The sequence below is a fragment of the Acanthopagrus latus genome, chromosome 10, assembly GCF_904848185.1.
Source record: "Acanthopagrus latus isolate v.2019 chromosome 10, fAcaLat1.1, whole genome shotgun sequence".
Classification (NCBI taxonomy): domain Eukaryota; kingdom Metazoa; phylum Chordata; class Actinopteri; order Spariformes; family Sparidae; genus Acanthopagrus; species Acanthopagrus latus.
This window is the reverse complement of record NC_051048.1, coordinates 8,298,970-8,587,327: the sequence shown is the minus strand read 5'-3', so window position 1 is coordinate 8,587,327 and position 288,358 is coordinate 8,298,970. Positions and strand designations below refer to the sequence as shown.

Sequence of the window (288,358 nt, the reverse complement as noted above, 5' to 3'; positions counted from 1 at the left end):
TTAGGCAATAAAACTGTGGAGTGTAGTCACTAAAACTAGTTGGTCAGGTTTAGGCACTAAAACTAGTTGGTTAGGTTTAGGGACTAAAGCTAGGTTTAGACACCGAAACCACTTAGTTAGGTTCAAGCACTGAAACTAGTTGGTTAGGTTTAGGCATTAAAATTAGCTAGTTGAGTTTAGGTACTAAAACTAGCTTTAAGCATTAAAACTACTTGGTTGGGTGGTTGAGGCAATAAAACTTGGTTTAGGCACCAAAACTAGGTTTAGGCTCCAAAACCACTTAATAGGTTTGAGCACTAAAACCATGTGTAAACCCTAATACTAGTTGGTTAGGTTTAGGCACTAAAATTAGGTTTAAACACTAAAACTGGTTGGTTAGGTTTAGGCACCAAAACAAGGTTTAAGCACCGAAACTAGTTGGTTAAGTTTAGGCTACTAGTAATTACTGCAGCCACTAGAGGTCACTGTCTGACAACTTCTGTCAAAGCTACTTTAGACAGTCCACCCATATGGTCATTCTTTTGGTGAGGACAGGCTGACCAAAAAACTAATCTTATCAATCGGAAAACAATTGGCAGATTAATCAACAACGAACATAATCCTTAGTTGCAGCTGTAACTATTACATTGCTACAGATCTCTGTGTGAATATGTCTAAACGTAGGGTTCAAGTGGATAAAGGTCAAAGGCACATAAACAGCACACAACAAATGAATAACTGAAGAAATAGATAACACTCACTCATGTTCCTCACCAGTCTTTCTTATGACTACTTGAGATGCTGTGTAAAAAAACAGAGAGCTCATCAAATTGAGCGACGGCTGTGTAGACAGAGTATCGGCCGACTAAGGCAACGAAAGGTGGATATAGTAAAACACTCCCCACCCCCGGGCAAGAAGTTACATCCTGTAGCTGTAAATAGGTAATACGATATGGGATAAATCCAATCCCAGCCTTGCAGCACCTTCTAATTGTATTGTGAGTACATCAAAGTCAAGGTAACTCACCAGCTCTGCGTTACAACGCTTTGTCATGACAAAGCTGCCATTTTATTTACAGTCAGCAGGCCAGGAAACATGCTCAAATAATGATTAATGCACAACTGATGCAAAAAAGTTTTGTTTTGCCTCTCAGCTGGACTGCTCGTGCCCAGGATGAGTGTTTTTAATTTTTTGCCTTTCTGGCTCATTTGTTTCATTTCCTGGCCGTCAGCTAATTTTTGGCACCGGCCTCAGCAGTGGATTTGCTGTTTAACGCACATTTGTTTATCATGTCTGCATATGCATCTTTGCCTCATTTTTTTTTTTTTTTTTTAATCACAGCAAAAGCGCAGCGGAGCACAGATGACACCATTTCCTGCCTAGTGGCACCATCTGGCTGCAGAGGCTTCTCTTAATTCTCCTCCTCATCCTCCCTGCTTACCTCCTGCTCATTTTCTCTCACCGCTCTCCGAGAGCCTCCTCCCCGGTCATTTTTCTCCGGCTTCACAGACATCCTCAGACAGCGCTCGCAGTGTGGCTCTGCGTCCATCTCCCCCCCCCACTTCTTTCACTTTCTTCCCAATACTTTCACTGCGTGCCTCTCCCCCGGTGTTCCTCTCCCTCCCTCGCTCCTCTCTTTTTTTTCACCCCCGTCTCTGTGTTCGTCACTGACAGCTCCGCTCCTCAGGAGCACTGAGGGGAGCAGAGAAAACAAAGATTTGGTTCAGTGACTCTGATCTTGATTTTCTGCAGATTGGATGGAAGATTAGGAGGAGCTTTTATTCATACACCACACAATCACTTCCCCTGCAACTGCACAAACCATGACTGCAGACCACAGGGGTTGCAGCTATCAGCACAAATATGCCATCTGTGACAAGGCGTCTCGGTGTTTTCTACCTAAAACCACGACTGGTCGGGGAACACAATGTACTGAACATAGGTCCCTGAGAAACTGGCACGAAATGCAGGATGGGAAGGAGAGTGAAACAAAAGGCACAATCCAATGCACATAAGCCTGAAGTAAACACATCACAACAGGAAAGAAGAAATGAATCAATTCTGAGGGAACGTCTTTGAGTTCGGGGACCTAAGGAGACGCAACAATCAGACTTTTATGAATCCAGCTGTTCGTTCAGGTTTTGCAAGTTATGATAAAAAAGAATTGAACATTTAAGGATGAGAATTCATCTGAACTCAGACTAAAAGGACACCTATTATGTTTTGTTTTTTCTTTTCCCTCAGTGAGTTCCTATAAAAGATGTTAAGCAGTAAAGAAGCGCTGCTTTGTTTCTGAAGAAATTCAAACTCAGAATTTTAATAATACAAACTGAGAAACCTGATTCTTTTTTTTCTTCCAGAAGTGAATAAACAAGATGAAAATAAGGCCCCCAGAACACTGTTTGAAATTAGAAAGGTGGCAGGGTCCGCCACCTATAAACAAAGTAAAATTGTGTTGTCCTTGAAGGTCAGTTTGGTTCAGTCATGAAAACAAAGAGCGTTTATGTGTTTATCAAGCTCAATGAAGATCGTTCTCCTCTGATTAATACTTCTTCCAGTAAAACTACATAGCTTCACCTTTGAAAAGGTCAGCATCCTCACCAACAGAAGCTCCTCTCTCCCACAGAAAACTCTACTCCTTAAACGCCTCGTCAGTAGTCTTGCCCTTTAATCCTGTGACTTTGTCACATCGTGCTACGTCACAGAGTCACACATTTGCATGATTTAGTTTTAGTTTGGCAAGTAAGAATTGATTTAGTAACAGCTGCTCTGTTCTGCTGGGTCAAGCGTGTGCATGCCGACTAATCAGAGGAGGCTGAGGAGCCTCATAGAGCCAGGCGGATGGAATGCAGTGCTTCTTTTACAGTCTTTCGAGCACAAAAGCATGCAAACCTGTTCACATAATAACTAAATTAAAAAGATGACACCTGAAAATGAGTACAGTGTGTCTACTTTAAACCGCGGCCACAGCCTTCAAAAAGTAAATAAACGGTTAACGTCTGCAGCCCTGAATCTCCAACCGAGAGCGCCACACTGAGAAGATGAACTGGAGGAAAGGGAGGGGAGCTCAGAGGAACTCAGCTGTAATCTGGAGGTTTAAAGAGGGAGGAAAGGGCAGGAGAGGACATTGTCGTGACAACCGAGGATTGCTGCGTGTGATGCAGGCGGTGAAATATTTTAAACGTTTACCAGCTGTTTTGTCAGAAATCCCAATGTGGTGTTCCCGTGCCACTCTCAGGTGATGGGCGAAGGCTCGAGTGGGCACAGCGAGCACAGACGGTGACCCCACCACCCCCCACCATCGCAGATTTTCTCCGGCAAGCCCTCATTTCAATTAGGCACTCCGTGACGCCTGCCATCTCGGCAGCCATTGATCATGTCTCTGCATGAGCCCCGCTTCGCTCGCCACATTTACCGGGGGAAAGTCTTCGGGAAGTTTTTAGCTTTTATACTTTCATAGGTGGCAAGGAAAAAAATCACATCATGACAATTTTTTTTTTTTTTTTTGGCTTCTCTTTTCAGGGAAAATAGTGCGAGCGAGAGAGAAGAAAAGACAAGGAGAGAAACTCGGCACACTCTCATCAGGCAGGGCTCTCTGCCGCTCCTCTTTCATCTCCCCGAATTTACTTCTGCTTTGATTTTAGATTTTTTTGTACAACCTCTCACATTCTCGAGAGCCGAAGATTCCATAGACTTAGTGGGCAGGATTACAAAAAGTGAAATTGTGTCTTGTAACACCGGCAGTATAACTACTTGCTTGACTAAAGGAGGAAGTGATTCGTGTTGTATTCTAGGTGGGTGGTTAAGAAAAGAGCTAAATATATCAATTTATTCAGCATTTCTCAATGTAGTAGCAGCAGTTTCGGGCTGTTTGTCAATCGGTCCATCAGTTTGGTCGTGACTTAACGTCGACATCTCATATTTGGTGAATTATAACATGACAGAAAGACACAGGACACTTGGAAATCGGATAGTAAGACAAGTAGGGTGCAGTGCAACAGTCAGTTGACATTCTACTGGGAGGATGAGTTTGGGTGGTGTTCATGAAGTGACATGGAAGACTGGATGATGCATGTTTGTAACAAGGTCGGCTAATGAGGACTGACAAAGTACTTTATACCTGCAGTACTGGCTAAATTAATGACATTCCCATCCCTCTGTACATTTTGCTTATGCTAATTCGAAAAATGCCAGCATGCTCACAAGCTAAACCTCTCACGCGACACAAAAGGGGACCCAAACGCAGACGCACAGGCAGACAAGTAACACAACGAAAAACAAGCTATAATACCTGGACGCTGGAAATCCAAAATCCAAAAGGAAGATGACAAAACAGGAGAGGTCCAAGAAACAAAAGCAAAACGAATTACAAACCAGGATTAATGCAAGGAATCGGGAAACAAAAGCCAGAAACACACGGAGGGGAAGACAAGAGCTTACACATGCAAGTGATTATCGGATAGAGCACAGGTGAGGGGCGTAAAGGCGGGAAAACAGACAAAGGGAGGAAATGAAAAGCAAAACACAGCACCTGCTAAACATTGTGTTGTTAGCATTGTCACTGCGCGCTTGTTAGCATGCTGACATTAGCCAAACGGAGATGTTGGCGTGTTAAACTCTTAAATCTTATATCTTTTTACTCCCCATGTGTTCCGTCAATATGTTCCTCCTCCTCTGCCATTAAACACTTGCTCCACTTCCAACAGGTGCATTAACCACCAACTACAAACCTGTTGGAGCAGTGACATGGGCAGCTTAATATTGGCATAAGTAATAGAGTGAGAAAGGGACTGACTGCTCCAGCCTTTTCAAGCCAGCAGCCACCTGCTGTGTTTTTGGGGAGCGCCCAGCGTGGCGCTTTTCCTGAAAAGCCAAAATTCGTCTCTAAAGCACTTGGAAAAAAAACAATTGAACCCCCTTTCCGATTTTGCGAGGCACACACCGCATGGTAATCTCAGTGTTGCAACAAAGAAAATGGACAGGCAGTTTCCGATCCAGACGGCAAATTGCTGGAGGCATTTACAGATAGATGAAAAATAAATGGAATGAAGTCAAAGCATCGGCGGAGCAAGAGGCGTGCCAACCGCCTTCCAACTGTAGCATCATGTGTGGAGGGGGGGAAAAAAATGATAATGCTCACATTTGGGTTCTTATTTTTCTGTCAAGGCCCTGGCATGCGGCTGCCCACTGCATCTCCAGCTCTCATCATTTCTAAACGTCGCTTTAGATTTAATTTACCGCGCTCAGGCTCGCTGACTTCCACACAGCACTTGTGCATACACGTGAAAAAAAACGCACCCAGCTTGTAATCTCCCCCGGGTCTTCAGTCCTGACATGACCTTAACAATACAACATATTGGACCTTTAAAAAAATCAAATTACATGTGACTTTCACATAAATATACGTTCACATCAGTGGCGGTTTGGGGAGGGGCAGGGTAGAAATGGGTCATTTGCATTTTTTTTTTTGTATTGATTTCCCCCAAAAGTGCCCTGGCAGAGAATCAACTTCCAAAGCTCTCGATCTCTCCGCCTTGTGTCGCCTATCGCAGAGAGAGGAAGGAGACTGTTTTCCACTCTTGTTTTTATTGCGTTAGGAATTCAGCGTTTTCTATCCAGTTGGGGAAATGTAAATTTGTTCAGGAGGTCATTCTGGGAAAGTCAGTCATCTCTCAGTCCCCTCCTCCTGTCTGGCAGTAATTGTGCCCAAGGCCTCCGAGAGGCTAAAATGTTCAAAATCGTGCCTGTGTTTGATGATGTCTAAGGCAAGTTACGGCTAAAAACGATCAGTGACTGCCAGGGAATAAATAATCAACATATTCCATATGGATAAGGTTAAAAAGAAGCACCCCGCCAAACCTACTTGACAGTCTGAGTGTGGAGCCTTTGCCTGTGATTGTATTTACATTAGCACATACATCTGTACGCAGCGTCCCCATCCAGGGCCTGTTCATTTGGTAAGACACGTCTGACCTTGGTGTCCTCTCCACTTGGCACCGAGATGAGAACCCTGTCTAATCACACTGAGCCATGCCTCAGCTCCTGCAGGATTTGGCTCTCCACTACCCCGGCAATTTTTGACTCCACATGGCCCTTCTGTGGCCCGACAGCTAAATACCAACACATGCTGCTATCAATAGCGTTAAATGCCAATTACATGCTCTCCCCCCGACTTTGCTGGCAATTAATAGCATCGGAGCAAAGCTGTCCTGTTACGACTTTAATTGATGCGAGCACTGTCCTGTTGTTGTTTGTTTGTTTGTTTGTCTGTTTGTAACCTTGTGGCAGTCAAGTGGAAGTTGGAGTTATATTCAGGATGTAATACAGTAAGGGACTGTAGCGAAATAACTTCAGGGTCTTGGATTGGGCCTTTTCACACTGGCCTTAAGTAATTAGATAAGCCATAAAAAAGCAGCTATAATCAATAGTGACAATGCATGAATGATAATGCAAAATGTTACTTTATTGTTTAAAGGTGCAATATATAAGTATATTAGTTTGAAACAATAACTGTCGACATTACGTCAAAGGCGTAACATACTTTGTTGCAGAGATATAAAATGAACATAGCATGCAAACCAGCTAGCCCTGGGCTGGAAACTATATTTCCCAGCTGTCCAAAGCTCTTTTTCCAGCATTGTGAACCTCTAGTCTCAATACTCCCTCAGTATCAGACTAGCTGCCTGGCTAACTGAGCTAAGAAGCTAATGGCAGCTTCAGTTAGCAGTTACTTTGGAGTATACAGTAAATTCAACAGTGGTAAATTCTTAACCCTAACCCATATTGCTGTTTTAAAGAGTTCCAAGTCATTGTTTAGCTGTCTGACCCACACGTGTACTGTTTCACGCTTCAAGCTAATAGCATTGTTTCCACTTGCACTGGTAGCTTTTTTTCAGTACTAGCTGGTGAACACAGTGCTTACATTGAAGCGCCAAATATTTCCCTCAGCAGTCGGTAGAGACCAAAAACAGAGCTAAAAGACACACTGTTGTGAGAGTTGTCGTCTTTTGAAGACGAATTTTACTAATACTTATGTATGAGTCAACATCAATTTTCCTGGCCATTGCCAAAGAGCACACCAGTGAAGACCTTGGGTGCCCTTCCAGTGGACAAAATATGGTGAAGAGCCATCTAATAGCAGCTCTCTGTGAGCTGGTGCCCTGCCACATTCAACTTGTGCCCTTTTTATGTCATTTCCAGCCCCTAAAACATTTTGAGTTAGCCACTGACGACTGAGATATTACAGTAGACTATCTAAACACTCTTTCAAAATGTCAGCTACAGTTATAACGCAATAGTATTGACTGTCCTGCAGCATTGTTTTGCAGAAAAATGTCCCCAAAATCAAGCTAAGTGATGGCTTTGTCAACTCGTATGGATTTTGATCGGCTGCCAGTGTTTCTATCTGGCTCTGATTGAGATCCTAAAGATACTGCGTGCCACCGTGGTGTGGACTTCACCATCCACATTCAGTTACAACATTTCTTTTAAAAACAGTGTGTTTCTAGTTATCATCTTACTTCTTGGTCAACTGATTACGAGCATGTTTACCATTGTGAACTTATGTCAGTGTTGTGTTCAAAACTTGTTTCGGCTGCCCGAAAAATCAGCATAGGGCTTCTTTTTTTTACGACCCTTGGCACACCCGAAAGAGAAATGTTTGAGGGAACAAGTTGATCTTTTTAATTTATTCATAAGAAATAAATAAAGTCTGACATGAGAAAAAGATAACCTCGACAGCTCTCCCAAAATAATTTGAATACCTTTCAGCAAAAAAAAAAAAAAAACCCTTCCTCAACTTCCCAACATCTGCCTGCTGCTACAGCGTGCACTCTGAACCAGCCCTTCGACTGCACCCAGGAGAGATAAAACGGAAAGAGATGCCTTTTGTTTCACTTCTAAAACAAAGCAATCATTCAGAGATTGATCTAATGCTAGAATAACTGCTGGCACTGCAAATGTATGACGGCTTATTTCCCTCACTTCATCACTCTGTGGTCAGCAAAGATTGCATCGGAACCAACAGCGTCCTCCTAAGGACATGTGGGTGTAATTGGCCGTTTGGTCGCCTCGACTGAATTCCACTGGTTAAAATTAGACTAATGTGAACACAAAAGAAAGGCAGTGGTGTACAGCTGACACAGCTAAAGCAGCTAAGCGAATACAGTGGTAAGAAAGGTGCAAGGCAGACAAAAGTATGCCTTCCTGGATGAAAAACACAGGAGGTGAACCTAAGCCTCGCTGGTCAATAGATTCGAGGACGATGGTAAATTGAACAAAGCTGAAAAAAGCACAGGCCAATTTGCCTGGAAGTGTTTTCTCAGCGCTCACGGCTTCATGAATTTATTACAAAATATCTTTCATCCATGCATGATTTAACGGCGCATTGATTCATCTGCACCTTTTCATTGTGATCTGGGAAACGGACCAAAGCTAAGACGAGCCTTGATCAACCCGCACCGTCTGTCATTCAGTCAGAACTGGCTTGATCCAGACATCCGCATAACAATGCCTAACACGGCATTGTCGGGGAAGAAAAGAGAGCCAGAGACAGCTTGGAGAGGGCCGATGAAAAATATGGGCAGTAATAAGGAACAATAACAAATGCTGGAAGGTGATGCAGACTACACCGTCAGCCAACCTCCACTATTTGCTCTGGGGCCTGGCTGGTCTTCATGCCAATTTATTTTCTGTCTGTGTTTGGGAGAGAATATCATGTCAAACTTTCTGCCAGAATTTCGATGATTTAACGTGTCCTCAGTTAGCAGCAAATATGGTTACCTTGTAAAGCACTGAGTGTTTGTTTGACTTTCTGTCGCACATAAAAAGAGATAAATGAACATCAGGTGTGCAAAGAGATATTTTGTCTTCAGCTGTGCTCAACAAAGAAACAAGAACAAAAGACTCAGCCAAACTAGCAGGTCTGTGAGGCTGTGCTTAGCTACAGGGATGCTAGATACATGCTAACATAAGCATGCTAGGATGCTGATTGTCTATTGTTTACAATGTTCACCATCTTGGCACAGCATACTAACATTTGCTATAGCAACTCTGTGAGGCCATGTGCAGGTCTGCTTTCCCTGCCGGAAAAAACAGCATAGTCCAGCACCAAAACACAACATATGCTGGTCTTGCTAGTGATTGGTCAACCAGTATATGTTGTGTTTTGGTGCTGGACTATGCTGGTTTTTCACAGCAGGGTTCAGCTAAATGCTCATGCCAGCGAGCTAACATGGTGACAGCCTACAATGATAGCATACATGCCTGTTGTCTACCATGTTCCCCATTTTGGTTCAGCACCTCAGCCTGCTGACATGTGCTAAAGACATGCTTGCAGCTCTATGAGGCTGTCCCTACAGTGCTGTTTTGAGCTGATTGCTAACATAAGCATGCTAATGTGTTCAGTGACAATGCAAACATACTGATTCAGCAGGCATAATGTTCATGTTCTGTATCTTGGTTATTATGTTTTTTGCTAAGATTTGCTACTGCTATGCTAGCAGCTTTGTGAGGCTGTACTCCCTGCTGGAAAAACAGCACAGACCACCACTACAATGCTGCTTTGAGATAAATGCTAACATAAGCATGCTAATGTGATCACAGTGACAATGCTCATGGTGACAGTGCTCACATGCTTACAGGTATAATGTATATCATGTTCACCACCATAGTTCCACACATCAGAATGCTTACATTTGCTGCAGCCGTGCTATCATGCTCAGTCGGGCTGTACCTGTGTAAAGTGCTGCTTTGAGCTAAATGCTAACATAATCTAACATTGTTAACAAGACCACAGTGGCAATACAAACACACTCATCATTCAGCACGAGTAATGTTTATCATCTACATGCTAAAACTTGCTAATCAGGACCAAACACAACACGCAAGTGAAGCTAATGTACATGTCTTGCAGGTATTTATTTGGTGCTCGGCAGCACAGCTGAAAATGTCATCACTGTCCTCTCATGGTGGGAAGTAAACACCCAGCAGTCTTATCAGGTTTCAGATACTTCTCCGCTGTTGGACCATAATATGGAGTCAACAGAGCCACTGAAAGGAACTTTTTCCTTTTCTGACACCATGTTATTGTCCTTCAGACAAAGCGTTAGTAGACTAATAGCTGGAACAATGTGGAGCTCAGCATTTACAGAAAGTATTGTATTTTTTTTTTTTTTCCCTGCACGGCACCATCTGCAGGAGGTTGTTTGTGAATGTGTGGAATTGCTGCTCTGTTTTCATCACACGAGGGCCCCCCCCCAAAAAAAAAACCAGCGGTGTCACCTGTCTTATTAGTGCATGTGTGAGATGGGTCTGGATTCAGAGGAATATCTACTCAGCAGGAAAATAATAGGGATCGTAGGCTGTCCTCTTGGAGACGTTAAACAGGGGAGGGGAGAAAATATGGAAATGTCATACAGTTACAGTATGTCATTCCTAAAAAGCCAAGACCAACAAAAAAAAAAAATAGGGAAGACAAAATGTTGCACGCTATTAGGAGCATCGGCCGGATCCCTAATACACGGATTTGACCTACAATGCAAATTTGCCAACTTCAAAACGAACCCGTTTGCGGCTCGAGGGCTCGCAAGACATAACTCATATTTGTTCTTAGGACAACAATGACGTGAGGAGAACAAGATAAGGAGAGGGAGTTAAAAGGCGAATCCGGATTGTGCTTTTCCACTTGGTGAGGGTAAATTATGGGAAATCAGCTTACAGTAATCCCGGCACTCGTTGAAGGGGGGATCATCCCGGGCGACTTGACACCATTGTGCACTTTTGAGAAATGATGTGCTTGTTAGCGAGGAGGCATGAGACACATTCAGGCTCATATTTTGCGGTTTCATAACCATTAGCGGAGCCCATTTCTTGCCCCCTTTCTGCATCACTCGTGTTGATTATGAACTTTACTTTCATGCACGGCGGCTTTTGTCATCCGGATGTGTTTAGCACAGAGAGTGGGTTAAAACAAATGATTATTTGCAGCAGTGACTGTTCGTGTTTAGCTGCCTCACTGTCCACACGCACTAAAGATCTGATTACAGGTTTTTTTGTTTGGCAACGAATGAACGACCAGTGCAAAGATGGCCTCCCCCCCGAGCTTCCCCACAGAGCCACCAATGTTTCCAAGCCCCCCGAAGTCAACCGCCAGATGTTCACGCTTGCTTTGCGATTGGAAGGCGAGTCATCGTGTCATTTCGGAGGGGGCCGCCATATGTCCACACCTTGGGCACACGCCTCACCAAGTGTGTTTACAGCGTTTTCATCCAGACTCCGCAGCATTAGCTGGACCAACGTGCACTTGGGTTCATTTAGAGAGGTGAGAAGAATGCTTTTTCAAAACTTGGATTTGGAGAAAATAACCATGCTGGGGTGCCAGAAAATTTGGAAAATCCTCTTCCAGCCAACGTGCAATGCAGTTTCTTTGGAACTGGAGCAACAAAATGTTACCAAACTAAAAATGCAAGGCTTAATTAGCAGAAAAGTAAAAAAAAAGAAAAAAAAAAAAAAAAAGTCCTTGAGTACTTATTTTGTCAGAAATTTGAAGAGTTACTCGTGTTCATAACAAACTTATGTTGTTTTAGTTAAGAGGCCAGGGAATGTGTGGTGTTTTGTCATCATACCAAGAGCTGAAAAAGAGAAAATTAGCTTTTTTTCTTTTTTTTTTTTGATAATTGGTGACAAGTACATTGTGGTTCCTGTGAGTGCCTCACAATGCAAGCCACCTTTTGTATGCCCAGTAGTAATGCAGGAACAGCAGGAAACATTTGGTTTGCATTAGTGGTAACTTAAATGGGGATAGAGCCAGTGTCTTGTTGAGAGAAGGTCGCTGGTTCGATCTCTCTGGTCTGCATGCCGAAGTGTCCTTGGGCAAGATACTTAATTCCAAACTGCTCCTGATGTGCTGGTCGGCAACCTGCATGGCAGCCACCGCTATCAGTGTCTGAATGTATGCATTATTGTCGCTTTGGACAAAAGCGTCTGCTAAATGCCCTAAATGTAAGCAATATCTGCTAAAGTTAGCATGCTAAACAGCTAGCCCCAGGACTCGAACCCTCTTTCTGCCAGCTGTCCAAAGTTCCTGCCCTGGTGGTCCAGCTAGCTGCACAGCTAACTGAGCTAAAACTAACTACAGTTGTGGATGTACAAACAGAATGCAGAATGCAGAATTTGTTGCGACTCTGCCTCTATCAATTAAAAGTACTACAGAATTTGAATCCATTGAGTGTGTATGGAAAAAAACAAATCTATGCATATGGCAATCACTGGTGTAACTCATGCTACAGCTTCAAACAGATCAAGTTCAGATGTTTTTCAGTATGTTGAATCCTTTCATGGGTGATTAGGTCTAAGTATATTTATGTTCTTTAAACGTGCAAAGATCTAAAAACTAATCTGTCTGTAAATCAGCAGCCCTCCATCCCTTGATCATTTAAGTGCATGCCCGATTTCTCCTGCACCTGCCTAATGCAGCGCTCACATTGCATGTTTCTGCAAGCCCTGCTGTTTTCCCCATATTATAAAAGCATCAGCATTAACACACAGGAAGCTCCTCTCCCCGGGGCCGTTTCATCCACCTGCAAAGCTTGTAGATAACGGAAGCCTTTTCAAAAGCACAACATCCACGTCGAAACAGCACTCTTAAACAACTGCTCCTGTTGTTTGCTTGGACTTTGTGACTATAACTCTCCGCAGAAAGACACACTCAGAGAGACACGTATTACTCATTTTTATCAGGAGCACAGCCCACTTTGATGTGAAAAATGTTCCAGAGATTAACATTGATTTCAGAAGAAGCCAGCCTTCCCTTTTTTTCCCTTTTTTTTTTCTTTGAGCTAAGTTGTTGGCAATCTTTATTTTCCCTCTTTTACATCTCAGACAGAGCTTTAATCAAGAAAATGTCTCCTAGCAATTATGCTAAAATAAAAAAAAGAAAGAAAAACAACCAGAAGAAAACTAATGGGACTTTCTGAGTAGGTTAACAAGCCACTCTCTACTAAAAGATGGGAAGCGTCAGCTGTCCAATTCCAAGAGAGGAATGGCTCAAGTAAACATCACGTAACGCATCCATGCACATAGAGTAAGAGCTGAAGAAACCAACACAGTAAAGAAAAAGTAATTATGTGCCTTAAATGCTTGAAGAATAAATTCATAATATCATTTTCCATGTAGATAAAGAGTCTGTTTTTTCAAGGATGTCTTCACAGCTCAGTGTCAAGCAAGACACTTTTCTTCTTCTTTCTTTTTTTTATTGATTTCTTGCAGTGGATGATTTACATCTTATTGAATGCATGATGGAAAGTCCATTTCCTCCATCAGGAACAAGTACCTGTTGCTTTTTTGTTGTTTGTTTTGTAAAGGCATTTCTGAAAAGATCTTTCATATAAAACTAAAAACAGAGTCAACAATGAACAGTAGATTGCACGGTGCATTGTTGCCTATGAATCTGATAGAATGGCAGACCCCGCCGCTAGCAATGCTAAAGTTGTACAGTGTTGTTTTGGAAAAACAATTCAGACTATTAATGAGGTAATAATACCAGATCAGAAATCTTTATTTTTTCCATAACTGAATATCAAGCTGTTCTCAGAGGAAAATAAGGTCCCCAGAACACTGAGCTAAAAATGTGGCAGGGTCCGCCACATATTAACAAAGTAAAACTAATATCAACTTGTGTTGTCCTTCAGGGTCAGTTTGTTTATTCAGGCATGAAAACATTTTTTATGCAGTTTTTGGAATGCAAAAACTGCACAATGCACCTTTAAATTTGACATATACAGGAAATTGCAGAATGTTGATATATCAAATAGTAATAAAGGAGAAAATGTGGGCCATAAATTGTGTACAAAAACTAGTAGCGCTGTGTATTGTACAAATTTAGAATAATTTATGTGTGCTTCACTTTTCAAACAATATATTAGAAAGGGAGTTTATTTCTGCCTGTGATCCACCTTGGATGTTTGCTGTCGCTTACTGAAAGCTACAATCCTTCATAAAAAAATTTTTTTTAAAAAGATCCCATTTCTTTACTAAGCTACCGTAATTAAAAAGAGAACGGATTCCTGGAATGCTTCTTGGGGATAGGGGAGCAGTGAGCGCTGGCTTTGGCATGTTGGGAATAGGAGCAGGGATTTCCAGCGGGTACATAGTCTGCTCTCATGGAAAATCCCCAAGACGCTTGCTTGACATTGAAGTTTCTACCGTCGTTGGGACGTCGCGGAGGCGATAAGGGTGAACAGACTCCTGTTGTGAGTTGTGGTGGAGCTTCGATGATGCAACCATGCTAACCAGTGGCTGATTCTTTCAAGCTAAAAACTAAGTGGAAATTAGTAGAAATCAAATGTGTCTTCAGTGAAATACATGTTTTGTTTAAAGTAGTTTGAAATTTGTGGGAAAATTACGTATTAGCTTTTGTGTCACATGTCCGGGGAAGTTAATACTCCCAGCCGTTGTTAATATAGATATTGAAAACAACACAACATGATGTATATTTCTACATTATTGTTGTTAATTGAGTTTAAAGGTTCTGAAGGTCGCACATTTGGGATTTATACAGTTTCACCCTTCCGTTCTTTGTGCTAAGCTAAGATCAGCAATCACTTATCTTACAGACTTGAAAATGGTTTCAGTGGTTTCAAATAAGAATAATATGAACGTGCTATAACTGTCGTATTCCGAGGTACCATGGCTGTGGATACATCAGAACTTTGTACACACCGTTTAACGGAGATGACCAGTAATGATATAAGTCACCTCCGACCAGAGCGGTAGAAAATGCTAAACAGGAAGCCATTGTCAACTAGAATCAATAGTACGTATACCTCTGCCGAGACCCAACAGTCCCCTTTAACATAATGTATTAAAGTTGCACCAAATGCGTCAAATTGCACTCACTCATACATACAAGTCACCTGAATATGCCTGATTTCACAAACTAACATATCAATAATAGAAAAATGCACAATGTTCAAAAGGCTGTACAGCATGTACTGTGTGGAACACTGAGCTCAGTGACAAGCGCAGATTTAGATTTTAATTTTAAGCTCACTTATAGACTGGCTGGAGTCTGTAATTAATCATTAAGCCAGTCACCACATGGGAACAACGTCTCAACTAGCGTTTGCCTAATGGCCATCAAGGCGGCGGGGAATCTGACGTTTACATGCTCCCTCGTCAGACATATTATATCTGACAAGGGAGCACATAGTAGGCGAGAGTCGGACAGGTGCGGTTTTTCCTTTCGGTGTGATCCGCTCACGGTCGGGTAGATTTGTACAGTAGCTGGTAAGAATAAACGAGCAGAACCCAAAGTGCAGCGAGTCCAACGTTAATACCTCAATACCTCAAAAAAGTTCCAGGCGTCTTTGACTTTGATGCATCTTATCCACCAAAGACCAAATTTTATCTGCGTTCGGCACCTGACGTCGGTAATGTCAGACCGGCTTGTAGGTGGCGGACGGGGTGGGCTTTTGGTTTTGTCAGATGACCACATCCCCTTCCTCTCTACGACTCAGCGAGGTGCCGCATGTTATCCCCTTCCTCCCCTACCATCCTTTTCACCGATAATACTTTCTGTCCTCCTCCTCCTCTTTGCCCTGTCTCGTCTTCTGATCTCCTCTCTCGTCTTTATCCTGCAGTTTTTCCTTCTTTTTTTTCCCACACCAAGATTTGCGTGCGCACAGGTCAAGCCAGTCAGTATGGAGAGCGGTGAACTGCCGAATAGCTCGGGCGCGGATGTTGTTGTTGAGGATTTGCTGCTATGTGCTTGTCAGTTTCAGGATAACGCTGCGACGTCGCTCACATCCACTAGGGGCAGCTGTGGCAGGTGTGTGTATGGACGTGGAGTGTGTGTGAATCTACTTTATCCCTTTCCCAGTATCTACTCAGGGATTCAAACAAAGAAAGTCAAGATGCCTCACTTTTCCCTCCTTTTTCCTGTGCGACTTATTTTCACATCACACAATGACGAGTGTGCGGTTTCTCAGCTCCATAACACATTACCTCAAAGTGCAAAACGTTTTTCCGATTACAGCATCTGCTCGACACAATGCGCTTGCACCCTCCCTTCTGTTTTTTTTTTTTTTTAAACAAGGAAAAGCGTGGGAGGGAGCGCCAGCAATCAAGTTGCGCGCGATAGACGAGATGCCTTTTAATTTGTCACAATCGGGTTTTTTTTTCGTTTTTTTCCCCCCTGATGCCACTCGATATTCCACTTCCGAAGCAGTGATTTCCGTTCATTTCCACCAAGAAAGTCACATAAAGGCATCTGAATCCACGTGCTTTGCTTCCCTCATATGGGCCTCTTACACCTCATGAATTGCTGATGCATTGCAGGTTTAACAGACCGGCTCCAGTTCCCCCAGTTATAATACCTTTCAAATGCTGATCCGGGATGCCCTTGCCACAACAGAGCGGGCAAATCCGAGAAAGCCTCGGGACAGAGTGGGCTGCATAAGACACTAACAGAGAGCAGAGAGGAGAGCAAAGCTCTATTGGATAACTGCCTGGCTTTTTCCACAGCACTTGACCCTGGCACACACACACACCTCTCCCCTCCTCCCCTCCTCCCCTCCTCCTCCTCCTCCTCCCCCCTGCTCCTCCACCTTCTTCTCCTCCTCAGCACCGGCAAATGAAGTGTCCCCGCTCTCAGCTCTGATCCTGAGAACCTATGACAGCCAAAGCCTTCCTGCTCTCTGAAGTAAGCCCTGGCAGCGATAGGCTAGTTTACTATTCCCCACTCCAGCCCGAGCTGCAAGGCATGAACACAGGCAAGACAAAGCCTGTGTGACTGCAGTAAATAAAAAAGACTGAGGGAAATAAGAGGAACTGGAAAAAGATGCTTGACCTTACCTGTCAGAGTGTGACTCTAAGTATACTTCAGGCGAGACATGCTGCACTCTCCTGCCAGGATTTGTGACTCGAGTAACTTTTAGTTTGTTTTCAAGTACAAAAAAGTTTAACTTGAATTTCCAAAGAACTGCACTTCGTCATTTGTTTATAATGTGTAACTACTATTTATTCCTTATCATTAATCATCTGTTAATGTTTCGTTTAACAGTAATAAGCCATGAATAATAACAAAGTGTTGTCAAAAATCACTGTGGCTGATGTACATCAGTGAGTGACATTTAATCGATGACAAATTAACCTTACTGTTAATGTTAAATAAGTGTTAATTACAGGTTCATCAGAACATATTAACAAAAAGTTTGCTCACAACTTGGCAACTAAAATATTTTTTAAAAATATTGATTTAAAGCTTCTACCTGTTTTTCTTAATATTAAATAGATGTCAGTAAAAGTACAATACGTTGCTCATTTTCAGGTTATACATTTATTTTGGGTGTCTTCTAGAAAACATTTACATGCACTGATGTTAAAAGAGAGCACTGCTGCAGCACTGTGTTCCCCTTTCGTCACAAACGCTCTGTTGACTTCAACGCTAGCTACTGTCTCTTTAAGGACCCCTACTCCCAATTGATCGATCTGCTCTGATTGGTTAGCTTGCACATGCCTGAGCCAGCAGCGTTAACAACAACAGAGCAGCTTTGCTTAACTAAAATAAACTAGCTGCTACATATGAATTATGCAAACATGTGACTTGGTGACGTAGTGCGATGTCACAAAGTCACAGAATTAAAGGCGGGATCACTGACGAGGCATTTGAGAAGCAGTGTTTTCTATGGGAGAGAGGAGCTTCTGTTGGTGTGGATGTGATTTTCTTAACTTTCAAGATCTTTGACATGCACAGGAACGCATAACTTAAAGGCAGGAAAATACATTTTAAAAAAGCATAATAGGTCTCCTTGAATAAGATACATTTTATTTATATTTCTTTTTTTTCCCTATATGCATATGTTTAGATTGAAGTAACCCAAAGTAAACGGAAAGTAATCAAGTTACATTACTTTAATAGTATTGATAACTAGATAAAGTTACTGACTACATTTTCAACAAGTGATTGATAACTGTATCGGAGTACATTTTTAGAAAAAGAGCCCCCGATCATGGGCGACCATTACCTGAAAAAGCCTCTTACGTACCATATCGCATCTCATTATACACTGGTGCTGAATTTCCAGGTTTATTTTTAAATGTTGGACAGAGGTGATCCATCCACTGGCCGGAGCTCTGAGCTTCCACACATTACAGCCCTTGTAGCCTTTACAAGGCCCCTTACAAACAGATTATCATCAATCCACAGCGGTAAGGCAATCATGTCTCGCCAAGACAGATTGCTCTGTTAAGGTGTTCCATAATTTAATATCCCTCTCGTTCTTCATCGCCCCCTCCTCCTCTCCCTCCGTCAGCCCAGCAAAGTCATGCTGAGTTCCTTAAAATGTATTAAATTATGATGTGTCATGAAACTAATTCTCTCCCCGGAGTATGAATCACATGACGGATCCCTCTCCGGCCTTACCTTTGACACACTGTATGCACATAGCAGGGGTAATAGATTAAAATTAGCCTCAAGTTCCCTTAAATTATTGACCCTGGCCCCGTTTTTCGCCTCCTGTCAGCAATCAGTTTACAGGGAGGTGTGAGCGCTAATGCTAAATGGAGGGAGGGTGGAGGGGTGGGAGGGGTGCTTTACTTCACCTCGCTGTCAAACCGGCCCGTTAGTCTTTTCCTAAAGACTTTTGTTGAGCACACGAGGGAAATGAATGGATGAGCGGTAGGTGGGACTTAAGTTTTCAGCGCCACAGCACTACATCAATGAAATGGCTTGTTGGTGCACTCTTAATAATGTACCTTTAAAAATTAATGGCTGGAATTTGAATCAATTAAATTTTTAATACCCCGACATTCATTATTAAAGCCGCTTCCGATGAATATTTCACGTCCTAATCTTATTAACAGGATGGAGAGTTGAGAGTTTCTTTCGCCACACAACAGATTCTCCTTAACTTGTGTTTACAGACGATAAAAAACTATTCTTGGGGGCAGTCGGCAGTGCGATTCAGTCAGAAGGAAAGAAGACATCGGTATGCAAAGGGCCCTTGTGCAATTGCTCATTTGTTTGCCTTATTGATTCCAAATGATCAGCCGGAATTCCAAGACAGCATCTGTGTGCAAAGAAATCGTAGCATACCTAGGTATACATGATGGTATGTTTATGGCTAGAGAGTAGGTTAAGTGGAATCTCTTTGGATTTAAATGTCTCTTTAGCCAAGCATTTTGGGACTTGTGCTGTCCAGCTAACTGGCCACCAGGCTCAATTTAAGCGCCGCTGTTTTATTAATTCCTAATGACCTGCAGCAGAAAAGCAGGAAAAAATGCATTGTTTTCTCTTCAATTTCCCCCCTGTTTGCTTAGCTGTACAGACCTTGAGCATCCCACAGGCTGTTTTTTATGGATCTGAGTGGTTTTGGCTCATTTTTTTATTTTTTTCTACCCCCCTCCTCCTCTTCTTCCTCTCAAGCGACACAATATCTTTGTTTACGCGGTGATATCCTCCTAGAGGGTCAGATCACCTGCGTTTGTACACATGGGTCAGATCCGTGGGGAGTTGTCAGCAGCTCTCAGTGTCTCTAATGAACTCCAGCCGTTTGACTGACAGCCGGGTTATAGGCCGGGAGTAAACCGCGGAGCGACGTGCCGAGCTGCTGTGTTTGTGACTGATTGGGTACATGCTTAATGAAGCGACGCACACACACACACACACACACAAGATACACAGTGTCACAGATCTGTTTGGGGGCATGTGGGTGGGGGGGCGTTGCTGAGAGTGTGAACACTTCTGCGTGCCGCGCAAATGTTTGTGTAGTGGTTATTTTGCCAAGTGCAGGAGAGAGAGGAAACTACTCTATTTGCAACTCTGCCTAGTGTGAAGTGTGGTCTAAGGTAGTGATTCACTAGCAACTCATACCCCAGGAGGTACTTCTGCAGTTGTCAGGGGGTACATGGAGGGATTATAGAGTAGCTCATCTTATTTGAGGAAGTAGAATACCATTCTATAAAATATATATATTTATATCGACCTGTTGAGTCAGCTGTAACACTTAAACACGGTGGGGTGAGAGTGTCTGAAAAATAGCTTGCAAGCTGGCAGAGAGGTGTAAATCCATTGAATAAAAGGTTGAAAAAGACAGTTGAGATTACAGACTGTAATTGAAATAGGCTAGTGTATGTAAAACTCATCAAGAAACAGTTTACTTATGTGGTAAATCAAGCGAGCAGTTGGGTTGTTTTCATTCAATTGGACGTTTTTCTTTGTAACCAGTGGAGATTTTGGTAAGTCATTTCGAATTGCTGTGAGCGCTTCTGGCATTGGCTAAAAGAAAATGCAAACACGCTGAAATGAAAGAGTTTTATTGTTGCCAACAAAAAATAAAAATAAATTGATAAAATATGCCTGCAGATGACCTGTAACTGGCTCTATTAGCTGGAAAACACAATGGGACCACATTGCCCTTCACGGTCCAAGATTAGAATTGATAAAAATATCACTGAAATGGAAAATTTAACACCATTTGCAATGGAAATATTCAGGCACCAGGCAAGAAAAGGACATGAAAAACCCTGCTTGAGAGTAAGAGGAGCATTAAACGCTTGCATAAATATCTAGTTTCAATGGAAAAAGAACCTATACAACAAGCAAAATACTTAAAAACTATATAAACATGCATCATTTCCAGGTTTTGGCCTCAGACAATCCTTTAAAATCATATATTGCTGTTTATTGAAATTGCATCGGCTGCACAATGCATCAGTCATCCAGTGGGTCGCTTGCAAGTGGCTCATGAGAGATGAGAGAGTGGTTTTCCTATCTATGCAGTCAGGGCATAGAAGTGTCTTTGGGTCAAACGAGGTGTAGATCAAAACGTCAGACTGCAGTTGCCTTGTTTATGCTGACATGTGGCTGAAATTCATATGCATGTGCAACCGCAGTTTTTCGATATACCACTATTATATCTACTGGAATGGATGGCAGCTAACTGACAGTTTTGAAGGACCGATTTTGGAAGACCAAGACATTCCATTGGTGAGTTCCCCAGAACTCTACTGAAGCTATTGTTTGTGTGTTAGTTTGTGGCACTGGTTTATTGTTGATTGTACCGTCTGTCGATCTAAATGGTTTGTGTGACTCAAATCACAAGAATCTAACCTTTCCAACAGAATGTGACGTGATTACCCACTTAAACTGAGGAGTTGTGAACATCGCACGGTTGTGGTTGCATTGCTGTGGGGTACGGACTGTCTGATTCTTAACAGGAAGCAGCGACTTAACAGTTGAAAAAAAGTAATGGATGAGAGATTGAAACATCCCACTTCTGCTGCTCCAAGACAAAAGAGTTTGAGTGCAAACTTGATTAAACATTGTTTGTTTAAAGTATGTAGCACTATTGTAACCAAATCCACTTTTTATAGCTATAGGATGATGGGTGGTTTTATTGAAGTGCTGTTGGGGAACAGTAAGTCTAAAAACAATGGACAAATTTACAGTTATTACAGCTTTTAAACAGTTGTTCATTTCATGTGTTTTATCTGTAGTGGTTTATTTTATGTAGAAATACCACAATCGGAGCTATTTGTCCAGATCCACACTGATACACAGCCATTCTTTGGCCCCTGACAGTGGCATTATATCTTGACAGTATATGTGTCGTACAGCATGAACTTTGCCCTCCCTGTTTAAATGCAATCTAGATGGACACCGAGGGCTGCCCTTGGACAAAAAAACGGCCTCGCTCATATTCTTTATAAAACAACTCTTTGGCAGCCGACTCGGGGGAATCCAGGGCAATATAACAGAAAAAACTGTCAACATCTCATACTGCCGCTGTCCTTCCACGGTGCCTTTTTTGTGTTTGTTTTTCATTTTTCTTCTTTAATGACGAATACTCAAACCTCAGGTGTGTAGTACCTCGATCTGTGTGTCTTTGTTGTCTCGTCAGTGTCACGACTTTGAAGTCATATTATACGTTGCACAATGCTCATTTCCTTTCTTTTTTATATTTTTATTTATTTATTTATTGCCCATGGCAGGCCAATATCATTATTTTCCCACTGAATGTGAGAGAGTGAAATGACGGCGATAAAAGAAGAGGAGAAACAAGAAAGCAGGCAATCCTGCCTGTGCCAACTTTTCCACTGATTCTTGACTCGTCTGAAAACTCAGTTACTCTTTCAATTATTCTAAACTAGAAAAGATCTCTCCAAAGAGGTGACAACACTGACAAAGCTACAGTAACATCTATCAGCTTGGAAATAATTTGATGTCAGTCACTTTTTATTTGTTGCATATCGGGGACAGTGGTGGCGAATTGATTCGATGTGACACTTTTTTGGGGGGAGGGGGGGTGAGAGGAAATGAGAAAAGGCTGCGATTTACCATGCAGCGATCCCTTTATTCTGTCCCTCAAACTAATTGGAGTAGCCTGGCCCGCGTTTTACGTGGCCCATTAGATTGTTAGCGGCAACAACGGGGACTTTCCTTGTTGTTTCATTAAGAAATCTAAAGGAATGTACGTGCTTGGCCCCTCAAATCAGTATCACATCTTTTGCTTGAATTCGACAAAATGGCAGCTGGCGTGCATGGGGAACCCGTCTATTTTTTTATTAAAAAAATTTCCGGGGGTCCATCTGACAGGAATCCGGCATTGCAGCAGATTTGTTAACAGCAAGCTCCCAATTTTTATTTGATGTAATCCTGTCCCAGTTCATTGTGGGGATCTGAAGATAGAGCAGAGACGAAGCCGGAGCGAGCTTATCTTTTGTGTCTGTGTGCTGCAGGCTCGGCTGGCACTAGAATATGCGGTGTGATATTCAGCGGCCAGCCACCGAGTCGCACCGCGCTAGAGATCCGTCCCGCCACCCTCTCCGTACAGAAACGGCACACATCAACAGACATATACACCAACGCTGCAGGCGCCTAGGTGTGACTTTAAACGCCATACACACACACACACACACACACACACAGACACACACTCTTTCTCTTCACCATTACAGTATAATCCCCGCTCTAATGACTCTGTATCATTCTCCTTTCATGGCTGTCCAACTCTGACTGCTGCTTATGCCGCGACTGCTGTGTTAACAGCAGATAAATGGCGCCGCTCATAGACTAGATTACATTAGATCTCCAATCAAGAGGTAATGGGCGTTGTCATGGCGACCACATCCAACAGGCAAAGGGGAGGACGGGAGGGAGGAATCAGTGACATTGAGGACTGGCAAGACTGGAAATACAATGAAACATGTTAAGCACTGTATTTCAGTATTGACTCCTGTTTGAGTTTAGAATAATTTTACTTTAAAGGTGCAGTGTGTAAGAATCTGAGGTTAAAACATCAAAAAACTGGAAGGCTGCTGAGCCTGATCCAGTGCCCGGATCTGTGGTTCTGGTGCCCCCCTTTTTGTTTTTTGAGTATGAATGTTCCAGAGCCTGACATATTTCACCTTTAAGTATAGCCTTGATGAGCTTTTCTTGAAAGGTGCAGCGTGCAAGATTTGTGGTTGCAAACACTCAAATTGTAGCTAAGAATTATCAACAGAATATGAAGACATACACCAATCAGCCACAACATTAAAACCACTGACAGGTGACATGAATAACTTTGATCATCTCATCACAATGCGATGTTCCGCTGGGAAACCTCGGGTGCTGGCAATCATGTGAATGCTGCTTGACACGCACCACCCATCCAAACACTGTTGTACACCCCCTCATCATAACAACATTACCCAATGGCAGTGGCCCTCCAGCAGGGCAGTGTGCCCTGACTCACAGCAAACACTGCAGGAACAGCTCGGGGAACAAAATAAAGGGCCCAAATTGTTGCGCAAGCCACTAGATTTCCCAGGTCCCAATCTGATCTAGCATCTGTAAGACATGCTGAAGCAGGTCTGATCCACAGAGTCCCACCCCCCAACATACAGGATCCACTATAAAATACCCAGGTGCCAGACACCACAGGACACCCTCAGAGGTCTCAAGTCCATGTCTTGACAGGTCAGAGCTGTTTTGGCTGCACAATATATTAGGCAGGTGGTCATAATTTTATGCCTGATAAGTGTATATGTATTGTGCTGCAGAGATTTAAATTTTAGCAGGCATACTAACCAGCTAGCCCCGGCCCTCAGCCTGGGTGTCTACCTGCACGGCTAACTGAGCTAACTAGCTAAAGCTACAGGTAGCAGCAGTTAGTTGCTCTGGATAATTTTGAGTATGAATTCAATAGGATGCCAGTTCTTATGTTCTTACACAATAAAAAAAAAAAAAAAACATTTTGACATCATGGCATACAGTATGTATTGTGCTGAAAATATATTTACTTAAATTAGCATGCCAACAAGGACCATCCTGGTCCAAAATTCATGTGCTAACAGTGTAAATACCAACACTCCCCCCGGTGCTCTGAACCCTCAGCCTGGATGCTAGCTGCACAGCTAACAGATCTCACTAGCTAACTCCAGTAAAAGTTAGCAGCCGTTAATATGCTACCCCCTATTTGTTATGGATATTAGTGCAACAGGATGTCAGTTCTTACATACTGCACCTTTAAGCTTTTTCATTTGATCAATTCCTAGATGTTTTCTCTTGAGATTGGCTAGAACTACAGAAACACAATCTGATTTGTGATCAGTCTTGCAGTGTCTTGACCTGGCATCTGCTTTTGCTTGAATAAATGAAGCCTTGTCTGTACGCTCTCAGTCAAACAGATCACATTTGGTCTTTAGATTTCACTCACTGGCCACACAAACGTGCTCGCATGCATACAGATTCTTGTATCTGGGGCAAGCTGTTTAGCATGAAGCGTTGAGTCTCATTTCTTTTCATACTTTTTAATTCTTCTGACAAACTTCCAGCCCTCTGGATATACTTCACTGACAAACAAAACACGTCTGAATACCTCCTTTCAGGAGGAGCCTCTTTTTCTTTCTGCACTTGCACTCACCCTCACAGACTGACTCCAGGACAAAGATCCAGCGCACACTGAACTGACAGCATGAAAGGCTTGATGATTTTTGCCCCAGAAGATGCTGATAAATTTTATTGGATTGCTTTGTCTCACATGACCTGATGTAATGTGACAGGAAAGTGTGGTATTCGTACCGAAACAAGAAATGTGTTTGTAATACAAATGAGATGTCTCTCTGTCTCGTCTCGGGTGTCTGGTGTGATTTAAAAGAAGTGGTGAAAATAAAGTCCACATGAAACATCCGCTCTCTTAGTGATCCTCACACAATACTGGAGTGGATGTTCACAGTGGTTCCATCTGTCGTGGCATCACATTACATTCACAGCCGTCCCTTTGACTGCATGTTAACCAGAGGCCTGTGCTACCAAGCAGGACCTGAGGTTAGCGTGACATTAGCGCTAGCCTGTCTAATATGATAGTTTGCTCTACTGTCAGCATACTTGTTCCTGATTCTGATGGGCCATGCTGCGATCACATCACAAGAGCAACAGCTGCTACACTGTTAAGCTGGTTAGCTTGTTGAGTGCGGTTGAGCTTCTATCTCATGGACTGTGTGGAAAAATAAACTATACTCAATTGGATATTTGTCAAAAGTAGCACCACAATTAGTCAAGATTTAGCTTAAAATAGGCGCCCAGTCAGCTTTACATATAAAATTTCAGTTATTTCGTTGTCTGCCTGTGATAATGTTCTGTTATTTTCACAGAAAACATACATTTCAATGAAATTTGCTTCTTGTATTGTATGTGAAACATACTGTTATCCTCAATCTTCTCATATATTTTATATGAGGGCTCAGTATTTTAAATAAGGTAGACGGAGCTGAAAAACCATGGCAAGCATGGTCCGTCACTGGTCAAAGGAAACACTGACGGATGGTCAAAATTCTTTGGCTTGTTATGCATATCTAATTTTCATCTTATCTTCATTTCTGCAGATAAATACCTGATATTAAATCCCAGATATGCTTGCAGTACTCATTACTGAGAAGGATATTGTGCATGTAATTCACCAGGGTAAGAGGCGCACTCGCAAGAGGGGAACCAGTGCAGGGTGCCACCACTTAACCAAAGTCTGAAGTGCCTTTTCCTCCTAATGAAACATTTTCAAAGCTGATTTTTTTTTTTTTTTTTACTTGTAAACTGTTTTCAATCCTGCATTGGTAACACCAACACCGTTTTCTCTAACACAGCTTTAATGCCTACTGCCGCCAACTGTTGATCAGTGAAACAGCATGAAGTGTGTATATTGCCTTGGGGTCAAGAACACCAACGAGCACCTATGTCCTTTTGGCATTTAATGTTTTCCATCTTTTCAACTTTATGTCACCAAGGTCAAAAATGTACCTAAATACAATACAAAGTATGAGTGATGAATTGGCCATGTCTCTGACTTTTCTTCTGAAAAAAAATATATATTTTTGAAAAAAAGAATCTAAGTTCAAAAAGTCAGCTTCCTTGTGCTTCTTCGGCCATTATTCTCATTTGCACTCTCGTTTTTATGGTCAAAACAGGGAAAGCCACATAGCAAATTGGAGTCGGACTGCTGTATTCATGATTTTAGAGAAATATCATGTTTTTTTCTCTATTTAAGCAATCTAGTATTAGTGGTATTTCTAAGCAGCATTTCTTTGACAAGTGGCATTTTAGAAAACCTTGACATGTACTTTGCTGTCTTCACCCAACAGACCACGCTGGCTCTTTAAAAAAAAAAAAAAGAAAAAAAGAAAAATGGAAGCGACTGCTTAGGTCTTTGTGAAAACGCTGGAGCCGAGATTTGCAGCGCTGCCACCAACATCTGACTCGTCAAACTAAGCTCTGAATTTTTCATTTCAATTTTTCTTTTTTTTTCTTCTTCTTCTTCTGCCAGCGAGTGACAACAATGCACTTACATCTCCTGCTTTTCTACCGAACCCCACTCCTACACACTCCTCTTGTTGTCTTCTTCCATCGCAGTTGTGAGGGAAAGATATCACCTCAGGTCACACCTTTCAAATGTTGAGAGAAATTCTCACAACCTTGACAGAAGTTCTAAACATTTTGCCCTCCCCCCCTGTAAATATAAGGCTTTGTGTGCGAGGGAAAGCCGGAGGGTAAACATGTAAACCTTGATTAACTTGCATGGCACCTGTTTTCCTTCCCCGGGAAAAGCGTTAACTCTGCTGTAGATTTCCATACATCTCATAAGCTTTTTGTTTTATTTGCGTTTGTATGTTAAGATTTGCTGTTGGGAAAATCTGTGAAGAGACGAGGGGGAAGGAGGAGGAGGAGGAGGAGAGCTCGGCAACGTTATTCAATACAGCAGTGATGAAATCTTATCCAGCCCCCATGTCACGGGGAAGTTTACAATGTTCCTAATATACTGTCAAGTAGATAAAGGGAACGTGATTTTCAAAAGGACTTTCAGATGCACTCCGGTGTGCCGCAGTCATTCACGGTCACTGTGATAGAATGTTATTGGTGAGAATATACTGTGTCCAATGTGTTCTCTCAGGCAACACGGAGCATAAATAAACCTGTGTTTGCTGAAGAGTGAACACAATGTCCACAGAGCTGCTAAGCTGTCCAGATAAAGAGGCATTACGTGAGTGTGCGTCTGCCAATGTGCACTCTCGTGCATGGGCTTGAATGTTTGCATATGTGTACGTATGTAATATTCTTATAAAAATGGAGCCAGAGCGGCATGGACTGAGTTTTGTGTGCACAGATTAAATGAGAATTACACTCTTCCAATATGGACATTATGCTGAATATGGTGTTTTGTTTAAACTCTCACATAAAACAGTCGGGTTTATTTAGATAACACACGCTCGGGTTTCCAGAATTAAAGGGATATGTATCCGCACGTCCACCAAGCCCTCCCAGCATTCCTGCGTGCCGCACAGCGTGTCCCATGTTCCCTGGCTGCGTCCGAGCGCATGTGTTCCTCACATATGTTCCCGCATATTGAGGGATAATGTCACCCAAAAATACAAAATTCAGTCGTTATCTGCTCACCCACATGCTCGGGGAAGAGCCGGGGTGAAGTTTCGTAGTCAACAAAAACAGCATTTTTGGAGCTAACTGGCGGTTTTAAAGGCGATACAGGTCCCACGCCAAGAAATAGTGAATCCTAAAATTTCCGTAATGGCACTTAATAATTTGACACTTTTTGGATGGTAAATGTTGTTTAAACTTAAAACTGCACAACCCCCAATTTGTAAAACAGGCTGTCATTGGACTTAAATTCTCAATCTGAATCAAAGACAACCACCGGCGGAAGACACATTCAGATTATTTATATAATATACATACAATATACTGCGTTCAAAACCATGTAAGTATGACATGCATTTCAAAATACACAGTACATTTCAATACATATAGATACAATACATACATGTATGCCGATGAGATTGGTTATAGTCCGTCACTGTCTTCTACAGTTCAATAAATACAGACGATCTTGTGGAAATGACCACTTCTGCTACAATGATTGCATCAACTTGTCCCACATTGGAATGCCGTGTTCCCAGTCTGCGCAAATTACAAATGAATATCATGTTCAGACAAGAAATGGGACGAAAGACCCCTTAGCCATGTGTCTTGCTTTCTTTTTTTTTTTTTTTTTACATATGCTAATTTGAAGGCTATCACTGTTTTCCTGATTAAAACCAAACACCCAGAATGTGACAGTTCGCATGTAATTCAAAGGGTGTGAATTAAACAGGCGGCGATTTCGATGCATGCATATCTCTACCACCCACTTACTGTGGACGCATGTGTACATATGCACAGACACATTGACACAGAGTGGCACGCACATAACACTTATTTATAAATGATGATGACAGTACAAACAATAAATTTGCATTTTGTTCTTATTCATGTGATTTATTCATTTAGTAAGTTGCTTTTTTGCTCTTACATGTTGCCCTCATGCATTCCGTTCTCAGCTGTCACATGTGAAATTGGCCTCTCCTTAGAGACTTGAATATAGTCACATGTGATTGGCTATTTTGCAAACTAAAAACATAACTTGTACAAAGAAAATGTTGTCACATGTGAACTGGAGATTGTCACAAGTGCTGATGCTAGAGCTAGCTATGGTTTGCTAGCTAGCAATTTGCATGTGACATCATTACCTATTCACAGGTTTGAATTTTACATGTGAAAATAGCCAGTCGCATGTGATGAGGCAAGTGTCTTAGGTGGAGGTTCAATCAAATGTAAGCATTAGCAAGGTCAGCTAACGTTTGCTGGCTAGCATTAGGAACATCATCGAATGTTCGCTGTGCAGCTTTCACGTTATTTCCTACATTAATATATGATTTGCTTTTTTTTTGCAAGTGAACTCAAATTTCAATGTCATAAAATGAAAATAATCGCTTGTGAACTGGACATTTTCACACGTGATTAACCTTTTTATTCACACACAAATTAAAATTAGCACAGAAGACATTTGCTTCATCACATTCGAAAGTTTAAAACACATGAGTAGGACATAAAGAAATTCAGAATATCATCTCTGAAATGTACATTTTCACATTACAAAACATTTACATTTGATTTTCACATATTTTTGGCACATTCTTACACAATTAAAATTTCCACACTTCCTACTTTTATATGTTAACGAAGATTCTATGTGAAATAGTGATTGACGATGAGTGATTTACCTTTTCACATGTGAATTACATACATGTGGATTAGATTTTCAACATTTGACCATAGCAACAATACCCTACCAGTCTTCCATCCATGAAGACATACCAGGAGACACCTGTGATACAGATTGGTGTTGATTGTGCCCAGTTTAACCCTGGTGCCTCGTCTGCTGGCCCCTCTGCCCCGACTGCAAGCTTGTTAGGACTTTCATTTCCCACCAGTGTCCCTCGAAGCTTCTACCACAAATACCCAAGCACACAATATAACAGTAGTTACAACCACACACTCACTAACAACACACATATTCACTTGTCACCCAGCTCATCAGATGTGGCATAAACCGAGAGTTCATAACTTCGTAATAAAAGCCTGGCCTTCTGTATCCCTATGGAAGAGAATAATACCTATCTTCATTAATTATGACTTAATGAAATACAAAATCGCCCCAGGTGCTGTTTGACTGACAGGTAGTCTTACAACACAGGAAAGCCCCCTTAAATGTATACAGGCCTCGCAGTACAATGTTAGCCTCTAATTGGCAATTTACCACCCACTCAATAGTCAGGATTGCTTTCTCAGTGTCTGCGGAGGTATTAGCAGTAGTGTTTTTCAACATCCAGATTAATTTCTTAAAAGCTCCCCTTTAAAAAAAGTGTTGGGCTTGCAAATAAAGGGATGTGATTTGGGGGGGGTTGCTCGTCTTGGAAGTGTCGTGAAAGGGCGCCAAGAAAATGAGAGAGAGAGAGGAAGAAAGAGAGAGAGAGAGAGAGAGAGAGGGGCTGGCAGCATTAAACTGGAGTGAAATAAATTTGCTTAGCAGGTACTTCTGTTGGAGTCGCCTCCACTGAAAGAGGAGATCAGTCTTGCCGGTCCTGCATTGCCATTTCATCTAAATCCCCCTCTCCATTTTTTTTCATGAGCTTGGGTATCTGTCATTCACAGGCCATTCATTCTTTACACACTCTCCATTAATAGATGCTATAAATACTCTAATGTGCTCGGTTTAGCCATCCGGCCAGTTTTGTCTTCTCCTCTGTCAATACTTAACAGGAGCTATTGCTGAAATTCTTATTTGATTGATTGGTTGATTAGACAATCAGCAGAACATTGATAGCAAACAAATATGCTAAAAAAAATGTTGGTCAACTTTAGATATATCTGTTCCAAATGTTGATCTTTGACAGCTTTCCCAGATATGATCAGGTCAGAAAAAAAAAAAACATTTTTTATGTGTCATCTGTAGTTCTGAGAGAAGGGATTTTTCATGATTTTCTGACATATATACATACACGAAACAATCAGTGAATTAATAAAAGAAATCCCATAGATTATAGAAATGACAGTGTCAGTCCTGAAGGTAAATTCCAATTTTGTACAGCTCACACATTTTTCACTTACTATTGTAAATAATACTGTACTATTATAGTTTAAAGAAAGGTAGTGCTGCTCAGGTTGATTTCATGTGTTACAGTGAAGAATTTATGCTAACTCTAGCATCATTTTGTGATTCTCTGATTTCAAACATCTGCCACAGTTTAAAGACCAACTTGCTGTTTCAACTTTGACTTACTGTAGTAGTGGTCAAAGAACATAAGGTCACGCTATCATCAAATAAAAGGAAAATCATTACTTCGTTACATGGCCACTAGTGGTGTTTTATAGGCTAACACTAGCAACCAGTTCTGTGTAGCCAGTCTTCTAGCTTAATGCTGGACTTAAGTCAAATTTCAGGTCATATGTGCCCTCAAATGGTGGGAATGCAATTTTGAATCTTTCAAAATATGGGACAATCATGCTTAGGTTAGTAATAAAAGAATAATGTAATGCTAGCTAGCTAGTTAGCTTCAGCAGAGTAATACCAATTGTTAAAGAATAGTACCATAATACATTGAAATGGGAGAGTGTAGAGTGTACCATTTTAAAAAAAACCTCAGTGTGGACGGTCATTCAGCCAAAACACTTCCTCCTACCCCTAGACACAAACGTGCTAAACATAGGGGTAGTGCTAGGTGGTGAGGACAAGCGAAATATTGGGATTAGGCCTGAAATGTATAAAATCTGGGGAGGTTGCCTTTAATACTAAATGAAACACGTGTATATTATCCATTATCTTCCCCAGACGAGCAAAAACACCCTTCACATAGAAACTCTTAATCCTTGATTATTTTTTCATTTCTTTGTGTTCAAGGTGAAATAAATGAAAAAAAAACGTCATTCTCAGTGTTTCACATTTCCAGTGAACTGTTTTCATAAAACTTGAGGACACATACAGCGCGAAAGGGGCTTTAGCTGTCAGTGCTAATTAATAATTGCCTATGATTCACTCAAGCTGCTGTTGAGGGTCATCGATACAAGAGTGCACCGCGCCTGTGGCAAGGACGCCTTTTTTGGCAACGGAGGAAATAATTCATTGAAATGATATTAAGTAATGTTGCATCCTGTCCTGATTGTCCTTTGAAGGTGGGTCCACAGATCAACAGACAATAATCATTGATGACAAAGTTGTAATCTGACATATCCAGAAACTCACAGTTCGTGAAACATCTGGTTCGGCCGACGGCTTCAGCCACCTCCCATCCCTCACTGGTTGTTTGTTAGAAGTGGAGAAACTTTTTAAACACGTGGGGTAATTAAACAGAGGAGGGATGTCGAAGTGGCGGTGGAAGTACACTGCAATATCCCCACTAAATTCTCCATAATGGTGAGGTGAGTCACTTGCCTTAATTAGTTTAGTCTTTCTTCTCCCTCTCTCGAGGAGAGTCATTAATGTCGACATGAACATTTTTCTCTCATTTGAATCTGTAAATAATGAAAGCGGAGTGACAGTCGGTGGGTGAGCTAGTCACAACTTTTTAAAGCAGCAGGAAGGCAGCAATTAACAAGTTCTGACAACCTGGAGGGACACACAAGCACACACTCAGGCGTACACAACACACACTCAGACGCATCGCTACATACTTACATACAGAGATGCTATTTGCAAACTTCCAAACAGCTTACCCGTTGAATTCTTGCAGAAATTAAAATGCAGTAAGTTGCATCTAATTCACGTTTTGTGTGTCAAATAATAGAAATCACACTCGCACAAACTCTATTCTAATGCTCTGCGCTGCTGATATCTTAGTCTGGACCTTTTTGTCAAGGTGACAAACCTCACATCGAAACAGGGTCCATCCCATCAGAGAGATAGATGGACCATTGTTCAATTAGCAAATGAAAACTTTAATTGTCTGGATGCCGCTCTCCTCCGTAAATTTAGCAGCAATAATTAATTATAGCGAGGAAAAAAAAACACTCATCAGGGAGATGAACCATTAGAGAGTTAGGTAAACAAACCCTTATCTATTACGGGTGAGTGGGTGATAGGATTGATGAGAAAAGTTTGATTTTCACTGCATAAAAGAAAAAAAAAGGGGGGGAAAAATGTAATTGGTAAAACTTTTTCACACACTCGATCCAAATGGGAAGCACCTGCCAAGGGTCGAGATCTGAATGAGTCATCAAAACCAAGATCCAATTGCATTAATAGAATTGTTATTTTTCTCTTTCTGGGGTTGACGGCTGAATGATTTTTATTTTTATTTTTTTTAATTTTTTTTTTGTGCACAAAACAGTAACTAATCATTATTGAACCTGGTTGCCTGCTTTTGTCTGCACATTGATTTGTCACCAGGTTGGTCATACATGCACAATAATACATTAGTGGAACTAGCTAAATTCACCTTCCGATCCAATCCTTGAGATTATGATGACATGAAACCTTATTTTGGCGCTATTTATTTCTGCAATAACCAGTCATTGCAGTTACAGTCTATAATCACTTCTTTTTATAAGATTTTTCATTGTCAGTGGCGGGGTATGCCACTCACTGCCTGGTTGCAAATTGCCCTCCCTCAGTGCATGTAAGTTATCTGGCATTATGGATCATAATTTGATTTTATGAATATCAGCCTGTTTACTTAGTCATCTGGCAAAACACTGCGTGATCTAGTGTAGTGAGAGATACACAGCGGAGAGCACTGGCTGTGATTGCTCATCAAAACTGAGTCGACAAAAAACATTAGATTAGTTTAGTTTAATTTGGTTAACCTGAGGAAGAATATGTCAGACACGGCCAGAATTCTTTTAAAACAACATTGAAATACTTTATCAACAGGGTTTGAAGATACAGCAGTGTTCATGTTGATGTCAGATTCCTGTGTACTTAATTGCAGGGATGTCTACTGAAGTTAGCATGCTAACTAGCCAGTCGTGTAGTACAACTTCATATCATGAGAGGCAAAGTGGCTGCCGCAGTTTCAGCTGGGAAACGTTTAACATGTAAACAAAATAAACTTACAAAATGTCAAGAAGGGCAATATTTTTCATGATGATCAGAGCAATCGTAAATCGCCTCCATACTGTATCCCCTGTCTTGAAGCTGGCATCTGTCAGTCTCTGTCAGACTGAGCCCCATTGCCCCCTGTCAACTGAGGATGTGGTGCAGGCAGACTTCTGTCAGCTCATAGCGCCACTTAGCTCAACAGGTAACTGAGCTGCTTGCTAATGTTAGCTAGTTGCGACAGCCAAAGGTAGCTACAGAAAAGAACAGCAGTTTCATTTTCTGTTACTCACTGCATAAGGTCGCTTGTCTAGGTCTTCCAACATTAATAATTCAACAGAGACTTACTATTATGCAGCCAGGCATTGTGGGTAAGACTATTACTTAACACATGCAACTGTGAAACCACTGTAGTTAAATCCAATCGTCCTGCTCTGCAGCCCAGCAATGATGAGCAATTATCCCATGCAGTGTTATTTCTACATCCCTTTTTTCTCTTTCTTTTGTCTTGTACACATTCAAATACAAGTAATAAAGTGTATTTACACTTAACTTGTACTGTGATGTACAGCCAGAAAATCCTTTTAACAGCAACGCAATCAACAACATGACTTGTCATTCTCCTCCCACTCCCTAGAGTCAATTTTATGTCAAGGTCTGGAATTAATTCATGCTCTTTAGGCTCAGGATAATATACGTTGGTGGAAATTAAATATACAAACATCTCAAACTGACGCACCTCAGCAAAGTGTGTCACCGGGAGAGAAAGAGGGCAAAAAGAAAGTTGAGTGAGTGATCGATGGGTGGCAGAGCCAGAGGGAGGACAAAACAGAGCGGCGAGGGAGGAAAAATGGAGGAGTTGATGGAGACTGCCTGATTGGAAAATGGATCGGTGACAAAACGCCACAGCTTGGAGCTAAGATTAGGATTCCATCTGTCTTGAATGAAATATTCAAATATACGCTGGCAAGAGGAGGCATATTACTAAAAGGATGGATGTGGAGAATATGTGAAACAATGACAGGCTCTTTACATCCAGAAGGGTCAGCGCTCGCCCAGACTGTTATTTAGCTTGGAGTGGGAGAGCTCATATGCTCCTGAGGCATGTGTGCTGTTGCATTTGTGAAGAGATAGGAACACATTAATATGTTGAACGCGGTGTTTTTATAACACAGTCAACAGTTGATTGTATATTGATCAGTCAGCAAGCAGGCTTGTTCTTTGTATCTGGCAATAACAGGGCGTTCAGACTCAAAACAGCCCTGTGTCTTTCAGGTACTGGTGCAAGTATTAAATGGAATCCACAATGGCCTGTTTGTCTAATCAGCCTTTGATTCACAAGTCTTACGAGACTTGGGTAAGGATTTTATAACTCTGTAAAGCTATCATCGTAATTGTTTTATCCTCTGTCAGGAAAGTTGCCAGGTAAACGGAAGAAATGCACCAATCACAGGATAACTTCCTCTGCTGGACTCTTTTGCAACCGACTAACTGTGTTGTTTTCTTCCTGCTAAATTGTTTGCTGGTAAGAATACTTGATCAATACTGATGCCAGCACCAAAAAGGTTTTACTATTCTTCTTGACAACTATACAGTCATGGTGGATTTACATCAGGAGTAGTTTGGGGTTGAGTATCTTGCCCAGGGATACTTTAATTTCCTGGGGGCAGCTGTAGCTCAGGAAGAAGAGTGAGCATCCTTGAGCAAGACACTGATGAGCAGATGGTACCTTGCATGGTATCACATGTGTGAATGTGTGTGAATGGGTGAATGTGGTTGAGGTTTCATTGATGTTAGGGGAGATTGTTTTTATGGAACTAAAGTAGGGTTACAGTAGTATTAAGCAACCAGAAATACAGCCCCGGTTCCAAAAATGTGCCATTCCTAAATAGGAATACTGATGCTTTGGGTTGGCAGCCGACCTGAACTACAATTCCAAAATGTCAGCATTTGTAAGTTGGGATTCAGACAAAAAAAAGTCAGCTTTCTGATTCTGAATCAACATTTTATGTTTTCTTACAGTTTTTTGTTTTTTTTTTGTTTTTTTTATGTAAAATGATGGTGGTTTGGTTAGGTTTGCACAAAGTTATTTACATTTATTACCTTATATCGTTCAACCTCAATGCTTTAAACGCCTCTCTCATGGAGAAAGCATTGTGTGTTACCCATTCAACCACCCTGACCCTTTCCTGATGTGGATTTCCTTTTAATACCATCATACTTAAGAAATAATGAGGGCTTATTACAGCGTCATACTTAGAAATGAGAAGTAGAGAATGTAAGCTTTTACTATAGCGCACATACACATAAAAGTGAGTTTATGTCTAATCACTAGTGGACATAAACCATGTATTTAATTGCCTCGCCTGTGTTTCTTGCAGCACATTCAGCATGGAAGTTAGTCGGCATTTAACTAAAAATTTACTGACTTAATGATTTGATCTTCCTCTGAATGCTGACTAGCTAGATGAGCCTCTCGAATTTGCGGCCAAAAATCTATTAAAGCTCTCATTAATAATTTCCACCACAGCCTTCATAATTCCTGACAGGGAGGAGATAGAGGAGAGGGGGGGACTCTGCAAAACTACTTAAGTGCTGACTCACACAATCATAGTACCTCTGTTACGGCAAGTAATGTGTGGTAGGAAAAAACACAGGCGACCTTTGATGTTATTACAAATTACAGGAGGTACCAGAGTAATGAAGGGCCTGTATGAGTTTTTACTGGCAAATTGAAGGGCATCCTTTGCGAGAAATTCCTCAGTCTCGGCATTAGTGTCATTGAAGTGTCATTGTGCAAGACATGACTGCCGGCGCCCCTGGGAGACTGTTCGGCAGCTCACCTCTTACATCCCCGTGGAGTGTGACAGTCAATTTTCCTATGGGTGGGGCTGGGTTAGTTGGGTGACAATGTGAGAGACTGCCAGGTAATTGCCAGATAGGTAGGGAAAATAATGTACAACGGACCTCAAGATCACACTGTTACGCTGGCTCCGGATGTGTTCGTGCATCCCCGGGCTTGCTCGCTCTGCCCAATCCTCCTCATCCGGCATTAAAGGTGGACTGCGGATACAGTGATTTGCATGCCTTAAACTAATTTAGGAGTGACCTTCAAAGAGAAGGCAAAGAGTGCCAAACAAATAAGACAATCAAAATGTCAGGACTGCCACGGGAGATGGAGCGTCATCGGGAAATGCACCATAGCTGATCCACCTTAATTCCACTGAATGGGAATGTATCGTATGAACAGTGGGCTTCATTACAAAGTAATCAGATGAGACGCATCAACACATCGCCGAAAAGATGACAAAGTATGAAGAAAAATGCTTTGTTGATAGCTTAAATGTCATGGCGTTATTATTTCTTAGATAAGGGTTGACGGTCAAGGACTATGAAGATTATCCTTTAAAAGGAAAAAAGGTGCTTTTCATTTATTTTTGCGATTGTTTTCTTGTATCCGAGCAGGAAAAGACAACTTTAACTGATTCGCTGAAGGACAAACATCAGATGATTTATTCAAATGAACACACAAACAGACCAATAATAAGATTCATAAAAATCTTTGTTTACAGGCCACAAAGTGCTGATTAATATAATCACTGTTTACCCTTTTGCTTTAACTACAGCAGCATGGAGGACCCACTTCGAAAACTTAGACTCAAGCAGACATTGTTTTTGCTTCTACTAGCACAGATGAAACATGTGCGCCTCCATTTAATAAGACAATACAAAGAAAAAGTCTTTGATTTGTTGTAGGCCAAGGACAGCTTATAATTTGGCGATAAAGCCATGCATCAACTGGGGTATGCTAGGGACACGTTTTTCTGTCTAAACCCAACAGAGTCGGGGAAGTGGTAACCCAGTCCAAGCAGAACTTCACAGTCATTCTCAGAACCCAATCACTTTACAAGACTTATGGCCCCAACATGACCATAGGTCAGTTATTGTAAGCATCGTGTCAATTTAACCAATGTTTTCACTATAAGACCTTGAACGCACCATACACATTGCCATTCCCAAACCCTGAACCCAGATATTATTTCTAAATGTTTTTTTGTCCAACCCTGGCCCAGGTGCAGGTCAGGTATCCGTCCTCTAGTTGTCCGACCACTTTGAAAAGTCCCAAATAGTGATGTCGTAAAGAGCTGTCTATTTTAACAAGAAGGCAATGCTATAACAGTGATGTTCAAATGATAGAAACAGGTGAGTACAGACTGTAGAAAGAGAGAGCTGGAGCTACTTAATCATCTGAGAAGCAGTTCTGAGGAAGCAGTCCTAAAGTCTACTAAAAGAGGCAATTTTGATATCTACTCAACAGCGACAACTCGGCTAACTTAATCTATCATCATCTTGAGTGTGTGTCCCAACAGGTAAATTAGGTCTTTATCTAACATTTGTGAAAGTGTTGTTATCGTTCAGATATGAACGCTTCAACCACATACACTTTCATATATCATACTGAAAGGTGTTTGATACACAATTACAGTGTATGCAAGCTGGTGCAGGACGTAGGAGTTTTTCTACCTGGAAGTTATTGAACATGAACATTGTGGTGGGTTTTATAAAGTTTATCTTATTCACCTTTAAAGTTTAGCACGTTAGCCTGCCAACCTGCTCGACAGGCTGATGGAATTGTCGTCTGTTTATGCAAGTACTGGAATTGAAGGTCGTGACGGCGCTTGATGGAGGACAGATGAAGTCATCAAAGTTATTACACTCATTTACTTGCAAGCCATCCAGGATCTCACAAGATGTGTCTTTAAAACCACATAGTCAACCTCATGTAGCGTGCACAGAAAAATGTCTTTGATTTCCTTGAACAAACTCAGCCTGATCCAACAGGGAGAAACTTACAGTTGCTGCTGTGTAACACGGTGCTACATTAAACACAGTTTATGTAAGCAATGTGTCTGTGTTAATGTAGAAAACCGCTCGCTGGAAGCAATTAATTAGCGCGTCTGAGGGGTTCATTTAAATCGGTGCATTTCGGTCAAGTAGTTTGAAAAGTCCCGGCTCTTTGTTTTCTTTTGTTTGTGTGGAAATTGGTTTTTGTGGGGGGTTTTTTCTAACCCACTTGGTAAAAGCAATTAGACCAATCCGCAGCAATGCATCACATATAGTTGAATTATGTCAAGGTGAACAATTATCATTTTGAGGTGAATAAATTAGAGGAATGTAATTAAAGGCCCATATCGAGTAGATGCCAGGCCCAAACTGTGGAATTTCGGAGGTGAAGATTTAATCACGGGTCTCGCGGTTTGAGAGAACAACGCTCTCATTGGTTGTGACAACCGCGGGCACGCCGGGGAAGGAGGGCGGGGCCTTGTTGCGAAGGCGACGACGCTGCGAGCCGTGGAAGCGAGCGTCGGTGTCAACCCCGCCGCCTCCTGAAATAGCCCAGACAGCAATCACTCACATTTGTCCTGACCAAGGTGAGATAAAGCGGCAGCGGAGCCAGCACTGGGGAAGAGTGTACAACAGGAAGGGGGAACTTCCATTACAACTTGTATCACCTGTGCGATAGAAGATTCAGATAACAGAGCTGCTTTTTCCCTCTTAATTGTTTTGCTTTGCTCGCGCTTTCATGTTGGCATTTGAAAATAGCTCCTTAAAGACGCATTTGGTCTTTTTTTCTTCACAGCTCGCTCTGGATGTTTGCACCTTCTTAACCAAAACCGAGCGCAGTCGTCTTTTAAGAACAACAACAAAAATAAAAAAAAAGAAGAAGAAGGGGAAGACGACGACAAGTAAACAAACTCGGCTCTCTTCATTAATCCTCCCTTTAAAGCAGATCTTTCTCTGTCTCTGATGGGATCCCTTTGTTCACGCTCCCAGCATTCTTCAGAACGCGACTCTTTAATGTGACAAGAAGCTGATTTCAGTGTCATAAGATAAACGTGCTGATGCTTAATTTGATCAAACTTGTTACGAGGCTGAATCCATCTAATTAAGGTAGCTTTTCAACACCCGAAAGGGAGAATGTGAGTCATTATTCAGCATCTTTGGCGCTACATCCTGAGAGGATGATAAATTTAGCATATGGAGGATCGAATACAATGCTTAAAATTAGGGATATTGTGTCGATTGATTGCCTATTATTACTTCCTGCTGTATTTTGTGGAGCAAACAGAGCCGATGAACTGCAACTGCTCTAAAGGGGCAGTATGGTTTTTTTTGGAAGAGAAATTCAAAATTGGAGTTTTAATGTTTACAATATTAATGAGTTAATAATGCAAACTCTTTTCACTTTTCCATGACGGAATAAACAAGCTGTTCCTCGAGGAAAATAAGGTCCAAGGACACTGTTCGAGGCTAGAAAGGTGGCAGGGTCCGCCACATATAAACAAACTAAAACAGTATGAAACTGTGTTGTCCTTTAAGGTCAGTTTGTTTATTCAGTTTATTCAGTCATGAAAACGAAGAGTTTGTTTATTGAGTGTGTTTAGGCATAAACAACTCCTCTGATTAAAATTGCTCCCCCAAAACCACATAGTAAATGAAGCGAATCACATTCTTCTCACTTGGTTTATCTGAATAATTCACAAATGCAGGGGGAAAAAAAAAAAAAACGCTGACTGGAGGCTCGAATATCACTCTGAAACCAAGTTGGCCGAGTGTGAAAGTGCCTCGAAATCTGTAAATCGTGACTCATATTTCACCAGGCATGTAGATTTATTGATTGATTTGCTGCACTTGAATAAGGATGGGAGGGGGAAGTTAAAGGCTTGAGAGAGAGTTATAGTCTGAGCGGTGCTTTTGTCCTCGGAGGAATGCAACGTGCAATACAAAGAATGTGGAAACAAGACAAGAGATGAGGAAAAGGGGCCTAAAAGTATCTCAACAGTCCCGCAGGCCCAATGGAGCACTCTCCACTTCCCATGATCATAAATCCAGATCTGGGCTCTGCAGTAGACGGTAGCTTTGTGCCTACAGCTTCCACATGATTCCTCTTTGTCTCCCTCCTCCCCCGCTTCCATGCTCTGCACACCATACCTGTTGGAAAGAGGCAAAATACGTCCTACATATCAGCGAGGGAGAAGGGATGGGGGTGCCTCTAGGAGGCCAAGTCACCACTGACTCGCAGGATGTTGATCACTTGTGTCTTATCGCAGGCAGAGCCAGGCCACCCCTTGTGAATTAAAGGGGAAATAGTATCTCGCTTGCTCATTTTTCACCGCCCAGAGATGTTCGGTCGCTCCCTTTCTTCCGGCTCCTGTGCCAGAGAGATAATCCGGGCCCATTCCAAGCAGTGGAATCCATCTTTCTCATGGTGCTGGACCAGTAGTCCTTGGCTCCTCGGAGGTCATTGTTGGCCAAACTGATCTCAAGTGTTTCCGAACAGAACCCCCCGTGCTTCCTTCAGCTAATACTGTTTATATTTCCACTTCCAAAGCCGAGGACTCAACAAGGACCTCGGTGTTGGATCTTCTTATTAAAGGTTTGAAATAGTAGGGTGTAAAAGGGTATCTTGTCTTGCATGCGTTCCGCTTCAGATTTTGCAAGAGAACATTTGCTTTGCAAAAGAAATTTCACACCTACACACAAAGCCACTTTGGTAATTACTATAATCTAGAACTCATTTAAATGCCCTGTTTCATATTACACAAGGGTAAAATCCTCACTGCAACTTTATTTTCAATTTCTTGGAAAGTTTCCAGGAGTAACTCGTTCGGTAAAGGTGCAATATGTACAAATCAACCTTTCAAATTCATACTAGGGGGCAGCATATCACTAGATTAACCACTTGGGATTGGGAGAAACCAAGGGAGTGTTGGCATTTTACGCAGCGGTCACAGTAGTTTTGGAGTGGTACTAGCTAGTTAGCATGCTAACTTTAGTATGTATCTCTGCAACAAAGATGTCTATGTTACTGTGTTTTACTGCCATGTTAGATTTATTACTGCTCTGCATGAGGGAGGGCTACTAAGTTTTCAGGAATAAAAACATGGCTACCCAAAGTGGAACCCGCTCACCAATGTTATGCGGTTATGTTTCAGGATGTAAAAAAATGAACAGATCCTTTTTTTTGCATCTGGCAGTATTACAGCTGTTTTGGGGGTGGTGGGGGGCACCCTTGGGGCACCCTTAAGTTTCAGTTTTGGCTCTCACAGGGAAAAAGTTTGGGCACCCCTGCTCTAAAACAATGTCACCTTCAATATGAACATACATCTCTTGATTTACTGTAAACAGCTATATTTATACCTTTCTTATACTGCTTAAGAAACATATAATTTAGTCTTTCTTGTATAATGTTTATGTGTATTTAGTTAATTACTTCCTGACACACAGGATGACATGGCCATAAAGATGAGATATGATTTACCTTGAAATGATCAATATCCTGTGTAATCTGTGATTCCTATCAGCTGTGAGAAAGCCTGAGAAATTGTCAGTCCAGGTTTAAATCAGGTTGATGTGATTAGATATAAAAACATATATTACTTACTCTAATTTCCTGTCATTTGAGGTTGAACCCAGGTTGACTTTGCCGCCGTTAGTTGGAGGGGAATGTTCGCGTTTTTCCACTTCAAAGCCGCTCGTAACCAGTTGCGGTTAGAGATGGAGGGAAGAAAAAGTCCTTTCCCTTCCTCTGAAATTACTAATACCACCTTGGAAACTATACTAAAGCACCCCAGCCATGATCTGAGGTGACCTGGACTCATTATCACTGTGGCTGATTTTGGTTGTTTTTATTATTCATACCCTGCGATTGCACCTTTTTCAAAAAGAACAAGTATTTTATTTTTCCTCAGCATGGATTTCATGCTTGTTATGACCCTGCTGGTTCACTCCTTCGATCATTCCATATGGTTAATGCACTCCACACTTCCTGTTTGCCTTTATTCTCCTTTTTCTACACACGTCTCCTCGTAGGGTTGACCTGTTGAGACCCCAATTGCTCAGGATTTCCATGTATCTGTTGTTGTAGATTGTAGTGCGCGAAGGTTTGTTTGTGAGCGATGGATATTGCTGTGACTAGCTAAGCCTTGTCCTTGCCTTTCTCCTCTGACAGCAAATAAAAAAAAATAAAAGTCAGACATCCGAGAATCCTGGATATCAGCACCTATGAGGCAGATGAAAACTGCCAGGATTGTGTGGGCGAGAGGCTGGGGAGGCGGGAGGGAGTAAATAAATAGCTCGAAAAAGATATTTTCTTTCAAGATTTCCTGCATCTCGGAGAGGCGACACACTTTCTTTGTGAGGGGAATATTGGTGTGACTTGACAGGAGTTTAAAAGATTTATGAAAAACGCGCGCCGAGTCGGCTGTGTGTTCGTGTACGCTCCTGTACCGAGATGGCGGGGAAATCTCTCTTTCTCCTCGCTCTATATTCAAACTGCGATGGCAAGTCTGGAAAGTTACAACTGTAGCTGCTCGAACATGCAGGTACACAACGCGGAGGCGATGGCTCTGGACTTGTGTCTCGCCACTCTCTATGCTTGGCTTCAGACGGGTGCTTCAAGGCCACTAATTGGACGGCAGACCATGCATGCTGAATGGCATATGTTCCTGCCTCTAATGACCCTCCTGTCGCAGCTTGGTGACAGGACAGGGGAGGAAGAGGCACCGCCATCTGACATGTTAATGTGCCAGAATCCCTCCTCTTCGCACCTCTTTGATCCAGCGTTTTGTTGTCCAAATGCTGCGGCAACACCACTGCATGCAGACAAATGAGTTATAGAAATGACTTCACTCAGTAGTTTGATCGGCTGCACGATGCATTTCAGCGTGCTGATTAACTGAACTTAATCAGTGGCACTTGACAAGAAATGGGAGCGTCTCAAGAAATGCGTCCCTAAATTAAGAAGATATTCATTGCAAGAGTTGGATTTCAGCGACGGAGAGCTCCCCTGCTGGGATTTAAATGTGAAGTGTGGATACATTACTGACAGTCAACCCCGAAAAAGACAAAGTCAGTGGAAAAAGAAGGGAGAGAATCAAAGATCGCCACCATCTGAAGGGTTTCCATCCCGCCGCAGAGGACGGGAGCTTGTTTAATCGGCGCTTCAGATTTTTAAAGATTTCTCCATTAGAGCGGTGAAAGACACTTCATAAGATTAGCCCGGCCTAAAGAGGCAGCGATCGACTGGAGGAATGATAATAAAGGGTGCTAATAAAGAGGGGACTTTCTAAAGTTACAATCAGCAGGTGAAAGTCTTCTTTCTCCTTTGTTCATATGCACAACAGAGGCTGCACTTTAAACCCTGGGACAGATCCAATAGGCTGAACGCTCGGCTTTAGACAATGAACACTGGCTGAAACACATTGCAGAACACCAGAAAGCTGTTGCTGCACACTTGAGCCAGACTATAACAGAAGTCCATGAGCCGCGCTATACACCCAACTGTCTGTTCTGTCTTTTCACCGGTGGCAGACTCAGAATGTTTGAGGGGCAGGGGCAAAAAAAAAACGGAGGGCACCAGTTGTATGTGGTGGGACACAAATACAGAGAAAGTTGTGATACATTTATAGTGAGCTGGAACTACACTCTAGAGTGCACCTTATAATGTGCCCCCCACTGGAAGGGCACCCTAGATTGCACATTATGTTTTCTCCAATGGAAGGGCACCATAGATGGCACTTTATCATATTTTCTCCACTGGAGGTCACCCTGCAGCGACATTTGACCCTCCATTAGTTAATTAATGAGGTACTTCTGAGGCTGAATAAACTGTTCAGGTTGTCCTCAACAGAAAAATATATGCAGTGATGTTACATTGTGTCTCTCCGTGGCAGGTTTTGACGTCCGTATGTGCATTGCTTCATAAACAGAAACAAAAGCATCACGAATTCTCAACCAAATCTGTCTGGCTGCTGCTGCCTGCTTCTCTTTCCCATCAGGTTCTCCTCTCCCTCGCCACATCTGCCTGCGTTATCACAGTCTGGGACTTCTGATTTCGCGGGGAACAACACAGCTCCGTCATCGGCGGGGGGAAAAAAAAAAAAAAAAACCCAGAGCAAATCACCTACACGGCTGTGTTGCGTCGTCTGACTGACAGCGAGATACGTCCTCGTGCAAAGATTACATGTGATGCATGAGCAGTTTGTAGGAACATGCTGTTTTGCTTGCTTGTACAGATAGGAGGAGGTGGAAGTATTCAGATCATTTATTTAGGCGCTGTGAAAATACTCCACTGCAAGTCAAAGACATGCATTCAGAAACTTAAGTAAAAGTGAATGTCTCTGTCAGTGTCTCACTATTATGATGGTTATTGAATTCATGTTAGCACTGCATTAATGTTTATATTGCATTTGCTGCAGTACACATTTATTCTACCTACCTTGGATCGTTTATTTTCATTGGTGAAAAGTAATTACGTAAAGTTTTTGAGGTACTTGTACTCCACAGGTCATTTTATATGACTTTTATTTATTTTTTGACTTGAAATCTTTTACATTGCTGTGTTTAAACTTTTACCTAAAGCAACCATATGTAACTTTTCTACCTTAAAATAACGGCTTCAAAATCATGTTGATGGTAAAATGTACAGTAACTTCAGTGAGAGGGTGTGATCACAGCGTTACATACATGTTTACTTCAAGAACTTTAAGTGTTCAACACATTGTTGTGACGCGACGAGTTTTGTTTGTTGTTGGCGCCTACATTACATCTGACAAACTGTTACAGTTGCCAAATCGCAAAATGCCAATTTCTACACAATGTTGCTTTATGCACTTCAGTAGCAATTGCATACACCAAACTTCCAGTTCTATCCCCATTCGAAGAGGGGTTTCTTTATATATTGTGTGATTCATAGCCTGATTTATATAACATTTTATGCTTCATTTAAGCCTGTGATGGTATTTTTCTAGTTCATTTGAATATTTCAACAAAGTGAATCGAGAATTTTTAACCAGATTTAACCAGTTCAATTGTCAAAATGTATGCAAATCAGTTTATTTAAATCAAAACTGCATAACATAACATTTAACTTAAACATTAAACTCGTCATACAAACCTGATTCTCTTGATGTGAGTTATGATCTGGGGATATTTTAAGTGTATATCAATTGGCTTAAAACTTCAACCCCATTCCCCAAAGTGTCATGCCTTAGAGGACCAGTTCAGATTTTTTTTGTGTGTGTTTTTCAACAACACTCACATTAAGAGTCATATGTTGCTTTTTCCTGTCACCTGCCGAGCAATGCCTTCGCAGAGTTGGGTAGGAAAACTCCAAATCCATTCCTGAAGTTCAGCCAAAGCAAACGTGAGACTTATAGGATTTTGTGTCTTTGTCCGAGCTGTCCTGTGTAGGTTTATTGCCGGTGTGTTGCGACTACCAGGAAGCCCCTCTGCTGCAACACAAAGACACACTTTATCATTCTGTACAGCCAGTGTGAAGAGGAGCGGATAATAAAAGCAGCCCATGACTTGTTCACCGTAAAAGCACAAATCTGAGTTATGTATTATAATAGACTTGGAGAACATACAAACACATCTTTTAAACTTGGAGAATTTGGCAGTGGTGCATGTGTAAGAAGTCTGCTGAGTTGTTCTGGGGGGCAAGATCGCTGCAAAACGTGGGCACGGCGGGGGGGCTGCTGGGAGACATATTCAAAGCAAGTTGTATTTCCACAGATGTTTCGACTGTTTCTTTAAAACAAAAGCAAATAAATAAAAGACTCTGGAGAACACATTCGGCACGATCTGCAGCTTAATGAATCCGTCTGCTCTCACAGAATGCGACGCCGAGGCCCGAGCTTGAAAAATTCATACGCTGATTGCACACTCTGCCAGATAGGCGGATACACTTTGACGGTCAAAGGCTGTCATGTTCCTCGAGTGCGTTCCTGTGATTGACAGCCAGATACCAAGTGGGCGAGTAGTCCGTTTGTCATTGTACCCTGTAATCAAGTCTGTACCTGGTGTGTGTGAGCCGCCGCCGCTGAGGTTACTGGCAGTGCGCCATTACAAAAAAAAACCTTTCTGCTGAACCTTGTCAGACTCCTATCATGGCTCACACCCCCACCACCTCCATCTTTTTCCATCAACCTGTATTTATTGATTTACATTTTTATTTATTTGATTTCCACAACTTTTTTTAATTTCACTCCACACTGCAAGCATAAAAAAAGAAAAAATAAATAAACAAATAAATAAATAAAAAGGACCCCGCACATTCATCATCTTTCAATTTAGAGCCTCGAGATTCACCCTCCAAGATGCACTAATACCCCAATGGGGAGACAGATATTTGCATTTTGATTAGCGGTGCCCGACGTCTCTCTCTCTCTCTCTCTCTCTCTCTCTCTCTCTCTCTCTCTCTCTCTCTCTCTCTCTCTCTCTCTCTCTCTCTCTCGGTCTGTCTCCCATCTCCAATTCCACCCGGCAAACTAGATGACAGTCTAACCGCAACTGCACAGATTGAAGCGATACAATTAAATAATGAATCAAATGGGAGGTGGGATGCAGGCGGTGTGTGTGTGTGTGTGTGGGGGGGGGGCTCTGTAGACCTCTTTGAATGCCATGTCTGATGATTACTTTGGTGTAGCGCTTCGCTGTCTCCTGCTGTCAAGAGAATCTCTCTCTTCGCTCCCGCTTTTTCCGTTTTTTCACCCTGATTCTTTTCCCGTCGCAAACTTTGGGAATCGGTGACACTTTTTATTGTTGAAATAAGGGAAGGGGAGAGCAGCTGCTTGAGCTGTCTCGTGTCACTCATAAAGAGCGCACTATAGGACAAAGCTGCTCAATTCGAAGCCGAACGCTGTGGGAGTAGTTTATTGCTTGTATTGGTAAGAGCTCGCTTTTGATGTTCCGTCTCCGACAAGGGCTTGGACGGGGAGGAAGGAAAAACAGCGAATGAAGTAGAACAAAAAGTTTTCGTCTCCCTCATGCCTCGCCATAATTCAGCGTGCCAGAGAATCTGTCTCCAAATGTTTTGTTTGTGTTGCATTAATTTCACAGGGAGTCTGGTGGAGAAAGGAAGAGTGGGGAAAAGAGACTTTCAATCAAATCTGCCTGGAAAAATCAGTTAGTTTGTGGGCACAGACGAATGGAGAGTGAGCCATCCCGTAGCTGCATTACGAGGCTGACCATCCTCTGCAACATATAGAAAACCCCCCACCGACAGTTGTCAATCAAAACTCTGGTGCGGGAGTCCCAGAACTGCAATTGATGTGAGTACGGTTATGTATCAATAGGCGGAGATTGAGGCAAAACATTACCATATGTTTGCATAACCTTGGGGCTCAGTAACCTTGAGAAAGACAGCTGTTTCTCAGCTTGGGTGCGCAGTCATCACGAGATAAGATTTCAATTTAAGTAACAGGAGGTGTAACTGTAGCGCGCGCAGAATGAATTTCATAGATTTTCCCTCTGCTTATCTTAACTAAATCTGAGGCAGAGTTTGCCGCCATTAATAACGTTTATTCTTAATTTAAAGCCAAGAAAAAGAAGTGAAAAAAAGAGTTTGGGATGAACTATCTTTCCATTTCTCACATTCTGCCCCCCTCCCTCTCCTTTTCTCTCCCCGAGGCCTTTCCGGTTCCAGTCGCTGTTTGTCTTGGGGCAATATTTTATTACCTTCAAAACTCCACTGGGAAAATCTTAAGACAGCGGTTGCCGAGCAACAAGGACCTGACGGTTCCGCCACAGGAGCGGAGTAAAGAGCGGCCCAGAGCGAGAGGGAGGGAGGGAGGAGGGGGGGAGACTGGGGAGGGGAGAGGAGGCAGCACTCAGACTGGAACAGCAGCAATATCGTCACAGCTGGAGCCGCAGGTTAGGACCTAGTGAAGCAGCAATAGCATGTTCACCTGTCCTTTTTGAATCGCCAGCGGAGGCAGCGAGAGGTGATACGGTGAATGTGAATCAGTTCATCTGGGGTTACTGTGTGTTTATCAAAGGGCAGGTGCTTTGAAATCTCGGTGTTCCAGCTTTGTTTACAGAAGAATACGACTTTTCATCGACACCGTCGGGCAGTCTTGATATTTTGTTTTGTGTAGTCTTCAAAGAAACAGTTTGACATTTCTAGGAAAAAGTAATGCCTTATTTGCGTGCACAGAAGATATATCAGACATTGGACGGAGCTACTTAGATTTCACCCATTGGTTTGTGGACAACCTTCCTGAAGCCCTGAGTTTGGCTTTGCCGTTTAGGCTTGTTGGAACCAGAAGTGACCTCAGCTGTGTCAGGTCGAGGGTCTCATCCTTCCGAATGCATCACAGCAGCGCGACAAGGTTGTTGAATTTCTAAGGCTTATTCAAATGCCAATGTTGCATCCTTAGTCGCCCATGGTATCCCAACATTCATTGCACGTTGTTGACGGTTGAAATTGTTTTTCCAAAAGTGAACTATGGTGGACACACAGCAGCTCAGTACACCTTTAAATGTTATTATGGGGTTTCAAACCACTTGAATAGCTTAGGACAAGGGTGAAGCTGGAGACGAGGTTCTGTTTGAATATGACTGGTAACCCATGGACACTCTGTGGTAGCATCTTGTTGAAGCATATCCTGATTTATCATCTGTTTTACCCTACATATTGAAGAAGACTTGAGCTATTTAGACCATGAACTCATTAGGAAACTGTTTACTGAGGTAATAATACAAATGAGAAGTAGGGTCATTTTCTCATAAGCTTACATACAATCAGTCTTCAGTTTAAGGGCACATCCACAGCCGCTTTACTTTTTTTTAGATTTTAACGCTCTGTCCACTTGTGGTATAGTCAGTGGATGAGAAAACTAAACAAACACACCAGTCAGTGAGTCCTGAAGGTGCAAGGAAGGCGGATTTTATTACTTTAGGCTAAGCTAAGCTAAGTTAGGCTAACTGCAATGTATGAGAGTGGTGTCAATCTTCTCATCTAACTCCGGTCATCCCAAAGTGTTAGAGGTTATCTTGTCCAGTTAACTGTCCGAAAGACAAAGATATTGAGTACATACAATGGAAAAAGAAGCAGTTTTCTGTCAATCAGCTGAGCTAAAACTACTGATTTGTTTTTATGGTTGACAGCTATATGAACTGATGATGATGACTAATGATGATGTGTGCTTACCAAAGCCAATGTCTTTGTCAACAGGGGGTTTATAAAATGCACTTCTTCTGCTGCTGTCTTTAACCAGTCAGGCCTTAACCCGTCTCATTGATGAGGAAAATAAAAATTAGAGCTGTGGTTTTAAATTAAGGTCAGAAGAGAGTGTGTGGATGATGGTGCGGGGCTTATCTGTGTTTCTATGCGTAAAAAACATGTTACGCTAACATGCTTTCACTCGAGTGCGTTCGCCTAAAACCAACGCTGCATCTCCTCTTGACATTTGCACCATTGGAAAGTGAGGATGCACAAGCCGCCGTGGAGAGTGCTCTGCTGGCACCACACCAGATATTTAATCATAATTAGCCAAACAATTACCGGGCTAATTGTTATTGGTGAGATATTGGAGCACAGAGAGGAGAAATGTCAGGTTTATTGGCAGGGGATCTTCATCCCCCCCCCCCCCCCCGCGCTTGCCTTTCTCTCACTTCATTCTGGAGTGTCGACCTCGTCATCCAGGGCAGGTCATTCCCAAGTGATTCCTGTGGCACCACCAGCTCTCCACGCCGAGACACCACCCGAAAAGACGAACTCAGACACACGTCTGCGTGTCGTCGCCTCTCGGTCAGGCCTATTCCAGACTTTTCTCTAAAGAGAAAGGGAGAAAGGAGTGAAAGGCCACTTAAAGGCCAGTGTGAATGGCCAGGTCTTTTGAGTGGGAGAATTGTGTTTTGCAGAAAGAGGTCAAGTGCAGAACTGTGAGACTGTTAAGAGTAGATGCTTCGGAAGGGTCAAGCAGCGCTCTGTCAAGTGAGGTCTTTGCTATGGCTATTGATAGCTCCGCCAATACACCTCATGCAGGGTGGAAATCAATGTTATCTGGTGAAAGCGGAACCTCTCAACCACCAAATATTTATTTCCAAAGTACCTGGTTAGACTTTAGTTTAACAAGGTTAAAGTGAAGTATATAATTTTTTGACACTATGGGGTCTCCAAATCAAAACAATGAAAACAGTTTGTAGGTGTGACACAACTGGAAATATTGGAATGACACCTCAGGACATTTTCCAGTCATGTTTGTGGTGATAGAAAATGTACGTGTTTGACCAGAAGTCAGGACATCTACAGTCATATTTGTGGTGACTAAAGCAGGTATTTTAAGATAAACATGGTTGTCAAGCCAGTGATCGCAGTTCGAGCCCGTGTTTCAACATTTGTAAGTGTCGCATCACTGAATACTTCCAAGGAGAACTTTTCGTGTCTTAACCTCTCAACCTGTCACAGGATAAAATTCCATATTTGAACCGAAAGAAAATGTAACATTTCAACATGATTGACCTACTGCCTCACGTACCCTCTGATGAATCCCTGGAAGTTCTGGTGACAGGTCACCAAATGAGAGGTACCATTGCCTTGAATAAAACAAGGGATTTCTCTGGGTTTTAACATTGTTGAAACAATTTGGAATAACACAAGAACATGTACAAAAGGTCTAGTTGTTTTAAGAAATTACAATGAGTTGAAACTTTAAATAACACAATTTAGCTTGTGCAGTTGCTATGGTTTGCTTTTGGCGTCCCCACAAAAAACAGTTAAATCTAACAGTCCATGTTTCACACAATGAATCCATTGTCTTTTTTTTCTGTGCAACAGAGGACTTGAAACAGACACTCTCTACTAGTCTGGCATATTTGCATTGTTTTTTCCCCCCTCCTCATAAATTCTGCTGAGCCCTTGCAGTTTACAGTCACTTTGATTCTGTCTCCATCTGCCATTCCCATGAAACCCATAATTGCTCATCTATTCATTTTGTCAACAGTCTCTTAAAAAATTGTCTTTGTGAGACGATTAGCCAAATCAGAGAGAATCATAAGAGATTCTAAACATATGATTAATTCATTCCTGGTTGTTTTGTCGAATGGAAGATGACAAGGGTGTCGGATGACAGTTTATTAGATAGATTTCCTTTCTCCTTTTCAAATTACTATCTCATTGTCATTAGCCTTTGACAAGCCTGTCATTGGCCTAAAAGCTAAATTACATAATACTCAGTCTCAGTATTTAAGTATGCTTCTCCACTATGATTTAAGTTGTGATCCGTACCAAAAACAGGCCATTTGCTGTTGAGATTAAAGTGATGCCAATAACTAAGATAAGATGAGGCCCAATGTCGATCTGAGTCTAAAATTTGTGATTTAATCCTGATTATGAGTTAATATACCATATGCTTCTTGCAATTAGCTGTCTGTGGATGACCCTCCTCTAATTTGTTAAGAGTTCAATGTAGCATAAAATCTAGGGCAGGTCATTCCCAAGTGTTTAATCTGTTCCTCGGTAAGAGGCGGGGGGGGGCGCAGTGACGCTGGCCACACTTGGGTAATTAGCCGGGCAGATCATGGATGAGAGGCCGCGCTCCAGTGTCCTCACACCTTCAATTCACCTACCCTGTTCTCCCACTCAGGCCCCTCATAATGAGCCGAGCGAGAACAGAGCCTAGACGTGCACAGCGTTGGAGAGAGGCAGGAGGAAAAAGTGAAAGAAGCAAGAATGCACAAGGGGTGAGAGTACATGAGAGGGGCAAAGGAGATTTGCGGCAGAAGATGAGACATTCTCAGAAGACCAAAGGAGCTCTGCAGCCTTTCAGGAACAACTGTGTGAAGTCCATTCCTGTATACATCACAGCCCCAAACGTTACAGTTTGATCCTGGGTATCAGATGTACTGCACTGGCCCGCATCTTCGCATCAGGGCCGGGTTTTGCACGCAGCAAATAATGACCAAAAAAAGATTTGAATCTTGTAAGCAACTGAACACTTGATGTTGAAATGTAAAGGTCATATTGATAGCATTTGTGTGTCGGCAAAATATTTTTCAAAAATAATCCATCCACAGAGCTTGTCAAAAGAAGCAGAGTCGATCTCTCTTCCCTAAAAACATTATTATGATTCTGATTTAATAATTGTAAAGATGTTCGTCAGCTTATAACATGGTTTGTCAGTCAGTAGTTAAACGTTGTTGGTATTGCGTGGTAACCTTGTTTCGTCAACGAAGAAGTCTCAGTAGTTGACAGTCCTTGCCTCCAGCATGCAATAATGCACCACCGTTAGCTAGCTAGCATCAGAAATGTTACCATTAGCTGGCATTAGCGACAATAACGTTAGCTAGCAAGTGTTGGTGATATTAACATTAGCTAGTGTTAGAAATCTTAACTTAACTTGGCATTAGCAACAATAATGTTACCTAGCAAGGGTTATTGATGTTAATATTAGCTACCGTAAGCAATGTTAACATTAGCTAGCATTAGCAACAATAAAAAAGCTAGCAACTGTTAGTGACATTAACATTAGCTAGTGTTAGCAATGTTTACAGTAACTGGCATTAGCAACAGTAATGTTAGCTTGTAAGCATTGTGACAGTAACATTTTTGGTACATCCAGAAGTGACATTTCCTGAACTTAATTCTTTGATTTCATTTGATTTGTATGTCCAATTTAGGTAATTCCATCTATTTGAATCAAGATTTTTTCATCTACAAATGACAGAAAATGAATTGTGACATTTAATCAGTACTGATTAAATTCCCATTTAGTTAATCATTTGCTTGTAAGATTCAAACCTTTATTTGCTTAATCCATATTTGCTCCTGCGCTGCCTCCTCTCTGAAGTCATCTGCAAAGAGTGTCAGGAGGTCAGCGTACTTCCTCTATCATTTCAACCTGCTCGACTGATTCGAACAATTACCCACAACAATACATCACACTTAACTTTGCTGACCTCCCTGTGGCAATCCGATGACTAAAATTACCTCGGAGCGATGCAGGAATCGACAGTCATCGCGCTCTCAAACCTGTCTTAAGAGTGTGACACCGACAGCTGAGCCATACACACAGACACACACACACACCCTTAATCAAGGTTGGAAGAGGCATTTGGTGAATTCGGAATTTCAAGCACCTCTCTACTCTGCCAGTGTCTCGACTTTGCCTGATTAAAATGATAGAGGGGCTGGAGCATGTTTGATCTCCAAATCAATTTACATTTAAGATTCAATTTTGCACCTGCAAGACTTTGATTTTGCAACTTTACGCTCCCCCCCCGCGCCTCTGTCTTGTGAGGATGGAGATTAATCTACACCAGCTGTTGAAGGAAATACTGTTGATTTTCCGCGCTCTCTTTTTACTCACAAATAAATTCAAATAAATTCTCACAGCTGCATCATGCTGTGTGATGTATGAAAGCCTTTTTTTTTCTTTAACGATTAAAGACTTGGAATTTGTTCGGCTCAGGCGAATATTAAGACTCGTGAAACGTGAAAACTCTGGGATGCACATACGCGGAAACGCACAAAGAACAAACAGGGAATTCTGGGTCCTTTGAAGCACAGAGGGAGTTAGTTATTCAGAGGGAAAAAATCCAAAGAGGCGGGGCCAGAAATCAATGCTGAAAGGTGAGAAGAGAGGAACTCAGGGTGCAACAAACAACAGGACCCTGACGCTAAATCACAGCTTACGCTCTTAATGTACACCTCCGGGGGGAAATATCTGAATGATTCCAATGACTTATTGATCCATGAATTAAATTGCGCCCCCCACCCTCTTAAACAGACCCACAATAATAAAACATGTTCAGCGTTTGCATGCCTTTTAATTAAAACAGTTCTCAAGGGGGGAAGCGTCGAAAACTCTGTTTGCTACCATTTCCATTTTTTAATCAAGGTTCGCTTTGTTTCATGCTTTCACGCTTTTTTAAGCTGATAAAGGTGATGTGTTTTTTGTTCATTAACTACAGGCCTGTTTTCAGTTTGATTAAAGTGGAAAATATTTTTTCTTGGATAAAAAAGAAAAAATGGGTGGTGGATTTATTGAAATCAGGAAACAGGAGATCTGTTATTGTAACCGTAATGAGGGTTTGTCCCAGGTGTCGTTCAATCTACACTATATTGCCAAAAGTATTCACTCACCCAACCAAATAATTGAAATCAGGTGTTCCAATCACTTCCATGGCCACAGGTGTATAAAAGCAGGCACCTTGGCATGCAGACTGTCTCTACAAACAGTTGTGAAAGAAAGGGTCGCTCTCAGGAGCTCAGTGAATTCCAGCGTGGTACTGTGATAGGATGCCACCTGTGCAACAAGTCCAGAAGTGAAATTTCCTCGCTCCTAAATATTCCACAGTCAACTCTCAGTGGTATTATAACAAAGTGGAAGCGATTGGGAATGACAGCAACTCAGCCACGAAGAGGTCGCCAACTTTCTTCAGAGTCACACACTCCTAAACCTTGTGGAAAGCCTTCCCAGAAGAGTTGAAGCTGTAAAGGGTGGATCGACATCATATTAAACCCTATGGATTAAGAATGGGATGTCACTTAAGTTCCTAGGCGAGTCAAGGCAGGTGACCGAATACTTTTGGCAATATAGTGCAAGTGGCTGTCTGTGGGTTGCTGAACTCAGCCAAACGTTATAATCTTCTGATTTAATTAACCTTTGTTCACCTGAGGAGCTAATAACAATTTGCCCTAAAAATGTGTTCCTCTCCCATTTTTATCCCAAGAGTGGAAGTTAGTAACAAATCTTTATTATGTATCACGTGTGTCAGAGCTTTGTGAAATAAATGCTGTAAAGAATTATATTGAAGGCAGACTGGCACGGAGATAATCGTTACATTTATGTCAAAAGATGTTTGCAATTTATTTTCTTTTTTACTTTCTTTTTCCATTTTCTGTCATCAGATCAGACAGGTTTCAGCTACTGTGGAGTACATACACCTGTCAGGTTGACTTGACAGTGATTTGGCCTGCAGTTTCACTGGGAAATGTAGACTATTACATAACATCATGACAGGATTGAAAAGATTTCACTTTATTCCTAGCCCACGTGACGGGGGGACTTCCAGCTCGTCTCGTCACTGAACCTGACATGGCAACTGGACACGAGTCCTCAGATACTGAGAGCGGCTGATTGGTCAGCGCATCACACGTTCATGAAGCAAGTTAATAGGCTAATTTAGCCACTTATCCCACCAAAAGTGCCAAGGGAAAGCACAATTTCTGCCAATCTCGACATTTGTTTGAAAGATAATTTAATCAAATAATCAAACTTTCAAGAGGTGGGAATTTAACAGTTAAGCACCAGAAGTTCTATCCTTGTGGATACGATGGTTCCACCTGTAACCGATCTCTTGTGGGTAGGAATGGAAACCCAAAGGTTAGGAATCTTTTCCACACAGGCCTGTATAGAAAAAAAACTCAAGAAATCAATATCAGCCGATCAGTGCAGCAACATATGAACATGGAGGTGACATGCAGCCTACACAGTCTACAGCTGCTTTCTTAAATACCATAACTCTTCATAAAAAAAATACTGTTTCATTATCAGTCACTTTTTTTTTATAAAAGTTACCGATGCAGAAATTCAGATATTTTGGCTTGAGGAATTCAGATTTTCAATTTAATAGCATGGAATAATACATAAATCACTTGTGCAGCCTAATTAGTGAGGTTTCTGGAGTTTCTCCTGAAGTTTGGATCGTTAATAGCCCAACAGAAGAAACAAGGGAAGCACTTTGAGAAAGCTACCTTCAGGTGTCAACGTGTAGAATCTGCTGTACTTAATGAGTAATGTTTCAGATTCAGAGAGATGTAATAGTGATTTAGTGCATCCTGGAACAAAGGACAGAAAAGCGTACATATATGTCATTATACATACTGTATAGCAAGTATGCAGCTAATTACACAGTGCTGACTGTAGAAGACGCACTGCCGGCTCCAGGACTTTGAATCCTGCTTGATAAGGTTTTAACCGGTTCAGTCTCTATCTGTGCACAATCCCTCTTATTTGTTCTTGACCTACACGACTTGAAACTGCATTTTGCATGATTTAAAATCAGTTATCTGCAGTCAAATCTCCTATTGTGGAAGAGCAGGTTTCAGCTGAGCTAAAACTCTGTGTGTTCTTTGGCACATTATTTGTGAAATTCCCTGCGTCAGTAGCGGGGACAAAGAAGCAAAATCACCCCTCAGCCATTTTGAGCAATCACTTCCACACTGCTGTCCAGGATATTTGCAAGCCACACAGGACAAGCGCCAATCAAACGATCAGCCTGGCGGGAATCACTGTGACGATTATTTTTTAAGCCTCGTGCGCCGACTTGTTAACCGGTGCAAAGCTGGGGGTTAGGGCGGGTGAACAGAGGAAATAGTGTGCGAGTATAAAGACTGTAATGCAGTGACAGCCATGAGTCAGACTTTAAATGCTTTTTTGGCATCTTGGGGCGACCTTAAGCATATTAAGGGCTCCCATAGGTGCTCCATAAGTGTTTTTACAGTAAGAGTCACCGGATGGGGTCCACTCCTGTGCACCGGTGGCAGATTGGGATGGACGGAAATCCTTCCTGAGATTTTGCAAAATGGATTGATGCAAACGTGACATCACTCAAACCAGGAATTCCACAAGTATTTACAAAATTATTGGATATATTTAGACATTACTGTGACAGTGACATGTTTATAATGTGCACTGTGTTTCCTGTTTTTATGTAAAGCTAAGCTAAACAGCTGCTGGCGCCAGCTACACATTCAACATACACACGTGTTAGTGGTGTTGGATTCCCATCTCTCAAAATGTCAATCAATTGCTTTTATTATGAACTAGGGCTAGGAGGAGATTAGCTTAGCATAGCATAATGATAGACAGCAGGGGAAACAGCTAGCCGAGCTAAATCTTGTAAATCTATGAAGCTAAGCTAAGCCATACAACTGTAGACCCAGCTTCATGTCAATTCTCATCTTACTAACGTCAACAAAGCACACAACTGTGTTTCCTCTGAAAATGTCTCACAACCAACTTTAACTATTAACCTAGGACCAGGAGGAAATTAGCTTAGCTTTGCATAAACACTGGGAGAAAGGGGGAGATGCTAGCTTGGCTTTGTCCAAATTCCAAAAATACAGGTACACTATTAAAGCTCACAATTTAAAATGGTGTCACACATTTGTTAGCCCGGCACTGACTTTACTAACTTTATGCTAAGCTAGGCTAACTGCATAACGCAACAACATGAGATCGGTAGCAATCTTCTAAGTTAACTATTAACCAGGCAGTTAAGCTTATTTTCCAAAGCTATTCCTTTCGCTACTTGGACGCTGTTACAGGATGCTAATAAAGATTAGCCACCGACTCAATAGTTTATTGAACCACATACCAACAGAGCACATCTTTTCCATCAGTATTTATATCATATCAGTATGGGGTGACTCATCGTCAATCCAAAGCCATCTTTTCCTCCCTTTCTGCTGACATGGGCAAAAAATGGATTTCAGGTGGGAGAGAGAAAGACTGTCAAGGATAAGAGGGAGTGTCAGTCTGCCAAGATCAATAGGTGAATCAAAACCAATGCTGATGTTTCACTCTTCACCGTCTCTCTTTTATGTATTCACCTTCTTCTTTTCTCTATCAGGTCTTTCTTCATCTGACGCTGCCAGAAAGCTTAAAATGCTGACAAACAGTCGTCTGGCAAATCCGGCATCTTTATTTGCACTCGATCCAAGAAAATGAAAAAATAAATAAATAGATAAAAAAGAAGAAATCTGCAACCTCTAGCAGCCCTACACACACCCTCCCTCTCCTTAAACACTTTGTCTCTTTCACACACTCGCAAAGTTCTGCTCCATGGATGATCGAAGCCCTGGGTGCCGCTGACCCTGAGCTGAGGGACACTCAGGCTGGGACCTCGCTGCCGCCACTTCACTTTCTTCACTTTAGTCTTCCTCCCATCCTCCCACACACATTTTCTGCATTCATTATTGTTTGTTTTCATGCTTTTTTTTTTTAATGGTTTTAATTTTATGCGTGTGCTACATTTTTTATTGTCGTTCCCATTATAAGAAGGTTCCCCGCTTTTGTCCCGTGATTAGAATGAAACAGGAGTCAGGGTTTATCTCCTATGTGATTCAAATATTTCAACAATGCGGGCTGAGGAGAACTGTTCGTCGCTTCGCCAAAAAATTGATACACACCTACACTACAAGGGACTAGAATGGCGTAAATATAGACTCAGGCCCTCCCTGTCACTACAGTTTGAAAGAATTAATACTCTAAATCCAAGGTGTGTGTGGGAGACTGTGACAATACTTGATCTGTTTTTTTTTTTCTTCAGGGAAACGGGCTTCATAAGCTACGCACACACACACACAAGCCTCCCCCATCGGACTATTTAGGCTAATGCTGATGTTTTGACAAATGCGCAATAACAGTGAGTCTCCTTTTCAAATTGAAATTGAATTTGTATAGAGATGAGCGGAACAGGGGTGTCGGCCCAGCACAAATAACTTAACTCTGTCAGTTGCTCTTGGCGAGGCTGAATTCATTTGAATCTATCAGAGAAGAGAGGAGAGGAGGAGGAGGAGGAGGAGGAAGAGGGGGGCTACACTTGTACTCGCAACGCCTCTCAACGTCCATACAATGAAGGGCAAACTTGTCTTACAGTCTCAAGTGGAGTTTTTTCACAATGAAACTGGCAAGACTTTGCATACATTACCAATAACTGCATCAGAAAATATCAAAGATATATCACCGCGCATTATGACATCATGACAAGGATGCTATAAGTTAGATTTATCTTGGCTATAACACGTTATAGGCAATCATAGGCACATAGCAATCCAATCAGAAACTTCTATACCGCACCATAAAGCATTTTAAATGTGGTATGACCTGAGGCAGACGGATCCCAAAAAAAAAAAAAAAGACGGGCCCTAACTTTTGAATCTGTGCCAGCTGCAGATTATTGCTTTGAAAACTTTGTGTCCCAAAAATATCAGGTTGGCAGAACGTCCTCCGTTTTTTTTTTTTGTTTTTTTTGGCTAAATGGGCACTTATCCAACGGAGTTTAGAAAAAGATGAGGAGTCCACATCATTTCCAATCTCTTTCTAAATGCATAAAATCTCTTCAGCGATGATGAATTTGCCAAAGTGGACGTACAAGGTTTTTCACACAACACCACCAGTCTCCACCGTGACCCCTTCAGATATGGACACAGTACTTTATGGCCTTTTTTTAAACATAATCTTTGGAAAGAAATAGCCATTTTCACATATCGGCTCATACATTTTTATTAAAAATTCAACATCGGAATGAATTATTCTGTATCTCATCATCCGAAAAGCCCGAGGTAAAACAGATGTGGTATAATACGAGTGCTCCCCTGTATGCTCTTCTTACCAAGGCCGTGAGTTGTAAATGCGACTTATTGTGTGTTCTGGTGCCCTTGGTGATGAGCGGAATAGACTGGGGGGGAAAAGGGTATCCGGTTGCCGTTGTGCTTATAAATGAAGTCATGTAGTGGTACTGTGTGCATGACACACACTGTATGTTTACATTGTCTGACCTACGATCGAGTCTGGGTTGTCGGGAACATCCTTCCACGTACCAAATATCAAGGACCAAAATATCAAATAAACTACAGCTGCTTTCATATTACCCGTGATATTTTTCAGCACTATGTAGTATAAATAGCTTTACTTCCATTTATATAGCCGTGACTGTAGCTAGCTTGTCAGCTCAGTTAGCTGTGCAGCTACTAAGGGAGCGTTGGTATTTATACCGGTATCACAGGTTCTTTGGATCACAGGGAGAAGGGTTTTCAGGCCCCATAACGAAACATCAATAGATATCTCTTCAACAAAATAGAGTACATAGAAGTTTTAGATGCAATGTCAGAGTTCAGACATATTGCACCTTTAAATTATCCTTTAAAAAAGTAGAAAGTAATCAGCAACAAACAAGAGAAGGGTCTTCATTAACTGCTTTTTAATGTTTACACAAACTAAACTTCTGAGCTTGTATTTTTGCATTAATAATATTGTTCATATTAAAATTCTGAGTTTGAATTTGATTATTAGTATGAATACAAGGATGTGAAAGTAGTGTTTAATTCTAGCTCGCAGCAAAAAACATACAAAAAAATGTGTTGGAGTGCAGACATGGTGAGAGATTCTGTGTGTTGAGGAGCCATCCTTGCCAGGTAGACCCTCGCGAGTGAGTCAATAAAAATGAAGGGCTTGCAACAAGTTAAATAAAATTAGGAAGTATATTTCTTCTTCTTGGGATCTGTTACATCCATTCCCTCAGACAGGATTCGTTTTTTTTTCTTGCCGAGCATGCCCACCTCTGCCTCCATTTCAGGTTGCCAGGTACCACGACACACATCACACACAGACATGAAACCGGGAGATTAACGGGAGAAATTACCAATCAAAGGCACAGTGGGAGAGGGGGGTGAGAATAGAAAGGTCCCAGTGAAAATCGAGAGTGTTGGCAGGTATGCAAAGACTGGAAACAGGGGGAGGCTAATTTTGGGATTTAAGGGAGCCTTGATATAATAATATATTACATTTGTGTGTGTGATAATAGCCCCGTTCACACTTTCTAGCAGAGTTCAAGTGGTGCAAATGAACAAAGTTAGAGAGCTAAGTGTGAATGAAGCACTTGACTTTATGCGTTAAAGATCAGCTGCTCAAGAAGTCGTCGAAAACACGGCGGACATTTTCCTTTAATGTCTCCTTCGGGGTGGGGAGGTTAAATGTTGTACGGCTGTGTTGAAGACTGCAAGTCATACAAACTACAGGAGTCCGACAAAACGACATCAGTTCACTGCCTGCAGATTGATCAGCAACTGAAAACACAATGGGCTGTAACAATCAGTCGGAAATTCGTTAGACAACAGCTAACGTTAGGATCCATCCACTTCCTAGCTGATATTACTGTTTGATAGATTCAAGAGTCAAGAGGGTTCATTGGCATTCCAGCCATGTGCTCAGTACAGAGTGCAATGAAATCACGTTTCCCAAGAAGATTCAGTGCAAACAAACAACAACAACATAGAACAACAACAATGCCAAATGCTACATGTAACTGCTAAGTATAGTGCAAAAACACTTTATAAAGTGCCTGTGAAAAAAAATACTTGTTGGTGTTATTGGATAAGATGAGTCATAGCCTCTTTATGTTACACAAGAAAAATGAATACCATATATTTCCACATGGATATAATCTTGCTACTTCTGACACCAAGCTTCCTCATATATGGATTTTACATATACAGCCCTGTAGTGCTCTACTGAGTCGAACATCCTGTGTGTACATTTATAAGCATTGTGCCCACATCATTCATTTGTTGCTATCGTTGTATATATTTTCACTGTTTTTTTGGGGGGTTTTTTTCCTGCAGAACTCACGGTGGCATGTTCCCCTTTTTTCTTCTCATTTCCTTTTCATGTCCACTAAATTTGCATTTCAGAGACGGCATGCCATCTTATCTCACAGATCTGCTCCAATATCGCACCTTTTTTCTCGCTTCGCCTAAAGGAGGAAATTAAACGCTTTGTTTGCCTTCACGGTCAGTGTGTTCTCACCGACGTATAGATTCGCAGTTGGAGCGTCCGTTAGATTTAAGTCCAGCCAAAGCCAAACATATGTGTACGTGTAAATGTGGTGCTGAAATCTGCGAAATAGACTGACAAGCAACGATAGGTGAACTTGAAATTTAACACAGAGGCACCTCCTCACACAGATGGTTCATCACGAAGCAGTGGCGGCATAATCCAATGAATGGATTATAGTGATTAAGTTCCAATTGTGGAGCTAAAAACAGACTGCGCAGGATTCCTCTTGACAAAAGTGTGTTCTCCTGTGAGGCACAGCGAAATCCTTGCCCCAGTTTAGGATGCTTATCAAATTTAGACAACCCTCGGCACATCAAGCTTCACTTATCGCTTCGAGAGCCGAGCTCTTCCTCCGCTCCCCAGATGGATTCCATCCTCTGACCTTGTCACCAGTTCACACATGACCTGCACCGTACTGAACCCTCTGTCAGCATAAGCCCTGTCTCCCCCGATTACAGATGCGTCCTTTGCCGGACAGAGAGGCCTCCAAGAACCGCGGTCGGTGAAGCTGAGATGAATCTGAGTTCAGCCATGGATTGCAGATGTTGTGGTTGGTCCAGAATGAAGCACTACAGTCTTGCTCCTGTCATGAGAAGTGACAGATCTCTTTGTTCAAGGGCAAAAGGAGGACCAAAACTCCTTGCTGTGCCAACAACTTTGCCTCCATCTTGGAGACACGGGAGTCCATGTGTGCTACGAGCTGTCAGTTTGATGGTGCCCTGGGCACTCTGCGGGACCCGTGATCCACACGCTTTGCACAGAGTTGTCACTCTGTCAGAAAAATGTACCGCAGAGTCCTCATGAATGGTGCCTTCTGCGATATTGCCATGTTTTTCCATCAGACGCGGTTGATCTCACGCGGTTTATGGAATACGTTCAGGGGAAATCATGGGTTATGTTTTCGGTCAAAGGTCAGGAAAAGTCATCGTGGCTTATGTTGATCTGCGAGTACTGACTGAACACTGTCATCTGACTTTCTAAGAACTGCCATGAAATGTCTTCTTAAAGGGTAACTCCTCCAATTTTACATGTTACAGTGTGCTTACAGGCCTTGTGGCTCACTACAGCATATGTGGAAAGAAGTCGTTAAAACCTCTTGTGGCTCCAAAGCAAGATGCGTGTAATCTGATAAATTGCCCCCAGCAATGTCACTCAGTGGCTAAACTGCATCATGGGAAATGTAGGCACTAGGTTTTTAAAAGGAAGAAGAATGGATGAAACTGTCCATATTGAGTCCAACAGTGTTACAAGAGTGTAATGCAAGACCAATGAAGCTTCTGAAAATCTGATGCCAACATTACCCACAATGCAATTTAGCCATTGTGTGACATCAGTGGAGGCAAATTATGAGATTACATGCAGCTCCATCCTGAGTCCCATTTGGTTTTACTCTACTTTTTTCACATACTAAACTTGTAAACACACTTTAAAAGGTGCAGTACGTGAAAATTGGCCTCCTGTTGAATTCATACTCCAAACAAATAGGGGGCAGAACATCACCAGATCACCAGATTACCAGATTACTAGGGGCTAGCTGGTTAGCATGCTAACTTCAATAGATAGCTCTGCAACACAATACATACACATACTTGACATATGCAAAACTGTTTTTTTTTTTTTTTTGATCATTTAAGTTACGTTTTGAGTGTTTTAAACTACAATTCTTACATGTTTGATGTGTCAAATTGGTGGAGTTACCCTTTATCAAATTAAGATTTTCATCTGAAGTTAACTCTACATGCAGACTGGAGCAGTTTCTTAAAAAAATATTGGGAAAAAAAAAGGGAAAAAAAAAAAACCCATATAGGAAAATGTTCCCACCTCTTGGTGCTGCATCTCGCACCATCAGATTCTTCACCCGGGGACTGTGGAGCACTTAACTCCGTGCTGTCGTGATTTCTCCAATTACGGGTGACAGCTCCCAATCCGCGTGGGAGGTGGATCACCTCTGGAAGTGCCAGGCAGAATACGAAGCGCACCACAACATTAATAATTCACTGGGGGTACATTCATATTCAGTCTAAGCGCTGCAGTTTGGGGCCCATTAGTGATAAAGCCAAGCAGACGCTCCCTTATACCTTTCAGCTTGATGTTCAATCGCAGGTATAAAGCCCACATGTTTGATTTTCACTAGCTGAAATGCTTTTATTTCATCGCCTCACAGTGGGGCGACGGCAGGAACAAACTTCATGAATGTTTTTAAGATTACAGACTGGTGGGGGTACTTTGAGGTACCGCCAGGAAGTTTGTTCTAGTGTTAATTTTGATGTTTGCTGCAAAGGAACACATTCAGTACACACTGTTGGTAGACTTTCTTTCTCTTAATTATTTCCAAGTCCTCGCAAAGATGTATGGAACAAATGACAAGGAAGTGGAGAAGTTTGAAAGAGTCACTGAAGCAAGTCGGCCGCCTCTACTGATGGCTGCAAGCATCCATGCCAGACGGCAGTCGTGCTCAGCAAGCACATGGTGTGCCCAACCAAATGCCTGGGCTCAGCAGGCTACAGCACACACTGCTTCCACTGGAAAAACAACACACCTCCTCTCCAGAGGAGTACAATAAAATGAGCTGAAACAATGCAGAGACGGCATGAAAAATGGATTGCATGCGGGAGTGCGGAAAGGAAAAAAGCTGGAATGGAGGTCACAGCAAAGCAACGAGCCTCGGTCGAGACAAGTTTTCAAGCAGCTCTGAATTTTAAAACTAAATTGCACTTATGAAGTTGACTTCTCGGAGGTTGAAGCACACACCTGGGACTCCAACTGGGATTTAAGGGAGCCTTGATTTACTGGGATTGGCAGGTTTGGGAATGCATGTGGGTGGCGGCAGCAGCAATTAAAGTGCCTCCTATGTGTTATAAATAGTGTGTGTTGAGATGTGAATGATCCCCACCGGAAGTGAAGGTGTCTTAACCTATATTCTCGCGAGTAACATGCATAAATGATAGGCCATGATGTACCATTCATTTAACAATGTTTCAAAGTAGGGTGGCAACTTTACCCTTCGAAACACCTCAGCAGGCTCAAAGACATGCAGCAGCCTTAAACTCCACTTTTCAGGGGGGCCATTTAGTCCTAAGTAGATATGCTGAAATTCAGCAGCTGGGTTATGGGTTGTGATGGAAATGATGCTGTTATGTTCAAATGTCTGAGTAAGCTGCTGAAGTGAGGACGCGTGCACAACACCAGGGCCCTGGAACTGTAGCAGCTAAATATAATGCAGCCATCATGAATTGTATTAATCACACCTGTGCTCTTCCTACTCTTGCATCTCAAAATGTCTTCTGTGAAAAGGCTGCTTGAAACTAGGGAGGAGTATGTCTTTGACAACCTATAAAACCGCAGGGTTACTACCTGTACTGTATCGCGTCTGTTTACAAGCTAGATAGCTAAGACGTCTACTCCGAGTTACTAGATTTTACTGTGAGCGAACCCTAGGGAGCTTTAGCTACATCCACAGCTTTATCAGCTCTGTACCAACAACCTACCATTTCAGGTGCTACAAGTATGAATTGTGTGGAATTCAAACTCAAAGCAAATACAAGCAGGATATCACAAGAGTGACCACAAACTGCTTAACTGTTGCCGCCATTAGCTAGTTAGCTCAGTTAGCTGCGCAGCGATCATTTCAAACTGGGAGCGAGATGTGTGTTAATGTTAACACACCGCTAGCAGGGAGGGGCTGGGGTTAGCTGGGTGGCATTCAAACTTCTCTGCAACACAATAAATAGACATCATGAAGTCAAAAATGGCATTTCTTCACATTATACTGACAATTGTAGTTTTTCTTGAATATTTTTAACTAAATTCTTACGTATTGCCTCTTTTAAGCAGTGATAATTTTGCTTATCACTACGTCTTAAAAGAACATGTAAAAAGTATGCTTAACAGTGAACTATTGCACACAACTTAAGCTTATAGTCACGTTATTTTGAAACAAACAGGCGCCAGTGTTACTCACATTACACATGACAACTGTTAGACATATACATAATGATTTTCGCACCACATGGCCGTTACTTGCTAGCTGTAGTTAGCCTCTGAAGCTTGAAAACAAAGTAAGCCAGCTAGTTATACTGAGGAAGCTAAGCTGAGAAAACCTACCAATTGAAAAAAACACACAAACAGCCATCCGCAGAAGAAAAAAAACACCACTGCCACCAATTTAACAGTGTCTTGGGGCAGGTTTAATGAGAAAACATAAACAGGACGTGGAGATGCAACATTAGCATTGGGCTACGGCTAACTTCCGCTGAGTAGTCGTTGACTGTCAGCCATCAACAATGGAGAGAAAAAGAGGAAAAAACATAATTGTGTGTCATGTAGAAATGATTTCAAATAAGTAACTGACTAGACATGTACAGACAAACCTTTATTATACCATAAGCGCACTCAGAATGCCAGTCCTTGCATGTGCTTATTTTTAAATACAGAGCAACACTGAGGAGTTAAACATGATATATTCTTATCCGCGTCACACTTAAGGTGCATTTCAGCGCGGTTCAGCAGCTAACCCGATTGCCTCAAAAGAGTGTTCCAGAGCAGCATGTGAATCCCAAGGCCAATAAACCACAAAGCTCCCTCACAACTGTCTTTCCTGACATGAGCTCATAGCCATGAGCCTTTTTTTTTCTTTTCCGAGACGCCGCTGAACAAACAATCGCTGTGATATCCTCATTCATCAGACCAGAAAAAGACAACACTTGAGCACCCCTGAGTCCCAGATAAGTGAATTTTGAAACCTTGTTTTGCTGTGAACAAACAGAATAAGTCATCCAATCTGCTCCAGTTTCATCTCAATGGAATCATAGTAGTTTTTATGACAAATGCTGCTCCACGGAGGGAATATGAGCACAGTTGGACTGGGAAAGAGAGAGCTGACACCAGTTGCCGTCGTAGAGTTTTACAGCAGCCGAGAGCGTCAGTGTATTTCTCTTTAAAAGTTATCTTCTATTTCGAAAGTGACAACCTGAAAATATGAGAGAATCAAAATATATCAAGGGTTGTTGTCTTCTTTTTTGCCACGATAGCAGCATGGCTCCGAGGATTTACCGCTTTGTCCAAGACTTGAAAATATCTCAACTACTAGATTGACTGACGTGAAATTTTGTGCAGACATTCATGGTCCCCAGAAGATTAGGTCTGCTGGCATTGATGGTCCCCTGACTTTTGATCCAGCATAGGGTTGACGTGTGTTTGTGAGTGAAATATCTGAGCAACATACTGGATGGATTGTGATTAGAATTTGGTACAGATTTCATTTTCCCCTCGGGTTGAATTCTAATAACTCAGGTGAATAACATACCTGTCATCCAGTGCCGCCATAAAGTTGGGAAATACATTGGTTAATGACTAAATACCAGCAGATGTCATATTCCATCAGCCGTAGCTAGGCTTTTAGACTGCTAGTTAGCTGACAATGGCGTGATAGCATGCTAAAATAAGGAAGTGAAGGTAGTGAACATTATACTTGCTAAACATAAGCCTTTTATTATTATGAGCATGTTAGCATGGGGATGTTAGCATCTAGATCAAATAATAACTTTGTCATCATGACCGCCTTAGCTGGAAAGCTGTTTTCACTATTTACGGTCATGTGTTGGCATTTCAAGAGCATGTAGATGTTGGAACCTAAAATTAAACGTAATATTGCGGATTACCTGTGAGACAAAACGCGATATGCAATACATTACCTTGACAATGGTTTCTTACCATCAACCCAATGTTTCAGCAACCCGTTTTCTCCAACTTTCTGAGGTGTTGTTCTGACTTGATGGGGCATTCACAGTAATTTTCCCTGTCAGAAAAATTGTTTTAACTGATCATTCTGACACCACATGGCAAGCACTTTTAGATGCAGATCACAGTGATTCCTAGTCATTCATGTTCACTCTAGTGCAGCTGGTATTGTTTTTCACTTTGTCCATCTGCAGACAGATTTCGCCATGATATCATCTCAACTGTGCGAGATGCAGTCAGTTACCTTTAAGGCCCCCACACACCGCCCAGACTCAAACCAACAGCCAACTGCCTTTATCTGACCACTCCATTGCCTCTCGTCTGACCCGTTCGGCACAAAAGTTGCATTGAAACATACCGCCTCGACGGCTGCCAGTTACACAGTAGCTTGTACGTTATGCGCTTGCGCGAGATCGGGAGGCACTAGTCTCATGCCGGTAATCCAAATCATGAAAACAGGAAATGACAGAACGGAGTGCATAGAAAAACAAAGCACAAAGAGAAGTTCAGCAGCATACACTGTGCCGAATCGCACATACCCCCCACACACATTTTACAGCCCTGGTCCAGGAGACACCTGTATTGCTGGGAGCTACCACAGAGGCAGTTTTGAGTATCTTGCCAGGTTTTTATACGTCACTGCGTCCATTCGTCTGCCAGTCTGGGGATAGATTTTGTAAGAACAACAACCATGTAAAATATAATTCTTTTTGTAATGTTTTTAACTCTACTTTACGTTGAGCTCAAAATTAAGGCTGGGTTTATAGATGGGTGCAGTTGAGGTGTGTGTTATTGACTAATGAGTCAGAATGTGAGCTAGATTATACCCTGACTCTAAAGAAATAAGTGACATATTTGTGGCATGTTTTTTTTTTTTTATTCTGTTATTTATTCTTTTAAGTGTACGATTGAACCGTCATTAATTCCTTACATTTTAATTTGACTCAACTTAAAGGTTCTTTTGACAGTGTTTATTAGAGATAACGACAAGATAAGAGAGAGAGATCAATCCTCTCTCAGGCGAGAATCAATCTGCAGTGTTTTCATCTCGCACACAGACTTCCATGTGAATCGCACCGTTTCTCATTCTCAGGGCTGAAAGAATTGAGTCATTTGATATTGATAATCTTGTTGTTGTATTCCTTGTATTGCTGTCAATAGTGCCTTGTAGCCGCGACGACAAAGACCGCTGCACAAAAGATCTTTATTGCTCCGGGTCCTCGACGTGATTTTCGCAATATCATCTGAGCACCCAAACAAATACAAAGTGCAATTTGTGCATTGTGATTGTAGCCCTCAAAAATGATACTTAACTATGCATTCAGTTTGCATACTGCTTAAAAAAGAAGAAGAAGAAGAAAAAAACGCAGCACACTTGGATGTTTCGGTGCGTGTCGGCTTGTAAAAAGAATCATTACTTAGTTTAAAGGAAAGTGATGACATTCGCCTGTCAGCAGGTAAGTGCGAGCCCCCATGAAAGCCACATGACCTTTTCACACAAAGCCTTGCTCTCCACTTAGGGTGAAGTGAAAAGGGGTGAAGAAATTGCAAGGGGAAGAAATATATTTCATTTAAAAATTATGAACTCCGTATCAATGGAGGCTGCATAGCGACACCTGATTCTTAATAACATGATTTCTTCAAAGGTATTCAGCAAATCGCTGTGCATTTACATTTCAAAAGGAGAAAAATTGCTTTCATTTCACTCACTCAGTATCTCCCCCCCTCTGCCCCCCTCCATCTAAAGGTGACTTTTATTTCTGAAAAGTGTGTGTGGTTTTTTTTTTTTGGTTTTTTTTTAAGAGTTTATCTTTAAGCGGGTTTGTCACTGAGTGATGTCACATCAGCATATGGTTTTTTTTTGGACCGTCTCTGGAAATGTCCTTGGGAAATCATCGCGTAGCACAGACACAAATTGGTGGCTTTTTACATGTAAGTGAGTGTCGGTTCAAACGTTTTCTTTGGTGAGAGTTAAGAGAGGCATGACTGCACGTTTTCCATCCAGGCATCCTGCTTTTTTAGTGTTACCTTTTTTAAGATTTCCCATTATTTAATGTTTCTTCTCTAATGAGATAGGCCAGACTTTCATCCTATTCAACATTCATGCGTCAGTCTTACCGCCTGCTCCTTTATACATCCCCACCTTAAGTCAGTGCATGGTTTTGACTCCGCTACATGTGTACTGATTACATGTGGGCTCCCCGAGCTTGTGCCGCACTCCAATTCACAGCACACTTTCAAACAAGCAGCAACACGGGTTCTGCACACACCTCCAGTGATTGCTTGAGGTTGAAGGAGGTCTTAAGAAAGAGAGAAAAAAAAAGAAGGAATACATTTAAAAGAGTAATTAATCATCTTAATCACATGGATGCAATCCTCTGCTTTGGTATTTGCCTCAAACGCTGTGAGCTGTTCATCAAAGCCAGCCATGTAGGTAATAACTTCCTCAGTGCTTTCCCACTCTTCCTACATTTGCATTTAGATCGCAAGATGATCCCGGGCAAGCTGTTCATAGTGTCCATTCATCCCCCTCTAAAGCTGCAGCCATGCGGTATGCCATGCAGTATGGATGTATAGAGTCCTACAACACTAAGTATATAAATGCTGATTGATTTGTGCTGTCTGTAGCAGAATAGGAGGGCCTGAATGATGTGGACCTCACCTGGTGGTGCATTAAAGGTACAATTTGTAAGAAATGGCCACCTCCCGAAGTTATACCCAAAAAGAGTAGGAGCAGTGTATCACCAGAGGAAGCGCTAACCGTAGCTGCTGTTAGCTTTGCTGTTAGCTATGCAGCTAGCGGTCCAAACTGTGGGCTTGTAGTGGTATTTTGGACAAGTATTGGCCCGGGCTTTCTCAGCTGATCTTAGTGCTGCTAACTTTAGCTAATGTTAGCGAGTTAGCTCAGTCAGCTAGCAGTTCAAAGTACGGGGGAGTGTTGGTGTTTACACTGCTAGCAAAGGAGCTTCGGACCAGAATGAGAGGGGAATAGCTGGTTAGCATACTAGATGTCATAATGTCAAAAGTGTTATTTCTTTGCATTCTGTTGATCATTTTTGAGAATGTGTTTTATGGTGTTCTATTTATGTTTTTAAAAACATCAAATTATTATCAACAGAATGTGATGAAATAACAGGTTTGACTTCTGATGTTTAATGTGTTGCAGCGATATCTACTGAAGTTAGCACGCTAACCAACCAGCCAAGGCTCATCGCATCCCAAAACTCCCATGCCAGCGGTGTAAACACCAATGCTCACCTGGTACTCCAAACCCCTCAGCCAGCCTCCACTGCTAACTGCATGGCTAACTGAGATAAATAGCTAACAGCAGCTACAGTTAGCAACAGTTCTTACATATTTCACCTTTAAGTTCCTGGTTAAAATGTATAACCAGACAATTCCCATAGCTTTATTTGCTCCCGATGAATGAACTGAATCTGCTTTCGACCAGCACAGAGTGTTTACAGAGAGACGGAACAAACAAGAGTAAATCTGGAAGAATGCGAGCGCGAGTAAACAGAAGGAGTTGGCAAGTGGCTGTGAGCCGCGGGGTGAGAGAGCACGATTAAAAAGAAAAAAAACGCCTTTATGAATTAAATAATGACATCTTCACCATAAAGAGGAGCGAGCAGCTGCTGAGAAGGAGCAGTCGACAGGGAAATCATCGCTTTTAATTTCATCTCCGCCAGTTAAACGCGCGCCTCCCTTCCTCGTCTCTCCTCGCGCTCGCACAGGCGCACACTGGGGACGCCGCGCTGCTGTAGGTCGTTACGGAAGGTCACAGTCATGGGCCCGTGCCAGCTTATGGATTGTGATGAGATGTTGTGTAAAAAAAAAAAAAATCCGATGGGCTGTGCTGTCTGTGAACACACATGATATCAGTGGAACGTCGAGATTTCTGTAGTTCTGAGTGAGTGCTGTGCAACATACTCGTCCTGGTTAACAGCCAGTCAGATGAGCTTCATCTTGATGGAGACATCTGTTTTTACCTCGACTACGAAAATGAACCAGGTTCTTATGTGAAACTGGAGAGAGAGGTTTTTTTTTCAATTGCTCTTTATATGCTCCACTGTAGCATGCTAACTTTGGTGGCTATCGCTACACTATAATATATATAATGTCATATATAATGTTAGAATTGTCGTTAATTTGGGGTTTTTAATCTACTTAAGGTCTTAAATGTATCTCCTTTAAAGATGCTGACATTCTCTGTATGAAGGGCACTATAGAGTTGGGTGATCTGTTGTACTAGTAAACCATTATACTGGCTATCTGACCAGTGACTGTGAATCAGGATTATGTTTTCATTGGTGTAGAATTACCTGGAACTAAGGTTGTTGTGTTTCCCCTACCTCAGAATGGCCCTTTCATATCTACACTAGGCAGAGTCCGCCGTGTTGCACTGCTGTGTTTCTACGGTGGCTTCGAACGGACAAACTAGAGGCTGACTTTAGAGAGGTGCTTTGCAGGGCCAATGTATGGGGGAGGGTGAGGCGTGGGGGTGTTCGTCGTTAGATGCAACTAAATCCTGCACATTCAACCTTCAATGGAAACAACACCGTCTTCGCTATGACTTTTTGGACCATTCCACTTCAACTCATTTCCAAACCCCTCTTTTTTTTTACCTAATCCTCATCAATGAGCAGCCCCATTCTTTGATTCTGCAGGTAACGCCTCGGGGGCGCCTTTTGAAAACTGTCTTTTTCTCTTGATTCAACTGAGGAAAAAAGTAATAAACCAACAAGCAGCATCAACTCTTCATGTGGAAAAAATCGCTCCCCCCCTCAGTAAATTGCCACAAACGTTTTTCCAACAGTTCCGAATTTGCGTTTGATGGTATTGTGATAAGGTGTGAAAACCAATCTTGCTCCTGTAGAGTCTGAGTCACCGCGGTCCTCAATGTGATTTAGCCACTTCATTTGCATAGGTTAATTTCAAACAGCACCTCAAATTAGGCTTGAAAGGATAATTACTTAATCTCCCCTCTCCTTTCTCTCTTCGCCTCTCTTCTACCTCACTGCTGGATCCTTTTTTTTTTTAATCCACCCAGGTTACACAAACCTATCTTCCGACATCTACTTTCTCGGGCATCAGTATTCATGCATAGGCCGATCCGGTCTCTGTCTGTCTCTCTCTCGCTTCTCTCTGCCTTATAATATTGGTTGGACATTTCTTTAATTCACTCCTACTCATGCGCTCCGGAGCAAATTGCCCACACAAACCAGATAATTTTCACTACATACCTGGAGCCATCAAATGCAGTTCGACGGCATCGGGGCAACTCCATTTCCATTCAGTCGCGAAACATGGTGAATACGAGCACGCGCCAGGCCAGCGGCCATGTCGTCTTAGTTGCGGTCAGTGACAGTAATTATCTTTCTTTGAGCTACAGTCATGTAGTGCTCAGATACAATTCCCTTTTAGAGGAGACTCTTACGTATGCGGAATGAAAAGTGAAAGAAGCAGGAACGAAAAAAAAAAAAATGAAACAGAAAAAAAACATAGCGACGCAGCTGTGAAGACGTTATTGATGTGCTCATTGCGCTCGCTCACATCGAACGCGTGCGCCTCTGATCTCGGCAGATGCACCACTGCGCGCCCCCCCCGCCCCCGAAAAAAAGTCCTGCAGCTGACACGAGTTCACAGTGTTGGCAAGAAATGGACTTGAACTTTGAGGATTCTCCGGGCGACCTCTGGACAGCACTGCGCTGACTTTTGGCTTCTTCCACGCCACCCGAACCCTCGACCGATTAATTATGTAACAGCTTTGATTGCTGAGGCGGTGGATGCAGGGGCTGAAATAGAAATGGCGGGGTGAAAGATCGCAACCTCGTAAGTAATCGGGCTCGTCATGTAAAGAAAAGCACTCCCCGCGTTGTCTTCTTCTGTTGAAGGAAAGTACTTGAATCAATGGCTTTTTTTATTACGAGGAAGTTCCTTGTTTCTTTTACTCCGCGTCGAAATTTACTGAAGCTTCTACATCCCCCCCGAGCCTCCCACGCTGCCTGTCCTGTTCTAGCCTTGGCACAGTTTGAGCTCCGTGTTGAGATTCATAGGGAAAGTTATCACTCAGGTCACAGGTCACAGACCCTCAAGCCCATTCAGTAGCCACATCAAGGCCTTTAGTCTGAGTCCGTTCATCCACATTGGAGTTTTATCTGAGGTCCAGTTCTGTGAACGAGTGGAACAAATGTCAGAAAAGCCTGTTTTTTAAGATGTTCACTTTGCTGGGAGATTGCCATGCCTTTATTGATTTTTTTTGATTGATTTGTGCGTAGTTTTTCTCAGTGCAAATAACTCGACCCATGTAATCCCTTAATAAGGTCTGTTTACAAAATCTAATGGAAAAGGCACAGATGTAAGTGTGTGGCCTTTTTTTTTTTTATTCACATCGTGTTGATGAGGTAATACAAATCTGGAAATATTTATTTTCTCCATAACTGAATAAACAAGCTGTTCTAAGGGGAAAATAAGTTCCCCGGAACACTGTTCGAAGCTAGAAAGGTGGCAGGGTCCGCTACATATAAACAAAGTAAAACTGAATGAAACTGTGCTGACCTTTTCAGGTCAGTTTGTTTATTCAGTTTGTTCAGTCACAAAAAGTGAGTTCATCTCTTTAGTTTGATGAGGCATTGAAAAAAAAAAACTTGCTCTTGTGATTAAAGTTTCTTCCCCAAAATGACATAATGTTCCTTTAACGTTGCAGCGTTGTCTAGTTTTCAAGGTATGCTGTGAAATCTGGGGGTTATCATACCATGTAGATTTGCTAATCTGTTGTATTGAATTCTTTGTTTAATGGTGTTTTTAAAACATTATATATCAAGTTTAAGATCATAGTATATTAGGGCATCAAAATCGTAATGACAATGATAAGAATCTTGTACTATCATATGCCATTATACCATAAAACAGGGATATTTCTGAAATGGTTCCTGCCAAGAAAATCCTAATACCGTTACTGGTGTTGTCATTTATTTTCTAGCAAAGCTACAGCAATGCACAATACAGAGATGAAGTCATGATGACGTTGTGTCCGGGCCAGCGCTCAAAACATGACGCATGTTCCTGAGGATGAATCAGAATTTTCTATAGGACTTGCTTTCAGGAATTGAACTCTTTTATGATTTTACACAAAGTTTAGGCAGAGACCATCTTGCCATGGGGTACTCAGTAGTCATTACTACATTATAACATTAGTACACTCATTAGTATTAATGTCAACAATGACGAAAAAACTAATCTCCAATCAAAATCTAGTCCAGCTACTTACTCTCTCTTTTAACGTCTGCTGCTTAACCTCTTCCCTTAATGTCTGCTAGTTAAAAAATGCCTTTGAAATGTCGCCTAAAAACTGAAACACTGAATAAACAATTGGATGGTAGCAAAGCAATTCTCATGTAGACACCCTGCTGAGAAAAGGTGTTCGTGCCTGAACGCTGTAGTGACTAAAATGGGACTTGGAACGTGCAACTTGTGATTTCACGTCGCCTCCCTTTTAAACATCACCTTTTTATATCTGGATTTTGCATTTTGCGAGCGGCACATGAACACAAACAGTGAAAAAAATGTTTTAATCCAATTGTATTTAATTCAGAAAAAAGCACTGTATTTTCTTCCATCCTGTGAACCACCTGGCCTGTCTTAGAGTGCTGTTTAAGCTCCTCAGCAAGCTGTTTTAATTTCGGCACTTTGTTCACAAGGTAGCCTTACACGTGGTGAGTGTTTTTGAACAAAGGAGAAATGGATGAATGCGTGTTTTCAGTGAGCTGCTTTTTCATTCCCTTTGCCGGCTATTTCAGCATCGTTCCTATCATTTACTCACACCACGTTCCACTTTTTATGTTGGATCAATGCAGAGCGGTAATTTGGATCTTTTAGAGTTTTCCTTTCATTATATAGAAAGAAGGAGAGAGAGAGAGAGAGAGAAAAAAAAAGAACAGTACCTCCCACTCAACAGTAGATAACTATCGTGTCTTTTAACCCTGGGACATACGTCAGCAGTTTAGCGGGCAAACATCACGATGAGCCGCCTGCAGCTCTCTCAGCTTGTACCATCCTTACTCGGTTGATGCGCACTTAATCACCCGCCACCCCCACAAACGCCATCTGTACCAACACACAAACACGCACGCCCAATCATCCCAAAGACGCTTTGAAACACAGTGATTGAGCTTTAATTTTCTGACCAAAGAGAGACACTGTAAAAAAAAAAAAAAAAAAAAAAAAAAGAACATTATCGCCATTAGGAGCGTTTCATGTGTTTCCCATTCCCCACCTAGTTCGCCACTCCGTGTCCTTCACCGGCCTCTTCCGTCATGGCGGCGGTCTAGGTGGACAGCCAGACCCCCAGGATGCATCGCCTGTTAAAGTGCCACTTAGTCCCGGCATGGTGCATCTTGCCCCCGTCTGCCTGTGCGCTCCGTCCACCTTGCAATCAGAGGTTTGCCCGTCCGGATCCACGAGCGCAGGTGGTCCATACAAAGCCCTTCATCAGGACACAAGATGGAACCTAACTCCTGAAAATGGCCAGGTCCATGGCCAAGATGGGTTTGCGTGCCCAGAGAACAGCAGCGGTCATTTCAATTTGGGGCATAATAAAGTCATCTGTGGTGGAGAGGGTGCTCCAGTGCCATGTGATGCAGCCTCTCCATGTTGCTATGGTTGTGTTTTGTGCATGTGGAACACAGCATTGCGTAATGTTGGTATTTTTAGGCCATACTGTCCGCTGGAAGATGAAGAACACCAACGTTTTTCTGCTTCTTTCACAATTCTCTCGTGTGCTTTTGCCTGGGAGTGATCCTATCGCGGCAACCATCGGGTACATTGATTAGGCAGTACATACAAGTGTTTACAGGAGCTCGTATATGTGTACAGAAATACTGTAAGAATCAAAACAGTACTCCAGACTGACTTTTTTCCAGTAATGTTATTTTTAATTTTCTAAAATGTTTTATTTTATGATTTTTTTTTTTTTTGTATTGCTTGTATCGCTTGTATTTCTCACCCGTTCAGGCCTGTGAGGACGGACCAATCAGAGTGAAGAGGGGCTTATCGGGATCGGGGGCGCTTCTTAAAGAGACAAGTGCTAAAATGGAGGGTGAATAGAGGTGCTGCAGCGATGGACAGTATGAGAAAAGTAAACGTTCTCTAGCGGACGCACATCAGTAAAGTATTAACCGAAAAATGAAAATTACGTGGTGCCTGTAACGCATCGAAAACAAGGTACAAAATACAAAAACGTTCTTCCATGAGGAGCAACTTTTCAAGCATTCGACGTGTGTGATAAAATTAGATCAGATTGCTTATCAATTGAGAACGTACTTCGAACATACCCACTCTTCATCTCCTGGGAGTGATCACACTATTCTCATATAAATATAGTATTCTGTTCTCTCCCTCTGCCACTGGCCAATGCAATAGCCATCAATAACTCCCTTCTGATTGATGCATTTACGAGTTATTTGATCCACTTTGCAGATTATGGATTTCACGTCAAGCAATGGTTTGCGCATTACTCACCTCCCCTCTGACCTGTGGCCAAGGTGATCTGCCGTCTGGACTAAACTCTAAGAAAATAAATAAAGAGAAAAACAGGCAGGATGAGAAACGACTCTGCGAATGGAGTAAAAAAAAAAAAAAAAAACACCCTTAAACAAACAAGAAAAGAAAGGTAATTGCAGTTAATCAATACGTAGTGATTTGGAGCGCTAATTCAAATGCAAATATCAGCGTCAGATGTCATGGCTCAGCGCATGTGCTCAGCAACCGAGGAGAAAAAAAATAACCCGAGTGAGAGAGAGGGAGAGAGGACAGGAAAAACGTGGCATTGGAAAAACAAGTGGTCTGACCACCAGGGTAATTAGTCAAACAGACCTTTCTCCTCATCAAAAAGAGCCAGCGGCCATGACTCCGCTGCCACATTATCAGCCGCCCCTTTTGTCCTCAGAGGTAAACAGGCAAACTAAGGCCAGACAACATCAGAACTAAACTCCAGAAATCCCTGCTTCTGCCAAGCAGAGAGCCAGAGGGCGGCTTTTTCCCTATCAGGTGTGCGAATAAACAAATTATAGCGCATGAAAACAGGCGTCTGTGGCGACAGCGCTTTCTGTTCACAGGCAGCGTGGATCTCCTCTTTGGAGATTTAACATTTTCCATCATCTAAAAAGGAGGAGATACGCTAAGTCAATGTAACTGTAAATCGTGTTTCGATTTCAAGCCAAAGCGTGGGGTTCAATATCAGTGGCCCCCGAGGAATAATCAAGGCACAGAAGGAGCGTTTATGATAAGGCACTTCAACCCATCCCCTCCTTTCAAGGCTTACTTGATGCTGACCCTCTTTTCCCCCCCGGTTTAGTCTCAACGGATGTCGCCCTCCACACTTCAAACACAAACACACTGAATGAACACTTCAGAGAGGACGCCTCGTGCACACTGTTGAAGGTCAAGAAGGTTGTGGAAGAATGAACAAACTTGCGGTGAGGTTTTTCCCAGTTACAGACGACAGTTGAGGTAGAAATCACACAGATGGTCTGGGTTTCTACTTTTGATTAAGGACGCAGGTGGAACATCTCAAGGATACAGTATCTCTACTCTGAGATATTTTGACCTTTTTATGCCACAATCACATATACAGTTGACTGTAGATCTCTGATGAAGTTTTTTGACAATATTCTTTAGAAAAAAAGGAAGAATTGTTCAAATTAGATGAGAAGATCGATACAACTGTCATAGCTTTATGCTAACTGTGTCACTACAGCTGGCATATTTAGCTTATTTTAGATTCCATTTACATGTTTGTTGTGTTTTAGATATCTGCGGAATATCTTTTACAATAACAATAATAAGAAAAAGGAAGAATGGTTCAGAAATACGCTTATGTTTTTAATTGCCACAGGTAAGGTGAGAAGACATGGTCGTCATAGCTGTATAACTATGAAGCTAGAGCTAGCACAGTTGGCTAAAAGTAGTCCGCCAAAAAAAAAAAACATAATCATTTAATTTAAAATGTAGTTTTTTTGTACAGGTTAAACAATTAAGATTATGTTGAATGTCTTAGTTAGCTTTCAAGGACCGAGTCAGGCCAAATATCCTCCTATTTTCAGTCTTTGTGCTAAGCTAAGCTAACCGCTTTATACTTACCATACAGACATGAGAGTGGTATTCATGTTATCGTCTAATTCTCTGCAAGAAAGCAAATATCTTTCTTAATGCATTTTAAAGGTGCAATGTGTAGACATTTTAATACAACATATTCAAAACTGGGATGCTGCTAAGCCTGGACTCTTTCAGTGCTTGGGAATATGCTTATATTCTTTATTGCGAGAGCCAGATGAGAAGATCAATACAACTTCCTCAGCTGCATGCTAACTAAGCAGCTAGACCTTAAAACAGCCACTTATCAAAGCGAGGACAGTTATGATTACACTTTATTTATGTACAGATTAATCAACAAGCTAAAGTAATTGTGTTTATTTAGCTATCGAGGACCTAGCCAGGCTAACTGTTTCCTTCTTTGAGCTAATCTAAGTTCATCAGCTGCCAGCTGTAGCTTTCTATTTACCATACAGACATCAGAGAGGCCTTTGCCGGATCATCTTTACAAGAAAGTGAATAAATGTATTTCCCAAAATGTCGAGCTATTTCTCGTCCCATTCTAAAGGTGCAATATGTAAGTCATTTCAGCTCAAGACATTCAAAACTTCCCAGCGGGCACCTTGAGGTCAATTTGACGTTGAAAATAAGTCAAGATTTTGACTACCATCATAAATAGCCTACAGGAGCTTTGACATCCTTATGGTTGTAAAGAGGTTCAACAAAGGGATCAATCCCACATCGGGTTACTGCGCTATACATTGTAAGTCAAAATATTTGACATCAAACCAACGTTGCTGCTCAATATCTGACATCAAATTGTCATTGATTTGATGTCTGGAAACATGGCATTGAAACAATGCCAAAATAACATCTATATCATCATTATTTGGCTGAAATTTGACATCAATCAAATTGATGCCAAAGTTTGACATCATGTTGATTTACGTTTTTGACCAAAACTGGATTCAAATTTGATATCATCTTGATGTTGCATTTACATCTGGTGCCCGCTGGGTTGGAGGCTGCTGGACCCTGCTGGGTGCCCTCCAACCCGAGCCACCAACACCTCCCCAGTACTCCTAGTGCAGGCAGAGTCACCTAATAGGCTAAGACTGCTTGCTGCGTTTCTAACTGAGCTAAGTAGCAAACAGTTAGCAGCAATTAGCGGTCCCTCTGCCCACTGTTTGTCTGGAGTAGGAATTTTACAGGTGGTATAGTCTTACATACTGCACCTTTGAAGCAAAATGGCAGCGTCCATCATTTGCCAGCAGTGTAACAAACACTTAATCACCATTGTTATTCTTGTGCCTTAAGTAAGATTTTGAAGAACGAGCACTTGTTTCAAATATGAGTGATTATGTGTTCACACTCTCACAGTGCTAACATAAAATACAGTGATTTATTTACGCCACACTAACAAATTATTTACGAGCATGCTATCAATATTGCTGTGCAACACATGCCATTTTTATATGCCTCAGCTTTTGCCCACTCACTCGTCGTCGTCATCGCCATCATCATCATCATCATCATCATCATCATCATAATTAGTACTTCTGAGGCCGCTGGCTGCCAGCTTGTTTGCACATGTTGGTCATTTGAGCACATTTTGCAGCGTGCTCGTGCTCTGAATGGAGCACTTCAGCAAGGCTCTCTGTGTACCCTGAGTCTTCGGGGGCATCTGTAAGCCTGTCGGAGTACGCACAGGATTAGCCCCAGTAAAGCACAAGATGGTGCCGAGGCTGGATGTGTGAGCATGTGTATATTTGCTCTCGCTCTGTGCCACTCCGGCAATGTATGCACCTCGAGCACCTAGAAAATACCAGCGCATTTGTTTGTTTAATCTGAGCATTTTCAGCTCCCCATTTTGTTCTCAGTCAATGACAAACCTGAGCTTTCACATGCTCTAATCCCCTTATTAGGCTGCAGCTGGGTCTAGCTCTGTTTTTTTGGGTTTTGTTTTTTTTTTTGGGAGGCACATGTTTAAATCAGACATGTCTTAAACCAACCCAATAAGTAATTAATCGCACAGTATCATGAGGCAACTAGGAAGCAGTGCATGATAGTCGTTATTTCCACTTACAAACACATTCCAATTCCTCCAGTTTGCCAAAGGTGAGTCTTTGGTCTGAACTGGGCTTTCAAGAAAAAATGCAATTGTTCTTACTTTTCTGTCTCTATGTGGGATTAATTAACATGATAAGATGTTTTTCTATTGAACTTGGTGTTGGAAGGTTCATTTTTTATTATTTTTTTATCTTCATCTGTTCCCCCTTGTGTCCAAAACATAAGGTGAGCAGATATCTGAAATGAAACACAGCGGATATTTCCATTTCGGCGGTCAATGTGTTATTAGTCACTATCAAGGAAATAGAAAGGAGGATGATTTAATGTATTTTGAATAGGGATGTATACCGTGGACCGGTACTTTTTGGTAATGGCTCCTAATTGGATCAGTACCAGGGTACCGTTAAGATTTAGCGTTTAGCCGGGCTGCTAACTTTACTGGCTTTGTTACAGCAATCAAACACACTGCACTCCTTTAGCTTCATACAATGCACGCTCTCCAAGTGTTTGGTGATGTTGCCTAACCCGAATTTCCACTGGATACTGTCCGCTGCATTACAGCTCTGATCCTGCTTTGCTCCGCCGTCCGCCGTCTGCTAAACCCCACCGGTTGGTTTTGATACCGCAGTAACGTTACAGCAGACAGCTGCTGCTGAGGCCGCAGAGTTTGCACGATAATCACATAATCACTCATGACTGCAGTTATAGGTATGTGTTTAAAAAACAACAACAGGAAGTGTTCCCAACCGAAGGACATGAGAAGAACTTGTGTTTGTCTCTTTTTTTGAGATTTGTGTGCTGGAGTGTTTTATTTTGAAAAGTAACCGGATGTTATATGGTTATTTCTGTGCTTGACTTCCTGTCTGCTTGGTGCTAAATTCAGCTGACGTGCTGCATCGTGTTCCGGCATCCGCCAGATTTTTATATCTGGTCCTGGTTATGTATTCAGGAGTATTTGTAATTGCATAGTTTCTGTTCTGTTGAAGCTTTATTATTACCTTGTGGTAATACAAAGAAGGTTGAATCTTTTGAGATCTTGTAAAGTCTTTATTTTTTTTAACTCAAATTACATGTTGTAGTATCGATAAGAGGATCCATAAGTATGGGTACCGATAAAATCCTAACAATATCCATCCCTAGTTTTGAACAAAGCAACTTTTGCAGTGTAGTAAGCGCAGGCCGACTGAACAAAATTTAGGTACAAAGTAAGTAAGGTCAATTATGTTAATTTACAGTACGATGGTGCATTTAAATACTTACAAGAAAGACAAGCAACATCACAAGATGAACCAAAATACAAACAATTAACATTGAATTAAAAGAGAAAATAACTTAAAGATTGTATTGATGACGTCAAAAACATCTCCCTCCATCCATTGCATTCAGTTAACAGCACTGCCGCTGTTCGAATAACTTGCATTGCCTGAGGTGGTTGCCAGCTAGTTGTAGCTCACGCTAACTCTACGTGTGTAGCTAGCGCTATCATCGCAAGTGCCAGCTAACACTGAGATCGCTAACATGGACGTCCCTAATGCTAGCTAACATCAGCGTCGCTGAAACTAGCTAACAGGAGCATCACTATTTCATTAGCATTAGCATCACAGTTGCATAATTTAAGTCTACATTAGTGGTAGAAGTGAAGCAAACTGTAAGCTACAAACAGGAGAGCTGACAAGTTGAGCGGTGCTGGCTCGGGCATGTGTAAACTGACAAGTCAGAGCAGGCTGGGTATTTTGGGGGGGGGCAGGGCCTTAAAGAGACAGAAGCAATTCAGACGTTGGGGAAATATAGTGCTGTCTGTAACCCTAACCCTAAAACAATATGATGAATCTGAAAATTAACATAATATTTCTCCTTTAAAGATCTTTATTATGTAAGTTTGACAAAGAGATTTTTATTATGTACGGACATTTATATAATGCATAATATAACTATACAAAACGCTTAATGGTCTAGAACTTGCAAAAACACTGGTGTGGTCCTTTAAGGCTGTACACAGTGTCTATCTTTTCACATTAGCCCTCTTCCATAAGCCTTTGCAGGCCGAAGACAAGCCTAGCAATGTGTCAAGGCCGCAGGGCCACCAGGGGACCGAGCCCGAGACCCCATCTCCATAAATTACCCGGATGACGAGGCACGTAAGCATGCTTGTTAAAACTGTAAATGAATTAAATTATAAATGGATGGATGGGTGATGGGTATGGAGGGCTGATGGCGTACGAATTGTAGGTGAGGAACAAAAGAAAAAGGAGCTGGTAGTAGGAAGGGGATGCTCGTGGTGGTTGGTTACACCGATACGCCCACGTGGATCTGTCCAGGGGATTGGGATCAGATACTTCATTTGAGCAAAGCCACGCTACATCAAAGACATTCAAATGAAGTAGTCTTCTATTGCAAATTAAGCTCCAGGGGTGTGTGTGTGTGTATGTGTGAGTGTGCGCGCGCCTGTGTGAGTTTCTGTTTGTGCTTGCGAAGGGTGAGAAAGTGACAAAGAAGAAAAATCAAGGGAAGGAGAGGTGGAAAGAAAGGTGTGTAGGCCTAAGCGCTTTATCTGTATCTAAAGGAGGCATCTATAAGAAGTGTGCACACTCCATGCCTGTGCACAAACTGCTAATCTATATGATATTGAGGAACAGTAAGGAAGGAAATCTTTCACTTTCATGGTGAATTCTCGGGAAAGAAATGCACGCATCTCACAGTGAACAAGCTTCGATGAGTCGCTGCTCTGTAGCCTCCAGCTGAAAAGCACTTATTCAAGCACCCTGCTTGCACCCTTGACCATGCGTTTCTAAAGCATCACCCGCCAGCACATGAAGCGCTTGCATTGTTTTAAGGCCTCCTCCCTCCCTGACGCAACCGGATCTTCTATTAATTCCGAGTGTGTATTTACCGTCGAGTAAGTGGGATCGGTGAAGAGGCTTTATGTGGCGGAGTAAATCCCACATCCCGGGCCAGCTATCTCTCCCACCGCCTCTGTAACAGATCAATAAGCTTTTAATTGATCAGCTGCGACTCATGAGAGAAGCCAGTGTTCGGCTTTTACACACAGGACGCACAACAGAGGCAATATCCTTGAGTGTGGCGGGCGTAAAAGCAATTCGTAAACTTTTATGTGCAACAGGGAGCAAATCTTTGCAGAAAAAGGGGGAAATTTCATATCCCGTGCTGGACACTCACGGAAGGTGATAGACTCATGTTTCCTTTTTAAGTCTCGTCCCGACTCATTTCAACATTGAGCACATTGTTCCGTGTCTTATCATGTCCGAAGGAGGCCTAATCTGCTAAGGTGCTTTAACATTTTCGCCGAGTGTGTGATGCAAAAATATGCCGCGACTATTTTCATCTCCTCAAAGCAAAGTGTCCACTAAATGGGCCAGTAATCAGTGTTTCTGGGGCGACGGGCAGAGAGGGGCTTAAAATTCCGTCTCGCCACAAATGTTTATTTCCTGCCAAAGATTAAAAAAAGGAAATAAGTAAATACAACCGGGTGCGTTTTGACTGGCACCCACCCTGGCTAATGCGTTCCTAATCCCGTGGCAAAGCGGCGTCTCCTCATCACATGTGACAAACGTCCGACTGGCCGAGAAACTTCCCCCGCGTTGCGATATCTCGCGCAGGTAATACCATCCCGTCACAGCTTTGCACCTTCAAAGCGCCACCACTATCTTGTTTCGCCAGAGACAATCGCTGGATTTCAAGGGAGCTGCTGGGACATTTACGGTTCATGCGCAAACACACGCACACACACACACACACGTGGTAAATCCGTACATTTCTGTGTGGAAGTTAAAGAGGAATTTTAGGTGCTTGAGGAATGCACCTCTGCGGTTTGGACCTGTAGATAAACCAGCAAAGGAACTAATCTTTTAGTAATTTACACAAAACCTTTTTACCGCCGTCGAGCATCTCCCGGCACGATTAGCAAAAGGATTTATTTTTATATTCACCAGGCTGGGAATTAATATTTAAGTCCCTCTGGTACCAGCATTGTGTCATTGCGAAGCTGATAAGTGTGTGGATGTGTCTGTGAGATTTCTCTCCACTTGCTCGTGGCGCAGTGGAGGTAATCTTCCTCTGTCTCCGGTTCAGACACGTGAATTTATTGTGCCGTTTTATGAGTTCTCTAATGAAAGTCTAAAGGAAGCATCGCGATAAGGAAGTGTCTTCACACTTTGGTGACCCGTACGGGGCATTTAACCGTCTCGCCGACACCTCCGTGCGTCGGGGTGCGGAGGCGTCGTGTGTACCTCTAATCTGCCCAAGTAAGCAACATGGCCTTATCTGCAGCCTTTCAGTCATGCATTGAAAGTAAACATGAGCCGCATTCAAAAACGCTGATGAGCTGGAAGGTCACAACTGGGTTAGACTACCTACGTTTGTCATTACAGCAGCCTAAGATCACCAACTCTGAATGGCTCCCTCTCTTCCTCTTCTCCACGGTGTATAGACTTCTCATTGATTGGTGGTGCGCCCCCCATTACTGGCGACTTAGAGGTCTTTAAACGCATCAGCTCGAGGAGAGAGAAGAAGAGAGAGGGGACAACGCAAAAAAAAAAAAGCCCCAGAGACGAAGGGAAACGCGGCGATGGAGAGTGGCTCCGGGCCTGGTGCATTTTCCACGTACGGTCGCCTCTGTGCTCATCTGCGTTTGTAGCGTCTTCACTGTGGGTTCATTTGCAGTTCCACTTCAGGCATCCGGGGCGAATAACAATGAGTTGATTCTGTGGCGTTCTCCATATAGCCACGCCAGCAGCTATTTTTTCTGGGACATGAAAGGTTTGATTCCAAATTATTTTGTAAGGGGGAAGCTTTTTAGGTTGCTTGTTTCTTTTCTTTTTTTTTTTTTGTCAAGCCCAGAGTGCTTGTTGCGACTGTTTACCAGCGCGCCACGCGACAAGCGAGATGTCAGCGGCATGTGAAAACTCGGCTGAGATGAGCGTCCGTTCCATTCGCGCCGGCTGTCCTCAGAGGCAACCTGACTCCTCTGCAATGTTTGGCAGGAATGGAGTTTGGTTCAGTTTAGTTAAGAAGATTTAATAAAACCCATGGCAATACATGGTTAACAATGGCAGCATTAGACAACTGCATTGCAAGCTTACAGCAAACAGGTTTACAGCATTGTTAGGTGTCCTGTGGTGACATGCGACAAAAACGGATATTCTTTGTGTTGATTGATTCACTAAATAATACGCTTCTGAACTGAGCAGTACAGCACTACCAAAGGCGCCAATTTAAAAAAAAAAGGACTCCCACAAAGAGCCAGAATGAAAGTTCCTGTGACAGCTCTTTAAATGTCTTTTAAACATTCATTTATGGTGTTCGAGTGACATCCTTACACTGTTCAGAAATATTCTCCACATCGAACACAGACGACCAAAAGATAGTGTCTTTCAGTAGGAGGTGGAGGTTTTTATGACAGGCTGTATGTCTTGGGCGTCCCAACTGCACTTCAACTTTACTCCTTTTTGACAGTAAGAACACGTCAAATGTCAGTAACAGAGGAAAGTTGTGTAGACGCACACCTTTGATAAGTACAGTAGGTCAAAGTTAAACCGAAAAGTTTGTCTCTAATCAGCTATGGATGTTTTCTACGAACAATTTACCGTTCACCTTTCGTTTTACTTTGCAAATACATGTGGCTTTCTGGTTTTAGACCTGTTCGAGTGACCGTTTTTGCCTCCTTAAACATCTTTTCAGCAACGTCATCATGCCAAAATTGTACTTGCAGCGCCGCTAACTCTGTGAGTACAGTGTTGTTGAATGATGGCCAAAACTACAAAGACGCCAACATTTTTAAACATAATGGGGACAAAAAGTTCTGGGATATGTCAGCCACTGTTACTGTAACAATATTACACAAGACGGTGTCATGACTTTGGAGTGTAATATTGTGATTATACCACGGTTACCAATAAAATGAAAGACATGATCAAATTGTATTTACATTGCAAGGCTTAAATGTGTGTTTCACTGGAAATGGGATCTGACAAATAACTGGAAAACTATCAGTCACTTCAGCAGACTCCAGCAAGTATGCCGACCCAACAGAGACAATTGCTAGTTCCCGTTGAGACATTACTGCTCTCTTTAGGATTTCACAATCTGAGCAAATACCACATATGTAAACGCTAAAGTGCTTCTCTAGCTCAACCCTGTTGTAACTAAAATATCTGCTGGGGGTAAAAATTCAAAATTGAGCTCCTTTTGTTTGCAAATTTGACGAGTTTTTAAGCCAGTAGTGCCAGGTCGCGGCCATTTTTACCAGTGGCTCTTTAAATTAAATCGTCCCCCACTTTGTGGAAGAACAGTATCCTAAAAAATCTCTTTCTTGAGTTGTGCTAAACCATAATTACCCTTTAACTCTTCGTCTGTGCTCATAATGCAGCCCGAAAAAGGCGCACAAGGTGAGGCCACGGACGAGTCTAGCACCAGCTTTTGTTGCTGTGAAACGAGCAGAGCCCTGCACTGTACTCCTACACGCCAGGGGCAACTCATAAAGTGCTTTAAAATAATAAAGACATTTAAAGTGGCTATTAAAGTCAATGTCGCTTCAGATTAACACATGCGCTTCCGTGTGTGTGTGTGTGTGTGTGTGTGTGTGCGCATTAGGGGGAGACATGACGCTTCATTTATTAAACACAGTCACGGCTACACTGTCAGCTGAGGCGGTGATTAAAAGCATCTGCCGGGTGAAGATACATGCACACGCAAAAACAACAGAACAGCCTTTTAATTTAGGAGAAAATGAGCATGTTCGCTCTTCTGGATTTTGTGTTCATCCCTTCATTACTTGCTTTCAGTCTCGAGAAACGGGATTAGAATATAATTGAATGGATTTGAACTAAAGGACAGAGATGCAGGAAGTGCGGGGAATGGCACGCCAGGGAATGATTGTCTATGCTGCACACGTAACGCGGCGGCAGCCCAAACAGACAGGCGGCTAAGTTAGACACAGATGCGGCATCAACTTCCAAGATCTTCCCATTTCTACTTCCTCCCGTCTCTTTGTCGCACGCTTTCACTCATATTCCTTCTATCTCGCCCTCACGCCCTCATACTCCCTATCTCGGGCTCCTCCTGATGTATGGATCCATTATGTTTACTAGAATCTCTCAAACGCACATGCCGCTTCCCTCCACAAACCATCGCACTCGCGTCACGGAGCGACGCGCAGGGCGGAGGTAAACACAGCTCCATCTTTTGACACGTATATGATGCAAACATACATACAAATTTACAGGCGCGAGCGTGTTTTACAGGCAGCCGCGCGTAGCCCAGCGCAAAAAAAAAAAAACGCGGGAAAAGGGGAATTGTATCGATCGTGTAACTCAGCTCGGGGAGACAGACAGCGGCGGCGAACGTGCACTTGTTTCTGCACAGATGTGACAATGGCGACAATGGGATTCCACATCTGGCTGGCAGTTAACACACTCCCACAGATGCAAAGTAACGAGAGGAGAGGGGGAGAGAGATTGAGAGAGAATGAGGGAGGGCAGTACAGAAAAACGAGAAGAGAGTGGTACCAAAGAAAAGAGGGCAGATGGGTGCGTAGTGGGTGAGTGTTGATTACTTTCCCATATGTCGGTTTTGTCTGATTTCCTTTGACAAGAAACCGCTTTAAGTGGATTTCAGGATGACAGGTCTTGTGAGTGAAGGATAAAATGAGAAAAGAAGAGACTCTGACAAAAGATTATGCACATATAAATGGCGAAAGCCGTTTGGAAACAGCTAAAGCACTCAGAGAGAGTGAGAGGGAATAAATCCAGTGGTTTGACAAAGTGCATTTTAGATGCTATCGGTGGCATTTTTACACATCAGTGGCATGTCAGTGCTACTATTCGTCTGCTTCAGAACAATTTTGCATAAGTAGACAAGCTTGTTTTAAAGACCATCGGTAGATGTTATTTGTATTGGTTTGTTAGTAGATTAAAGACATTATATGGAACATTTTCACATTAAAATGTCTTAAAACAACTAGACCTATGCTATGTATTTGTGGAGTTGCTCAAACAAGTCGAACATGTGTAGACTTTATGCAGAATTTCTGATTTTGGCACTCGACAAATATATTTGTACATTTAGTTATAGGAATTTATTTATTTTTCAGTCGATTTTTCTCTGTTTTCTGAGAAATCTTGGATCTTTTTGTGGCCTCCAGCTGATATGACCTGCAACTAAAAGATGGCAATGACCTGCTGATGTTAAAGCTGCACTACTCGATTAATGTATTTCATGTAATGCTACATTTTCAGGTTTGTACTTATAATTTGCAAGACAGTAGAAATAAATGCTTAAATGCTCAATAAAACACATCATCTTTCGCATTCTGTCCATTGCTGCAGCACCTCTATTCACCCTCTCTGAGCGTTCCATCTGAGTGCCCGTCTCTTTAAGCCCAGTCTGCTCTGATTGGTCAGCTCTCACAGGCCTGAGAAGGAACTTTCTGCGACAACTGCTGTCGGTGGCAACCATGGCCATGCCAGGGGCGTGGCTAAAGCTGGTGACTGTGTAGTTTTGACATTGTAACCTTTTTCAAGGAGTGGTTTCTACTATTTTAGAGTCTTTCGGCTTTTTTTTTTTTATGTGGAAATTGTGGTTCGATGCTTTTTTTTTAACACATAAGAAAAAAAAAATTGTACCACTAGCCAGAGACCAACGCAAAGCTAAACAGAGTGCACACACGAACACAAACACATCTCCAAATGAATGCTAACCACGTTTGCTAACATCTTTTGCGCCCCCGGCCATCATTTTCAGACAACTTAGACACACATAGATGCCTCTCTCCCTCTCTATCTTGAAAGCCTGAAAAGTCATACATTGGAGCTGTAACTAAACGTCTTTTCTGTAATGTGTTACCAGATACACTGTCTGTCCGGGAAAATGTTCAAACATAAATAACCGAGTGCTGCAGCTGCCTACTCACGGCACTAACAGTGTGGGCACCACAGCTCTCCGCCTCACATGCCGCGTGGCTGCAGCCTTTAAATGGGCCCTCACTGTGCCTGTGCTCGTTGTGTGCCCAATTTGACAAAAAAGCCCAATCAAACCCCTGCCCCTCTCTTCCAAAGGTCACAAGCACTTTAATGGGAAGCCCCCATTCAGCCAGCGGTGGGGAGATGAGGGAAAAGTAAATTCCAGCGAGACGGCTTCCTGCCTCTCCGCCTGCCGTACGAGCAGTATTCAGAAGCATCTCGGGAGGCTATAACGATCTAGAAATCAAGCCTGGCACATGAGTCATACCACCAGTCGAAACCCCCCCCCGTCCCTCTTTCTTTTTTTTTTTCTTTTTAAGCAAACAAAGTGTTTTACTTTTCATCTCATCCAACATCAGGGAGCACAACAAAAAGGAAAGTGAGATGAGAGGGCGTGTGAGTAAGGCACGGTGGGGGGTCTGAGGTGGATTGTGAGAAAGGTGGGAGGGTGTTCTTGCATTATTAGGTGTGGCACTGACAGACAAGTACCCCTCTCCCTGCCTCTGCGCTGCGCTGACACTTGTAGTGTATATGTGTAGGTGGATGTCTGGGTGGTGGCTGCATATATTTGTGCCATATCTTCGCATGAGATAAAAACAACACCCGGTTCTATTGTACATGCATTTCTCTTCCAATGGAAAGTCGTTGATGTGAGATAAAAAATCAATGTTATGATTTATCTCACAATTTAGGTTTTCTTACCTCATAATTATGACTTTTTGTCTCACTGTTGTCTTTTTATGTCATATTTTCATCTTTTTATCTCAGTTTAGACTTTATATCTCATAATTTGATTTTTCAGTTGTGACAGTGACATTTAATCTCGTACTCTGGCCATGTGTCTCACAATTATGACTGTTATGTCATAATTATGACCTTTTATTCCATAATTGACTTTTTATTGTAATGTTTCTGACTTTTTATCTCATAATTTTAACTTTTCAATCAAAATAATGATGTTTTATTTCATTGTTTTGACATAATATCTCACACTTTGGCCTTTTATCTCGTAATTATGACCTTTTAATCCCATGATTATGACTTTTGATCTCATAATTATTAATTTTTGATCTCTTATAATTACTTTCTGTTCCATAATTGACTTCTCATCCCATAATTATGACTTTTATCTCGTAACTGACATTTTACATCATTATTATTATCGCATTTCAAAGGTTTTTACAACTTTAACTGGCTCCATATATGATGTATTTTTAGGTTATTCAACGACGGAGAGGATTTAAAATACACCAAGTTGGCTTGGATCTGATTTATCGGACAGATACTAAAGAACAAAAGCCGGGATTAAGTACCAATCCGAGCATTTTAAAGACTTAAACTATTAAACTGTTGACATTTCATCACACAGATATGGCTACAGACGCCCAGCAGGCCCTTACTTTAGTTACCCACGCATTTCTCCCTAGTTTTCACTGCACAGATCCCACGCCGCGTCACCATCATCATCACACTGTGTACTGTACATCTGACAAACTCAAGTGCATGCCCTGCTGCTGTGTGGGGCTGTAGTAAGGTATCTCTTTATTTTTCGATGCAGCCGTCATGCTGATTGACCCGCCTCTTGCAGGCCGCAGTCCAATCCAGCGCGATGGGAAGAAGCTCATCCGCAGGAACCTAATTACCGCAAGTACTGCTTTATTTACTCCCGCAGCCGATCCCCTCGTGTTCGCTTGTACATTTTTAAGGTTATTTGTCTCTAATATTTGTTAAACATATTCGCAGCTCTCTGTCATTAACTCGGGCTAATTGCAGCCCATTAGCTTGGCGGGAGACTTTATTTTGGAAGAATTAGGGAGGGAAAAAAACTGTGTTACTCAGCATCTCCCCCCCCCCCCAACGAAAAAAAATCCAACGGCAACGAAACGTAATTTAGAAAACTTTGTGTCATGAACATTTTCAGTCGCTCCGGTGCTCATTAAAGATCGGAGAGAAAGCCCCGACCCCGGCATTGATTTGTGATTTTGTGTGTTGAGCCGAGTGCAACGACTCCATTACAGTTAGACTCGAGACACAATCACAGCAGCTCTGAGAGTCGGTTCAGCCTTCTCCCGCGAACACGTCTGTGTGTCCGTAAATCAGTTTCATTACAAAGAGAGAGAGAGAAAAACAAAAAGGTGGAGGGGGCTCTCTGCGTTGAAGTTGCGCGAGCGTGTGTTCTGTTTGTGTCGCCGCATTGCCCGTCTCTGTCTGCACAAGTGTTAAATACACCAGCTACATCAGCGGACCATTTTCTGCCTCCGTGTGTAACCCCTCCCCACCTCTCCCCCGTCAGAAGATTGGACCGCACAAGCCTCACCCACGGCGCTCGCCTGGTGTCACTCGTTAGCTCTTCCTCCCCTCTCTCTCTCTCTCTCTCTCTCTCTCTCTCTCTCTCCCTCTCTCTCTGTGTCTTCTTCTCTTGTTTGTTGTGTCCATGTCCCTCTCCTCTTCTTCCTCCCCTCTCTCTCTCTCTCTGTCTCTCTCTCTCTCTCTCTCTTTCCCAATAAGAACAATAGGTTATGGAATGCATTTTCCTGCGGCATTACTCACAGGCACCAGCCGCCACATGCCATTAGGCTCAGCTGAGGGAGAGGGGCGTTAGGCGGCAGGCTGGCGATGGCGGCGGCACATAGCATGTCTGCCATCTGGTGGCGAGCAGGCAGGACTGAATGCACGGGGAGATGGGGAGATGGAGGGAGGATGTTTGGTGTTCATGAGCTGGGTTCTAGATGGCAAATATCCATCCAATTTGTTGAAGAATACTTAGGAGTAATTTTCTTTTTCGTTTTTTCTTTTTTTTTTTGCAACGGGCATGATTGGATCCGGCCAAGATTCGTGCTGTCGTCATGTCAGCTCCCATTTAGAAAACCATGGCAGTGCAACACAGTCTGTCGTATCACCATTTATTTGGATACATTCTTTAGCATGGTATGAAGATACACTAAGCCAGTCAGCATCACTTTCTGATGCTGGGTGCCTGTTTCTCCCTAAGTAACATTAAAGGTGCACTACGCAGTTTTAGGGAAGACATTTTTGATCAGATGAGAAAGATCTTCGTTGACAAACTGAATCAGCAAGCTGTCCTTAAAGGACAACACAATTTCATACTGTTTTACTTTGTTGATATGTGGCGGACCCTGCCACCTTTCTAGCCTCAAACGATGTTCTGGGGACCTTATTTTCCTCGGAGAACAGCTTGTCTATTCACTATTATGCATTCACCTATATCATAACTATTACAATTCTGAATTTGAATCCACTCACCAAAACTACACGGTGCCCCTTTAAAGTGACAAAGAAGTAACATAACAGATAAATGATGATGATTTTTGAGCCCCATTGTCAAATACAGATGCTTTGGGTTAGCAACAGTCAATGCAGCCATAGGGGGCAGTAAAGTGTTCTGTGAAAGAATGGTTAGCTGCCAGTTGCAGCCGATATTAACACAGTTCATAGACATCTTTAATACATAATTCTCTTCATGTTCTGTTGATAATTTGCTGAATGAGGTTTAATTTATGTTTCAATATAAAACTCATGCATATTGCGCCCTTAAGACACCACCAGTCATGTAGCACCAGATATGTAACTTGCACAAACATTAAACATTAGAGTTATATTAACTACAACATCAGGATTTATAGGATTAATTAAAGAACAATTTCCCTGACAGCTGTCAAGTAAAATCCTAAAACAGTTACTGATCAATATTTTTGACCCAGTGATTATGTCTAAGCTCACTGTCCAGCCCACATTGCAGCAGGAACCTCCTACCTTGTTCTATATGAACTCAACAGATCCATTTTTGGATCTGAGGAGCCTCTTGAGCGGCACAGTGGGGTGAGTCATCTGGCCAAAGCTACAGTATAGGAAGAGGCTCGAACCGGCGCCATATATTGTATGTTTGTTGTATGTTTGTGGTCACGTCCTTCTTGTTTGTTGATTACGGTCGATGCATGTCATTAATTATGTCGCGCTCTGCACTGGTGGCTGTGCGTTGAAGCAAGATGGAGGTGACTGTTCTGATGAATATAAGAATAGCAAGACAGGAGAACGAGATTTATTGTTAAATAGTGGAATTAATTATCCATCTGCTGCATATGAACTGAAGGCGCCTTCTGATGATTATGTCAGTATTTTATTTATGAAACCTGCCCATCATCACAAAGGTCGGGCATTAAACCGGGAGGGATATAGTCGGAAGCCACCTGTACACCTGTGCTTGACTGACAGACAGAATGAATGACGTGTACTTTTGTGCCCTCATAGAGGAAATTGAATAGCAAGTGAACTTAGTTCCTCTGTCTGACAAAAGAAACACTGTAAAAGTCTCCCTCTTGGATACTACTAAGCTAGATTAAACATAATAAAGTGCCTATACGCAGAGAAAACACGATGCGGAAGCATATAGGCTGCCTGACACGCTACAAGGAGGGTTCACCATGAACGCATCGTGACTTTCTTTGCGCTGCTGCCCGACCCCATGCAGCTTGTGTCCTTCTAATGCTTTTTTTTTTTAATTTTATTTTATTTTCTGCTACTTCCCTTCAGACAGCCATCACCAAATCAAACACCCTAGATCCACTGCTTCCAGACAGAGGAAGGAGAGCCCAGAACAAAACCCCAGGAGGTAAAGCCAATATGCAAAGTGTCACCTGTAGTGCCCTGAACGCTGCATCCCCTCAGAATTACTCCTTTCATCAGAATTTCCGTCCATCAGGTCTTTTAACTTTTGCAGAATCTCACGGAGCCGATGAAATCGTTTTCTCCATGTTCAAGTTAGCGCACGGCTCGACCAGACGTAAAGCTAGCCCAGCTGACACAAGTCGCCGTGTACATGCTCTCCCACAGTGACGAAAATCCTTTTTTGGCTTTGTGCTCCAGTTTCATAGGAGGTAACTCGTCCTCAAAGTAAAGTGAAGATTCATTTGGCGTGCCTCAGCTCCGCCCATCCTCCACCTCTCTACCAAATTTTGGATTTGCTTGGAGTCGGGCAACGCCAAGATGGCTGCCACCGGAGCTTCATAACAGCCCGTCTGGGTGATAACACAGAAACCGCGTCTGTGATTTCAACAGCCTGTGGTCGTGGTCCTGCAGTAGATGATGGATTATCAGTTGCACATGTGTTGCATTTTTTTCTCCTTTTCTATGCATCGATTCCTCCCTTAAGCAAATCTTTACGAGCGCTTGTGTGGCTGAAATGTTTAAATTCTGTCTCATTGCAACGCAGGACCACAGCCCATGAGCACCGAACACCAAGGGTGCGAGGGGGGCCTTAGACTTTCAGAACAGGAGAGTTGACTCCCATCCTCTTCCACCGCTGCTTTCAAATCACAACAATTAGTGTTTAAATCAAAGACAAAAGAGACGGATGGGGAGTGAACGAGACAGGAATAAATGGGGTTAATGTCAGGAGATAATGAAATAAGCAGCGCAGCACCCCTTAGAGGATGAGGAGGAGGGAGAGTATGAGGAGGGGGGAGGAGGAGGAGGAGGAGGGTGAGGATGGTGGTGGTGGTTGCAGACTCCTCAACCCCTTTTTTTTCTCGTTAATCCGATGGGGAGAACAATCCAGGAGTGAGCAGCAGCAGCAGCAGGCAGCCGACAGACAGACAGCGGGTGAGCTCTCTCTATCTCCCCCCTTGTTCGGCTCCCCATATCTCTTTTCCCCCTATTCCCCTCTTTCTCTTTCTCCATCTCCCCTCCCTGTCTCCTCTGATAAATCTCTCACCCACCGGCTTTTTTTTTTTTTCCACCTCCCCTGTCTCTCCCCATCTCTCTTCCCCTCTCCCCCGTCTTCATCCATCGCCGTTATCTCCCCTCCCTCCCTTTTGTTTCATCTTCCTTTTCCTCCCTTCCCGTTTGACATCCTCGCTCACTTCCTCCCTTCCCCTCTCTCCCCGCCTCGCTCAGTCTCCGCCCGCGGGACTATTCAGTAGATTAAGTTCAGCGGTGGCGGCAGTGTTTGCTGAATCAGCCGTATTCTTTCAAATGACCCAAATCCTCGCCGTTGGAGAAAACCTCATACGCGCTCTGATTGCATTTTTCTCCCCTCCGTCTGTCTCTCCTCCCTTTTTCATGCGTGCAGACGTATACACAAATACACACTTCTTATTGATCTCCAAGAGTTAGCCTCCCCCCCCCCCCCCCTTTTTTTTTTTGGACGACCCTCATTCTGTTTTCTAAGCCTTCCATATGTGTGAAAGTGTGAAAGTGTGTGTGTTTGCTCGCTCTACAGTAGCTATATCAATATCGGTAGCGAAAAAACCTGCAGGCTTATTTCAAGACTATTTTTCCTCAGCCTCTACAATCTCCTTTGTTTCTCCTGATCACAGTCGAGCCGGGGCTGGCGCGCTCGCGCAGATAAGGCCGCGTTTCTCCCTCTTCAGCCGCGGTGTCAAAGCGGCTTGATAGAGAACGTCTTCACAGTCGCGTCTTACAAATGAGTTTTGAAGACCGCGCGTCGAGTGTCAGCCCGCAAATTGACGCCCCGGCTGCATACATTTTCGCTTCCCTTTGATACGCCCCATATTTTGCTTTTGTTCTGTCAGAAACATGGCACTTTTTATTGGCAGAGGCTTGAAAGGAGACAACAAACTAAATCAGAATTTGCATACGTTATTCCCACGACGTTCGACAGCCCCGACGCCGGAAAGTAGGAGCGATCCAAGTTTCGCAGGAAAAGTTGGTAGAGAGACGGGGTGTCATCGGCGAATCCTGATGATGAATGAGCTTGATTGTCTCGGTCCTGTTCAAGGCTTGAAAGTTGCGTCGCTGTCAAGTAATCTAAAAGGCTTGATGTTTCCCCTTCGCCGGATCTGAAAAAGTTTGTTCGTACCATGCGCTTCTGTTATGTGTGTCCCCTCACATAACGTTACGTTTGATTCAACGAGCCAAGCTTCCAGTTTTCTGAACAATAAATACCCATTGGTCTTTGAAAAAAACGAGAGAGGTCATTGTGAAGGCGTTTCCAGACTCTTGGATTCCAAAAATCACCTGTTTGCTGCACTGTTTAAAAGCTTTTCAGGTAGCAGTCCAAGTTGCGCCCCTCCAGACAAAGACAATATCCAAAACTGACATCTATCCTTGCTCTGCTATCAGATCTACCGGTATTGATCTTTGTTTCCACTGTTACATGTTTCCAGTCAAACCAGCGTGTTATTATTCAGTGTGCCTTTCATAAAACAAGCAGGATCATGTGTAACTTTCCTTCTACCTGGATTATGACATACAGCCACAACTTTAGGAACTGGTTGGAAATCTGTTTCAGTGTCAACACACTCACAGTATTTGTATCGAGATGGTAGGAGGACTCTGGAAGTGTAGCTCTAAGTTCTACCTGAGTCGGGCTATCACAATATCACTTCCGATAACGATGTTACTGCACAGTGGTGGACTCAGGATATTTGAGGGGCAGGAGCAAAAAAAAAAAATAAGGGCACCAGCATGCAGAATGTTGTGATATAATGAAAGTGAAGAGGCAGGACTTTTAACACATTTCTCTGCTTTGAATTCAGCTCTAAAAAGCAGTCACATACTGTGGAAGGAGCTAGCTGAGTGGTTCTTATTTTTCCGTTTTCATGAGTGGGTGGCAACCAGCGCTAAAGGTGCATTTCCACCGCCGACTATGACACAGCAAGAAGGGAAAGAATTGGAAATCATTTAAATGGATGTGAAGAAATAACAGTTTTGACGTCATGATGTCTAACACTAAGTTAACACGATAACCAGCTAGCTTTTTCGCTGTCCAGAGCTCCTATGCTAGACGTATAAGGCACCTGCAGTCATCCGGTGCTCCAAGCGCACAGTCTTGACCGCTACCTGAGCTGATAGCTGAAGGCAGCTACTGTGAGCAGCATTTAGCGGTAACTCTGATGCAATGGGGCCCTTTATTCTGGCTATGAATTCGACAGGTGGCAAATGCTTACACCTTCAACATTGTATCAATACTTAAATATCGCAGTTATCAACAATTTTGACATATCCCAACACCACTGCTCCTGAGTTTGACAGGAAAAACAGCAATGCTTATTGTAATGTCATGGTAAATGTCATGGTCCACAAATGTGGATAGAAAATGGCGCTAGCCCAAAGCTGAAAAACCTGAAAACAGAACTAATTTGTCAAAACAGGAAGTTCTCTGTCCACACTAGAGGACAGAGGACGACTTTAGCTGTCGTTTGATGTATTATTCTTTTTCTATTGTAAGACGACTTCTAAAGTGTGACGCTCTACCTGTCAACCAAGATGAACAGAAGGACGAGACTCAGTCAAATTGCTATATTATGCTCCCCAAATTTGTTTGACAAGGTAAACAGATGGCAAAAGATTTAGCCAGTTTACAGGAGACATCACCTGAAAAAAAAAAAAAGAAAGAAAGCGCTGCTCCCACACCTCAACAATTATTGTCTGGCTGAACAAAGCACTTAAGCCACACTTCCTCGAGTGGTTCCCGACTGTGACAGTCCAACATCTGTGGCACTAAAGGATGTTTTCACACGTCGGCCAATTACATAATTCTGAACCGCACGCCGCGTCCATGCTGATGTCTGTAAATGTGCAGTCACCTGTTTGACTGTTCGCTCCACGGTGGCGTGGCTTTTTAAAACCTCGAGCTAGAAAACACTCAGCAGAAGTTGTTAAAGTTTTAACAGTTGTGTGACGGTCATGTCATCTGATGTGTGAAGAAACACAGGCGCTACACAAAATGATGCTTTATTTTCATACCTGCTGTGAGTCTTTAGGTTTTTTATGTATAAAAATGACAAGTGTACAAAAGGGTACCTATGACTATACTTATTATGCTGACAGTAAAATCATCGGCATACGCACAAAGGAGGTGGGCATAGCTTAGCTTAGCATTGGTTGGGAAACAGAGGTGATACAGATGCACTCAAGATGTAGCGGCTTTAATTAATAACACAGAATTCCAGAATAACATAAACCACTGCATGAAAGTGAGCAGATGTGCACAGTACAAACATGAGTCTATTCAGTATTTACCTCCCTTTATTGTATCTTTAACCAGCAGGGGCGGGGTCCGCCATTCCCCGCGTTACTTACCGGAGCGCCTACCAAAGCATGGGAGATCCACAGGACAAACGTTGCATCCTTGTAATTAATTTTACCCCATTGATAACAGCCTCCCTGTTTACTCTTCGCTCTCTTTACAGCGCTGCAGAGCTGTGTCACATTAATGTCGATGCAAACCGAACATCTGCTGCTTCATATTAAAGGCGGTCAACTGGTGAAACACAGGGTGGCGCTTATTGCGAGGCAGCCGCCGGAGACAACAGCGCGTTCATCATCAAGGTGCGCCGGCTGCAATTACTCATCAGAGATGTGCACACAAACTTGAGACGACTGTTATTTTCTGCGATTACTGTTGACTAATTCCTTTTTTATTTTTGTGGGGTTTCTTGACTGCATTCTAAGCACCAGTCGCTCCTCTGTTGTGGTTCTGACGAAGTGGCTGCTCAAGGAGAGTTTGTATTCAACTTAAACTCGCCCCAACCCAATGTTGTGTTTTGAATTTAACACGTATAATGGAGTTAACTTTATTTTTCTTGTGTAGTTTTGTTGAAGAAATTCAGATTCAGAATTTTGATATTTACAGTGTTAATGAGGTAATAATACACACTCAGAAATGTGTTTTTTTTTTCCATAACTGAATAAACAAGCTACTCTCAGAGGAAAATAAGGTCCCAGAACACGGTTTGAAGCTAGAAAGGTGGCAGGGTCTGCCACATGTAAACAAAGTAATACAGTGTGAAACTGTGGTGTCCTTTAAGGTCAGTTTTTATATTTCGCTTATTCAGGGTTTCTTCAAACACAAGAAAAATAAAGTTACCATTGGCTAGCTTGTTGGCTCGAACCTCTTGCTTCCCAAAGATAAATGGATGGAACATGAACACATTTTCCAGAGTTTCCCCTGGAAGTTTGTCTCTCTGAATATCAGATCTTTTGGTAATAGACCACATGAAGGCTCCCCATTTCTCACTTTTGCAACTTTGCATCCAAAAACAGAATGTGCCGTCTCAGCTATCATTTCAAACAGTAGTAAAACGCGAGTTTAAAGTGGTGATGAATACTGATACATAGCACCCGTCTTCGCAAACTAAGTATGGACACGCTTAAAACTATAGCTTATGAGAAAGAGGACATCAACTGTCCTGGGTTTGAACATGCTCGAATGCCATGCAGGGCACTTCACACGATCACACGCTCCCACGTTATATAGAGGTTTTAGAGTGAACCACAGTGCCGGAGTTCAAATTCAATTCAGAGGAGAACGACAAGGTTACACATCGCGGTGGAGAGCTGTGAGCAGAGAGCTGTGTCGCACGTCTGACCCTCCACAACAGCCACTTGTCCTTCCCTTGGACGAGACACCAAATCACCACCTGCCCACCTCCCTCTCAGCCTCCTTGCTCTGGAGAGTGTCGGCCAAGCGCACGTTATTATTTAATAACGTTCGACTCGTCCATCGCTCGCCCGCTCGGCCCGGGCCCGGCGTGGCGCCCCGTCTCGGGTCCTGACTTGACGCGAGGCTGCTGTTTGAGAGCGGAGCCTCTTGCTCCATGGATGCTCACAGCGGGGGCTATCCGGCAGAATGGTTTAACAAAGTCTGACCGCTGCACTCGCACACATGCCGGCACATTTGCAATGAAAAAAAAACAAGTAGTGTATGCTCAAATGCACATGCCGATACGCAAGCACATGGGTGTCCCGGCTCTTGTTTGATTCGGGGTCTTTTATTGGCATTTTTTGATTGGCCCGAGGGGTTCCCTGTACATGCTTCACGGACACTTGAAGGGTTCGCCTCAAGTTTTAAGGTCTTAAACTTTCCCTGCGGTCCTTTCAGCTCCATTTTTTTTATCTTCTGTGTTGTTGTTGTCAGCTTGTAACGATTCAGATCGAGAGTTTGTTTTTTTTTTCTCTCCCCTCGCCAGATAAATGTTGTTTTTTTTTCCTCCCCCGTGTGATATACTATCTTGGATATTACCGAGTGTGTAGGTGTTAAATTGGAGAAGGGCATAAAAGAGAGCGCGACGAAGAGGAGGGGAAAAGGAAAAAAAAAGGCGGCAGGAGAGCGTGAAAGTGGCGCACAAAATGGGGGTGCGCGCGAAAGCCGGGGGTGAAAAAAAAAAAAAGAAAGTAAGAAAAACCCCAAAGAGGCTTCTCCGGCTGTCCTCGAATTCAATCAGGCAAACACGGAGGAACATTTCAGGGCCTTTTTTTGATCAATTAATCTAGCAGATGGCACGGGCGGCAATCAGGAGGGATAACGCGGAGTGAGTGAGTGAGAGAGGGAGAGAGAGAAGCAGGTGGAAGGTGTGAAAGTTCCACCCACTTTTATGTGAAAGCTTTGAAAACAGACACGCTTCTTGTTCTCATGGCACACGTATGCATTTTTTTTTTTTTTTTTCTCGTGTGTTTGCGGGGCCCCTTTCATGAGAAGCAGAGCGGCAGATTGCCGAAGGAGAAGGCAGCTGAGGAGCTTAGCTGGTGGCCATGGTTAGGGGCGCCGGCATCCAGCGCTAATCAAAGGGAGGCGACGGTAAATCCCATCTCCCTCTCGTGGAGGCTACCTGCTGCGTCGCGATGTAGATTTTTTCTGATGTTAAATATGCCGGCTTTATATTAACAGCTCAGTGGACTAAAGAGGCCCTTGAAGAGTTGGAACAGAGAGGCGACGCAGGCGAGGAGAGATGTGCCTTCAGTGTGTAGGGGGGACAGCTTTAACATGCACCCCTTCTGTTTGTCTTTCTGCCGAACACCTCAGCCGGAGTGCGGAACCAATCGGGGTCGGGCCCGGCTGCGAGTTTACCTTAATTTACACCCCGTGCATAAGTACAGAGACAGAAATCAAAACAAAAGCAAAAGGCAAGAAAGGCGCTGCCGGGATCTGGATTAACCACAGGCTGTTTTATCTCTGAAATAAATTGCCTTGTAGACAGAAAAAAGAACTAATTCGCAGGGTTAGAAAAACAAGGGGGAACTCGACGAGGAGCCCTCGCACTGCGCGTCAGCTCTCCCTCTCCCGCCGATGCGGCGTCTCTAATCGATGAATATTGAGTGGCCCCCACCACCGGCACTTTTAAAGAGAGGGGAGCACCCACCATCGTTCATATCTCGTATTGATATTTTGGTGCCCTATTTTCCCTCTCCCTTCTCCTCCTTCTTTCATGCTCCTGAAGCCGCAGTCAGCGCCGTCAAAAGTTTTCTCTGGCTCTAATAACTGTCTTTCTAACTTTCCAGCTGTAATGACTGCAGGTGTTTTGTTCAGTTGATTCTTCTTCTTTCTCTTTTAGTTTTTTTTTTTTTTTTTTCCTCTCCTTCCCCAGTAATGAAAAGGTTGCACAGGACCATGTACCTGGCTGTTATTTGCCTTGCACCGCATTCCTCTTTCCACATGTTTGACATTCACAGCTCGCCAGGTGCAACGAGCCCGGAGCCCGGCGGTGCGGGGCCCGTTTCTGAAGGCAGGGGGGGGAGGAAAAACGAAAACACATTAAGGTGTGTGCTCGCTGCAATTACGACGACACGCGTTTGACACACATGGGCGTGTTTTAGAAACGCACTCACACTCGGCGCGGCCCGCTGAGCTGAACCAGATAGAGCATGTACCATTGGTTAATAGCCCAATTTATTCCAAGAATATTACTTATTAATTTGCATAATGATTCAGATGATTCAGACATTTGTTAGAGGCGGAGTAGCGTGATTGATGGAAATTTAATTATGACACCTCTTAGTTATTAAACGGTAATCAGGCTAAGCCACTTATCTTTAATACTTACCTTTAGCACACGAGGGCTGGAGGAAATTAATGGCAGTCGCCGGCCTCCAACTCCAAATCATTCCTTCCCCGTAACCTTATCGCGCCTTTCGACATGATGCTTCAAATTTGGCGTGAGGTTCAATCAAAGTGGAGCCACTTCATGCATTTTTCAGCACATTGCATTCGTGTATTTTCGCCAGTTGCAGCTTTTATATTTGTCTATCCGGCATGAGAGAAATGCTAATGGAGGCATGGAGAGAAGATCCCGAGCACCACTGTACTCTTTAACCTATTGTACTGTGTCGAGGAGTCTACTTCTGACAGAATCTGTTTAAAAAACGGAGACACTGTTGTGTTCTCCGACTTGTTTAAGAGGAGGAGTAGACTCCCTCCGAAAAACATAAATTGCTTTGACAATCACTGTTGAGCCGGGGAGGCATTTATCTGCCTGTGTGCAGCTAAAACATGCTGCTTGTGATACGGATACCGCATCAGGACTTCAAAAATGTAAGCAACCGGAGATAAAATGGCACAGTCTCAAAAGATGCAGCGGCGGCAGGCTTTGAGCACTGAACTGAAAGTAATTATGCAGTAAAACGGTTGAAAATGTCACATATCTCCCTGTTTACATTCTTTCAGGGAGTTGTTGTGAATGAGCTGTCATTTGCCGGCGCTGAAAAAAGAAAGCAGCAGTGCTGAGGCACAATGGGGCGAGGCAGACCTTTTTCTGCCACAGAATAAGTCGTGCCGAGAGCTTTTCTGTTCCGGTGACACGAAGGTCTTACTGTGCATTAACTCCGCTGAACTCAACTTTTCCCATTGTTTTCCTAATTCCCCCCCCCCACTCCTCCCTTTGGCTTGTGTACCACTTTTTTTTTTCTACAGGGGTTGTGCAGGAGCCACTGAGCAGGATTTTCCCCCCTTTTAAAGTAACATAAACACATCCCAAATTCTCGGTTTAATGGCCCATGTCTCGCGGCGTCACGCAGCGGCAGGAATCGATACGTGTCTCCGAACCTGAGAGAGGGGCTGTGGAGGATTTACGCACTTAACTTTATTTAGCAGCGGTAACTTATTTAGCAGCTATTTAAATCTTCTGATGAGTCACTGTGACCATGAGGGAGCCTTCTCTGCTGTTGCACACACTCTAAATGTATTCAGTGAAAATCAATGACCATCACAGCTGCTGGTCAGCAATGGTCTTAAAGGAGACCGATCGTGCTTTTAGTTTTTGTCCACATCTTCAGTGTTTTATGTTATTGCGCATGTAAAACACCTTGATAGATCTCCCCACCAGAGGCTCTTCTCTCCCACAGAAAACCGTGCCCCTGAAACGCCTCATCAGTGGCCCCACCTTAAATTCCTCAACATCACACTACATCAACATGTAGCACATTTGCATAATTGAATGCCTGGCGGCAAGTTTGACACGAGTTGATTTAGCAAAACTGCTCTGTTGTTGTTAGCAGTGCTGGATCAGGCATGTGCGTGCAGACCAATCAGAAAAGGGATGTCGTTAAAGAGACAGGAGCTGAGAGCGGATGTGTTTTTTTGAGCATTAAAGCAGGTAAACCTGTTCTAACAGTGACCGAAATGAAAATTGATAACCTGAAAATTAGCATCATATGTCACCTTTACTATTGATCCCCATGGAGAATCTCAATATTTCTTTGTCACATGGATTATTTAAAGGAGTTTTCGGTTTTGCTGCTTTAACACCAGTGCTTGGAGGTACTCCTGGTACTTCTTAAATTTACACTTAAGGGCACTGATCTCCCATCTCCCACCTCAAACAAGCATGTATTGCAAGACTGAAGTCTTGTCTGTGCAGGAGACCAGAGGCAAAGGCCATTTTGAATCTCTGTGGTTTGAAGTTTAGATTCCCTCCTGGATCACAGTTTGTACTTTCAGACATCTGCTTTATTGTGCAGTTCCGTTGTGTTGTATTAAGCTACATTTCCTGGTTTGGCTGCTTCATAATAAAAGCTTTTAAATGCCAAAATAACAGGACTTTTGTTATTAAGAATGGATTAACTACCAAACACAACATTTTATTTCAGCTAGTGGAACTTTGTTGGCACAATGTCTACAATAATACTGCAGGGAGGAAGCGTATTTAGAGCCTCTCCTTTGACCACTACTCAACACAAGCAGTCAAGGACAGCTCTTCAAGGTAAGGCCTGTCTCCGAAGTTTCACTGGTACCATGGAGGCGAGTGGGGTTTAGTTTGTGGTGCAGCATTTTCAATATGACATTTAAAAAACTTTCAAGAAACAGCGCTTTTATTACAACCCACATCCATTCAGTATCTGCAGTTTTCACTGGAACAATTTTCTGCTGAAAAACTAGTGAGAACTGTCCACTGTGCACTCTGTTGGACATGGCTTCACCAAAATCATAAATCGAAATTTAACCCCCCGCAGGTGCTCATTGTAACAGTACGTCTTCCTAATGATATGTTGCCAGTTGACTTGTCTGTTGAAATGGACCTAGCCACGGATTAAACTGACAGCTGTGCGGCATCTTTTGATTCAACCTCGCTAAGTGGCAACCCCCGTCTCTGACAAATTGCACTTATATACTGCTGCAGCAATTACAAAACAAACATAATGAGGAAGAGTTTATAATTAATGCCTCTGCAAAGTCAAAGGCAAATTATCTCGGCTGAATGTACCTGCTGAGCGTTTACCGAGAAGGATTTGTTTACTGTCTTTACTTTCTGCTTTTGCTGAGAGTGTTATTGTAGCCTGAGCCCAGCCACACACAGGAGACTAACTCTGGTTTCTGGGGTCAGAGTCCTGTGCTGTGTGCACCCACCATCCACCCTGACCTCCTCACGTTGACCTTTGAGCAAGGCAAAACAGCAAAGACAGGGAAAAAAAAGAATGTTTGGGGCATTACCAAAAAAGTATAGCCAAAACCATTCGCTAGTATATAAATGTAAACTGTAGGAGGTTGGCTGTGAGATGTTCCAATACAACAATTACAGACTCAGAGGCTTTTACCACAATTTAGATATGCTAAGACTATCTATTTTCACTATACCTTCTTCTGGCAATCGTGTCCAAGGAGGCAGGTTGTATTTAAATCCACTATACTTGATTTAAAAAATCTGCAGACAGCAGGATTTAAGTTTATCTCCTTACAGTGCAGCAGGCAGGTGAAACAACATGACGGTGCAACAACATCGCACAAAACTGATATGTTTAAATAACACGCTACCAAAAAGTCTGGTCATGTGTCATACACATTTAACCTCTTAAAGGTGCAATATCACAGTTGGAAACATGAAGAAATTCATAAAAAACTAACAAAAGTCACCAGAATATGAGGATATAATTATTTTATGAGGTTTATGTAGTACGTTGCAGTGATATCTACTTGAGTTAGCTTGCTAACTAGCATGCCTCGACACTTCCCCAGCACTCCAAGCTCCCACTTTGGACTGCTAACTGCACTGCTAATTAAGTTTACTTGCTAATGGAATTAGTTAGTAGTTACTCTGGTGATATTCTGCACCCATATTTGCTCTGAGGATGAATGTAACAGGTGGCCAGTTCTTGCATATTGGACCTTTCAGTGAATTTTCATTAGGAGAGAGTCATTAAGATAGAGAAATTTGGGATTTGGGACTCGCCCATGAAGACACCTGAGTGTGCAGAAGGTAAGAGGACACTTTCAAAGTCACATGGTTAATAGAGTGCTCCAGGGTTGACATATTTTAGGCTAACTCAGAAGGTAGCATCACCCTGGTTCCCTCAGCAAAAAGCCTTTTTTCAAATGGATTTTGGAGTATATGCGGAAAATTAGCACTCGGGGCAAACACAATTGTATCAAACGTGCACTTTTTACACAAAGATTATTATTCAGGCAATTTAGTGAAAGAATAAAAAAAACTTAACAATGTCAAGGTGAGGGAACCAAAAGAGCAAAAATGCAAACTATTTTCCAGGTTTTAGGACTCTTGTTTTCTTTTATAAGAAAACATGCATGGTTAAGATAAAGATAAAGATGTCATGACAAACAGATAGAGCTTGCAGGTGTGGAGACAGCACCTGGAGCATCTGTGTCTGCTGTCGGTACAATTGCGTCAGGGCCTAAAAAAAATAAGCAGAGCACACACACACACACACACACACACACACACACACACACACACACACACTGCGCGCTCAGAACAAATACATTCAGCCACATGCACACCGGCACAGACAGCAGACACATGGTAACCAGGCAGCAGCCCCGAACAAGCTCCCAACAGTAGGTTTCTACATGAAGGCTGTCTGAGCCGAGGTAGGGGAAGCAACTGTATAACTCCCCTGCCAGGAAGTGGAAAAAAAAAAAAAATAGATAAATTGCGAGTTTGGATCTTAAGGCTTGCACAGAATTTGCTTGGCTAATCACAGGAGGGAGCGTCGATTCCAGCGTCGGAGTGCTTGGCTGGAAAACACTCTGCCGCCTGCTGATGTTTCTCTCGTGTCGTTCAGCTAAGCGGCAGACGGCAATCTGAGGGCACGTGAGGATACAAACGGAACAATGAGGTCGGATGGTATTTTGGCTCGAGCCCACTTAATGAGTTCCGTGTCAACAGAACCGCTTTTAAGTCATATGTCGCTTGCATTGGGAGCTTCAGCCTCTGGTACACAAAGGTTGAGTCTTTGCAACAGTGTAAAGAGTCGTTAAATTTTTAATGCGGCAGGGAAATGAGAGCATGAGCTAATGCAAGTGTAAGAATTTTAACTGAGACGCTCAAACGGCAGATCTTTGACACAAGTTGTTTAAAGGCCAAAAAACACATTTCTTTCATTTAATTGGCTGAAACTTTAATGACTTAAAATGTCATTTTTCACCCAGGATTAGTATTATCTTCATTACTGTTATTCTGGTCTTGCTAATTGTGTACACGCCACCACCATGTAGACATTTGGTAAGCGGACTCGATAGATAGGTGCTTAGAAAAGTTGCTCCCATAAGAAAAAGAGCAACATTAGCAGTGACTTGGGATCGTGTTTGTTTATCACCTGAAGAATGTGTCCAATATTCACCCGCCCCTTTTGCCCTGTTTCCTGAGGGAAATATCTGGCAATTTAGCTGCTAAATGCTCCAGTATGCTCACCAGCCAATTGCTAACTTTGTCTGTCTGGCATTTGATGCTGATGGGTTTATAGAAGGTGTTGTTTTAGTTTTTTAAAGAATTTTTACAGAAAAAAAAAAAACAGTGAGTGGCAAGAATGACTAGGTTGTGCATTGACAAACCAAAGAAAAAGAGCGGAAATCTGCTCTAAGCTCCTTTAAGCTAAGGGGAACAGCAGAGTTGAATGAGAATTTTCTTTTGGATCATCGTTGCAAGCACTTTCATTCACACAGTCTATCTGTTGTACAAAATACTGATTATTGCCACTTTAAATTTATCCGGAAAGCTTGAGGAGACTGGCTGTCCCTGACCTGATACACTGTATGCGTGTTGTGCCTGAGTCTACATTTCTGTTTTTGCCTTCATTTTCTGATCTCTATTGCAAATATTCTTAAAGCCCAAGTTTCTGTATTTTTTCTTTTCTTTTTTTTATTTTTTTTTTTATATTTCCATCATTCTTCTCGCCTCTCCCTTTGTTAGAGCCTGTTTTCTCTCCACAGACACCCAAAAAGTGCCTCCCGGGGACTAATTTTCACTGTGCTTATTTACACCACGCCTTGTTTCCCTGCTCTCTGACAGCAGCTGTTCAGAGTAAACATCGACATGTCAGCTACCCCACTATTTCGCCCCACGTTTCTCAGCTGTAATTATATGTATCAGTTTCTGGACAGAGGGAAAAAAAAAACTGCACAGCACTCCCCACTCCTTGTGACAGTGCTTCCTCCTTCTCCGGAGCGAGGAGTCTACTGGGGTTGTGGAAGTAGTGCACTGCTGATTTATGTATGGAGAGGATATCTGCTGTGTAAGTGACAGGCCTCAGATGTGTCAGCAGTCCCACGAGTGGACAGGACTGGTGTGTGTGTGTGTGTGTGTGTGTGTGTGTGTGTGTGTGTGTGTGTGGCCAAAATGTGAATATGATTGTGTTTCACTCTGTATGTGATGTGTCAGGGTCAGGAAAGCAATGATCAGTTTGGATCTTCCATGTTGCATTTTTTGTGACCTTGATTTCCCTTTTAACCCCCTGTCTCACTACTGATGCTATGCTAGTTGAAGATCCCTACCATGGTCACCATTTTAGCTTACTGTGTTAGCATCTTCAGGGACTCATTTATTTAAAACAATTCATTTCCGTACCATATTTTAAAATTTTGTGCATAGATGGGGACCGTCCATGGACTATATTTGAAACGGCGGCCATTTTCTGTGTGGGAAGCACAAATGTTGCTCATATAAATGAATCTGACACCTCATTATCACCTTTTCTCAGCGGTTCATCAACTGAAGTGAAAACCCTGAAAGACATCGGGCCATGTTCTTAGGTAAAACAGCATTTTTGGTAACCCATTAGCTAACATTAGCCTTCCACCCTCTCCAAGCTAACGTTGCTGTTTGTTAACATTCAGTGCTTTTACTTTCAGGCCTAAATAAATGTTTCCAAGATGTGAGCTGATATGTAGTTGTTACTTATCCCCCATTTCTATTCCGATCAAACGGTGAGGTTAGTTAGCGAGTGGTTGAATGTGTATGTCAAGCTAACGGGATATCAAGTATGTAGTTCTGCTTTATGGCCAGATGTCTCTCTAGAGTTTCGCTTTTCATTCTTCGTCCTTCGTTTATCTACCCTGAGTGTAGAGGAAAATGGCCACCGCCATTTGAACATGGGTTATGGCCCCGACAGCCCAGTACTTCCAAGGCCCTTTTTTGTGCAGGAAGAAAGAAGTCAGGTAGCAATGGTCAGGTGACCTTTGTTACGATCTTATGAAAGAGTCACAGTTTGTTTAAGTTAGGGCATCGGTTAGGGTTATGAAAGTAATGTGGTTTGGAAGTTTCATACGTAACTTTGTACTTATTTCAATCCAGAGTGAATTTTCGGGTCAACTGTCCCTCTTGTTTTTCTGAAATAACAGGCAAATGGGACAAATGGGCATCCGGCCCGATGCAACACTTTAGGAATAAAAGGCTGTCAAAGCAATATTTAGCACAAAGGAGACATGGATGTTCAAAAACGTCTTCTTTCTTCCTTTCTTCTTTCTTTTTTGTTGATATTTATTTTCCTGGTGAAGACTTCTGTTTGAGCAAATAAGGTAATCAAAAGTAATGTCTGGATAAGGGGGGGGAAAACATCTTAGAAATCCTTTTCTCTACATACATCAGGACAGAGAAAAAAAAAATCTTTTGCTTTTCTCTTCAGTGAGCCTAAAATAACAGCTGGTGCAATGTGCAGTCTCTGATATGAAAACAATCAATTTGGCTACGATGAAATAAAAATAAAAGGGAAGTTTGAACAAAAGCAAATTTACTGTGATAGATTATGCAGCTCAGGAAATTTAAAAGCTGCGGTAGTAGCAGCATGAAACGGCATCAAACTGTTTCTTCTGAAGGGAAGAAAACAAGCCCTGATTTCTCCAACTATGCTGACGGCATGAAGAAAAACTGGAAACCATGACAGCTTGCAAAGGCATCAATATTATCCTTGTTATCCTTTAGTGGCAGTGGAAGTGATTGACACAGCCAGACAGCAGAGCGACCTTCACTCTGACAGACTGGAATGTGAAACCACACTAGTTTGTCTGGTGGTGACTCTCGTATGAAGCCCACTAGAATACATCAAGCATTGTCATCGCCTTCACCTGCCACCGCTGTGCGTCGGAGAAAACCCATACATGCACAGTATATACAGCGCGCGCGCTAACCGAGCTCATTTCATGGCAGAGCAGAGGCCCATCTGGTTGGCACAGCCGGCTGCTGCTGAGGTGAACAGTGACAGGATGGATGGCAGTGTGAGGGGCCGTAACGGTCGCATTGTGCTCCGTTGAAGGAGGAATTGATTATGTTCACTCGGATAGCTGCACGGCGTCTCGCTCGAGCGGCGGTAGACGTCTGATGGAGCCGTGTGATAGGGATGAGCTGGCACTGAGGAGGATTGTAAAGGGAGGGTGCACGGGGGCGCCGGAGGGACAGATGGGTGCAGATTGATAGATATGATAGATGGAATCTTTCTTGTGTTTTTCAGTGTGCTTTTGGGTGTTTGCATGACTTTTTTTTATGTCAGTACCATTTTATGAATGTTCTGTCATTAAGGCAAATTAGTTCCTGTCCACAGATGCACGGCTATTTCATAAAACATAGCTTTTTCCATCTGTTTTTACAAGCGTTTTAGGTTTCTCAAAGGTGAAATATGTAAGAAATGTGGTTAAGATTGATTCAAATTATCGACAGAATGTGAGGAAATATCACTTCCAAAGTTCCATCAAAGACTCCACTGTATAACGTTGCAGAGAAGAGTCACTCGTCCCTGCTTTTTGTCCTGTGAAATGAAATAACAGTCAAGGTTGTAGCGTATAATCTTCTTCCTTTTCCACATGGTTTCGCACATGCCCGTCGTACGCGAATGGAAATTTCAGATAGTTTCCGAAACGGGGGGGGCATCAACTTCAACTTCTGTTCTGTGACCTGACCAATAGCAAGCCACTTCGAGAGCACTAAAGTTTGAGAGAACTAACTGCTGGAGGGTCCTAAAACGGAGGAAGTTACTCTAGTTTTGTTGCGGCAACCGCTTTTATTTCGCCTGCCGCGGCAAAGTATCAGCTGCTCCTTCAGTTTGGTGTGAGACGGGACTCGATGCTATTTTTGTCCGTTAGCAGCAAGCACACTCGTTAGCTTGAAGCGCTCTCTTGAAAAGAAAAAAACAAAACTTCCAACCGTAGAGGAGCGTTTGAGACCAATATAAAGATATTACAGTCAAAGGTAACTTGTGATTCAGATACCACAGTTGAAAGGATTGGAGGATGGCGCCTGTGTGGAAATCAAATGTGATGTGAGCGAACGGCAAAACTAGATCCGTGTCAAATAAAAAAAAAAAAAGATAGAAAGAAAGAAACACCACGAGCTACCAGCACGGCCTCAACGTATTCTTGGCACAAGTTTCCGCAAGTCTCCGGTTCTGTACTGGAGGAAGTTCTGCCAAATGCATTCCCCCAGTTAGTTCTTTCATGATGGATGAAGCTCGCGCAGGTGTTCGATGAGGGGTTGGGATCTGGTGAATTGCGAAGGCCGAGGCATGTGATTCATGTCTTTTCATCCCGATCAGTCATCCCCTCTGCTCCGTTTGAAAGCCGCCCATTGTTTTATTTTTTTATTTTTTGTTCCTTTATTGAGGTTTCTCTTTGGCTTCATCTCCGGTCCTCAGTCTGCATTTTTACTTATTGACGTCTTGTAATCACCTCTCGACATAGCGTCTTCTGCGATGTCAGTGGTTTAGTCGGCCGCTCCTGCAAACGATAATTATGCGCAGGCCTTTATTGATGCGGTGTGAATTGCTGTAAATGTAATGAGATTGATCACTGCTGTGGCACTGTATTAACCTTACGTAGAGAAAGAAACAAGTGCGATGTTTCGTTCCTCCTGAGCCGCTCCGGAAGCATTCTTGATTTATTCTGTGCGTTATCTAACAGGTTGAACGAATAGACGGTGGCTTTTTGATGTAGGTTCACCTAAAGCACAAAATATCTACCAAGAAATTCAATTTCAAGAATACAAATTTGTCTTTTTTTCAACTCCGGCACTTGGCATGTTTTCAAGGAACACACCCAGAGTCAGTGGGCGTAGTGTAAATTCAGCTTGTCTGGTGCTACAGGTTTCAGCCATCACACAGCAATCCGACGCAGCTCCTCGACTTGACAACGTTCTATTTGTTCGGTTATTTTCAATATGCTCCTTTTCTTGTACAATATTCAGTGTGTTCTCCAGTCACTTTACTTTTCCGCTCCGGCGCATCGACCCATTTCTCCCGACAGGGATCATTAAAGTTTCATCTAATCTTAATAAATTGTTACTCCTAATAGAAAGATGAGGATTACGGATGGAAAAAATGGAGCAACTGCTCACAAAACGTCTGCGGAGGATACTTGAACTGAAGTGAAGCGCCTCCCCTGTCTACAGGCTGTGCATAGTGAATGGAGAATGGATTTCCATCTCTGACTTTATCCTTTTTACTGTCTGCCTTTGTGCCGTTTGATTGAAGGTAGCATAGTTTCGGGGGCTGAAAGAAAGAGACAGCCGCCACTGTGTCGCACAGACTCCTCCGCTCCCACTGCGCTCTCGGAGTGAAAGAAGGAGTTTTAATAAACACACTGGGAGCAATGAAGAAGGTGCAGCTTCTCACTTCCTTTTTTTCCTTTAACATCGGTACTTTTATCCAATTGTGAGCGGCCCCCTTTCACCTCAACGGTAAAAGGGGGCCGCTCACAATCGGATAAATGTACCGATGTTAAAGTCTCTTACCACTAAATACACAAAAATAACATACTGTCACGAGCCTCGAACATGTAGGTGTTTCGTCGCTTTCCATTTTTACCAGCTTACAACGCGATCTGCATAAACCGCAAGTGAATCGAGACTCAGACTCCTGGCGGCACCGCAGGGGTGAAACCTGTTGATTAGGGAAGGTCGCACTCTGGTGTGAGAACGCCGTTACGCGCGTGGGTGTCTGACAGGAGGAGGGACGGGGGTGAGACAGACGAGCTGTGGCCTTCTGGCGTGACCGGAGCAGCGGGGCCGAGCGCGAGGCTTAGGCGAAGACAAAGAGGGTCAGCGTGCGTGACCGAAAAAAAAAGGCAACGGAGCAGAGCCTGTCCGCTGACAACGGAAGAAGATAGCACACAGACACCTGTGGGATCATCACCTCCCTTCATGGTGTTTGTGTGTGTGGCTGTGCGTCTAGGGATTTCAAACATGTCTCCCGCGATGCACAAAAATGCTAGTCAGGTCATTGCAAATTGCCCCTGGCTGAGCGTTTATCACATACAAGCCCCCGCGGTCCTGCAAATATGCCACAGAGCAGCCTCAAAGTCACACGTTCACTTGTGCAATTTATCACACGGGGAGCAACAACTGAAGGAGGGGGAAACGATGTCAGCCGGGGTAGCAAATGGCATTGTGTTTCACTTTTTGACTTCATTTGAGCCTGACAAAGAGATGCGATCTTTCTGATGAGAAAACAAGCTAATGTAGATATGTTAAGTATGGGTTAGGGTTACACAGAGAAATGAAATGTAATTCAATTCAATTTAGCTAAAATGTATCATTGAGCTACGACCACTCAACGACACAAGTGGGATGGGAAACCAACTTGGGCTAACATTAGCAACCAATGCTTCTACCCTGCCAGTCGACACTGATATTAAACTAGTGCAGCAACTTGGGGGGGGGATATCATCTAAATACATAAAAATGCGGGACACTCATGAACAAATTTGCAATAACAACATTAAAGTTAGGTTGATAGCTAGCAAGCGATTGTCTTACACTTGTTAGAGAGTTCACACAGCCCTCGGTCTGAAGTTTGCCTCTGAAAAACCTTGCTTTGGAGGACCATTTAGCCATAGCACTTGATCTTACCACCAAATCCCAATAAGAAAAACAGTAATTTTAGCGCAAATTACATTTAGAGGATGTGTGCTGCCCTTAGGTTGGAGAAGGTGTCTGGTTAAATTCATACCAGTAGGTAGGGAAGTATGGAGCAGCATATCACTAGAGTAATCCCTAACTGATGCCAGCTTTAGCTGATGTTACCTTGTTAGCTCAGTTAGCCGTGCAGCTAGCTGTCCAGACCGGGAGTTCAAAGCACCAGGGTACCGGTGTCCTCCTGCTAACATGGGAGCTTTGGACCAGTACAGGCCAGGGGTAGCTTGTTAGCATGCTAACTTCAGTAGATATCTCTGCACCACCAAAAAAACAGACATGACGTCAAACTGATATTCCCTCACATACCACTGAAATGTAATGTTATTTTTCCAATCTTTTCAACTAAAATTCTTATATGTTGCTCCTTTAAGTTAACATAAGCTTACACAGAGTACATCTCAGTATTTTTTTCAAAATTTCTTTTAAGTCAATGCTAACAGCAAATATACACTGCATACTGTATGTGTGTATGTACTATATGCAAGAGTGTCCCATAGAGCATCTTTGGGATTTAAAGTCAAACAAGACGAGAAAGTAATAAAGTGAAGAACACCCTGTGCAGCTGCCTCCGCCTTATTGTCGCAGTAATGTAAAGAATCAACGCAATCTCAAGAAGAGAAGTTAAATAAGGTTTTGATTTAATTTCATGGCTGGTGTCTATGGCAACGAGCATCATTAGGTGCCCTGGAAGAGTTACAGTTGGAACTGTACACTAAACTTGGTGGAGTGAGGAAATTCAGCCATCCTATACCGCTGTATTTGTATGGATTTAGTGCTGCTCCACTAATTTGGTGCATGTTAATTGGCTGATTAAAAATGCAGCATGTGTCGCCCAGTTGCCTTGCTTAATATCCACCCAGCGCGGCACAGTACATGGTAACACAAACAGGACGTCTGTGTCTTCGACCACATTAATCTAGTCACATGAAGCTGAAAGCCGCATGTGTAAGCACCGTCGTCTGCCGACTGTATGGCTCTCTCTTTCTCCACGCGCACACAAACCCCTTTTTCTTTTTTTTTTTCAGCCGAGCCGGAGAAAGAAACTGAGCCCTCCTGAGTAAATTCTGGGTGTCAGGTGCTGGCTGGGTGCAATAAATCCAGCCAGGCCGGCATGGGTGGGAGGGGAGGGGAGCCGGCGAGGTAATTTGTGGCCAAAAAAAATGGGGCATTTTTCCTAGCCGCTCATAAACTAAGACGCCCGAGCCTGGCACACTAATCCATGGACGAGCGAACTCTCCCCTTCGCCAGCCGAGGGGCTGACAACGCCTTCGATCATGTGTAAACCATTGCAAAGGGAAGCGCCGTCATTTATTTCCCATGATCCCGTGGGAGGCTGGTGGAAGAAGGGAGGGCAAAGATGTGAAGGCAGGATCACACAGAATATTATGACCTCCTTCTCTCACCTCTCGGTCCTCGCTTCTCTTTTCTGTTTCTCGGAAAGGTGGACGCACATGTGTGAAACAAGGAGGGAAGGAGACGAGCTTTGATTACGGGCGGTGTGTGTGCGAGATAGTGGCAGGGAGGGAGACTGTGTGGGAGGGATGTCAGTCGGAACCGGCGGAGAAAGTGAGGTTCTTTTCTCATGAATCTTTAACATGTTCGCACACAACAAAGTGTTTAATTTCACAGCAGCACAAATGAGACCCCCACACCTCCACCACCACCACCTCCATCGGAACTAGAGACACCCTTATCCCCTGGCTCTCAAGTGTGTGTGCAGCACGGAGCAGGCACACATGCAGTGGCACATGTTTATGCATGCAGGTCGCACTTTTGTTTTGCACCCATGTTGAACGCTGAGAATACAAACGCACACATCCCGTGCAGAGGTTCTTTGTATGTAGACATATGCACCTCTCCGGTCAGCGTTATTACCACCTAATAGCTTGCTGGCTGTGGATTTATAGTCATGTGCTACTCTGTCTGTGCAGCCCGTCCCTTCATGGATCAATGCATTAAAGCCGGCTGCTTTGAATACCAAACAAGGCTCTGGCTTGCACCTCCAGCGCCGCTGTGCAGAGCAGATTGCACGTGGTCACTCTCCTCGCCACACAGCAATCGCCTCCCACAGAAATGCCTCCCCCCTCCCCAACACACACACACCCCGAGCCGGCTGAGCACCACTGTGGTGCTATTTAACAGCAGCCCCAGCCGTCCTCTCCTGGCGCAGCACGCAGCCTGCAGAGGCTCGCTCGGTAAGCAGCGCTCCCCGCGCTCCCACATGCAAAATTTATGACTGCAGCGAAACACAAAAGAAGAGCGGGATCCAGTTCTGTCTCACGGAGCAGATATAGGTTTTCAAATCCCACATTCCTATACCCCAAGACATTGTTCGGCTGCGTGACGGTGGCAGAAGGAGTGAGGGGAAGAGGAAGAGAGGAACAGATTAAAGTGTTCCTGTCGAGCATGTGTCTATTTTCATCCCGCTCTACAGAGCACAAGAGTTTCTTTCTTATTACAGTTAGAAGAGGGAGCACACTCCCGAGCACAACTGGGCCGTCTCTCGTCTTGCCGTGTACCCCAGAGAAGGCCCTCATAACGTACCTAGACTGGGTACAGGTGGAGGCGGGGGCCCTTTTCTCTGGAGCCATGAAAGCAGCGCACTCTGCTAGAGTTGACTATCTGAGGAAACAGTGATTCAGACTCAAGGTTGGAAAAGAATGTTAAATAAATATTACTGGCTGCCTTTTTTTTTTTTTTTTTTTTGCTACTGCGTAGGCCATCATCAGGCCTGACAGTGCATGCAAGCACTTGCTGATAAAACACAGGCAACGGCAAGGACGATCACACAAAACACAAATCTTAATGTATAGCTTAAGGCTAAATCACATTGTCTGTTGGCATGCATACTTACTAATCAAAACCTCTGCAGGTAATTTAACCTAATTTGATTCCGAGCACCTAAACATGTCCATATATGTACACAAAATCAAAAATGATGCGTGCCTTTTTGTAAATTTGGCATTTGATGCACCTGGGCCACCTGTTGAATTCATATCACCAGAGTAACCGCTAACGGCAAGGTTGAGGATGTCTTCAGGCCTGCGGCCAGAGGAACCCAGTGGGAGTGCTGGCGGGGACCCGAATCGGAGCCAGGCAAGCGGGCAATAAAACTGGGCTTAGCAGCTTCTCAGTGAACACAGCTGGACCCAACCCATGACATTCTGTTAGCATGCTAAGTCCACTAAATATCTCTGCAGCCCAGTGCAGCACATAGACGTCTTTGGCATAATATCAAAACTGTTATTTCCTCACATTCTGTTGATAATTTTAATACACTGTTTGAAACTAAAATTCATACATATTGCATCTCTAAGTGGTTTATTTCCTTGTAAAAAAAAAACAAAACAAAACAAAACGGCAGTTTGTCTAAAGTGTGCCTTTCCTCCTATCATTTAGCAGGCTGAACACAACTGATGTCAGCATATACAGAATCAAAATCAGAATACTTTATTAATCTCCAGGGGGAAATTGTTTTTGTTCCAGATGCTCCGTGCAAAGTAGGATAGAAATACAGCATGTGTGGGGAAAAAAGGGCTAAAGACAAAGATATAAATAAAACAGTAAAATAGACAATAACATTCTACCATATTCTTACATAGAATTTACGCAGTAACCAGTATAGTCTACTCCTTTGACACCTGTGGGGTCAATCCCCAGACTCCCTTTAAAAGTCACTGCATTTTGTGAGTTGAGGAAATAGGAGAAACTTTGTCAACTTTGTGAAACACTCTCTACAACACATACTTAACCAAATGGGCTCACTTATTAATTCAGCAAACATTATACATGAAAATATTTCTTCCTTTGTGTAAAAAAAACATTGTATCCATACGTTACACTGTTGCACGTGTTTGTTTGCGTACAGAGTGTGACAAGTGGTCACCTGAGAGGCATGTTCAAGCACGGTGTGACCTGATGGACGTCCACTCCGAATGTGCACAGCCTAAAAGACACTCTTACGAGGACCTTTTTACTAGCAAGGAGCTGATCAGCGAACATTTGTGTTTCAACAAAATAATAAACCAACACAAACCCGTCCATTCTGGATAAGCGCTGGTAATCCCACATGCCCTTTAAAGATCCTACATTTCAATAAAGGTCAGTGCAAATTTGACTAATAAAAATGTATTGTATATTCTACACGTCAGTCATTACACTGCAGCTGTAAAAAGCAGTGAACCAAACAATAACTGCTGACATTAAATCACAGGCCACAGCCTCCTGAAAAACATGGCAGATGGTAAATAAAGTCTGAAGGCTTTCAAAAATAACAGGCTGCTTGGAACGCCATCACACACACACACACACACAGCTTTATGTTGCGCAGACCACCGGATTTAGGGTCTGTCATTATATGCTTGACCTCTGCTGTGCCTCTTCCCTTCCTTGGACACTCCTCCGCTCATTAATCTGTATTCCCAAATGCCATTCAGTCTTCCCCCTGTATCGCCCTGCACGTAAAGAAGTGATACGACAGACAGCATGGGTGGATGAGTAGGTAATAGCTTGCCAGAGCTGGCTGTGTCTCATGTTTGCCACTGTGCCGCCCAATTGATTGGTCTTAATGATATTTTCAAAGACAAGACGCTGAGAGGAAACGAAGATGAAGAGAGAAACCTGTCCAAAGTCCCGATGGACCCAACTGCGACTGTGGCATATCTATCAGGAAATCTAAAGCAGATGGGTTTTTTTTCCCAGCGGCTGTCAAAAAGAAAACCCCGATTCACTGTTGATTCATCCTTTAATGACCCAACTGGTCAGCCTGCAGGTCGCTAGCCCTTGTCAAACCTAACATTTAATACCTGTGCATGAATTGGGAGTCTAATTATAGTCTATATTTTCTCCTCCTCGCAACCAATGTTATCACAGCCATAAACCAAAGACATGTTAAACACAAGAGGGTTAAAAACGGAAACTAAACATTAAACATAATGCCATAATGCCGTTTGACACCAGGTCATAAAGTCATAACATTAAAAGTCTTTTTATTGGCTTTTACCGTTGATTTAGGTTACTTTAATTCGTGGATTGCTCCTTTAGTCAGTGCGGCAGTAACCAGCCAATCAGCGCCACGCACTGGTGAGAGAGGGAAAATAGAGAGAGTAAACTGTAGCTTGTTAGAGACCGCGACGTAGAAGTGGATACCAATGAAAGGGCAAATAATAGTAAACAAGCGAGGTTTTGAATTTATTTATTTATTTATTTATTTTTACTTTTACCGGCTTTTTGGAGGTTTTTGTACACCGCTTCTGCATATTTCTGCTGGATAAGTTACTGCATGGACGAGGACTTGGTGAGCGGAAAAGTTTGTTTGTCATGTGTCAATAAGCATGCTATCTGGTAGTTGTTTTAGGCCGAACGTGCGGTCGAATTCGCCCATAGCTGAGCTAAAGTGGCTTGGATAAGTTTCATGTTGTGTCATTTGTGGTTGTCTGTCTGTGAACCGCGTTGTAAAGCTTCATGTGGCACGCCTGGTCAAGTTTCGTTTGCTAATGACATGAGGCGAGGTGAACGTCACCGCCATTTTGGCTCATGGCAAAAAGCAGTAACCTGCACGTCACTGCTAGTTAGCGTCGCTACAGGTGTATTTACAAACCAGCCCTTTTAATCCACTTACTTATCATAAAACGACATATATGTTCAGCCGTATGCAGTGTTTCTTATGCTTTGGAAACTAAATTGTAACTGCTGACATCACGTAATTGACTCAATCTGCTGCTGTAGCACTGTAACACTGAGACGCTAAAACAAGCTCAAAGGGTCAAAACAGGAACTCAAAATTCCCAGTTAGTATTAATATGCAGCCACCACTATTCGAGACCTGCCAGGAGAGGGCAGCGCATATACATTTTAATGATTTCTGTTATTAATTCTTAGCACTAGGTTGATGATTTGGTAGAGCCATATGTAGCAGGACTTTTCGTTTTGACCCATTTGTATGAAGAACAGCAAGATGCTACAGAAATAAAACTTAGGATGCCTGACATGTGATGTGCATTGCCTCTGGCATATGACTCATGATATATTGTCTTCAGAAGTGAATGATTTAACTAGTTAGAACTGAAATTACTTTCTTTATTATAGAGATTAAAGTACCGGAAGAAGCTACTGTTGGGTACCAATATTGACATGAAAGAACTGGTATCTATTCAAATGTTAACGGTACCCAAACCTGTCATACACAGTCTACGCTGGAAATGAAAGATGGCGAGCTGACCTTTGGGGAAATCGAGTTGTCTGAACGGCTGCTTCACTGACACTACTCTACACCCCGTGGATAAGGATGATTCATACACATGAGTTACGGTAGGACTAAACCTTTTTTTGTTTTGCTGCAATGTACATAAGAGCTCATTTGTATGTGTAAGGACTTGAACAAAAATTACGGATTACATTTGTGCCAATTGATAATGCGGAAAGGGTTGTGTGACTGTAAACTCTAAAAATGACAGACGAGAGGTGCAATTAAACACTAAATATGGCCTAAAAGGATAAAATTAGAACTCTGAACCAAATTAACTGAAAAGAAAAGAGTTAAGAAATAACAACTTAAAGCTGCTGTCTGGAGTTTTGAGAAAAAAGTGGACTTGGACAGAAAAATTGAAGTAGCATAGCTCCCAGGTCCATCCTTCTTCCTCCTTACCCTCCCCACAGAGGAGCCTGCTGTGCGCGAGCAGGCTCTTAATGAGAGGAAGCCAGATAACCAAGCAATGGTGCATTCAAATTAACAACAAATTAAGCCCTGATTGTTCTAATTCTGATCAATGCAACTGGATTACGATGAGGAGTGCCTGATGCCGATCACTGTAGATATCCCGAGTAACAAACAATATTCCTCACATCACGGTAGACAGTGCGACATTTTTGCCATGCTGCCTTTCTGAATCATGAGTAACATTGTTTCTCTAAACAAATGCAACCACTTCAAAGTGAACTGAACACAAACTAATGTTACAACTGCCCGGTCACTTGAAAGACACGTTTGCTAAGTAGCCATAAAGACAAAGCTAAACACCAGAGTTAGCATACAAGCTAACAAACCCTAACCCTCCACCTCTGAAATGATGCCGATATTTCTCCTTGTTTTCTCTCTGACTCGGTCCAAGTCTTTGTTTATACACTGCTTTTCTCTGTCAGTCTTCTCATTTCTTCTCTTTGATGTGGACAATTGTGGGGCATTTTTCGGCTCTGTTGTTGTTGTCTGTTCTCCGCCATTGTTGACAATTTGAGTTTGAGCTCAAAAGTATCTGACCAGATAAGAGTAGGCACTGCGCTTGTGTCGGGGAGGGGCAATGCCAAGTATGCACGAGAATGATTGACAGTTCTCAGACACAGACAGGAGCAGTGGATTCTTGCAAATCAAATTAGGGCCACTGGCTGGACCCACAGACTGTGGTTTTTTGCACAGCTTACCTGCATCTTATTCTACTGTCAGATCATAATCACAATTTTAGCAAATAAAACAAAAAACAGTTACACTGTACAACTTTAAAGGTTACTGGGTTGAAAATTACCTCCACTGATAAGATAAGAGGAAAATGTATTATCTCTTTGAGTGCGTTAATTACTCTTTTTGTTATTTGGAGCCGTGTGTGTGTGTGTTTTGGTTTACTAAATGTTACATAAACAAGCCAGCAGTTCAAAACTTACCTCTCGTCTGTTGTATGTTACATTGGGATCTAGTTATGAACTGCTATAGACCCTGGACCTAACTGTCTGTAAATTTCTACAGTGCTACACATACACTTGTCTTGTTTAAATATAAAAAAAAAAAGCACAAGACCACGTGGTCTACCAACCTAACGTGCCCATAACTGAAGAGCCCAGACCTACATGTTGTGAAGTAGATGCCAGGATGTTCTTTTTTCTCCCTAACGATTGTGAGCTAGTAGATATCTAAGTAACATGAAAGCATCAGACACAAAGTCAGTGATGATGTAAGCCACTGTAGGTGGTAAGCCTCCTGTGGTGTTGGCCAGCCTGAACTTCTATTGACGTTGGAGGTTCAGGTTTTATATTTGGGGTAAAAAGGTGGATGGTAAGGTTTCCAATTGTTACACAGTTAAGAAAATGAATTATCATTATTCTCCACTTTGGCTCTCCTTGCATCTCTTTGGCAGCTTTAGCAGCTCTATACTGTAGGTTGCTCTGATGGTTGGTCAGTCAGTCCAGAAATACTTCCCGACGTTTTAGTGGCTGCAGTATTTTTCACAAGGGGGCGGAAATTGGGCATGGAGATCGAGAGAGCTTTCAAAATTATTCAAACAAGATGGACTTTAATCATTTCAATTTTATTTTACAAACTGAGGTAGAAACTAGCCGATGGAGGAATATTTAACAGGTAGAAGTCCTAGATACCTTTTTTCAGAGTACTTGGCTCATCCATATGGATGATCAGGCAATGTGATGCCCCTAAAACTGAACATCTAAGTGTTTCTGTGTCAAAATGCCCCACTTCATACCGCTGGTTTCCCTTTTTTCCCCACCCCTGCTCTTCGAACATCCTGAGTCGCCACTGCCATAACAAGTATGACATAACAAGCATGAATGCATTGTTCAGCAAATGTTGACATGTGTATTTATTATAGAAAAAAAGCATACTGAATTTGGCATATGTATAGAGATTTAAATAAGGTGTCATACACTTTACAAGTACACAAATGTGCAGTCTGAAAAAAGGTCTACAAGTGCAACTTTTGTTTCACCAGACTGTTTATATGACATGGATATTTGTGGTTCTGGTTATTTGTATGGACCTGTATTATTATAAAAATGTCTCAAAGGGGGATGATAAAATATTAATGCCACTGATATTTACATTCTCTTTATTGGATATTCTACTGTTTACAAGTAAGGTGTATATGAAAACAGCACGGATATTAATCCACAGGGCTGTAATTTTATATGCTGCAAGCCCAAGCTCTCTATTATTACATGCTTGAAAACACACCTTTAAAAAAAAACAGAAAGAAATACGCAGGCCTTGCCCTTTCTCCAAAGTTTTACCCAGAATCAATTAATTATTCCTGTCTTTGACATTCCCTTTTCTGTTTTAATGTATCCAAAAAATATCTTCATAGTTTCTGGCAGGCTTCCTAAAATGCCCATTAATCTTAATTCCGGAGTTATCCGAGGCTCGCTTTCCCCTCAGAGTGATAGTTCGTATTTCCACTGGCGGGGAAAATAGCTTTTTAAGATTGCCATGATGTGGCAACAAATCACAGTCTGACATCACTGAAAAGGGGTCAAAATCAATCAGCCGCCCAGTGGCCTTTGACATTCAATAAACGTCACTGGGTATTTATATGCGTCCCCAAATGCTAGCTAAAATAACAGGCCGCAGATGACAAAATATGATAACAATTAGACAGGCCGCAGCGTGGGGGGCCCTCACATCTGCATGGATCACTGGCTGCATCACAGCCATGGTGGGAAATAGAAAGAGCACAGGGAGGGTGGGAGAGAACGAAGAGAGGGTAAGACAGAGAGAGGAATCATCCCGTTAATATGGTCATTTACCAGAAAGCATCGCTCAGCCCACACAAACCCAAATGCCACCATCTAAATCCAGCCTTAATTAGGCCTGCTCTGAATGGAGAGGACAGGAGGCTGAGGGGACTAACAATATCAGTTGTTTACAATAACATCAGCCGCCTTGTAATGGCGAATGTGTGACAGGGTGATAAGGTCACACATGGGACTCCATTATAGCAAAGTAGATGCAGCTTTATCTGGTAAAATTGATCCCACCACCCTTTCAGCCTGTCTGTATTACACATTTTCCACAGACGGAAGCTTAAAGGTGTTCCAGCAAACCTTATTTAAAATCCAAGATCAATACTTGCATCAGTTTCTCGTCTCTTATTGGAAAATGGCTTCATATAAGTGTGGAAATGTGACAGGAAATCTCATAACGGCCTGTACTGAGGTATGGCGCATTATTCATGATATATGTCATGTCACAGTGAGTGGAGATTAAAAGAGCTGAACAACTAGTGTGCTGTATATGTGTTGGTAGCAGATAATGGCCAGTGTCCAGTATGTTTGACTGCATTCATATTCAGCCCTTCCACAGGTGCAGAAATAACAACCTCACTGCTCTCTTAATGGGCAGTCTCAGCACACTCTCCCCCTCCCTTTGATTGATTGTTTTAATTTAAAAATAACCAGACTTATCTATTTATTTTTGGTTTATTTATTTCACTAAAAGGGCTCCTATCGGTCGCTGCCAGGTCGCGCAATTCCAATTTCCAGAGTCACTTCCCACCAAAAATGCAGAATGAGTCTAATAATGGCCTTTCACTCTATCAGCCTCTCCCCTCCCTCTCCTGACAGTCTTTCTTTACCTTTGGCTTCGGCAGTCAGTCAGTCATTGTATTCTTCAGAGCGAGGAGATAGGTCAAATAGACAGACATTTGGCATTTCATGTGAAGAAATGTGGTGGAGTCCAAAGATTAAGTTGGCCATTCAGCTGTCTATATTTGGGTGGAGAAACATAGTCAGCCTTACAAATCCAGGGAATCAAGTTGGTGCTTAAGAGACTTTCAGCCTATAATGTATAGAAACTCTGGATTTTACAGTAAATGTGTTGTCATCAAAATTTTTCATATTAAAACCATATCAAGTTATTGCTTGTGAAAAGTTCTTGTAGGGAACACGGAGAACTAACTCTGCAGTTCCTCTCCTTTTACGAATTGCAAAAGCATGTTTTAGCTAATTGTTTTCTTGCTGAAAACGTCCATTTGAGACAGCCTCAACACTCTTAATGCATTATTATCAGACAGCAGTTGGCTGTTTTTAGACAATATTAGTCTGACAATCGTAGCTAAAGCCAGAAATTTTGCTCAGGAGTTGGGGTAGACAACAACATGGCTAAACGGAAAGTGAAAATAGGAGTCGACTACTAAAGACACAACTCAAAATATTGTATTTATTATCAGATGGATAGGTAGAGAGTTAGTTAGTTAGTTAGTTAGTTACATCACATCAAATGGAATAGTTATCGAAAAGAAGTTTGTAGCAGCTAGGTCCACATGGTATCGGTCATATTTCTAGGTCTGTTGCTGGAAACAAAACAACTGAAGTGAGAATTAATATTTAACTTCATCATTCAATGTTCATCAGGTGGTAGCTCTAAATGTAGACAGTGCTGCTGTATATCTGCTTACTGTGTAAGTAAGTCTTTGTGAAGTTCACATTATAAAAGGGAACTATATGTCAGTTTTGTGTCCTAGGTAACAAGATTCAGGCCATTCAAATGTACAAGACAGACACCAACTGAGCTGCGCATGTGTGTGGCAGAGCATCTTGCTTTTCATCTCACCACTCGTGTAAACAAGTTGGAACGGTCAAGTTACAGTCTTGACTATTAATTCAGCAGCATGCGCGTGATTATTGCACGTTGTGGTCTGTTTGTAAAGGACAGTGAAACTCTCTCACAGGCCTCCTAGTCCCTGCAAAACCTTTTACTTGAAATCTTACCTCATTTTCGACAGTATTTTTTATTTTGAACACATGTATATTGTGCAGTCGGATGTAGTCCTGCCTATGACATTTAAATCCATTTCATAGCACATACTTTCATCCAACAGCCAGCAGTATTGCATGCTGTATACTGTGTGTAGAAAGTTGTATTTCTTTAGATTTTTTTTCCTGCCCTGCAATTATTACCACCCAGCCAGCTAAATAGTCTTGGGGACCTTACAGAATGTAATTTCCAAGAGACGCCCCAAGAGTCTGGCTAGGTTGTGGGAATTGGTAAACACACAAAACGAACTGAGTCCCCAAGGCCCTGCAGTGCCTAAGAGAAAGGGTAAGTAAGTGTGGATAACACTGCTATCAAACAATGAGACAGCACAGCTGGCCAGCCAGAAAGAGACTTAAAGTCATTACAGCTCTGGGCCCACATTTTGGGTTATACTTGCCTACTTATCACCGAGAAAATTTCACGTTCGCTGTTAACTGAGATCTTGCAGTATATTAGGTGCATGGCTTGGAAAAGGGTAGAGCTTGTATTAGATTGTGATGTTGTTTAGTGAGGCGGCGGAGTGAAATGAAAAACAAGGTTTAGATTTAATTTCAGAACACACAGTGCATTTCCAGTAATGCTGTGATTCTTTATTCAATCTACGTCCATTTATCTCTTTAATAACAGATGCAGATGAAGGGGAGAAGATTAAAGGACAGTACAGAAATAAATCTTAAAAGGACTGTTAGAGCCAAGAGCCAACTATGCAAGAAGGCCCTGTGAGTCAATATTAGAAAGGTGATCTTATGTTGTGTATACTGTGTGTATGTTTCCACTTCCCAAACAATTTTCAATTTCCCTCTGGTTCAAAGATCACAAAATAAGATTTTAAACCAATTTACAGTTTCCACCTGTTGTTTAAAAATAGGTCAGACACAGCACTGTGTGAGCCAAATGACAGAAATCTGAAATCACTTATTAATGCAGAAATACACAGGCTAATTGGCAACTTTCCAGACTTGAAATGCTTGCATTAATTAAATGCTAATTAGTGATGGGAAAATTTAAAATGTAATCTTACAAGAATCTAAAACACATTTTGTACATATTTTGTACCCTACAAATGTTAATATTATAAGGTTGACTGATATTACATGTAATACATTAAATGAAAAAATCAAAATACTTCAGTAATTATTATTTTAACTTGTGATAACATAATTTGTATGGATATAATCAAGGTCTCAAGGGACGATTCTTGATTCAGTCAAAATTACACTTTTGCTACTTTGGTACAAGCTACTGAACAGAGCAGTTTGATACATTTTCAAGTTAACCAGTTAGATATTGTCAGAATCAGAATACATCACAGTGCACTTGCTCTTTAATTGCTTGAAACCTCTTCTTATACAACTGATTGAGAGGATCTTTGAGGGGACAGCACCCCTCCTGTCCTGTCAGTCACGCCCACATGTGTCGTGATTTATCATTCGACGATCTGATCCGTACTGTTTAAAGATTATCACGGCTTTAAAGCTCACAGATGATGAACAAAGAGGCGGGAGACGAAAGGGGGGGAAGAGACACGAAAAAGGTCACTAAATGGATTTTTTTCTGTAACGTAATCAGTATATGAAATGTGCATTAGCCTTTGATGATACCCTTAAAATGTCAGTAATATACAGTTGTCACTGCCATTCAGCATTGATTTGTTTTGTACATGTAATGATGCATTTTATTCCAGGAAACTTTCCTATATTTACAGAAAATCATGGCTTCAAAGTGAAATGTGTAATGATGATGGTCAGGGGAATTGTTAAAGAAGAGAGAGGGAAAGCTTTTTTTGGTCTGACATTAATTCATTTACAACTCATGGTTTTACCCTTAATTGTAAGAGTAAGTGTCATTTTGAAGGGAGGCAGTGAGATGTCACCCCCAATTATTTCATATAAATCATTTGTCCCCCTCAATTAACTCCATCAAGCACTTGTGACAGTCTCACCCCTCCCCCTAGCAGAGCAGATGAGAGAGAGAGACTAAGAGAGGTTATGAAATTGTTTTGGACACTCATCAAACCACGCAGGGACTATTTTTCCTGGCAGAGTAGCTCCAATGAAAATGAGGTCTGTGGGTTATCCCCTGCATATTGTTTCTGGAAAGTGAGTAAGAAAGACTATTTTACACTCGTTTGAGCACCAATTCCATTCCAGCAGGAGTCTTTAAACGTAAGCAACATAAATTATAGTATTCATGACACCGTAAGGGCGAAGGGACTTCAGCAATCAGATTTGGGGATTTGGGTGCATTAATTTCCTTTTGTTCTATATCCTTGTGTGTTGCATTTTACTTTACACTTCCTTTTTCCCACCTGTTTCCATTATTATTATTTCCAGTATTCCATTAGTTCACTGTTTCCCCACCCTCCTGTTTTTTCCCCCACCTTTTGTCACTTTTTTGTCAGCAATGGGCAGTACTCCCTTACTGTATCTATAAATGGTGCTCAATTTATGGCCCCAATGGCCTCCGTCAGTAACGTATGGCCAGTGTATGAGAGGTGAAACCCAGGGAAAAGAAGTCTTGTTTATGTTGTTACACTTAATTGTTACACTTATTAGCATAGTGTTATAATTACCTTTGTCACTGCTTTGTTTGCATGGTGCATTAGTGGCTCTAACATGTGAATTTTGGCAGCTCATCAGAGTTAGAGGACTCTGTTTACAGAGATTTTAGTGAGTAAATCAGCCTGAAACTAAAATAGTGAGGAGAACAGAATTAGGATTTTGAAAAGTGAAGGGGACATGGGTCCCTTGTGTGCATATGCTAATAGTACACAGACAATGAACAAATTTAGCTGCGAGTCAGGGCCCTTGGGTTTCAACCCATGCAGACAAGCCCATGCATTTATTTCATGTGCGACCATTACCTTAAAGTTACAGTTTTAACTCAAAGGAAGTGCTGGCGCTCCCTAAATTAGATCCCTGTGGCCATGTGTTTGGAATGAGCGAGGCAATGAGACGAGCGAACAGAGGGCAAGATGATAAGAAAAAAAAAAAACAGAAGTCAGCATTTCCCACTCATGTTTTTGTCTCAACATTTAATAAGAACTTTGTCCGGCCACCAGAGGCCCACCAATAACTGAAAGGTCATGTGCTTGACCCTCCCCTTTTCCCTGGGAATATGATCCTAATTACACTGTGTTGAAATCGCTGATTGAATTGTTGGGAGTCAAGCATCCCGCACAGTGTGTTCCAAATAAACTCTAAAGTAGGTCACCATAGCAAGGTTTGCCCCGTCTAGACACTGTATACTGTTACAAAAAGTCCAATTGTTCCTGAGTTTTTAAAAATGTTTCCCCTAGGAGAAAATAAGATTTAAAAGACATCATTCAGTGTCTCAACAGAGGTTTTGTTTTTATTATTATTTTTTTTTAGTTTTGCCTTTAAGACATTTAAATCGAATTGATTTAGGCCAGTAATCTCAATTAGTTTAAAACGGTTATTTCCCCCAATTAAATTATGCCAAAATGAAAAGTGAAATTCTGGAAATATTAAAGGCATGGTTTCAACATATGGGAAGTAAGCCTTTTTGCTTCCTTCCTAAGCATTAGATAAGGAAAATTGATGCCTCTGTCAGATCTGTAATGTTAGTACGTATTTAGAGCCTCCAGCTGGTCAGTTTACTTTTCTTTTTTTAAGCATTTTTTTGGCCTTTGTAAGGCTTTATTGATAGTACAGCCGAAGACTATACAGGAAACAGGATGAGAGAGAGAAGGGGAGTGACATGCACCAAAGGGCCCCAGGCTGGGATTTCAATGCCTGCTCTACCAACTGAGCTAAACGGCGCCCATGGTTAGTTTACTTTAACAAAAAGATGAAAACATGGACTTTTTTGCAGGGGGTGCTGAACTATTTCTCAGTCGGGACTAGTCATTTCCTCCATTCTTTACAGGCAAAAAATAGGATATACCGAATGAAATTGTTGCAAAATGATAATGTTTACGCTCAGTTTTTACTTAACTGGCCTATAGCTTAAACTCAACCCCAGTCACCAGAATAATGTTGTCAAAAACAACTCGTGTTGAAACTTTACTGTTCTTTAGGTCAAATTTTCAGTTTTATCTTGTGACAACGCTTCACCGATACGATAGAACCACCGATAGAAATTGGGCCATTCTATTGGGCCCCGATATATTGGTGGCCGATAATCGGTCGGTCAGTACTTCAGAGGTGTATCAGCGCCGGAGCGAAATTTCACCCCATCGCCGCCTCAGAGACATTGACAAAGAGGCAGAGGCGAAGAATTGGTGCAGGATCCCTGCAACCCAACGGCAATGTGAATGGGGCTAATGGCTTGCCACCCTTGTCGCCTTTAACTCTACCACTATCCCTCCACCTCCAGACATGAAAGTCAAACCATAAACGTGATGTGAACGCGACTTGACACATAAAAATGTGAACTTATCTGTGTTTTGCAGAAACGTCAACTGCTATTTTACCCTGGCAACTGGGCTGCTTGTACAGGATGGTAGCCTGGCAAATAGAACTTTCACTCAGCAGATTTGTCTGGTTTCCAGACTAAATAGATGGTGTTCCTGCTCAGCAGTTGAGTGTCTTCAGCTGAATCTTGTGTTGATTGCACCTCAGTGTGTCTTTGTTCTTGTAAAGGTGCGCACCAGTGTTGCTAACAAATGCCAACAAGCTTCTACCAATGTTCTTCAAAATAAAACACCGCCCAACAAAATATCTTGAAGGTCCCCTTCAGGGGTCTCTTTAGAGAAACGCAGAATGATCACTCACTATTGTCCTCAGGTTTCCATCCAGAATTCTGTCTGATAAATGTCAACTGCTCCTCACTGGAAAGCATCATTGTTCCAGGTTAAATGCTCCTCTATCCATCTGCCTGTATGTCTCCCTTGCACCTCAGAATGATACATGTATCTCTTGTACTTGCATTCTCATCATCACATCCTCCCTTTCCCCTTTTTTCGTGTACAAACTTTGTTTTTTCACTGCTGCTGCCATCCCTCTTTGTCACCCCCCCCCCAGCTCTCTCTTTATCTCTGTTTCTTTCTCATTGTTCTTAATCTTTACATTTCTCTCCATCTGCCGCAGAGTCCATCTTTTTCTCATGCTGCTTGGTTCTTCCACTTAGTTGTATTCATTTTTTACCCATTTATTTCTCTGAGTGTTTCTCCTCCAGTCTGTGTTTTCTTCTACTTCTGCTCGATATTGATGTTCATTCTGGCAACTGCAGTATTTAGAGCTATTCTATATTAGCTCATTCAGCTCAGTTACACAGTAAGCTTGTTTCTAGCTTGATTTACAAAACACACTTGTCACACTCTGGTATTTTGCTGTCATGCAGTATATCATGCATATGGTAATGTCTTGACTATCTCGACTAATTTTGCTGTGGTGTACCAAAAACAGCCCTATGCTTTGCATTTTATGCTAACATAGTTATAGGTGTTTTATTGAATGCACAGTTTTACTTGATGTAGAATGTTGACTTCTTGGTGACTTAAAGTTTCTTCCAAGTTCAATCTGTGTAGTCTTTATTAACTGACAATCCATATGTGCCAGGTCTCTTTTTCCTGACTTTTTTTTTTAATCTGTTTTTCATTTGTTGATTATCCCCAGTGTATTTTAATCTGTTTTCCCTCGCTTTTTGCCAGGGATTATAGTTTCCCAGTCCCCAGTGTGCTCTATAGGCTGCTAATCAGCAATTGTTAGCATCTAACTCCTTAAACTAAGATGGTAAATATTACCCTGCATGCATCCACTGCATGTATCCCTTACTTTCAATCTAAATGTGTCCCAGTGAATCCACTTGAGAACTTCAGATTGCTACATGGCTGTAGATTATTGTGGCTGTCCTTAAATGTATTTAGCATTGCTTAAAAAAGTAAAAGTCTCACTTTAGAAAGACCCCCCCCCCCTTTGGGGGAAAGTAAAGAGTCTGCTACAACAGAATCAACCTGATTCAATCACATTTGTAGGTGGCCCAGTTTAGCCTCTGTTATCTGTCTTTGCCATTGGTTACTGTGAGAATATGACAGTGATGAGCCATAATCTAAAACGCCGCTCAGTAACTAATCTCTGTGTTTCAGTATAGATGATACAAGTTTATCATGGCCATACCTCTTTTCAAAGAAGTATGAGGCTGCAATACATCACTTTGTGTCCTGATGTATGTAAGTTGTCTTGACCTGTCTTGTACCATTAGATGGCTATTGTACCCTGTTAAAACCTGGATTCTGTGTGTTTTGTCATTTTCTTGATCTTGTCCTCATAGGATTCTTCTTTAACAATTACTGTGTGGTAACTAACATGACATTATTAACATACCTTCTATAGCAGTAACAAATTCTGATTTCACATCTGAAATTACTCACAACAAGTAATTTGATAAAGAGTAGTCTGCTTTTGGCGGACCATTTCAGTCAGCATTCTCCTCGTCTTCCTCTATCGCCACGGAAGATCTATGCACTATAGTGTATAGGTACCTATTAGAGGCTGACATTTGTTCGGGAATCCCACATGTTACAGGATTCCCGTAGGATGGGAGTGAGCCTTACTATTAATCACGTGATTGGGATGGTACAGGACAAAAAGTTAACGGGAGCAGACAGGAGCGGGAACCAACCAATAGAACAACAACAACAAAAACATAGGACAGGTGCGCCGCCATTTTGTAGTTTTGTTTCCATAAGCCTACACTGTAACACTTTTCTTGAATGGGCAAATATTCAAATGTGTGATATTGCAGTTGTATTTTTATTTAATATTTGAATCTTATGCACTTTTTTCCTCTTCCAAAATTCATTGTGAACTGAAGGTAATGCCTATATGCGCTTTTGTTCATTGAGGACAATTCTCTTGCTTGGTGCAGTTTTTTTTTTGCCTTTTTTAGCAATTTAAAACATAAAAGTAATGTCACTGTGTAAAGGAAACAATTGCTCAATAAATTAGTAAAATTTTACTGTAATTGACCCCCAAAAGAGCTAGAAACAGGGACTTGACTGATGGTCCTCAATAGAAAAACTATAGGGACCACCACAGGCCATGTATTATTTATGTTTTGTGCCCTTTAGTGAATTTTTTTTGTTAGGATTAAGGCAATAAATGCCTCCACATATTATCACAGATGAGCTGTTCCTTTTGCCATATCTTTTGAAATTAAACCACAGAACACAATGTAATCTAAAAAGAATGGGGAGAAGATCAAATCAAATTCAATATGTTGCCTAAAGACTAGCGGGATGGGACATGAGGTTTTTTTTTTTACTCTGGCCCAGGATTGGGTTGGGACAAGCTTTTTCTGTGGGAGTGGGATGGGACAGGACTGAAAATACACTCCTATATCACCCTCTAGTAGCTATGCACTACCTATACACTGAAAATACACTAACTCTACAATAACGAATATAAACAAGCTAGTAGCACTTACCTTTTTATTCCACAGAGATTTAAACATTTTAATACCGAGGTTTGCTAGAAAAACACTTGCTAGAATTTGAACCTGTTTTGTCTCAAGTTAACATCTCCTCCATCAGTTTCCTAATTATCATTACATTATGTTGAGGTTCTTGAAAAACAGCCTTTGTTGCCTCCTGGTTCCGTCTGGTGCATAGACATTACTTGAGTTCTGTCTTTTCTTGACAAATGACAGATCTACTGTGTGCTAACTTTTATTAGTCATCCTTTTATAACTGAAACTTTGTTGTCCTTTGTTGATCTGTTGCTGTACGTCTTTGGTATCAAACCAAACAAACTTTTCTGACGCGGCAGGAAAACCAGGAGTTAAATTAGTTTTAGTAGTAGTTACATTTTTGACATCCCAATTTTTGGTTTCAGGGTCAAAATATGACATTCAAACTTGAGTTAAAAGTGTGGTAATGTCAGTGTTTTCTCTTTCTTTTCTTCGAAACCCCAGAGGGTTTGAACCAAACACAGTCACCTTCACTCAAACAGACAAAATAATGGAAGATATTTATATAAATACATACATGGAGTGTGTGGAGTGGAGTGGTGTGTTTGTGTTGAGGTACTTTATGGACCAACATGAGTCAGCTCTGCTGTCTTGACCTCCTTGTTCTTGTGTCTTTCCTGTTACGTTTTTTTGTTATTAACCTGCTGTTAATAGGAAGACAGTCTGGCCTCGGAACCCCCTGTTCCCTGGTTTTCACCCTGTATAATTTATACTGTTTCTGCTAAAATTTTGAAATAGGCTGTTAACTCCAAAAAGGTAATTTGACATTTACAATGGCTTTCATTAATATCTGTCTTTTTTGAATCCCTCTTCATCTTTTTTCTCATCATTCATTCAACCCTTTTTCACTCTTACACCCAAAAAGTCTTCAAATAATACTCTTAGACACTCTGCTACTCAACCACATCACCTCTTATTTTTTTTTGTCTTGTCTTGCCCTTCTCCTTTTTTTGTCTCTTTTTTTGTCCTCCTCATTCTCCGTCTCCACTGAAGGATACATAAACGGACCACGGAAGAGGTGTAGTTTTGACAGGACTAATAAGGCAGATATTCTACCTCAAACTGGGTCCCATGCTGCATTAAACCTTTAAAAATCTACAATTGTTAGGTGCCATACCTTCTCAGTCAGAGCAGGGCCTGTATCAAAAAAGCCTGCCATTTTGGCAACCAGCTGCTCTTATTCAAAGTATCTGCCAATCTGGCTGTAGAGGTGAATGTAAGTGTTGAATATTAAATGCATTACAACCTTTAACTCTGCACTTTCCACATTTGAGCCATTATTGTGTAAACTACAACATGCTACTGAGGGGAGTTTGCAATGGAGGTAAGAGCATGAGCGAGAAAGCATGTTGTGGGGAACAGAGAAGCTGCAGACAGCCTTGCAAAGGGATGGCTGGATATTGCAAAGTCATGTCCACACAGAATAGGAGAACACAAGGCAACAATGTAATGCTTGTTTTGTCAGGACATGTATTGGGAAGTGGCATTTTAGATTGAAAAAACAGTATAAATAAACAGAATGAAGAAAGATCCAGTTGTGTGACCTCTAAGAAGGTGTGAGAGACAAATATTTGATATCCATTGATCCAAGTTATGGAGATGCTGTCTTGATGGCATTGCGATGCTTATCTTTTGTCAAACCTTAATTAACTAAAGTTACGAACATATCTACATTTTGTGTGTAACTTCAGTTACTTATTGTACATGCTGTTTCTTCTCTACGTTAGTGAGTTAAGATAACTTACTGTTGAATTTTGCCCTCAAATTGTACATAAACAGTGGTCTCCAGTCGTTAAAAGTTAGAAAGTCGTGAGTTTGACTCAAACTGTCCATCCCCAACCTACACCAGATAGATTCTTATTAGCGTTAGAGTTTGTTGAACAATGAAGACTGCAACTCCCATGATCCCACCACACTTTATGGCCTCATCAATATACATCTACTGCTTCTATCCAATCAGATGGTGCCACACATGTTGTGATAGAAAAACATACTGTATTATCCACTTTATGTCTACCTTGCCATGAGTGTCAAAGGTATCAAACACATTTAATGTCATCTAAAAAGGAAGAATAAATACGTACTTTGGTCTTAACACTCTTAAATCCTAATACTGGTTTCATTGGTTCTTTTATTTTTGTTAGCCAGTCTTCAGCTAAGTGAAAACTACTGATAAAATTGGCGATGTGAAGTACAGGAAGAAGCAGAATGTAGAAATCCTCAGTGGGTCGATACACGAGCCCCTAAATTACCTCAGTGGTGCTCACTTTTGAAATTGAATAGGCTTCCTGAATGATTTAAGGCCTGGCTTTATGGGAATAATATGGGAGTAAGTGCAGTAACACAGTGCAAGCAGGGTAACAAGCTCAAAACAATAAACATAGATGCCGAAAAGCATAATAACAGAACTTATAAATAGATGCCCACGCAGAGGCCATGTGAATAGACACACAAGGGCTGAATGCATGCAAGTCTTATGAATGGAGGTTCATTCATATGAATAATGTTGAGTCTTTGTATTTGCATTTATTTCAGCATCATGTTGGCATTTTAGCATGCTGTCAATACACTGTACACATGCCTCTTCTGCTCAGACGTCCTCTACTACAGTCATATGTGGGACTGTAGGGCAAACACTTTCTTAGGGAGGTATAGGCCTTTTCACGGAAATTTATATCATTACCTCGCAAGGTGACCCATTTTAGTGTTTTTTATTCCGTTGCCCTTTATTGTCAGGAAGACATTAACATTGGTTAGTTACAAAATGAACAGTGGTAGCACCCCATATTTGATCCATCCACTCCAAACTCCCTTATGAGCTTTTGGGCTTTAAAAACTATTTGTCTTTTTAAATTAAACATGGCTTGTTTTGGGGCATTGATATAATGACTAGTACTATAATTTTGCTTGTGTTGATAGTCTCTAATGATCTGAAGTTGAATGAATCTGATGCCAGTCTTAAGGAAGCAATTCATACCTATAATGAGAACCTGATATGGCGCCTGAAGTGGGGCCTATTCTTATGAAAGCTGCTCCATGACACATGAAACAAAAAAGGTCAATATCTGGGCATTGAATTACAGAAGCCATCTAAAATCTGGTGTAGCCTGCTAACTGAAATGGGTATGAATTGATGTATTGTGTCTCTATTCTAGACATTCGAAGTGTTATCAGATGGACTAGATAAACTTTGATAGAGAAACAAGTAATTTCTTCAGCCACACCTCGTCAACCACACCTTTACCACATCAGATTATGGGAAAAGTGTTTTTTAACCCCTTTTTTAGCAGCACTAGCATTGATTTTTGGTTGTATTTCAGCTCAAATGGGAAATGTTATCCTAATAGTCACTCTTCTTTTAGCTCTGTTGTGATCTGTACCAATTCTGTGGACAAATATCTTGCTCTTAGCTGTTTGATTCTCCTCTATGTCGGTTTGCTAGTTGCTAATTTTGGTCGTGTGCCATGTGGTGCTGGGAAGGTACTGCACAGTGGGTTAAATGGGGACTTATTTTGCTGAAAATAGCTTCCTTCTGTGTCCTGAAATGACACCAGGAGAGGGGGGTTACAGTGAACCACAACGGTGCACACACACATACAAATACATATACATATACATATATACATACACATATACACATATATATATATATATATATATATATATATATATATATATATATATATATATATATATATATAATATATATATATATATATATATATATATATATATATATATATATATGATTTACACTGGCTTTTGAATGGGCTCCTAACTGAAAAAGGAGATTTTTACATTGGCAATTTAATGTCTCTTTTTCTAAAGACTTCTTCATCCTGTTTGTCATCACTCATTCACACATTCTTCACATCTTCACTGTTATACCAAAGAAGTCACAGTCAAGGTTTTTTCTTTTCTTCCTTTAATATTACCTTTACTTTTCAGAAATGAAGCTGTTCATTCACATTGGCCCTTCTCCTTCGCCACTGTCTCTTTTTGTCTGTCAAACCGCAGTCTTCCTTTTCTGATTTTCTGTCCTGCTCTCATTCTTCGTCTCCAATGAAGGGTACAGAATGGAGCAGCTGTATTTTCGACAGGACTAATAGGGCTGATATTCTACCTCGAACAAGGGCTGATGCGGCATTACACCTACATTGATCTACTGTTGCTGTGAAAGTCAAGACATTGACAACTGTGCAAGTCTTTCATGTATAACCTCTGTTTCAGTGAAGATTAGCATTCACTACACATACCATTTGGTAGCTGCTTTTATCACCTCCTGGTGCCATGTGTGCATAAAGTTTTATCACGCTCGGCCACGGAGGGAATCAAACCACTAACCATGCTAGTGTTACTGTCATGCTTTACCAGCTGAGCCATACAGAAAGCTTTCTACTGGCATGGGATTATTCAAAAATATTCTGCAGCATAGGGCCCGATGCTAACACGAATTCCTCGACTGCCTTGCTAGTTCATGAGTTCATAAAAAGTAGAGCACTTTTCCCCATTTTTCACACAGCCTTCAAGTGTGGTGCAGTCTTTTGGTGCAACTGGCACCCAGTCACAGCACAGTCAAAGGAAATGCTAAACAAGATGATTGGTCAGGAGTGCGGCGTTTTGAGCTTTTTTCACTTCACAGGGTACAGCAGGAAGTTCTGATTTGGGCGGGCAAAGATCATTTTCAGGGGTGCAACGTGAGGAGTACATGTGTGTACTTCCATGTGCACACACAGACACACACAAATATGAAGATGAATGTAACCATGAACAGTGAACACAGATTTTGTAAGAGCCATAGAGTTAGAGAGTGAAGTCTGTTTTTATACCTCGATTAAAATATGTTATCGTCATTATTCAAGCAATTTTAAAGGGGTACACCACCAATTTTGTACCACGGCCTGTGAAAATTGTCGTATTTCTGTATCTCTGGAGAGAACTGTAACTCCACTTCCTGTAAATCCCAAGATTAAAGGATAAGCCAAAAATGTTAATGTTGTAATTATCTACTCACCCCATGCCAACAAACAGGTGAAATTTCTAGACGAAACATTTCTGGAGCTTCACAGAAAAACAGCATTGCTGCATTCTCTTAAACAACTGAAGTAGATTAAGACTTGTTTTAAAATGTAACAAAACAACCCCAAAAATCAAAGATCCAAATTTATTTCAGAATGAAAATTTACATCTGTGATGCCTGTCAAGCTTGTGCACCCAGTTCAGATGTAGTGTGTCCTAAAGCTTTTAGCTTAGCAGCTAAATTGAAGATTTCAGCTTTAAAAGAGTGTAAATAAAGTGTTAATCAAGTCAAGTTGAGATCCCAGTGCCTCCAGACATTTAACAATACACAAGCATTATAGAACCATTTTAAGGTGGGGATTTACATTTTAAAACAAGTCTGCTATCTAATTCAGTTGTTTAGGAAAATGCTGCAACACTCCTGCGGTGAAATACCAGAAATGTTTTGTGGACTATGACACTTAACTTGATTTTCCTTCTTTATGGGGGTGCGTAGATAATGACATTTACATTTTTGGGTGAACTTCCTCTTTAAGCTTGGGACTTACAGGAAGCCTGGGTTGCAAGGTGGATGTGTGAAATGTGACCCTTACATGGCCACACTATTTTCTGTATATGCTTCTTTTAGTTTGAAGTCGGCAGAGCTCATGATGTCACTTACATCTGTGTGCCAATCAAGATTTAGCTAAATTTGAATCCAAATCTGGTGACATTTGGCTGGATTTTCTGGGTATTGTCAATAGAATCTGATCAGATCACCTACACAGACCTTAGGGGTTGAGATGAAATTAGTTTTTGAGTCTTAAACTCTTAACAAATAACGTTTTCAATTTCAATTGTTGCATAGTTAGTTTAGACTGGGTAAGAAATAACATTTGAAGTTTTATGTGAGTATGCAGGAGGCAGGGGTGTAATAAAAGACATTATTCATTGTGTTGCATTTTTGGAATTGTAGGATCCACAGTTGATTAACACACTTGAGTTCCCAGTACCAAACACTGCCCTTATTTTTTTTTTACAGTACATAAAGTATTATATTAAGTTTTTGGTTGTGTACTGTTTAAATGTAAATCTGTCTTAAATAATCAGTCAGAGCTTGTTTGCTTTACTCCCTGTAACATCTTGGCACTGACGGTCACCTTATCACTAGGATGATTTGATTTGTGCCAAATGTCTGTCTTCACTTGATTTCATGTTGTTGTCTTAATCAGGAAGACCTAGTTGGCGAACATCATAGGTGCTTGATTATCAAGACTATGTGTAGCATGCAAGTGCTGCTTTATTTTGTTATTTTGAAGCTTATTTGAGAAACTAATTGCACTAAAAGGATGTGTGTATGCCCAGATGTAGAAAACCTAACTTTCACAAAGGTGAACGCAAATTCACATTTCGACTTTTTGACACTTGTCAGACTCGAGTTTTTACTAGGCAATGTGGAAGAAATGAAATTTTAACGATTCCCCTGGGGAGAAAAATTTGGGACGGGGGCAATTTTCCAAGCTGCATGCATGAATCCAACACTGTTTTCTGCTCCTCCTGACCTCAAAATAAATACAACACAAAAATGTTCACCTCTTTCTCTGTCCATCCCTCTCACTCTCTCTCTGATTCATATTCTCTCTTTCAGATACACACACACACACGCACATAAGTGGTGTGGATATGGTAGTCAGACATGCCAGCTCTGTTAATAATGTAGAGAGTGGAGCAGGTTCAGTGTTAGCTGAGACTGAAAGCCTGCACAGGGCAAGTCTGCCATCTACTGAGTGAGAGAGGAGAGTTTCAACACTGTACACACTGTATGTTGATACAGATATTCATCTTTTATTCGCTTGGTGTGATTTAAAGTCATTATCTACAGTATTTCAAGATAAACCGTTTGTTGTTTTGCTAGCTTACTGTCAAGTGAAGTTATTCTGATCTGTAGAGAAGGTAGTTTACAGCACGCATGAGTCAGCATGTCTTGATGATTAAGCATGAAAACTGAGGCTGTCTTACTTTCCTCTTGACACTGAAGGAAACAACACGTCTGTTTCTGTGCGAATATTTCTGGTTCTTCAAAATTATAGTTGAATCCCTCAATGTTATGTTTCCCCATCTGCTACTGTGGTTTCAAAGAAATTGTATGGTTTTGGCTCATGGTGGATATTCTTTCTGGGCATTTCGTGGTGAAATTTTGCAGAAACAAAACAGAAAGCTGATCAGCTCTACTAGCTGATCAGCCTACAGTCATCATGGCTTGATTTGAGTTTGCAAGATTATGAAAGATGATGTTTGATTTATTTTATTATTTACATACATTTTCAAGTAAATGTGAAACGGCTGTATCTTATGAGCATACAGGAGAAACATTTTCACATTTATATATACAACTTGAAGGATTACTTAAGGTATTTTACCATACATACACCTTATTGTATCATCATCATATTGTATGGAGAGCTTACACAAACCCAGTCGCTGTGATGTCACGTTAACAACAACAGCACTTTGAGAAAGACAATGCGGCATTGCAGATATATTTGAAACTGACATACTTGCATTATTTCTGTTTATTATTTTCAGCTATAACTGTAATCTGACGTTTCTGCGATACTAATCTACTCTGTTGCTTTGCGAGCATATTTGATACACACAGCAACAACACAGACTAATTGCTAGAAACACTCTTGGGGTAAACGCAAGTTGTCATTTTCTTATTCTCAAACCTGACGTTAGTGAATATTATGAAAAAAATCAAACACGCACTTTAAAATTGATTAGATGTATACAATTTTATATGACATCATTACAAAATACTATTACATTACACTAGTTTTCGATGCAGGGTTTTCTTCTCTGAAGTTATTGTAAACAAACCTTGATATTGGTTTTAATTGAAATACAAATTTTGTATGACCATGTAAGCAGCTCTGTGAGGCAGTATATTGCTTTAAGACAAATTTTATCATTCGCTTGCTCATGTCAACTCAGCAGGTAGGCTCCATAATGCTAATATATTTTCCAAGTTCACCATTTGAGTTTGCTGTAGCCAACAAGCATGCACAATTAATGTCATCAGTTTATCAAGGGCTAAGTCAGTGGGTCACGACAGTTAATCCACAGAGAAACATACGTCAGGTGTAATATTTTTTCCAGAGTTCATGGTGATCTACTCCTCAGTTGATCCTCAGGGGACCACGGATTTTTGTACAAGATTTCATGAGAAATCCACCCAAGACGACTTCTAACTAACACGGCCGGTCGACCAACTGATGGAGTCATATAGTGTTGAGGAGTCTTAAATTTTAACGTCACAGATACTCAATAATTAAGGACTCTATTACAATGATAAAATACCAAGACTTCAAAAATCCTTAATTTGGAACTCTGTGGTTTGTACCTTACCAGCACTTTGATCATAGAAATTTGTGTTTGATGTGTACCTTTCTTCATCTATCATTCCGTGTTTCATCTGTTATCTTTCTTATCCTTTTATATCTCTATAATATCCAATGGAGCCTAATAACTTTAAAAATGATTCCATTTACTGTCAGTTTCTGAAGATTTTGAAAGGATGGGAATGAGACATTATTCCACGACTATGTTTTTCTTCAGTAGTAGCAGCAGTCTCAACACCTACATGTACAGTAGCACAGCGCTGACAAATTTGCCGGACAGAGAATGAAAAATCAGTTTGAATAATTCTGCGTGGGTGTCCTTTTTAAATTTCTGGGCCCAGAGCTGTTCTTTCCGCTGATTGATTACTTTAAGAAAAAGCAAATCCCATTTCAATTACTAATTTTACCCACGGCAGCTTCGATTATACTGAAATATGTATGAATGTCACATACGCAGTCACTAATCACAGCAAGCCTGCAAGTGAAACTGTGGATTAAGAAAGAATGTATATGTTGTATAACTCCCACGCAGTCTTCTTAATCCCTACATATCCAATTTTTGCACAATTGAAGGGATTTACACAAGTTGTACATGACAGATGAGATGAAATCGAAGATCAACTTTCTTTTTCTTTCTTTCTCACCTTTTTTATTTCTCGCACCCAGAGTGTTATTCATCAAAAACTGATCAAAAGTCAATCTCCATCATGGCCATGTACGATGCACATACCTGTGTATCTTCGCGTTGGTGCAGTTATCTTCCCTCGCAGCCAACGCTGAAGATATACAGTAGGAGCTTCATCTTTTCTGTCTCATCCTGCGCAGGGGTTCCTGCACTGTGTCACCACCAAGCTCAAAGGGGGAATCTGTGACTTGATAAGTCCGGGTAACATCAAGGAGAGGCGATGTTTTATTCATCTGCACAAAGCTCCTGAATTCACTCAAATCAAATTCGCCCGCCTTTGTTTGAGAGATCAAGCTTGAGGTTTGACACATATAGAAATGATTGGATTTCTTAGACTTATAAAAGAAGGAGGAGGGAGGGAGAAAGTTATGAGTTCAGCAGAGGACAGGATGATGGTTTTAGGGCAGTTTAATGAGAGTAGATACACTTTTAAATTATGTACGAAGGAGTTCAATAGCTGAGCATGTTTGTTTTCTGTTTCGCAAATTTGTGATTTCTATCAAAAATGTCCATAACACAAAATCTTGGATGGAATCTTTTATCCTTCTCTGTCTCGCTTTTGGGTTTTCACTCTCTCACACAATCCGCCCCAGCGCCGTCTTTTGATAAGTCAGCCGCTCTCACATTCGGGTGACCTTGGCACCCTGCTGATTCACTTGTTTTGTTTGCGATTCTTTCATCCTGTGTATTTCTCTCCCATGCCTCTATCCTTTCAGATTCTTCCATCCCTCCTCTCTCCACTCTGATCTCCTGCTGTCAAAGAAATTCAAATAGTTTTCTGAGCAGCGCACACGGAGGTCAGATGTGACTTGCAAAAATTTAGGGTTTGTTTTTATTCCCAGATTGGACAATGCAGTAATTGCCCGGAAGGTCCCGTCGCTTGATAAGTGCTCAATAAACCTGAGCCTAGCCCTGCAGGAATTCAAAATGATTAGGAGTGAGTTTTTATTAAACACGTTTTGGGTTTTTATCTCATCTGTTCAAATTTCATTTTTTTTGTACTTTCTTTTGTTCTCGTTTTATCGTCTGTCTTGTTTCACTGTGTTTCATCAACTAAAGTAAATTAAACTAGCCCCCTTAGACTCACTTCACGTATCGCAGCAGCGACTTGGAGTGTCAACCAGGCTCATAATGTGATCCAGGTCACTGCGGCAATGTCACAGAGTTACAGTGCTGTCGAGGTCTGAACTCCGAGCCATACAACCCCTGTCACAACCAGTTATTGGAATAATATGCCTGATACTATAGCTACAACACTGTAAGTCAAATTGACTTTTTGGAAGGTTAAGCAGAATCCTTTTATTTTTTTAAAAAATGAGAGCTGACACAAAAATCGGAAGCTTAATTTCAACCTACCATTTTGTTTTGCACTTTATGCAGGGAAATTATTTGGCATAAACATGTTTAGATAGTAAAATTACAAATTGTTGACTTTGACTTTAACAGCAGCATTTATCCCGAATATTATGAGGTTGTGCTTTAAACTAAATGCCGAGATATGATTTAGAGGAAATAAGAATAAATTACTTAGTAAATGAATAAACCAAATATGTCCGATTTCATAGATTTAATGCAGCTACAAGGAGCTTTCATTTCATGTTAAATCTGGCAGGCCCTGTGGTCAAAAGTGGTATGAGTAACGGTCTTGTGTGGGCATGTGCATTTGAACTGGAAGCAATTTAAATGAAATGACGACCTGTTTTTAATACAGGTTTAAACACAGCTGTTTATGATGCATACTGCTGTATTTATACGAAGTTTGCTATGACCATGGGAAACAATGAACTTCATGCACATAAACCTACAGCTAACTTTAGTTTGGGACCTCCGTCATGATGAATTTGTTGAGCAAGTTAAAGTTTTTAACATCGTATTAATAAGGCAATCGCAAGATATATTTGTTCATTGGGAGCAAGGCCAAAATATTGTACATTATAACCCTGATGTTCTGCTGCTGTCTGGCTATCTGCTGCAGTACCACCAGACTACAGAGCAGCCTTCTTTTCCTCAGCCCGTGAGGCTATCCAATCCTCAGCACTCCGATATCATGACAGTTTTAATTTTCAGACCCAGGGACAGGTGGTGGTCACATTTGCTTGTGTAGATCATGTAGTGTTATCAGTATTAAAGGTGCACTATGTTGTTTTGGGGAAGAACTTTTTTAATTGGAAAAGGAAAAGTCTTCTTTGACTGATTTTTCAGTTTCATATTTTTTTTACTTTGTTTATATGTGGCAGACCCTGCCACTTTTCTAGCTTCAGACAGTGTCCTCTGAGAACAGCTTGTTTATTCAGTTATGGAAATATATTAATCGAATGATACGAATTATACTATCTTAAGATTGTAAATATTACCTTTCAGAGTTTGAATTTCTTTACCAAGATTACATAATGCACCTTTGAATCGAGACTCTTTCATGACGTTTGACAAGTTTGTTGTTGTTTAGAAATGACACATACATACACATGCATTTATACATTTTCTAGGACTGAGAGTCAGTATTTTGAAAGAAGACAAAGGATAAGGCAGACTGCTGCAAGATAATGCCATTAGTTCCCTGAAAAAAAGAACTGCAGTAAAAAGGGGTTCAATATTCTCACCCTCTAGCAGATTTTACACATAAGATGGATAACTTATTTTTCAGAGAACAAACTGAACACAAATCCCACACGATGGAAAAATAAATATATAAACAAAAAATAGATATCTAAATAAACGGTGAAAGAAAATTAAAACACATTAACAGATATCCAGGCGGTGAAATGTTATAAAACACAGCTTTTTTTTAAGACTCATATATGAGCCCTTCGAGGTACTTGAGTCCAGATAAGTCCATAGAGGTTTCTCTCCAAAGTTTGTGCAGCCTCTACTCCAAAGTAATTTAAGAAGGGATCTTAAATTTTATACAACAGTGAAGGTTTGTCTTCGAGACAGGAGAGTTCTATTATACTTTGTAAGCAGAGTGATAGTCTGAGAGATCCAAGTACAATACACTTTCTGCCGGAGAATCGAATAAAAGAACATAGAGCTATTTTAACGTGTGTGGTTGGAGATTCAGTGAAGAATGTAATAAGAAGAATACAAGGCAGTTTTTTTTTTTACCAAATCATTGGCAGGATGAAACTTTTTTATTTATTTTTTTTTGCACCCTTAATTGAGCTTCTCAGTGTAGCTGTAGTCACTTTTAATGAATGCACAAAACAATGCTGGTATGTAGTAAAATGCCTGGAAGAGGTCAACAGATTTTCATGTCTTTAAACCCAAACACCCTGCATATCTAAAGGTGGATACTTGTGCAGTTTAAACACCTAAACAATAATGTGCTGTAATTGCAGATGGAGGAAGAGAGCTGAAAGAAAGGATTATTATTTAGCACTTCTGTCTTTTGAGCAGTTTGTGATTGTACATCATTATGTAAAATATATCTCCGGGCCCCTCATTAGCTGAACATTAACTCAGTGTGCAGCCAACGTTGCTGTAAAGTTGCATGTAATGTAGGTGATCTAAAAAGTATCTAATCTTGCCCTGTTATTACACTGACTGTAAATACCCAGAGTGTAAGTGGGAATGAAGAATGAAAGTCACTTGAGGCTGCAGACTGAACTCTTTAGTGGAGAAGTCCTTGTTAATCAAGTGAGTGCCCGAGTCAGTCAGTCAGTCAGTCAGTCAGTCAGTCAGTCAGTGTCGCCTCACATCTGTTCGACCTCAGCCTGCCACGGCTCTAACTAACTACTTGGACTTTATCACATCTCCCGACACAGTGTTGACAATCACAACGAGGTAATTGCCTCAGTGAAGATGTCGACACCTATTAGAATACCCAGACTCCCTCGCAAGAAGACAATTTTTGTTATTTGGTTGAGGCTCACTTTGTAGCCGCGGTGTCACTCAAAGAACTCGACTGTAACTATCAGACATAATTTTAGTTGACAGGAAAAACATGACAATTAGGACTCAGCTTTTTGTGACTCATCAGTGTAAACAGGCTGGATGTGAGCAGAAGGACAGGAGGAAATGGCTCCAAGGTAGGAAGCATCCTCAGGCTGCAAAGAAGTCTTCTTAAACACCTAAACAACATACAAAAGCACAAAGGTTTTACAGTGTGTTTATACTTGTAATTCCAACTCGCTTTGTTGCTTTGTATGCCTTCTACTCAGATTGTAACTTAAAGGTTCCATGTGTTGGATTTAGGGGGGATCTGTCGGCAGGAAGACTTGTCATCCTCACCCGCTATCGTCGGACGGGGGGGAAGACGGTCGTTCGTCGCACCCGTTCCACTGTCTGGGGAGAACCCTGGTACATGCTACTGTGGAGCTGGCAGCACGTCGAAGCAGTGTATTCAATGCAACTTTTCTGCCGAACGGTTCAGACAAGAGGCAACAGAGTGGTCAGATAAAGGCTGTTTGTTTGAGTCTGGGCGGTGTGTGGGGTAGAGTTCTCAGCGGGTCGGGTTCGGGCCGAAAATATACACAAATGAGCCGGGTCGGGTCGGGCCTCGCGCTTCCTTTTTTATAAAACACATTTCTTGCAGGTTGTGAATTATATATTGTTTGTTGTGAATCATCGCTGTGGTGAAGAGTAAGTCTGGCTGCCTGCTTCATGGGGAGGGGCAGACGCAGAACTGACGTCGCTGCATAAAGTTACGATAAGTGTGTGAGGAAAACAATGCAGGCACGTGGGGGGTCAGGTTCGGGCTGTAATTTTCAGGCCCGTTGAGAACTCCAGTGTGGGGGGCCTTAAAGAAGCAGAGCAGGCCATCTTTCACAGAAGACATCTTCCAGAAGCCAGAACACTGGCTCTAGAGAAGGCTTTTTGCAGTTTTTAATAATTTTATCAGCCAAAGGAAATTGAGATGAGGGGTGTTGTGTTGGTTGTAGTCTACAAACACACTGCTCAATGCCGCTAAATCCTACATACCGGACCTTAAAGTATAAGGAATTGAGGGGATCACACTGTAGTTCTTGCAGTGAACTTTACCCCCAAATTGGACTTAAGTAGAATGCTGGAATAAATGTACATAGTTACTTTCCATCACTGCTTTTTGAAAGATGTTAAATGTGTACAGATACAAAATTTGTCCTGCCTGTCAATGTGCAGGTCACAAGTCTATCATAGGGCTGACACATTCTCAGAGTAGACAGACAACACAAGGAATGAGAGGATATGTCAGTGTAACATAAAAAGATATCTTACTAAATACAAAATCTCCCATTAAAAACTGAATTATTTTTCAGTAATACACTGTGTAGTAAAAGTGAAAACCACAGAACCTTCCTGAGTATTAAAAGTATATGAAGTTTGGTTGGCATCATGCACACGAAGGTACTTTTTACCTGTAGTAGTGGGAAAAATGAGCATTTGAGCGTGTTGGCATTTCATAAGGAGGATGGAGGAAGGAAGTCTACTCGTGGTTGAGAGGCTCATGCTCTTGACTGCACAGGATATAAACATTAATGGCAGCGTCCCTAGCTGAGCTCTGATAGCTATTCTCTTGTCAATGAGTAGATGCCCACTTCCTTCTGGGTGATGTAGTTTGGTAGAAAGAAATTAGTTCTGTCATGACACTGCTCAGAACATGGCTTGTAAATTAAAACTTGAGTAGCCAGATCATGATTTCTGGTAAGAAATTTTGTTGTTCAGTTTTTTAAATGTATGTTCTTTTTCTTTCGGCAACACAAGTTCCATCTAGTTCTATTATATTCAAGAGATGGCAGACATCTCTACAGCTGATATCTCCAGAACGTTGTAAAACCCCACAAAACAATCTAGATGGATTAATAGCACTACAAGTTAGAGGAAAAATATACATTTTTGAATTTGGGGTGAACTGTCCGTCTTTGATATTTGTAATAGTATGTTGCTCAGCCCAGTATTTTAAATTAAACATGAAAATCAACAATAGTAAGACTCAAAAATTTGCATCCGGCTGCTGTGATGGCTTTTGCCCCAATCTTCAAATCTTTCATCTCATTGCCAGTAGCTCCCCAGTAGATGCTCCACTGTATTTTCAAGTCATGTATAGCTTGACAGGCAGCGCACGAGGGCTCAGGAATTTAATTCACATTAAATATGAACAGACTCATGATCCTTAAAATGTGTCTTGGAAAAAAACTGTCCAACCTTTGTCCTTACAGGCACTTCAGGAACTTGAACACTACATTAATTTAGACTACTTCAGAGTTTTAAACTTTGAGTCAGGCAGTAAATCGGAAATAGTGATCCTGCGTGATGCTGTGTGTTTGTGTCAGCTGACGGGTGCAGAGGACTGAAGCTCTGATTGCTGCTGTGATCACCTATCCAAATCTGATTAAGCTCTGTTTAATCACACCAAATAAATCAGAGTGCTATCATTCAAGTCAAAAGACGTTTTCAGACGACTCCGGTCCTGACAAACATTTTTATGATTTGTTCATTTATATTAATGAGGTCTTTGATCTATTTCAGCTGCTTCAGGGCAGACAAATTAAACTCATAATTGCTTAATAAAAAGATGTGTGCAGTGCTTAAGTATAGTGATTATTATTTTTAGAACCTTTGCTAAAAAATGAGAATGAACTCCAAGATGAATATTTTTTTTACAAGTTCCCACTTGTGTGTTTGAACAAAACGTGCTACTTATTGAAATGTGTGTGCGCGCGCACCCTGCCCCGATGAAGAATCTCATTTAATCACTTTTGTAGCACACTGTAAAGCCATGACTATCTTTGTGGTACTTTTGTGAAAACTGGCACTGTAAGACTGAAATACTCTCGCTCTTTTGATTTTTCTTGCTCTTTTTCCCAGTGACCTTTTCAAAGACATATTTCTTTCAGCTTTAATCTCCCAAGTATAAGAAGTAATGGTGCTTGATCTTCTATGCATTATTTAGTCACAATCCTGTCCCATATAAGCAGGACTCTGGTGATTTATAGGTTATTAAAACTGGGCTAAATTTGGTTAGTTTTTTAAAGTTGGGACCAACTACATACTGAAATGTCATCTACTGTTAAGTAACAAAGACATCTAAAAATCATTCACCATATCAAATGAATGCCTAGCATTTTAGCAAAAAGTTACCTATTGAGTTCACCATATCCAGCAGACACGGAGAAACATTGCAGTTGATTTGTTTGTTTTGGTCACCTGACCATTCATTTTGCTTTGTTTTTGGTCTGCACCAGCTCGCTAGGGAAATACAAGGCTCTTAATCTGCTAAATGCTCCAGCAGCTAGTCTCTCACTTTATCTGTCATTTGTGCTGTTGCAGTCATGTTTTTGGTCTAAACCAAACTCTTGAACCTTCTTGTAGCGTCATCAACTTCTGAATGAAACGAATGACTCTGCTAGTCACTACAATATTAACTGTCATTTGTTGCTGGACAAGCTGTGTACAGTGGTTTTATCTGACCTTTTTTTCTTAAAACCGCTGCATTGCATGCTGCGGCCAAAAACAGTGCAAACGAAAGCAGTGAGAATTAACAAAAACAGAAAAGATGTTGTTGAAAGATGCTAAAATGCTGAGGGGAACTGCTGATTCAAGTCATCATTAGTGACTTTAATATAAGTCTTGATGTTTTACTTGACATTTTAAAGATATTTACTGGTGCAGCTTTAAGTTACAATCCTAGTTTTATACAAAACATGTGACAGCATATTGCTTTGGCTAACCCTCTTCAATCAAGCCTTAAAGATGCGCTCTGATGCCTCTCATTGTTCAAATCCAAACTCTCTCTCGGGTAAAGCCTGCACTCTGTAAACCTCTTTTTTGGCTCGGCTCTTGCAGACGCGGGAACAGCACGCTCCCGACTGAAATGGCTTCATTATACTGTACCACAAACTGGCTGCAAGTCTATCTGGCAGAGTTTTGGAGCAGAAACACTCATTTGCACTGAGCACGTCTGGTGCCAAAGCTGACTTTGTCTGTCCCAGTCTGGGTAAACATGGCAGCTGTCAACATGGACTAGCCCGGGCTGTTTGGAAATCCAGCTCTCTGCTGCAGTTTATTGTAATGGTTGTGAATGAGAACATCTGCATCTGCATTCCAGCTGTTTTCCTCTTTATGAATTCAGTTATTTTTTTGTTTGCATCATTCTTTTGGTATAATTGTTTCTAAAAAGGTCTTTCCTCCTATATTTAGTGCTGCCCTTTATACCTCATTCCTGCACTGCTTCCCTTTTAAAAACATTCCACCTTTCCTTTTTTTTGCACATGAAGAAGGTAGACAGCAAGCCTCAGTAGGTCACAGTGCATTAACCACACTAATAAACCCATTACATTGCAGTGGAATGGGATCCAAACGAGAGAGGGAGAGGCTGCTGGGTGATGGGGATAAAGGAAGGAGAGAGGCTGAGTTTGGCAGAGAGGAAGGAGTGGTAGACTGAAGAGGGAGAGATGAAGCTCAGTGGCAGGTTGGGTAAAAGCCTCACTGATGCACACTCACTTTACGTATATGTGCGCCTTTATGCCCCTGTGTCTATTCATTACCTCTTCCACTGGCATTCATTAAGAGGAGGATCTGCCATCTTCTGCCAGAGCGTTGCATCAGTCTCCGCTCCTATGCCGCTCCTCTTTCTGAGCATTAGCGTCATTGTGGGGCCAATTACAACACTGCGGTGCGATTCGGGGCCATAAATATCCACAACGTGTCCCCAACCTGCAGTGCTCTAGTGAGGAAAGAGAGGAAGCAGATAAGAGTAGGAGAATATGGGACAAAAGGAGCAGCTGAATGTGTGTTTTTTTTGTTGTTGTTTTTTTTTTCATGTACTGCTCCAGAATCGGATCACATGAGCGTATTTGTTGCAGAGTGGATAGTTGTGGCTGTCACAGCAATTTATGATTTAGTATCCGTTCTGTAGCACAAGAAAGGAAGGAATTCATACTGAGTCATGCACCACTTGAAACAAAAGCACTATTGGTTATGGTCCAGTATAGTGATGAATTGATTAAAATGCAGATTAGCAGACTAACATTATTATGTCCAAATCATAAAATCATTGTCAAATGTATGTGGTGGGGTGTCTTTTACCAACCACCAAAATGTATTGCACCTCTTCTGCTATATGTCTATATCTATATGTCTATATCTATCTATCTATATCTATCTATATCTATATCTATATCTATATCTATAGATAGATAGATAGATAGATAGATAGATAGATAGATAGATAGATAGATATATATAGTTATATATAATACTCGTACAGTATGTGATTGTTGGCACTAAACAACAAAACACTGTTGCGGTTTGGTAGGTATTTAATGATAGATTTGAGTTTTGCAACTTCCTGGAAAATCATAATAAATGATTGCAATGCTGCCCTTGGGGGTGTATATTCATTTTTCATCCAATAAATGCTTTATTTTATGATGCTGCCATTGGATGTGATATTATTTATTACTGGTCAAAAACACAACTTGTAGAACTTTATAACTTTGCACTGGTTTGGTTGAAACTGGGTCATGTTTTATGGAGGAAATATTTGCTGCTTTTCCCTCTGCTGCCCTCGGTCTGCTCTGCCTTGAGCAGCTCTGGACAGATAGCTTTACTTGTTGCCAAAATAACTGCTAACAAATCTGCTCATAACCAGCAACTTTTCAGTGACTACTCTGTATGAGAATGACAGCGAACAGTTACAGTAACAGGGTGATTTATGGAGTTTACTAGGAGACAGACTGTTAGCTGTGTTGGTAAAGTAAGCACTAACTGCTGCTAAATGTGGTTAGCTGTCATTAGCTTGGGAAGTGGTCCTTGTTGGCTAAGCCCCAATTTGGCAGGGGGCCACTGGAAGCTGCCAGTCTATAGAGAATTAGTAACCAGTTAGAGCTGGGGCGATGCATCGACGACATAATTTTGTGGACATGAATGTATTTTCTATATTTTCCACACAAACAATACAAGGCAAACCAGGCTCTGCTACCTCGTATGTAATGTATGTATTTTTAGCATGTCCGTTTGTAGGGAAGCTTGTCTTTCGGTTGCACAGAAGGGAAATAACCGTACCGCTAGGACAAAAGAAGCATTTTAGGTATGTTTAGCAAACTTACCAGAACAAAATCGACAGAGTCTGTTTGTCCATTTTGCTTTTAGGTCTATGCAAACAACTAGGCTACTGGATTAACTCATGTCCCACTCTTGAGTGGTGGTGGTGGTGGTAATGCACCAGAACACTAGTCGCTAGTTACTGTAGACTCTATAGTTTAAAAGGGAAAAAGAAGAATTCAATTAACAACAATGGTGGCAGCATGAAGTATGCAGTTGCAGCAGCAGCGCAAGCACTGAGGCGCAACAAATGGCAAAAAAAGTAATGTGAAATAATCGGTAACTGAAAAATTAATCGTTAGATTAGTCGACTAAAAAATAATAGTTTGGGACAGGTTAACAAGTACAAGGCCATTTAGTTGTCTTTATGCAATGAAGGATAGCAGAACAAAATGGCGGTTTGCAAACTCCTGTATGCTACTTAAATTACAGAATATATACACCACCAGTCAAAAGTTTGGACACATCTTCTCATTAATGTTTTTTCTTTAATTTCATGACTGTTTACATTGTAGATTCTCACTGAAGGCATCAAAATTATAAATGAACACATATGGAGTTATGTAGTAAACAAAGTGTGAAATAACTCAAAACATGTTTTATATTTTAGATTCTCCAAAATAGCCACCCTTTGCTTTGATTACTGCTTTGCACACTCGATCAGCTTCATGAGATAGTCACCTGAAATGGTTTTGCTGAGCACTTGTTGGCCCTTTTCCCTTCACTCTGCGGTCCATCTCATCCCAAACCATCTCGACTGAGTTAAGGTCAGGTGACTGTAGAGGCTAGGTCATCTGGTGCAGCACTCCATCACGCTCCTTCTTAGTCACATAGTTTTTACACAGCCTGGAGGTGTGTTTGGGGTCATTGTCCTGTTGAAAAATAAATGATGGTCCAACTAAACACAAACCGGACGGGATGGCTTGTCGCTACAGGATGCTGTGGTAGCCATGCTGGTTCAGTGTGCCTTCAATTTTGAATAAATCCCCAACAGTGTCACCAGCAAAGCAGCCCCACACCATCACACCTGTTCCTCCATGCTTCACAGTGGGAAACATGCATGTAGAGACCATCTGTTCACCTGTTCTGCGTCGCACAAAGACACGGCAGGTGGAGCCAAAGATCTCAAATTTGGACTCATCAGACCAAAGGACAGATTTCAACTTGTCTAATGTCCATTCCTTGTGTTTCTTGGCCCAAACAAATTTCTTCTGCTTGTTACGTTTCCTTAGTAGTGTTTTTTAGCAGCTATTTGACCATAAAGCCCTGATTCACTGATTTACACAGGTTCCTCTGAACAGTTGATGTAGCGAGGTGTCTGCTACTAGAACTCTGTCAGTGCGTTTACATGACACTTAAGAAAACCGAATTACTAGGTTAGTCCGATTATGACTGGATTTTTAAGATGCATGTATACACCTTAGTCTGACCAAAATCGGACTGGATCGGATTTCTCAGTCGAATTAAAGCACCCAGATTATTCGATTGATAGTCGCATTAGTCCTGCATTTATACGTTCCAGCGGATTGGATCGGATTTTGCGTTCTGCACAGGCGTGAGATTTTTCCCTGGGGCTGTGAGCTGGAAGTAGATGGACGGCGGCGGTGTCTTTTCTCTGAAATCACCGCAAGAAAGAGCACCTTAGTGCATCTGGTTTGTGTAATTATGTACGAAGTGTACAAAGATATAGCTTCGTCTTGCTCCTCATTGGCCATCTTTCTTGAATGCCGAGGCAGCTGGTGACGTAAAGAGGTCAGCCAGAGGTGTTTCTGTTACCACGAGTTGAAATGGGTACCGCGCCACCTATCGTACCAGGGTAAGACATGCTCCAGCCCAATAATCCGATTTTCTCACCGGCATGTGTACTCGGATAATTGCAGTTGTCTGAGTGGCATAGTCGAACTATGGCTGTAATCCGACTAAGCTGTGCATGTGAACGCACTGTGTATGACATTCATCTGGGTTCTGATCTGATGTGCTATTAACTTGCGATTTCTGAGGCTGGTGAATCGATGAACTTATCCTCAGCAGCAGAGGTGACTTGTGGTCTTCCTTTCCTGGGGCGGTCCTCACGTGACCCAGTTTCATCGTGGCGCTTGATGGTTTTTGCAATTTTTCGGACTGACTGGCCTACAGTTCTTAATGTGATGTTGGACTGTTGTTTCTCCTAGCTGATTGGTTCTTGCCATAATGTGAATTCTTAACAGTTGTCAGCTGTGTTCCAACCTGACTTCTGCACAACACAACTGATGGTCTTAACACCATTAAAGAGATATTCCGGTGTAAGTTTAATCGATGGTCTAGCACACTGTGACACCAAGTAAGGCCCTCCCCCCGAGAGATCAAGTTTGCAGACTGCTAGCTTATGCAGTTTTAGCAACCTCAGAAAAGACTGATGTTGCAGTCTATGCCTCCACCTACAAACAATGCTCAAAACAGCACCAAACATCAGCAACAGTACAAATAGAGTTGCAACACATAGTTCAAGGCATCAAACCTCTGCTGGCTTCGCTGGATTTATGTTGTAAAGTGAACGCAACTCAACACTCTCCTGCAACAGCTTCTATTGTGGGGAGGTCCCTGCAAGTTGACTACCGAGTGCAGTTAGAAATGCTCAATTCCATTCTTTTCCCTGTCCTGGTATTTAAGACAGTTAATCTTGTAGAAATATACACAAACATATAGTGCATCTTTTGAATCTGCATCAGGGTGAATGTAACCATCAAGAATAAATGTTATAGACACAGAGTCCATGCAGTTTGTTTTAGCAACAAAACAAAAATATAGCATAATTTTGAGGAGGGACTGGCCGCTGCATCTTCATGCACCACCTTTGCGATAGTATCAGAGATGTTAACACATGAACTATGCCCAAGCAAATATGACTCTTAGCCACTTAATTTATTCATTGCCATGAATGATTGCATTTATCATTTTAAAAAGCTTATTATACTATATGTAGGTTGGCATTGTTGTATTTTCATTAACCAATGATCCTTTCTGGATTGGATTCTATCCTGTTTCGAAGGCATTGTGCACCTTTATGGTAAGGTGTTACAAAAATGCTAAATATACACTAAATGGCACTCTTGGTGTCAATTTGTAGAATGTCAGTTTATTGAATACCATTTAGTATTGGAGGATTTGATCACAATATGCTGGATTTACTGGATTGCATGAAAATGATTTGGATATAATGTATTGATTTAAGCTTCAAGACTTTTCAAATGATGTTTTATGCTGAGGAAGGCTCTGAATATACTTAACTTGACAGGAAAACAAGTCTGTGGTCGGTCACAGTCTTCACCAAACACCCACGGGCACGCTGTATGCTTCTCTGTAAGGGAGTGGCTCATATGGCTGGTTTCTTCCAGTGCTCTGCTGACACCATGTGGCTGTCATGATAGCAGCACCTCAGAGGGGGCAGATCAGGCAGGCTGGTGTGAAAGGCTGGGATTTGTTGCTGTGTACAGTAGTGCCCAAACAACACATTCATCACCAGCAGACGTCCCTGCTCCTCTCCTAGTGTGCCGAATTGATGAACCATCAACACAAGTTTCATCACATTCACTTTATATTGATAAAGCAATCATGCATGCTTCTCTTTTCTGTATCACGGTTCTCTCACTCTCAAGACAAATGGGGTGTCAGAATGATACTTTCCCCCACACTTCTGCGCTCTGCTGTGAGGAGGATATGGATTCAAACAAAGGGTCGGGGCTGTTGTTTAGTGGGAGATGGATCAGAGTCTGAGATCCTCCGTCAGCAGAGGAGGAAATGTGAAGTATTTTCTGCAAATTTCCCCAAATTTTGGGATATGTTGAGATTTCTTTGTTTCAAAAAAATGTGTAGAAATTGATTGCGGTATAGATGATGAATTAAGAAATATTACATTTATTAAGTGTGTGGTGTTTTCATATAGCGATACACGTATCAAAGCTGAAATCGTGACACAACTTCCAGTCCTATGAGCTGTAACTAACACCGCTGTGAAGATGAACTGCTGCGTAATTAACATAGGAAGCCGCGCTGCGGCTCCTAAAGAGATGTGACGGTACATGCCATGATGATGTGTGTGTTTTCAAGGGGTTTCCCTGGTGTCTCCCTTGTCCATTAAAACCCGATGGAGTTTTGATTGTAGAGTTTGCTGAAGTTTCGGTCCGGAGTGCTGACTGTTGCGGAGATTTTTTTTTTCCCCATCATAAACACTCGGTGAGTTAAAGTTTTTTTGCCAGTGACAGACACTGAAATGTGAAGAGGAATCAGTAGGATGGGTGCTTCTGCACGTACAGCTGTGGTATTTTTCCTTGTTGCCAAAGACAATTACTACTACCTTTGTTTGGTTCTGTAACGTTGCTTTGTGGGACACTTCTCTGTATTAAGTTTAGTGAGGGATCTGTGCAGTTAACAGACCTGCCCTCCACAATACTATCAGACAAGTATCATATACATAAGTTATTGAAATGTTACATCGATAAAATGTTTAATTAAAAAAAATCGAGGATTGTTTTGAACTGTGGGACAAAAACACTGGATACCACATTTCCCATAATACAATTTAATAGACTGCTTTTGACTCACAAATGATCTAACTTGTAGTACAGGGTAAATTTTTTTGCGGTTATTAAAGATCTCCTGTATAGAGAACACATAATAAACTGTAGGTTAGGCTGATAACTACTCCCAATGACAAATCTCAGTTTGGTGTCCCTTTTAACATGAGTAAATAAAAAAAAATGATAAAATACATCCATGTTGTCCTTTAAATTTTTCCATTTGCTCTGTAGTTAAAAGTAATGATTAATAATGTTTTAAAAATGTTTCCAGAGTAGAGTGAAACACTTCAGCAAACATAACTCTGAAACATATGAGGCCTCCATTTTTTTTTATTAATTCTTCTACAGTATACAAATATTCACACACAAAATGTTCTCAAAAAAACCCCCTAATGTCTCGTAAACATTCATTTTTCTACTTGTCTTTCAGTTCTGTCTATTTCCTTCATTGTGTGCTGTATTGCCGCAACCTCCCAAATATATAGATATATCCTGTAAAAACAGAGGCCACTGGATCCTCACGTCATCCGCGCCATCTTGTTCACGGCATTGAGTCCCCTCCTGACATTTTCATCGCTTTGCCCTTGTCACGGTCGTCACATGACCCATCAGGTTTAAATTGCAGCAGTGACAGCCAGGTCCAGGATGAAGGGAGGAAGGCAAAAAAATCACAGTGTGAAGCAGGAGCTCTTGACATCAGTGCGCTCGGTGCAGGCCCAGAGGTGAGGAACAGGACCGTATTGCATGGGTCGGCTTCGAGCTTTAGTGTGGGTGGGGTTGATGGGTGGAGGGGCAGATCTGGATCAAATAGTTCCTATTTTATTGGACAGATAATCCTTAGTGTTTGTCTTTTAAAAAGCCTGGAAACGCACTGTCACTTCCTGGTGCGCTAACCACAACAAGAATTATTTGTACAGACAATCTGACCAAAATTGGGCCCCAAATTTTACAGGGTTGAGAGGGTATTTAAGACAAAAATGTAAATGGTATGTTGGCATGGCTACAAGACATCAAGTAAACAGGGGAAATGACTGGTGCAGGGTAAATGTGCATATTCAATAAACTTTCTTCAGTAAAGATCAGTTCATAGGAACCCCCACCAATATAAATCTATTTAAAAACGTCTTTAAGAACATAATAATGTGAAAACAAAGTATATATATATATTTTTATTCATTTATATATATTGAGACATCCATAAGTAGCAGCATTGAAGATGCATCATATAATTTTGGCTCTGGCATTATGTGCTGCATCTCCTCTGCCGCCGCCCATGCATCGCTCTCATCTCTATAACTTTATTCAGTATGTACTCCGCAAGCAGCGGCTCTTTCCCAAAATACCAGGAAACAGTAGTGCAACTAACTTTTAGCAGGTTTATTTTTTTGTTGTTGTGTTTTTTTTGTTTTTTTTTTCCAAAAGGAAGTCAATCAAATACATGAGTTTAGGACTCAAAGACAAGATGCAATCCATAATTTGAACAAGGAGAAGTAGTTCAGAAACTTAAAGGAGGATTTGTCAAAATGATGTTTAAAGAGACAGTTAACCCCCAAATCAGAAACACATTTTTCCTCTGAAGTGCCTTTTTTTTCATAAAGACTGTTTTGGTGTGAGTTTTGAAGATATCAGCTGTAGAATGCTCCGCTTGTGCCTGATGTAACCTGAAAAATACATTCAAAAACTCTATGGCAACATTTCTTCCTACAAATGATGACCTGGTTATTTAATCCACAGACCTTGTTGTGAGCAGTTTCATGTAGAAACCATTTTCTTTCTCTATCACCATGCAGGAGGAAGTTTGCATCTACTCAGAGAGAAGAGGCTTGCTAACGTTACAGCTCATCTAAGGCAGATACTAGTGCCGCTTTTCCACCAAAATAAGCAGGTCTACACAGGTTGCCTGAAACAGCAGTTGAACTAAACACAAGCAAGCAGTGGGCAGTATGGAAGCCAGTGATGATTAACAATCACCAGTTTGTTCATTTTACTACTGTATCCCTATTTACACACCACCATCTCTCATCCCTCCACGCAGCAGCAAAAAAGAAGCGTGTGTCAATTGACTCTTGATTAGTGCACAGAGAGTCAGGATATATTTACAGGGAAGAGTGGCCATTTTATCATGTTTTACCTACCACAGGCGAATCCAAGAAGAAAGTTTTTCGAATGTATATTTTTTGGCAGCTTGAGCAACACAAGCAGAGTGCCATCCTGTTCCATTATATCTCCAAAACACACCAAAAAAATCTAGATGATTATATATCACTACAGAATGTTTTATGGTGAATTGCCCCTTTTTAAAATATTTTCAGTGACTGCACTTTTAGACATTTACACATAGTGGCTTTTTGGTTAAAACCAAAACAAATAGACAGTGAGGAAGGCATGAGCTCAGGCTGTCTTGATGACAACCCTCATGACCTTTGACCTTTCTTTGACTTTTCCTTGGCAGCCCCCCCCCCCCCCTGTGAGGCTATGAGTGACCTAAATAAAAAGGCATTATTGAAAAATAAGGCTACCACTCTGAGGTGTTTAAAAGCACCCAGGCTGAGCTACATTCCATCTTCAATGACAAAAAGAAGAACACGAGAGAAAATGAAATGTTTTAGCTTAAAGTGATGTCCATCTTTTTAGTATTACAGCTAAAACTTTAGATTAGATTTCTCATTCTGTGAGTTTTATTTTTTCTTCTTAAATAAGCTTTTGATTTTAGACGAGGAGCGCTTGATTTTCTCTCCATTGTCGCTGGAGTCCTGGGAGGAGGTGCTCTGGAGCTTGTATTCCCTTCCCACGCTCCGGCCCTCCGAGTCCAGGGAGGTAAGAGACGGGTTGCGACCCACGTTGGGCAGCATGCTGGCGGGCAGCTGGCCGAAGCTGTAGGACTTCTCCAGGATGCCGTTGTACATGCCCTTGCCCGTCTGGGTGGTGACGCTCCCCTGTGAGAAGGTCATGCTTTGGGACTCTGGTATGATGCGGGTGAGGTCGGGCGAGCCTCTGTGTGCAAACGAGTGGTGCTCCAAGGCGGGGGAGGGTGAGGTGGAGGGTGGACCAGAGGGAGTGGTGGCTGGAGTGGGAGGCATGGGGGGAGGTGTGGAGTCCCTGAGACTGCTGCTGCTACTGCTGCTGGTGTGGGTCGTTGAGGTGGCAGGGGTGGAGGCCTGAAGGTCCGGGCTCTGGCTGAACAGCAGCAGCTCCTCTCGGGATATCTTGCGGTATGGGGTGTCTGAACCTGGCGTGCAGGGGTTGTGCAGTGACTTGCGGCCCATGGAGGAGTTCAGAGAGTCTGTGTCAGAGCCGCACTCCTGAACCGGATCCCTGAGAGAGGAGAGCAGACGGACACAACTCATGAACACTCTAAAGCCATTTGATCAGAGCTTTGAACATGTCGGTCATGATGTGTATTTTGAATACATACGGATTGTGTCCCAATTTAAATTCTGAATCAAAAATTGTGAAATTAGCAGTTCAATCAGACAATTTCATATGTGTGTATATATATATATGTGGACCTGTGCAGAGGTAGGAGTTATGGTGATTAGAGTGTGTAGGGTTAATCTATATTTTGCCAACAGATTAGTATGAGGTATTGAATTTGAGACTTTTTCGGATGCTTTAACAACCCCTTGGAGTTAGTGTCAATATTTGGCCATAAGTGACCAGATTCTGTGAAATTTGTCATATTGACCTCTACTACCAGTGTTGTTTGTTTGTTTTTTTTATTTGAAATAAGTATTCCAAGAGTTGAATCCAAAGGTTTTCTTGCTTCGTCAGAATGTATAACTAAAAACACAAATTTTTACTTTACTTTTAGTTATCATCACTGACATTTCATATGAATGTGTCCACTGTTTGAGTTTTGTCAGGGTTATGTGTTTTTTGACAGTATATTAGAGCAAATCAGTGACAAAGTGCAGGATTTATTTCTATATTATAACTATGTTATTTTATGACATTGTTAGCTTGTGTCATGTAGAGGTAAATTCATGCATCCTTCACATACTAGATGGCACCATTTAACCCCCAAAGCTCCAAGCATCTGTGTGAATGTCTGAATAAAACACCTGTGAGTCCAAACTGTAAAACCATTCCGCGGCGTTCCGGCCACCGCTACATACCCCCTCCTATCCGAGCTGAACATGATATGTTCGTCGTCTGCCTCGGGGCGATAGGAGAGGGAAGAGCTAGCCATGGACAGCAGGTCAGGGTCCGGGGACATCAGCGAGGACTGTGGGGAACTCATCAGACTCCGGCGGGAACGACACAGGCTGCTGCTGCGAGTCAGCGGGGGGCGCATCAGCGTTGCCGCTGGAGAATGACACAATATCAGGATTTATATCAACATATTTCTGTCTTTCATGTCATTTCAGGTCACCAGGATCCTATGATTTTAACTCACTTGTGAACTGTGGAATGATGGGAGGCGTGTCCTCGTCCAGGTCATCTACTCCTCCCGCGATGGGGTAGGGAGGCACCGAGACTCGAGGCATCACCACCCAGCTGTGGTCTGAGTAGAGGCTGGCTGTCAGGCTCGGCAACCCCGAATTGTTGACCACAGGGAAGTTGCAAAGCTTCTCGATCTGCTGCCAGCGGTGCAGACGCTCCCTCAGGCAAGCTGTTACCTCTGACAGGGCCTTCCTTTAAAAGAAAAAAATCACAGGTAACATTAAATTTTGTTTCTGATTTAAACTCAGACTTTTAGACTTCTGCCTGTTTAAGTTAAGTGAAATATTTAACTTATTCTCTCTTTAATGTGTTTCTTGGCTTTTAAACACAGAACTTCTTTAGCTGAGTGGCAGCTCCTTGGTTATACAAGCCTCTGAATGTTGAAAAAAAAAATATATATACTGAACCAAGGTAATAACAGAATTATGTGGTCACATCTGTCCAAGAACTTGACATTGAAGAGTCAGATAGTGTCTTGGTGAGAGCTCTGAAGAGTTTCATCCCTGAACAAAATTCACTGTTGGTGTAAGATGGCACACAAGATTTTCAGCATTTAATCTTCCAGCAGATAATGAATAAATACCCTTCAAAAGTTTGGAAAAGCTTGATTTGAATAGGTGCCTGAAAGGACTTTCAGACTTATTTCTGTATGTTTTTTTTTTTGTATTTAAAGAAGAAAACATTGACTTGTCTAGGTGAACAAAGTGCAGACAGGGCACTCAGCAGCTGAATATGATTAGAATCAATCTTTTGGAAGAGATTCCTGGTTAAGTGTCAGAAACACAATAATGCTTCTAACAAGGTGGACTTAACAGTTGTGTTGAAATTTAAAGGTGCTTTACTATAAAACAAAAATGTAGTATATAGTAATATATAGAATATTACAAAATAACACTCTTCATGTTAGGTATTGTGTTATTTACTGAAGTCAGATTGCTGGTTAATATGGAACAATGACCTTTCTTGCTACGCTTACTTTCAATAAGCACCATGATTGGTTCACAATACTGCAAATCAATACCTATGGCTAACAAAATACACCCATCTAAGACAACACACTCTCCTGTAGTCACGTGTGTCTCCAGCTGCTGTAAAGTGTGTGAGTGTGCTCTTTTCCCTTACTTTGCTTCTAGTATCTTGTGATCCACCTCATCCAGTGATGAGCTGTGGGCAACGTGAAGAGTTCCAAACACAGAACTTCTTTTCTTTTTTATTTTCTCTGCCTGGGATTCAAAAGCAAGAGAGGACATTTCATAGTGTTATTTAGACTGCAACAATAGCAAACAACATGGAGATGTTGAACAGGCTAGACTGAAGGACTCTCTAAACTGAAGGAACAAACAAGCAATCTGTGATTTTAGTCTCACCCCACTTGAAGTTTTGATGTGAATCTGCAGATTAACTATGCAGCTGTTTAACAGACATACTGTCAGCAGCTACAGTTAGTGGGTAACTACCCCTTATTTGTTAGGAGTAGAAATGTTACAGGTTGCAAATTTTGACACATCTCTCCTTTTTAAATAGTAGCTGAAACTTATTTTTTCACAAATCATGTCATTCAACTCCAGTAAAATCAGTTCCAGGTTTCTCGGCAAATTTCCCCTTCTGAAAGTGCTGAACATTAAAGTCAACCAGCTCAACACCTTACGCGGTGTGCTGTGTAAAACACTGCTCTTCTTACCTCTTCTTTGGCGACACACAGCTGAAACTCGGCGCTCTGCTTCTTGATGTTGTAGTACTGAACTTCCACCTCGTGTGTGAGCTGGAGCCACTTCTGAAGAGCTTCGGGCACCGACCGCTCCGACTGCATCTCCTTCTCCGCTCGCTTCAGAGCCTTCCGCACCTACGCGAGATCAATGTGATACATCAGGTTAAATTCACCGTCAAATATTAAAAACCTTTAGCCCTGTGAGATCATTGATCAAACACAGTAAGTGAGGGTGAATACTCGTTGAATTTTAAATCCAGAGTTTGAAGTAGAGAACTCATTACAAAGAGGAACTCTTGATGTATTGGTGCTGTATTTTTAATGTGAAAGGAAATGAGAAAATCTTGTGGCTATTAAAGCAGGTGTTTTGTGAAAGAGATGAAAGTTTAACTTGTTTTAGAAGCAGTAATGAATACGTTTGGATTCATACACAGTTATGATACATGTACTGCACTCCACTGGCATCGCCCTACCTGTACAAGCTCCTCCTCGGCGTATTTGAGTCGACTAAGTTCACACTCGGCGCCCTCTCGCAGTTCTCTGAGCCTTTGAGCCTCTGTTTTGGCCCCGGTGATCTCACCCCTCATCTTCTGCTCCAGGTTCTGCTTCTCCACAGCCACCGTCCGGTTCTCCTCCTGAGCCTTTTCCAGCCTGGGAGACGACAGGGAATATAAGACAAGTGTAAAACGTAACGTCTGGCATGGTGTCGCATTTTAATAGGAATATGATGCCTGTCCTTGTCTCACCGGCTCTGCAGGTCTAACAGGCTTTGCTCAGCGTGCTGCAGGCTCTCCAGATCCTTCATCATCTGAGAGATGTGCACCTTGCTGGACTTGTTCTGTACATAGGCAAACCAGCAGCCCCCAACACCAATCACTATGGAGATCATCAGGATGAAGTCTTTCATCCAGTTATGTTGTGGACCTGCAGAGGGAGAAGATGGCTGACTTTAGCAAATACAGTGTACACTGCAAATACTGGTTAAACATCCAAGTACCATTCAGTGCATACTTACGGAGAGGAGGCCCAAACAGCACTGCATCTAGCGCCTTTAGGTTTAGTTTTTGTTTATGCCGCTGGTCTAATATCTTTAGCTGCATCGACATAAACGACGGTTCATTGGCAGCTATTCTGAAATATTAAAAAGAAGAACAATCAGTATTCTGCACAGAAGTATTTCAGTGTGCCTTATTTGTCTTTGTGTAGATAGTTCAGTGTTTGTCTGTGTTGATGACTCCTTTAAAATATGAGAAAATGTACATTCAGTGGAGTCAAGTACAAGACTTTCTGTTGCTTGCAATCTGTAACTACACCACTAGATGCCACTTAATCCCACCTAAACTTTAACCAATCAGTTTGCCAACATTATCAGGCTTTTCTGATGTGCTATCAATACAACTTTTACATTTGAAACATGTTGCATACATCTCAAAAGCAGTGGAGGACAAAAGAAAGTGTCCTCTGCAGCTCAATGTGGAATATAGATGGAAGAAAAGGAAAAACGATGATTTTTGAGTGAACTTTTTAACTCCTCTTCCTGTATTCTTTCTCCATCCCAGGCCAAGTACCAAAAAGTCAAATGTTAAAGTATGTCTACAGTTCACACTCCTGGCTACTGTCTTGTGCTACTCCAGAGGTCAAAAACAGACATCAAATTCTACAGAAACAAGATGATGGACTGAATTTCAATTGCCTTTCGCCTAAATATATCAGTGTCGGTCCTAAAAGCCACTTATCAGTCAGAAGTATGTAAGAAGCACGATAGTATGGCTGCAGGTGGGAGGCACGAACACAAGATGACTCTCGTGTGCCCCGTTTGACCTTTGTGACACCTCCATCTCCTCGTTTCTCCTCTCCCGCATACCACCACCATCTTAAAGGGCTCAGACAACATGGCAGCCTGTGGAAATTGAACTCCTCGCTGTGACATCACGTCATGAGTCAGCAACCCCATCTGCCCTGTGGTGTAACATGAAACCCCTTAATAACCTCTCCCCCCTCCCCTCTGTCTGCTCATGCCATACTTGCAGTTTGCAGTGACTCAGATTCCACAAGTGTCCCACCGACGGCTGACTTTCCTCTGTAAAGTTGGCATTCCCTGACTTTGTTAAATTCTTCATCTTTACTGTGCCGGTCTGACGTTTTTTGGTACATTTCGTGTGTTTTCAAATGATTAACCATCACATCGTATGAATTCAAAAAAGCATCTATAGATTATGATGGTGGTTGCATTTAAGATCAGGTGACAAAAGCTTTTATGGCCTTGAAAATAAAAACACCTTTTCGACTCTGGAGTGAAGGATTTTCCCTTGTGTTACCTGTCATGACCAGCAGTGGGCAGCATTAAACAGTAATGAAATCTAAAGGGGCCTTTGGGATTGTAACAAAGACCATTATATTGTTACTGTTCTTAAATACACTCCAATGCTCACCAGCAGCTAAACAAAACATCTGTGAGTCGCACTAACCGAGGTAAGGTGTTCCCTGTGACCCGGAAGTCCCGGAAGTTCTTCTCGTACTGCGGCAGCTCCACTGACTCCTTCAGCCACTGAACTGTGTCCGCCGTGGTCCAGTTGTGGACTGGATGAAGACAGAGGGAAAGAGGTAATGATTGAATGTTTAATTGATGCCTGAGCAACTGAAATGACTATTGATACCACTATTTGGTTCATAAGTTTCATTCACTTTCTGTATTAAAAGATTTGTGAGCAAAAGTCTTATCAAACAGGGGTCAGAGGTCAGATTTGTGTCAGTTTTGTATTTTCTTCTAAATAGTGGAGCAGGAGTCATTGGAATGAAATGGAAATAATAAATAACTAGACTTATTTACAGTTAGTATTATTCTAAAAATGGCACTTGAGTATATAGATATGATTAAATAAACAGTGTAAAGTGGGAAAATAAATCTGAAAAAATATCAATTTAAGCGTTGTTACATCTATGGTCATGGCTGCTATAACTGGCAGTGGCCTCGCACTACAACACCTAAACCAACCTCTACAGTAAGATGTTTATTTCAGCTGTTGAGGAAGCTCACATTAAAAACTTGTTCCCTAACCACTTAGCTCTGCACGTATTTTCAGAGTCTTAAACAAACACAGGCAGTAAGTTAAGAGACAGAAGTGAGTTTTCCAGTGAGCTGAGGATGACAGCTTGAGGTTGTTTGTTTGAAGACATTCACAGCAAAAAAAGGACTTTAGGTCAAATTTTGTCCCGTTTGAAATTCTGACAGGAGGGAAGAATGAAAAGTATCTTCCCTTGACATTCTCCATAACTGAATTAATTATAGTTAAACTACTCAGAATCATTATGGGTTAGTTCTCTTTAAAATGAGAGTCCACACTTCATTCTTTGTAAACATGCCCTCGAGTGTACATCCTTACAGCAGCTCCCAGAATCCACTTGAGTTTTCTAAGAATTACAATAGAAACTCACAAGGATTCCCCAGAAGGGCAAGCTGCTGGTTACTCATTATGCATCATGTGATTTGGTGTATTTATATAGTCAAGTGTGTCTTTATTCAGATGACAGTCTGTAAAGAAACACCTCACTCTTGTTGTATAACTGCTGAGAATTGTGAATAGCAGCTCTGCAGAAGGGATTTCATACTTAATTGTCCCCAAACCCCACCGTGACATCCCTGTGACCATATTGGCCAAAGGGCTGAAGCTACGGAGGATATCCTAACTGGATCTGACTGAGAATGCGAGGACACCTTGAGGTAGCAACTTGTGAATCACAAAGTAGCCACACCCTAAATCATATACACTGCTTAAACATAATTAACATAACTCACATTATGCTCAGTTGAAGACTTTTAACTAGCAGTTCAGTCCATGAACTGATTAGGAGACTTAACTGAGTTAAAATGTATTTATGCTGATGAGAAAATGACCCTGTTCTCAGCTGATTTTTAACTTGTTTTTAGCCTCCATCTCTTATTTTATGCGATTTGAATGATTTAATACAGGGCAGTAAATGGTGTTCGTGCCAGCACACATGGGGGGCAGAGACCGCTGACTTCGTTTACCTTCAGAGGTCTTCCAGCCCTTCCACAGCTCCTCCACTGTGATGTGCTGGTCCTCGCGGTGCAGGTTGCTGTGTTTGTTGGTTTGCTGCTGCTTCATGTCTTCTATTATGAACTAGGAAGTAAAGAAAGACAGAAGTAAGTTTTCCAGAAGGCTCAATATTGTTAGGCTGAAAATGTCTTAAACTTAGTGTTTAAACCAAGGAGTCAGAGGGAGATACACGCGACTGAGGCTTGTCTGTGTATGTCCATGTGTGGTTTTGACAGAGAGGGCTGGCTTTGCCTAAAAGTCTGGCTTCAGACCGGTCTCTCCCTCACACACACACACTTTCTTTTTCGCTCTCCTTTCTTCCTTTTAGGGGCTTTGAAAAGAGACACTTCCACCTGTATGTGTGTGATTTCGGTTTCCGGCTGTCCTCGTTTGGTAGCTCAGAGCTCAACACCCCTGCAGAGAAAACCCACACAAAGGATTGCCAGCGCTCCAGCAGGCATAAACAACAACAACAATGAAAAGGGCCATGGCTGACGACCAAACACCTCAAAGTATTCAGCTGGTAGCAGTGTGTGTGGCCTTGGCACTGACTAAAAACTTCACTCTTACCACCCACCTGGTTTAGATAACTAATTAGCCTTTTGATATTACTGCAGTTAAGTTTAAGTGTTCAGTAAGTGCCGAAGGGTGATTGCCTCAGTTGTATTAGCCATGTTAAATAGACTTAAAAGGTAAAAATTACTGTGCAAATTTAACTGTCCGTTTTAAGTGTACACTAAGCAAATATTGAACTGTTGGCCTTTGGCTTGACATGTAATTCAGTAACATGCCTCCTTTGATGTGGTATGCTAATAACGTTAGTTAGCTAACTACTATTAGTTTTAACATTAATTAAGGCAGTATGATAATTTTAGCTTTAGTTTGGGAGTTAGAAGCCTAAATTTAAATAAAGAGTCATTTTTAGGACATGCTGTTGCATTTTAAATTGGCCACAATGACTGAAAAGATGAAATCTACTATCAATAGATTGTTGTTTATATTCCTGTCACTTTTCATTGGAGTAGCAGGCCGTGACTGTCCTAGTATGCACTAAATATAGAGCTGTAGTCCAAACATTTTTTTAAAAATGTATTTTCTGTACAGTCAGTGAGATTTCAAGGTGCTGGTAGGTGTTTTTGTTAACTTTGGCGTAAGATAGACTGGCCATTTCCTCTTACTTCCAATCTTCATGCTAAGCTAGGCTAATGGTTCTTGGTTCCAGCTCCTTAACGCACAGGAATGACTGGTATGCATCACTCTTATCTAACTTGCAACAAGGAAGCAAGTAAACACATGTCTAAAGCCCCTTAACTGGATACTTCCCTGTTGGAAGCCTAAATTATTGACCCAATAAATCTAAAGCTTTAAAATGTCCGACCTCTGTATAAAGTAAATAAACCTATCCCAAGCTATACTCTTAAGGTATGCTGAGATTGCATGAAATGATTTAATATAAAGAAATGACATCTACATTGTAAGCCTCCTGGAAGAAGGCAGTTGTGCAGCTTGATGCTGTTAATTGTCAATCAGGGACACATAAAGAGAAGATTAGCTGGTAGATCCACAGAGGAGTAAAAAGTCCCCGAGTTTTCAGGATGAGGTGTGATCAGCGGGGAGTAAAATGTGCTTTCTGTTAGGATGCACTGTGTTCATGTCAGCAGCAAACAAAAGGTGTTACTAAACGTCAGAGCCTTTGACTCTGGAGTACAAACCTGCTGTAAGAGGAAGGTTTCATCAGCTACACAGAGACTATAATATAAACTGTAGCAGAGGCTGTTTGTACGTTTCATACCATCAACAAATCACAAAAGTTACAGATCAAGGAGTTTCTCATCTGACTTAAGACAGATCCCAACGCAGCTTGAGAACCATCATGTGCCTGCACTAAAGATGGAGGTTATCATCAATGCTCCACTGCAACAATTCCCTTTGAAATAATCCTAAAAGGATTCAAAGTTGGCATCTTGAACAGCTGTACTGATCGTGGGCATACATGTGCATTTTCAGATCCTCCAGCAATTTCACACACTTTTCACCAAGTCTGAAGGAGTGCTGTGAGCTTGACATTGAGTACATAATGGCAGTTTGGTGTTGAGAGGCCGCCTGCAACAAGCACTGAACGCATTTTTTCCTGTCACAGAAAGAAATCTCCCTCTGTGATCAGGAAATGGTTTGAAAATGTCGCCTGTGAGATTCACTCCTGCACTCACTCATGTACATTTTAATGGCACATTGAAGAGACGACAAGCCATGACACTTAAGTTGTCAGAGCTGCACCTGGTGCTTTGTGAACGCAATATCTGGCGTGTCTCTTATTGATTGACTGAAGCACAGTAATGGACAAGGTTGAAAATGTGCGTCTTAGCTCGGTGCACGGAATATATATGTGTAGTAAGAAAGAGTGGACGACACCCATTTTTCTAGATTTCTTCACTCCTTCACTTGGATGAATCCGATCTCCAGGCTGTGGTGTGAGGGTGTGCCAACTGATGATGCAAAGTTTATTCAACCCTGCAAACAGGGTGACACATTTTTAAACACACATTCAGCCTATGTGTGCCAAAGTCAGGTGACATGACAATTTAAACAAGACCCACATTCTGTTATTCTATACTTGGATTTATTTCACCTGAAAGTCTCATTTCCACTGTAAGAAACCACCACCAGGACCAGTCTCAATTAACTTCCAGGGACATTTTTCCCTCTGGGCGGGGAGTTATTTGCCAAAAAGCACACTTTAAAGGTTACAGCAGTAAACCTTTCTGATTGGTCAAGTAATTGCAAGCATTTTATTTCCAGCCACCAATTGTAAAATCTGCAGTCACAAACTTGTTTGTTTTTTGTCTGCCGTGCTTTGATACATCAACAGAGTTACAAGGCAATCCACCAAATAGTTACAGAAATATTTTGGGGGGGCAAAAATGGTGGATCGAAAAACTGTGACGTCCTCAAAACCACAACACTAGCATGGCTGGAAAGATAAAGAAGATTAACCATTTCTTTAGCAATCCATTAGACTTAGATTAATCTATCCAGGATACAGAAGGGCTGTAGAAACTACACATTTATACTGAACCTTCAATAATCCAACAATAACTCAATAGTTGTTATTGTAGCCTGTGTTCACCTATGTCAGAGGGTCCACATTTGGGTCTGAAAGGCTCATTCAGCACACCAGTAGTGAACAAAATACTTAAAAGGAGCCTGAAAACTTTGCCCAGTGTTTTGTTTTTCTCCTTCTTACACAATACAAATGCAAATGAGCTTTCTCACTGACGTAAAGCCAGGAACCAACTAAAGGAACCAACTGTCTGCTGAGTCACTGCAGGGACCACAATGTGTGCAATAGTAGTCCAAACAAATGTCTTGCAAAGCCTTTAATGCTCACTGTACTTTATGAGGAACGAAGTCCTGCTGGCAGCGAATGCAAACTTCGAGGATGTTTGCCAGAGCAGACGAACGAGAATAGAAAAGGACTGATGAATGAATGGACAGATTGAGTCTCTCTTTACGGCCACAAAAGAATCTTCTTTTTTGAAGTCTATAATTGTGAAGTAACCAAACTATTTTCTCTTTATCCTCACAGACATTTGTAAAATAACTTATTTTTCTGTAAACGTGTTGATTATTACTTCACCACCAGCGTTCTTGTTAGAAATCCAACAACGTATGACCTACATACAAATGAGCAATGGTGGGAGAAGTACTCAGATCTAAGTGAAAGTACCAAAATTAAAAGTACTCATTATGTAGAATGTCCCACTTCAGAATAATAGATATGATATTCCTGGAATATCATTAGTCATTCATTATAGTATCACTGAGTAGAGGGGCTAACACAACTACTTTATATACTGTGAGGTATCTTAATTCATAAGAAAAAAACCATCATTTATTAATTCATTTAATTATTGATAAAGTGAATGTGCAAAGTAGCTGGTAACTAAAGCTTTCAAACAAATGTAGTGGAGGAGCTGAGGACAAGTCTAAAGCAGCATATAATCTAAGTAAAATACTCAGAGACTGATTATTTTTCACCAACATATTATATATTAGCAGTAAGAATACAAATCTTAGTGACAAAATTTACCTCAGTATTTACATTTTCTGCTACTTGTTAATGGGAACAATGCTGATTATTGCTTTTTAAATCAGTATATCCCTACATTCTACCACTGATCCAATTAAAATGTCACAGTTGTTTAAGGAAAAATACTGGACTGAAAAGACTACAAAGACTACAAAGAGCCACCTAATTAACAGTAATCAGATGTACTTGGTTCATCTTATTATGAAACGTGTTGGAGGAGCAGCTTTGCATGTGGTCAAAGGCAGCTTTGTGGTGTTTTATGGAGTCATATAAAATATGTGGTCAGCCGCACACATAAAGATAGGTCTTTGTGTGGGAGCCTTGCAGCTACTGTGGTTAGGTGGTGGGATAGTTGTGATAATTATGGCCTATTGAATTGTCAAAAGAGAAAAAAAATCCGGCAAGAAAAATAAAATAAAGTGGTCTTAAATTGTGTTCACGCTTTGATTCGACAGTAAACAATAAAAATACAGTGCTGGACTTTTGTACGCATGAAAATGGGAAAGAGAGCCTGGAGATTAATATTCTACATGGACACAGACAGAGGCTGAGCACAGACGGGGTATGACACATCGTCAGACACAGGCAGCAGCAAACAAAGACATATTTGTTCCAATCAGATTCCAGACTGGGTGGAAGCTGGCTCCAGTCGAGAGCCTCTGCGCTCTCTCCGTCCACACCGCCCGTCTACGACTGTTAATATGATTTACTAAAAAGCTCATCACGTTCACATGTTATCTCAACACTGATCAAATCTTAGGGTAATGTGAAACTACAGGAAGAGGATTATGAGACTGATTAGTTGTTGTTAATGTGTTTTAAGTTTGGGACAAAACGTTTGCTGTACTTGGATCTGGATTTATGAAGTGCAAGAACAATTGATTTATCACACATGACAGCTGGGCAGTCTCCATCGTGAAGCCATCACTCGCATCTTAAAATCTTCCTCGTGCTTCTTGAGTTTTCAGACAGAATTCAGTGAGGCCTGTTACTCTGCACAAGATCAAAGTGGGTGTCTCTTCAAGGCACTCCTTATCAGACATTTTAAATTATATGTTTCCTGGCTTTTGTTACATAAGCTTGTGTTTTATAAGATTATCCTCTGAGCAGCAGAGGCCTGTCCTTGTAGACTTTAGAGGGTCTAAATGACTTAAATCTGTCTCAGTAAAAAAGTTTGAATCCATTTTTTGCAGCTTTTGCATCACAGTGGTGGAATAATAATAAAATATGTATATAAAAAAAAACAGCTCATCACAATTTCTTTTGTCCAAACAACAGTGCAAAAAACCCAAATACACGCAATTTACAAAGAACAGAACCAAAACAAGTATCCAAATAGGCCACAGGCTTTATGAAGTTTTCGATTAATCGAGACGAAAATATTTAAGAAAAATCAAGTTTAAAGTAACCGAGTACCAACGTCTATTTCTAGCAAATGCTAAATTCAACTAATGTGTCACCAAACACAACACACTTACATTATGTACAAGATATACAAGATAAAAAAAACATCAACTGCTTTGCTTTAGAGGCATCTGGAAAGAGCCTGGCAGTATCACCCTGTACCCAACCTCGATGCTCCACTAATCGCCCCCTAGCGTTAGCTCCACACGGATAATGTGTGGCATCAATCCTCACATCTTGGCAAACGAGCAACCGACTGCATTTCTAGTTTTAAGAAAAGAAGGTATGCTTTTCAACCAAGCCCTTAATGTCTCATGGTCATTAATTAAAAAAAGAAATCCCACTTCATGGTTCCCTCTAGCAAATTCCCAGACGAGTACACAAACACCTCCTTGGACCCTTCTGAGGTCTCTACTTTCTACAGACACACCCTAAATGCTCCATGAGCCTCCTCAAGTTTCTTCTGTTTGCTCCCAACAAGCCTGAACGCAAAGTGAGTCATATATACAAGATGCTTGCATACATCTAGAACTCACATGCTGGCCTAATTTTTCCACCTAGTTGCTATTCATGGCCTGTCAAGAACTAATAAAGTCCACACAGAAGCGGCACCATCCTCCCCTGCTGTGACGCGGGTTGGGGTTCTTGCAATTTCAAAGTGATGCAACATGATCCAGCTGAGCGTCTTCTTGGCAGGCAGGGCAGCGCGCAGCCAAAACGCCCCGGGGAGACGACGTGCACCTGCCGTCCCCAGCGACTGTGCTCAGCAACAGACCCCCGGACGTCAGTCAAAACACCCTGATGGCGCCCGGACTCACAGAGTAATCAGACTGGGTCGTGTTTCACTGGATTACATTCCTAATAAAATTCATCCACAGTGGTCAAATTTCAGACTGTAAAAAAAGTGATTACTTTTGATTTTAAGACTATTTATATACATCATCATCATCAGGCCTTCAGGGGTAGAAAATCACTTCCTGGGAGATTTCTGGGCACGGATTATAAATACGCGCAACTTCAAACATGCAGATAATCATGAGAGGGAACAGCAATGCTGGTGAAACTGCCAAAATCGACCTTTTCCCCTCATCACGCCAACTGATTCTGACAAAAATCCAGCTGTCTGCTGGAGGAGCTATTTGTGTTCAGCAGTGACTCCGAACATCAACTTCAAAAGCCACCGCCTTCTCTGTTTCGACATCCTGACTGATTTAACTGAATACAGTAGCTGTGCAAGGAATAGAGAAATTTGTTGTTGGTCTCGCCACTTCCTTGTTTGCTCTCCCCACCTCGTCGCTCCACTGTCAATGCTGTACGTGTGAGAACATATGTTTGTAGGTGCAGACGTTTTCTTAGCACTCTAGATCATGTCGCTGGAATGATGAGTGCAACTCATGACAGCAACTCAGCGACCTTTAAATCATCTGTGTGCACTGATGTAACCTGTAAAACTGATTGTTGTTGAGTGACAGAGGAATTTTAAAAACGCTGCAGTGCTACCAGGTCCACAATCACCTAATGATAAGGCCAATTTCTACTCAGTGACAGTGGTGGACAAAGTCCTCAAATCTTTTAATGAAGTAAAAGTAGAAATACCATAGTTTGACAATATTCCATTACTAGTAAAGATTCAAGTCCTTATTGCTATTGTGCAAAACAAAGAAACACAGAGTCTCCCTGAGCTGCATAGTGCAAAATATAAGACAGTGGTAATAAGATATAGAATAAAATAGAACTGAAGAAGATAAATAAGATTAAATTATTTCAAAGAAGAAAATAGGCAGAAAGAATTTGAAATATCCATTTAGTACAAATACAGAAGTATCAGCAACATGTACCGAAAGAAACTAAATCAAGCTTTTGTGTTCTGAGCAGACAGGACTACAACGGGATGAGGAGAAGTGGACTATGTGACTATAACATCGATGCTTGGTGCTCACACTCAAAGTGTTTCCCAGATGTCAATCTTTTGATGAAAATACTGACACTATCATCACTATCTCTAAGCTGCTTTAAGTAAGAGGTACAAGGGCCGTTCTCCCCTGTTACGCACTTGCAAGCCACTTCAATTCAGTACTTAAAACCACTACTGGTGAGCAGTGATGACTTTGGCTAAAGGGGGTTGTAATAGCGCAACATTCAAATTTCTGGTCCATGCATTGCTTGTGATGATAAATTACCTGCAATCAAAATACCAAAAATAAGCGTGAAACTTCTCAGCTTGCAGCCAAAATTCCTGAGAAAGCTTAATACACTTGCGCAAGGTCAACCCTCAACTCTGAAACAATGTAGAAATACAGCTCCTCCATCTGAGGGCTGCATGAACAAAGAAAAACCGAAATGATCGTGTTTGTCTGCCTGGGCCTTTTGCTTTTCTGCTGCAGCAGAGAAAGTATTAAGTGAGAGTCGTGCTCACAGTAACATGGTGAAAGAAGAGCTGAGACCTTTAAGGCTGCAACGTATTCTGCTGTTTATTTCCGTGATTATTCTATTGTACTTTATGGCTTTCATCAAACAGGACAAGAATGAAAAGGTTGAGAAAAAAACAGCAAATTTGTCTTGTTTTTTTGCACTTGGGCTTAAAAAACCTGGTGTTTATGATCCACAAATTAGAACGGATAAACAGAAATGCCTCCAAGAACATCAATCAGCCTTCAAAGCTGCCTTCAAAGATATTTTTTGAATATTGTTTTGAGCAGAATACACATAAATTTCTTTCCCTGTTCAGATAGGTGCTTCAAACCCAAACAGGTAAACATCAGCCAAAAGCCGCTGACACCATCAGTCACCTCTCATGTCATCTTTACCAGCAGCATAAGAATCTCTGAAATGCATGTCATGAAAAACTGGATATCCTGGCCACGGCTATAACATTACAGATATGAACATCCTCGTAAATTTGTCTCAGTCATCCTCTCAAACTTTTGGATAAAAGTACTTGCGTGTGTGTAAGAGAGTGTGAGTGTGCGTGCTGGGGAGAAATAAGAGAAGGAAAAGAAGCAGGAAGTGCCAGTGAGATCTTTGTTGGCTCAGTGTAAGGTTTCAGCCAGGCGGCAAAGGGGGCGACGAGGTGACGGCCCCACACTCGTCACCGTCCCTCATAACCGCATCACTCTTTTCAACTCGTCGTTGCCTGGAAGAGACTGACGTTGTACTGGGAATGAACAGTAGATCAGGTCCAGAGAGACTCTTCTTTTTATTTATTTTTTTTACCCTATCTGGGGTTCAGTGGCTTGCTCAAGGATCATTTTTGGAATGTGGACAGGAGGAGCCGGTGATCACACCCACAACCCTGACATAAATGGAGCTCCATTTACTTGTCAATGTTAACAATGACAACCCGGAACATCTGTCTTCACACTGATACCAAACCTCCTTTCAAGAGATTAGTGTTGAATAGTAGGAATTTCCCAATCATCTGTAACTGTGATTTTTTTTGCCAGATAAAACACAGGCTAATAGCCTATAAACAGTGAGCTAATCTAAATCTGCAAAGTTATCAAATGAATCAAATAAATCTTGTGGAGGTGAAGTATAAAGTAGCTGAATTCAGAATGGCTGCACAGTTTTTAGGTTTTTTTTTTTTTCATGCATAAACCAACAGACACATTTTTTCACTTTCACATAAAATCCACCTGTTTAAGATCACTCCTGGTCATGTGACAAACTCCCTCCTTCATAAAACTAACTGATAGACAGCCACTAATTTGGTGATAGGAGCATCCATCATGTTAATGAAACCCTGCTCTGCCCGCCACCGGAGCCCAGAGAAGAAGCTTGGAAATCCTCAGTAATGAGCTGAGGCCAAAAACAACTTTGCCTTTCTGCTGGAGAGAAACAGACACGACTAGAGGCCCTTATAAAGACAAAGGGGAGAAAAGGGGCAGGGGGGCAACACGTAACATGCTCCGATACAGTACAGCATCAGTGGTACATGCATAGACACACGTGGCCGCGGGCCAGTTCTAACTGCAGCTCACAGGGGTCTGAGACATGGAGCATCCAGCTCCTTACTGAGGGGCCACCGCAGGGCCGCCGGGGTATAACGGTTTCTCACACCAGCACTTCTCAGCCAGTTAAAAATGACTCCTGCCAACACACACACACAGAATGTGACCACGGCCCCGAGTGGTTTCTTTCTAATCGTAAAAGAGGTCGTTGATTACCAAGAGACACAGAGGGCATGGCAGGTCAGAGTGCTCTCAGGTGACAGCTCTGCCCCTCTGGTCACTCGCTCCTGTGCCACCTGACCACACACACACACACACACACACACAAGTTAAATGTCTTGAGTTTGACTGAAAGGTCTCAATTAAAGGATAAAACTTTTATGTCTGTAAAAGCACCACTAAAGAAGTGTGACATCAGTGTCTCCCTCCTCTGACCTAAAAAGCTAACAATTACAAATTATTTGACTACTGGGATAGCCTAAGAGCCTAACCCATAGCCACAAGCTGTTAACTCACCGTTAGCTTTGTAAACTAAATGTAACAGGGATGTATTCTTGTGTCAACACACAAGTCACTTATGAGCAGTTTGGTTTAGTTAACCTAATAATCTACAAAGCAGTCAATTTTTCCTGAGATGGTGACATAGATGGACGTCTAATATCCACAACAGAACCAATCAAATTCATAAGTTTTTAAACTCATCAATCGTAAGGGTTTAGCTCCTGTTTACACCCCTTCTTAAAAAGTCATGAGCCAAATTACTGTCTCTGTGCAGGTCTTGCAAAGCAAGTAGGCCTAAAGGTTTGGTTCTTGCCCCAGTGGTTCTCAACCCTCTTGCTTGTGACCCCTCGAAATGAGGGAATGTCCATTCTTCTATCACCTATGAGCATTTCAACCAGATACAATTTGCCTGCCTCCTGAAGGCATTCAGTATTTCACAAGAAAAACGCTAAATTTAGATAAAAACAACCTCAGATTTACTTCAGGGGCCCGTCATGAGGTCCTGTCTCCTAGTTGGAAACCACTAACAAAGATCACAGGTTTTGAGTTTGCAACACGTGACCATTTGCCTCATCATGAGTCTTAAAGCAATATACTTTGACTTGTGTCACCTTTACACCCAGAACTGTAAATGTACATTACCTCCACACTTTCGTTGACCTCTATTCCCCCGTCATTGTCGTCGTCCAGTTGTTTGTGGATGTGCCGCAGCGCCTCCAGACTGAAGCGGTCGGCCTCACCTATGCATGGTGGCATCACGATAAGACAGGGGTCTACAGGAGACACACAAAAAAAAAATCAGGTTAGAGATAAAGCATCTGGAGGAAGTTTAGAACAGTTCCTTGTTTTCATGTCACTTTTAGTTCAGGCTGTATACCAGCCATCTTAAAATGAGCTTTACTGAATAACACAGGTGCTCGTTCAAAAAGCAGTCACAAAGTGTCCTAGTAAAATGATGTTGTGTTGGCACAGTTGCTCCATTTGTATTGTTCTAAGTAAAGCAGACATGTTGGTGTAAAAACAGTTGTGATCATCAATTAATCACTTAGGTCATTATTTCACACAGAAAAGGACAAACACGCTGGATTTTAAACTAAACTAAAGAAGAAGAAAAACGACAGCACTGAAAGCTTTTCTCTATGGAAAGAAATGTTTGGCATTTCCCACAACCGGCTTCTTTAACAGTTTGCTGTTCCACTGAGCTCAGCTTTTAATGCTCTTTATCTGTTGATCTGATTGGTTGAAGTTAACCTTTGAAAAGGGTAAGGATAGAAGGATCTTTCAATAACCCGCCAAGCCCTCTTCCAAAATGTGGGTTGGATCAATGAAAGAAACCATCTGGTAAAACAGGTATTGAAATAATTCTCTTTGAATTCCATGCTGTTGGTAAGAGAAAGAAAAAAAGACATTTGAGGACATTATCTTGAGCGGCAGTTAACAACGATTGATGATGAATGATGAATCACTGTTGAATAATGATAATAATGCTTAGGATCAGCACCATTGGCATCCGTTCAGCATAAAATGGTTTTACATGCCAGGTGTCTTAAATGTCTGACTCACTTTAAGCTGCAGCTTTTAGAGTGATTTACTGACGAACCTGTCAAAACAGCAGCAGCACATAGAAACTTGTGGATTTGCACAATTGCAAAGAGGTGACACAAGCTTTGGATGACACAGTCACTAATCTGTGGGTATAAAGAAGCCGGTGTTCCTTACACAACATTTGTTGTCCTTGGAGGAAAAGCGGAGCACTTGAATGCTCCTGTGTTCACCCTTTAATAGGGAACTATGTAGTTTTGTAAAAGAAATTCAAACTCTGTCAGTTTATGATTGAAATTTCTTTCCCAAAACTACACATTGCACCTTTAAGTCCATTTCATTCCAACGTTGTTCCACGCACCTCCAGTACAGTAACCACACCCGGCATGCAGGTGCATATTAAAATAGCACTACTCTTCCTTGTGTGATGACAAGTTATGTAATGATTTTTGGAGCACTGTGTATTCCTGCCAGGATCTCTCGTGTGCCGTTGTCATTCATGCAGCGTCCCGAGACATCCCCCACTTGTTTGTATTCAGCGACCCTGCGGTCCCACTGGGGAAATGAACCCATTACTTCCAGCCTTCCAAGCGACAGACAGTTTAAGCTGGCCAGGTGCCAAACTGTCTCAGTGGAGCCATAACCACAGAAACACACATACATGCAAGTTCATTTTTTAAACAAGATTTAAGTCGCAATTACTCCACAAACTGGGTAGAAAATGACAATCTGTCAAACCTATACAATTTGCGTTACATGACATGACATAATGTCAATCCAAGTAGTGCCAAGGCCCTGTCCAAACCCAACAAATGATGATGCCGCCTGTTTGGCAACAGTTTCAAACCAGACACAAAGCCACAGAGCTGCCAAGGGAGACACAACACCCAAACCACAAGCAGACAGCTCGTCTGACACACTAGCAGGAACTGAAAGCTATCTGTTGAACGGGAAAGCCACCAAAAACGTCCAAAAATGCAACCACGAGACTGTAATCATGTTACGTTGCTCAAAATGTCAATTCTTAGCATGTCAGTGTGTCAAGTATGTCAGTTAGTATGAATAAAGTTTTTTTTTTTTATGTGCACTTTTGGGGTTTTTTTCCCACCCAAACAAAAACAAAAGGCTAGCTATTTTACCCCATTGCCAGTCCAAATGAACTAAGCTAAGCTAACCAGAAGCCAGTTGGGTATCATCTTCCCATCTAACTCTCTGCAAGAAAACCAATATAGTAATTTCCTAAGATATAGAAGTTGCAAATAACAAAACTATTTTGGATGCTTGTAAAAAAAGAAGAAAAAAAATACATCCATATGCATATAGCATTTAGGCAACCATGTGGCATTTTCAGTGGCTTTTTGATGTTGGATCCATTTACTGAAACAAGATTTGACACGTTAGTTATAGAGTTGCCACTTGGCAATCAACGGAAGAAGCAAAAGGAGACACTGGACTGGACATGTGCCCGCGCTAAGTTTGGATGATAGGACACCGGGGAGGATGCCCATGCAGAATGAACAGGCCGAGTACCAGAGGTTGGATGACACAGTGATGGTTTGTTTGTAGGCTGGTTGGAGCAAGTGAAACCCGAGTGCCTTTAAAGTCTCCACCTGTTAAATGATGATGTGGTAGCACTGAATGTTTGACTTGTGTTTTGACTAAGCCGCCACAATTAAAAACAAAGATCACATGCGACTTCCTGGTACAATCAGGAATCCGCCTGGTGTGCGAGCACATGTACCGTAATTCGTTTAAACACTACACTGAAAGGGAGGAACAGAAAACAACCACACATTCCCTGTAAACACTTAAATTGTTTGGCTCTCTTGTTCAAAAATGGGCATCAATCAATGACAGGAGAGATTATCAACACAATGAGGCTCTTTTCGTAGAGTTGATCTGCCTCCAGTCGAAAAAGCATCTGCCTGAGAACGAGTTACATAATGCATTTGCTTAGCCTGCCAGGGCAGTTTACATAGCCTGCTGTTTGCATAGCACCCATATCTATTTGGCTGTTTGGTTATTTAAACAGGCCCAAAACTCAAGTACTTTACTTGTGTTTTACATATGCACACACACACAGATGGCTGCACATCCTTTTGTGAATCCCTGTTTTACTTTGTTTCGCAGAGATATCAGAACTGATAATGGCACACTTTTACGAAAGACTCTCTACTTTTTTGATCTCGTTCCTCACTATGCTGGTGGCCTGATTCTGTTCTTCACGTACGCATGAAACTTCTCTTCAGAAGCTCAGAGAGAAAAGAGATAATTCTAAGATAAAACAAACTAAAGAAATGCTGTCATTAAGTGACAGTATTTAGGCTGGGCCTCCCGCAGTACAGCACAAGCCTTTCCTTACCTGGTGCCCTATTTTTTTAAAAAAAATTTTGAGTATGTTTGGGGACAGCTGTGGGCACTACAATGAGGAGCCATGTGACAGGAAGTGGCATTTGGTGACCTCTAACAATCCAAGGGGGACGCACACAAAAAATCACAACAGTCGGGAGAAGCAGTCCCAAAAAGATGACAAAATTAGAAGAGCGCTGGGTTATTTTTATCCCAGCAGGCTCCCAGTTGTCAGGATGTAAAAGCCCAATAATGGCAGAGGTCTCCCTCGCTCAAACACAGATGTTAAGCACACACACACGCACACACACCACAGGCAAACACAAGCCGAGAAGCAGTCGTACAGTATTTCACCCATAACTCACAATTGCGTACGAGCTGTCACAGAGGCCGGCGGGTTTGCTTCAAAAGAACCTGATAACAAAATTGTTTAGCTGTCAGCTGCTGCCTTTAAAGTGAATCCCAAAGCTTCAAAATAGACTTTTTTTGTACATTATATGCATGTCATTAACATGGTTCTGTCTTTATTTTCTCAGGAAGCTGTTAAGCAGGTGACAGGAGAAGCCGACAGGAAGGCGTGTGTGTTTGATGTGTCTACGGTGATTTTTTTTTGTGGGGGGTACTTCCTTCAACCTGATCCCTAGAGACACGCGGACATCACGTTTATACGACTCAGTAGATAGAACAGACCCTAGCTTCCTAACCCTGCTGCATTCTGGGTGTTTGCGGAGACGTTGTTCTCAAAACATTTGAACAGAGCAAAGTGTCACATAAACGGTTCCTTGCGCGGGTTTGATGTGATAACTTGACAGAAGTGACAGCACGAGAGTAAATTTAGTTTCTAATGCATTCACATTCTCATGTGTGCTCTTATTTAACTCAGATCAGTGCTTTGACAGCACTGTGCAGTTCTTTGCCTTTACCAACTAGTCCACTTTAACTTCCACCAAATGATTCTTTGTTAGGAAACACGTTGTGCTGTCCTATATTTAATTTGAGTCGCTTCCACATAAACTGTCCTTCTCCTGTGAACACAGTAATTTGCCGAATGCAATTTCTAATACTGCTTGAACATTTTGCTAAAAACAACAGTAACAAGGAGTCTTCAGATATTATTTAACCTATTATTTTGTTCACTGAAAGATCTTCCCTTGGAGTGAATGGGCTTGGGTCCCACAAGCAGCGTAGGGAAACTGGAAAGTACTGAGAAGTTTCTTAACAATAAAATCAAGATTTATGATGTAACAAATAAGTCTCTGAACGTTCAGGTCTCATTTTTTATTATCTGATGGACTGGTTGAAAATTACAGAGTGCAATTTAATATATAACACTTGTGTATAAATAATGACATAACTATCAGTGGAAGTTGAAGGAAATTTGTTTTTTTCGCAGGAAACACAGATTTTGGACATGTATCAGAAAAATGTTTATTTTTTAACATTAAAGATGAAAAATTTGGAACTGATGCAAAACAATCTTAAATGAAAAGACGAAAAGCAAATAAAGTCAAATTAAAAAGCAAGATCTTTATAGTGAAACATTATCAGGAACTCAATGACTTGCAATGCAAATACACTCAACTGGCTATAACTAGCAACATGCTGGATGAGGAGCTTGTGCCTAAAAATAACTATTTTGCCAGTTCAAGTCTGGCTATAGTCAACAGGGAAAATAAAAAAAAAAATATATTGCAATCTAGATTCTGGATCATAATTGTAATTAGATTCTGATGGTATTTTGACTGGAGCCCACCTCTTGTTGTAGATGCTTGACCCATATGAGTGGCAGATATCTGGGCACAGATCTCTAGCAGTGGATGCACCAAATCAGCCCCCTGTATCCCACAGAGTGAGCTCTCCTCCTGGGAGGAGGAGGACACAGATCCCCCCATCTCATTTCAAATCCGGGATGAGGAGGCAGATTCGGTGTAAGGGTATCCGCATGGTGGGAAGGGAGCAGGTGGGTGTGGGCAGAAGCGACGTGGAATTAAGATAGGAGGATATGATGAGCTTGATATGTGACTCTGGGGGATGGGGGGGATGGTGTAGCCTCTTCTTACCCGAGAGATTTCTCCTTGTCCTCAGCTACTTTCCCCTCACACTCTGTCTGTTTTTCTTGAGTTCAGACACACAAGATGTATCAAGGACATCATACAGCACCTATTCATACACACTCTCGAGTGTCTAAGACGGTGCTGAATGGCACTGCAAGTGGTGGCAGACTCAATGAGCCAGACCAGGATGGAGTAATATGGGAGCAGATTAGAGAACAAGTTAGCGAATACGTCGCATAGCTAAAACAGATGAGCGCACAGAGGGCTTTCAGATCTTTATATTTAAGCCTCCTACAGGTGAACACATCTCAGATACTCTCAGACAAAAGCTTCTGAGAGTCTCTGCGGTGGAAGACTAATGTCTCATTCATAGACAACAAAATTGTATGTCTTCAAAAATGTTAATTAGCTGCTCAGTAAATAGTAAACCATTGAGTGCAGGGGTTGACCATTAGGCTTTTTAAGGGCCAATACCCATACTGATTATTAGAAATCAATCAAAAGGACAGAATATTAAATAATATAATAAACTGAATATTTAGATGAGATTTGCTGCACCTTCCTCAAGCGTTGTCAAGAAACATCAGCTAGCGTTAGCTCACAGGATTGGTTGATAATTAATAGTGTCACAACATTTAGAAAATCAGCTGTCAAATGTTTGATAATTGATTTATAATTGTATTCATCCTTCAAGCAGCAATGTCAAGCATTTGCAGGTTTCAGCATCTCAAATGCTTCTTTTCTTTGTCATTTATAGTTAAAAAAAAAATAAAAATGGAATAGTCTTGGGGGTTTGGACTGCTGGTCGGCCAAAAGAAGTAAATCATAATTGTCACTTTGGGGTCAGGAAATTGTGATCAGTGAGGTGATTTCAGGCTAAACGATTAATCAGTGATGAAAATAATAGTTAGTTGCAGCCCTACTAACAAGCTACGGGCTACTAAAAATCCTTCTCACCTCTCATAAAACTAAGACTGTGTACAATCTGCACCTAAAATAAATCTTTCCATCACTATCTGCATTTATACATGTCAATATTAGTTCAGTAAAAAGGTCGGTTGGACTCAGATTATGAGTAAATCTGAGATACTCAGCCTGATCCTTTAACTTCCAGTCTCATTATTCACTGCATGACCTCTCTGTCCCGATGTAACTGCTTGGATGTCACTCAGCGAAGAGCACGCCACGGTGAACCTTTCTAACCAGAGTGTTACCTCACCGTGTCAGCAGTTCATTGGCTCCACAGGCGCTGAGCCAAAATTTTATCAGCTTTCATACATTTATGATGTATGGACTTGGTGGATGGAGAGGGAGTTTTCTGTGTTTTCCAATTCCCTTAGGAGATGTGAGTTACATTCTCAAGGGCTACTCATGTCTGATGCCAACTTACAATGACTTAAAATATGTCTGTCTTGTAAAATAACTCCTAATCGCACTGTGTTTAAAACACCACTTAGATGCCCAAAATTGTGTTAAAGTTGGATGGAGGGGGAAGGACAAGATGTAGGCTTGTACCCAGGGCCCATATGGCAGTGTCATAAGTCAGGCTGACGGGTCAGTATTAAAGGCAAGTAAATAAAGCTTCTGGAGAGTCTACCATTTCAGCTCATCAGCAGCCATTAATAAGACACAAATGTCATTAGCTGCCTACAAATGCCACCAAGCTAGTACAGAGACCGGGACAGAGAAGGTGTTTGTGTGTTACTCCCTTGCGTCTTAAGTGCAAATTTAAAAACTGAACTCTTTCACTTATTTAACTGAGTGACAAGTGAAACTTCTTCACAAGAAGCCCAAGATGACTTCAATGCAGTTGGCCAGCAGAAGGGACAGAATCTGACGTCTCTATCAAAAAAAATCCAATGTGTGATTACAAAAAGAAAGCGTGATTTATTTGGCAGGTTTGAATTAATGTGATGCTGACAGGTGAGCTTTCCAATTCCCCTGGGTGCCCTGGGACATGGCGGAGAAATGTGTTACTGCAAAATCAATAAACAAACACAAAAGAACAAAACACACACAGTATATTACGCCCAGTGAGGTGTGAGTCAACACCTATGAAAAACATTTGCCTTGCAAACGTGATTCAGATTCGTAAAGATCCACCTACATGGAGACAGAGTCCCATTTCCAGTCATCACAAAGTCTTGCAAAACAACACACACACACACACACACACACGCACACGCACACACACACACACACGCACACGTGCGCGCGAAGCTACATGCATCAGACATGTTTCAACTAAACTTGATCCACCAACTGTTTTAACTTTGTTGCAAAATTGTGAATAAGAAGCAAAAGGTTATGCAAACAATACAGGTGGTGCTGAATCATCTTAGGCAAGAGGGAACCAAGAGTGGATTTACAGTGTGTGAATAAAGGTTCTGATTACATAAAGGGTACCCTGTGGAGTAAGAGCTGCAAGTGTTTCAGGTGGGTGCCTATTTCTTTGAAATGCAAAGTACATTTACTTCAGTACTCTCCTCAAGGATATACTACATAACATTTCTGCATTAAGATGTCGAAAGGAAAAAAATGTTCTTTTGTGGTATATTTTGAGTTGAATTGTGTCGAACAGTTTTGAGTCCAGAGGCAATCAAGGATTTTAACCCTGAACAGAATGTAAATAAACCTCTGCAGATAGATTTCATCAGCAATTGTGGCTGTTTAACAATGAAGACTGCAACTCCCATGCAACTTGTGAGAACCGTAGCAGTAGGAATTACATAGTGTGCCTTTATGTATAATTTTTAAAATGTTTTCCTTAAGTGTTAATTTCGTTGGAAACTATTACATCTGAAAAGCTAATTTTGTACTTTTGACAAGCGTTTGAGATTATTTACACATACATCGTTTTAAATGTTCATCACGCCTACAAAAGTTTGTCATCCAGCCAGAGAAAGCACATCAATGTATGTAAACATTTGTTTGATTTGTTTAATTAATATAACAACCAATTCCTGAAATAACATTTTACAACTTTGAAAACTTGTCAATATTTTATTAATTTATCTCGAGTCATCAACAAACAATTACTAGTTTTGCAAGTATGCACTGCAGAGCTGAAAGAAATAACCCAGTCTTAACTGGTAATCTGCACAACCCTACGATACATTACATTTGGGTGGGGACAAAAAGTAACTAGTAGTAGTAAGAACTAGTAACTAACCAACCTGCATCATCTCTCTGCACCGCCAGATCCAATGTTAACCCAGCCGCACCAGGATGATTCTGTTTCAAGTGCTTGAGAATGGCAGTAATACTACTTACATCCAATGCATCGGCACCTGTGACGTGCTCAAAGTATTGATTATCGATTACATTGATTACGTTGGCGTGTCGCACCAGCCCTGATGTCAAATCACATAAGTTTTTATAGATTTGCACACAAAGTTGTCGTATTAGGAGTTGTTGTCCACCAACGGAACACTTTTTACAAGCAAACTCCACAAGGCACCTTTAAGTTTGCACTGCTGTAACGGTAGACTCAAAAAAAAAAGGTTTAATTACCAAACAGAGCCTTTTACATCCCAGTCATTTCCACCTTAAACAGGGTATCCTTTACCCATCTACACTACCTCAAAGGGCACCAGTAATCCTCTGCTTAGGCCACAGCTTAAAACGGGAAGGGAGGGGAGGGCAACTAGAGCAAAACGAGTGAAGACCCACCATTTCTGATCTGAAAACTTCCAGAAAAGGAGACGCTCCTTGCGCCCGGGCTTCCCAGGAATGTTTCAATAACAGCCACGAACACGAGATGTGTTATATATGCAACTGGCCAGAGGAAGGAGAGCAGGAGGAGAGGATGAAAAAAGAAGAAGAGGCCAAGCACTTGTTTAATTAGCTCACTCTGTCTCCGACATGGTCCTCTGGTTATAAGGTTAATGGATTTTATGTCTATAGACAGTGAGATGGGGAGTCTGAGGAAGGGATCTCATGCTAGATTTGTTCAAGTTAACAATGAACAATGAAAAGCATCACGAGGACAGAACATGCATTAGCCATTACGTAGACAAAGTGATTACCAGGAAAAATTATTTCTTCTTGCGCGTGGAAAATGCAGCCTGGACAACCCCAACAAGGATTAAGTGTTCCTTGTGTCCACCATGGCCTCAGGAAAGGAAAACTGAGGGTTAAGACTCTCCCACTGGACTTCTGAGAGGCATCTCTTTTAGGGTAATGGTACCCCATGTTCCCTGACCTTGTCACAAAGTGGATAAACAAATAAAAGAAGGAAACATGGCTGCAAAATACGGAAACCAGATGTGTACAAAAGCAAAAACAGCTGTAATAAATTGAATCCTCCAAGCAGAGGGCTATGTATTTGGTAAATTCTATCGTGAATAATTTCAGTTTTATTTTCAATTGTTATTTGAAGTTCCCTCTTTGAACATTTCCATTGAGGACTTTCATTTTATGGCCTAAAAATGGGTAAACTAATGTAAGAAAAAGAGTTCTTACACATTAAATGCTTGAGTGTCCTTAGTCCTTACTTTCATTTATCCAATTTGACTGAAGTCAACTTTGATCTGACTGATTTCAGATTAGCCGAGTTATGCAACATTGATTAGCAACACAGCTTCTGTAATTCTATCTTTGAAACACAAAGGCTCATATTGCATGTACACTGTTGTTAAAGAAGCTGGATCTCATTCGTGGCGTGACAACTAAAAACACCTGCGCCCTCAAAACAAGCAGGTGACGAGCAGTCTGAGACACAAAATACTACACCTTACTCTTGCTAAGTTTAAGATTAATTATCATCTTGTTGGGTTCGTTGCTGGACTATCACACTCCACAGCTCAGACCTCTGCATGACTTTGACACTTTGTGTGCTCAGTGTGCTTAGCTTCATTTTAAACAGTGGCACTTAGAAGATAGATTTAATGGTTTTGTACATTTCCGTCACTGCGTTAGCATGGGAATGTCTCAGTCTGACGATCTGTGGCTGACAGCAGACAGCAGGTTTGGCAGTTTGCCAGCTTCCTGTGTATGTCTTCTACCTTCCTGCTTGACAGGATTCTGATGTTTTTTTAAGCTGGGTGCTCCTAAATATGGACGCCAGTTTGGGAGCTAAGAATAAGCGGCACACTTCAGACAATAGCAAAGGATATTTGTGGAGTGGTATCCAAATAAAGAGGCTAATTTAATCTGAACAAAGTGATGCAATACAGAGGATTAACATCCCCGCAATAAAAAGTCAACATGCTTCATTTCAATATGCTTTTTGACTGCCTGCATCTTACAACATAACAAGTTCCTGAAACAGAGCAGAAAACAAATCAGAAGGCCTGAACTCTCATTTGACCTTTGACCCACTTGCTGATACAAGAAAGCAAATGAAAGTCATTCTGTTGTTATCAGGTCCTTTGATGTGTAACACAACCTGGCCCCAGTTTGGAACAGATTAAGGGAAGGCCAAGTGGCTCCTGAGGGCCCACCTGTTGGTCCGGACATGCTACCGTTAGCAGCACTGTGACGGATTAACAGTGAACTCACCCCGGCCTTATGGTACCCAACCAAGACACTGGGGAGAGGGACAGTTCAGCTGCTTGCTTGATAGTTAGATATCAAGTTTACATCCATTAGGAGAGCTGGTGTGGCCAATTAAAAACAAAAAACATTGTTTAAGGGTGCAATATGCAAGATTTTTTTATTAAAAAGAAACACAAAAAAATGCTAAAATTATAAACAGAATGCGAAGACATAAAAGTTTTGCCATGACTTATTCTTATTTGCCATAAGACGTCTATGTTGTTAGCATGCTAATTTCAAATTTCTATTGATATTTGCATGAAATTAGCATGCTAACCAGCTAGCCCCTAGCCACTTTTTTATGGTGATCATCCTCGTCGCTCCAAACTCCCGGTCAACTAATTAGAGTCAACTAATATGTTTGCTAGCCGCACTGCTTACTGAGCTTACTAGCTGGCTGCAGCTACAGTAAGAAGCAGTTAGCGGTTACCTTGATGGTATGCTGTTTGGAGTATGAGTAAAACGGGTGGCCAGATCTAACATATTGCATCTTTAACCAATGTAGGGAACCAAGGAAGTTCTATAAAGCCTTTCTTTTGATGACGTGGGAGCAGTGGAAAGATACGGTTAAGTTGAAATGGCGCACTTGTTAGCAAACAGCTGCTTATTATCACATCCAATAAATATGGAGCCGCATTAGCAGTCTGTGAAATGGTGTTTCTGGCAACCTGATGACTGTACATGCAAACAGTCTTCTTCCTCTAGCTCTGTGTTTGGTCTCAACCAACTCTTGAGGGAAAATTCTGTCTATTGTTCTTTCTGCTAAATGCTCACAACTAGACTGTGTACCATTTGGTGCTGGACAAGTAGCATATGCTTTAGAGCACTTTGGCTAAAAAATCTGTAAAAATGCTAGTGACAGCAGTCAGAGTAAACCAAAACAGCAAATTAGTCTTGCCGAAAAAACAAGACAAGAAGCTGAAAAATGCTCAAAAGAACTGTTTATGTGAAAGGAATTTCTCATTGTGAAAAACCTGCAACTAAAATCAACTCCTTTCACATAAACAGTTATCAGTATTGGTAGTTATTGTTATACGGTTAGTATGAAAATATTGATCATAGCAGCTTTAAGTTACTTGGAATATATTATCACAAGCATCAATAGAATGCATCCTCTTTTCTAATAGTTTTCTCCATTTGTCACACTTGCATCCAGGTCTCCCTGTTATGTTTGGCCTTGACTATTTTGTTATGAGAGCAAGACTGTTTGAAGGGACGGACATGAGAGGGGACAGCATGCCAAAGAAATCCACACCACTCTTTGCCCCTCTTGCCCAGGCCACCACATCACGTGCCCTTTGCAAAGGGAAAGTCCCTGAAATCAGAGGTGACTGCTCCTTACGTCCCATATCTAACTTTAAAGATCATACATATATAAATATCAACTATATATTCATATATGTAGGGAGATAGAGATAGAGAGAGAAAAAAGAAAAAGAGAAAGCGATCCATATGGCTGAATTAAAATGTAGACATAACATCTCTTGGCCTGCTGTCGCTAAATTATGAATCTGTTCAGCTCAACATCTACTCTAACTGCCTTCCAAGTCTGGAAAACAAAACAAGACTGCATTAAACCTTTTAAGTTTTTCTCTTTAGGCTCACAAGGAATAAAATGAAAGATTTTGCTTGCAGCAGCTGAGAAAACAAACGCTTCAGTGAATACATGCGATTAGCCAGGAAATGACATGCAAAGCGACGAAGCCACTGCGTCAATTTTAGGCCTCTGTGAAGGGCATGGCATTGGCTTCTTCCTGTGTTAAGGTGTCGAGTATTATCACAGCAGGATGCCACTCTCATAACAGGACGAGGCTGTGACCCCTATCAGCATTTTATTCTGAAGGAGTATGTGGATGAAAATAGTGGAATTATTTTTTGTTTTAGGGATGCACTTAATAATGATTGATGCAATAAATCATTCATTGTGTGGTCAAAAATCAATGAAATATGTCCATGAAAGCACCCAAGACATCTAAAAATGAGAAAAGTAGCATATTCTCTTATTTTAGAAGCTTAAAAAAGATAAAATGTTCAGTATTTTGACCACTTAATCTACTAACCATTTGAGTGCTGTGTTTCTACCTGACAGCCAAATGCAGAGGAAGTGAGAAAAGAAAAAAGGAACCTAGACTAATTTTTTCTACACTGGCAATTTTGTGCCTTTTTAGTTTTACCAGCTTGTGTATATCCATCATAAAAGGGCTCACCCTGTTAAGTGACAGCTTGGGGGATCAACACCTTCAAGTGTGGTCGAGCGGGACAACAATAGCCCCCTCTGGACTGGATGAGGGCAAACAGTTCTGCTACTGTAGGCCATTCGCAGCAGGAAACACTGTACAGCTGAGTACCATGACCTACATCTCTTACTGAGGCGCTTTCTGCATGAGTGAATCCGTATACTGGCTGATAGAGTTGGCTGCTTATGAATGAACTATCCACAACTTGTGTATTAGATATTCAAGAATGTAAACAAGGATGCGTTTCAGTGGGACCTTTAAGTTGTGCAACAGTGATGCGGTGTCCAAGGAAAAACGTTGGGACTGTTGTTGTAATTTGTGTCTGAGGAGATATTAAAAAGAAGTAGCTGCATCTTGATGAGGTGAAAAGAGAACAATAGCTCGTTAAAGCTAGCTAACAGTGCCTACATATCACCGATTTGGGTCATTGATTGTCTCAGCGGCTTCAAATTCAATCTCTGCTCTTCGCCAGGCTGGTGACTGCGGGCACAGTGGGGTAAACCATTAAATAAAGCACCATTATCTCCCTGGTGAGCCCAGCTGAATGTCAGGCGGGTCTCAGTAATAATAAGAAACACTCTGAACACGCCGCTTCAATGACAGCGCTGGGTCAGCAGCAGCCACAACACGGAGCATGATGGAAAATGGAAATGGAAAACATTGCCAGTGGCTTTATAAATACACTGGAGGGGAGAGTGTTCTGATTGGTGACCGGCCTCATTAGGTCGGACCCTAAAGCCCCTGATTGAGATGGGCAACAGCTGACTAGTTTCAGAGGCAACTAAGAGGCGTCAGTGCGGCGTCGCAACACCACTTTCTTTTGAGATTATTCAAGATCTATAACTGGACCCAGGCTCTCTTTTGAAAGACAGATTTTTCTAAAATCTAAAATTCCAAGTAATATTATATTTTTTTTTTGGCGGGGGGGGTCCCTTCGGAGCAGCATAAATAGGCTAACACAACAAGCAGATGCTTAGCAGACAGCTGTCAATTTTATCGATCCAGCAGATATAAAGCAACAGTCATTTGGAGTCATGTTTCTGACTGCACCTTCAATATGTTGGTTCATCATTCTCATTTCAAACCACAGTGAGCAGCTGTTTTGAGCGTTTAAAAAAATAAATAAATAAAAAATAAATAAAACTCTGATATACCCAAATTGTCCCTGCCCAACACCAGATAGCAGACAGGCAAAGTAAGCAACTAGCTGGTGAGTACCTTTAGCAGCTAAAAAGCCAGATATGTCCTTTTCTCTTAGTTCTGTTTTGTTCTCAACTACCTCCTGAGAGACAATCTGTCTTTTTGGCAGCTAAACATTCACCTGCTAGCTGCTAACTTTGCCAGCAGTTTAGTGTTGGGCAGGTGTACAGTGGGTTTATCAGATGTTTTTCATATTTATTTATTTTCTTGTTAAGAACAGCTGTCCACTGTGGTTTGAAATAAGGTCGATGAAACAAAAATGTCAATTTTGCAATCAAATGACAGAAAAATGACATTGCTGACAGAAACTTAAGAGTCAGGCAGCGTTATCTGTTTTGTTGATCCACTGTCATTATAAAAAGTAATTATTAGCGCCACTTCAAGAAGGTCCCATTTCTAAGAAAACTTGACTTTTGAGTCTTATTCTGGGATGGGATGGTGGCTGAGACAACCCACAATCAACAAAATCCACTGTCTTACAAATTGAACCTTTAAACACAAAACAGACAGCTTTTCAAACCCACTGTCCAAGAGTCTGATTGCATTTGTTTGCAGTATTTTTGTGTAGAAATGATTAAAGCCTCCAAGACAAAAACCTGCCAGTTTATTTCATGAGATGTGCTGATCTTTTGCGATGGTCAGTCTATTATTAAAGCATGTACTGTAGCTCACTTTACATATATGCTACAGGATTGGCTGCAGAGTTTAAGTTAAGTTTGTTTTTTTGTTTTTTTTATTGGCGCATGAAGAACCCCTCAGAACAGTCTGCTCTAGAGAGGAAATGACTTTGCCTGTTGATCTGTACACCACAGAACCAGGACATTATGACTCACTCCACGTTCACCCTGACACGCTGTCACTTTCAGCCCCCTGAGCGAACCCAAAACTGCCTCTGAGGCTCCAGCACCACAGTGAGCAAGAAAGCCTGGCTTCCCTCAAGCGTGTGTGTGTTGGTTTGATAGAAGTGTGGCCAGCCAGCAGCAACGGAAGTATCACAAAATGCAAATTCCTGTGCTCCCTGCAGCACTTAAGCAGGCTCTGGTGACATAGGTAAATGTAGAAGCCTTCTTTCCAAATAAATCTCTTCATCGGAGCAGTTGCTCTGATCGGAGATAGCCAGTGTCATCTCTGATTTAGCTACATAAACAAAGACACATTCAGTGAAGTGAGAGTTACAGATCATGTAGGAATACAGTACGTGACAAGAAGTATGTGAGAAAGATCTACTCATGTTTTCTTTATAACATTCGAGTCGGTGTAATTCAACCCACAGCAGCCAGTTTCAGCATCTGTAAGTTATGTAAAAGGTTATGCTAAATGGGGGGGGCTTGTATCTTAGACAACTATCATCCAGCAGAGTACTGGATGTTCCTTGAAGCCAAAGGGAAGAGCTTTGTTTGTTGAAACGCCAAACAAGCTAAAAACACAGTCATTAAAATGGGAAGACCACGTTCACATCGCCCTGAACAAATGCCTTATCTTTTTCGCTGATTGCCTTAAATTTCTATCCCAATTTTCTTTTTCAAGGCTTATAGATGTGATTTATGATTCCTATTGTTTACATCTGCTCTTAATTTGGCCCATGTTTTTGAAAAAAAAAAGAAAAAAAAGCACTCAATCTGATGCATACTGCAGTGCATGCAAGAAGATTCAGAATAAACCAGGAACCTTCTGCAGCCTAAAATGGCCCACAATGAGGAACAAGGACCTGAAAGATGTCAAACAGACTGCAAAATGGGTGTAACACCAACACAAAGGAAACTCTACTCTGTGACATTCAATTCAAATCATGTGCAACTGGTTATCTGCAGCACCGACATCAATTACTACTCAAGCGCCAGATTCATCTTTGTCTTTCTTCTGAGATAAAGGCCGTTCCTGAAGGACAAAAGAATTGTCTATTTTTAGATTATAAACCTCTTCTAGACCTCAATAAAGATAATGGTGACAGCTAGCTGTGGTGTTGGTATTATCTGTCAGTAAAAAGAACAATAATCCACACATAGCCTTCTTTACATAGCAGGGAACTCTGGCATGATTAACTTTATGGTTACGGTAAAGCTGACAACTGCTCATATAAAACAAATTTACACTTATATAATCATCCTCCATCACCTTCCAGCTTCACCTTAAAGTTCCACTAGGCCTTTTGAAGATCCTAAATCACAGGGGAGCTGCCTGACCCACCAAATGTTAAACCCCACCCCCTCCAGGTGTCACCCGCTGACCATTCACAGCATGCTAAATGGCAACTTTGAACCCTCAACTGCTTCAATGACAACAAGCTTCATCTCCAACCTCATTTACCATGACAGGAAATCCATGACTAATGCATGTATGCGGCACTTAAAGGCACATACCTCTGTGTGTGTGTGTGTGTGTGTGTGTGTGTGTGTGCTAAGCTAAGGCAACAGTAGCAGTGGAGAAGAGTCAGAAAGTCAAAAATATTGACTTAGAAGCAACATTTACCAAAAGTTGGTTAACATTAGCCAACATAAGCTAAAGTTCATACCAGACCAGCTAAGGTTGTAGCCACAAAATCCCACAGGCCCAGTGGTGCTTTTTATCGGCTATGAATTCAACAATGATTTTTTCTTCCTTTAAAAAGTTACATAGTCGCTGCTTCAAAACTGTTTTGAAGGAGCTTTGTGGAATATATCAAATCTTACAAACCAAAGATTGAGGGCATTTAAATAGCAACACAAACACAATTCAAGTTTTGCTGAGGCAGCTGTTAATCTAGAAAGGAAACTCTGCATATACAGGAGCCACACACACACACACACACACACACACACACACACACACACACACACACACACACACACACACACACACACACACACACTCTTGTGTTTTCCTCTGCTGACGCCAAGACCAGTGAAAAGGCAGCTGACCTTTCCAGGGAGCCGGCTTGGGAAATGGGTAACGCTGCGGTCATGTTTACTGACACTGTATTAAGTCACCACTATCTGCACCACACTTCATTGTTCACAGGGAGACGGGGCTGACATCGTCTCTTGGCCCAGTTTTCCACTGTCGATCTGTTGCTTTTGCCTTATCAATCAATATATTGTAAATCCCTGGTTTATTTTCAGGAGCTGCTTAGCACTTGTAAACGGACCGTCATGAATGCTTAACAGCTGTCTCGGATGAGGTTTATTACTTTCTCCAGCAGCCTTAAAAGACAAGCAGGCATATACAAGAATATATAATGGGAGTCTATAGGCCTACATATACAAGGCTTTGTACGTCTTGACTGAGTCATGTCAATATTATAAGTACAACAAAGAACTTGCATACGCTTAGACTTTTGAATGGTCACATTTGCATTTGGGACTTCTTCTTTAAGTCGTCCTTGATAAGCATGTTTACATGCCTGTCAGGGCGAAAGTTATCTGCTGCAGTTCAGTGTTTCATTGCCACTTGTAGATGCACAAACTGGGTTATGGTTTGAGCCTGAAGTTCACCTCTTTGTCTTAGCAATCGTGGTGTGACACAGAATTTTTTAGAGACAGCAATTTTCTCCAACATTCAGCTACATTTGATGGCCTTCATCAGTGGATAGTGCTTATTTCTTCCATACCATTTCCATCCACAAGTCAGCAAACATCAACCTCTGATGAAGGCCATGAGATGCAGCTGAAAGCGCCAATAAGATTTCTATTGAAACAAGTTTTTTCAAATCCATGCCAGGAATTGGTCGAACAGATCAATACCACTCTCATATCTGTACTGGAACTGCAGTTAGCTTTTAGCTTAGCATAAAGACTGGAAAGAGCCAATCTACTGTCACCTCTAAAGACTGCTAAATATCATATTATACCATGTTGGTTTGATGCATCCAAAAGCCTAAATGTTAAAACACCTGTTTAATGTACTATAGGACGTTTTGTGCCGGGCTATTTCTTGGCTAGGAACAGTTGCTTCCTGGACTCTATTCTGGTTGCCTGGAAACTGGACTCAGCCAAAACAGCAAGTACATGTACTGTATTTCTCCAAAAAGTCAAACTATTCCTTTACATCTCAGCTTGTGTTTGAAGATCGGCAGAGTTTCAACAAGGTGTCCAGTGCAGGAAAAGAAGCAAAAAGGCGTAATGCACAACTGTTAACACATTTCTGCAGGATTGTCTGTATAGATTAGCAAAGACAAAAATATTTTATATAAATGTCCACTCAAGTTACATATCCATCAGTTATACTAAGTATCGTCTGAACTTCAGCTATGGTCACTTTCAATTACACCATCTAGGATCAGGTCATCTCTGGGTGGATGAAAGCATGTGGTTTTCAAAGTAAAAGCCGAACCTCAAGGAAAATGTAAGGAAGTTATCCACAATTTTTAAAACAGACTGGCATATAAACAATTACATGTTCATGTCACCAATGTACATGTCCATGTGTACACGTGCAAAAATGTTGATATCCTGAAGCTGCCTTATCCATATGTTTGTTTTGTTATTTTAAGGTGCCCTGTGTATTTTTGGGGAAGACATTTTAATCAGAGAAGAAAATCTTAATGCCTTAAAGGACAAAACAATTTCAAACTGTTTTACTTTGCTTATATTTATACTTTCTATCATCATATCGAATTTTACCAATTTAACAAAAAAAATGAAGCTAACACAAGAAAACGAAGGAAGCTGGTAGGAGAGCAACGCACACGCGAGCCTGTATGAAGGAATTCCCTCTCCAAAGACAAAACACAGAGGGACACTAGCTGCTCTGCTGTAGGTATCTGGTGCCTTGTTTAAAAAAAAACAAAAAAAAAACATGGTTGCATCTTCCTCCGTTTCCCCCTAACTTCTCGGTTAAATAACCAAACGTGAAATGCAAGAAAAGACATTTCCCCCTCAATAATTCACCTCAGCAAAGACCCCTGACATGTACAACAGCCTGTTAAATGAGCAACTAATCGATACTGGCTGGTTAAAGCAGATGCAAATAGATGGAAATCCTCCTGTCCTTAGGTTCTGTCAATAGCACAATTTCAGAGGGGGCTCACCTGTGGCCTTCTGTCAGCATATGTAAACACAGAGCATCTAGGTGAGCTTCCTTTCATTCGCATGTTTACATCTCATGTTCACCCTCCACTACATGAAGGGAACCATTACAGTAAAATAACTCGTGCCCTCTGTGAGGATGCAGTCTGCATTCCTGTCATGTCATGCATTCCTTGCCAATGTACAGAAGAGGAGGAAGAGGAGGAGGAGGGAGGGAAAAAAAGGTGAATGTCGACATAAAATGCATCACTTTCCCTCTGAGCCCCCCCCACCCCCCCTGCGCAGGGCTTTCCTCGGCTTTCCCCCCCGAGAAAGCCACAGGGAACAAGAGGAAGATGGGGAAGGCAGATGAGGAGAGGAGATGAGAGGAGAGAGGGGGGGTACATGCGTAAATAAATTGGAGACACTTGTATCCGACATGGATTGCCGCTGCCTTACCTGTGGTGGCTACGTTTGCAGCATCAGATGGCTGGCTGGGTAGATCATCCGAGTAAGTGCACTCCAAGCCCAGTACCGCATAGATGACGAGTCCACGTAGCAATACATTCAACACCTTGTGGATGTTACTCATGGTGGTAAAATGAGGTGAAAAAAAAAATCTAGTCTGTGGTATCCGTGGGATGAGGAGGAGGAGAGAGGGAGGAGGAGGGGGGATCCCGACAGAAAATAATGATACAGTCAAAAAATAAATTAATAAATCAAGTCTTTTTTTTTTTAAGCCGGAGTAAGAAACGTGTGGTGTCACCTGTAAAAATGCACCAACTTTAAATTAAATATATATATATATATACAATAAAATCCCGCAGTCGACTCAGTTTTTGCAAACCTACCGGCTAACGGCTAAAACACGAGCAGTCATTGCTGTCACAAAACCTCACGGGAGCGTGAAAACAACCCACGAAATAATAGTTCATGGTGGGTCAACGACGGAGCCGAAACTACTTCTGAAAGAAGACCCCCGTTCAAACACAATTTAAAAAAAAACTCTAATAGCCTCTAATGGCTTTACTGGCTGCTCCAGAGGGGTGACCGCTGCGCGCCTCACGCCAAACCCCCATATCGAATTTTACCAATTTAACAAAAAAATAGAGCTAATACGAGAAAACGAAGCAAGCTAGTAGGAGAGCAACGCACACGCGAGCCTGTATGAAGGAATTCCCTCTCCAAAAACAAAACACAGAGGGACACTATAGCTGCTCTGCTGTAGGTATCCGTGAGCTGTAAGTAATATCAAGGTGCCGTGTTAAAAAAATAAAAAGAACGAACTCACGCAGGCCTGTGAGTTGGAAGAAAACAGTCTGTGTACTTCCACGTACAGTATACAAACACCGGGGACGGCTTCAGCATATTGAACTCGCAGCGTCTCGTGGGTCCGCCTTCTTCACGCCAAAGTAGCAAATCCCATCGCGTCAAAAAAAGAAAACAAAAAAACACGGCGGCGTCTTCCTCCGTCAACCCCCTAATCCTTCTCCGACCTATATCGACACGCACACGACATCCGCCTACTTCCCAAATGAAGTTTTTAAGTCAGCTTCTCCGTGGGCTCGCCGCGATACTGTATCCTCCTGTCATATTAGCTGCTCGCCGGCTGATGCGGAGGGAGGGAGTGAGGGTGAGGAGAGGAGAGGAGGGAGCCGAGCGGGGCGGAAGTCAGCATGCAAAATGGTTTGACATCGGGAGGAGAGGGAGATGTGCGGGGGTGGCAGGAGCTATTATTCGGCCCCCCGCAGACTGAGAGGCGTGCACCGCCGGCATTTGTTTTTGTTTTCACACAGAAATTCAGCGGGGCTTCGTTTTCATGGCACGCCGGGTTCCTTGCCGCGGTAGCCGGCTAATAACACATGCGCCGTTTTCCGTCCCGGTTGAGTTGAGACATGACCCCGCTTCCAAAAACCAGAGGAAGCCCCCCCGCTCAGAAACTTGTCTTATTTCCACACGGATGAGACCCGCTTCATTGTTCGTACACACTCACGAGCCACGCAAGTTTTTTTCCTCCCGGCAGAGCACTCCCATTGGCTGGAGTGTCCCAACATGGCAGAGCCTGATTGGCTGATTTCGTGTCTCTTTTCAAGGTGCTGACGGCGGGAATTAAAGGGATGTTAAAGGATAGTGCCGGTGTTTTTCTGTAACATTAAGCCATCTCTACTACTTTGAAGCCCCTGACCTTTATTTTTTGGCCAGTACAAGGTGGAAGTTCTTGGCCCCCGACCCCATCCAATACCACTCCTATTATCTATAATGAATTATAATTATCAACATATTCAAAAATGTCCTCACAATACCACTACTACAGATAATAATAATAATAATAATAATAATAATAATAATAAATACTCATCAGAGACAGAAGCTAAATAATCAATCAAGATATGGTTTATTAATATTTACGGTCTGACAGTGTGTAATTTGTGTGTATTTTAACTAACTATTATAACTAACTATGATAACTAAAAAAGAATGAATAGTGTGAAACATAAAGAATCTATCAACATGTGACATGCAGTTGAAAGTTAGCCCACCAAAAAAAGGATTAGGAACAGCAGTTTGTCCAATAAAATTATAATTAAAAAAAAAAAACATTAATGGTGCTTTAAGTAAGAACTTGAGTTTAATCAGCTACACATTTCCTCCGGAAAAGGCAACCAGATGCACAAGGCTGAACATCATCACTGCATTATTCAGACACAGGTGTGTATTCTATAAGCTGCAGTCTCAAATTTTGAGGAAAAAACTGGACTTAAGCCTGAAAGTTTAAACAGCACAGCTCCCAGGTCCCCCCTTCTTCCTCTCTGCGCTGCAGCCCTGCCTTCAAAGCCCCTCCCCACAGAGGAGGCTGCCATGCAGGAGCAGGCTTGTAACCACATAACAGAGGACGCCAGATAACCAGCATGCCGCATTCAAAATAACAACAACAACAACAACATAAGCCTCGCTTGTTCTATTTCTGACCAATACAACTAAATTACAATGAGGAGTGCCTCATGCCCACTTACTGAAGTAACCCGAGAAACAAACAATATTCCTCACACAGCAGTAGGCGGAGTTATCAGCTAATCATTACCAGGTGCAACATTTTTGCCATGCTGCCTTTCTGAAGCATTAGTAACGTTTTTTTCTCTAAACCAACTCAGCCACTTCAGAGCGTACTGAACACAGACTAATGTTATTATAACTGCCCGGTCATTTGAAAGACACTTTTGCTAACCAGTAGCCATAAAGACAGAGCTAAACGCTGGAGTTAGCATACAAGCTAACAAGCTATATTTACCAACAAGCTATGTAGCTCGACTGCAACGTGGGACAGCAGGCTATTGCCAGTATTACTGTAACCACCACCACAGCTTTGTGGTTAACACATAGAATTAAACATATATCAAGCAGGGGTCCTTACCTGTCCAGCAGAAAAGCAGCCAACTCTACGTTGCTCTTCAGTCCTTAAAAATCCCACAGCTCCTTCCATCTCTGAAATGACACGCTGATATTTATCCTTGTTTTCTGTCTGGCTCGGTCCAATTCTTTCTTCTTACACTGCTTTTCTTCGTCAGTCTTCTCATTTCTTCTTTGACATGGGCAATGGTGGGGCATTTTTCAGCTCTGTTGATTCTGTCATTGTTTACAGTTCGAGCTTGAGCTTGAATGTATCCGACCAGGTAAGAGCAGGCACTGTGCCTGTGCAGGGGAGGGGCACTGCCCAGTACCTGGAGGGGGGCTGCCACAGTGTAGGCAAGAGAATGATTGACAGTTCTCAGACACTCAACTTGCCTCTGATTGGTCGCGTTGATCCGGGAGCAGTGTATTCTTGCAAATCAAGTAAGGGCCATTGGGTGGAGCCACAGACGGTGGATTTTTACTGACCTGTATCTTTTTATACTGTCAGAGCATAATGACAATTTTAGCAAATATAACAAAATTGTTTCACACTGCAACAACAATAGCTTCAGTATATCAAGGTTAAGGTGACTGTAACAATATTGCAACACCCCTTGTTCAAAACATTTATTAAAATGATCAAGAAAATCAAATCAACAGGCATTATATTTAACTAGCACACGTGTCAACCCATATCCCTGATGATCACCAATTTCCTATAAAATTCACTTGACTTACTAATTCATACCATACAGGTGCCATTACTTGATGAATAGGGCACAGCTAACTAAACTAATGGCAGCTGCAGTTATCAGCAGTTAGCTGTCAGGTGTTGGACTGCCCCCTATTTGTTTGGAGTATGAATTTGACAGGGGGGGAATTTCTGCCAATTCAAAACCCTTTAACCAAAGGTCCAATAAAAAAATCTTTTATTTAAAGATTTTTCTCAAAAACTAGTTTTCAAACTACTCTACTCTTAGTCAAGAATGGATTTCCATACATATCCATGATCATGTTTTTCTGTAAAGCCAGGGTTTCCCATAGAGGATGCCTGGGGACTGCCGGAGCCATCCCATGCAAATCAGGTAGATGTTAGTTTAAATATTGTGGAATTTGCTTCCTGGTGTTATAACGACACTTGATGCCTTCATGTTAGTGCCCCAACAAATACAAAGCAGACCACTGGATGGTGAAGATTTTGTTAATGGAACATCAGTTTTGATCAGTCAAAATAAAAATAGAGTAGTGAACATCTTTCCCGTGCCTTCAGAGACTTGTTTAGACAGCAGCATTCATTAAAGCAGCACATCTGTTCCATCTGTTCCGTGAGACAGACCAGGATTAAAAAGACAGACTACATTGCTGACAGTAAAATGAGGACCTACAGACTCTACCGTCAGGTGACATTACTTATGCTTTATTTCATGCTCAAGTGTCCTGGTCTGGGATCCCTCACTAACATAACCTGCCTAACTCTCTCACTGTTTGCTAATGCACTTTTTTCTTTGCTTCTACTAACAGTTGGTATTCGGTGGAGTGAGGAAGCCTATTTCAGAGACCCTTCATGCCAGAAGTTGGTCAGTTAAGGGACCATGGGATCCGAGGGCCATTTTGCATCCATACAATAAAAATTCTTTTTTTTCTTTTGGCCCCAGGCCCACCATAAAGTCTCAGTTTTGGCCTTTCAAGGGAGAAGGTTTGGCCACCCCCTGCTTTAAAGGATAAGTTCACCCAAAAATAAGAATTCAGTCATTACTCATGCCCATGGAAAGTCAGGAGAAGTTTCATAGTCTGCAAAACATTTCTGGAGCCAACGCTTAGTGTAAATAAGATTTTATCAAATCGATTTGGGAACTTGGGGTTTCCCAATTACTCAAGTTATGCTGGATGAGCTGCATGAAGCCATTTTGTTTTGTTTTTGCAGTTTAAAACACGCCCCAGTCTGCTTCTGTTGTTAAAGAGAATACTGCAACACTATTTTGCTGTGAAGCTCCAGAAAGTTCCCATCAGTATGAGGGTGAGTAAATAATGACAGAATCTTCATGTTTGGGGTGAATTTACCCATTTATCCTTATATAACCATCTCTTTGTACTTTGATAAATTTGATGTGGTTACAGATCTCACCTCAAAAGAGGTGTGTCATCAGTAACAAGAACATGTCCCAGGAACAAGCTATGTTCTGCTGTCCAAACACTGGTTAAGTTCTCGATATAGCCTCAGAGTGCTGACGGACAAAAGGCACATCTCCCCGCAACGCAACACACCAGCCACCAGGAGGGACCTCTGTATGAGTGAGCCACTCCACAGGTAGTAGTTATCTCAGGAGGAACAGACTTGTGGGAGGCGGGGGCGGGCATGATAAAAGCCGTGGGAGTCCTAGTAAACAGGTGGCAGATGCAGCATGAGAGACGAAAGAGAAGAACAGCATAATTCGATACAAGCCCGCGGAGGGGGCAACAGGGAGGACGGCAGCCAACAACGAGGGAGGAATAGAGCAGATGCTACATGTAGGAGGAGGGCAGCGAAGGGTGGAGCAGGGGGGGCAGCAGACAGTTAAGTCCCTCAGTGCTGCTACCTGTCATTTACTGTCTCAGTGAGCTTCCAAAATACTGCACGCCCTATCTAAATATTTACACTAAAACATAAACCGAGAGAAAACATCAATTAAGGAGCAGGAAAGACGTCTATGTGCTGAGGCGAGACTTGATTTAAAAGCTATCAAACATTTCAAGTTTCGAGTCTTTTATGGTTTGACACATTGACCAAGAGGAAGCAATTCAGCAAAACATTTTTATTTAAAAAGGAAGGGGGTTATCTGAGGGTACAATAAACATTCAAAATGTGCTGGATGAAAAGCATTGGCATCAACTGACAAAGAATACTGTTATGTTGTAAAGGGACGGTGTACATGGGTTGAGCTGTGGCTTAAAAAAAACACTTCTTTGCTTGTCTTTTTCTCCAGTACAGCAAGGGAGGACTGGCACTTCACTCTGTTTTTTAAATGTCTTATATTTTATATGTTATGGGGCCATACAGATTAAAAATGGACGGATCATTTGCGCTATTGCACGTTTTCATTCTCTGTAAATCCCTGTAATATATGAGACATTTAAATATCCAGACAGCTGTTCTCTGTGTGAGTCTTCCCTTGCTGTGCATACAATAAAAACAATTATTTGATTGCATTTAAATCAAAAGTGACATATACTTTTTTTTTTTTTTTTTCCAAATTGGTGAATACATTCAGGGATTAAATGTATTATTCAAAAACAAAAAACAATCAAAAATGTTCACAATGAAACTACATAAATACTGGCACTGGAGGTGCTAAATGTCTCTTAAAAGTGCAGCAATACACATTGTTTTTTAATAAATAAATTATGAGCACACACAGCAGCTTCTACTCATATGAGTTGTGTCTTTTGACTGTCAACACGCTGGCTAATGCCACCGATCTTCTCCATCAGCAGCAGTATTATCTAATAGTGTTAAAACAAGCAGGAGCTCCAGCGCGGGGTAAATTGCAGTGGTTAATTAACACTTCATTAGCCAAGCTTGGAGACATAGCTGTTGTTCTCTCCTATCGCAATACAATTACTGCTTCATGCAACTCGTCGACTAATGAGCTCCTCAGCTGATCCCGGCACAACTGCGCGGATCGTCTTTCCTGCGGAGCATATGGCTTAAGGAGGTTAGTAAGGTAACCTCACTGGTGTAGGCTATACTTACATACTGGATAATATCTACTAACATGATACGGGGGATTCACTATTTATGGTGCATCCATGCTAAAGGGAGGTTTGGCTTTTTTGGTTGAACCAGTGCAAGATGAGGTGGTTTCTTAATGCCTGATAGGTCACACTGTAGCCTGGTGTGTCGCTGTGGTTATGGCATTGCAAAGTGGCATGTCTGTAGTCGTCCTCCATGTTCCTCAGATGGCGGTGGCAAACAGAAAGATCTGGATGAGCGGCATGACCTTCAGGGTTGAAAGGTCGGCGAGGACAGCCTGCAGTGTGTGTGTCAAACAAAACAGAAACGAGATTTGGCGTTTAAACCCACACCCCTCCTGACCGCAGTAATCGCACCTTGGCCCATGGGAAGGGCTCTAAAGCAAGCAAACCCCTCCCCCCACCGTCTCAGGAGACATATTTCAAGATTTAAAAAAAGCACCCTACAGAACGCCATGCATAATGATGATGCAGGATCCCAGGGAAGCGACAATCCTCGCTTGAGCGTACACCGCTCCCCGCTCTCTCCTTTTGGGATGGGTGGGAGATTAAATTTAGGGACCCTATCGTGTTCAGAGACAAGGTTTTAGATTTCAACGCTGGGCCTAAGCGTCTAAATATAAGAGAAGGAGCAGTATGTTATGATATCTCCTCTCTCCTCTGGGGCAGGTGGTAAATGAGCAAGCAAATAGTGCCGGCTAGCATCTTAGACGAGCAGATCAGCCTGTCGCCCCAGTGCGTCATATTGTAGTTTAACAACCTCACCCTCGGGGGACGGGGGGAGAACAGGGGGTCGTATGATTTACTCCTGGTTTCAGGTCATACGATAGTGGGGTCGCAGTATGGGAGCGGTATACAGTTCAGGCATGCGCGAGAATTACATGACTGGTTACTGTAACAATGCAACATGAGTGAGGGTGCATCAGCTATTAGCGTCTGCAAGGAAGGAACAAGGAACAGCAGCTCTGACTAAGAGGTAGAGGACTTGGGGAGTGTTGTGGGGCGGGGTAAAGAGGGTCAGAGTTCTTCTTAAGTGTCCAGCCAGCCATTTTTTTCAGACATGTGCATGCAGAAGACTGGGTTACTGGTACTGGCTGCTCATCAACAGCTATTTACAGCCTTCCAGGAGCATGTGAGGGGTACGGGCAGAGGACTGACATTAGAGTGTCAGACGCACACACACACACATGCGCGCGCACACACACACACACACACACACACTCACACACCACACATGAAGTGAGACAGACGTACCTCAGCTGAGGCCAGTGACGTCACCTCCATCAGGTTCTCGGCCCGGAAGGCAAACACAGCTGCGGCTAGGACTGGAAGAGGCGGGGGGTGTTAAGAGAGTGACGGACAATGAATAGAGGAAAAAATGAAGGATGGCATGTGGGGAAAGAACAGGTTGGAATAAGAGAGAGAAAAGTGGCTGCCTCTTACCCGCAACTACCTCCAGTGAGTCATATCCCAAGATTCGGTCCCAAAGGAGAAGCAGCTGGTCAGTGGACAGATATCCAGAAAAGGCTCGCACCATCCATTTAAAGGCAATACGCAACCTGGGGGACAAAAACATCTGTTTGTGTTCAGCTCATTAAAGGAGGGCTGCCAGAGCGCGAGATCTACAGTGATGACAAATAATACACTGAGAACTTTTAAATAACCACAGATGTGTTTCGTTTTCTTGATTAGGAAACTGTAATCCATTAATTCACCACAAGATGGCAGCAGCTCATAGCAAAAATAAGATGTGTATACAAGATTCTTACACTATATTAATATTGTGTAGAAATATATAGATGTAGAAATGCTTTAGTTTTAATGATGTGAACAGAAATGGAAAGAAATGTTGTGTAAAAAGTAAGAAAAAGCTTCTTTAATGGCTCCTTTATTCACAATATGACTTCTTTGGACCTGGACCAGGACAAACACATGTGCAGGAAGAGCAAGTCATTCAGGATCGCAGGTTTATGTAGTTTCACTTCCTCTGTAGACTCAATTCAATCATACTGTTTTTGTAGAAAAATATTTCCTGAGCAGGATTTGTTTGCATGTGACTGCACATTCAACATCTCACAATGCAATTTTGCGCTCTTTTAAGTCTGTAATTTTATAGTTTTGGTGCAGCACCTTACTTCTGGGATGCACAGGACCCCAAAGAGAAGGGGTCAACGCAGTGCATACTCACGGCTGCGCCCCGATCTGTCGGAGGTGGTAGAAGAGCTGCGGCAGGTGGGTCTGGAGCAGCCGCTCAAACTGCAGGCACAAAGACACGATCCCCTGCAGGAAGCACATGTGCATGAGATGTACAGACGTAAACACGCAAACAAAGAATTTGCATACAAAAACCAGGGAGCTCACCGAGGGAGAGGAGGAGATGGAGTGCAATCTGAAGAAGTAGCGGATGTACATTTCCCTGAATACACTGTACAGCTTGGACGGCTCGTTGTACAAGAAACACAAAGGTGACACTGTGGGACAAACACAAACACACAATGTTAAATCTTGCTTTTGCAGGGTTCCTCCTACAAGTTTAGTGTGAGAACTGAAGGTTAACAGAATGAACTCACCATACATTGAAAATCCGTGGAAAGGGATCACACCTGTTTAAACAAGTTGAGACACATGAACATTTATAAGACATAAGCGACAGATATTTTTTGCTGTTCTCACAGGAAAATAAGGTCCCAAGAACACTGAAGCCAGGGAGGTGGCAGGATATACCACATATAAGCAAAGTAGAAAGAGAAGGTGAAATTGTGTTGTTCTTTAAGGTCAGTTTGTTCATTCAGTCTATTCAGTCAAGAAAATAAAGAGAGTTTGTTTATTCAGTTTGTTTTGGCATAAGAAAATCTGATCAAAATATCTTCCCCAAATCTACAAAATGCTCCTTTAAAATATAAAATGACATGTGAATGTGAGGGCTCACCGTTGGGAGGATAAACAACAGCACACTCCTCTTCTCCGACCTTCCCTGTTGAATACACACACACACATCAGCAGCCATGAATAACAGCATCTTGTGTGCGTCTGAGTCCTAATTACTAGTGTCATCTATGAATGTGTGCAGACTTGTTGTGTAAGGTCATCTGAGTGAAGTGGCACTCCGGTGAGTTCATGTGATGATTGGGTGTGTGCACCCTTGTTGAAGTGGACATCGTCTCACCTTGGATGTAGGATTTGGGCGGAGTGGCACTGTTGTATTTGAAGTGATCCAAGACGGCCGTGTCACGAGAGAAACAGAGCAACACCTGGGAACACACACACGCCGAATTTATATATTTTACATTGGGTTCTCTGGATAAACGAGAGCTAAGTGTAGCTGATATTGAATTCGTTTTGCAGTTTACAGATGCTCAACTGTTGTGATATTGTGATTGTATCCAATGGAGACCGTGATTAATACATTTTTTCTCCTATTTCCCAGATCCGGTGATGACCTTGAGCTGCAGTTCTTCCTCTTGAGCAAGAATTCTATTATGCAGCCCACCTGGAGCTAACATCCAGGATGTACTGAAGCAGACGGTATCTGAGCCTTGAGTGGCTTCGTGTTTCACAAAATGACTGTGTAAGTAGGAGCTCTTTCCATCACAGTCCCATTTCTGTGCCTTTTTGAGGACAGATTTCATTTCCTACAGGCCACTTCACATGAATTACATCGGGTGGAAAACTAATCTGTTAGGGCAAAAATGAGACCGGCAGCCATTTGTTCAAGACTGCAAGAGGATTATAGTATGTATCGACACTGCATTCTGTATGACCTTTAAGTGTACCTGCTTCACATCTATATAAACTGTTAGAAAGAGATGAAAGAAAGTAGATGAATTTAGTCTTTTGCCCTGACCAGAGAGGCATTTTACTTTGTATTAACTCTGTTTTTAAGGGTACCTAATCAGTTGGTGAATATTTGAATATAACCATAAATAGTATTTAAACACTGTGTGACTTAAGAGCAGTTCAGTTATTTTTTTTTATAATAAAGAGAATTCTTTGTTTTCTTGGTAAGACAGGTGGAATAAAGAACAAAAACAAAAACATCTATATGGGCCGAATGCGTCTCTTCTCACAATGTGACTCCTCTTCTAACATTTATCAGGAATTACATGTGAAAAACTCAAACAGCACCATGCTCACCCCACAGCGGGCGGATTCTTTCACTGCCTGGTAGAGAGTTTACCATCAGCCAATATTGACAGTGATACTGAAGCTTTGTTCGTGTGTACTCATCGGCTAGCCACCGGGGAGCATGACATGTTAATAGCTGCTGAATAAACCTGTTGCCGTGTGTATATGCAGGTTTATCAGCTGAGCACAGAAAGCAAACAGAGAAGTGACTACCAGAGAAAAATAACAAGTCATATCCTCGTCCGTGCAACTGTAAAGGAGAGAGGAATGTTGTCAAACAGTAACTGTTCCCACACGACACGATGAGTTTGAATCTTTGAGGAAGTCAGAAGATTAGAATATATTAAGCCAAATGTGACAACAGGTTTCTAGGGGTTCACTTACATTTTCCTGCCACTTTCAATAAATTAAAATTGAACCACAAATAGATTGTGCTTAATCTTTAAGTAATGACTGAGTATCTGTTTTTGTACCAAACTCTGCTTAAAATTGTTGCTTATTTAGTCGTGGATATATAGAGTTGATCCTACCTGGTAGAGGAAATCCTCAAACACGAAGTAGTAGTCATCATTGCTGGCGGTGAGCTTCACATCCTTGAGAGCAGGGAAAAAAGAGAAATGTACAGTAAATGTTACAAATATGTTTCCAGATAACTTTAGAGTCAAGGTTTATGAGAAGCAGGACAAATGTTTTGCTGATGGGAGTCCTAAGTTTACCAGAAAACCAAAGCTTTCAGTCATTCATGGTTCACAAACCTTCTTGGAAATCAAATTCAAGGACTCGCAGACTCACAGACAACAAGTACAAACAGAGAGAGGCTTGAATGTGGGAAAGAAAATATCAAAAGAACTTAAATTTCAATTCTGCGTGAAATATATAAATTCAGGCATTTATGTCTATTTTCAAATGCTTTCATAGTATTTTCCCATAAAAAAGTAGCCAACTTTTAAAGATTTCACTGATTAGTGGGAATGCTGGTATTTGTTTTATAACTCACCATACATTGAAAATCCATGGAAATGTGTGCATAGAGTACCTGTAAACAGTGGCGTGTAGAGGAGCGTACCTTATAGATGAGGTTGTCCACCAGCAGGTCATGTTGGATGACTCCAGCCGTGAGCTGTTCATAATGCATCACGTCCTGAAACCGCAGAGAACCCAACGTAAACAGCATGTGTGGTCTTGTTGATAATTGTTTGTTTATGACCTGCTATTAATCCTAAAATGCAAGTTCCAGTAATAAATGTGATAGGTAAAATATCCCCCTTGACAAATGCTGCTAAATTGACTTTACGTGTTCTGACAGCGCTGACAGGAGGATTAGACCAAACCTAAAGGATGGCTATCATGTTTCCGACCACATGGTTAAACTCAAATGCGTCTCCGGTTTGAGACGGCTTATCATAAATGAGCCAAAGAACAGGCGAGAGGGTGGACGGGGCGATAAAAATGTCTTGTGTGGTGGCTGTGAAGGGCCTTGGCAGTGATCAGCGTTGCGGAAGGATGTGAGGAGAACAGAAACAGAGATACTCATTTTGACAGCTGAGGTAGAACACTGAAACGGTCACGGTGACGTGGACAGCATCAGTGGAGGAGACTTAAAACAGGTCCTGCTGAAATTCATCATATATCTTGGACATTAGGGTTGACGATTGCTGCAATTGTAAAGAAAAATCTAACTATTATGTGATGACACTCAAGGTACGGTATTCTTTTTCGGTATTCTATTTCACGAATTGGAACAAAGACTGAGACAATGCACATACCGTCCTGCACCAACTCTGACTGTTTAATGTGTTTGCCCTTGCGCCATCCAGAGCGCATGCGAACACTGTCCAGGCCTCAGTCAGATCCCCGTAACTCTCCCTCAGAAATCAATCTTCCCATCACAAGCATTGTTTTATCGACCATGCCTCAACCGGAGACTCTGGACTGAAGCGTTTACACAGCGCTTTGCCACACAGGCGGGCGGCTGCTCTGTTTGGGCTAACTGAGCTGAATCGCCAGCATTTGATTATCTTAGCATTTGTACACACGGGACAAGCCGCAGTGAGCTGAGATAAACAATCTGGGGGCTAATACGCAGATTACATAGAGGCCGTAGGTCAGTTGGTGTCCCATATGTTGGTTTTTACTGTACAATGCAAAATCCAAACGTACAAACGAACAATGCAGTCAGAATTCTCCACTGAAACAAAAACAGTTTGGGAATCACTGCAGCTGTGTGTGCAGCCGCTGGCCGCCTCAGGACACCAACAGCCATTGCAATCATGTAAAGCAGCTGTGTGTTTGTGCTTTTGTTTGCATAGAGTACCTGTGGCTGGTTAGTAGAGTTAAGGATGAGGGCCCAGAGGTCTGCACGGAGCCCGGTGGGACAGCCCTGCCTGCTGTACTGCTGCGCTGCTGCACTGTCCTGTTCCAAAACCACTGGACATAGAAGAGACAAAAAAGTTAGAGGGAAAAAGAGAAAGCAGGGCATGAGACATAAAGGCAGAAAGGAGCAGGAGCTAGGATTAGCTTATTTTAGCATAACGACTGGAAGCAAAGGGGAACAGCTAGCATGGCCCGGGTGAAGGGTAGCAAAGAAAAAACCACCAGACAATTTCTCAGTGACTTTGTGGAGTCTCTGTTGCTTGCCTGGCAACCTCACCATGGGACTACCAAGAAGTCATGCCAAGAAATAGCCTGGCACAAACTTCCCCTTGTAAAAAACACCACTTGTGCAAACAAATGAGACGTATCATATTAATCAGTGAGCTTTACAGCCACTGCCGGGTGGATTCTTTACCTTTGAACCAAGCCAGACTAGCAGTGTCCTCCTGTTGTGTCTTTATGCTAAATTAGACTAACCATCTCCTGGCCATAAAAGCTCAGTGGATTCTTCTTGCCACTTCTTGCCATATCCAGTTTTCTGTTACATTTTAAAGGTCCAGTCTGCACGATTTATTAGCATCTAGAAGTGAGGACCAAGCGTCTTTTGTCTCACCCACGCTTCCCACAGTTTCAGTGAATCTTCTAGGGATTATTAAGTAATGAAATCATTCATTATGAATATCTCATACAATTTCTTCTCCTCAATCCCCCCTACAAACTCTAGCTTTAAAGCTAGAGTTTAAAGCTTTAAAGCTAGAGTTTGACCACATTCTTCCTCTTACATATAAAATGTTTCATTCATATTCAGTAAAACACATCATTGTTCAATTCGATAGACAGACGGGTTTTACCAGTAGCTAACAGTGGCTAATGCAAACAAAAAATGGACAATTTTGTAGTTATGACTATTTGTGCTGCTGCCCTAGAGCATTTTAACATTTTGCATTATCCATGTGTAGTCTCACTTTGAAGGTAACCTACAAAGCCAAAAAAACCATAAAAGACTGGAGGATCACAGAATAAGTTAAAACCTGAACATTGCTTTGCCAAGCAAGAATGCATCCGACCAACAGAATCAACAGAAATGGCAAGAATGACACAATATGCGCAAACAGCGGAGTCATCCAAAATGGGACGGAGCCAACTGGATCAGCTGAGAAAATGAACACCTGCACAACAACAAGCAGGCGGTACAGTTCTTAAACTGGTCAGGTTTGTTTTAGTTTCCTAGAAAACTTGGAAAGCGTGACCTCCATTAGAACTAAACTAAAACATCCTTCAATGGGGACTACAAATATGTCTATTAAAAATCTAAGAGAGCGGGTGAGCTGCAGCATAACATCCACGCTCAAATGTACACATAGGTTCACAATTTCATTCTACCCCTTCAGAAACCTTATAAACATTAAAAAAATCATAACACAGACGTTCCCATAATGGTTAATTATTACATAACTTCCCTAATACTCAACAGTCTCTCCCACATGTCCACTCTACCCTAAATCTCTGTTGTGACAGTAGCCAAAAACACACGGCCCTTGACATAAGGTGCTGGCCAGTCATAACATAAACGAACACACTCCTCGGCTCTTAAATTTCCTATTTGAGTGCACTTAACACTTGGCCTGGACTCACACTCACAGCTCGGCAGCCAACCGGGGGTTGAAATAGTGGACCACGGTGTTGTGGCTGTGTATATAAAATCAAATTTATGTTTTTAAGCTTCTTGTCGATTGATGTCTGATTGGTGTCCATTATAAGTTTGGTGTTTACCCTGGGTTCATAGCAGAGCAGTGAGACAGTGAGTTAAAGTGTGTCGCAGGCCGATTAAGGCACCTGAAAGCGCGGAGGGAAGAATTCACTAATATGCGGCCAGAGGGTGACGTGCATCTTTAGAAAATCTTTCTACTTTTTATATCCATTTCTATAATAAGTATTTGTACCTCTCTTTCAGGTTTTTTCTTTGAAGAAGTGATGGATACGGCTTGATTTTTTGATACTTACCTCCAGAGAGACTCTTTAAAGAAAAAAAAATCAAAATCTTTTATGGTCTAAATTAAGCACAATATTAAAACTCAAAACTACATAACACAACACAGAAAGACAGAAGTTAATACTAGGTTAAAGAGAGTCAATGCTGGTGAAATCCATGTTGTGCTGGGTGCTTGGGTCATACTTAATTTACATCTATTCAAATAAATGATTAGAAAAACAAACAAAAAAAAAACATTTACAGACAGCAATTAAACAATAAAAACACTCACCTTTTTTCCCGATTTGAACATACTCGTTTTCAAACAAGTCTGCGTAGGGATCAGAAAAAAAAGAACAAAACAGATGCATCAATGATCGTCTGGTAGTAGCTCGGCCTTTCAAGCTAATGCTATCAGTTTGATTTACAAACACAGAGACTGTGGATATGATTCTATTTCAAGCCCGAACACCAGACTGTAACAATGTCAATATCTGGACTTAACAGAGATACAGTTTGAGAAAACCCAGGCAGCCATGACTCACAGGAGAGAAACACAGGCTGATACGAGGGCCAGAGTGTTATACACAACGTTTAACCCCGTCGTTCATTCGGTAAACACATTGATCACAGAGTACTTCTGATTCATTACTGCCAAAACAAAAGGTTGGTTTTATTAGCTTTGATGTTTCCAGCTCATCGTTTCTCCCTGTTTCCAGTTTGGGAGTTCAAGGAGGATCCAGAGGCCTATTTTGGTGTGTATGGGACTAGCTAGGTACAAAATCTTTTAGAAACAGTCCAGAAGATCACCTCAGCCATCAGCCAAGTCTATTTCTGTAGGATATTTTTGATAATGTTGTCAGGTCTTTATAACAACAATCACAACCTGTCAGTGGAAGAAACCGGCAGAAACCTTTGCCCCAAAGGATTAGACTGCAGCCATTAAAGCCCATGCTGTGACTGCAGGCTGAGGCGATCTACTGGACCGTTTCCAAAACTATACGTACCTATAAGTCACTCACACCTCAAAATATGTAAACATAAGGCCTAGGTTTAAAAATACCAGAATTCGCCTTTAAGCTAAGATAATCAGTCTCTAACTAAAGCTACACATTCATCGTACAGACGTGAGAGTGGTATCAATCATCTGATTCTAACTCTTGGAAAGAAAACAAACGGTCAAACAAAAGTCAAACTATTCCTTCCACTAAGACGGCTCTTTTCGTATACCTGGATGGATGTGTGCATGGTCATCAATCCCCAACTGCCCTGTGGTCAGATTCAGCTCTGAGTAAGCCCGTCTCTGTGAGTTCAACACAAAAAAAACACCACAAGATATTCAGAGTTTAATATCCATCTATTGCGCATTTCCTGAAGCAGCTCAACAGGGTGTAATTTAAATGCATTGAGGTCAGTAACGGACGAAACACTTGCAGAAAGAAACACACACAAGAGCAGTCGCAATGGCTCCCTACCAGCTGTGGGATGTCTCTGACATTAAGGGGAACCTGGATGAGACCCCAGTGGCTCCTGACGCTGACGTCCTCGCTGCTGTCGTGATTGGGGTTCCGCAGGCTGATTAACACCTGCGTAGAGAGCAATAACGCGGATAGTGAGATACATTTGTCTCACTTAAAATACTAACTGCAAACTCTGATGTGCAAGAACTCTGCTTACCTCCAGAAAGTCTTTGGGCGCGTAGACAGGCCTAAAGCGACTTAAATCTGCAGAGATACAAAAAAAATGTTTCTGAGTTGATACTTGTTAAAGCACATTTTCTGAGTGGTTCTTCCAGCTGCTACATGTACACTATGTTTACATATGCAATTTCAAAACAGATTTAACAGCTGGAAAACCTAGACTACACAAATGAATCCAACCATACAGTCAATCTCATCAGCTTGAACTTGAATACACTTCATCTGTGACGCAGCCAGCGCTGGCCCCTTCTGCCAAAGTCAAAAGACCGGCAAAAGGCTTCAAGTGGGACTTCATCCACCGCCTTTATGACGCGGCAGTAAATTCAAGTGCTGTGTCATCCGCAGAACGAGGGCACATTAAGGTTTTGGACAAGGGGAGGGGTGCCGCTCGTTATCGCAGCTCTGTCGCAGGAGCCTGGACAGCTTCTATACTCGCAGTCCAAAGTGTTTATAGCCGGGGGGACGGCACATCCTAAATGTTAGTATACGCCACTGAGCTGTGATAGCATTGTTAGGACACGGGATTCTTTGTACTGCTGAATGCACTGAAATGGCTAAGGTTCTCGAGGTGAAGCATGTGATATGACAGAGGGTAGATATCTTCAAAAAATAAAATATGAATTTTCTTTATGCATTCCTCTTAAAAATGTACTTTAAACATATGTTTGAGTCTGGAAAATACACTAAACACTTGACTTTGCCAAATTCATACTCTAAGTCCCTAAGAGAGCCTCCCCTGGATAAAGACCAGTTAAGAAACAAACATGGAAGTGGTAGATCTGAATCAGAGATGTGTTAATACGCCAGCGTCTGAAAGATGCACCGGCGTTCACACACATCAACAGTAATCTTTCATAAAAGGCAGACCGCTCGGGGGCCAAGCCCCTGGGTAATGTCTCCAGACCTGGTTCATCAGTGCCCATCTCGTTCCATTTGTTGGTGAGCTCCTTCTGCTCCACTGCGGGCCTCTGTGGAGCGGGGGCCGAAAAGAGAGACGACTTCAACAAAGCGTACAGCTGAAACAGGAGCGATCTTGAAAATGTCCAATCGGAAAATAAGGTTCTTTGGTCATAAACTTGCATTGTACGTACAAATAAACAGACTCTGAACAGCAGTGCCTGTTTAATATCAGTGTACACCTCCAGAATCATTGCTGAACTAGCCCTCAGCTATTGTTAAACCTAACCACGATGAAAATAAGATGCACTGTACTCAAAGAAGAAGAAGCTAGAATGTGAATAGCTGTTGTAATTATGCTATGTTAGCTGTGATTGACAATATTTTAGCTACCATGCGAGCCAGAGGCACTTCAAGCTCTGTACTCATGCTGTTCAGGCTTTTGAGGACGCGCTTTTCCCAGCTGGCCTGTGTAAGAGAGCACACACACAAACACACACAGGCAGAAAGATTTGGGCTTCAGATACCTTGCTTCAAATACGTCTGCATCTTTGAATTTGGCAGGCAAAACAAAACGAGTCACAGAGGTAGAAGAAGAACAAGTGAGTGGTGATGAAGATGAGAGTGGACAGACTGACCTGTGCCTTGCGCATGTAGGCCAGCGGCTCTTTGAGATGCTCTGGAGGAGCCGCAGGATGGCTCGGGGGCAGCTGGCTAGAATAAGCAAACACAAGAGCAGAGGGGCAGTGCAACACAAGAAGGTTGTTCAAGTAAATACAGCAAAAAAAAGGAAAAAAAAAAAGAATAAATAACAGCTGCTGTGTTTTCACAAAAAGACTGACAGCTTTGAGGGACTGAAGCCACTATGAACACAAACAACACATCGCTCAGAGAGGACCGCGTTCAAGTGCTTGAGAGAAGTGAACTGTCAAACAAAGGGGCTAATAAAATGTTGAGATTTTTCTTACAAACAGGCCGTGCGCACAGAGCCCAGATGAGTCAGAGCAATCATCTCGCGTCCTTCCCCCCCCGTGCTCATACTGAATGACTCAAGGTCTCAGTGCGTTAAACAACATTCGACCTAATCTAAACACCTATAAGAGCACATAGGGCTGACTAATGCCCGAGGAGGCATCAGCCAGTGTTATATGTCGTCCTTTAAAAGCAAAGCGTTAAGTGTCCCATGTTTCGGTGTGAGCCTCGAGAGAACAAGGAGGGGATGTTACCCTCAAAGGTAAGAGAGGCCACTTATCACAGCTGGTTATTAACATCCACAGAGTTCTCAACTTATTTAGCTTATTGGTTTAAAGATTAGTAAAGAGACCTAAATGGGGACTTACATCTGGATATGATCGGCTGATATACAGATTTATCAGCATCATGGTATGTGCTGCCCAGTTTGGCTGAATTCTTTTTAGACATTTTAATGCAGAAACAGATGCTTAGAGTAATTTATAACCATCAAATTCCCACTTAAGTTTACTGCTTCAGTGCACTGCTGTCACTTTAGACGATAAAATGCATTGTTCAACTTAAATATCCTGCTTCAGTTGAATTTCTTTGCCGTAAGTGTTTGATAACCCCATTTCAGCGATATTGGTAGCACCATCAGCCCAAAAAGAGTACATGTCTGTCTGAAAAGAGGCTCTGAAAGCTCTTGAAATGAGTGTATATGTGTATATGTGAGCTTGTTTTTCTCTTCTATTTGTGTTTGGACAACTGCAGTATCCAAATCGCAGAAGCTGCATTTTTGGTGGGAAAGGTCAAATGTGTGACAAAACGTCATTATAACGAAGAAGCGCATTGCTGCAGAGATCTTCAACTCTAGATGCGATGAAACATGTTTGTCTAGTACAGAGACCCTGACAAGTATCATCTTACTGTGATTTTAACAGTTTGTGTCAGTTGATATGGAAATGGTGATGCAAAAATGATCATTACCACTCATCGTGCCACACGTTACCATCATAACTTGTGTCAAAATGACAGAATACGGTGCTTTTTCCATATTATGCAGAGCTGATTTAGACATAGAAATAACAAATGGAGCAAGGGGATGAGTATTTAGTGTTGATGTGGGGGCGGAGAGCTCTGGGCTGCCAAGTGGGTGACAGCATCTGTTACATTTGTGGGCAGTTAAGTGTCAAACAGATGAATCTTTACGCCACTCTTTTTACGTGCTTGCACAACTAAATGATTCAGGCTACAAGCATGGGCGTTTTTTTGAATGAAAATGAACAATATCCTGAGGCGCTTAAATGATGTGACCTGAAATGTCACATCACTTAAACCCACTAGCCAAAATGCATTAAGGTTCATGATCAGACGTGCCCACTGACTTGCTCAAGGTTCAGTCCATTTGCTTCATATCTAGCATGCTAGCCACTCCAGTAAAGGACAATTTACACATTTTCCGAGACTTTTATCTGCCGTAGCTTCTCTTTCTCTCCTACTGTGGCCTGAAATTTCGCTTAAAATACTGAGTGTGTTTACAGATTTGGCCAATGCAAATTAAATTAATATTGAGAATTTAAAGAATCATTTGCACACATGTCTGTTAACTTTTTTTTTTATTATTCATGCTAGTGTTTCACAAAATGTAATGCAACTTACACATGCAGCTCTCTGTACACTGCATTCTGTAGCTTTCTTTCCCAGCCTGAAAAACATTGAAAGAAAATTAATACATCATTTTTATTACGACCGGAAGTGAGCTGCGCCAGTGTGCGTCTGTTACAGAAGCTGTAAATGTTGTGCCCACCTGATGTTTTGAGAAAACTGCGCACGTCCTCTTTAAGGGACTCCAATTTTATCTCGGGTTGATGTAAACACTCCTGAATAACACGTGGGAGAGAATAAAAATAAAGCTGTGATAGTTTAAAGTTTGAGATAAAAGCATTACAAAATAAACTGGAAGTAGGAATTCAACTCCGAGATTGACAGCAACCTGCATCCGCATCGTTAGCCACATGCTAGCTACCTGTACTCACTTTGGCTTGTCTCTCTATCTGAGAGTGTAAATGGCTTCCTTTCAGCCGCTGGACGATTTGAGCGATGGTCAGAGACAACTCGGTGCCCTCGTCCATCCTCCTCGTCAGTTTGGCGTTTAGTTTTGCGTCTGGAACGGCACGGTTGGATGTTTTGTACGCTAGTAGCATCTGGCGATGCGGCAGCCGCCCCCTGCAGAGGTTACTTAGCAACTGAGGACGGAGGGTCAGCGTGCGTGCAGGGGGGAAACAAGAGCCAGAGCCTTTTGGTTCCGATGGGAAAATGTGTTCCGAGGGTACACCAGAGCAACATGAAAGGGTAAGAAATTCAGATTTAATTTTGTGTTTCTGTAGGATGTGTTTTTATTGTCCCATTACAAATTAGTAATTTTTCACATTTCATCACATTTTAAGCCCTCTTTAAGCATTAAAAACATCAGTGGTGGTGCTGTTGTAACTAAGCAGACATTTACTCAAGTATTGTACTTAAAGATGTACTGTGTAGTTTTGGAAAATACATTCTACCAGATGATTAATTTCTTATAACCAAACACACTAAATAAATACACTCTCTTTGTTTTCATGGATGAATAAACTGAATAAAGCATAAAATAAATATCTGGTATTTCCTCATTAGTATTGAAAAAATGTAAATCCCGAGATTGAATTTCTCCACTTCGACAAGAGCGCACACACCCAGTCGTCACATGAACTCATCGGAGTGCTTCACTCAGATGACCTTACACAGCAAGTCTGCACACACTCATAGATGACAGCAGTAATAAGGACTCACACACAAGATGCTGTTATTCTTGGTGTGTGTGCGTGTGTGTGCGTGTGTGTGCGTGTGTGTGCGTGTGTGTGCGTGTGTGTGCGTGCATCCAACGGTGACGGTGGGAGATGAGGAGTGTGCTGTTGTTTATCCTCTCAACAGTCAGCCCTCACATCCACATCATATCTTATATTTTTAAAGGACCATTATGCGGTTCTGGGGAAGAAAATTTTAATCAGAAGATAAAGATCTTCATTGACTGAATTTCTTTTACGCCTAAACAGACTAAATAAACACACTCTCTATTTCGTGACTGAATAAACAAACTGACCTTAAAGGACAACACCATTTCACAGTGTTTTACTATGTTTACATGTGGCGGACCCTGCCAACTTTCTAGCTTCAAACAGTGTTCTGTGGACCTAGAACATTGTTTGAACACTGTTTATCTTCTCTGGTAGTTGGTCCAACATAATCCAAGTCTCAAAAACCCAAATTGCCTTTTAAGAAAAAGGTTATTTACACTCATTTTAATGTATACCTGCTTCTGTAAAATAATGTGCTTTACAAAATCAATTTGAGATCAATTTCAAGATTACAACTTGAAATGCTGTATGCATTGATGTTTGTTTTGTGGACAACAAAACCTCACCTGACTCTCCATCAGCAATGGGAGTGAGTAGATAATGGGTGAATTTTAATTTTTTGGTGAACTAACCCTTTAATCAAAGACAGAGTACCATTTTGTACCACTTTTAACTTCCACTCCACTACTTTTCAGGGGGATTATTGTACTTTTTACTCATTGTACTGATAAGTATCTGACAGTGTAAGTAATCTGATTGTTATATGATCAGATTATTAAATATAATGAATGGTTATTGATGAAACTACACAATGATAGCTCCACCTCAAACTCAACCTGCTGGAATACCTGGCTTTCAACTGACACATAAATGCATCATGAATGCACCATCATTTACAATCATATATTACCATAACAGGATAAATATATTATGGGGAATAAATCAATTTGAGTGTATTTTGTTGATGATACGTCTGAACTCCTATTAGTGAGATTTTACATGAGGGACTTATACTTGCTGATTGTTTCAACTATAACTTAAAGGGGCAGTATGTGAGATTTTTATCCAATAGATTAACTGGGCAGCTAACTGAGCTAAGAAGCTAACGGTAGCTGCAGTTAGTGACCCCCCTATGAGCATGAGGAGGCCAATTCTTACATATTGCACCTTAAAGTAAAGACTCTATACAATTTAGGGAAGGAAGCTGTCTCTGTCTTGCAAAATGAGCAAAGTTGGGTTTGAGGTTTGTTTCATGGCACAACTTCCACCTGTTTCTGCACAACGGGCCAGTCATCTCTTGCCCTGATCAATGACAGGTCGCAACAGGCTCCTGCAGGGATCTTCACTGCAGCTCCACCCCCGCCACTGATGCCCAGATGGCTGCTTGGGCGCGAATGACAGCAAGGCTCTCCACCCATCACAGCAATTACAGCACAAGTCAATGTGCCCCTCCATATTGCTGCTGACACGCTCCCATGAAAATGCCACGGCGGGCAATATCATGCTCTGAAATGGGTCAGACCCGTGGGCATGGACAGCCTACAGTGGATGCAGAGCAGAGTCCTGGTGGCATTTTTGGAATCCACTCCATTCCTCTTGTGTGAGCTGGAATACCTGGCTTTGAATATGTAGCAATATTTGAGGTATTAATAAAGAAGATAGAAGGATACTACTTACGCACTGATTTATGATTGGGTGTTTTATTTTAAAAAAGAAAAAAGAGGAGGAGGAGCAGGGGGAGGAAGAGGAGGTGGGGGGGAGCTGACTCGTACAGACTGAAGAATGCGACTCGTCCACATGTTGTTGTCAGAAAGTGGAGCAGAGCGCACCAGAGCGAGAGCGCACGGGCAACTTGTAGAGAATATCATCATCATCATCATCATTGCTTATTTCTTCTTCTTTTCCAAATTCGACTGAGAGGGAATGTATAGTTTTGATTGATTAATCTCATCCTTGGAGCATTTTTTTGTTTTGTTTTGTTTTTTAATTTTTTTTTTTGCATGACGAATGCTCTTCCCTATGACTGATTTCACTTGAGGCTGCCGGGCAGAGGGGAATTTGAAAACAAAACAAAACAAAACAAAACAAAAAGGCGCAATGGAGACGTTCACCATCCACGACATGCTCCTCGTCAACTCCACCGACCTGAACAAGATTCTATGCAGTTTCGGGATCAAGAACATTTCGGAGTGCGAGGGCGAGCAGGACCCCACGCCAGAACCCAAAGGTAACACACGCCGATTGAATCCTCAGACACCGAGAAACGTCCTGTCCAAAATTAGGTCATTTGATTCGTAAATCTGATGTTAATTTTGCTCCAAATGCAGTCAATTATCTCCAGATTATGCTAAAGGAGCGACCGCTTTGGGCATTTTCATGTGCGCCAGTGCGCATTACGCATATGGCTCAGGTCCTCTGTACAGCTAATGCAGTCTGCCCTGTGTTAGTAGTGACACATGTGCTGTGACTGTGCACTAGTTCCGCCTGTGTAAAGTGATTTGAACTGCTATGACGCACAGGATTGCAACATTGCATATTATATCTGATCCAAAAGACCTGAAAGACACAATTCTGCACACACAGAGCGGTTGTGACTGAGTTTAAGAGTGACGACTCCTCACTCTGTGTCTCAGATATCAACCAGACGGTGCGGATCGTCCTCTACAGCCTCATCTTCCTCCTCAGCGTCCTGGGCAACAGCCTCATCATCGCCGTCCTGGTGCGGAACAGGCGCATGAGGACCGTCACCAACCTCTTCCTGCTGTCCCTGTCCGTCAGCGACCTGATGGTGTCCCTGGTCTGCATCCCCTTCACCCTCATCCCCAACCTCATGAGGGACTTCATCTTCGGCACCGTCATATGCAAGCTGGTCATGTACTTCATGGGTGAGTGGAAGGATGACAGCAGATTATCAGAATTGTTGGCATACTGCTGGTATTAAAGGGCCTCCAAGTGAAACTGTGTGGCATTTTGCATGTATTCATCACTTTTTTATTGGCCATATAAGAGCAGATCATAACCACCAGCAATCATTACCATCTAAAGTCGACATTCTTCAGCTTACTGAGAGCAAATGACATTCAAATTTTGCATCCAGCCTTTAATTTAAATGTGGTAAAGTTGTGCGCTGTGCCGCTTTTCAGTTTCAATTTGCGCGTCCATGTTGCACTGTTTTTTGTATTTTCATTCTATCGTGTGCGTAATTGCATTAAAGAGATAACTGAAGTCGTTTTAGTTCTTGTCCTGCATGTTCAAATCCTGTGGTGCTTTAATGAGCTTGGGCTAAAAAAAAAAAAATTTTTTTTTTTTTAAAAAAGAGCTAAAAGAAGCTCCGGTCAAATGAAACATGTTGGCAGGAAGGTGTAGATTTGCCTGAAGCCGTATATGCCACAGTTCAGTTGTTCCAGCGGCTATATTTGGATTATTAGATTAGGATTCGAATAACTTTATTGTCCAGCCGAAGCGAGGAAATGACCTTGGATTTTTAAAAATTCAGTCGAGGCTGTCACATTGATGAATGATTGCGGGGTGTCGGGCGAAATGATGGTGCGATGACAGTACATCCAGTCAGTCTGAGAGCACAATGACAACAGAACTTCTCCTTCTACTAAAAAAATATCCATTTATATTTTGCTTATCATTACTTCATTTGGTCTGAGCTGCACTGTGCAGAGTTTCATCCCAAGGGCTGTCTGGAATTTACAGTCAAACCTGCAATAACTGAATTGTTTTGGTCACTCTGGGGCAGCGGAAACAAGCTGTGAACACAGACACATCCAGCTCATTCCAGCGCAACGTACAGTGTTAGTGTCGAATCATGTTCACGTTGCATGTTTATTACCTGACTTTCATATCTGGAGGAGGAGATACAGACGACAAGGCTGCCAAGCCAGTGAACGCAGTTCGAGTCCAGGTTTCACTATTTGTAAGGGTGACACCACTGGATGGTTTCTGATTATTTGAGGGGCTGGCCATGCCTTTTCCACATTTGTAAGTGTGACATCACTAGATACATTTAAGGAGACCTCCAGACAATTCTTGGGGTTTTTTTGGCAACGTGGAAAATGTAATACTCTGTTCACACACTTTTTTGCTCTGTTTTTGGTCTCCACCAACTCCTGAAGGAACACCTGAAGGACCCCCTCCCCCGTTTAGCTTCACTTGTAGTTGGACTTTAAGCCAGCGGGCTTATATGATAATAATAATTTAAAAAAAGAATGTGCAAAATCCTTCCAGTCATGTTCTCTAACATCATACCAATGTGTTTGTGTTCTCAGGACTCATCACAGATTTCCAATTTAAATTACTTCCAAATGATTTCATGGATGGGAATCAGCCCTTGCCTTTACTTTAGGTCTCTTCTTCTTCTACCACTCAGAAAAGCTCCACCAGGCGCTTTGTAATAAGGTGCAGTCATTATGGACGGTGCACCTATACAAATGATTCATTTTCATCCAATTACAGGTCCGATAGGAAATCCGATTTTCATTCTTCTCCTTATACATCCTGTTGCTCCGTTCGGTGAGATCAGAGTGCTGTCATCCGGGGTTATTACCTCATTTGTCCACATGTTTATCTGTTTATGTGTCGCTCCTCTCGAATTGTACACGGCGATAATTTGAAAGTATTTATAGCTCTTTGTGTTATTGTTACTGAGTGTGTTAGAAGGGGATCTGGTGCAGCATGGGCTCTGTCACCGCTTGGCAGTTAAATTTAATGTGACGACACATTAATGTGCCATAGTATCACATGCAGTACAGTAAACACAGAGGATGACCATTCTGGGTGTTACAAAGCCCACAGCCAAAACCAAAGAGAAGGGTGATATGTTGGATGAGAAGATTGAGAACACTCTCATATTAATATTATATATGAAGTTACAGCCCAGAGCCAATTAGCTTCACTTTGCATAAAGACTAGAAACAGCCTGCCTGTCCAATGGTGTAAAAAAAAAGAAAAAAAGGTGTGGTACCACACAAGTTTATTCCATATGAAACCAAACTTTAAAAACGCACTGTGGTTTTGGGTGGTTAAGCTTAGCTAACCGTAACCCTAATTCTATTCCAAGCTAAGCTTAACTTTGCATAAAGGTGGGAAAAATAGCTAGCAGCTAGCATGGTTTTGTCCAAAGGTTAAAAATGTAGGCCTACCTGCCAGCAGCTTTAAATCTCAGTGCTTAACAGTGTTGTTAAAACAGTGTATAAACAAATTGTGTTTTTTGGTGTGGCTAAGCTAAGCTAACTGGCTTCTGGACAACAGTGTTGTAGGCCATCAATCTTTTCATCTAATTTGCCAATTGAGGGTTAATATGTAGAAGTGTTCACTTCTTGCCAGCATAGACGTTGAATGTCCCCACTCTCTAAATATAGGCTGGCTAAGGCTAGCAGCCCATATTCACTTGTCAAACCAAAATAAGATGTTTTTAAAATGTGTTTTTTGTGCTTATTAAACAAGATACATGTTAATAAGTCAGCATTTAGAGGTGTTGGTAGGTGTATTTTTTTTTAGCTTGCACAGAACAAGGCTAGCTTTTTCCCTCTTTCTAGTCTTTATGCTAAGCTAACCATTTTCCCACATCTAACTCTATATAAATATACAAATAGTTCCTATGATTTTTGTGTTCAATAAGTCTCAGCCTGCCAGCGCTCAACACTTCCAGTCATACTGTCGGTGATTTATTTCTGGACGTTCTCATCCGTGCAGGTGTCTCAGTAAGTGTGTCCACCTTCAACCTGGTGGCCATCTCCCTGGAGCGCTACAGCGCCATTTGCAACCCGCTGACCTCCAGGACGTGGCAGACTAAATCTCACGCCGCCAAGGTCATCACTGCCACCTGGGTGGCCTCCTTCATCCTGATGCTGCCCTACCCCATTTCTAGCACCCTAAAGCCCTTCACCCGCCGCAACAACAGCACCGGGCACATGTGCCGCCTGATGTGGCCCAATGACGTCATCCAGCAGTCCTGGTGAGATGAAAATAAGTGCATCACTTTACTGTCCCACCAAGGCGTGTTCACACTCAGACCGTGTGGCAGCCGGAGTGGCTCTTTGCTAATTTCAGATGGCCCTTTATTGATTTTCTCAGTCTGATGCTGCTGGTGAGGGGCGACCACTTGGGGAAATCTTCTGGCATGACAAAAATGTGTCCCTTCAGAATAAAAGCATGCAAAAGTCAATGATCAACATTACTAAACAATGCAGAACATGTTAAAGGCATATTACGCAGCAAACACGCTAAATGAAACAGTAATTTTGTCATGATGATGTTAATTGTGACTGAAAGGCGGGCGTTTCTAATTATAGCAAAGCACTTTGGCCCTGGTGCTCATTTAAATCAGACGCAACAAATGCTCGTCTGCATCCTCCAAATGTGTCCCTCGCAGGTACGTGTCCCTGTTGCTGCTGCTCTTCCTCATCCCCGGGATCATCATGATGACAGCCTATGGACTCATTTCCCTGGAGCTGTACCGCGGCATCAAGTTTGAGCTCTCCAGCAGGAAATCAAGCAGAGGTAGGAAAATGAAACAAGCACAGCCACGAGCCACGAAAAGCGGGCTGGCATCAATACGTTATGACTTCCATTACCTGTGGTATTCAGCTCCGAGCCAAGTGGTTTACCATGTCATCCTGATCATCTGGAAAAGCTGCCCGGGCTCTTAGAGAAATCTCCCATTTGTAGGTGACAGACGTGACCCAGTCTTGAGGGCTTTTGCACCCACGCTACTGATGAAATTGCACTCTCGCGCTCTGATCTTCTCCCTTTTTCGCATTCTCTCCCCCGACAGACAGACAGTCCAGCACAGGCAGCATCAAGCCCGGCGACAGCGACGGCTGTTACATGCAGCCGTCTAAAAGGAAGAGCATCACGGGAAACTCGACCAACTCTAGTGTCAAGGCCACGGTGGCCCGCGTGTGCAGCAGCAGCTCGACGGCCAACCTGATGGCCAAGAAGCGCGTGATCCGCATGCTCCTGGTCATCGTCTTCCTCTTCTTCCTCTGCTGGACCCCCGTCTTTGTGGTCAATGCCTGGCAGGCCTTCGACCGGCGCTCGGCCTACCGCCTGACCGGCGCGCCCATCTCCTTCATTCACCTGCTGTCCTACACCTCGGCCTGCGTCAACCCCATCATTTACTGCTTCATGAACAAGCGCTTCCGCCAGGGGATGCTCGCTACGTTCACCTGCTGCAGCTGCCTGAGGAGGAGCAGCGGCCTGGGGAGATCAACCGGGACGGCCAAAGGGGACGCGGGCAGATCTAGAGCGGGGGCGAAGACGGCCGAGCAGAACGGCCATACGCCGCCAAGCGGGGGCAGCACGCGCTTCACCTACACCGGCATCCGTACATCAGCGTGGAGCGAGCTGACCTAAACTGGACCGAGACATATGTTTGTGTGTGAGTGTGTGTGTGTGTGTGTGTGTAAGAGCTGTGGTCTGAAACACTTGAGGGGAGTCTCAACGTAAAGGCCTCACTGTGCTTATGGGACAGCTTTATGAGCAGCTACGAAGCTTTAGCTTGGAGTGTGATGTGGTGTGGTGTACGTCCAACACTTTAACGGCGGGTCAACACAAGCTTGCAGTGTCCGAGGGTGGATGCCCGGTCATATGAAGCCTACAAAGGACCTCAAGTCTGACATAGCAACAGACATAGAATATCAATTCAAAGGGGCACTGTGTGGTTTTGGAGAAGATATTCAAGATCTGAATTTTAATGAGGTAATAACACAAACTCGGAAATATTCTTTTTTTTTTTTCAATAACTAAACGAACGAGCTGTTCTCGGAGGAAATTAAGGTACCAAAACACTGTTTTTGAAGCTAGAAAAGTGGCAGGGTCCGCCACATATAAACATATACAGCTTACACAGTCATAAAAACAAATATACAAAAGAAAAATAAGATCTCCTCTGATTAAAATGTCTTCCACAAAACTACATAGTGCACCTTTAATGAAGAATACCACTCTCCATATACTCTACTATACTATATACTATTTTTTTTTTTTTTAAATAGTTGTTCCTCTACCACAACGAGTGGTGACTGAATATGTAACCATGCAGGGACCAAATAGTATTTTGTGCAAATCAATACGAGAAGGTCGCAAAATGCGACCAGTTCAGACAAAAAGTCTTTCTTTTCTTCATGATACCTAAAAAAAATATAAAAGAAAGTTGTTCAACTTATACCAGAATCTCACCTCAAGGGAACTTAACTGTTCAGGAGCCTTCGGCCGTATCTCGTCTTTATCAGCGGAGTGCGTCCGGTTGTAGTGGGAACGTCCATGACTCGGAATACAAAATGTAAGGTAATAGCGCCAATTGATAGTCGGCTGATCTAACATTGGTTAATCATTAAGAAAAAATTAAACACGCCAGATGTGGAATATGTATGTTTTTCCACTGGAACGGTTTTAACAGGATCTGTGTTTGATGCTAAATCGAACGAGGCTACTATTGGAGCTTGAAGAACAGATAAAATAAACACAAGTAACTTGAACGATAAACGAAATAAAACAAAATAATGACCTCATTGTCACTGCCGAGCTCCCGTCTGTCGCTATTCAGCACCTAACATCCAACGCATCCTGAGGCGACTAAATGGCTGAAGTGTGACAATATGCCTTTTTGTGTTTGTTTTTTTTAAAAATTCCAAATGACTTTAATTGAATACATTTTGTCATATCAGCCATTTGTATTTTACTTGTATATATTTCACAAGCAAGCAACCCCATAGCTGACTGGTTGTTTGTCTCTATACCTCAGCCCTGTGATGAGCAAGCAACTTCTTTCTGTCCGAACACTCATCAATTCTGGAGCGTCCTTCCGTAAATCAGGTTTGAAAAACCTACATAGACCTTGAGGGAAGATGGTTTTGTCAACTGAGGCCAAGATTGAACTTTTCAAGTGTTTATGCACTACAAATCATGTGTAATTCACAGGATATTTACCCCTGACCATATTTCAACGCATGCACGTTTTAGTCTTTCACAATTGTTCCTGCGTTCCAGGCAGCCACTGGATCTCAACACAGCTTTGAAGAAAGTGACATTTGGGTGGACTGCCTATTTGCCTTCTTGTCCTGAGTTAAATGAAAAGATCGTTACCATGTGGAGCTAGAGTTGGGAGGCAGTGAGCTTAGCGATTAGCAAGACACAGCAAGCACATCCAATGTTGCCAGTACGACTACAAACAGCTTTAAAACCACAGTGTAACACTTGATTGTTTAATACCTAATCAGACAGATTTGCTTAAACTTCACGTACTCATACTTTGCATGCTAAGCTAAGCTAAGCTAATCTCCTCCTGGCATTGCTGTAGCTCCATACCTACTGCAGAGAGAGAAAGTAAATAAGCGTATTTACCAAAATGTCAGCCCATTCCTTTTTATTAGACAATTCAAACGTTTCACTTTTTGCATGGAAACAGTTGCAAACCAGTGGCCCCAGCCTCAAAGCCTGGAAAGTACATAAAAGAAATCAAATAAACAAAACAGTCAGCGGTAGTGTAAACCCTTTAATTTCTTTTTAGATGCTGCAGGGTCGACAACATGCCTGTCACGCTGCAGAGCTGCAGCGCTGCAGCGTAAGCAGCTTCAAAACAATCCTCCAGTGCACAAACAGCCCTGCTATCGTCCTTGACCCACTGTGCATGTGTGTGTGTGTGTGTTTGTGTGCCGAAGGGGGCTTGTACTGTGTGTACTGTGGGAACTGGAGGGAGGCCTTATCACATGTGGGACGTTGAACACCTGTATCCCCTCGTCTTCAAAGAGAGAATTCCCGGCACCGCTGATTCTTACTGTTAAATATAGCAGCGTCGATGTAGCAACTTATTACCTTTTCGTTTTCTCTGGTGTCGACATGTTGCAATGTTCATTGTGTGACCTCGATGTTGTTGTGTAAATCCTTACATTTATGAAGATATTTGAACCCTCATTGCATGACAATGTGCCTACTTTGTCGGAAGTCCTGCTAAACCTGTGGGCACATAATTGAATGTAATCCTGGCGATTTTACAGGTTTGTTTTTCTCTTTATGTAGCATACAGTCAAAAAGTCCATCAGTCAAAATACTTTTATTTTGCGTTTGTTTCGAGTATAAAACAATTTTTTGGGCATGGGGTTGATGTCATGTGACCGTGGAAGAAGGTCCATGACAGTTATGACTCCTTAGTCTTTGTTTTTTTTGTAAGTCTTGCAAAGCTGTTTGGTGTTTGAGGTCATACTTGTGGAGTCCATGCCAGCAGGAGTGTCATTAAAGCAAAACGGGGACATAACAAAGACAAAGATTTCCATCAGTTTCAGAATACCCGATTATTTGGTATGCCCCCTTTTTTCGTTGAATAAGAGGACGCACTCAAGCTGGCATGGACTCCATAAGTTGATCACTCATGTAATCCCAGCATGATTACACAATGTTTCGTCAATGGCATTTTGATTACAGTTAGGACTCCTCAGTCTTATTTGGTCTTCAAGTAGTTCTTGCATTCTTGCCTTGAGATGTGATTGGGGTCAAACTTGTAGAGTCCATACTAGCTGGAGCATCGTTAAAGAGAAATGGGAACAAAGACTAAAATCTCCATCATTTTTGAATATACCAAGTGTTTGGTATGGCCCCCTTTTGCTTTAATAAGACCATGCACTCTAGCTGGCATGGACTCTACAAGTTTGACCCCAAACACACATCAAAGCTTTGTGAAATCTACTTGAACACCAAAAAAAGAGACCAAGGAGTTCCTGCAAAGCTTGGAGGTTTGACAACAGACTTGTGGAGTCCATGCCAGCTCCAGTACCTACTATTATTAAAGCAAGAAAGCTTTAGGGATAACATGAGTCATCAGATTTGAACAAAGAAATTGTGAAATCCATGCCACCTTGAGCATTTTGTTGATATTCTGAAATTCATTTCAAAGATTCAACTCTTATGTTATTGAAATAAATGCAAAATAGAAGTATTTTAAGTCTTGTTCTCAGACTTTTTGACCACACTGTGCATCTGAAAGCAGTTCTGGGATTACTGATGTCTCCTTTTGTGCAGACACACACGACCCATCTCTAAATATCCAATGTCTGGTTGACCATATAAAGACCTTGAGTGCACAGTGTGCAACTGTATCTGCAAGAGACTCAGGGCAGAGTAACCCGGAGCTTTTAACGGCTTTAATAAAAGTGGATCTAAAGGACAGAGGGCATTAAGGTCCAGACAAGTGGCAGAAAGAAACAGGAGGAAATCTGCTGGGACTTCTTCCCGGGAATAAGAGCTCCATTTGGGTAAAGAAGAATCGTCGTCACCCTGCAGCCACTGGAGGACCACTTACTGGAGGACATGTTTATTTGGTAACACTTTATAATAACAGTCATTAATAAATGGCAGACTTGCAGCTAATTAAACTTTAGTTAAGTTACCTCATTGTTAGACAATGAAATGCTTTGTAAACCATCAACTAAGCAGCTGATAAACTGTTACAACTTTATAGTGATCATCCAAGTGTTAAGAGATGATCTACCCAGTATTTAATAATTTAATAACCATTTACAAAGTACTGTAAACATTTGCGACTTTAAAAAACAATTGCTTAGTAAATGGTGTATAAAGAATTTCATTGTTGACAGTCAAGTAATGATCAACTAAGGTTTAATTGACAATGGATTTACTATTCATCAAAAATAGTTACACTGCCCCTTTAATGATGGCCATCATAAAGTGTTGATGTTTATTCTTCACAAAAGGACACAGGAAGTCATTTGTACTCTTGCTTAAAACCTGTAAAGTAACGAAAATCCAAAACGTACATGCCAACGCTTCTGATGACGATAAACAAAATGAAGACAAAGTGAGATTTTATATCACTTTTTTATTTCTCATTTTTATGCCAATATTGCAAGTTTTTTCTCGTTTTTTTTTTTCTTCTTTTAATGACATACAGATTTTTTTGAGCATGAACCTGGAGCTGCAATATGTACAAAATCAAAACTAACGTATGTTATCAAAAAACCGTCCCCTTTGTTTTGACGTTATTGCTAAATGTTACAAACGGCACAGGTTTCTACCATCAGCAACCCTTTGAGCACTGAGTATACTACCACAATGACACCTCTGCTTACCATTTACTAGAATAATACACAGATACAGTGAGAGTGAAAGATAGTGAAAGGGCATGGAGGAGGAGATGAGGAAGAGGAAGAGGAGGGAAATGACAACAAAAAAAGTGATCTGACTGTAGCAAAGCTAAGCATAACAGGCTGCATGTTAAAAAAAAAAGAAAGAAAGGGGGTGAAACTCCAAATGTACATACATAAACATGAGCGACAAAGAGTGAGGATGAAATGTGTGAGAGAGGGAAAAAAAAAAAAAAAGAAAAGGTTAGCGCTCTGTAGTGCAAACAGCCAAATAGTCTTAAGGAGAAGTAAGGCTGAGTGCGACAGAGAAGGGCTCCACACTCCTTTTTTTTTTTGTATTTGTTTAAAGCTGCCTCTCACTCTGCCCTGTTTTGTTTAGCAGTGCATGAAAACTACATTATAAAAAGACATTTGGCATATTAGAGGATACATACATTGTTCAGAGCTCATTATAAAAAAAAAAACAAAACAAAAACAAACAAACACAAGAAACAGCTGCTTTTGGAAGAGCAAAACAAGTATGACCAGACACGCAAAGAGAAAGAAACCAGTTAAGATATTTTCTGTAAAAAGCATCGCTGATGAGATGTTTTTGTTTACCTCTCTGAAAGCATTGTCGCCAGGTTATTAACACAGCGTGCGTCTTTAAAAGAAGGCATGTAACATTTTTTTTTTTTTTGACCGCTTTTAATCCCCTTTATGAATGAGGCATCAAGTTATTCCTCCCTATGTCTTCGAACTCCAGGCGTTTTTCGAAGAGAAAAAAACTAAACAAAACTGTAAACCAGCTCGGATTGTCAAGGCGACACATTTTTTTCTTTAAAATAAAAAAAAAAAAAAAACATGCATCACCCCCCCTTTTTTTTTTATTAGTGACAAAGCTCAGACTTGCGTGAGGCAATGAAGAGGAGCCAGAGGGGTGGGGGTTAGCCTAAAGAGGCGACATGTAAACAAAAAACCCCCCCCCCAAAAAATATCCAAGCTTCGAGGAGGAGGAGGAGGAGGAGGAGGAGGATGCTAATGTTAAAAACTCGCTGAATTTAGAGCTAGTAAACATAGAAAAAACACTCAGGTTAAAAATCTACAGTTAAGATTTCCATCCTGCAGAGTAAAGGGTTCAGGTCGACCTGCAAGAGCTCAGCGTGAAGAAGCGCGAGAAATCTGTTTCAGGTTTTGGATTGCTACACTACGGCTGCAGCACCAACTCCTCGACGTTTTTTTTTTTTGTTTTTTTTTTTCCAGGATAGACAGGAAGTGGCCTCTTTTAAAAAAATACACTCCCAGGCCGACCTAGGCAGCACGGGCAATAATGCACTTTTCTTTTTTTTTTCTTTTTTATTTGACATAAGACAAGGGGAGACTTTGTACCAATAATTTAAAAAATATCAATATTACAATATAAAACATTTAACATTAATGACTGACAGGTGGCGAAATGGGGAGGGGGCATAACTTAACTTTTTCATCTTTTTTTACATTGAAGGGGGAGGGTGCAAGCAAATCCTTTTTTGATCCTATTTCAAGGGTTTGTTTGTAAGAAAATTTCAGAAATACTTCATCAAGCAGACATTCAAGTTACAGTATCGCTGTTCTTTTTTGTTTTTCCCCGGAAGTTGTACACAGTTGTACTGTAAAATCATAAGTATTGCCTATGAATGTTTTTTTTCCCACTATTATCAGACATTTGGATCCTGGTGGAAGACAGAAAAACCTCAACGTTTTTCTCTTTTTTAACAAAAAAAATTATCTTTTTTTGGAGGAGCACTCTGAAATGGAGCGAGTCTGACTCATTATCCATTACAGCAACTACATATATGACAGTCACACACACACACACACACACACATACACACACACGCACGCACGCACGCACGCACACATATATATTTGCTGGCTGGTGAACTAGTGCTCAGGCAGACAAAGACGATGAAATGACCTGTACAATATTGCTGTTATGTTTTGGAAAAATGCACATCTTCAATAATACACATTTAGAAGGCCTTTAAACTCCTACAGGAGACGCAGTCGCCGTGAACATGTGATGAGTGCAACTACTCAATGTACACACGCTTGTTTTTTTCTGCAAAGATAATAAAACCACAGGAGATTTTTTTCTTTTTCGGTATAAAAAAAAAAAAGAAGAAGAAGGCTGAAAAGAGCTTACAGCGCTCGTGAGACATTGTACCAAAAAAGTGAAAAGGTGCCGTGCACCGCATGAGAATAAAAAACGGGCGTATTTGTACTTGTACACAAAAGTAAAAGGAAGGCCGAGAGATCCTTCAGAAGGCTGCTCTGCACGACAGCGTGGAGCGGCGAGAGCTCCCGTGATAAGAAGCCAGGCATTAGCTTGTTTTTGTGCTATGCAAAGGTTCTTCCAAGGTGAGTAAACAGCAGATAAGAAAAAAGGTGATTTTTTTTTTTTGTTTCTTTTTTTTTGTATGCAATTGAAGTTATCAGTAAGGCCACATCAAATTGAAAAGTGTCTGTCTTTTTTCTCTCTCTTTTTTTTTTTTTTTGGAGATAAATGCCACCAGAACTACAGCACACACTGGAAGACACCTCGCCGGGTGTTGAGAGACAAGTTTCACTACGTTATCCGATACAGTGACCGATAGAGAAACAGATACGTGATATTAGATATGTGACTGGTTTGACAGGAAGAATATACAGTACTAAGGCTATCCTTTGACAACACTTTGTTACATTAGTTTGAAAAATGACAAACTCAATGTTTTCCGTAACATTGGAAGTCTAGTTTCTTGATGAATTCTGCAAATGTTGCTATGGCTCCATGTGAGATGTACTGATGTGTAGACTTTTTTTTCTGAAAGGAGACATAGCGCACATAGAGTATTGCAGGCAAGGCAGAGGCGTTGCTTAAAGCTTTTCTTTTTAAAGACTTCATAAAAACCAATGATAAAATATAGGCCCTCTGAGGTTATTCCCCAATTAAAAACAAAATAAAAAAAAAAATAAAAAAAAAAACAACCTTCGCTTATGTAAATAAAAAAAACAACCCAGACTTCAGAATTTTTTTTTTCCCCGACAGAAGAAGCAAAGATTATCAAAATGAAACAAAAGTTCAGTCCCAAGACCGAAAAAGCAGGCGTTTGTAGAAAGGTCGCAATAACATAAAGGTTGGGATTTTGGACCTCAAAGGGGGGAAACAAAAGCCCAAGCTCAGAGGAAGAATAGAAACTATTTGGTAACAAAAGTGTACTATATGTTTAATACAAAAAAGGTATGGAGAAAAATGTACCTTTACTAAAGCTTATACAAGATCCTTGGTCCATAAAAACTATGTTATCGTCACGTTTTATGTGTGTCCCTCTGCATCCTCGCGCTCCCTCCAACAACAATACATCCAGCCCCCCCAGGGAAAAAGAAGGCAAAGTAACACAAGAGGAATAATTATAAAACAAGTGATGGGAGGGAGGTTGGGTGGGCGGGTCTGGAGGGGGGCCCACAAAAAATACTCTCCTTTCAAGACAATTTTTTTGTACATGGCGGATGTATTGTTGTTGCGATTTTCCCGTAGAAAGGTGCTGGTGCTCTGAGCCTGCAGGAACTTCACTCATTCCGAACACCAGAACTGGATAGGCAGGTCCCTAAAGTAACCACAGGAGAGGGGGGCGTGGCAAGGAGCACTTTTTCGCTTTATTCCCGTTGGCCGACAACGCGATGATGTCACTCCTCCTTCAGATTCCCCCTGCGTTCTTTCTCCCGATTTTTTTTTTCTTTTTTCAGCTTCTTTGTATCCAAAATTTAAACGCAGCACTTACGAGTGAGTCAGTTTGTTATTTCCCATAGTCTTTATACACCTTGTGGTACATTTGCTCTCAAGGCATATTATAGTGAGTGGCCCCCTGTGTGCGTTAGGAGACCACAGCTGCGGCGGTGGAGGATGAGGATGTGACTCCTGCGTTGGAGGTGCTGTTGGGGCCGTAGACGCCGGGGCCGGCGTCCTGGCTGTTGCTGCTGAGCAGGCTGGAGTTCCCGGCCCGCAGGATGGCCCCGGCGGCGCTGCAGTGTGGCCGCGGCCCAGGCTCCGGCGTGTAGGTGAAGGTCAGTGTGGTGGAGTAGATGATGCCGTCGTTCCTCACCAGCGTGACGGGCACCTGGACGGGCTGCCGCACCCAGCGCCAGCCCTCACGGAAGGCTGAGATGTCGGGCACCACACACAGCATGCTCTCCGCGCACCTGCAGAGTGTGGTGAAAAGAAACGACACAAAGACGGCGTTAGAGTCGATGCCAATGTGCTTTTATGCATTATTTATTAAAAGCAACAACATGAATTTTACAATAGCACAAAATCAAGACAACTGTACTATTCTGATGATTGAATAATCAGTTATATAAATATTTTGAGCAAAAACATACAAGATTCACAAATTTCAGTTTTTTAGTTGTGTGGCTTTCATGTTTTTCTTTGTTTTAAGTGATGATACATCAATAATCTTTGGGTTCTGGACTGCTGACTGGACAAAATAAGTCATTTAAAGCCTTTATACTAAGGCTTTAGGGAATTTGAACAGACAGTACTTATGGTGTTCTAACATTTATCAGGGCGATAGAACTTTTAATCATGAAAATGACTGGCAGATTATACAAAATAATCCTTACTTGAGCTCTGAAAAACAACAGCAGGTATATCGAAAATGAAAAGGACTCATTGTCTTGTCCCAACCTACAGAGTCTCAAATTACCAGACCAGAATGTCTCTTTTTGGTAATCTAACCTATTAAATACCTGACGATAAAAGTGACTTTTTCATGCCTATTTGAAAAATCTTATAAAAATACGATATTGCGTCGTAATAAATGCGAGGCCCTCTCTACCTCTCTCTTTCCTGACTCCATCTCTACTTCAACTGTCAAATAAAAGCAGGAAAGCCCCAATAATCTTAAAAACAAAACATCTCAGGGCCCTTTAGGACAGCACTCAGGGACATAGTGCTTGGTAGGTGGTCCTGATAAACACATAAAATCTAATCGGTCAATAAAACTCAACATGACAGAGGAGAAGCTGAAGCATCTTTTGTTTAACACTACCTTAAAACGCTCTAAAAACGTATCTGGCTCACTCATCACAAGTTTGAAGTAGAAGAATGGAAGGATTATATGACTCTTGTGAACTAAATCACTCAGAGCTGAGATTCATTTCTTGCATTGGGCCTGACATGGAGCATTTTGAAAGCTTCTATGAATTCAAATCACAACACTGACTTCTTGATTATATTCATTAAACTCAAAGCCTGTCATTTTCTAACTCTGGATGATCCCTAATAAATCCTAAAATTAGCTCTAATTGACATTTGGATGCTGAAAGGAAAAAACGAGATTTTCTAGCCAGGCTGCAGATAATCATTTTAGCCAAGAAATGGAAAGAGCACTTCAAGTAATGAGGTGAATTCCAGGGTGCATCAATGGAACACAAAAGAAACCAAGTTAAATGGCCCAAAATCCAATGGGATGTTTAAGGAGAATGACACACACCTGTACATGGTCTCAGCCTCGACGTCTCCGAACCAGACCCGCAGATTTGGAGTGAAGTTCTGTCCTGTCAGCTCCAACATGGCGACGTCGCCTCCGCCGTTTAGCTGCAGACAAAAAAAAAAATATGACGATTTAAAGAATATGAAAACATACACCACAGGCTGGTTTATGTTCTGTTAATGCCTCTTTGATGAGTACCTGTAAGCTCTCTACCACAGGCACGGGGGTGACAGGCGAGTGGACGGGGCCCATGCCCTCGTAGAAAGTGTATTCGGCCTTGTCTGTGCTGATGATTGTCCAGGAGGCGCCGTCGTTGATCATCTCCTTGTTTGGTTCCTTTGGGCATGGAGTGGCCTGAGGGAAGACAATTGAACACAATTACAGCCAATCGAGACTCTTAAAGACTGCAATCAAATGTCTCTCCTTGGCTTTAAATCTGTTCAAATAAGACAAAATGCAGGAGGTAATGGGTCTGCATCTTCTCCTTCAAAAGCAAAAAAAAGTGGCATCCTGTCCTAAAACAGCCCCTTACAGTAGGCTGTAATAATGACAAGGAACAATCATCCTCAATCATATAAGATGAGATCTGAGAGTGAAGCGACATCAGCCCTGTACTGATGAGTGACAAGTGAGGAGAGCGTTTAGGGGCGAGATACTTACTTGAAACTGGATGATCCTTTCTTGGGAAAGGCACAGGTACATGCGTTCTGTGTCCTTCAGGTAGAAGGCACACTTGTGGAGCTGGGAGACAGGGTCGTCGGCATCCAGCAGCGCCGTCTGCTTGTCCACCTTACGGATGATCTGAGAGAGACAAGGACAAAGAGAGAGAGAAGGGTTGTCAAAAGGATTTGTTTTTTTCAATATAGTGAATTGATGTTAGAAATTCCAGTATGGTGACAACACTAAAAGGGAGATTCGCCAAGTGGAAGACAGATGGGAAAGTGGATAAAAGAGGGAAGAAATTAAAGACAGAGAAATAAAATAGTGAGTTGACGTTAACGGTAAGTCAGGAGTGATGGAAAGAAGAAAGGCAGGGGATAAGGATGGAGGAACTGCAGTAAAGAAAGATGACAGAAGAAAGTGAAAAGACATTGAGAGGAACACAAGGGTAACTTTGTCAGAAAGCAGCCTCTTCCTCGGCTCAAATGAAGCGTTTCTTTTTACCAGTCTGGGCAGGGCCATGCCGGTGACCGAGCACACCAGCTTGACCGTCTGGCCGTAGTGGATGTAACCGTCTCTCACAGTGAACTCTTCTCCTTCTGACTCCTCGTCGTCCACTGAAAACACACGCAAGAGGAAAGAACAAGTGAGCCACCCACTCTCCTCATCATATCATGCACACACAAACCCACATTCAGTTTATCAATCACCCTCTGTGTCTGTGTAATTACTATAATACAGCGTGGGCTATGTTCACACAGAACGAACATGAAGACAAAGTGACAAGCTGTCAAACCTCATTCCTTACAGTCCTTTGTGATTTTCTCATTTGTGTAATGACTGTGTAGCAGCAGCAGAAGTTCAGAGTGAGTGACTGAGTGAGTGAGGGCTTACACAGGTGGATGTAGAAGGCGCCCCACTGCTGGGAGCTGGCGTGAAAGTTTCCGCCCTCCACATGTAGATAGCGCGTGCTGACTGTTTGGGACCGCAGGCGGTTGAAGAGCGCCACCTTGGTCCCCGATGCGATGCACACTGTGGACAGACATGACGGGCGGGTTACGTAATGACCCAAACCTGTAGCGTTGGACACTACAGGTGTGCTACATACTGAAACTGGGTTAGTGTGTCCACCTAAGGTGAAGCTGTGCTGCCCTCTACTGGTTGGAAATAATAAGGGAGTTCATGATTATGCGAAACAATTGTTACAGCATGTTGTTACAGCATGCTTTATAGAATAAATTGTAAAGTTATGTATGTATGTATGTATGTATGTATGTATGTATGTATGTATGTATGTATGTATTTATTTATATGTAAAGATTATAACTACCTGGAAAATTATATAAAAATGTTATCCTGTTATAAGTGGTGTTAACTTAATACTAATACAATTATTAGGTTTTTTAAGATACTGTCATATAAGAAGGACTCTATTGGCATGTAAGGGAACATAAAAATATATTTTTTCGAATAAAATGTGTTAATTGGCTTCAAACTAGGAACAATAAATGAGATACAGCTCCACAATGCAATGACTGATGTGTTAGACACATATTCTCCTGACGAAAAAATATGGTTGTGGGTCACACTGTACTTGAAAAAGTCACTTGCGAACAGCAGACTTTAGTGACAAAAGTGTCTGAGGCACAAATAGCTGAAGACTCACAGTCAGCGTTTTTGAGGGACTGCTTCTTTTTGGAGGGCTTGGAGATGACTTTGATCCTCTTGCTGAGGAAGACACCGATGTCAGCGCTGTTGCCGTAGAACATCTTGACGGACAACATGAAGTGCTTTCTCTTGTCGGAGTCGGATATGTACAAGGTTTTGGCTGTGCAATAATTCTGCAGGACACGGCGGAGCGGGGAGGGCAGAGAAGAGATCAGAACACATTATGGTCAGATTTTTTTGGTGCAAATAGATTAATTTGGTGCAACCTGTCTTGGAAAATTGTAAACACAAATACAAATCATCTGTTACATGTTTGTCACTACTGTCAACAGAAAAATGGTTGGAAACAACAACCTTTTAAATGCTGAGTCTTCTTGCAATGCCACACAGAGTGAAACTGTGTGTGTCTGTGTGAGCGCTGTACCTTTCCCTCTAAATTAAGCTGCTGCATTTCTTGGTCGCTGTTGCCGATGCCAATGAAGGCGCAGGGCTGCGACTCCTGCTCGGAGCAGCCGTCTCGCTCCATCTGCTCCTTCTTTTTCTTCCAGCCGCTGCCCATCAGGTAAACACAGGGAGGAGGGCAGAAGAACCTGGAACATAGATGCAAATATTGAGGATGATTATTGGATTTAAATCTACTAGAAATATCTGAAAGATTCTTTTTTGATATTCACTAAATTCTTAAAGTAGGTCCCGCTTCAGATACCAAGTATGTTACTCCTGTTCCAGCTACAGTGCAGCAACCCACAATTTTTGAATAGTTTTTAAAGTAGCTGATTATTTCTTGAGTAACTGGTTAGTCTGATTAGTTATTTGGTCTTTAAAATATCACAAAATGATGAATAAAACAAAAACAAATTCATATTACTGTCATAAAAAAACAGAATATATTCACATTTCCAAAGCTACACTTCCAAAGTGCAAAACATTGAAAGAAATCTTATCTTTGAAAGTGCACATTTCAAGGAGAGGAGAAACATTTTAGTCTGGATGTCAGCATTTCAGCAAAAACAAGTGTAGCACCTGTTTAAACAGTGTCAAGACGACTATGTGCGTTGCCTAATTTACACCAGAAGAGGGCAGACCTGTACTAAACTAGGCTAACCCAGACTCCGAGAAACCTTTATCAACATATTGTTATGCACAACTAAACTAAACACTCTTTCCTCAAGCCATTTAGCCTAATTTAGCAGATGTTAACACAAGCAGTCCAACATGAAACTGATCTGCTGAAAAATATATAAACCAGGGATTTCAAGAAAAAGGCCACTTTTTTTTCCATTTTAGGATGTTAATACCTCTTATTTTTTCCTCCCTGAAGATTCTTCCTACGAAACTCCATTAAGAATCACTTGAAATCAACTCATCACTGAAGCAGCGCACTTCAGATAAATCCAAATGCGTCAGTGTGGAACTGGAAGGCGACCTATTTCACAACACCCCTGTCTGTCTCTGTGGGTGTTTGTCTACTTTCACCTCCTATAAAAAGCGCAGACAGAAAAGAGGCAGCTAGAAAGGGAGAGCATTTGCATTCTCCATGCGCCCACTTCTCTTGGGCTCCCCTTGTTACGACAGAAGCAATCAGAGGTGCCAGACAGCACGAGCTGCACCGTGGGGCTTTACAGGCCAGAGGATGTTGAAACCCTGACATGCACGCAGGGGAAAGGAGCCTGACTTTGTATATGTGACTGTGATACAGCAGAAATCCCCTCTGGGACTAAGCAGACTCATTCAAACACTTGTCTGTGATCCTGCTAGATAGTTTATTGGTTTCAGACCCACATTGCCACAATCCAGCAACCTGTGCAAGGATGTGTGTGTGTCTGAATGTGACCAGCTGTCACTTTAACTGGCTAAGACAGCTACAATATTTGAGGAATTTGTCTCCGTCTCTTCTGTCTTTCTCCTCCAACTCTCTGAGGTGTCTCGGACTTGGCCCGCTGTTTTACCAAGAGATAGGCCTGATGAGATCGCAAGCAGTGCCGACAGCCCAGGCCAAGAAAACAGGAGGAGGACGGAGCACTGAAGAGAGTTGCATAATGAGCAAGAAGGGGGTGTGATGGTGGTGGTGGTGGTGGTGGTGGGGGGGGGGAGCTATAAAAAGTTTGAAAGTGAGAGGTAGAAAGGTGAGAGGCAGAGTAACAGGAAGAAAAGATGAGAGTTCAAGAGAGAGAGAGAAAAAAAAGAGCAGTGGTTGTGAAAGATGGGTTCAGCTGAGCTGTAAACCTCTGAGATCTTCACACCTCTTGTCCTTGAACCCTCACACCTAAATGCAGCATGGTCTCACAAGTACATCCCCCCTTTTATCTCCCTTACCTCCCCAGTGCTCCTAACCCCCTTTCCTTCCCCCTCTCTGTGGCCTTCACCTGAATGTGACCTCATGAGGCAGCCGCTCTTTTCCTCCTCTGACCTCTTTTGATATGGGAGGTCAGAGAGGTCGAGCTGCCAACGCTGCACAGAGGCGGAGCTGGACTGTGTGTTTTTCACTCACTTCTCTGGCCTGAGATCCCCTTGAGAAACATACATTACAAATCTGTAAACCTTCCAGAAGCTTAGTTTAACATAGTGTAAAGAACTGCTAGTCTGTTACCAGGAAAGAAATGGTCACATCAACCCCTATAAAACTATTTTTGTACAGAATGCACAAATAAGTGCTTCCAGGTTGATTTGCTCCCTTTAGACAGAGCCAGGCTAGCTGTTTACCACTGTTTCCAGTCTTCATGCTGAGCTAAGTAACCGGCTGCTAGCTGCAGCTTCATATCAATTGAAGAGAAACTTGAGAAGTGTTCTCATCCAACTTTCAGCAAGAAAAGCTAATAACCACTTTTCAAACTGACTAGCTAACAAAGAAATCAGTCAGGAGATACTGGCAAGATTGTCTATTAATGAATGTAAGAAACCTTCTTTCCATTTTATTTTACAAAGCCCAATGATCATCAAGGCCTGAGGAAACCTTGATAACCAGTCATGCCAGAGCAGAATCTCACTCACCTTTTCTCATTGCCATAGGATTTCTGTGCAACTTTTGCATGCAGGATCATGACAGTTTGGTCACCTCGCTCCTTCAGGTAATTCCTCATCGCTTCTCTGCAAGAAAAAACGAGGAGAGAGAGGAGGAGAGAGAGAGGTGTTCATTTAGAGGCCAGCAGATGAAAAGATGAGATGATAATGGGTATGTTGAGACTGATTCAGAGAGAACCTCGAGGGTCGCTGTGGGGACCGTGCCGTGATGAGAATGCAAAGAAACACATATGCACACATACACTCACAATGACCTCCAAAAAGCCTCAGAGCCAACAAGGCCTGCTAGTCGAAAAGCTATGTTCTCCCCCTGCTGGGTCCATTTGAGGTGTGGAGGGGGCTGAACCGTTAATGACCGGCTCAGAGGGACAGTGAGGAAAGGAAAGGCAGAGAAGAGCAGGAAGGGAGGAGATGGGGAAGGGTTGATGGGGGTAGAAAAAGAAGGAAAAAAAAGAAAACACCAGAGCTGAAAAAACAAAAACAGAACTGAGCTCACCAGCAAAGATTCCTCATCTCGTGTCAAAATGTTGCAAGGTCCGCGCTCCAATTACTTCTGTCAACTCCGCCAAACCCTCCTCACACCTCCCCCGTCCCCCTTTACACAAACAAGCCCGAAATCATTTTAATATCTGGGAGAGAGGTTTGCTGGACGGAGGAGCAAGAGGTCAAAGACGGGGGGTTAGATGCACAATTAAGATGCATCACACACACGGACACCAACACACCCCGACCCAATCAGTGCACACGCACAGATGTCAGTGACACCTGACACGCCGGGGCGCTCGGAGGGCTTCTCTCTCTCTCTCTCTCTCTCTCTCTCCTCTGCCACGCAATATTGGGCCGCACGCTCGGGTTAGACAGGACCTTTGTTATGAAAAGCAAGGGGCCCCTTAGAGTGTGTGTGTGAGGGAGGGGTGACGAGGAGGAGGAGGAAGGCTGGAGGGATTTTGGTTTATCCATTTCATAATGGACTGGGAAATGTTTTATTTCTCACTTCACTGTGTGAGGAGACAATTATTTTCCTGGATGAAAGCTGCAATTTGAGCCTCACGGCAACCCAAAATTACTCTCCATTGTTTATTCACTATTTTCCAAAAATAATCATCGTCTGCGAGCGTAACTGAAGATGACAGAGGTGCAATCCTAGAATTCCAAACATTTGACGCCATTTAACTGATCCAGCGCAATCTGATACCATTTACAAACCACATGGAGAAAATTATTTCTTTTCCTGAAATAAAGCCAGGAGAAAAGGGCACAGTACATTCACAAGCTGAGGTTTTTCTTTTTCTTTTCCATTTTTTGCAAGGATGTGCTGAAGTATCTCACTTTTCTTATGTTTACATTTGATGACATAACCTTCCTCTGGGGCTGAAACGAGCGATGCACTGACCAGTGTCAGATAGAGACACAGCAGAGGGAGACTCAGCTCTGATTGATTATATGGAGACTGAACCTGCTGATGTCAGACCTGCAGGGCCGGCACCATGTCACCAGAGACCTCTGATGATGTGACAGGACATGCATGACTTGCAGGAGGGGTGACATCAAACAACAGACTCATATACCCACTTTCGTATTTTTGCTAGACACGGCAGTATGTGTGTATATTGGCATTAAAATGATGAGTCTGTTAACAAGAAATGAATCAGCAACTGCAGCAGTTTGAATTATGAACAGTTGAGGTACGGTCATCGTGTTTCCTCTACAACCCTTCAGAAGACATTAAGAGGATTACCAGCACAGCTAGATATAATGGGAAATTGAACATTATAATATAAATAATAAAACAAAAAAACCCCACAAGGACAAAACATAAGACCTAATGGATAAAGGTTGCCCTTTAAATGTTGATGAAGTGACCAAATATGAAAGTATTAGTGCTGCAACCACCTATGGTACCTGAAACAAAACTAAAACCAACACGGATGGGTTGGGAATACCCAAAAATACCCCCTGCCACCACTACTACAAAACAATTACAGAGGAAACATGGTGAACATGGAAACATCTAAAACATGCAGGTCAGGGTTCACTTCCCGAGTGCTCTTCACAATTCCCCAGAGCCCAAACTGATGTCTTGAAATTGCTGCTTTTTGTCCAAAACCTAAAAACTCCTCATTTACTAACGCAGATGACAAAAACGAGAAGCAACTTATTACATTTAAGAAGCTTGAACAAGCAATTATTTCACATTTCTGTTGAATAAATCAATGACACAAGCAATCAATTACCAACAAAGGTTAAATTGTAAAATGTAATGTAAAAGGGAATAGAACAGCCTTTTTCTGATATCTTATAGTCCAAACAATTAACTAATTAATCGAGACAATAGGCAACAGATTAATCAATGACAAAAATAAGTTTGAATGGCAGCTTTAATTGATACTAACCGCAGATTTCCAGAACAATCCACTTTCACATTCTCTCCCATTTACTAGTGTTCTGGTAATCACTGCCCTTCTGCTGTGTGTTGTGAAAACACAACTTTCTGCTTATGTTCCGTTTCCAACGCCACCTCACAAACTCCAATTATCACCTCTTTAAATCAATCCCCCCCCCAAAAAAAGAATAAAAGTCGAATCAGCCACAATCCCCCAGCCTCTATAATTAATGTCATCTTTTATTCTCCGAGTAAATATTCAAAAACATTGCAGCATAGTTATTCTATGACACCAGAATCTCACAGTGGTGTCGGGTAGGCTTCGTGCGACAGCTTTGGCTTGTGGTTAACACTGTTTCACTGCTCACCAAACTGTTCCAGACCACTGTGGCTGAGCTGGGGAGAGACCATTCCCCCCCGTCAAGACAGAAATGCCTAACCAGAAGATTAAGCTTTCACTTGCAGCCATTCTAAACACGCCGTCATCGGCAATGCCCTCTTAAGCACGGCTACCTGCTTCACAGCCACCTCTGAATGACCTCTGAAATAGATAACAAAGATGCCCCAACATGTGGCAATGATCACATGAAACTGAATATCCTGGGATCAAATGATTAACCCAGTGGTGGGTCTGTCTTTACAAACTCGTGTCATGGAGCCAAGCATTGTTCAAACCCACAGAATTTTATATTAAATTCTAGTGGGGAACCCAGCGTTTACAAAGATACCAAATATGTCAAGCTGAATTTTGAGGGAAACTGTGTAATATTTTCTTGAATTTCCTTCCAGCGTAATGTTGCATTGCAGCCATAAAAACTATGCCATCGATATTTATGAGATGATGACGTGAACCGTCAAAAAAAGAATGGGGAAATTCAGGGTGAAAATCATGACTTTAAAAGGGACATTCACAAGAGGGGAAAAACACCCACCTGAAAGGGAACAAATGACAATGACACATCCAATGTCTAGCACGCAGATGGGTGCAAATAAACCGAATAAGGCTGTTCATGGAAAAATATGTAGCGGTGGCTCCTTGTCATCATCTAAACAGAACTGGCCATTCATTAGTGAGCATCTTGTATAGCTTGTGCCAGACACATGACACAGCCACATCAGTGTTTTCATGCACCATTCACTGCCCTGCTCGAGTAGTAACTGGGTAATTCAAAACCAATAAAAGTTCAGAGGAAAATGACAATTCAGTTGTCTACTCACACCACGTTGGATGAAATGATGATGGATAGTTGGATTAAGTTTTGTAGTCTGCAAAACAACCTTTCTGGGCTTTACTTTACAGCATAAGTGAAATGTCATTTTGGGGTACATTTAACCTTTAAGGACAGTGCTAAAACAGAGAATGGACATCTGGAAATAGTCCTGCATAGTTTTTATGAGAAGAGATGCAGTAAATGATAACAGTAATGATGCTGAAAAAGCTGCCTGTAATCAATGACTTCATTATCTGCCCGTAAAGACAAGAATGTGATGCAAATGTTGTAACAACTGCGACAGGAGGGGGAAATATGAATAAACTAAAACTCATGGTAATTGCAAGGATCAGCGACGCTGAAGGGGATAAAAGGGACGTCTGAGTAATCACTCATCTCTTACACATACTGAAACGCACAACCAAGAGATAGAGATTAGGTCTCTTCCTGAGAGCTGAAAGGAAGCAGAAGTGAGAGAGACAGTGACCAGTGCACAGCCTGACTTCCTATGCGAGAGTAGCGTGCAGACACACAAGATGACACAAAAGTCAGACGTGTGTATAACTAAGAATTATAAAGGGAGAGTACTCATTAAAAAACATTCTAATACAAAGATATCTAGAGCTAGACACACAAAGAACAGTGCAAACTGGGAAATCAATCCCCTCATTTCATCAGATTTCATCAGAGACAGGAAGGGGCACCTCAATCTTGAACTGAAACACACACACACACACACACGCGCGCGCACACACACACACACACACACACACACACACACACACACACGACACACACAACACAAAGCCACATGCAGATGTAATATAAAAAGTAGCGCACACCAAGGGGCAGGCAATGACAATGCAACCACGCATCTACGCAAAAAAACAAAACAATTTTTATCAGCAAGGTTATCAGTTTAGCCGCAAGCAGATTTGTGATGCAGATGGTGACTGTTTACCTGAACTAACGAGACACGTGCACAGTTAATCAGGCCATATGCAACGTGCAGGAAATACCAGCGAAGAAGAGCTGAAACAACCCAACACAGGAGCAAACAACCACACAGAGAGAGTGTGACACAAAGTGGTGGACAAGGAGCAAATGACACAGGAAGTTAATCTCGGGTTTAGTTTCTGACAGCTTTTTCTTTTTTGGGGGTGGAAAAAAAATGTGCGAAAGGGTATTCACTAAAACAGAAGACGAAGAAGAGGAGGCAACAGATGTATGGACTGAGGAGAGAAAAAGGTTAACACACAAGAGAAAACAAAAGAGGAAACGCTTGACAAGTGAGACAAAAATGTGCCAGACAGATTCATAAAAAGAGATACATATTCAACAGCAGGCACTACGGGGGGTCGGGCAAGCATGCAAGTGTGTATGTGTGTTTGAGAGAGAGAGAGGAGGGGCTAGGTTAAGCCAGGCTACAGATGCAGCCGAGCAGACAGGCATCTGTCCTGTACATCTGCCACAGCGTCTACAGCAGAGTGGGGCTGTCACAGGACCCCCCATGAACATACGCACTCAAAACACACCCGTGCACACACGCACACAGTGGAGGGGCATATTAAAACACGCGGGCACGGCGAAATAGCTCAATTAACATGATCAGACTGCAATTAGTGTGCGCCCTCGTGAATCACAAAAGGTAGATTACACACGTTTGTGGTGTCAAGCTCGGGGTTAAGACATCAACAGTCAGCTGCACCAGGCTGCCGCTCACCCTCCACATTAATCTGCTCTCCATTTGTGAATGTATGAGTGGTGACCTAAAGAGAAGAGCCTGCACAATGTCTGATGTGTGACCTCCAGAAGGCCCTTGTGAGCCTATAAAACTTGGCCCAGATCACAGCTCTGATGTTTTACTGCACCAAAACGTTATAAAACAAAGGACAGTGCCAAAGAGTGTGTGTGCCGAAAAGCATCAACAGCCAATGAGAGAAACAAATAGATGTGTATTCTTTCAATTTGGTGCAAACTGAAGGGCAAATGAATCTGATTTTATGAGAGTTTGAGGGAGAAATAAACATTATTTTCATTGCTGATTAATCTGTCAATTACACTATTGATTAATTGATTAGTCATTTGGTCTATAAGATGTCTGAAAATGTCTGATATTCATTTTGCTGTTAATGGACAGGAAAGAAACCAGGAAATGTTCAGATTTTAGAGGTGGGAATCAGAGAATGTTGACTGTATTTTCATAAAAAGAAAAAAAAGTTGGATTAACAGATTAGAAAAATAGTTGCCGATTAATTCTAGAGTCGACTACTAATAGATAAATTGTAGTCTTTTCACTCAAAATGATGAGCTATCATTACCCTGTACCAAATTTGTTGTTATCAAGGTTTCATTTCAGTCCGAGTCTGAACATTTTTGATATCTGAAAGGCTGTTTTCTATTGAGCGTTTCCATGTGAGGCGATGGATTCTGCAGAGCTGTTGTTTGGGTGAATAAGCCCTTGAAGGGGCGGCTCCCCTAACAGAGGAGGCAGCTTCTCCCGCCTGTATGTTCATGTGTTGTGTCTGTTTGTGTGTGTCTGTCTCAATCTAAGATCTGTGTGTGCGTGTGTGTGTGTGTGTGTGTGTGTGCGTGTGTGTGTGTGTGAGACTGTGTGTCAGTGTGTGTGTGTCATGTATTGCATTTCCAGTCGAGTAGCCTTCCTGACAGGGAGGCCCTGCAGGACCCAGAGAGCTTTAGCTGCCCTAAAAAGCCCCTGCAGGACAGCGCACTGTTTTAGCTGCCTGACAGAGAACCATGGGGCTGCAAGAGGAGGGACAAGTGGGTGTGAGTGAACATGCAGACACGAGGACACTGAGCAAGATACAAAGAGACAAACACAAAGAACACGACACCGGCAGACACAAGGGTACAAAGACACAAACACACAGTAAAGTTGTTGTGTTTTAAGCCTTGAGGCTGCTGGGTAAGGACTGTTTTGTGCCCGTCATATTTCTGGCCATCGAAACCGTCACACAAACGGACAGGCCAGCGCAAGCCAGCGGACTGGCAGCACATGAATGAAGAGGGGGACACATCAAAAAGGTGCTGGGGCCCCTTTTTCCAAAACCATGCTCGGCTGTTCCAGGCACAACGTAACCCCTCATTTTCCCTGCTGAGCGCCACGCGCAAATGTCGAGCACACGCATACACAAACATACAGGCAAACCCATGCCCGTTCCCAGTAACAAAGAAATAAAACACCAACAAGCAAACAAGTGCACACGCACACACACACATCTCCAGAAGCAAACCACAACATCCATCAGCGTTATGTGTTCACCCAAATGTTGCTCCAAATGACTTGGAACAAACATGAGAGGAGCAGAATAATCAAAAACTTGCAGTGCTGCCCGTCAGAGCTGCACACAGTACAGTGCATACAGAGTGCAAGTTTAGACTACGAGTCCTCAGTAAAGGTGAATTATTGCTTCTCCGTCTTGTTTCTCTGCAGACAATGGGGTTCATTTCAACACAAGTGTATTGAGGAATGTCCCAGAGGACTTGAGAGCAAAAAACTACAGAGATCTGACTAATAAACAATCAACAGCAGAGGAGAAGTGATGTAATACAGCAGGAGTCAACAGATAACAGCTGTCCAGTGGTGAAAGTATGTACAATCCGGCCAGCAGTACACAGTACAACTACACATGCCGTGTTGTGGCTTTGCCAAATTAATGTGCTATTGTTGTGGCAACAACACGCAGCCAATCAGCATTGTATTTATTCACTAACTTAAATCAACAGTGTTGGAAATAATCACTAGCTCCTAGCATTTCAGAGTAAGAAAACACTCAAGATTAGTACAATTTAATCTGTAAGGTTTAATAAAAATACTAAAAATACTGTGTATATCTTAACTGAGATGCCATTTCTTTTAGGCAACAGTTGAATCACTTTACTAACAAGAAACCCTCTACAAACAGGAAGACATACAAATACACCGATGACAATAAAACAAGGTCTTAAGGAACGAATGCACTGTGTGTGTGTGTGTGTGTATGTGTATCAATGCACTCACCTTGTTAGGCGCTGTGGCTGAGGGCGCTCCCCGAACTTCCTGCAAAGACACAGAGTGAGAAGAAAACATGAGTGGGCTGGCTATCAACCACAAACACACACAGAGTAAACACTGCATTACACAATGGCACGCACACACACACACACACACACACACACACACACACACACACAGGCTTGTCGCTGTGGCCTTGACAGTGTGTAGCAGCACTGTGCTCAAACAAAGCCAACTGACAGGACGTGTCGGAGGATGTTTTTGTGTGTTCATGAAAGCAGACAGGTGATTATCAGGTGTACAGACACTGAGGTCTATACAATCCAACCCATGTTGATGGCATGTTAAAACAGGTTGTGCATCATCAGAAAAAAACACCGTTGTTTCAGATGTCATTGACCATTTTAGACACTATTATTATCGGATTGCAGAATAAAATTAATTGTTTGATGGCAAACTCAACCATAAGGGCTGGAAAGCCTGAAACGCTGAGTGCTCAGGGGATGACTAGTTATCCAAGTCATCAGCTTTGAACATTTAATAGATGTAGTGCTGATACAGACCTCAACGTGTGACAACAAAGCATTAAATGCATCAAGTGTACAAAGCTAATAAAAGCACACCGATAACAACCGCAAAAGCACTCCAACTTCATCTCTGACACTGCTTTCAGTTCAGTGGTGCATAATAGCTGAGGGCAGATTTCGCTTGGTCCGAGGCAACACGCAGCATTTTGAAAACTAAATGCCGCTGGGATTGCAACAGGGTAAATGCTTCTGTATTTCTAAAAGATGTGAGATACTGCGCTCTTTTTTTTATCTCTTCAAACTGATCTCAAGATGGAGCGAGTGGTGGAAAATCTGACTTTAATAAGAAGACAGATTGATTCAAATGAGTGTGCAAATTCAGCTCCATGTGTGGCAAAAATTAAAATGTTTGAAAATCATGCTTAAAAGCAAATTTTCTACTCATGATGTCAGACTAAAAAACAGACACCGAAAACAAGCAGCACCTCTTTTAACATTACCAGCAGTAATGTCGCACCATCAGTCTTTTACCCCTTTTTGGTACAGCCGGCGCATTGTCTCTGTCCTTCGAATAATGATTTGGATGTCAAATACCACAGCAACGGTAGAAGCTTTCTGGCATTTTGGTCAGCCCTCGGGCAATTAATGGAAAATGTTGCCGAAAATATCAGTAGATAGAAATTCACATTTTTTTCTCTCCTGCCCATAAAGACGCTGTGGAAACTATCGTTTAGATTGTTCAAAAAAAAAAAAAAAAGTCCTGCTGCCTGTCCAAGGCATGACACACAGGAAACTCGTATCAACTTTCCGCTGAGTATTTCAATCATATTTGACAGTCAGTTAAAATGCCGCAGGTTGCATAGCAGCAACGAGCCCCCTGACACACTTCAAAATGTAAAGAAAAGCGACGGGTGATCCCTGTCATCTAAAACTGAGAAGATGACACATGAGTGACATCTTATTTAACTCTTCAAGCATTTCTACATTTCCCTGGTGTCATCCCTCCAGTGATTAATCATTCATTTTCACTATTATGACAGCATCATTTAACTTTGCTCACTATAAAGATACTGTCCTCAGGTTCAGCGAAGTGTAACTGAGTCATACCTGAAAGCTCTAAGTCATACATTGCATGTAAAAGGAAACCACTGCAAGCACCACAAAAAGGCCGTCAACGTAACATATCGCTGCCGAGGATGACTGTTTTCTGGTCAACTTCTTCGGGTTGTTGGTAAAGCAGTGACGTGCACGACCTGTGCTCTGAACTTTTTCATGAGTAATAACCGATCGACACAAAGTGCAAACGGTCTAATTTCGCATGCGATAATTCTTGAACAAATCCGTAAGTTTTCTTCTCTTCTTCAATTCACTTTACTTCTTTGTTTAATCAATATGCAAATTAGCCAAAGTGGTAATTTTAACAGAGAGAAAAAAAAACTATAATAAAAAGTGCAGACAATGGCCACTGACAGGAGCACCAGAGTCAAAGGTTAAAAAGAGTGGAGCAGAAAACATCGACTTCCTTTTGTTTCACCTGAGGGTGTTAACGCCTCACACGTTTGTCATTAACTGTCAGCCAGCACAAAGCCCTCCGTTCAGCCAAATAATCACAGCCTTATTAGTCTCATAAATTAAAATTACAGTCTGTGTCTTAGCACGTGCAGAGGCTGGATTCACTAGTGTGAGTTCCACCTGGAGAGCTTTGGCACCGTGTCAGTTATTGACACGCTGGCTACCGCCTTCAGCCAGTATCATCCATAGAGAGCGCTCCAAGAGCATCCCAATACCATTTACCGGATTTACTGGAAATACTGCAGCTAGAGCAAACATCCGAAAAAAGAAAAAACACACCCTGGGTCATGTAGACTAACTTCTGTTTAACGAGACATCCCACTTAAATTATTCATATACAGATAGCAGACTTTAAAAACATGCTTCCTGTTAATATTTTCACATTGTTCTCTGTTATTTTGTTGACTGGTCAGGCGTCAAATGCATCAATTCAGCTTCACTGTTCGCCTCATTTGTAATCTAAAAATGTGTGTTAAAAAAAAAAAAAGTCTTAAAAAAATCTTATTGGTACACAGTGGGCAGGATATGGAGCCAGGAAAATAGTGCCCTGTTTTCTATTTACTGAACCGAGAACAATGAGAAGAACACCCACACGCTGTCTCGCTTACTGCTAAAATATTTATTTATACAACATTTCGGTCTGTTTGGCCTTCATTAGGTCAGACAGAGAATCAAATCTGAATTAGAACGTGGCACCAAGAAACAGAAGCAAAACATATTATAAGAACTGCAGCAAACAATTCAACTGTTAATAATAGACGTGATAACGCCGTCTGAATAATCCAGTCAAGATGTTCGGCCTTGTGCGTTTTTTTGTTCTAGAGTTCATCTGGCTGCCTTATAACTAGTGATTGAGTTAATATTGTTAGCATGAATTTCTTAAGCTGCAATATTTCTGTAGTGAAAATCTGATATCACGACAGTCCTCAAGTGAATATACAGTTACAAGAAGGCGGTTGCTGGCAAGTGTTTTGTATTGAAACTACAGAGGACGTCGGAGACATTAAACATTAAAGGAGGGATTTACTTGCAAACTATTCTAACTCAAGAATCTAACATTCAAACGCGCACATTGGTCAATGTACAAAAGTGTGCGTACAGTACGAACCTTAGTGGTTGTGACACTGAAGTCATGTGGCCATAGTGTAGTTTGTTTATAGTGTAATATTAGCCGTTTACTTGCAGGATACAGAGACACCTAGAAAAGGTGTACACCGGCAGACTTGAGCTCTCGCCCATCAGCTTCCACCAGCTCAGATGATGCAAACTTTCTCGGTAAGCTGAAGGCCAACTCACTGATCAGTAGTCCACCAGCAGCAACTAAAAAGCAGCCTGCACTGGCACCTATTGCTCCAGCTTTTCCCAGACAAGACAGATAAATCTGGGTGCACCACCTGACTGCTTAATTGTATTATGCTGTGGTATCAATAATGATAAAAAAAAGAACAGGATTCAATCAAAATGCAGCTCGCTAACTGTGCTAGAGCTGCGAGCGTGAGGAATATCATATGCCAAGTTCATTGCCTGTGATCTGTGAAGAAGAGCTGCATGGAAATGATATTAAATAAATATTTACTGTATTAACAAGAAAATTGGTCAAAGTTTTTTTTGTGTGTTTTTTTTCTATGAAGCTGAGTCAGATTATTCGTTAGTGCTCAGAGGCTGATGGTGCGTATTTCCAGGTATACTATTTCACGGAATTAAACCCTCGCGTGTATTCATGTCATCCTTTTGGCCCTAATGAATTCTTATTTCTACATTTGAATAAATGCTTCACAGGTTCTGTTTTATTCTACTATGCCTTATTCTTAACCATATATAAGCTTAATCTTGTCGGAAAACAAAAAAAATGAACAAAACATAACATTAGACAATGCCTCTGAAGAAGGTTTCTAGCCAGGGATAACATTTTCATGCAATGCACATGCGCAGCTGCAGGTCGGCTGTGTGTGACAGCACCCAACACAAATGACCCATGTCAAAAGTTAATTGCAGCAGAATTATTTCTGTTTCTGTTGACGTCAGACGGCAATGTGGGCAAACAGTAGCCGTTCGTTGTCCTGGCACCAACGATATTCACAATTCAGCCGCAGCACAGACCCTCTCCGCTGGATTTAATTAAGTATTTATAGCATTATAGCAGTATTTTGCTTGCAATAACAAGTAGCAAGCAAGCATAGCAAGCAAGTTAAGGTTAGCAAGCTAGCTATGGATCCATGCAGCTCTATGCTGAATAACTGTGACAGTTGGACAAAGTATGCTGTTAGCCTGAATAAGAACTTACAGTTCACTAATGGTGAATAATAAAAAATGTGTCTGTAACTGATGTATTCACCATATACATAAATAAGCCTGCAGATAAACTGTGATGTTTAAGGTTTACTTAAGTTTCTTTGCTGTTCTCTGCTACTAGCTCAGGAAGGAAAAGGTGTATCTTGTTGTCATGTAATAACCTTGTTATGTATTCATAAAAATGTTAAATTCTATGCCCTTCCAGTTTCGTGGCTAAACTAATTTCCAGCGCTTGTGACAAACATACTGAGGTCAAAGTCCCCACAGCGTTCAATCAGCCTCTGGCTGCAGCAACAACAAACAATGGGAGCATATGTCACTGCAGATATGTGACATACTGTTCTTAAGCAGCACCACAATGCACATACTGTAGGTTTATAGTAAAGTTAGAACACTGCAACTGGAATTTTGTTACCTTTTATAGCTAACTGACTACATAGAAACATGTCGAGTGCCTTCCTTTTTTACGGCAATGCACCACTTTTCAGGGGTAACAAACATTGACCTATCTACACCCATCTATTGATGCACTACAATAACACGCAGATAAAAGCACATGGCTGGCATAAAGAGGATGTACACAGCATGTGGAGGTGACTATATGGAGGGGTGTTTGTGTATGTGTGTACATGTGTCAAGGGGAGTGTGTGTGAGTCAGTCTTTCTCCTTTGGGTAGGATGTGGTAGTGTTGCATGCTGCTGTTAAGTGTGTCAATACACCTTACATGCCATCTATAAACACACCGATTGTGTTTTGCACGGTTGGTGAGGGATTTTGGCACGCAGGCACGGTGTGAAATTGAAAAAAGAGGCACGCAAACACAAACAGAGGGATGAAAATAGCAATAATAAAAAAAGCAAGGAAGAAGAGGCAGAGAGGGGATAAAGGGCAGGAGAAAGCGAGAGAAAACTGAAAGCATGATTGGTGCAAGAGCCAGGAGGAGGGAGTGGAGGTGGAATAATTATAAAGGAGGGCAATCAATAAGGTTCCCACAGCGAAACACTGATGCCTCAACTGGCTAATGGATTCCAGACGGCTCTCTTCTCCCTCCCATCCTCGCGCCCCCCCCAACCACTTCTTAACCTCACCCCTGCCACTGCAAAGACGGAGCGATGGAGGAGAGGATACTGCAGGGAGTGTGGGGTGAGATTAAAGGCGAGGCAAGAAGCAGCGAATACGTTGTAAAGAGAGGGGGAATGGGATCTACGCCGAGCTGAAGTGGAAGGATTTAGTGGATATAGAGAGAGAAAAGGAAGGTGAAATAGGGGAGAGAGGGAGCAAGAAACTTGAATCAGCCAAGGCTGCTTTCACACGCTACTTTTAGAAGATTATGTAACATTGATCATGAAAATAAAAGCCTAATGAGAGTACAGTATGCATGCATCAAAATTTGCATCCTTAATCTCTAAAATTCTTCAAGCGCTTTGATAGGATTCCAGGAAACTACTGCAGACAGTAATGCCAGTTTAAGTGCGAAGGAACGATGTGTAAAAAGAGAGGCGAAGTTGGTCAGATGTGTTAAAGTGTCGGGTTTGCAAGTTCTGTGAAAAACCGCCACTGCGTATCACCTCACTTCGACGCACTCGCTCAAGACACAAATACCAACAAGACAAAGGAGACCAAACACAGGAAACCGCAAAAGGTAGAGTTGCAGAAAGAAAAAAAAAAGCATGCTGACTGTTGCATCTGCAGTTTATGAAGGCTAAGCCTCAGTATGAAATGGCATGCATGGCAGCAAAGTTCAAGAAAGTTCAGGCACAGAAAGTGTCAAATCTGACTTATATCAATTGCAATGTACCGCATAAAAGCCAAAAGGGTCATTTAGTTGCAGAATGACTTAAAGCCTTCTTGTCCATTAAAGTAAGTCACTTTTGTCTTCTCATAACACTTTTTTACCATTTCAAGTGTGTATTTTTTGTGTTTTTCAACCTTTTATTTACTCATATGGCCTATTTCTGTTCTATAATTTTAATCATTTTAATCCCATTTTGTGAGGCACAGAGGGCTCCATCTCTGCAGAAGTGCGACACATGCAGCTATTTAACAAGCGCTCACACCCAAAATTTGTCTCATCTTTTTCCTTTGCGAATAATACCCCATGACGTGAGCTGCGGCACCGTATGCAGCCAACTGTGAGGACGAAAAGTGCCTACTACTATGCCTCTGACACACGCGGACACTCTCAAGTGAAGCTGGAGGTCAATGGAGGAAAAGGAAGCGGTGTTAGATGAGTTTTGTCTGATTTGCTCTCCATCCGTTATCACCACTCTCCCTTCCCTCCTCCTCACCTCCTGCTTACTATCACTGATTCCGCAGGATACAACGAGGGTGACAAACACTGCAGTCGAGCTGCAGTGGTGACAAATCAAGCAACGGGATTGGATTCACTACAATACTACAGCATACAGAGGGTTATACCAGCAGGAAAACAGTAACACAAACGTGATTTCAGCTGAAACCAGGTCTCATTTATCAATTATGTAGTTATGGGGGCAAGAAAAAGAAGCCGAAGTGTCAAACTTGAGGCCAAAAAAGCAAAATACAGAACAAATAGGAACTTCTACATTCAACATTGCCTCCAGCTGCACTATTTCAGGCATATTTCAGCAGTATATGATGTGAAACTGATGTACTGGCTGCACTTCTGCCATTGAAAAAAAATCATCAACCAAAAAAAGAATATGAGGAAGCAATCATTTTAAAAGTCAAGTATGACTACTTTGCAGATTAATCTTCAACAACCCTAAGGGAGTTTGTTGGTAGTTTTGTTCAAACAGAGCCTACAAAAGTCTAAACCTGAACAAAAGGACTGCATTAAGTATACTGAGTAAATGTGGTTATACCAGAATTACTGCTTCCAAATCAAATAAGACTTTACTTTAATATCAATTTTTATTGTGTAAAGAGAAGTGCTGCTTTTCAAGCCTTGTAAACCCCCAAACGTGTGTCCCATACACTCCTCGTCCCTTCCAGGCCTGTTTATGGAGCCTCAAATAGGCCCTTTTCACTTTGCCGATATCCCATTAGGAACACGATAGGCCCATTAAACAGCAGGTAGCTTACCCTGGCATGGTTACTCATGGGTGAGTGTGCCAAGGCCAGCGGAGTCGTATGAGATGAGACAAAGTGTTGTTCCATTTACAGTGGAAGAGGATGTCCTGACTCGGGGCTTTCACTGGGAAGTGAGAGTGATGTCACTGTTGGCTCACAGGGTGTCCAGCCTGTGTCTATCAAGTACCTGAGGGGCATTAACTTTGGTAAATATCAAAGCAGGTCAAACATTTGGATTATGGTATAGTTAGTGGTTCCAGCTTCTTAAAAATGCATGAAGGATGAAGGGTTGGCTTCATTTCTTTGTTATTTTTAGTAGATGAAAAATCTTTGGGTTTTGGACTGTTGGCTAGACTAAAAAGGAGAAAAGAACAGCTCTTTGGGCTCTGGGAAATTTCCTTTGGACAGTTTGTGAACTAAATTAATCGTAAAAATAATCAGCAAATTAACTGATAATGGGACCCTATTTAGTAAACAGTTCTGGTTTCAAATAGAGCTGCAACAATAAGTCGATTAGACTAACTATTTTGATGATTTCACTAATTTTCCAAGCAACAGTGCACAACACAAACACATTTGCTAGTTACAGCTTTGTGACTTTGTAACCTACAGCTTTGCTCATACAAAGCTTACTTTTATTTGTAAATTCTACCATTATTTTTGAAATGTAGAGGTAAGCTGATTGATCAGATAACTATAGTTATCAGCAAACTTGGCTCTGATAAAGGCTGCCACTCTAACGGGGATGTACCTAACTGATTTATATATTCATTCATCTATTAATACTGGCCAATAAAAATTCACCTTTTGTTCCATCTCCAGTCACCAGGCAGGTTTCCTGTGATAAAATTAATTTTGTGCTGGTCAGACAATACTGACATTTTTTTCCCTAATCTTCTCATTAAATGTCTAACTACAGAACAACTTAATGTACCAGTTGCATGAAGACCAAAAGATACCACTGTAAAGAAAAGATGTTACACTGTAACTGGATTTCTGTTCCATTTAATCTGAGGGACGATGGCTGGCAGAGGCACATTGCTTTGCTTCATCTGTAGGCTTGACTGGCATGTGACTGACAGAATGAGGGTCCTCATAACTGAACCACAGAGATCACTCACTATTAGTTAAAACTTTTTTAGACACAGACAAAAATCAGAGAAGTAGAACGTGGAAGTATCACAGACTCACCCCCGTCATGTCACCTGCTTGTTTACTTGAGCGCACACATTAATCTGACCGTGACACGAAGGGAACATCCTTCATGGTGTAAAAGTTTATAGCCGGAGATTTCCAGTCTGATGCAACTTTGCAAAGCGAGATTGTCAGCTTCTCTTTTACAGTGATGGATTACGTTCGCCAACTAAATTGTTGTCTGCACTGGTTGGAACTACACTGTAGCCTGAGAGCCATGGGAAAATTGATAAAAGCGCCTCCGCCCTGCCAACAACAATATTCTGAGGGAAAATATAAAGCTTGTAATGTTTTTGGAAGTATGTAGGCTTTAAAATGTTAACACTAAAAACAGAATATTGTCTTTCAGGAGATTCCTACTCCTGCATACCAGTCCAAAAATATGACAGTTAGCATCTAATAAACTAACACCGCGGGCAATATTGAAAAACCTACTGCAGATTGGCAATTTTGCTTACTTTATTCCCAATATACATTTTCTATTGTTTTGGCTTCTTTAGAATACACACACAGATTGCGACCCATATGCAGAGGCTTACAATCAGACTGACATTTTAATTTCTCAGAGGCTAAACACACCAGCAGTCGGAGGGTGACAGACCGTATTTTTGTGGTAGCTTATTAAAACCCCACACCTCTAACCAGCAGAAGGCAGGACTCAAAGGCGCAGAGTGAAACACCATACCAAACCACCCCTAAGGCCTCGTTCACAGAGCACACACAACCACAAACTCATAGTGAGCATCTCTGGGAAGGAAAAAAAAAATATTTGTCAAATCTGGACCAGAGGCCGGCTGACAGTAAGCGGCAGACATCCAGTCATCTAGAAATCAGATGGGAGTTATCGCAGTCAAACGGGGGAAAGATTTGTATCTGCAGTTTATCAGGATTTATAAACATTCTCCTTGTCAAAGTCGTGTATCTTCATTTGATATGAAGGTTTTGGCCGGTGGTCACACTTGTTAATAGTGGCCAGCAATAAGAAAACCACAATTACTGTGACAAACATGTGACTTTCAAAAACATGAATGTACAAATAAATATTCAGCTTAATAAAATGCAGCTTTTTTCAAAAAAATTAGATAAAAGTCAATTATATCTTACTTTGGTTTGTTTTACAGCAGTGCATTCGTGAGGTGCCAACATCGCCTTTGCAAAGAATGCTGGCTCATGCAATAAAGTGTTTTCGATAATAAACCTTAGTTAAAGTATTAGCATTCAAAGTACAATTTTTCCAAAGTTTTACAATCAAACTGTACTCAGCTGAAGTACAACATCTTTACTGTAAACCCGCTGTCAAATCATAACAGCTTCACGTTGGTCTGAACAGAACGTCTCAGTTTCAGTCCTGCACTGCTAGCTATTCTGCTAGCTTTGTTAGCTCCCTCAGCCAAACACACTGCAGGAACCACCAATGCCAACAACAAACAAGCTCTCCTCACAATTTCAACACATATTTGATGTTTACAGTGTAATATCCGGGAAAACAGGGTTTGTCCCCATGTCGACAGTGAGTTTATTGCCTACTCTAAGATCTCAATTTGTCATATTTTACATTTGTGTTGTGCTGAGTAGCCAGGCAGTGATAGTAACTATAGCAACAACATGCGAAGACACGCTCAGTTGTTGTCAGCACCTTGTTCAGTTATTTGCTAAGCAACAGCCATGGATACATGCTTGCAGAAGTAAAACAGGATGCTATTAGTCTTGAGACCTGCAGTTTCAATTTTGTTGCATTAGACTGTTACAACTAAGAAATGACTGAAATTAAACAATTTTAGACTGATCCCATAGTCATATTTACCTTAAAAAAAATACTTATGCACATTTAAACTACAACCTGAAATTGAAAAGGCAGGAACTTATTTCATTTTTTGTGCAGAGGATAAGACGTTTGATTGACTATATACCTTATACATGGAAAAAAAACAGCTGCAGACTGCCGAATATGGCATATCCTATTTTCCACAAGCTACTTTATGCATATACTGAGGGTCCTGGTTTAAAGCCATCACATTGATAATCAAAAACATTAGATATTTTTTGATGACAGTTACTGTGAGAATATGAAACTGGAACTCAACTGTTGTTGCCACAGGAAAATGAAAATTAACACTAAATGTAGCTCTAAGTTTCATTGATAAATCACTTTTCAGAAGTCTCCCCCATTTAAATATACAACCTGCAGAGCACAGATAGATTGAATGGATAATAATAATAGAATAAAATTAACCTTTGAGTAGAGCACGGAGGGAAAACCCAGGGGTTCTCTCATCGCTCTTTGACAGGTAGTTTGACATATGAAGTATTGGTGACAGAGTGGGGTGGCAGTTGCTATGAATAGAGCATCGACCACCCACCTCCACATGCTAACACACAAACACGCATTAACACACGTCAACACATGCAAACGCAACGGGGGGTTGATTGAGAGAGTGTGAACCCAGCCTGCCGTTCATACGGGGATGTGTTTGACAGCTGTGACTGACAGTCCAAACATTACGGAGGAAAAGAACACACATCAACACCCGAAGGCTCAGAAGAGACCGAAATACACACCCTGACATGTCCTCAGCACTGTGTGCCAGACTTCTCAAGAGACACATGCTCTTATGCAAAAAGCGCACTGATACACATACAGTTTTTGCTCTGTTGCTCAGGCATGTACCTGATACATCTCTAATAAATCAAAACAGGAGGTGTTCAGCTTTCTGGGTCTCACAAACTTTTCTGTGATAACAAAAACATGACCAGATTAATGTTCTCAGGCAAGATCAGCTTTGAGAATTCATATTTTGAAGTTTTATTACCAATATTTCATTATTGTTTTTCTGTTCAAGTTCAAATATGTTTTTTATTACCATAAACTGTTTATTGTTTATTATTTACTTAGTCGGAGAAAATGCACAATACACATTTTGTAACAAAGCTACTTTTCATCTGTTGCCCTGGGCAGATGTTACAGAGGAAAAGGATCAGTTGTGGTATATTAAAGTCTTACACTGCATAAATTAAATACACCAAAAAAAAAACATCACATGAAAAACTAAGAAACTAAACAATTACCCTGAGACAAACATCTGAAAAACAACACTACATTCTCACGAGGGATCACGCCATCAGCAATCCCAACATCATTAAACACAGATTACAAAGGAAATTGTTTCCAGGGGACACCAAAAAGGGATGCACGTCAAAGAGTCAAAATTGACAAAAAGGCACAAATATGAATGTAAGAAATATGACTGTGAAATTGATTGATCATTGTAGAACCCAGTTAACCTGCACCACAGATGACACTGCTGAAGGCTCTTATACAAACTGATGTTCGGTGTTGCTCAAGAATGTTTGACTTCTTGTGAATAGCCTGGGTGCTAGTAACCGGTTTGCGAAATGCTCCTGTTGTTGCAGCAACAGTAAAATGCTCCCCATGTAAGACTGCAAAATATTTGGTAGAGCAAAGGAAATTCTGGTCAGAGCGAGATAACAATCTATGCATCACACGGAGCTGACAAGAATCAAAAACTACAGCGTTCACTGGAATCTACTCAAAAATGTAAATTAATTTGTTTCGCAAGATAAACAAATGATTTCCTTTCAAAGATTAGATCAGTTTAAAAGAAAATATTGGCAGCATTGTGTAAACTTCATCTCTGATGTTGTGAAATTATTAATGGTTGACACATTTGGCGAAGCACTTTCATGTTTTGTCTACATTTTAGATGGACAAACACACAAATCCATCTTTTGTGGACCTAGAGCTTCCCTGGGGACCAAAACACAACCCACAGACGCCAGACGCCATCATTCATATGCTCAAGGTCAAGGGTTAGGGTGTGACCTCTGAGGTCAACTGGCAGGCAGTGTGTGTTCATACATGTGGATGTGGCCTCAGACAGATTATACTATTAATAAACACAGCCGTTAATAATCTTTTCTGATGATATTATAATCATAAATACCCCCCAAAACATATTCACAAATAGTTTGTACTCTATGATAACATCAAGATATAAAAAGTGCTAGATTCATTGAGGGTAAGCCCCAATCGGCACCTAATTAAACCATTTTTCACACATCTGTCACGAGGGTGGGTCAGCTGCACTCTGACACAGGCCATGTGTGAATATGAGACTGTGTATATGGATTTGCATTTACACGCACACACACTATACACACAGAGCTCCAGGACAGCGCACACAAACAGCAGTGTGAGGGTGAGAGGAGGGATGGGAAGAGGGATTAGGCCTATAAAAAGGTGTCTGGTTTCCCTGCCTGAGGGCTGATAGCAGATATCACAACTCCTCGGAGTGGCTGTACACCTCATTATCAACATCATGCTCCCTCACAGCTTCCACTGGCCTCAATAGCCATGGGCAGTCTCAGTGACACCAAATATATGATCCTGGCTCTAACCTTTTGCGGAAAACAAGGTGCTTATACACAGAGATTACCAGGGAAAACTTATTTTCGAGGTAAATCCAATCAGTTGGTCGATAATAAAAGAAAATCTACACGTCATCTCTAGATGTTTCTAAATCAGCTTAAGTCCACCAGGTGCACTCTACTTGGAAGCCTAAATGGGTCTTAACGCTAATCAAAGTTATACAGCATAACCAAGCAAATGAATTCCAGCAGTTTGACTAGGGGCGTGGTGATAACCACAATATTGACAGTAGAGCACGACTGATACTAGAGTTTTGGGCCGATGCCAATATTGAAGAGGGAGAAGGAAATTCCGCTGAAGATATATCAGCTAATATACACACATTTCTTGCAATGATCCCTTAAACGTGGTGATCAAAAACATGTGACAACGAGATGTAACAGAGGTGGGATATCAATGCACTGAAACTTTAGACATCACTAAGTATTCAATAATTATGAATGAAACCAAGCATCTTTGGCTGCATTATCAGCGTGACACACCTAGACTTGACTTGGGTGGGCAGCACCCAAGTGTATTTAGTAACCAATTTTAGCATTTTATACTTTCAATTGTTTTATATCTGCCCAAGATGGAACGATGCCATCCATGATCTGCCTTTGCTCTTCCCATCCGTCTACTGTCAGTCACACATGCCATGCAGAGATAGAATTGCTCTCTGATATAAGATCAACATCTACAACTACGCCTACGTATGTCGTTGTTTTGTACAATCTTGTAAGTGCGCCTGGCTGTTGTGATGCCGTTTGGTGTGTATTGGTTTTTTGAACGGCTTCGAAAAAATCCTGCACGTAAGGTGCTTCTTAGGTGACTTTAGATAACGCAGCGTCATCGAAAAAGCAGACACACGAGAGAAACAGGCGAGAGAAAAGTGAGGCAAGCCAGAGTGCATGCATTAATGTAGACAAAGCAGCAACTAAGTACTGTAGGCAAACTCCTACAGCGATTCTGAAGAGAGATTGCGGTCAGATACTAAACCCATTGATACTGAAATACAGAGGTCACATGTAAATACAATATAATTGAAGCAATTTGTGTTGTCCCTGTGTTCAGGTGAAATCAAGAACAATCAAAAATACATTTTCAAAGTATCTTTAAAAAAAAAACAAGCATGAATCTCAAAATGCATGTATTATTTCACAGAGACAAAGATAGCAGTCTAGTCAGTGGTGCGTTCAGGTGCAGGAGGTACTCATGTTGATGTGTGCGACGGAGGGAGCTGACAGCCACCTTTTGTACAGCTGACATGAACTTACACCTGTCAACGAGCTTATTGATATTCACCAGACACAATAAGCAAAGCAAAATAATGGGCTGGCAATGACAAGCTAACCTGTTATCGAGCTCATAAAAAAACTTCTAAGAAGTACCAACTCATGCCTGGGAGCTTTATTACGTGAAGTCCTGCCAGAAATCAGCACTACCTGAAAGACACGAACAGGCTGGGATCGAGACACTGTGCTCCTTGTTAGTTACCTGCGTATGGCATAATTTCAAAACTTTCAAGACCGGACAGAGTTAAAAAATGGGTGGAAATAACATGTCTCACCAGGCAAGTGAATGTGTTTGTGTTGAAGGGACTAAGTGAGAGAAATTTGGAAATTCGTGCCCGCTGGCTACATTTGCACTGGCAGCCTGTTGAAAAAAAATACCTGCATACTGATGTCACAACCCCAACACACACTGTTACGCAGTTAGAACACACACCAACCACGAACAGCAGACTTTTCCTTTAACTCATAGGCTCACTTCCTCAGCGGCACCGTGCCATGCTGCGTGTGGCCTGCAGCGAGGGTATTACGCACACATCCTTCAGGCACGTATTTAATCATTGAGAAAAAACTGTCGCAGTGAAGGTGGGCCAAGTTTGGGCAGTAAACTCGTATCCTAAGTCAACCCCGGACAAGGTTTTTAAAGAGTGGGGTGGAGGCGAGAGGGACGATGCGAGAGACATAAACTGGGGGAAGAGGAATGGACAGAAAGTCTCCCAGACAACAGAGAGATGTGGAGGCTTGCTCTGTGTGCTTGGCACTGCTGCCCGGCATGTGCCACCATCCATGCCAACAATGGCAGCAGCCAACTAGGAGTGGTGAGGGCAGAGTCACTACAAATATATGGAGCTATGAAGCAACCACAACTATCCACAAGGAAAGGGAGAGGATACACAAGCAAGAAAACAGAGAAAGATCAATAAAAAAAAACAATGCGTAGGTTTAATTTCTTACTGGATTCTCAAAAACGACATGGATCTGAGAGTAAAAGCAGTGTCGTGGGCCAAATACTGTCACATGAAAGGGCACAGCGCATGATTGTGGCTACATGACTAATTTTTGCTATTCGTGTGTGCCTTGAATTTTAGGGGGAGTCCATTCCCTTTCTTGCAGGCAATTCTATTTACATGCTCTTTACACCTCCTAAGCCAAATGAACGTGGAGAGCATCAAAAGTAATTAAATTACATATTTAATGGTTGTTATTAGTCCCTAGTGGACTTCTTCAGCAAGTTTTCAGTGCTGGTAATTTTTGCTCACAGATATGGTAATGATAATGGTGAAACTGCTTTATTTTAAAAAATGAAATCTACTATTTCCCTACATTTTCGGGAAGGCCCCCTAAACCCAAATTCCTGCGCCTAAGAAACTTAGGAACACTGGATGTGAAATACATCTTTACTATGTCACACCTGACCTTGCTTGGCCCTTTTTCCTTATGTCCAAATAATTCCAAATTTCTTTGTTTTTAAGTGAGCAAACGAATCAAGCACTGCTTTAAGCGTATATAAAGAATTTCTACTTTCAACATCTACCCTAACATTAAGCCACTCTGATTGCCATCCTAAAAGAGAAGGGCAAGATGAAACAAAAAAAATGAAGGATGGTGTGATCAGAATCATAAAGGGTCTTGAAAATGATCTTTTAGAATTTAATGTTGCATGAGCAGATAGGAGCCGAAACAGAGAGAACTTAGTTGACGGAGTTAACTGACTACTGATGAGCTGTCCGACCCTCAAGGCTGACTGACTGCAGATGGCAGAGGTCTGGTAGCTGCCCTGAGACGCCCCGCTGGAGGCAGAATCAAGGGCAGGGCTCAATGGCGTGTGTGTGTGTGTGTGTGTCTCTAGAGTTGGGTGGGTCACATCAGTCTGCACTTGCAAGTGCCTCCATACACAAATACACACACATACACACACAGGGCACCAGCTCCATCTGTCTTTGACATGGGAGAGCTTAATGACAGAGGCAGAAAAGCCAAAGAAAAGGCCTCCTCGTTCTGTCTCCCTCTCCCTCCCTCCCTCCCTTAATTTTCCTTCCCTCCGTCTCTCCCCCTCTTGACCGCACACTCCGACATCAATGCTCCATATGGAGCTCTCTGGACAGACATTTAAAACTCGTCTCGGCCTGGCACACAATCAATAAGACATCGAGACGTACGCTCACTTGCACATCAACCATACACATTAACGAGTGTAATTTGGCGCGCAGGCTGGAACATACTCTTTTGCACATACAACATGTCGTGAACACAAAATAATGAAATTTCCAGTGTGCGCTGTGGAGCCAACCTGCACTCACACACACGTAACACCCTCCCTTGATGCCTGTTCTATCTTTAATGATGTCTCCTTTGTGAATCCTGCAGCTCTGACTGTTTTCTCTATACTGCGTGCCACCTGGCTCCATTCAGTCCTCAGATAACACGTGTCCTCAATCAAGATAGTCTAACACGTCTGACCAGCCACAGTGGATGCACAAAGAGGTCATCACTGAACTGATTTGCCTCAATCAAAAAAAATTAGATATATAACGCGGTATTACTGAGCACAAGGTAAATTCACCTCACCCCAATCTGACAGAGCTTGAGCTCTGGGCCGTGAATGTAGAGTCCATGAGTGTGCTCTGTTCAGGCAGACAGATGATAGAGGAAACACAAGACATGTATTGCATCATCACACCTCCAACAGGTTGAGACACACAGCAAAGGAACCTCTTCAGATACCAAAAGTGTGATTGTGGTTTACATGAGAGTGAAATTAAGGATGTTAAGATACCAGTACACGAATGCCTCTGCTACCACTTAAAATGTTGAAATCAGTATGGCCCTCATCTCTGTCACAATTCAATAACACGTCATTTATAAGAAGTTTGCACAAACTCGACTCAACAAGTTCGGATCAGGACCGAAAAATGCTATTTTGAGTCACTTGGTGAAAATTTTCATCAATATCATCTTATCATTGTGATATGAGACTCCCAACAAATAGGGGCAGCATATCACAAGACTGACTGCGAACCACTGGCAAGTGTATTCATTTTATACATCGACGACTGTAACTCCTGCTAGCTTATTAGCTCATTTGTTTTGCAGTTAGCCAGACCACAAGGGGCTAGCTGGATTGCATGCAAACTTCAGTGGAAGTAGCAGTCTCATCCTTGCACAATCTCTTTTTAGGACTATAATAAACATGAGTTTTGCTGTCCAATCTTGTCAGCGTGCAGTTACAACATGTCTGTACACACAGAAAAAGAAAGTCATCAGTCTGTATTGGGCTGAAAGTGTATCTAATCAAGAGACAATCCAACCACAACAGTATTTAGTTTAAGGACAAAGCAAACAAAAAATACCTTCTGGAAAACACAAAATTCTTGAACCACTAAGTCCTGAACAGCTGGCTGATGCAAGTCCACTCACTCGCATGTGTAAAAAGATTGGAAGAACAAGACAACGTCACGTGGGCTGTTTTAAGTAAACACAGCCGCAGGAGACACAGAACAGAACATTTTCGGGCCGCCAAGCGCAAAGACACACAGGAAAGTGATCTCACGTAATTAGACATTCATAACAAAAAACTGCACTGAAGTGACAAGTGTGACTGTAGCCAAAGAGCCACGCAGAAACGCCGGGGTTTAGGGTTGAGACGGGTCATGTGCTCTGGGGAAACTGTCAGGAGAGAGGAGCGAGGGACGAGTCGAGGGAGCCTTGAACCCTGAATGAACCACCCTTTCCAGCTCCCCTTTCCCCGCTTCTCACTCTCTGCTGAGCTGATGACTCACTGCTGGAACAAGAGAGGGAACCCAGGGGGAAAGGATTGTGAGTTGTCGAGATCGACCGCAGCAGCACTACTGTAGCTTGTGCTCTTGTGCACAACAGCCGACAATGAGGGGGCAGGTAATGTGTCTGGTAAAGGATATGACAACCACACTGGCTGCTGTGAGGATCAAACTCGAGGCCTTCACTCTGTTTGCGCACATTTGTTTGCAAAACACATGGCTGACCACAAGTCAACAAGTGTCAACCATTGATTCCCTTTTATAAATCATGTGTTGGTGCACCTTTGCCTTGCGAAAGCTCAGTGGCTTTTTCATGCATTGCTTGAAGGAACAAAGAAACTGCTCTGCACTTAAACTTCTCACTTTGCAGAGCAATCTATCCAATCCTTGTCAAACTCTTGGATTTCAAGCTAAAAATTGGCACAGAAAAAGAAAATGAATCAGCAGCTATAATGAAAACAAATTCATCACCTCTTCCAGATAGCGTGAGGATGTTGCTGTTTTTTCTTGTGATGATTAATTGAATTTCTTTGGATTCTGATCTTTTGTTTGAAAAAAAAACACCAAGCAAGCAGCTGAAACCCTAGCACACTGTTTTGTCCATGAAAATGTCATAAAGTAGTGAAAAATGTCCATCACAATCTCTTAAACTAGAATGGCATTCAGCAGAGCAGACACATCTCCTTAGAAGTCCACTCAATGATAATAGACACCCAAATACACCTAATATTTTTCATTGTTGAAATGAGTCCTTTCTTGCAACGTTAAAGAAAGAAAACACATTTCTGGATACTTTCAATTTTCATGGATATCTGTTCACTAGTTTTGTACTCCTGCTGACAAACCACCCACCAAACAGACAGAAGTGAAAACATAATCTGCTTGTACATGGCTACATGTACACCACAGGGTCCAAGGTTAACTGAGCTAACCTGCTAATGGCATGTAGTCACTACAGCTGAAGAGTAAGAGCATAGAGTGTGGAGAGTTGCACCTAGCAGCTTTGCTACACCATATAGTTTTGGACCTACCTTCGACATATCCTACATGTTACATCTCAAAAAAGCTGAAGTATGTTGCCGTCTTTATTTAAATTCTCCTATTACACTTGTAAACACAACAAGGACGATCACAATTCCACTAAGCTCTGAGCAGTTAGCTTCACTGGGGCTGTTGGGGTTTGGGTGCATTAGCAGGGCAGATGCTTGTCATCACAACACGCCTTGTTGAAAGGTGGCCGTCCTACTCACTATGCAACGCTGTTGCCTGCTTACTGAATTTCACTCCCATTTATTTTCCACGGGCACTGATCACACTGCCCAGACCAGTTCTTGTATTTGTGCCTTGATTAACTCACACTAAAGCAACTCCTGATGAGTCAGTATTCCTCAACCTCAGCACCCAGGTGTTTCAAATCATGCAGCCGTTTGAATAGTGGATGGGTTCGTTGGGAACTTTTCTTCATCATATAACTAGTGGGGTGGCCTTGAGACTACAGCGCTGCAACTTTTTATTTACTGATGAATCAAGCAAATATGTTCTTAATTTTGTCTGAGCGGAAAAAAAGGCATCGAACTGTTCAAAACCCAAACACATTCAATTCATTGAGTAAGAAAAACAGCAAATATTCAAATATAAAAAGTGCGAACATGTGAAATTTTTGCCAATTTAGCTTGGAAAAAAAAGATGGTGAGTTAATTAAGTACCTAAGTGGCTGCTTAATAATTTTATGTCATCAACTAATTGATCATTCATGTAATTGTTTTAGCTTAATTAAATGCAGTCTTTTCTTGATTAATTGTTCTGTCGTGTCCAACACCAGAGATTAAAAAGGCTGCAAATTTTTGATTAAGTTAAAATGTGTGACAAACAGCATTGTAATGAGGTACTGTGGTGAATCTGGTTGTCCAGATGTAAGAAAACAACACACGTTTATCTGGCTCAAAGACAAATAAATGCCTAGTTCTTTCTGTGACAATGAAAATTGTAATGAATAACGGATCATTAGGGTTAAATATTATATATCTTTTAAACATATCTTGCAGCCCTCGCCTTGGTTTTAAAATGAATTGTTCAACCAACTTTCCAAAACCAAAATATAATTGGAAACAATGATATAAGACAGAGAAAAGCAGCCAATCTTCACAATTGGAGGGGCTAAAACCAGAAAAACTACTGAAATGAATAGCAGGTTATCAAAATACTTGCCAGTTAATCGATTAAATAGCTAGCCATTTCAGCTCTACAAGTATATGATTGTATCTTTCCAGCGTACAAGCTTTAATTATAAAAATGGGACTGTCAAAAACGAGCCACAGTCTCTCTGGACATCTATCAGCTCAGGCAAACTAACCACTGTCTTGCCCTGCCCTTGCCTCAAAACCACTCAAAGGACCGGCTGCACTGCAACAAGAGAAAAAAATAGAATTCCTGGCAGAAACAGAGAGCGACACACACACACACACACACACACACACACACACACACACACACACACACAGAAAGAGAGAGAGAAAGAGAGAGAGAGAGAGAGAGAGAGAGAGAGAGAGAGAGAGAGAGAGAGAGAGAGAGAGAGAGACCTGACCTTTAGCCCACATGCTGTGAGATGATCCTCAGCAAACCAAACCAAATGTAGAGACCGCGACACACTTGTGTGTGTGTGTGTGTGTGTGTGTGTATGTATGTATGTGTATGTGCAGTTCAGCATTGACTTTGTTAGCTCAGGGCTGCTGTCTGGTTTCACTGTTGCTATCGTGGTGGGGAAGGGGGCTGTTGTTCCTGCTACATGTTCCTCTTTAAAACATGCTGTCTTTCTAAAATAGTTTACTCTGTCATTAACAAGATGTGAGACAAGGGATGGTTTCCTAAATCCCGACCACACACACCAATTTGTCTTGAACCTAGAATGCTTTCAAAAGTAAAATCTGTTCGACTCTCACACTGGGAGGTGTATCAAAAAAAAAACACCAGTTGGTAAATTATGGCGAATCTGGGCTCATTTGTCTACAGACGCTTAGGCGAGTTGGGGTTGAGGTTAGAATATTTGAGGTCCAATTCTAATAAACCCAGCAGGGTGATAAATAGAGAGACTTTGCTGGTGACTTATTAGGATAAACCAACAAGTTAGTTTCCTTCCATGAGCTCATGTGAAACCTCACGTACATTCTTGTGCAGTGCTTCCAACATGATGGCAACGGTAAAGAACATCAAGCTGCAGCCACAAGTGCAAGATGATCAACCACAACATGAACAACCCAGCTCTTCAGGAAAAAAAAGCATTGTTTCCTCAACCACAATCAATAGACTGTTCCACAAAATGACACACATGTCTATTACTTCACTGTGATTCTAAAGCAAAGGCCAAAGCCTCCTGACGTCAACAGCCACAGGAATGCCACCAGGCGGATTCTTCAGCAAAACTCTCCGGCAGCCTTAGTTAAACAACCAGACAATGCAAAGAAACATTTGGAGATAACAGTGTGCCTTTCCTGGAATCCCAACCCCTCTCTCTCGCTCTTTGTTCTTTTCTAGAATATTTTCCTGACACTTGATAACTCCTTTTCATGCCCTTCTCGCTCTTTCTCAAAACCTCTCACTTTTAGAGGGTAGATGCAGGCTGCTAGTCTCCCCCTGGATGCCATCACTTGCCTTAGAAAATGGCAGGAGTGAAGGATGGCTTGCAGAAATCATGGGCCGGAACATAGGCTGCAACTAACCATTACTTTCATTAGCTTGAGACTGATATTGCAACAACATTGTTGGGACAACTATTGGTACTTTAATAAAATATGAACCCATGTATCATAATATTAGCGCCAAACTGATACTTGATTTTTTGGGGGGCAATATCGATATCAATTGGGAGGAAGTATAGAATTCAAATATTAATACTGATACACTGGCTGATTTACAGACACCTTTTTTTTATCAAATACCCCTTAAATTTAATCATCAAATCTTTGTGACAAATATATAGAACGGAGGCAGGATACTTTGGTGTTTCAATGGATGATATCAGGGATATCAAACATCAGCCAACTTGTCGGCCTCTACAAGATATATGGATAGAGACATAGTGTCATATTGTGATAACGATGTATCGATATACATTTCCCAAATGACAAATTGCTACTTTTATGAAACAAACATATGGCGTTAGATTTTTGTCTTGCGTGTGCAGTAAAACAAGCTTGCCAGCAAATTATATTATTTCACAAGCTTAGATAACTCTTTACATACAAATACTCATATCCAACAACCGGCATTTGTGAGCAAGAAACAAAACGTAGGGAAAGGCAAATCGTATTGTTGAAACATTGCACAGAATCTGCATGTTGTACAATCTATTTGACAAGGTACCACTAAAAAGTCTGATTAAAATACCTGCACTGATGTGTTCATTTTCTTGCAAAGTCAATGGGATAGCTGTAACGATCTCAAGTCAAAGGATCGATTAGTAGCAGAAGATGAAGTCATATCTTCATCAATTACAAACCATTTACCTAAAGAGGATGAGATACTGCTCTGTGGTCTCAGCAGACTTTATATGATGCCACTATCAGTCCCAAGGCTGCAACAACATTTCTTTGAGTGAGGTTTACTACAGGCTGGCTCGTTGCTTGCCACTCCCTCCTTATCTAATACAGTAATAGTGGCAGTTGCTTACAGCCGTGGGAGGTGGCTTCGTTAGGGGCTTTCCCAACACGGGAGAACCTGAGTATATTTATTTGCAACCTTCCTCTGAGGGGATGAAGAAGCCACACTCTATGGATGTTGCAGAGCAGACTGAATGTTCTGACAGCAGCGAGACCATTGAACAATGCTTCTGAGCCCTCAGTACCACAGATGAGAGCAACAAAGCAACTATTTGGGCCAGCAGGATAAGAAAATACAGCTTTTCTCTTTAAGCATGGCTCTCTGGTGAATTCTCCTGGAAGCTTAGAGCAGCATATTCTCATCTTATACAACATATCAGAGGCCTGGCATCAGTAATAGACAGCTTCAAAATACAGACCTCCTTCTGACATCCCTAAGGGGGAAAAAAATTACATGAAGAAAAACAAAGGAGAGAGACAGAGGAACAAACACATAAGTGTCAATACTGTTCACGTTGTCTTCCTCTGAATTTCAGCTGCTCCACCATAGGAAGTAGGTAAGAGTTTGTTCACTGGAGCTGAATGAAAGCAAACAGGAGTCAGACAGGGGGAACTGGTTCATGTTTTCTGAATGAAACATCCTGAATGTGGAGGGACAGCGGGGGCAAAAGCTGCTGACACAGTAGAAACCACCATTCCCTTGGCGAAGCTGTAATCGCTACAAACAGCAAAGGAACAGGGGCAGGGAAAGGCGAACGCAAGGGCTGAGGAAACTCTCTTGGAGGAGAGTGAGCGCGAGAAAAGACGCCTAACCACTCCAAAACAAGAGTCAGTGGATAGGTACGTACTTCCACCGCCTGTCACATTTGCCTCGTGTTAGCTTTCCATCTCTCTTGTCTTAGCTAAGCAGGAAGCAGATGCCAACAACAACACCGAGAGGACTTGGGCCTCTATCAAACATGACGCCAGGGCTGTTTTCAAAACCACACTGGCTTTAGATTTACATCAGAATGTTCCGATCCCATCCTCGCCGAAGCAAACAGCAGCAAGATTTTTTGGAAGACCAAGAGAAAAAAGTATGAGCTCAGGCTAATGCATTCCAAGTCTTGCACAAGTAAATAAATGCCCCATTGTCGTGGCTTTTGTACGAGAAATCCAAACCCTTTATTAGGCCCATGGCTTGGAGACATTAGGCAAAAAAAGCCCTTCAACAGATCATTTTTACCATGTTCTTTCCTGAACTGATTTTCAATACTTGCACTTTATGTGTTGGCCAATAACAACTGTATACTACTCATCGTGCATGGATGGTTTGTCATGGATGTGCCTGAAATTTTGCTCACAGTTCACAAATATTGGCTAGTTGTGCAGGAAAAAAATCTGTGAGGTCGCATGTGAGACGTTGCTTAGAACTAAAACTGCAAGATAGTAAATTAATGTTTTTGGCGATCGAAAGGCAATTAATTGTCAACCATTTTGATAATCCTCTAAGAATTAGTCATTTTTCCAAGCCAAAAACGTCAAACATTTGCTGGTTCCAGCTTCATAAATTCGAGGATTCCAATATTAAGCTTTTTTTCCCAATTACCAGAATTAAGATTTTTTTCGTCCAAAACAGATACAATAAATTATCCATGTGAACTGCAAAAGTAACATGTAATTTAAGTTATCAAAAAAGGTAATTAGGAGTAATAAGCACAATATTTGCCCTCAGTATGTATGAAGGCCAGCTGGGTCAACGACTCACAAGTAGACTCTGTAATGACATACCCACAGAGGGTGTAGAGCCTGCAATTCATCTCCAAAAAATTATATTATATATACTATATTGAATTACGATACAACTCATGTTAATGATTATATTTCCATCACAACTTTAATTTCAAAAGTTAAAACTATTCAAATGTGATGGGTTTCACTTGTTGGGGTCTTCACTAACAAACACGTCATGACCAGATTTTTGCCATTTTTTGCAGCTTACAATTTGCATATTGCTTTTGGCCACAATTCAATTTTGATCGTACTCAGATGAACTGTGCCACCCTAGCTAAGAATAAGCAGGAATGAGGCAGATGTGCTATGATGGTATATCTGGTGCACACTTGAGCACGTGGCTGAGGACCAAGAACGGGGAGTGCCAAGCTGGAGGAGATCCAAGCCAAATTACGCAAAAATGTGCATTTCTATCCCCCTGGGTGTCTCCTGTGGTTGTTCCCCTGAGACAGACAGACGCACACAAACAGGCTGAATGGGGAAACAAGAGAACGAAGACACTGAGTCAACCAGGGCGTGTGGTGCTGTAAGAGGCCCCATCAGCACTCGACCAAACAAGTCGAATCTGAACCCTGAATGAAACTGTAGGCTTCGGGGGATATTTCAATCATGTGAAGTAATGGATATGCATGAACTTCCAAAACAATAGGCTACTGTAAGCAAGAGAATAAATCCCCCTAAAGATGTCTGGCGGTGGCGCATTTGCTTTGGTGCTTTGCCTGCGACTTCTGTACAGCTTCCCCCCTGGCCTGTACACCCCCTACCCCACCCTCCCACGTACACACCACACACTTTGAAGATTTTCACAGCTCTGGGCGGATATAGGAAAGCTTTGGGGGCTGCAGGATACTGAGGTGACACACAGATCAGGTGGCTTGTATCATCTCTGTCGTTAACCTATCCATCAGTCTTGCAGCCTAGGTAGCAGAGAGAGAGAGAGAGAGAGAGAGAGAGAGAGAGAGAGAGAGAGAGAGAGAGAGAGAGAGAGAGAGAGAGAGAGAGAGAGAGAGAGAGAGAGAGAGAGAGAGAGAGAGAGAGAGAGAGAGAGAGAGAGAGAGAGAGTGTGTGTGTGTGTGTGTGTGGACATGGGGCTGATGCTTTGAGGAGCGGGGGAGGCGGGGTGCCTTTTAACTCTAGCCCGAGCCTTTGCCACCATAAAGGTCAGCGCTTCGACATCTGCTGCTCTCTCTGAACCTCTCCTTTCATAAAGGGAAGCAGGGAAGAGGAGAGGACCCTGGGGACTGGACGCACGTGCACACACACACAAACACACACAGATCTACTTTTATGTAGGGGTACACACACACACACACACTATTTCACCTTCAACACAGCCGCAGAACTCAAACCACTCACTCATTCGCTCCTGCTAACAAATGCAAGAACACAAGGTTTGCGCCTCATAGACAGGCTCAGTGGTATCATTACACCAGCACGGAGACGCTTGGCTTTTGGCCTGAAAGACTCTATCGTTTTTTCTATCTAAAAATGGAAGGGGGGGGGGCTAAATGGAATCCCGTCCCCCAGGGGCACAGCAAAGGCAGAGCAGTGTTGAAATAAGTGATTCATGCTTTTATCATCCCAGGTGAACAGTGCTGCTCTTTCAGCTATCGGTTCATCAGCTTCTCTGGCAGAGGGGAGGAGAAATTACGAAAGCAACACTGTCCCCTTTTTTTCCACTTTTGTTTTTGTGCCTCTCACCTACATGAAGGGAGGTAATCGGGAGGACTTTTGACAACTGTGTCATTGTGGCAACACATAGTATTCAGAGTAAGACCAAGTTATACCAGGGGAGGAACATTTTGAGTTTCATTTGCACATGTGGACAACACACTAGAGTATTACAACAGTTGTCAACGAGAGCTGAAAGGATTAGTCAACTGAGAGAAAATTGTACTCTGATAATTGATGAATCATTGGAGACAAATTTCAAGCAAACACGCCAAACATTTGCTAGTGCCAGATTTTCAAATCTAATATATTCTCCTTCTCTCTGTTTTAAATCTTTGTAAAAGAAATGAAATGTCAGATTACTGATTGCGACAATAGGCTAGTTGTTGGTGCAGTCCTAATATCATAAATTTTACTTGCCGTGTTATCCGTTTTCAACAATTACATCCAACGCAGCGCTGAAGTGTGGATCCAAAACAGATATTAATATAAACAGAAGACATTGGCAATTAATTAGTGGTTGACGTCTTACCAGTTCGCCTATCATGATAATTGATTCATCGGTTTGAATATTTGGTGCTAGAAAAAACTCAAAATTCTCTCATTCCTGCTTATTTGATGTGGTTATTTTCTGGTTTCTTCCCTTCTCTACGACAGTACACTCAATATATGGGCTGTGGACAAAACAAGACATTTGAGGACATCATCTTAGATGTTGAGAGGAGAACACAGATGGACATTTTTCACCTTTTTTTTTTAATTTTATAGAAATTCATAGAAAATAATCAAATGATGAATCGACAATCAAAAGAACTGTTAGTTGCAACACTTGACTTGAGTGTATGTTTGGCTTAAAATGATATTCCTCACTGGATCTAAGGTACATGACAGGAAGGACGTGTATGCGAAGACCACTTTAATAAGGCTATGCAAATCATCTGTAACTGACATGAATTCAAGCTAATGGTTGCTACAAGCTCTTATCAGCCACCTTTAAAGCCTACATGGAGTGTTTGATACTTGAAATATACAGTGGATTTTGTCCATGCTACACAGCTCGTTTGGCAATTATAGGAGTAGTATATCAAATGGAATGGTAGGTGAGCTAAACTACAGCACATAATAAAGATCAGATTAATTAGTAACTGCCACCAACAGTTGTGCACATCCAGTATCAAACGCCACGAATGGTGTTCGGACACAGAACACACACTTGATGGTTGATAAACAGATTTCAAGACAGCAAACTAAACTGGGCAGAAATAATAAAACGTTTAACAAACACAGGTCCTTATATATGCAACACAGACTATGGCCCAGGACAAATATTAAAAAACAAAACAACTTCGGAATTTAGTGACAGTGAAGTCAGTCTTAGCTTGGCTACGACTTTTAAATTCAGACATAAACAGAGAACCACAGCCTCTCTGTAGTACTATTACAAGTGAGTCATAATACCATTAACAAGCCCATGGTTGTGAGCCCCTCCCTATGTAAAGCCAGAACCATTCAAATCGGGGCATGGCGCTGTGGTCGGGCTCTGTGATGCCACCGACCGTTACTGTGAACACATCCTGCCATCAGCTAAAAAGACCCCTTATGGCACTTTAATTTTCTGTTAAACTTCTCTCGCCCGAGCACACAAACCCACCCCATCTTCCTCTCACACACTGACCCCCACTCCCTCTCCGCCCCCCCCCCCCCTCGCAGAAAAACACACAGCCAAACGCACGAATCTGGAGATATCATCTGGACAGGTGGCCAGCCACCCAGACCTGACCCGCCTGCCCTCTAGCTAGCTCCCTCCCTCCCTCTGCCGACTCCCCCTACAACCCCCCTCCTCAACAGAAATCAGTTCAGGTCTGCTGGAAAGCCCCAAATGAACATGCACAGCAAACCAGCTCCCCCTACCCCACCTCCCCTTTTCCTACCAACATACACACACCTCCAACAAGCCCAGCAAATGTCTGTCACCCACTGCGCTGTCTGTGGGGATTACAGCCTCAACAGTGAAAAAAAAAAGGGTTTATGTCTACCTAACGTGCAGGGAAATAATTTTAATCAGGGCTTGCTCCACAGACTGACAAATGGAGTCAAGGAAACTGGCTCACTGGGACACAAACACCAGGTCCAGGCTTATTTATGTTCAATAACATGATCATATTACTAGTGATGCAATGATGTACAAAAAAAACAAGGCAGCCCTGCTTTACATGAAAGATACCCTTGACATTCTCTATCAATTCAATGGGCAGTTTGAAAATGTTAATAAAGGCAATTTTCCCATTAAAAAGCCCAGGCTGACATTCTTATCACAGATGTATTATCTAGTAGCAATTACTGAACATGGACTAAGCCTAATGAACTTCTTTTAATTTGGGGAAATGTATCCATCTCAGAGATACAAAGAAGCTTAAATGTAACTTGGAAGAAGCAGCTGGTTATCCAATATTTAGAGCTCATCTGTGAGGGGGACGACGACTTAATTTCGAGTTCTCCAGGGAAGAAAATGTCACTTTTATCATCAACAGACTGTAAATGCGACACTAAATCAGGTCTGGTTTGTTTTTCAGTGGTGATAGGGTTAGGCACACATCATTGAAGGTGTTTATCAGTGCAATTTTGTCCAAAGATGCACTCCTCGTCTATGGATAACCAGCGGTGGGATCAGGGTTTTCATTAGATATATGCTAACAGAGTTTCCACGCAGATCGCTGTGTGAGTAGTAAATACTATTTTTTCCAGCACTGTCGTCTGAAGTCATAAAAGTACGTGCGTTTCGCTGTGTGTGGCAGCTCCGGGCTTAAATATTCACAGCAACGCGAAAACTATCCCACGCCGTCCTCGAATTCACTCCACATTTGTGTAAAAACAATGCCAAAAAGGATGCCTTGCTCACAAAGCCGCAACGTGTTTCAGTCACATATCGCTAGCTGACGTCCATTATCGGACAGCTAGCTGTGTTAAGTCGTGAACTCAAACTCGTACAAACGTGCTGCCCGGCTAAACGGTGGGCACGTTTCGGGAACAAATTCAGCACCATGAATTATACATTTGCTTTCAGTCGGGGGGAAAAGGAGGCGGTGTGTGAGTTTTCAAAACCATGCCCCACTGGTTGTGTTTAGCTCGCTGGCTAGCCCCGCTAGCTAACAGCTCGCCGTTGTCTGGGAAAAAAAAGACCACCGAGGGTGAAGTATCGCTTAGCCGGGGCTAGCTCACAAAAACACTGCAGCAACAGTCAGCTCGGGCAAGTAACGTTAACTGGTCAAAGAAAAAACACTCGCACGCAAACACACTCAGACAAAGAAATGACTTTTAGCCAGTGGACCAGTAGCCAAAACACTGCAGTGTGCCCAGGCTACAGCACATGGATAAAAATAAGCTGTTTCATGGCAATAACTTGTATTCTCTTCAACTCCGCTCCCCACCACCAGCCCCGAATTTCAGACTCACCCTGTCACAACAGGCGCCATCTTCCACAAACTCTCACCAAAACTCCAATACTCGCGATATCCTTTCTCTCCCACAGCCCAACAATCCGCCGAGACAACAGAAGCAGACTGGAGGTGTAGGGACGAGGGAGACGGAGAGAAAGGGGGTGGGTGAGGAAGACAGAGAAAAAGGGGAGGCGGCGGGTAGCAGCAACAGAGAGAGAGAGAGTGAGCGAAAAGGGCAGACGCCACAACAACAGGCGTGGGAAACTTCGGAGATCGCGCGAGGGTTGGAAAACTCTCACAATAGGCGAGCACAGTGGGAGCGTCCCCTATCGCGAGATGTGCGTGGAGTGGAGTAGTTGTTTATCTTGTGGCGCTGAAATACTATTCCCACGTGTTTACCGGGTAATAAATCACAGCACCGATTGGTTTGGGGGGAAAAACGGTAGTGGTTAGGAAATCCTCGGTTTTCCCAGGCTCACACACATTTTGCATTATGCGTTCTGTCTGCTCATGGCGTCTCTGCAGTGTTCAGCATTAACAGCTGCGTGTAATTACAGCCAAAAGCTGACTTTTATTTTATTTCCCAGTAGTAGTATAGACAACAAGCAGGAGAGGTGATGAGACTGCAAGGACACGCTGACTTTAAATAAGAGCAGGAATTAATGGAGGGTTTCTGCACAGCACATTTACTATTCCCCTGGGTAACATTGCAGTTCCTGTTTAGAATGTGGAAACAATGGTGTGAACACATGTGAATGGGCCATACAGGGCAGATTAGTGCCTTGCCATCACACCGGGGAGCCCCATGACCACCCTCCTCACCACCCAAACCTCAGCCTCAGTACAAGGGAGGCTATTATTTAGAATGATCATGCTTGGAAATGTGGCATGAGCTTTATTAGCCTTTCCGTTTGTGACTGCCTTGGCTTCTCCCCCAGCCAGATTGCAATTTTCAAAAATAAGAGAAAAAAAAAAAATGTGTGATGTGTTATATCACCCCCACCACAAACGGGTCAGGTCACTCTTGTTTATATGGGGTGGGGCCCGAGAGCCGTAAACCTTCATGTAGGTCTCTGTGTTGTTGTCTCGACACCCTTCATTTAAATATGTTTGGCGATCTTTGTTAACCTTACAAGTGACTTCTAGTGGGAGCTTTTCCAACTTAAAGATAAAAGTGAAGGCTTCTGAGACTACACTGACGGCAAGTCAACACTCTCATTTGTTAGATGTTGTGTGTGTGCAGGCTCATTGTGCCTGCGGCTGTTTTTTTATGGAAAAAGTTGCAGTTGGATGATTTAAACTGACTAAAAAAGACAAACACAAAACAAAGATTTGGCAGAGTTGCCACAATGTGTAAATGGATTGAATAATTCAGACTACAGGCTTAGTTGTTTTGTTCTTGAAATATGTGGGTGCAACAATTTAAAGCAGGGATGATTGATGATACAGGTATAGGGGACACACGCCACAATCCCAAATATTGAAATATCCTCTAAATGCTACATAGCTCTGCTAAAATGGGCAACTACGTATCGATGTCCAAAACAGCAAATACAACCATAATCCTTCCTCAGCTAAACAAATCGCTGTTGTTATTACTACTTGTTCTAGTATTACAGTGCACTGCAGTTGTGTCTGTGGTTTGTCCCAGTGGTGTTGCCGTAGTGTTACCCCAGTAGAACCCTGTCAATTTTGGTAGTTTTTGTTAGGTGTTATGAAAATAATCTTTTATATTTGTGCTTATAGTCTCGCAACCATACGCGAAATTCCTGTCCGAGCGTAAGCTAGCTACCACACATACTGCGCGTTAGCTAGCACAGGGTTCTTCAGTGTTTCTCAGGACAAGGAGCCATTAGCCGATAGAGAGATGGAGTTTGGGCTGCTACTACGGATATGGTATAAAATTCTGCATATTAAACTCGGCCTACAATAATGTACAGTGTGGCCTGTAATGCAGTGTATAAACAAGTCATCAGCAGGTGTAGCATGGCCAATGTTTGACGCATTAGCTTCCTCCGTCTCCAGTTTCTTCGGTGGTTTCCGAGGTGGGGGTTTGTCGGTCTCTTGCTCGATGTGTTATGAAACAGTCCACTGTAGCTCACAAGTATCACTGCACACTTGGAATGATAACACAGATTACTGGCAAACATGTTACCATACACACATAAAAGTAGTACTTTCAACACAAAAACGTATAAACGTGCTAAAATATCAAACATTCATATCTAATGAAGAACAAATTTATGAATAAGAAGACTCAAATTAATACGTCTGTACTTTTCCACACACTTTCTCCGTATGAAGTAGCAGATGCAGATCCTCCCCCGGTGTAAGACTGCAGAAAATCTACACATTTCAGATTTTTCAGATGCATAATTCATTTTTATGGAGCTTCACTGTTCTGCCAGAAAGAAAGAGAGGGGGAGAGAGAGAGAGAGAGAAAAAAAAAAAGGAGCGAGAGAAAAGAGTTTGCAGGGATGAGGTTTTGCATGAGAGTGTGCCTGGCCCGCCGCCCACACTATGAAGACACAGAGACGAGGACCTCATCCTGCCCTCAACCATTTTTCCTTTCCCTCTATTTTTTATAGTCGGCGGAGAACCTCCAGTTACACTCGGAGTTGAATGGGGAAGCATAAAGTTTCCTCAAATGTTTTACAGCTGAACACAGTAAAAAAAAAAAAAAAAAAGGAAAAAACGGAGAGACTACACAAGTGCAAAAGCCTTTCAGAGAAAATGGGAGTGAAATAGGAAAGGAGAAGAGGCCCCTTATTTTGAGGATATGTTAACTTTATATTTAGACGTGTTCGGGGTTTGAGCATTGACCTTTGCCGGCATGCTTTAAAGAGCAAGTATATAGGTCTTGCCTCAAACTCGCAGTTTTTCTCCTTTTCTGTATCATTTGTTCACTGACTTCACAAAAAGCATATTTCCACAGCCTTTTTTTCAGATCAGCAAGCTCCTACACATGTCCCAATCCCCCCCCACCACCCCCACCCTATGTCCCATTCTCTCATTAGGAGTAAAAACCATTTATTTTAACTGAGACAGAGCCAATTCAAGCAATCGTGACTAAGCCGTAAGCCTCGAGTCCATAAATCCACTCACTTGACTGCTTAAGCTCGTGGCTCTGAAGGAACGGGGTGATTGAGATAGAAAGATTCTCGTCCCCAATGTGGAAACTCCACGCTCGCAGCAGGAAATCATCCCATCTGTGTTATCTCTCTCCATATATATCTAGTGTGGCCTACATACACGCATTTGTACACCTGTATTTGTTCATAGAGAGGTTAAAGGGTCACCCGATTTGAAGCAACTCTGTGACAGGTGTTGCGCAGATTGACCGTTAAATCTAGTAATTCCTCGCTGAGCTGAAATTGTGAAATTATAACAGGTCTTGCTCTGTGGTCTGGGCAATTTTCTCATCCAGCTTATCCCGCTATAAGCTCTAGCACTACTAGCACTACTAGCACTTCCTTATTAAAATAAAAGAGGGGGAATGATTTTTATCTGCAGATTTTTGAGGACCGAAAACAGAGCGAGCCAATTAAGGAAGTGCCGTCTGGGTTTCCTGATTAGCAGCCCTTTGACTCAAAGTCATTTGATACAACCGGAGGGTGGCGAAACTTCCTGAAATGGGCAACGGAGCACAGTCAGAGCGAGAATCAGAGGCAGACAGAGAAAAGGTGGGTAGAGAGACACTAGGTCAAATGTTAGACGGAGGCAGGCTAGCTGTTGACGCGAAGGATCGGCCGGGTGCCAGACAGAGACAAGAAATCAGGATTTGGGCCGCTAGTGCGACTCCTACATGTGTTTACTGCGGAGCGACTTGGTTTTATTCCCTCAGCGAACATCACAAGATTATAAATCACACATTAATCAAAACTGGCTCGTGTGAGTCTGGGTTCACAGCAGAGGGAAGGGCGTCCGTGCCTGTCCATCCGTCCGTTAGGTCCATCTGTCTTGATCTTGGGCCGCACGGGAAAACCCAAAGGTGGACGGGGAGAAGGGGGGGCAGGCGGTTTGACAAATGTAGAGGACGATTGCTCCCCCCTCCCCTCCCGCCCTCTGTTCAAAGACTCCCACTTCTATCACATGACTGTCATCACAATTAGATACCAGAGACATCACAGGGCCTAACAGCAAGAGGGGAAAAATGTGACAGGGTGATAAGTTTGCAGACTGTCAAGGGAACGAAAGCCTGTTTTGCAAGCTTACTCTCTTTTGAAAGCGAGGGGTGGGGGGGGGGGCGGAATCAGAGGCATGAGGAAAGAGACGTTTCCCCTTTCCTGGACCTGTACGGTTCACGGGGAGTTCAAGCCAAATGTATACGGGCCGGGAGCTGCAGAGGCACGCTATGTGGCAGCTCTGACACGGCCTAAATGTGACATTGGAAAATAAGCACGACAATATGATTGACTCCTACCAAAGCGGCTTTGTAGAGTCTACCTTTAGAGACAGAGTCAGAGAGCTTCTAGTTCAAGTGAAAGCCTTTATGATCTGATAGTTACCCAAAATTTTTAATCAAGCGTAATCAAGCCACACGGTGTACATTTTACAGCTCTCTCATTGAGCCAGATTGTGGGCTTTCACACGCATGACACAATCACCAGGGCCCATAAATCCATTAGTGCGATGGTTATCAGCAGCTAGATACAAAAACCAAAAACCTGGCGTGTCTCCTCCGTTACCCGAGGAGAGATGTCAACACTGCAGCCATAGCACTTCTCTGATCGTCCTGCCGAGGATTGCTCACGGAAGATTTCATTCTCGTTTTCACCAGAGGGAAGTCTTTTCATAAAAAGTTATACGAGCGCCGGTCTGGGCCGACTTGGCTCCGTTTCTTGTCGCCATCTTTTTAAATCAGCGTCCGCCCCGGGGTATTGTGCTTTGATTAAAAAAGCAGAGTTGATCACGAGCTCTGAAAAATATGTTGGAAGAATTATGTTATGTAAAGTAAAAAAGCAGCTTGTTGCCTTTATTTATGCTCCCAAACTGTCCCTTGACAAACATGTGACATTGTAAAAGGGGGAATTTTTGGGGAATTTAAATATGTCAGTGAGTTTAAATGAAGTGAAATCCCACATTTGTGGGCATCCAACCATATATTTTGACTTTTTTATATGAAACACATTGTATAACATTTTAGAAGAAGTTCTACGGAAGCCCTGAAAGTACATATCAAAGATTTTTCTCAGATTAGTTCAGAGACTTTGGTTTACTTACATATCATAGCAGTGGCATTACCTTCAATCAGTACATTTTAGACCAACTTAAATGTAAAATTTAGTTGACTCGTTGTACACACGATTTATTTTATTCCCTGGTAGTGAGAAGACTTAACTCATGTCTGAGTGTTAAGGAATAGTTTGACATTTTAAACTGACATATTGAGAGTAAGATGAGAAGATTGAGACCACACTCCTGTCTGTTCGGTAAAAATGAAGCCTTGGCTAGCAGCTGGTTAGCTTAGCTTGGCACAAACAAAATGGTGGGAAACAGCTAGCCTGGATCCAAGGGTGAAAAATAAAAACTGTCACCACCAAGCAGTCTGGGTTATTACACATTTTTACCATTCAGTGGTCAAAAGCTGAGGATGTTACCTAAAGAGCTGCTGTAATGTCCTATATTTTCTTTACCTTTCTGGTTAGCTTTGCTGAGCAAACTGATCGGGCTAGACACACTACGGTCTATTGATTGTTTGATGGAATCATTGCTCCTGCATGACAGTAGGGATAAACGACAAGCACTGTCACAAACTCGCAATTTAATAAAAATAAACATATAACGTTTTTAAAGAAGTTTTGTTGCAGCTATAGTGCCAGAACTGTGCTCTGCTTGCTAGATTAGTATACTTACTCAGCTACCCCAGTATCTACATAATAAAATATGAAGCTCACAGGAAAGCTCACAACTTAAAGTTAGCAGTTAGCTAGCTCTTCGTGTTTTATTTTCTGTATTTATCTTGCATGGCATTGGTGTAGTTGTTGTAACAGGCGATTTGTGTCCCTGTTGTATACTATGCTAGCTATGGCTAACCACTCAGCTGTATACTGGTCAGGTTAGCTTAGCCAGGCCCTGGTCAGAAAATCAATTAAAAAAAACACCTAATAACTACTTTAAAGGTGTAAAAATGTCTAATTTTGTATCATTTGTTTAATCCATATACAAGCAGAAACATAGAAACAATAATTTGTGAGTTACCAAAAGCTTGTCATAGTTTTGAGGTTGCCAGGTTTGGTATCACTGTGCCTGTATGGCAACCCTTACCATGAACCCAGCTTAACAACTGTATTTGACAACCTGTAGACTAGCTAGAGAAGCTACACAAAACGAGATAGGCTGTTGTTTATTGAGACATGGGCTAGTTTCAGCATGTATCTCATCTTAAAACCACAAACTGTCATTTTCAAATCACTGTTTGTGTTCAGGATCAGCCAAGGGATTAAAATGAGCTCTTCACGTTTTATATGGTTTTTAGCTAGCTGTTTCCCCCTGTTTCAAGTCTTTATGCTAAGCTAGGCTAACTCCACATCTGAGATCAACACGCAGACATGACACTGGCATTGACTTTCTTGTCTTACTCTCCGAACAAATGCAAATAGGCGCACTAGTCCTTCAAACAGAGTCTTAAAAAAACATTGTCAGGAATTAGGAGCATTAGGGAGCGACAAAAACAGCCCAAACAGTCATCCTGAGGGTTGCTGGTTCCAGTTCTCAGTCCAGATGGGAGATTGTTACTGAGGTAATGCTCTCCAATCCTTCAGCAAACCACCACCGAGACTCCCTTAAGCAGCGCACGGAGAATAAATCCTTGTTTCTCAAGTGTAGCTGTTAAGTAAAGCGAGGACAGGCAGAGGAACTCAGAAACAGGACTCCTCTGTTTTTCTGAGGTGATGTGGTAATGCACGTACACTCATCGAACCCCCCCCACACACACAGATGAATCAGCATTTTAAGAAATAAAGCTCAAATGAACTAAACTATTCATTGCATATGTCAGATTGCTGTTGCTGTGTTTTTGCACAATCATCTCAAAACAACGTTGATGGCATCAGACACCGAGACAAAAAAAAAAAGAGGCGAGGTTAATCACAAAACACACGAAGAGGAAATCCGAGTTGATTTGCCTTTGTGCTCTTTTCTCTCCATCAGTGGCTTCTCTTGTCGTGACTCAGCTCTGATGCATCCAGTCACTCTCACTTCTGGAATGCTTCACTTGGACGCGTGTTTCTGTGACTGACATCCACGTTCCACCTCGGAAAATCTGAGTCGATGCGTGCAGCCCCAAACAAAGCCTCCTCTCGACGACCCCCCCCCAACCCGTTTGTGTTTTTCGGACGAATCCACAGCCTGATTTATGGAAGCTATAAGGACCTGCAAGAATCCTCGAAAAAAAAAAAAAAAACCTCAACACAAGTTATTTTGTTTGTTGTCAGGATGTGGTTGAAACATCATCTCCCGGGCCTAAAGATCCAGTATCGCGGTCAGCTAGGACGAGGGCCAGTGTTCTTGAAGAGGACGAAGAGAAAAAAAAAAAAAACACTCCTCCAAAATTCAAACCCTTAAGAGACTAATCAGGAACAGGGTCAAAATGTCATAACAATGGACCCTTCCAACAAAAGTAAAGCGCTCCACTTTGCGAAAAACCCTCCTGGGATATTCACGTCCAGTAAACTAAGAGCATAACTCGTTTAACTTGGCCTGCCGCCCCTGTCAGTTAAGACTTCTAAAGCCAGAGCTCGGCGAGGGCTCGAAGCAGAAGCAGGATGATAATGTTACAATGCTGAATGTTAATGTTTTTTTAACAAGAGCGGGTGACAGGCTGTATTATATCACGACAAAAAGATTGATGGACAGTTATTAGTGGGCACAAAGTAGTTTGGTCAGCTCAACCCGGACCCAGAGAGAGAGAGAGATGCATTTTTTGTTTTCTCAGGGATGAATTGTTTCAGTGAAATGAAGAAGAATAATTGTGCCTGCGATTATTAAACTAATATTCCTGCAAGTTTGCTCTCATTTTTCCTGCCCCCTCACGCACTCATGAACTTGTAAAACATGATATATTGTATATTTATACAACTTTTTTTTTCTTCTTTTTTTTTTGAACATTTCTGGGCTGCTGTTGCAATTGTTTGGGAGATAGTGTTTAGATAGACAGCTTCACTTTGTTAACCACAGCATATTTGGCTGTTGGGAGGGGGTTCGGAGGGAACAAACCTCCGCCAAGTGAACCTCTAAAACCTTGACCTGTGCCTCTTCAACGCCCACACACTGTCTCTCTCTCTCTCTCTCCCCATGCACGCACACGCACTCACAAACATTTCGTTGCCTCGTCCTCAAAAAAAAAAAAAAAAAAAGAATAAGAAAAATCTCCGACACACACAAAGGCTGAGGAGGTGATACAGTGCAAGATACGTGCACTGACAAACGCCCACACGTTGAGCACGCAAACACACACACATACACACACACACACACACACACACACTCTCTCTGGCCAAGTGACTGCACCGCTGAGGCCGTGACCCTCTGCGCCCTCCTCCATCTCCCAGGCTGCCTTGTCTGGAGGCTGATAGAGGCGAAGGAGGCGGGGGTCGGCGGGGGGGATATAGCGAGCAGGAAGAGGACTGGTGATTAGGATGGGATTGGGTGGTGGGGGGGGACTGAACATACCCCTGACCTGCTGTCCCAGTCTTGGCAGCCACCAGGCTCCAGGAGGGAAAGAGGGAGGGAGAGAGAGACAGAGAGAGGGAGGCCCTGCAACTATTTGTGATGGATCCACACCCACAGATTAGATAGTGGACATCCACACAGTCATGGCGCTGTGGATGGCAATGCTGGTCAGTCTGTCCAGACTGAGACATGGAACAGACATTTGTGTTCCCCTCGGGGCGAACTGTAATAACTTGGATGATCCCCTGATGTTCAATCTAATGAA

At 41.9% G+C, this 288,358-nt stretch overlaps 4 protein-coding genes and 1 long non-coding RNA gene across 11 annotated transcripts; 2 read left to right on the top strand and 3 right to left on the bottom strand.

The window, feature by feature from the left end:
- Nucleotides 1-119,624: 119,624 nt before the first annotated feature.
- Nucleotides 119,625-161,669, top strand: LOC119027316. The gene is made up of 3 exons (XR_005077345.1): nt 119,625-119,842; nt 120,735-120,855; nt 161,535-161,669. It is a non-coding gene; the product is annotated as an uncharacterized LOC119027316 (long non-coding RNA).
- Nucleotides 157,480-200,935, bottom strand: stim2b (stromal interaction molecule 2b). 3 transcript variants are annotated; one of them, XM_037112408.1, is made up of 12 exons: nt 200,636-200,935; nt 177,964-178,094; nt 167,349-167,460; nt 165,787-165,898; nt 164,334-164,449; nt 164,065-164,242; nt 163,792-163,969; nt 163,292-163,453; nt 162,733-162,833; nt 161,564-161,802; nt 161,229-161,472; nt 157,480-160,482 (listed from the first exon to the last, which is right to left on the bottom strand). In XM_037112408.1, exons 2-12 carry the CDS (start codon nt 178,075-178,077, stop codon nt 159,846-159,848), a joined length of 2,193 nt encoding a protein of 730 aa, XP_036968303.1. In that variant the 5' UTR covers nt 178,078-178,094; nt 200,636-200,935; the 3' UTR covers nt 157,480-159,845. The 3 variants fall into 3 exon arrangements, with proteins under 3 accessions (XP_036968303.1, XP_036968301.1, XP_036968302.1); XM_037112406.1 differs by lacking the exon at nt 200,636-200,935 and adding an exon at nt 197,683-199,228; XM_037112407.1 differs by lacking the exon at nt 200,636-200,935 and adding an exon at nt 197,683-197,815 and having other exon boundaries at nt 159,846-160,482; nt 161,283-161,472.
- Nucleotides 200,936-203,390: 2,455 nt separating this feature from the next.
- tbc1d19 (TBC1 domain family, member 19) lies at nt 203,391-218,629 on the bottom strand. Its single transcript, XM_037111719.1, has 21 exons — nt 218,400-218,629; nt 218,171-218,243; nt 218,023-218,068; nt 216,048-216,123; nt 215,803-215,877; nt 215,417-215,480; nt 214,490-214,536; nt 214,288-214,398; nt 214,043-214,115; nt 213,105-213,143; nt 210,782-210,894; nt 209,534-209,608; nt 208,998-209,060; nt 207,509-207,593; nt 207,272-207,316; nt 206,913-206,945; nt 206,704-206,813; nt 206,531-206,622; nt 205,786-205,901; nt 205,597-205,667; nt 203,391-204,620 (listed from the first exon to the last, which is right to left on the bottom strand). Exons 1-21 carry the CDS (start codon nt 218,565-218,567, stop codon nt 204,546-204,548), a joined length of 1,650 nt encoding a protein of 549 aa, XP_036967614.1. The 5' UTR covers nt 218,568-218,629; the 3' UTR covers nt 203,391-204,545.
- A 2,378-nt stretch (nt 218,630-221,007) lies between these two features.
- cckar (cholecystokinin A receptor) lies at nt 221,008-231,522 on the top strand. Of its 3 annotated transcripts, XR_005077269.1 has the most exons (7): nt 221,058-221,481; nt 221,888-222,139; nt 224,958-225,219; nt 225,637-225,764; nt 226,039-226,632; nt 228,010-228,080; nt 228,255-231,522. XR_005077269.1 is itself a non-coding variant. In XM_037111717.1 (6 exons), the coding sequence occupies exons 1-5, from the start codon at nt 221,414-221,416 to the stop codon at nt 226,617-226,619; spliced, it is 1,341 nt and encodes a 446-aa protein (XP_036967612.1). In that variant the 5' UTR covers nt 221,008-221,413; the 3' UTR covers nt 226,620-226,632; nt 228,010-231,522. The 3 variants fall into 3 exon arrangements, 2 of the variants coding, with proteins under 2 accessions (XP_036967612.1, XP_036967611.1); XM_037111717.1 differs by having other exon boundaries at nt 221,008-221,481; nt 221,838-222,139; nt 228,010-231,522; XM_037111716.1 differs by having other exon boundaries at nt 228,010-231,522.
- Nucleotides 231,082-279,683, bottom strand: rbpjb (recombination signal binding protein for immunoglobulin kappa J region b). 3 transcript variants are annotated; one of them, XM_037111713.1, is made up of 11 exons: nt 279,437-279,683; nt 249,821-249,859; nt 242,176-242,271; nt 239,609-239,774; nt 239,183-239,357; nt 238,411-238,548; nt 238,021-238,133; nt 237,517-237,657; nt 237,055-237,210; nt 236,857-236,960; nt 231,082-235,561 (listed from the first exon to the last, which is right to left on the bottom strand). In XM_037111713.1, exons 1-11 carry the CDS (start codon nt 279,454-279,456, stop codon nt 235,237-235,239), a joined length of 1,473 nt encoding a protein of 490 aa, XP_036967608.1. In that variant the 5' UTR covers nt 279,457-279,683; the 3' UTR covers nt 231,082-235,236. The 3 variants fall into 3 exon arrangements, with proteins under 3 accessions (XP_036967608.1, XP_036967610.1, XP_036967609.1); XM_037111715.1 differs by lacking the exon at nt 279,437-279,683 and adding an exon at nt 275,098-275,116; XM_037111714.1 differs by lacking the exon at nt 279,437-279,683 and adding an exon at nt 257,269-257,383 and having other exon boundaries at nt 235,237-235,561.
- Nucleotides 279,684-288,358: the final 8,675 nt, after the last annotated feature.

Bases quoted from the DNA above. Each gene is read 5' to 3' on its own strand.
- rbpjb (XM_037111713.1), bottom strand. From the start codon at position 279,456: ATGGCGCCTGTTGTGACAGG. The intron at 249,860-279,436 runs GTGAGTCTGAAA...GTGTCTTTGCAG, and splicing joins ATGGCGCCTGTTGTGACAGG to GAAGTTCGGGGAGCGCCCTC. The intron at 235,562-236,856 runs GTGTGTGTCATT...CACACTCTGCAG, and splicing joins GAGGCTGAGACCATGTACAG to GTGCGCGGAGAGCATGCTGT.
- cckar (XM_037111716.1), top strand. From the start codon at position 221,352: ATGGAGACGTTCACCATCCACGACATGCTCCTCGTCAACTCCACCGAC. The intron at 225,220-225,636 runs GTGAGATGAAAA...TGTCCCTCGCAG, and splicing joins GACGTCATCCAGCAGTCCTG to GTACGTGTCCCTGTTGCTGC. The intron at 225,765-226,038 runs GTAGGAAAATGA...CTCCCCCGACAG, and splicing joins CAGCAGGAAATCAAGCAGAG to ACAGACAGTCCAGCACAGGC.
- tbc1d19 (XM_037111719.1), bottom strand. From the start codon at position 218,567: ATGCTACTAGCGTACAAAACATCCAACCGTGCCGTTCCAGACGCAAAA. The intron at 216,124-218,022 runs GTAAGTTGCATT...TGCTTATTCTAG, and splicing joins GTGTACAGAGAGCTGCATGT to CCAGCTGCCCCCGAGCCATC. The intron at 204,621-205,596 runs GTACGTCTGTCT...CACACACTGCAG, and splicing joins CGTCACTGGCCTCAGCTGAG to GCTGTCCTCGCCGACCTTTC.
- stim2b (XM_037112406.1), bottom strand. From the start codon at position 197,815: ATGAGTAACATCCACAAGGTGTTGAATGTATTGCTACGTGGACTCGTC. The intron at 164,243-164,333 runs GTAAGTATGCAC...CTCCCTCTGCAG, and splicing joins GCTGTTTGGGCCTCCTCTCC to GTCCACAACATAACTGGATG. The intron at 161,473-161,563 runs GTGAGTTAAAAT...GTCATTCTCCAG, and splicing joins CATCATTCCACAGTTCACAA to CGGCAACGCTGATGCGCCCC.